This window comes from Epinephelus lanceolatus, chromosome 3 (genome assembly GCF_041903045.1).
Source record: "Epinephelus lanceolatus isolate andai-2023 chromosome 3, ASM4190304v1, whole genome shotgun sequence".
Lineage (NCBI taxonomy): Eukaryota > Metazoa > Chordata > Actinopteri > Perciformes > Serranidae > Epinephelus > Epinephelus lanceolatus.
The window spans coordinates 25,542,596-25,822,694 of NC_135736.1; the positions used below are offsets into that span (position 1 = coordinate 25,542,596).

General features: G+C 40.8%; 16 protein-coding genes, 2 long non-coding RNA genes and 4 other non-coding genes across 35 annotated transcripts; 12 read left to right on the forward strand and 10 right to left on the reverse strand.

The window, feature by feature from the left end:
- Nucleotides 1-350: 350 nt before the first annotated feature.
- Nucleotides 351-23,293, reverse strand: cpe (carboxypeptidase E). Its single transcript, XM_033625034.2, has 9 exons — nt 22,844-23,293; nt 9,372-9,568; nt 8,975-9,142; nt 7,020-7,137; nt 4,824-5,006; nt 3,525-3,664; nt 3,256-3,355; nt 2,874-2,992; nt 351-1,568 (listed from the first exon to the last, which is right to left on the reverse strand). The coding sequence occupies exons 1-9, from the start codon at nt 23,082-23,084 to the stop codon at nt 1,470-1,472; spliced, it is 1,365 nt and encodes a 454-aa protein (XP_033480925.2). The 5' UTR covers nt 23,085-23,293; the 3' UTR covers nt 351-1,469.
- Nucleotides 23,294-25,675: 2,382 nt separating this feature from the next.
- On the reverse strand, nt 25,676-35,995 carry msmo1 (methylsterol monooxygenase 1). The gene is made up of 6 exons (XM_033623147.2): nt 35,929-35,995; nt 33,615-33,900; nt 33,358-33,506; nt 30,766-30,892; nt 30,460-30,614; nt 25,676-26,117 (listed from the first exon to the last, which is right to left on the reverse strand). The coding sequence occupies exons 2-6, from the start codon at nt 33,867-33,869 to the stop codon at nt 25,928-25,930; spliced, it is 876 nt and encodes a 291-aa protein (XP_033479038.1). The 5' UTR covers nt 33,870-33,900; nt 35,929-35,995; the 3' UTR covers nt 25,676-25,927.
- Nucleotides 35,996-38,340: 2,345 nt separating this feature from the next.
- Nucleotides 38,341-56,186, reverse strand: klhl2 (kelch-like family member 2). Its single transcript, XM_033623046.2, has 15 exons — nt 55,756-56,186; nt 51,413-51,532; nt 51,207-51,313; nt 50,969-51,090; nt 48,446-48,608; nt 48,113-48,222; nt 47,895-48,011; nt 45,866-46,015; nt 45,650-45,767; nt 43,561-43,758; nt 43,298-43,399; nt 42,908-43,036; nt 42,641-42,781; nt 42,412-42,555; nt 38,341-39,881 (listed from the first exon to the last, which is right to left on the reverse strand). Exons 1-15 carry the CDS (start codon nt 55,821-55,823, stop codon nt 39,853-39,855), a joined length of 1,818 nt encoding a protein of 605 aa, XP_033478937.2. The 5' UTR covers nt 55,824-56,186; the 3' UTR covers nt 38,341-39,852.
- A 3,862-nt stretch (nt 56,187-60,048) lies between these two features.
- med28 (mediator complex subunit 28) lies at nt 60,049-63,004 on the reverse strand. Its single transcript, XM_033623545.2, has 4 exons — nt 62,814-63,004; nt 61,019-61,085; nt 60,799-60,911; nt 60,049-60,594 (listed from the first exon to the last, which is right to left on the reverse strand). The coding sequence occupies exons 1-4, from the start codon at nt 62,970-62,972 to the stop codon at nt 60,391-60,393; spliced, it is 543 nt and encodes a 180-aa protein (XP_033479436.1). The 5' UTR covers nt 62,973-63,004; the 3' UTR covers nt 60,049-60,390.
- Nucleotides 63,005-64,799: 1,795 nt separating this feature from the next.
- Nucleotides 64,800-76,913, reverse strand: lap3 (leucine aminopeptidase 3). Its single transcript, XM_033623488.2, has 13 exons — nt 76,714-76,913; nt 75,934-76,049; nt 74,309-74,363; nt 74,119-74,224; nt 73,865-74,024; nt 73,607-73,771; nt 71,094-71,252; nt 70,864-70,988; nt 70,589-70,677; nt 70,366-70,468; nt 68,164-68,243; nt 67,937-68,049; nt 64,800-66,748 (listed from the first exon to the last, which is right to left on the reverse strand). Exons 1-13 carry the CDS (start codon nt 76,810-76,812, stop codon nt 66,562-66,564), a joined length of 1,557 nt encoding a protein of 518 aa, XP_033479379.1. The 5' UTR covers nt 76,813-76,913; the 3' UTR covers nt 64,800-66,561.
- Nucleotides 76,914-77,196: 283 nt separating this feature from the next.
- Nucleotides 77,197-81,086, reverse strand: clrn2 (clarin 2). 2 transcript variants are annotated; one of them, XM_078166182.1, is made up of 4 exons: nt 81,010-81,079; nt 80,533-80,878; nt 78,349-78,528; nt 77,197-78,094 (listed from the first exon to the last, which is right to left on the reverse strand). In XM_078166182.1, the coding sequence occupies exons 2-4, from the start codon at nt 80,783-80,785 to the stop codon at nt 77,826-77,828; spliced, it is 702 nt and encodes a 233-aa protein (XP_078022308.1). In that variant the 5' UTR covers nt 80,786-80,878; nt 81,010-81,079; the 3' UTR covers nt 77,197-77,825. The 2 variants fall into 2 exon arrangements, with proteins under 2 accessions (XP_078022308.1, XP_033480943.1); XM_033625052.2 differs by having other exon boundaries at nt 80,533-81,086.
- Nucleotides 81,087-84,771: 3,685 nt separating this feature from the next.
- Nucleotides 84,772-93,718, forward strand: tapt1b (transmembrane anterior posterior transformation 1b). Its single transcript, XM_033624960.2, has 14 exons — nt 84,772-85,022; nt 86,312-86,442; nt 86,535-86,653; nt 87,311-87,473; nt 87,589-87,724; nt 88,656-88,753; nt 88,842-88,911; nt 89,094-89,174; nt 89,390-89,499; nt 90,978-91,037; nt 91,242-91,310; nt 91,403-91,479; nt 91,595-91,767; nt 93,317-93,718. Exons 1-14 carry the CDS (start codon nt 84,845-84,847, stop codon nt 93,568-93,570), a joined length of 1,719 nt encoding a protein of 572 aa, XP_033480851.1. The 5' UTR covers nt 84,772-84,844; the 3' UTR covers nt 93,571-93,718.
- Nucleotides 93,719-98,143: 4,425 nt separating this feature from the next.
- Nucleotides 98,144-131,708, forward strand: prom1b (prominin 1 b). Of its 4 annotated transcripts, XM_033624494.2 has the most exons (29): nt 98,144-98,786; nt 107,881-107,942; nt 108,432-108,458; nt 108,560-108,765; nt 112,065-112,185; nt 112,312-112,375; nt 112,524-112,613; nt 113,256-113,279; nt 113,556-113,773; nt 114,200-114,274; nt 114,422-114,485; nt 114,660-114,668; nt 114,822-114,981; nt 117,092-117,244; nt 118,462-118,585; nt 118,758-118,861; nt 119,110-119,194; nt 119,307-119,453; nt 120,393-120,464; nt 121,521-121,613; nt 121,969-121,986; nt 122,174-122,227; nt 122,419-122,499; nt 122,864-122,932; nt 124,268-124,357; nt 126,556-126,671; nt 127,399-127,490; nt 129,360-129,394; nt 129,495-131,708. In XM_033624494.2, exons 1-27 carry the CDS (start codon nt 98,516-98,518, stop codon nt 127,466-127,468), a joined length of 2,667 nt encoding a protein of 888 aa, XP_033480385.1. In that variant the 5' UTR covers nt 98,144-98,515; the 3' UTR covers nt 127,469-127,490; nt 129,360-129,394; nt 129,495-131,708. The 4 variants fall into 4 exon arrangements, with proteins under 4 accessions (XP_033480385.1, XP_033480387.1, XP_078022310.1 ...); XM_033624496.2 differs by lacking the exon at nt 113,256-113,279 and having other exon boundaries at nt 98,145-98,786; XM_078166184.1 differs by lacking the exons at nt 113,256-113,279; nt 121,969-121,986; nt 129,495-131,708 and adding an exon at nt 126,869-126,954 and having other exon boundaries at nt 98,145-98,786.
- Nucleotides 131,709-132,988: 1,280 nt separating this feature from the next.
- trnap-ugg (transfer RNA proline (anticodon UGG)) lies at nt 132,989-133,073 on the forward strand. Its single transcript has one exon. It is a non-coding gene; the product is annotated as a tRNA-Pro (tRNA).
- Nucleotides 133,074-133,574: 501 nt separating this feature from the next.
- Nucleotides 133,575-133,646, forward strand: trnap-ugg (transfer RNA proline (anticodon UGG)). The gene has a single exon. It is a non-coding gene; the product is annotated as a tRNA-Pro (tRNA).
- Nucleotides 133,647-134,486: 840 nt separating this feature from the next.
- trnap-cgg (transfer RNA proline (anticodon CGG)) lies at nt 134,487-134,558 on the forward strand. Its single transcript has one exon. It is a non-coding gene; the product is annotated as a tRNA-Pro (tRNA).
- Nucleotides 134,559-137,006: 2,448 nt separating this feature from the next.
- trnap-cgg (transfer RNA proline (anticodon CGG)) lies at nt 137,007-137,078 on the forward strand. Its single transcript has one exon. It is a non-coding gene; the product is annotated as a tRNA-Pro (tRNA).
- A 1,777-nt stretch (nt 137,079-138,855) lies between these two features.
- Nucleotides 138,856-140,320, forward strand: fgfbp2b (fibroblast growth factor binding protein 2b). Its single transcript, XM_033624950.2, has 2 exons — nt 138,856-139,709; nt 139,957-140,320. The coding sequence occupies exon 1, from the start codon at nt 138,944-138,946 to the stop codon at nt 139,688-139,690; it is 747 nt and encodes a 248-aa protein (XP_033480841.1). The 5' UTR covers nt 138,856-138,943; the 3' UTR covers nt 139,691-139,709; nt 139,957-140,320.
- Nucleotides 140,321-146,357: 6,037 nt separating this feature from the next.
- LOC144462463 (fibroblast growth factor-binding protein 1-like) lies at nt 146,358-148,398 on the forward strand. The gene is made up of 2 exons (XM_078166183.1): nt 146,358-146,484; nt 146,815-148,398. Exons 1-2 carry the CDS (start codon nt 146,413-146,415, stop codon nt 147,511-147,513), a joined length of 771 nt encoding a protein of 256 aa, XP_078022309.1. The 5' UTR covers nt 146,358-146,412; the 3' UTR covers nt 147,514-148,398.
- Nucleotides 148,399-160,712: 12,314 nt separating this feature from the next.
- Nucleotides 160,713-162,757, forward strand: LOC117254998 (fibroblast growth factor-binding protein 1). Its single transcript, XM_033623526.2, is given in 3 exon segments — nt 160,713-160,862; nt 161,193-161,739; nt 161,742-162,757. Coding segments are annotated over 3 exon segments (753 nt in total). The 5' UTR covers nt 160,713-160,790; the 3' UTR covers nt 161,876-162,757.
- A 12,306-nt stretch (nt 162,758-175,063) lies between these two features.
- anxa5b (annexin A5b) lies at nt 175,064-186,699 on the reverse strand. Of its 3 annotated transcripts, none has more exons than XM_033625281.2 (13): nt 186,563-186,699; nt 186,247-186,288; nt 181,148-181,232; nt 180,667-180,761; nt 178,810-178,923; nt 178,568-178,658; nt 178,264-178,343; nt 177,333-177,383; nt 176,654-176,747; nt 176,464-176,559; nt 176,294-176,352; nt 175,360-175,482; nt 175,064-175,263 (listed from the first exon to the last, which is right to left on the reverse strand). In XM_033625281.2, the coding sequence occupies exons 2-13, from the start codon at nt 186,247-186,249 to the stop codon at nt 175,201-175,203; spliced, it is 954 nt and encodes a 317-aa protein (XP_033481172.1). In that variant the 5' UTR covers nt 186,250-186,288; nt 186,563-186,699; the 3' UTR covers nt 175,064-175,200. The 3 variants fall into 3 exon arrangements, with proteins under 3 accessions (XP_033481172.1, XP_033481171.1, XP_033481170.1); XM_033625280.2 differs by having other exon boundaries at nt 186,247-186,291; nt 186,563-186,697; XM_033625279.2 differs by lacking the exons at nt 186,247-186,288; nt 186,563-186,699 and having other exon boundaries at nt 181,148-181,241.
- A 7,823-nt stretch (nt 186,700-194,522) lies between these two features.
- Nucleotides 194,523-200,802, forward strand: uchl1 (ubiquitin carboxyl-terminal esterase L1 (ubiquitin thiolesterase)). Its single transcript, XM_078166185.1, has 8 exons — nt 194,523-194,651; nt 194,737-195,339; nt 196,072-196,213; nt 196,857-196,942; nt 197,538-197,585; nt 198,153-198,222; nt 198,303-198,361; nt 199,716-200,802. The coding sequence occupies exons 2-8, from the start codon at nt 195,211-195,213 to the stop codon at nt 199,797-199,799; spliced, it is 618 nt and encodes a 205-aa protein (XP_078022311.1). The 5' UTR covers nt 194,523-194,651; nt 194,737-195,210; the 3' UTR covers nt 199,800-200,802.
- A 1,620-nt stretch (nt 200,803-202,422) lies between these two features.
- LOC117255091 (LIM and calponin homology domains-containing protein 1-like) lies at nt 202,423-236,001 on the forward strand. 8 transcript variants are annotated; one of them, XM_033623659.2, is made up of 31 exons: nt 202,423-202,868; nt 211,959-212,029; nt 212,140-212,209; nt 212,303-212,409; nt 212,497-212,527; nt 212,625-212,735; nt 214,227-214,354; nt 214,568-214,638; nt 216,492-216,693; nt 216,868-217,074; nt 217,692-217,997; nt 218,188-218,451; nt 221,196-221,453; nt 222,662-223,018; nt 223,131-223,472; nt 224,712-225,050; nt 225,205-225,243; nt 226,004-226,133; nt 226,245-226,402; nt 227,333-227,978; nt 228,764-229,237; nt 230,356-230,458; nt 230,886-230,911; nt 231,104-231,217; nt 231,401-231,493; nt 231,583-231,820; nt 231,915-232,014; nt 232,991-233,065; nt 233,195-233,303; nt 233,636-233,738; nt 234,564-236,001. In XM_033623659.2, the coding sequence occupies exons 1-31, from the start codon at nt 202,752-202,754 to the stop codon at nt 234,587-234,589; spliced, it is 5,415 nt and encodes a 1,804-aa protein (XP_033479550.1). In that variant the 5' UTR covers nt 202,423-202,751; the 3' UTR covers nt 234,590-236,001. The 8 variants fall into 8 exon arrangements, with proteins under 8 accessions (XP_033479550.1, XP_033479554.1, XP_078022312.1 ...); XM_033623663.2 differs by having other exon boundaries at nt 231,583-231,784; XM_078166186.1 differs by having other exon boundaries at nt 231,104-231,493; nt 231,583-231,784.
- A 1,516-nt stretch (nt 236,002-237,517) lies between these two features.
- On the forward strand, nt 237,518-251,276 carry tmem192 (transmembrane protein 192). Its single transcript, XM_033623155.2, has 6 exons — nt 237,518-237,655; nt 238,725-238,880; nt 239,682-239,943; nt 240,061-240,183; nt 248,437-248,542; nt 250,508-251,276. The coding sequence occupies exons 1-6, from the start codon at nt 237,626-237,628 to the stop codon at nt 250,620-250,622; spliced, it is 792 nt and encodes a 263-aa protein (XP_033479046.1). The 5' UTR covers nt 237,518-237,625; the 3' UTR covers nt 250,623-251,276.
- A 520-nt stretch (nt 251,277-251,796) lies between these two features.
- Nucleotides 251,797-255,830, reverse strand: apela (apelin receptor early endogenous ligand). Its single transcript, XM_033625121.2, has 3 exons — nt 255,371-255,830; nt 253,248-253,338; nt 251,797-252,906 (listed from the first exon to the last, which is right to left on the reverse strand). Exons 1-2 carry the CDS (start codon nt 255,444-255,446, stop codon nt 253,250-253,252), a joined length of 165 nt encoding a protein of 54 aa, XP_033481012.1. The 5' UTR covers nt 255,447-255,830; the 3' UTR covers nt 251,797-252,906; nt 253,248-253,249.
- A 4,469-nt stretch (nt 255,831-260,299) lies between these two features.
- Nucleotides 260,300-264,403, reverse strand: LOC144462464 (uncharacterized). Its single transcript, XR_013490760.1, has 3 exons — nt 264,284-264,403; nt 263,683-264,199; nt 260,300-263,563 (listed from the first exon to the last, which is right to left on the reverse strand). It is a non-coding gene; the product is annotated as an uncharacterized LOC144462464 (long non-coding RNA).
- A 1,929-nt stretch (nt 264,404-266,332) lies between these two features.
- Nucleotides 266,333-274,124, reverse strand: LOC144462465 (uncharacterized). Its single transcript, XR_013490761.1, has 3 exons — nt 274,017-274,124; nt 273,787-273,917; nt 266,333-266,759 (listed from the first exon to the last, which is right to left on the reverse strand). It is a non-coding gene; the product is annotated as an uncharacterized LOC144462465 (long non-coding RNA).
- Between the last annotated feature and the right edge of the window lie 5,975 nt (nt 274,125-280,099).

A 280,099-nucleotide genomic window follows, 5' to 3' on the forward strand; every position in this document is an offset into this window, starting at 1 on the left:
ATTGTACCACACAGTGTTAACTGTAGGGGGCACCAACTCAACTCATTTCCATTATCTACATTTCCCTGCAAGCAACAAACATTTTCTCATATTCATATTCATTTAAGTCTATGTAAAGTCCCTATATTTATATAGTTAGTAGGAAGGAAACAGAGAGGTGTTCTTTTTTAGTTCTGAGGGATTAACAGTCTCTGACTCAAATTTAATAAGGCCTCATCTTTTATAGTGTGAGCTACTCTGCCTCATTAAGAAGTTCATTACACCAGTTAACACATGAAGAACACTCAGTCTCTGTCTGGCATGGCTACTTTTACTCACATGAGCTAAAACAAAAGATGACAACACTTCAGTTTGACAACATAAAGAGGGGAATTTTATTGATCAGTTCATTCTTTACATTTGCAACTTTTTTCTATAGATATACATTCAATAAATTCTTTCTATGGTCTCAAATAAACTGCATCCATACAGTCAGCTAAACGTTCTGTGTCCACGCAGAAGATTAGTGTTAATTTATCCTTAATAAAACAATGTGTACATGTACCACAGCTCCTTAGGTACCACAGTATTCCCTGTGTGGGGCACATACTAAGGAATGGCTTTGGGTAGACTGAGACGGACAGATTTATACGTGTTATGGCCTTGATTTTTTTTTTATTAGTTACAAAAACCACACATTTCTTGCTATACCTATAGTTCATAAATACAGTATATATTATAACCATTCATCTTGTGCTAAAATCAAAGCTGTGCTGCAGTCAGTTTAAAAAAAAAGTCTCAACATCAATAACATACAGGGACATGAGCGTGCCTGTATAGATTGTTTACAATATCATGTTTACAGTGATTTTACAGTGTTTTTAATGTCCCAGATTTTCTCTAAACCATAGTGCTGTATTTTTTTATATTACAGAGAGAGAAAGACTGTGTGTGTATGTGTGTGTGTTTATGTGTGTGCATGTATTTACTGTGAACCAAAATGGTGTGTGTATTTTGTGTTGTACGTGTGTATGTGTACTAAAGCCAGGAGAAACAGAGACATTTAAAACAGGAAAAAAGGATGAATTGTTTTGGACAGAGCCATGTGGTAATGATGTAAACAGCTTTTTTACATACATAATCACTCAGTCACTCATTGGTTATATAGATGGGTGCCATGATTACCAAATCACGTGTACGATAAAGAACACAATACCACAGAAATCAACACCGATCTCACTGCCGTCAAACTACCTGCAAATTCCTCCTGTGTCCGTCAGTATTATGTTTCTGTGTCTGCAGGATATTCTACAGGAGCATGAGGCAAACCATTACAGTAATAAACAGTAATAATCAATTAAAATAATGATCGAAAGAGAACGAAACAAATAAAGAGACAATATATTCTTTTTTAGAGTGGACGGGCACACAGAATGTTGACTATATTACATCGATGTGTGGACGGTCCAATCACCAGCCAGACAAACGCTTTAGAAGTTCAGTGTCTCTGACATCATCTTCCACCAGTCCATCAGCTCCTCCCGCTCCTCCTCCTTCCTCTCCATCAGAGATTCCAGCTCAAAGTCCACCTGCGAGAGAGTGTGCAACATGGAGACACATGAGAGGTGAAGGAGAAAAGATGCAGACTTATTAACCCTTTATAATTCTATGCTTCTCCCTACGCACAAAAATGTACTACATTCCTGTTTAGATTATAGTTTAAACATTTTGCAATCGCCGTCTACCACAAATATATTTTATCTTATTAAGAGCCTCAGACTCCCGTTTTGACATGCATCATTTTATTTTCATACATAAAGAATGAGTGCTGTCAGACAGAGCCTGAGATGTAAGATATTCAATGCAAACTATCACAGGACTTTCACCCAGGAGAGTGGGGTTTGTGTCAAGTTTGAAACCAAAGCCTTGTTTCCACCAAACAGTCCAGTTCAGCTCAGTTCATTACACATTTTGATGGTTATTTTTTATCAAAAGTGGTGGATGGTACCAACAGAACTGCTCTATTCCGTACTGTTTTTTCATCACCCCTCTGTTGAAGTCATAGACTGTAAAAATAGACCTAAAGCAGCCCACCCTTAATTATGTGTAACTTTAAGCCTTAATAAAAATGTAAAGGGTGAGTTATAAAAAAAATTCACCCCCCCTACAGTTATCATGAACAGGGAAATTAGCTATGGAGACCAAATCCACGTAAGCATGTTTATTTCTGTTGTACAGCTGGGCATTTTATCATGGGGGTCTATGTGGATTGACTTGACTTCTGGAGGTAGCCTCAAGTGGCTGCTCAAAGAACTTTGGCACATCTGTGTTGGCTTTATTTTTCAGCCCTTAAGGTTGCTGTGCGTATAATGTATCGAGCACACTGATCTGAAACTAAAAGGTGGAGCTAGCTCTTCTCCTGCTGTTTCTTGCAGCAGGAGGAGAAAAACAACAGGATACTAGGCAACATTTTGTTTTAAACCCTTACCAGCCATAAAAGTTGATCATTGTCTTAGGTTATCAATTTTATTCTGTTTTTCTTGAGTGCTTTTCAGTAGATAAACCCTCTCTGGATATAAGCTATTTATATAAACCATCTGAAAATGTGGCATCTTTAGATCATAACTGGGGTTTTGTATGTCTGTTTTGAATTTATTAAAATTACTTTAACAGTGCAAGCATCAGTCCAATATACAGCTTATTCTCTACCAGAGGTGCCTCATTAAAGTAATCAAGTCAAAGTTTACTTTCCAAATAATCCTCAGTTCATTATATGGTTTCTTGTTAACATGCTCTGATATTAGAATGAGCCAAAAATGCTACCTGGGCAATATGAAATGAGCCCACAGTGAATGTGAGGTATATAATGGTTGGTTCGTTTGCCTGAGTCTTACCCTGGTTGCAGGGCTGTAGGGAACAGCCACCTTCTTGATGACAGTGAGGTATCCTGGGGCAGAGGCTGCCACTTTGTAGTTTCCTGGAGCCAGGAGGCGCCAGTAGTCTCCATCTTTGGCTATAAAATACAGATTTTCTCATTAATACATGTAAGAAAACAACAGACAGAACATCTGATTGATCCACACAGGTGAGTGTTTAAGTTCCTGTTGCTTTGACTATAAAATGATAAACAGGTGCAGCTGCTGAAAAAGCGATGCAGTATCAGCTGTGTCCACCAGATGGCACTACAACATCTAACCATTACACTTCTCACATCACACCTCATGTCTGTGGGGTTTGGCTGTGAGGATTGTGTGAGTTTGCTCTGGATGCTGATACCTGTGGTGATGTCGTGGTCAATGCCCTCCACGGAAATGGTGGCGTTGGAAATGGGGTTGCCCTGAAGATCACGCACGAAGCCCTTTACGCCACGGTGAACCTACAAACACATAAAGGGGCATAATGAAGGCTTGGTTTAAGGAAAGAGGGAAAAAATGTTGGTTTGGGTTTGAATGTAAGATGCGTTTTGTTCTTTGGGAGCGTGAACACACTAAAACCAGATTAAAAATTGTGATGAAATGAGATCTAGTCCTGGTGGTGCTGCCTACCTGCTCAATGTAGTTGACCAATGAGTTGCGGTTCTGCTCCCAGTAGGTCTTGAGTGTGTCCTCACTGGGGAACTTGTCACAGCTGAGCTCCAGAGTGATCTCAAAGCAGTTGCTGCTGAGGTAGTTGAAATCCTGCATTCCTGTAACAGGTCAGTGAAAATGAGAGAAAAAGACATTAATGAGAGAAAGTGGAAACAAGTAGATGTTGCCCATTAAAGTAGAGAACATACATATTCAGACATTTTGAATGAATGAAAGCCCCATAAGTCCGGTTTTGGTGATTTTCAGGGGGCAGTAAGAGTTTCTGTAGACACATTAATTACGTGCAACTGTTGTTTCTATAACATTTTTAATAGACCCTGAACAGTCCATACATCAGCAGCTGATTTTAGCTTATATACACAGATATATCCACGTTGTTGCAAATGCTGGATGATATGAAAACAAGATTTGAAGTAGAGAAATGCCAAAGATATGTTTGGGGTCATTTGTAAAGCATTGCCATTGCTTGATCTGAACACTTAAAAACACTGATAACTTTATTTTTCAGCTGTAATATATCCCCTCAGATGCACATATCATTTAACAACCAGACATAATTGTTCCTTTTCAAAGATTGCTGTGTGTTAATGCAGAAAAAATGAATGTCATCTTATATGCATCTATTCTGGGGGGCATTTTCTGCCTTTATTAGATACAGTGCAGAAGAGAGTTAACAGGAAATGAAGGAAAGGGTAAGAGATGAGGGTGACATGCAGTAAGGGTCCCTGGACTGACTCAGACAGAGGCCACTGCATGGTCAGGGTCTTAAACCCCTTTGGCCACCAGGGCATGCTATATTGTCTCAGTATATATACAGTAAATGTCAGTGGCATAAGATGATGGGCCCTAGTGCATGTTAGTCACTACTTAGGAAGCACACACACACACACACACACACACACACACACACACACCATTAGGCATATACATAAAATATATGTAATCTTGATTTTGCACTTAAACCAGCTACCTTTACATCGTGTCTTCTCGTTACATAATCAGACTTGACACTGGACAACATTAACTTACATATTACCCAGCAATCATCATTGTCTTTTCAAGGGCATATACAGTATGGCAAATGGTACTGTTTTTAATTTAGCATGAGTTCTTCTTTGAACACAGGAGAATTTGTGAGGTGAATTACTTGCAAGGGCCCTTTCTTCATGCATCACTGGACCTTTAACCTGTACACCCAGGTGTCTCTTCACCTGCAAAACACCAAAGCACACATCTGAGGAGCTTGTTGTCTCTTACCTCCTGGCACACTGTACCAGGCCCCTCCGTTAGTGATGCCATCTTTGAAGCTGGAGTCATCATCGTTCTTACGGCAGGGGGGTCGGTTAGGGTCGGACATGACTGGGTTGTACACGGAGTAGGCCCTTGCCAGAGACTTGAACATCACATCATCAGGACTGGCACTGTACTCGTGGGTGGAGCCTTAAAGGAGGGGTGAGAGGGAGGGAACAAACAAAAGCACAGAGTTTATACAGCAATTGTGATCAAGTTTAAATTAACTCAACACCTGCATCTGCAACACATTAAATGTGTGCCTGTGCAAACACATGTTGTTTACTTTGAGTAACAATGTACAGGGAGCAGCGGGAGACATTTTTCATCTGATTTAAATTAAAGTTACGACATTCTGAAGAAAAACTGATAAAATGTTTGTTGATTCATTTATAAGTTGAATATTTGTCTCATTAAATCAGTGGAAACATTCTCATACAGAGCAGGAGAGCATTTTAATTACAATTTAAAAACCCAAACAGTAAAAGCAGATTTAGTTTGAGATTGTGTGTCCACATACAGTACAGGCCAAAAGTTTGGACACACCTTCTCATTTAATGCGTTTTCGTTATTTTCATGACTATTTACATTGTAGATTCTCACTGAAGGCATCAAAACTATGAATGAACACATGTGGAGTTATGTACTTAACAAAAAAAGGTGAAATAACTGAAAACATGTTTTATATTCTAGTTTCTTCAAAATAGCCACCCTTTGCTCTAATTACTGCTTTGCACACTCTTGGCATTCTCTCCATGAGCTTCAAGAGGTAGTCACCTGAAATGGTTTCCACTTCACAGGTGTGCCTTATCAGGGTTAATTAGTGGAATTTCTTGCTTTATCAATGGGGTTGGGACCATCAGTTGTGTTGTGCAGAAGTCAGGTTAATACACAGCCGACAGCCCTATTGGACAACTGTTAAAATTCATATTATGGCAAGAACCAATCAGCTAACTAAAGAAAAACGAGGGGCCATCATTACTTTAAGAAATGAAGGTCAGTCAGTCCGGAAAATTGCAAAAACTTGAAATGTGTCCCCAAGTGGAGTCGCAAAAACCATCAAGCGCTACAACGAAACTGGCACACATGAGGACTGACCCAGGAAAGGAAGACCAAGAGTCACCTCTGCTTCTGAGGATAAGTTCATCCGAGTCACCAGCCTCAGAAATCGCAAGTTAACAGCAGCTCAGATCAGAGACCAGATGAATGCCACACAGAGTTCTAGCAGCAGACCCATCTCTAGAACAACTGTTAAGAGGAGACTGCGCCAATCAGGCCTTCATGGTCAAATAGCTGCTAGGAAACCACTGCTAAGGAGAGGCAACAAGCAGAAGAGATTTGTTTGGGCCAAGAAACACAAGGAATGGACATTAGACCAGTGGAAATCTGTGCTTTGGTCTGATGAGTCCAAATTTGAGATCTTTGGTTCCAACCGCCGTGTCTTTGTGAGACGCAGAAAAGGTGAACGGATGGATTCCACATGCCTGGTTCCCACTGTGAAGCATGGAGGAGGAGGTGTGATGGTGTGGGGGTGTTTTGCTGGTGACACTGTTGGGGATTTATTTAAAATTGAAGGCACACTGAACCAGCATGGCTACCACAGCATCCTGCAGCGACATGCCATCCCATCCGGTTTGCGTTTAGTTGGACGATCATTTCTTTTTCAACAGGACAATGACCCCAAACACACCTCCAGGCTGTGTAAGGGCTATTTGACCAAGAAGGAGAGTGATGGAGTGCTGTGGCAGATGACCTGGCCTCCACAGTCACCGGACCTGAACCCAATCCAGATGGTTTGGGGTGAGCTGGACCGCAGAGTGAAGGCAAAGGGGCCAACAAGTGCTAAACACCTCTGGGAACTCCTTCAAGACTGTTGGAAAACCATTTCAGGTGACTACCTCTTGAAGCTCATGGAGAGAATGCCAAGAGTGTGCAAAGCAGTAATCAGAGCAAAGGGTGGCTATTTTGAAGAAACTAGAATATAAAACATGTTTTCAGTTATTTCACCTTTTTTTGTTAAGTACATAACTCCACATGTGTTCATTCATAGTCTTGATGCCTTCAGTGAGAATCTACAATGTAAATAGTCATGAAAATAAAGAAAACGCATTGAATGAGAAGGTGTGTCCAAACTTTTGGCCTGTACTGTATGTGTTAATGTACCAGTGCGGGTCTCATCATATGGGTAGTTAGCCACCACATCTCCTCCATGCAGGTTAGCTGAGAGAACGAAGGGGATATCCATGATCCAGTGGATCACTGCCTTTGTCTCTGGAGCCAGCTGCAAAGGAAAAAAAAACATTAATTACTGGCACCTCAAAACACATATTTCACCTGCAAACATGTCATCCAGGCATTTCTGTGTCTATAATATTACAATTTTGGCAACAAATCCCATGAAACGACAAAATAAACAATGAAGTTAAGGCTGATATAATTATTCCTCTGTGTCACAGAGCTCTACTGTTAACAAAATCTATTAAAACACATCCAGGGGTGATATGTTCCTCCGTTACATTAACAGGGGCTCTGTGGTCCATCTTACCCTGCAATAACTAATTATTTTTGTCCACTTGGGAGAAGCAGAATCAAGACAGCACTCACTTAGCTTCACCTTTAAAAGGGATAGTTCAATTATCTTTAAGTGGAGTTGTATGAGGTACCTATCAATAGTCAGTGTATCACCTACAGTAGATGTGTTTCCGCACGCCCCCAGTTAAGAGAAGCAGGCTGGAGTACTGCCATGAAAGCTAAACAATGTACTGCTGTGGATGAGATCAGCTGCAAAATGTATTTTAGCCTCCTAAAAGAATTCCCACCAAAAAAAAAATCGGTAAGAGTGTAAAAGGTAAGATTTAGGGAGATTTAGTGGCATCCAGCCATGAGGATTGCAGATAGCAACCAGCTTAAACTTCTCCTGGTTAGGATGCATTCAGTGTTCATTGTTCAGGAAGTTTTTAGCGGGAGCCGAATTTTCCACAGAAGTCTCTTCCTCTCAAAAACAAAAAGACCATGTGATATAATCTGGCTTCACACTCCCTATGTAGATATAAAGAGCTCATTCTAAGGTAACGAAAACACAACAGAACATATTTTCAGGTGATCGTACACTAAAGAAAACATACTTATTATATTATATTCTGTTTCTGTCAGTATATCCCCTTAAATCCTACACACTGGACCTTTAACTCTACACCATATTCGGAACATTTTCAATGCCGTACCTTGTTGCAGACAATCCTCTCTGATGGGAAAGCCATTAATGGCTTCAATTTCAAGCCTATGCTCATGTCAAAGCCACTGGACTCCACAGACAAAACAGTAATTTCACCTTACAGAACAGGGAAGTTGGAAATGTAAGTCCAATATTCATTCTCTTTTAGCTCCATTTTTGGTCTCTATCAACTCCTAAGGGAAATATCGGGCTTGTTAGCTACTAAATGCTCCACTACTGTATGTTCACCACCACTAACTGTGTCTATGTGTGGTTTGGTGCGGACCAGGCAGATAACCAATGAGCTGAAACTCACTGTAAAGCTTCATAAAGTTGAGGACAGCTACAGATTTAGGTGATAGTTACCTAAATGTTTTTCACTAGAAGCGACCCCCTTTCATGCTGTCATTTGATACACTGTTATAAAAACATGGATCATAGCCACATAAACCAGTGGTTCCAAACTGGTCCAGCCACAGGATCCAGATTTCTCCTAAGCCATTAGTTCAAGGTCAATGCAGTTTAATACATTTACGGTCATATTTTTGTTTGGCTTTTTTGTTGACCTAGTTTGCTGCCTCTGTCAAGTATCTGCCCTTTAATCACTCACTCTACCACAGGATATGGCACTTCAAAATGAAAGCTATGTGCCAGAAATTCACTGTACTTCAAAATAAAGAGTGTTTTTACACACTTGAGAAGTCTGAGTCACTTGCAGTCCATTCAGAATGGACCTGCGACCCAGCTTTAAATGTTCGGGAGGAATGAACCACCACCAAAGACTGGGTGAATAAGTTGGAAGGTGTTGGGTGAGGCAGTGTTGTTTCGGTCTTTTCATGGGATTTGTTGACCGTAAGAAATAACATCCTCCTCTTTTAATCACTTCTACTGTCTGTTCATGTACCTTGGTGTTTTCATCCACAGCCTTCTTCATATTCTGCAGCAGGTGGTTGTTGGCTCCACCCTCCCGCTCGTTGATGTAGATGATGCGGTCCAGATCTGGGAAGTTACGGTTCAGATCCACACCCTGTGCGTTACTGCGGCCAACAAACCAGTCCTTGATCTCACCAGGCTGAGCAGGAAACAGGAGATGATGTTTAGACACACGTAGGAGTGATGGGAAGCGAGGTAGTGTCTGGGGCTTTAATAATACTATCCTGTGTGTGTGTGTGTGTGTGTGTGTGTGAATTACAGCCAAGAGTTGTGGTTACTGAGTCGATGTTTGTTGTCTTGTAAGCCTAATCTGTCTGGCGGTAAATCCTCGGATCAGGTTTGTGGATAGTGTCGTGCTGTGTCATCACCTGTGAAGCGGCCTTCTCGAAGCCGTCTGGGTTCATGGACGGCATGAAGTGGATGCGGGTGTTGTGGATGAGGTCGATGATGGTCTCGTTGCCTTGCTGGTACTGGTTGCACAGGTACTGAGCCAGGTAGATGAGCAGCTCTCTGCCCACGGCCTCGTTGCCATGCATGTTGGCAATGTACTTAAACTCAGGCTCACCTTCAGGGAAGAAAAAGACACTTGCTGTGATACTGCGACACAGACAGAGCTATAATTCAACATTATGTATTCAAGGTTTATCTGTGTGACGCCTCTAAGGCTCGGAGGAAGAGGCCGTGCTGAATTGGAATGAGACAAACAGGAACAGTTTAGACAGAAGGAGGATTTTAAAAGGCAGACAGTGAGCACACCTTTTACTAGCTGAAACCAGTCACACTCAACAAAACACAACTGGGACACGTAATCACAAAAAGCAATATCACAATAACATCACAATCTTTTTGAGAGGAAGCCATTTTAGTCAGTAACCATGGAGACAAACATTTATCTGTTTTGGACCAAGAGAAAGGCGCTGATAAAGCATTGTCATTTGTTAGGGAGGTTGCCCTGGAGACACACACACACACACACACACACACACACACACACACGTCATTGCACTACAACAGTGGATCCTCACACACCAGCAGTGACAAACACACTGACTCATCAGCTGAAAGGTTAAACACAACTGAACACAGCCCAGAACTCCATTTGGACAATAATGACAGAGAGACAGTGGATTATTGAGTGATGCTGTCACAGACGGTTGTGCCTGAATCCTGGTGAAGTGACAGGTCTGGGATCAGGTTTGACTAAATCACAGAGGCGGTTGACTCCAGGACAAATTTAGGGATCCTCAGGGATTTCTGCAACATATTAACCTCATGCTGGTTTTAGCTTGTAATCAGTGAGCCACCCTTCACGCTGTCACTGCCCTTATGTAAAAAGCACATGCAAAATTTATGTTTTTATGTGTGAAATATATTAGCACTGACACATCATTTAAAATTAATAGTGTCTGTGAATTCGAAAAGATGTTTCATATGTAATAAACAAAGCATAAAAATGATAACGTGATTTTTTTTTCTCATTTAAAATGGTGTTTAACTTTTGATAAACATGTAAAATGTGTAAGGTTTATTATCAAATAAAATATGCTAATAAAAAACGATAAATCTTTTCGTCCAGTGGTTCCCAACTGGTGGGTCACAACCCAAAAGTGGGTCGTGGGTCCAGTCTGAATGGACCACAAGTGACTCAAGAACCTGTCAAGTTTGTATAAAACACACATTATTTTGAAGTACAGTGGATTTCTAGCACCGTGCTTTCGTTTTTAAGTGCCGTCTCTTGCTGTAAAGTAAGTGCCTAATAAACGGCTACTTAACGAAGAAAGCACTTGGCCAAGTGCAAGTACGACGCTGAATATATTTAACTGTGTGGACCTTGAAGTAACGATTAAGGAGAAATCTGGACCCCATGGCTGGACCAGTTGGGAGCCACTGATTAAGTCTATCAAAATTTCAGTTTAAATATATATATATGTGCTAATCATCTCTCCCCAGATCCCAATGTGACATCTTAAATGTCCAACCACAAGTCACTAGATGTTAAAGGTAGCCAGTTTACAACATGGATGTGTAAAGAGAACTGGATACTTCCTCAGAGGTGGGGCCCCAGTCATTGCTTTGGAAATCGCTTCATGAAGCATGAAGCCAAATAAGTTCATCTGCGTCATATAAAATTACCAGTTTAGTTCTAACTTGATTGTGGATACAATGATTGCAGCTCTTCTAGCCTTTCCATATGTTATTAGACCAAAAGAATTAAATCCAGATTGTGAAACGAGTCATTTCATGAGGGTTGTGTTGCTCAGAAAAATGTACCCACTGATTTACAATAGTCTCTTTTCACTTCAAAGCCAGGCGTTTTTCTGCTAAACAAGCTAGCCACTATACTCGTGTTCTCAAACAACACTCTACATAGCTGATAATTTACTGTTGTAAAAAATGTTCATGTTCACTGTATATGTTGCATGTATGCTAGATATATTACTGATCTGTTCTTTTGGGATTAAGTGTTGATTGGTGCCAGTTTGTTTTTACCCCTGACAGCTACTGTAACTAGCCTATACCTCTGTGAATGCTTTCACTGTAGAAACTGTTGTAATCACTGTCACTAAATGTGTTATTCAATACTGTTTTCACAATTGTTTCCAGTAAAAACCTCAATGATCCACTCTAATCCTCAACTTTTACTGCAGCCTCAGTCACGAGCAAAAATATTGGCCAACGTTTCTGCAAACCATGAATATGTTACATTTGCATGTTTCATACGTATCACTTCAGCGTTTTTAAAGTGACGTAGTATATGCGCTGACTTCTCCATTGTTGAGCTGGAGGGGATGGTGCATATTGTGTCACCTAGAGACGCTTGCCAAGCTGCTGACCACTGACAACAAAACCGGTTGTGATGAGTCACTGCTGTGTTTTCTTCAGCTTTTTAGGCACCAAATGTGGGTGTTTTGTAGTGTGCCATTGCTGTGTTTCTTGCCAGGATTGCACCTCCCATAACCATGTATTCTAAGCCAAAACATTATCTGTTTTTTGACCCTAAACCTATCACACAGCATTACATTTTAGCGTATCCACTATATGATACAGGCTGTTTTTTTATGTACTGTTCATACGTTGTCCTACAAAAAAGTAATGCACCAACATTTGTACATATCCCACATTATCATGAGCCAGTAATATGTGTAATGTGTAGCCCACATATTTGGGAAGGACGCAATCACGTGACCAATAAACTGGCAGGTGCTAACTTTGTTTTCTTATTTATCTGTGTCTGCGCATGAGCATAACAGCTTTCTCAATACTTCCTAAGCTTCCCTTTATCAGAGGAGATATTGGTCTTCTATGTATTTATATCACTGTGCTCTGTGAAGCTGTGTTTTAATGACCAAGGCTCTCACCATCTGTTTAATACACTAATTGGCTGTTCCTTCTCTTCTCTGAGTCTCTTTAATGCATGCAAATACACACACACTAGCAAGAGAAGTGCAACTGAGGAGCTTTATAAAGCTCTTGGACAAAACGACAAAGAGAATGACAAAGAACGAGCCACAGTGTACTGTACACACTGTTTTCATTAACGACAAGCCAGAGATTAGTGGCTTTCTGTGGCTGGACGAGAATAAAGGAACTTCTCCGAGCGCTGAGGAATAAAAAATGTCTTTTGTTTAGATCAGTTATAAGTTATGAAATATAGCCCGGGAGCAGCAGATGGTGAGGGGTGTGTGTGTGTCTGTGTGTGTGTGTGTGTGTGTGTGTGTGTGTGTGTGTGTGTTTCTTGTTTTTTACTTAAATTTGGTCATTTTCAGTGATTCTTTTTCACCTATTTGCACTTTTTACTTCATTAAAATTAATTTATCGAGCTGATATGCTGTATAAAAATAATGCTTTCACGATGCAAGTGTGTCAATATTTTCACATTTGCATCTTTTTGATCCATTTTAGCAAATTTCTTTGAATGTTTGATGTATCCCAGTGGCTACATACACACACACACACACACACACCACCCGGCACACATCTGGTAGTCAAGTTATTTTTAAACACTGGTTCCTCTCCGAGTTGCTACTAATGATTTCAAGACTACAATTAACTCTTTCTGTTCTGACGTTGGTGAATGGATTTTACAGGCTTCAGAGGCCCAACGGAGCTGCCAAACACATGCACTCACACGTTCGTACACTCACACACACACTTTGAAGTTGGACTCTGCCAAAATGAGTTACTACGATTCAAGCTATTACACAGATGCTCAGTATCTGGAGACCTTTCCTGTCTCCAATACATGTAGTAGGTACTGATGAATTTACAGTGCAGGGTGGGCAAGAGGAGAGCTAATAATTCACTACATAAAAACTCTTGTATTGTTATCATTAATTATCATTTGTGCTAACTCACACTTATGTAACAGCTCTTTTTAAACAAATACACATACACATTGATCAGAGGGTGCTTTTTTTGCACAAAGTCATTATGATGCGTCACAATGTAGGTGGGACAAATCAAAATATCGTTCTCCCTCTGGAGCCGACTGTGTCCTCTCCCTTTTTTCTCAGTTTATTCCTCTTCTCTGTCAAACTGTCTGTACCTCGCTGAGCTTTAATTCTCTTGTTCAAACACGTACCTGCACACTCAAAGTAAAAGAAAACTTATGACGTGGAACTCCATTTGACACGATAACTTTATATACGAGCACATATGGTGTTTGGACATGTGATAATGATTTCTAGTTCATTCGTGTTCATACATTTAAAGTAAAGAAGGTGAACAGTGTGCAAAGAAAACTCAAATTTGGTACAGGTAAAGGACAGCAGCAGGGTACAAAGGAAAGGGTAGTTTGCAAACTAATCATTGGAAGCTCCCAAGAATTTAAGAATGCAGAATTTCGATCTTCAGGGTTCGTCTTCAGTCAAATATGTGGGAGCCAAATGGGTGTTTTTTTGTGTCCTGTTTTTCAAATTGTAGGTGGAGCTGTTATTTTTTGGCTGTAACTAACAGTTCATCAAGTCTCTGTTCAGTCCTTAAAATGCCAGACAAACCTCAGTTTACAGAGTTTTCTAAGAGCTGATATCTTGAAATGTCTTGTTTTGTCTGACTAACTGTCCAAAACCCAAATATACTAAGTTTACAATAATATAAAACATGAAAAGAAGCAAATCTTCACACTGCAGAAACTGGAGGACTACTTTAGTAACAGCTGCTAACAAGGCTGCAACCCAGCCGTCAGAATTAATACTGGCACCGAACATTTCAGCAACATGGTTGATATTTGGTTTGGTTCAGGCGCAGAAACCACTTCAGAAGAAGTTCACATTTTTGCTTGAAATAACCACATTTGGTGGCACTATCTCTGCTGGAAATGCAGCAATGTCTCAGTAAAAAACAACCGCTTTTCGTGGTGCTATCCCAGCCAGAAAAACAGTGATGGTCACAGCCGGGTTTCTTATTTGTTGGTCTTGAACAGTTGTCTGCAGCTTGGCATGTAACTTACAAAGTTACCTCATACACTAGGTCCCTTTAGAAATGTTGATATGATACATAAAATGTACAAATGCAACATATCTGTGGTTTGTTTCTTTTTTCCTATTTAACTAATTGTTTTTGATCTAATAGTCTATTGACAGCCTTTTTGTTCACATGTATGTTTGCCTAAGGAAGAGGAAGAGCAAGAGGGCTTCATCGTCACATTTTTAGAGCTTGACATATTCAATGTGTGTCCAACCTCTCTTTGTCCTTGGTTTTTATACATGTCACATATGAGAACAACACACCAAACCTATCATACTTTATGGTAAGAGATCTTAAATATCCCTGAAAGGTGGTGATGTTCTGAAGGTGTGTAAAAGTCTGATCCTCACAGCTCGTCTCCCCACAGGTCGATATAACACATCTGACGCCGACAAAACCCACTGCATCATCTTACGCTTTGTCAGGGATTATCAGAAGTGTCTGGCAGGTGATCAATGTGGTCTCCTAGGAGACCACGTAATAATGACTGCAGTTGCAACGTCATTAGGGAAGCACCACATTAGAGTGCTCTCAGTTGTCGTGGCAACCCTGACAGGGACAGGTGCTTAGGGAGACAAATCAACTGGGAGGTTGAGTAAACACACGCTTACTCTGCGTCTGTCTGCCCGTCTCGTGCTCCCACACACACACTTTTATATACAAGCAGCGTGTTAGAGCCACTGCCAGCTCTGACATCTGATATTAAGCAGACATACGTACAGAGGAGATGGAGCGCCACGCAGGTAAAATAAAACAATGATGAATGCTGAATCATAAAACAGCTGATACATGTACAGAGAGCCAAAGTCACAAACCTCCTCTGAGCTCTTCTCCTAGATGTAACTAAACCAGATTTCTCTGTTTTATGTTTTATTTTCTCCTCCTGCTGTGTTGTCCACTCTAAAGAGAGTCTTTTTATATTTACTAAGGCCGCAAATTCTTATTACACCTCGTTACCACGCTGTTTGGTTTTGTGTCCTAATTTCCTTATAGTTTAGAAGGTGTTTAGAAAGTGTCCCCAGTGTTCAACGCAAAGAAATACATTGCTTTACAGATGGATAAAGATGCCACAGCAGAAATGTTGACAAAAAAGTTAGTTTTGAGTGTTTTTCGCCATCTAATCTTGTGGAATATGCACAAAAAAAGACCAATAATGCATGGCAACAAATAAGTGGGGAGGTCGGCCTGTCAGGTAGCCAGTTTTGTGAAACAACATCTGATTCATACACAGCGAGCATGTTGCCAACATTAGCTCGCTAAACATGCAGTAGGACTTTTCACTTCGAAAAAATTTATAAGACATTATAAGACAATTTGTATGACATTCATCAATCTGTTAGCTAATTCATTTTAATAAAAAATGTAGTATAGCAAACACATCGGAGATCATGAAGGCTCTCATGGGAGTGCCCTAGGATTGAGTCCTGAAACCTGGAAATGAGTTAGCATTTTAGCACTCCAAATTCCCTCATCTAGAAGTTATTGGGTGTTTGGTTAGATACCTGAAATAAGGTCTGTGATTTACACAAGCTTCAGGAGACACGTTTTGCTCTGGGACGTAATTATGTCAGTAAATACCCCACTCATTGATTTTGAACCTTTTATGTGTCTTCATCACGCCGACCACAACTTTGCAGCCTTGTTGTGTTAAGGATGTTAAATCATTCAACTGTAGTGTAGTTTGTTTATAGCCCAATGTTTTACCTTTGGTGATTTGCATTTGGGCTTTAAAAATCATGAAAGCGTTGTTAATTTGTGAAGATTTGTTTGAATCTTCAGGAAGCTAACTTCCTGGTCAGCCTACAGAAAACCATTATCCTTCCAGTTCTAGTTCACCTGCGTACTCACACAGGACTTTATGACAACAAGGCAATGTTTTTCTCATCAATTCATCTGCAGATTATTTTCTCGATTATCTGATTAATTGTTTGGCATACACCCCCAGTGATGCCTTTAAATGTCTTCTTTTTTCCAACAAAGATAATTAATTATCAAAATAGTTGCTTATTTATCATCTGAAAATCGACAAAAGTATGAATCCCTTATTTCAGCTCTAGTATTTACAGCTGTGACATCCATGTTTTACATTAATGTATCATTTTAATGTATCTATATAGCTAGTTAGATAGTAAATTTGATCATCTTTTCATTTTAACCCAGAGATTAATCAATGACAATTTTGTTAGCATTCACTGACAACATATCCCATGAGCCTTAGCCACTGGTACACCATCACAGCCTTGTGGGGGTTGTAGTTGCTGACTGATTTGTGTTCCAGAAGCTAACTGCTAACAAATTAATTGTTAGAAAAAGCTTAGAAACTGGAAAACCCCGTTGATATATTTCAGCCTTTTCAGAAAGACTAATATAAGAAACCCTGCAGAAGAAATCCTACAGAGGCAAGCGACAGGAGGCGGGACTTTGGCTGCTTGTACAGCCAATGCACAGCAAGACATGAAGCGAGGTCACACAGCATGTTGAGTTGCAGCATATGAATCAGGCATATGAATCAGGCACACCACACAAAAATAAACTGAAAGATTGCAAAGCAAATTGGGAGAATAAAAGGAATGGTGGAAAGAGAGATAAAATATGTGCAGGGAAAACCATGAAACAGGAGGAACTGGCAGCAGAAGAAGCAAAACAGCATGAAGAAGAAGTCAAGCACAGTGAAGGCAGAGAGGAGGAGGAGGATGCATGTCGGTGTCTGATGTATAATAAATGACCTCTGGCTGATGCCTTAGCCTTTCTCTCATCTGCCTTCCGTGTCTGTCTGTCCCTTATTCCCTCTACATTCTTTTGCCCATCCCTGCTCTTCTCCCTTGTCACCCTTACACTCCTGTTTGCCGTTTTCTCAATCATCATTCCTTTCTTTTTCTATCTCCAGCTCCTCCTTCCTCTCAGCTGTTTTTGCTATCTCTTCTCAAGGAGGCTCTTTACAGCTAAAATGTGCAAAACTACACTGGGTTTACCTCTGTTCTCCTCTATTGTAATGTCCACTATAAAATCCATGTCTGTCTGTGTTTCATTTTATATTCAATATGTCATTTGATACGACCATATCCAGCAGTGCATCTGGCTGCTATACACTTCAACTGAAGACCATCAGTTCATGGATACTGAGCATCCATGTGCGTGCTCACTGGGGATTACGTACTTCCTCTGTCATCTGATGAAACAGTCCAGCGTCTCCCCCACATGAGATGGTCTACAGCATACTGGATAAAGCTTCATACTGACATGATTTCTTTTCACCTTTAGACAAAGCCAAACCCATTACAAGATAGGGTTTCTCATCATACTAGGAGCTCTGTAAATAGTTCCAGACATGAGAGTCAAATCAGTTTAGCCAGAGCCCGTTTGACTGCAGAGAAGCCCCTCTCTTCAGTTCGTGTGCACTCAAATATGGCCCAGCTGCAAGATGCAAACAACTCCCTCTAAAGAGAAAACATATTGCCCATGTTTAACAGGGGAAGAAGTTATCAGTTATTGTTTAAGAAAGAGTAGCAACACCACACTGTAAAACTACTCCATTAAACGTAAAAGTCCCGCAGCCCATTGCACCAGCTTTACTTAAGTTCTCCCTTAAGTTAGGATACAAACTCAAGACTAAACTTATCCTCTTATCCTGGGTTGTGGGGGGGGCTGGAGCCTATCCCAGCTGACATAGGGCGAGAGGTGGGGTACACCTTGAACAGGTCACCAGACTATCACAGGGCTGACACATACATGTAAAGACAGACAACCATTCACGCTTACATTCACACCTACGGCCAATTTAGAGTCACCAGTTAACCTGCATGTCTTTGGACTTTGGGAGGAAGCCGGAGAAAACCCACGCTGACATGGGGAGAACATGTAAACTCTGCATGGAGGAGCTGAGCAAGGCAAAGCTATCATTTCACCAGTCCACCTATGTCCCCACCCTTACCCATGGTCGTGAGCTCTGGGTAGCGACCAAAAGAATGAGATCGCACATACAAGAAGCAGAACCACATCTCCTTTACATTGAGGTGGTTCCGACATCTGATCAGGATGCCTCCTTGGAGCATCCGGTTAAAGCCCTGACACACCATGCCCATGGTCGGCTGTGGCTCAAAGTTGGGCCATAGGTGAGCTTCTACCACCCTCATCGGTGTGGTGTGCTCCCCGTTGGCTTTTTTTTGGCCGATTCAAAGCGGTTGAATCAGCATCGGCACAGTGGAGCCACTGATGTTCACTGGCGTACAGTAAATATGCTTTGTTCTTTCAAAATTGGATTGTGTTGCTAATGTGCCAAGTAGCGTCAGGATGGTCTTCCAGTTTCTCTTTTTGGATGAGAATTATAGACCACCGCTGTCTGCTGGTGTGAGGAGTTATTTCCTCTCACGTAGACGCAAAACATACATGCTGGTTGATTGTCAGCGATAGCCTTTGCAATGTGTTCATGTGCAACTTTTTTGGCCGAGACACAGTGATGTCAGGTACAGCAGCAGAGGGCCTTCGTCGCCGCTCGTTCTCTGAAGTCAGTTTGGTGCGTATGGACCTTTAGATTGTTCGGAAGCCCCAGGCAAATTCATTAACTTAACTTTTTTGTACGCAAACATTGCGAAAGAAGAAGGAACATTGCAAACATTGCGGCAGGCCAGCAACATGACCTGAGAAATTTGGTGATCTAAACTAGGAGAGAGAGAGCACACGCATGTGTTGATATGAGTAAAGCAGATTTGGGGATGGCCATTTACTGGACCTATTCAGAGGCCCAGCCTTTTCTGTGGGTGGGCCGGTTTGTCTAATTCAGGCCAAAAACAAAAATGTAAATACGGCAATTCATTGTTTAATTAGGGGTTATCTATAACCAGCTGAGACTCCAACAATGTAAAGTATCTAGTCAAAAAACAGTCCACCGCATAATCACAACCAGTCTGTTGATAATGTTGGGCAGGAAGTGCTACTAGAGAGAGATTTCTCGCTGAAAACAGCTGCCTGCTGCGGCTAGAAACAGCGTTGATGAGAACGACCGGAGTGAAGCTAAACAGTACGCTATTTGCAGGCTGTAAAACACTGTAGACCTGAAGGAGACTGCAGCTAGCGTCCCCTTGTGCATACAAGTAGTCACTACTAATATAGAAATAATGATTATATATTACATCTTATTTAAGAACACCACTGGGGAAATCTGAGTCACTTCCCACCACTACTCCTACACTGCACACACTGTATATTAATATGTAACCAGTGTGTTTACACTCTTGGCTATAGGCACTTCCTGTGCTGCAGTGTATGACAGATGGCTGCTTACTGACAGATGCATGAGCTCAGGACCGTCGTCGTCCAGAGCCGGCCAGCCAACCACGAGCTGCCAGTCAGCTCAGTGCACTAAGCCGATCTGTTGCCGCGGCAACTGCTATTTCGGCTCCACCTTAGAGTTTCAACACATTGCGGGGTCAGATAAAATATTGGTAGGGCACCTTAAAGGGGAAGCTTGAAAGGGTTTCCGGTCTTTGCAGATTTTATTCATCTTGACTCAGAAACACATTGATCTTTTCTACCACTGACACTCCTTTTATTCCTTAAGTCTCCTTTGTCCTGTTGCCAGAGCTCTTCTTCTCTGTTTCCTTCCCTGTTTCATCACCCTCCTCCTTGCTCTGGATGTTTGGCTCAGCAGAGGTGGAAGCAGGGGAGAGCAGAGGAGAGGAGGAGGTGCCCCCGTTGGTGAAGCAGCGGCTTGGAAACTCATCTGGTAGTAATAAGGTCTCCACATCGCTACTGTGACTCATGCCGGCGCACGCCCACCAGACTATTACAGGCTTATTCAGTACGCACATACGGTCATTAGACTCATTGACCATACATGCAGCTAAACACACACGACCTGTGGTGCACCGTTAAGACCACACAGATACACCCAGAGGAGAAAATACACCTTTAGGTAAAAATGCTACATATGACATACACTTGAAACACCACAAACTAGACTGTGAACCATATGTACTATAATTACAGGCCACGTTCCTTTTTTTCTGTTGAGGACTGTGCTTCAGGATTACTTTGAAGAAATTAATCACTTCCTGCTTGTATGTAACTGTTAAATCTCCTGTTTAGAGAGTTGGACAGGAATCACTGACCTGTACCGAGACACTCATTAGAGTTAGATGTACTGTAGGTTAATCCATTCATGTTGCATTATTGCTCGAGACCAAGTGACTGTGACGTCGCACTAACAACAACAGCCGCTTCCAGGTAGACAACTAGCAATTGATTTTAATTGTGATGATATGTAAAATCAGAAAACTTGTTAATTTCTGTCGTCATTTCAATCATAACTGTAACTTTTATATGGTGGCCCAACCTATCTGGTGTTTGTCTTGGCCTAAATTCATGTTGCTTTGCTAGCGTCTTTAATAAACCAAATCTACCAGCACGGAAGCTAAGCAACATACTACTATGGATGGGGTTCACATCTAAGTGTATTTTAGCTACCTGAAAAGAAAAAAAATAATACCAGTTTAAGTGTATGCTGTATTAAGAATATAAACCGGTTGAGGCAGCATTTGCTTAGCACCATTTTATTTTATGTATGCGACAATTTAGTCTAAAAAAGAAGTGGCCTTGGTCACCATGACATCACCCATTAGTTTATGGAATACCGTTTTAAGGACTTCAGTTTGTGTGTTTGGGCCATGCCTTCGCTAACCCAGGAAACACAAATTTGCCTCGAGTTTGGCATTTTGACCGTCGCCATCTTGGTTGTTTTTTTGTTTTTTTTGAGCCAGTGGTGACCATATTTGGAGCCAGGGGTAGATCTGACTGAGAACCCCAGGAGCAACTTGTCACAAGGTAGCCACGCCCCAAAGCAAACCTGCTTTACAGTCTACTTAACTCTAAATGGGACAATAATTTACAAAATGCTGTTTTGAAGAAGACTTGAAACCAGCGACTGAGACCATAAATTCATCAGGAAAATGTCGGGTCATTTTTGTCACTGACTTAAGTACAATCAAACTTCTTTTTGTGGCCAGCGGAGTTGCTCCCAGATGACCACTGTTTTGGATTAAAGGGTTAAAGTTTGGTTCATGAGCAACATTGGAACATATTTATAAAATACGACCTGACAGATTTTGTCTAGGATTGAACGTTTAAGTCCTGGACTCATTTCCGTCACTGACCCCAGAATTTTTACAGTCCGTTTATGACAATAAGAAACACAGAATTATATTCTAAACAAGCAGTATATGATTACATATAGCCTAGTGTGATTTAATCCCAGCCTGAAATAAAACACAACAGGAAAGAAGTAAAGAAACATTGCAGAGAATTTAGCTCTCATTTATCTCCATCACACAAACAGCTTGAGATAATTCATTATTAATTAACCCGTCCCTCCATTTTCCAAAAAGCCTTTAAAACACAGGCTTCCTTCTGGAGGTGTTGAGGCCAGTGTTTAATTTTCTCTGGTGACATGTGAGATGTGTTTTCTACTCCTGCTGCTTTATGGCCAATAATCTGAAACCATGCGATAAATGTCAAGGTGATGTTGCGCCTCTAAGTGGACCTTTGAGTGATGATGCATAGAAATACACTTAAAGTGGATTTCTCCTTCATTTAGGTGTGACTGTAGACAAAAAGCATAAGGTGCGTTGCAGCTAAAAATAGCAGTGGTGTTGCCCACATTTCCAGTTCCTGTGGCTGGTGTCCCCTCTCAAACCATTTGCTCACTTCTTCTACTCTATGGTTTCCTCCAGCCTGCTGCCCAGCCCTGACAGTGTGTGAGGGAGTGTGATGGAGATGATGGGAAGTCAGGCTCCACCACCAGCATCATAACTGTACCAGGACTTCATTTAATATTCAGTCAAACGCTTCCTCATTTGAAGGATATGCGTGAACTTTCTCGGATATGATGCAGCCAACACTGCAGATACTTGGAAAGGATGTTGATTCAAAACGCAGCCCAGTGAGCTGACCGTGTTTGGGATGTTTTTCTCAGCATCACGACTCGGGATAAACACGAAGAGATCTTTATCAACCAGCAAAATGGCGGCTTTGCGTGGCTGATCCCACAATCTATCATCTAGATTCCTCTGAAGTGATGCAGCAGGCCCCTGCGCTCACCGTTTTTCACGCACGGATACGACACACCTGCGCTCCTCCTCTGTCCTGCTCTCCGGTCATTTCAGCCCTACACACACATCTCTCTCACACACACACGGGTCGTTTCTGAATAACCGTCACCTGAAATAAGATCAGCGGCAGGCTGTTATGCGCAATAGTGCGTGATGTGTTTGTGTTATTTATCACAGCGGGTGGTGAAGGGAAGCGGGGACAAAGGGAGCGGGGATGGGATGCACATTCACCGCATTATGAAGCAGACTTTTTCTCTATGCGTAAAACTGACCAGGCTCGTGCGTCCCGGGGTTGTCGGACATCTCCAGCACCAGCAGCTCGCGGCCCTCGAAGCTCTCCCCGATGGTGTAGATGCGGGTGATGGTCGGGCACTGCAGCCACACCGACACCAGCGCCTTCCGCAGCTCCTCATAGCGGTGGTACTCGAAGGAGATCTCGCCCTCCGTTCCGGCTGCGCTGACCAGGGCCACCACTGCGGCCCCGAATAAAACTACCGAAGTGAACAGCTTCATTTTGGCGTGTCCTCTTTTCCCTAAGCCCTGTCTGTCCGCCTGCCTGCGGCTCGGTCCCAAGCCTTATCTCTGTGCTGCAGCCTTGCTTTAGGCTATAAATATCTCTCCCTCTGCTGCTCCCTGTCTCTCTCTCCTTCTGTCCGTGTGTGATGCGCTGCTGTACCTGAGCGCAGAGCCTTCTACTGTCAAACCACACACAAGATCCACACATCCGGTAACAACTTTCAAAATAAAGAGTTATTTTCCTCCCAGAGATGAACAGCAGAAGGCGTTTATTTGTATTTAAAGATAAAAGCCAATAATATCAATAATATTCAAGATATTCATAAAATTCAGGAAAAGGGAAATTCATATTCATAAAATAAATTCTATAGCTAAAGTTGAGAGAAGATAAAACCTTTTTTATCCCCAGGGAAATTGTTGTGCAGCAGTTTCAATACAAAGTAGGAAAGAGTGCAAATCTAAAATATAACATGAAATATCAATAAGGTGCAAATCCAAAGCATGCACAAAACCAAAATATACACTGGTTAATGGTAAGGTGCAGATCTAATGCCTGAAAATAAACATCTAAGGAATATTTGGAGCAGGACAGACAATGAAGGACAGTCTGTATAGAAGACAAAAGAGACCAATATAATAATAATAATAATAATAATAATACCAATAATACTAACAATGATAATAATAAAAATAATAAATAGAGAAAATATATGAATGTGAAAAAGCCATTCATTTGTTAAAATGCAGTGTTATTATTTAATGTTATTTCTTTGTGCTCATCATTAGGGAAACTTGTAACTAACTGGCTTTGCTCTGTTTGTCTTGATGACACAAAAAGACTGTGGTGAAAATAGGTACTATGAAATAAAATGGCCACTGGAGAAAAAAACAGATTTTTTTTTTTTTTTTAAAAAGGATATTTTGAAATGAAAACTGCTGAAGATAAATAGAAATAAAATAATAAAAATAAAATGTGTTGCAGTAAACTGTGTTTATGTGAAAGAAAGAGATAACTGTAGCCTACATAACTATGATCTGAATAATATTCTGTTTCACAATGTCATGGTTATATAGGCCTAACATTTTTTTAATATTGAACAGATTGGGCCTCCATAGAGCTATTGTCTATTTACCTTTGCTTTTATAAGAATTGGTTTTAAAGATGTTATCAAATCTTATATCCTACAAAAGGGGGCTGCAAAAACACAAGAAATACTCAGGAGCTACAGATAGGATTCTTTTTCCAAATGTGCATTTTTAGTCTGTCATGGTTCCTTTGTGTTCTTTGAAAAAGGTAATTGTTCTGTAAATTTGGCTGCAACCATCAATTAATTATCAGTCATCAATCAACAGAAAAAAAAAAGTTATTAACTATTTCTGTATTTCTCAAGACAAAAAAAGCCAAATAATAGTGAGTTTCAGCCTGGCAAATGTTAAGATTTGTTGATGATTTGTAACTAAAAAAGTAAAGATTTCACCTTAGGCTCAGGGTAATTGTTGGTATTTGTCACTATTTTCAGATGTCTCAATCACTGAACAGTCATTTATTTGAAAAATAATCAACAGATTCAATTGTACTGAAAATTACAACTGTATAGTAAACCACAATCGTAATTATTTTTGTAGTGATTGTCTCAAAGGTAAGGAAAAAAAAAGAAGTAAATTCATTTTATAAAAAAGGAGTCCAAATATCAATACTGCTAATGGAAATTAAATCCTACAACACAAAATAAAGCCCGACTTACATATGATAAAGTAATTCATTTGATTAATTGTATTTATTAATTTATTTCAGTTTGTTTGAAGATGTTACCCACTCATTTACTCCTGTGTTTTTTAACTAAGTTCTGGTCCTCACTTCCTGTCTGGTCCCTGCTGCTGCTGGCTGACTTGACGCCTCTGTGTGTGCTGGATGGGGCAGCAGCAGGGGTGTGTCCACAGTGCAGCAGAGAGGAGATGGAGGGAACCTACAGCATATACACTCGCGAAATCATCCACTTCCTCCATCAGCCCACACATAACAGTGTCTACAGAGAAGTAACACCAACACTCACAGTGAAGATTCAGATCTGTCATGTTAGAAATATCTGAGCCTGAAAAGCCATTGGTCCCATTCTGTGTAGAAATGTGTCCATATGTCAATATCTTATTAAAACAGTCATGATCTATCAGCATAACATTTCTTTTGGTATCATATTTTGTCCAGAAACTGCTCAACACAACCAAAGTCCAGTTCCAATTTGTTGATAAAGGCAGACAAATAAAGCATTTTCATGTTTCTTTTTGTAAAACCAAAACCTTTATTCACTTATTTGTACAGTCTTAAACAAAATAGGCTTAAACAACCTCAAAGTGCCCTATGAGCCGATCCCTTATCATCAAAAAATTTACATTGATTCGCATCAAACATGCAGACTCGAGTTTAGGCAGTCCCCACTGAACTGCAGCTAAAACACAATGTCACTCTGACTCAGTTAAACTCGAGAGGAAGCGCTAAAGTGCTCAGACATTCAGAGGTATACAGAAGAATTTCACAAGAGAGTCATATGGTACAAACTTCAGTGACCAAGCAAAGCAACAAATCAAAATGAGGATGTTGATGGTTTTTATTCAGCCAGCAGCTGTTGACAGAAGAAGACAAAAGTACTTCTTTTGCAGAAAGGCACAGAAGTCGGACTGAAGTCAACACGCAGTCCGGTTCAGAATCAAACCCACAGCAGCTCTGATTCATTCAAAGTACACTTTTAGTGTGTGTGTGTGAGGAAGAGTTCGTGTGTCTGCAGAGCTCCCTTCTCCTCCTGACAGACCAGGTGAGTGTATGAGCAGAGGCACAGAGTGGTTTACTGCTCCTTCTTGTCTCCCTGTTTCTGCATGTACTTGTTGTACTGGTTGTCCGTCTTCAGCAGCTTGTCCCACCAGGTGAAGGTGGAGGCGTAGTTCCCCACGAAGTTCATGTGGTGGAAGTCGTGGAAGCGGGTGCCAGCGTAGAACGGGATCAGGTGGAGCGGGTTCAGAGGGATATCGTAACCACTGAGAAGGTGCAAGACACGCACAAAAAAAGGGGATTAAAGGCTGTCATTCAGAGAAATCACCAAATCAAAATCCTTCCCACAAGGCAAATGGTTTTCAAATGAGGCAAAATGATGTTTTGATAATGGTTAGACTGAAGATAGGATGCATTTACAGTATTTTCGTACTATGACTTCGCCCTTTTATGTTAAATACTGTTTCACTGTTAGCTATAATACATTTTTGACGTGATAATGAAAGAAAATCTGGTTTTGTTTTATTTTAGAGTGCCTGATGGCAAAAAAGGCAAGAAAATGGTGCAAATCATGGCCAAGTCTGGAAAAATGTTGGAATAATTTATGTTTATTTATGAATTATTATTTCATATTTCTGTTTATTTTACCCCTGTCTCCCTTGTTATGTGTATTGTTCTAAATTTTATAACTTTTGTGAGTTATGTACAGTACAGGCCAAAAGTTTGGACACACCTTCTCATTCAATGCGTTTTCTTTATTTTCATGACTATTTACATTGTAGATTCTCACTGAAGGCATCAAAACTATGAATGAACACATGTGGAGTTATGTACTTAACAAAAAAAGGTGAAATAACTGAAAACATGTTTTATATTCTAGTTTCTTCAAAATAGCCACCCTTTGCTCTGATTACTGCTTTGCACACTCTTGGCATTCTCTCCATGAGCTTCAAGAGGTAGTCACCTGAAATGGTTTCCACTTCACAGGTGTGCCTTATCAGGGTTAATTAGTGGAATTTCTTGCTTTATCAATGGGGTTGGGACCATCAGTTGTGTTGTGCAGAAGTCAGGTTAATACACAGCCGACAGCCCTATTGGACAACTGTTAAAATTCATATTATGGCAAGAACCAATCAGCTAACTAAAGAAAAACGAGGGGCCATCATTACTTTAAGAAATGAAGGTCAGTCAGTCCGGAAAATTGCAAAAACTTGAAATGTGTCCCCAAGTGGAGTCGCAAAAACCATCAAGCGCTACAACGAAACTGGCACACATGAGGACCGACCCAGGAAAGGAAGACCAAGAGTCACCTCTGCTTCTGAGGATAAGTTCATCCGAGTCACCAGCCTCAGAAATCGCAAGTTAACAGCAGCTCAGATCAGAGACCAGATGAATGCCACACAGAGTTCTAGCAGCAGACCCATCTCTAGAACAACTGTTAAGAGGAGACTGCGCCAATCAGGCCTTCATGGTCAAATAGCTGCTAGGAAACCACTGCTAAGGAGAGGCAACAAGCAGAAGAGATTTGTTTGGGCCAAGAAACACAAGGAATGGACATTAGACCAGTGGAAATCTGTGCTTTGGTCTGATGAGTCCAAATTTGAGATCTTTGGTTCCAACCGCCGTGTCTTTGTGAGACGCAGAAAAGGTGAACGGATGGATTCCACATGCCTGGTTCCCACTGTGAAGCATGGAGGAGGAGGTGTGATGGTGTGGGGGTGTTTTGCTGGTGACACTGTTGGGGATTTATTCAAAATTGAAGGCACACTGAACCAGCATGGCTACCACAGCATCCTGCAGCGACATGCCATCCCATCCGGTTTGCGTTTAGTTGGACGATCATTTATTTTTCAACAGGACAATGACCCCAAACACACCTCCAGGCTGTGTAAGGGCTATTTGACCAAGAAGGAGAGTGATGGAGTGCTGCGGCAGATGACCTGGCCTCCACAGTCACCGGACCTGAACCCAATCGAGATGGTTTGGGGTGAGCTGGACCGCAGAGTGAAGGCAAAGGGGCCAACAAGTGCTAAACACCTCTGGGAACTCCTTCAAGACTGTTGGAAAACCATTTCAGGTGACTACCTCTTGAAGCTCATCGAGAGAATGCCAAGAGTGTGCAAAGCAGTAATCAGAGCAAAGGGTGGCTATTTTGAAGAAACTAGAATATAAAACATGTTTTCAGTTATTTCACCTTTTTTTGTTAAGTACATAACTCCACATGTGTTCATTCATAGTTTTGATGCCTTCAGTGAGAATCTACAATGTAAATAGTCATGAAAATAAAGAAAACGCATTGAATGAGAAGGTGTGTCCAAACTTTTGGCCTGTACTGTATATATGTAAAGAATTAATTTAAAATTGTAATATAGAAACAGTAGGTTATTTAACATAAAATAATAATGAATTGAGTAAAGTAAGAAAATCACAGAAAGATATGAAATATAAAGTATATTTTAAAAAAAGTATGTGTTTTAAAAGACTTAATTTTTTTAAAAAAAGCTAACTTGTCTGATGAAACAATGTAGGGCTACTAATTGTGCTACTGCTCATTCCAACAGAAAGTCTTTTTTTATGTATATGTGGAAAAGTCTTCAGTATAAATGTAGGTATGTATGTAATCCAAAAAATAATAGCAAATATAAATGTGTTATAATATAAAGTATCTCAAGAGACAGGAGCTCTGTGTGACCTGATGATGTGACAGTGACATCTGGTGTTCTCTGTGGCCCTCTAGTGGTCGACCTCACAGGTTACTGACATCATAAAAAAGGTTTCTCTTTCAACCATCATCTGTCTCACTGTTTGTTGTAATCAGTGCTGTAATTGCTGCTTTGCTTCTCCAGTGCTCAAAACAATTGTTTGCTCTCTTTAGAGTCACAGTAATAAACTGTATAATATACAGTACAGGCCAAAAGTTTGGACACACCTTCTCATTCAATGTGTTTTCTTTATTTTCATGACTATTTACATTGTAGATTCTCACTGAAGGCATCAAAACTATGAATGAACACATGTGGAGTTATGTACTTAACAAAAAAAGGTGAAATAACTGAAAACATGTTTTATATTCTAGTTTCTTCAAAATAGCCACCCTTTGCTCTGATTACTGCTTTGCACACTCTTGGCATTCTCTCCATGAGCTTCAAGAGGTAGTCACCTGAAATGGTTTTCCAACAGTCTTGAAGGAGTTCCCAGAGGTGTTTAGCACTTGTTGGCCCCTTTGCCTTCACTCTGCGGTCCAGCTCACCCCAAACCATCTCGATTGGGTTCAGGTCCAGTGACTGTGGAGGCCAGGTCATCTGCCGCAGCACTCCATCACTCTCCTTCTTGGTCAAATAGCCCTTACACAGCCTGGAGGTGTGTTTGGGGTCATTGTCCTGTTGAAAAATAAATGATCGTCCAACTAAACGCAAACCGGATGGGATGGCATGTCGCCGCAGGATGCTGTGGTAGCCATGCTGGTTCAGTGTGCCTTCAATTTTGAATAAATTCCCAACAGTGTCACCAGCAAAACACCCCCACACCATCACACCTCCTCCTCCATGCTTCACAGTGGGAACCAGGCATGTGGAATCCATCCGTTCACCTTTTCTGCGTCTCACAAAGACACGGCGGTTGGAACCAAAGATCTCAAATTTGGACTCATCAGACCAAAGCACAGATTTCCACTGGTCTAATGTCCATTCCTTGTGTTTCTTGGCCCAAACAAATCTCTTCTGCTTGTTGCCTCTCCTTAGCAGTGGTTTCCTAGCAGCTATTTGACCATGAAGGCCTGATTCGCGCAGTCTCCTCTTAACAGTTGTTGTAGAGATGGGTCTGCTGCTAGAACTCTGTGTGGCATTCATCTGGTCTCTGATCTGAGCTGCTGTTAACTTGCCATTTCTGAGGCTGGTGACTCGGATGAACTTATCCTCAGAAGCAGAGGTGACTCTTGGTCTTCCTTTCCTGGGTCGGTCCTCATGTGTGCCAGTTTCGTTGTAGCGCTTGATGGTTTTTGCGACTCCACTTGGGGACACATTTAAAGTTTTTGCAATTTTCCGGACTGACTGACCTTCATTTCTTAAAGTAATGATGGCCACTCGTTTTTCTTTAGTTAGCTGATTGGTTCTTGCCATAATATGAATTTTAACAGTTGTCCAATAGGGCTGTCGGCTGTGTATTAACCTGACTTCTGCACAACACAACTGATGGTCCCAACCCCATTGATAAAGCAAGAAATTCCACTAATTAACCCTGATAAGGCACACCTGTGAAGTGGAAACCATTTCAGGTGACTACCTCTTGAAGCTCATCGAGAGAATGTCAAGAGTGTGCAAAGCAGTAATCAGAGCAAAAGGTGGCTATTTTGAAGAAACTAGAATATAAAACATGTTTTCAGTTATTTCACCTTTTTTTGTTAAGTACATAACTCCACATGTGTTCATTCATAGTTTTGATGCCTTCAGTGAGAATCTACAATGTAAATAGTCATGAAAATAAAGAAAACGCATTGAATGAGAAGGTGTGTCCAAACTTTTGGCCTGTACTGTAGCTCCATTTCTACCTGCAGCAAGAGGAGGAAAGAGGCAGCAAAAAGCTAAATGACCCAGAGAAAATGTGTCCTACCTGTGGACATCGATGGTCTCCAGCAGGCGGAACGACACCCAGGCCCACAGGAAGAACACGTGGTTGCAGAAGATCATGATGCCGATGAAGAAACCAGCTCCCAGGATGATAGTTTCAGCAGGATGAGCGTATTCGGCCTGCATGCCGAACGGAGCCTGAGGGACGGCAGAGACACCGTGTTTGTGTTTGTGTGGTCACTTTTTCACGTGTGAGAGCTGCAGTATCGTTAATAAGTAACTCTACTGTAAAGAGATCAAACAGAGAGTGGTGTGTTTTTATCTTATCATGTGTGTGTGTTTTACTCACGGTGAACTCATGGTGGACTTTGTGGATGTACTTGTAGATCCTGCGGTGATGCAGCAGGCGATGGAGGAAGTAGTGCCAGGTGTCTTCGACAACAGCACAGCCGAAGCACTGAGCCAAGACGTATGGCCTGGAGGAAACAAAGACGATAGGTGGATCATCGTTAGAAAAACACACTGGAACAAATAATAATATTTTTTTTTTTAGACAAAATTCAATTGATATGTTATCGTTTTCATCCCACAGCGGACAAATTGTGACCAGATAAAAGGTGAGTTTGCAACATGTGACAGAAACATAAACGATCATTCATACACAACCTGTATGGGTAAGAAAAATAAAAAGCATATTGAATTTAATTGTTCACTTTTTTGTAAAGCATTTCACTGCTTTTGTGTATAAAAGCTGCTACATCAGTAAATGTATTAGAGTGGAGACCTCTTATAGTGATCATGTCTGTCCAGGTCAAACTGATCATTATAAGTGATTTATTGTTATAGCTATTTTTTTCTTTGTTTCTCATGCAGATTACCATCTTACTGATATATTTACTACATCAATATAAAGTCATGAATCGCAGCTTCACTATTCACTGAATATTATTGACTGTTTTCCCTCACCAGGGCCGGCTTTACATGACCAGGCATTATCAGTCCACTTAGTCTCGCTCACCAGACCTTTCTCAAGAAAAGAAAGGTCTGGCTGGGCCGACTCTCACTTTAAGATTGGAGAAAAAAACGCCCCAGATGCTTGTATTTCTTTCAACCAATCACAATCGTTCTAGGCGGTGCCACAGCAACGGTGCGCTTGCAAAAATATTGCCAGGGGGAAACATGTTTTGGTGTAACATGCCCACAAAAATATCGCCTACAGGACGCGAACCATGGCAGAAAAATGGCTATATCCCCACAAGATCAAACACCGCAAAAGTTAGTAAAGGACATGTTGAAAATGGCTGAAAACTGCTACACAACCGGAGGTAGTAGGGCGGGACTTCAGCGGGTGGCTCGTTCCGCCCAATGAGAGGCTGATCTCTGCAGCGAACTTCCGCCCACTCAGACTACAATCCACTTAACAAGGGCAGCTTTAACCACAGGTGTTTCACTGTATGCATTCGTTTTCTGTCTCTAAAACTAGAGGCCATGACTGTTTTTTGTTGCTTGAGTAGACTACATAAAGTAGCCTGAAGAGTGCCAGGTTTCACTGCTGCGTCTCGTTGGTTCGTTTGTGGCAGTTTGTCATAAACTTTGAGGACACTACATTTTTTAAATGAGAGAAAATGACTTTCTTTTTCCCATCATGATTTCAGTGTCGTGCAGGTAGCCAGCTGGAAGCAGATGGGTTACCGTGAGGGAAGTATCATGGAAGTTAAGTTAAAAAAAAAAGAAAATAGAATCACTGTATTTTTAAGATTTTTTTTCCATATGTTGTCATTTATTTAAACAGCATTTGTACAGGAATGACTCTGTTCCAGGCCTTTTGATCTGTATTAGTGTTTGTCCACTGTGCCCATAAAGGGGTTTCAATAATATCATTAGTGTTATCTTTTTAAAATATGTTCTTGAAATTGATGATTAAAAGTAAACTGTAATTAAAAACTAACAAAACTATTTGTTCAACTGTTTCTTTTACACGTATGATGAGTTTTGTCTGATGTGGTCAATAAAATAGGTTTCATAGCTTCAAATCTGTATTTGATCATTTTATGTGTTATTTTATCTGCATTTCTCATATTGTGATACATATTGCAATAATATTCTTAATATTGTAATATTAAGCCATATTTCCAGTCCCTGTGCATTAATTTAAACAAAATGGTTTGACTGTGTTGTGTAAGCGGAACTGAGATTAGTTTTCTTTTTTGTTTGCTTTACTGCCTATGAAGACATAAGGGATGAACCTTTCAGTAAAATTACCCCCATCATGTTGATTTGTTTTAATTGGACAGCCATAAAAAATCTGAGTTATGTTTTAGAGGAGGAACTTTTTTGAAGCAAGAATTTGTTTGCCGGGCCTGGGACAGCACTTTGGACTGATCACTGCAATGATATTGTGATGGTGTCTCGTGAACCCACGAGGGTCAAGCACATGTTTGTGTGCATGACACCAAAAAGAAATCAGTCAATCAATCAATCAATGAGCATCTGTCTGGATGATGTGCAACAAATAGGCACCTTTATATTTACTGTAAACAATTCTAATGACCTTAAAAGATTTAACATGTAAAGCAGATTCACAACCATATATTTTCTATCCTTCAGCAGACTGATGAAGGCATCATGGCGAATGTGAAAGCTGTGTCATTCATTTTAAGGCTGTGCAGAGCATCACTTTAATTCTACAGCTGTCAAATTTCTATCACCATCATAGTTCACACAGGCATAGGTTAGATTTAAATGCCATGCTAAAGAAACAAAACTATTACTGAGTCTTTGTTGTATCCACGTCCTGTTTTTCAAAGCGGCAAATGCAAGTGTGTTGCAGTTATATAACTACTCTACTCTATAGTATCTGGGGTGATTTGAATATGATGTGTTCAGGTAACACACCTGAACGCATCATATTCATTCTTATTCTTATTGTACTTCCACTGACCAGCGTGGCATGGAGTCCCAGTCGTAGGGGATGTTAAAGAACTCGGTGAAGTAGTAGGTCCCACAGATCAACGGCAGCTGGATACAGAAGTGGTTAAACAGCAGCATCTTGAAACATCTCCACTGTTTCTCCCAGGTCTCTGGCTTGTCCTGTACACACACACACACACACACACACACACAAACAGAAGGTCTTTTAGGAGAACTGTCATCTTAGATTTTGAAAATAAAATTATAACAACCTAAAGCCCCACAAACCTGTTGGATCTTGTATTTCTGCATGAAGGGCATGAACTGGAAGAGAAAACCAGGCAGGCAGAACAGGAAGTAGATGAACTCATGGACGATGAGCGACCCCCAGGTGGCAATCTGGAATTTGGTGTAGTTGTCCAGCATGTAGCCCCAGGCGTGTTTCAGGGAGGGCTGGAAGGGGTTCTCTGGCAGCACCCCATCAACGTACTCCACTGCCAGGTAGGCAGAGCTCAAAATGTCTGCCGTGCCGTTCACCTCCATGATGGACAGGTCTGCAGGTCCAGAGAGAAGACTGGAAACAGGAACACAGAGTTACATGTACAACTCTCAGACAGGACGTATCATCACAGCTATCATTACGTCACTCATGTTGGAACACTGCGAGTTTGTCTCACAAACAAACACGTTAATGAAATAGTTTATTCTAATAAATATAGCAGAAAAACTGCAAAAGAAAAACAATAAGTCGTCAAAGTCTGTAGAGGAACGTAAATGTTATAAAACAATAAACCTTTACGCTCATTAAAATCCAAAAACAATTTACAATGTGTACTAATTATAAATCCACCAAATGATCAGAAGCTTTAGTTTGCAGCACATATTCAGTCCTTGACAGAGTTATTGTCATTGTCACCACATCTAAATGTAATGCCTACTCATTATATAGATATCAGTACATTTGAAACAATTTTCATGATATACAAATACAATGAAAACATAACCAAACATGACTGAACTTGCAGAAATCCATCAATCTAAGTTTTAAATGACAGTTTCAAATCATAACTACACTACAATTTTAGATGTTTTGAACAAAAAAAAACATGAATGATCAGTAAATTACATTTAGTAGACTAAATACTATCTAAAACAACTATTTACAATCATGCAGAATTGCTACAATATAATGTAAGAGGTAGTCAGTTCTTTATTTAAGTAAAAGTAGTTATGAATTCAGCAAAATGGCCTCTTTGACAGTTTAAATTACACTAATGGATTATTATCTGTGCATTGACATGAGCAGCATTTAAATGTTACAGCTAGTCAATGAGGAGCTGTTAACTATAAATATTAATATAATGTTGGATTGTTTAGTCAAAAGCCATATTTTATACATGTATTATAGGTAATGGATATAAAACATGAATCTGCAAAGTAACTACAGCTGTCAGATAAAAGGTGTAAAGGAGTAGAAGTAAATAAAATGAAATAAAAAGTAGCATGACGTGGAAATACTCAGTGACAGTACAGGTAACATAAAATAATACTTGAGTACAGTACTCGAGTAAATGTAACGCTTCACCACTGAAATACATACAACAGCTACTAAACTCACGAAACTTTAATAGGCCTCTTTTTAGATCACATTCACAATGTACACTTAAATTATCGGTGAGTAATTATAGCCTCAAATAAATAAATAAAATCCAGCATTTGAGCCGCATACCAAATCTCAAATTATTACCACATCGCAGTGTTAATATTTATTAGGTGCAGTGGTAAAAGAAGTAGACTATTCACATCTTTTACTTTAGTAAAGAAGCAATAGGCTACTACAGTGTAAGAAAAATACTTATCTACAAGTAAAAGTCTTGCATTAAAAGTCTTAAATTAAAGTACACAAGTTTTAGCTCCAACATACAGCATACTTCAAGTACCAAAAGCAAAAGTACTTATAATGCAGAATGACCCATTTAACAATAACAGTATTACTTATTTATTTATTATTTATTTATTACTGTATTTTGATTAGTATAAAATACAAATATTAAAGTAAAGTACAACTAACTCAAACTGTACTTAAGTGGAGTACTTGAGTAACTATTCCACCACTTTACATGTATCCATGTTTGTTTGTTTGTTTGTATTTTAAATATTGCTTTAAAGCAATATACTTGTGGCACACTATGATATAACATTGTTACCTAAAACCTGATGCATAAGGCAATGATACATGACATTTAAATCAATTAACTCTATGCAAAATGGTGCAGAATCCCCCTGCTAACAGACTGTTAATGCAGCAACTTAAACCCCTCAATGTAACAAGCAGACAAACGCTCACAGCTGCAAAATATTTCCTAACATCCACCCAGCATCACTAACACTTACACACTGACACTATAATGATTATTAATGAACACTTGGTGTGTTTCAGACAACAAAACACGCCGACATATTGTTGTCCAGATGTCACACCTCCCAGCAGCTGACTCTGTTCTTCACTCACATACACACACAACAGATTAACGTTAATAATCTCTGATATAATAAACTCAGCTAAATAACTCCTGTGCTGACACAAAGACCGTAAACTCACCTTTCCGCGGCGCGTCCCGTCTACCTGAGCGAGAGGCGGCCGGCCGGGTGAAGTACAGTCATATAGGACAATCTGATTGGCTGACAGGAGAGGAGACTGACGTCGGGGGGCCGAGCGGCCGCGCTGATTGGTTAGAGGGATGGAGTGATGATAGTGAGACTGCATGTTTCTACAGCAACGGCCAATCAGAGGCGAGCTTGCCTTTCATAACCTCCGCAGCGTTGAACGGACTGTATGAGGGAAGAGATGGGGTGGTCCGGAGAACTTTGAGTCGTACGTGTGTTTTCTTCCGTATTAAATGTTCTTTACAACAGTTTGTGACTCCAGAGTCAACAATGGAAATGTTGAGGAGGTTTAGAGACAAATAAATTGTGGTATAAAGTTCAATAATTATCATTTCATTCAGTTAAAGCACCACCAAGCGGATGTTTTTTTGTTTGTTTAACCCCCTTTAAGAAAAACTATAAGTACATTTCCTGCTCATAAAGGTTGCTGTTTTGCCTGAAATGTATCTACATTTATTTATATGATGTACATCCTTATTGTTATTTATTAAATATTTATTGTAACTTTTGAACTGACTATCATTTGGAAAGAAAACAGTGGCCTACTAGTGCCAGTATCACACCTGAGTTTCTGTGGCAATACCAACAAAGGTGTAGATTCTGGGGCAATGCAAGGGACATGTCCCCCTCTACATTTATAGCATGTTCATTAGTCTCCCCCAATAAAAAACATGAAAGTAGCAGACAACAAAGTATTTGACAACATTAAAGGCATATCCAGCATAAACTGATGCACTAAAAGCATAAATTGGTGCAATAAAATTTACCAGAATACAGGAAATTCAGTGTTTGATGCTCAAAATTTTCTGGCAGAAGACCTCCAAAACCCCCATTTTATATTTGTCCCTCGCCCAAAGTTGAAATGAAACCAACCTTGCAAAAGAAGATACTGTTCAAAATCCAAAAGAGGTATTTTAATCCTTGATTTAAGTACAGTACAGTAGCTACTGTGGTAGTGGCACACTGTAGAAATGCTGCATTACATTCAAAATTTTACTTACTTTGAAGTACATAAAGATTATTTGCACAATGTACTTTATGATTCAGAAGTATCATGCAGCAGTTGCAGCAGAACTGCACCTATCAGTGACATATTGCTACATGGTATTTAATTATTATAACTAGTGCATTTACATGTAAGCAGCATCTTAACAGAAATGGAGATACTATTTTATATATTGTTAGGTACCATGAAACTTCAGTTAGATGCCTAGTCCCTGTGGCCAAGCAGTTCATTTTTTTTTATAGAAGTTCTTCATATAAAAATGGGTTGTTGGCCACCTTAAATTATGTGTCCATTCTCAATTACCCTGTAAGTTATTCATATTCCTTTAGTCCATAAGGGTCCTCAGATCAAAATAGGATATTTTCATAAAAATGAGTCCAAGTTGTGAGTGTTGTTTTAACAGGATAAAGTGGTGTTGTGTCAGTATGTAATCCTCAATCAAATAAATGATTCATAATTGATATATTATCTGAAGCCTAATTTTTATACAAGTAATATTCGTACTGGTTTAAATAAACAATAAATATTTGATTGTATTTCCCGTCTTTGCTGACAGTTTTGTGTGAAAGGAATTTAAGGCCTGTCCCAAATATAGGCCTGTTGATTTCAGGGATTGAAGCAAATAATAACCTGGGCTATAAATTGACGTTTTACAATTGGTTAATTATTTTATAAGATGATCATACAGTAAGTGTTGTATGTAAAATCATAATCTGATAAGTAAGCTGTCAAATAAATGTAGTGGAGTGAAAGTATAAAGTTGCACAAAATCAAAGTGCTCAAGTAAAGTACAAGCAGCTCAAAAAGTCATTTTACAACACCGCAAAACTTTTTTTTTCTCCATTTAAAAACCAAAGCCAGAGTTCTCAAATATTGAATGTCTACATGCAGACAAATTATTAAGAACTTAAACTAAATAACTTTTTTCAAAGGGAGAAAAGATTAAGTTAAGAAGAGTGTGAAACTGAGCAGGCAAATGACGCCAGCTTTACCAGGCACTAATGGTGAAGTATGAAACAGTTATAGATAAATAAATGTATTATTATTGAAGACTAAAAGGTTTGTTTTGTTTTGTTTGCCCTTATTCAAGAGGATAGATAGACAGAGATGACACGAGGAAGACAGAGAAGCAGCTACATGCTGCAAAGGGCCGCGGTTCAGACTCAAACCCTGGCTGCTACATGAAGTGTACGCTCTACCAGGTGTTGGTGAAGATTCTCAGTCATCCATGTCATAGTAATTTTAAATGTTCTATCCTACAATATAGCACTTAATGCTCTACCAGGTGAGCCATCTGCACCTGACTTCCTGTTTCAGTACTGAAATATGACACACAGCTCGTTCCATTTCAACGTTTTACTGATTTGGCAAAGTTTTAAAAACAGGTTATGTCATTTCACAGCTTTAAATACAAGAAGCATATTTATTAATGATAATATAAAACAAGTAATGAAACATTTTCAAAGTCATTAGCCTACATGACATTCCTCAATACACTGACAAGAAAACAGCGATACCAGTTACTATTATAGCAATTTTTTTTTTTCAATATAGGAGGCGCAGGAAGAGAAAGAGACTGAAGAAACAGAAACTCAAGAGTAGGTTTGGTCACTTTCCAGAAAAAGAGAACAGATTAGTAAAGTAGTAAAGAGAGACAGAAATGAGGAGACATATTAAAATTGGCACATTCATAGTATGTCAGGGTGTGCAGTAGTTTATAGGGTTGCTACACCAAAAGGAGGAGGAGGAGGAGGGTACTGTTGAAGGATAGGAGGTTAGAGTTCTGGGGACCATGCAGTGAGTTCAGGCTGTTGTAGTGGTCACAACCACAGCAAAGATGGCTGCCGGGTGACAGTAAAGCACTGATACATCCAACTGTTTTTCACGTCAAACAGCTTCTCCCTCCATCTGTCACTGTTTTTGGCAACATGAATGACCCTTCCTCCTTCACCAGAAGAGAAGTTCCACTGTTTGCTCTTTTTCAGAAGAAATGTACATTTTCTCTCGTCGCTGTTCTGAATTCATGCGGGCTAACGCAGCCGACACATCGTCACCGATCTGAAGTCAGCTCTCAAATGTATCCTGCCGAGTCCAGCTGTGCTCTGTCCAGTAACAGTACTCGAGGCATAACAACGGGGGAAGGAGAGGGAAAGCGGGGTGTAATTTGACATTCAGGCACTCTTGAACGGCCACACTGCAACACTGTAAAAGGTCAGAGGTCAGACAGAGTGCGTTCATGCGGCGTCGGACCAGGCGTCACCACACAGAGACTCAGATGCACACAAACACACATGCTCACATGTGCAAGCAAAGGAGCACCTTTAAATGCAAGCGCACACACATACACACACACTCAGACACACACTCAGACGCACACACACACTTTTCAGGATAAAAACGAAGGAGAAACAAAGATTTCAGTCCCGAATGTTTCAGTCCTCTCCCACAGATGAGATCAGTGGTCTCTCTCTCTCTCAGAGCTGGTTCATGTTAACATTACTAATGTTAGAGTCTCTTTGCAGTTATAGTAGCTTCATATCAGTAGCATTTCAATGACACTGCAGTGGTGCTTCAAACTGGTTTGGCCAGTCGCTAGTGGCATGTCCTGCCAAGAAGGGATTAAAACACGGGTTCAATCCCCCTCCTTTGTTACAGCTCCCCCTTACAGGTAAGTGCAAAAAATCTTCATCATCATCCTCAAAAACAACAACAATCTTGTCATTTTCTTCATCTTCGTCAGTGCCTGTGCTAATGCTGCCCAAATCGAAGCATTGGCCTCATAGACAGATCCAAGATCAGTATTCAGCAGGAGAATACATTCTGCTCCGAATCAGTGGCAGGCGTCAAGAGCAGTCATAAGGGCTTGTCGATCACAGTCACACCTGCCGTTATAAACAACAAAATATTAGGAAGGTGCATCAAACACTCAAGGCACTGAGACAAACTTAAGAGTTAATACAACTGCACTGAGACAATGGGGGGGGGGGCGTGTAGGGTGACCAACAGAGGCAACTGTGCAGTACAGCACAGATCTACTGAGACCGATAGATCAGTCTTCTCTGTCAGAGCTACATTTTATTGGAACTCAGTACCAGGTGAGATAAGAAAGTGCAACAGCTTTGTTGGTTTTAAATTCAAGATGACGTCATGAAATCAACCCCATCATGTACCCATCACACATGGACTCAAACACTTGATCTCACGTTATGATATCTTATGTCTTAGTGTTGTAGTTGTACTGTATTGAGGATTGTATTGAGGTACTGAAGCAGTGGAGTCTGTGGTGGTAGTGGCAGAGAGGAGAACCATAGACAAACTGCTGGCTATTCTGGACAATGACAGCCACCCTCTGCACACTGCCATCAGCTCTCAAAGGAGCAGTTCAGTGGCAGACTGCGGTCACTGAACTGCTCCACGGACAGACTAAGAAAATCTGAAAAGAAAATGTGTTGTCTTGCTATTGTGTCATGAATATATTGTGTTTTTATATAAAAGTGTATGTTAACAGAGAAATTATTCTGTTTCCTGTCCAGGGACTACAGATAGAATTTAGCTTATAGCTAACTCTGGTGCAGCTAAGTAACTGTGCACTGTCCCTGTTAAATATATAAAATAGATAAATCTTTTTTATCTTTCATTTTTCATGCACAGTACATGATGTAAATGTTTAACATTAATGTAAAAACAATTGAAAGAGATCAAAGTAAAATGTTTTTATGTCCTCTATAGTTACTGTTGGTAGTACTGTTACAAGTAGGAGTAGTTGTATTATTTGTATTAGCAATACAGTGCAGGTATTTTTTTCTTGATATGATACTGTTTTTTAAAATAAGAAATGATAAAAACCTTTTAGTGAATGCTTTGCTTATACAGATTGCAACAGAATCTAGGACAAGAATGGTAGTAACAGTACAAGTTAGTGTGCAGACATCATTTTTATGCACCATTATCATTTTGTTCATTTTGGTTTTTAGATTTGTTTTGGCACTGCTGTATTTGTGGGTTTATGTCACACATTGGTCTTTTGTTAGGTATACGTTCTTGTTAGTTAGGTAAGGTTTTGTTTTTGTGTTAAGGGGCTTTCAAACTACCGCATAGTAACTGGCTGCCTCCAGTCATTTCAATAAGGCAGCAGGGGGGAAGTGGTTTCAAACAAGGTGGTTGGGGTATGAAGCGGTTGCAGCCCATGTTAACATGCACAGAATTTGCTCTACTGAGCTGAGTTCTACTTGTTTAACTTCTTGCTGTTGCTGCATGACTTTAGCTGATCCAAGAGCAGGCATTATCAAATCAGAAAGAAGACTCAGTGGAGGAGCTGATAATGTTGGTGTTTAAATGCCCACAAAACAATTACGGCGCAAGCAGCTGATAAGGACAACCAAAAGAATAACTGGGCCTGGAATAGTATTTCCACCAAACTTCAGATGACTAGTAATTTGTCCAAATGTGTAGAAATGAGCCCTTCTGTGTGGAGTTTGTATGCTCTCCCCGTGTCAGCATGGGTTTTCTGCGGGTGCTTCGGCTTCCTCCCACAGTCCAAAGACATGCAGGTTAATTGGTGAGTCTAAAATTGTCCGTAGGTGTGAATAAGAGTGTGAATGGTTGTCTGTCTCTATGTGTCAGCCCTGTGATAGTCTGGTGACCTGTCCAGGGTGTACCCCGCCTCTCGCCCAATGTCAGCTGGGATAGGCTCCAGCGCCCCCGTGACCCCTAACAGGATAAGCAATTACGGAAAATGAATGAAAGAATGAAAGTAGTTATCTTTGGTAATTTCAGTGATTTCAATTGTCTTGCTACAGCATACACCTACAAGCTATCTTGCACTTCTGCCAGTGTTTACTGGAGCACCTGCCTGGCATCACAGCTGCAGACCATAACGGCAGCAGCCACTTTTAAAAACACTTTGCTTTTTGGGGAAAACTGCTTGCAGGTGGGCGGTTGATAGGGCAGTTACCACGCAGAGGTGTGAAAGCAGTTTTAATGGGAAGGATCTGGGGATATAGGGTTGGGTGAGGGGGAACACTGTCCTTGTTATTTGTACTGATATGGAAACAGTGTTTCCAAAAAAACATATAAAACTCTATTACATGATTCTCCTAAAGGTTGATAAAAAATATAATTTCACACTGCAGTTTAAATACAAACTGATTAAGGTCTGCAGTGCAGGATTCTCCTGAGAAACAATGCATAGAGTCACACAGAAGTTATTCCTTTTTATCATCACATATGGCCTGTTAGAAGTGTGGGGTGGTGTGTTTTTCTGCAGAGACTCTGCCCTCTGCCTGCATTTTCTTATTTTCATCTTATTTTTCTGTAATTGGTACGTTCCTAGACACAGCGTGCACTTGAGATCCGAAGTGAGGTGTAATGCTGAACCACCTCAAATTTATTCACATCTGTTTGTCTACACACCTGCATAACTGCGTCCTGTACTCATGCAAGTCGGCAGTAGTGTCCACTTGTCCGTGTTTGGATTGTAGAACTCCACAGAGGCCAAATTGCAGCTGCCGTCGTCTCCTCCCACCACATAGAGTACGTTGTTTACAGCACACACACCTAAAAAAGACACACATAATGAAGATTAACAGACGACTAACATCCCACATCTGAAGATGTCTGATGAACACACTGTCTGTGTTACCTGCGTTGCGTCGACACATGTTCATGTCAGCTACTTGCCGCCAGGTGTTAGTGGCTGGATCGTAAACTTCACAACTCTTCCTCACCAATGGACCGTCATGACCCCCGACAGCATACAGTAAACTTTTTAACACACCTACACCTGAGGAAGACATCAGACGCAAGATGTGGTCAGCATTTCTGTCTTACCATGAATTTCTCTTTTAAGAATAACTATGTCTTGTTGTTTTGATGGATAAATCTGTGAGAACACAGGTCACACACTGACCTGCTCCACTGCGTCTCGTGCCCATCTCTGCGATGTAGCTCCACGTGTTGGTTTTAGGGTTGTAAGCTTCTACTGTACTCAGACATTGCCGGGTTGCACCATCATAACCTCCAACTGCATACAGGATCCCTGAAAAACACACACAAGAAACACGTGTGATTCATAACTCAGAAGAAGTGAAAATAATAGAAACACATTTAAATACAATGTGGTGTCCATGCTGGAAAAAAGAATGTTGTGAAAGAAAGGAAAACACTGTGGCTTCAACAACATTGATAAAATAAAATCAAGAATTCACTGCAGGATTATTTTATGGTTTATACATTTTTTCTGTTATTTTGATCTCTTCCTAAATACTAACTGTAAAACTGAACTGGAAATAGTATTCACCATTGACAACACCCACGCCTACACTGCTTCGTCGGGTGCTCATGGGTAACACATGGAACCACTCGTCTGTCTTTGCGTTGTACGCCTCGATTGTTGACAGACCTGCAAACACACAAACACACCATGAACAATCCCACATTGTATAATATCCTGTTGTTACACAAATTATAAGTCTGTAGGGCTTCAATGTTTTGATCTCTCTTCGTCTCACTGATCACACCAATGTGAAAATACATTTGAATGTCACAGCCACACAACTGTACCTGTGCTGCCGTCAAAGCCCCCCACAGCGTACAGGAGTCCGTTGAGCACAGCAGCCCCGAGCGTCGATCGGCGGTCTTGCATGCTGCTCACGCTCGTCCAGCGGTCCATCATCGGGTCGTAACAGTCAACCGTCCGCACACGCAAAGAACCGTTGAAACCGCCAACTGCATACACACACCCACCCACGTACACCACACCTAAAAGGCAACAAGATAAGACAGTGACAACTTTATCCACAGGGATAACTACCACTATCTGCTAGTCACACTGGTAATGCATCATACAACCTGTCCAGATACCAGTAGCATTTACACTTTATTGGCTGTTTGAGGGTAAAGTCCAGGTGATTTTATTGAATCAATATGTACAAGTTGATGAGGACCACCTGCATGCAACATTAGTTTGGTCATTTTATTATTTGTTCAAGCAGCAGCCTTCACTGCTGGAGCCTTATTTTTTTATCTCATTATTCTTCTTTCTTCTTCTTGTTTTTCTCCGCTATAACTTATTGTGCTGCAAAAGATTTAAGACATAAGTCATCATTACTGGCAGGTGGGTTGCAGATTCCACCCTCTACTCAGGCACATAAAACAACACTCACAGTGGTGCTGCCAGGGGCGAAAATCCCATTTCACAGTTGGGGGGGACAATAAACAGTAAAATTTTAGAGAATAATTCCAGGGGGGACAAGGAAAAAAAGTTGTAGCCTGTCTTTTATACAACATCTTTTACCGCAATTTGACGCTTTAATCTTTTCTCTATCTCTCCAACAGGCAGGCATAGGACCTTTGTTAGCACTGGCTGAGTCCACCTGCACATGTCCAGATTTAAAACAAAATGATTGAAATCACATTAACATGTACACAACGACAACAGTCAGGTGCGCCGTGCTGTCCAAGGTGCTGAGTGTGTCTGGAGCAGAGCAGGTCTCTGTCTCCCCGTGCGCAGTGTGTGAATATTTATGCTATTAAGTAAACGGAGAAAACATGTCTCTCACTGTTTAATAGCAGCAAAACAATAAGGCTTCATTCATCAAAGACTGAAACTCAATCTCTCTCCTTCTCTCCCTCTTTTTCATCTGGCTCAGGTGTGTGGAATGGATCCTTCATCTCTGGCTGGCTGCAGGAGCAAACCGTTTTGTTTGTTTTTTTCATTTTTTTACCGGCAGTGAGATAAACATTTCCTGCAATTAAACTGCGCACCTCAAAACCGTGCGTAATAATCGCGCGTAATGACCGCTCCTCGTCAGTTAAACTGCACGTCTGTCATGTGTGTCTCACTGACAGGTGGAGAGCCTACAGATATTAACTACGAGCCCCTCCGTCACTGACTGCTCTTGTCCTGTCCTCTCCCTCTTCTTTCTCTCCTGTCCTCTCTGACTATCACTAAACTCTGGCTTTTGAACAATGCAGGAGAAATGTTGCAGGCAGTTTATATTATCAGCCTGGGCCTGGGGCTTGTTGTAACAGTAAATGGGATGTGTTGTAACTTGTGTAAGTTCAACTGTATCTGCGAGTGTACATCTTACGAGTGCACCGCTTACATTGTGCTTTTAATAAATACTACTGCATTGTTCAAAAATTATTAATTGTGTCTCAAATTATTCTAGGGGGGGTACAGCTTTATTGAAGGGGTAGTCATGTCCCCCCTGTCCCCCCCGGGATTTCCGCCCCTGGGTGCTGCAACAATCAAGTTTAGGTTTTCGTAATTATCTTAAAACTGTCTCCACTCAGAGTCAAATTTCTTTCATCAGTTTAATCTCTAAATTCAATTCAATTCAATTCAATTCTACAAAGTATAATTTGGTGACAAATTTTCAAAATTTTTAACCGTTGGGCCAATTATCCCAAGCAGTCCAGGGTTCGAATCCTCAGGACTATGTGCCAACAACGTAGTAATTCATGTATGTGGTATGTTCTCCAGCACTCGTTGAGGTCACCTCAAGTCGATGATTGAAATTTGCTTGGACCCTGCTCATATCTGCTTGCAGCTATATTTAACTTAATATTTGCAAGTTGGTTCCTCAGAGGATCCAGCCCCTTATCTGTGCCGCAGTTTATATTGTTGTTGTTACTGAGGCTTTCATACCTGCTCTGCACCTCCTGGTTGGGAGCTCAGCCACCTGGTACCATCGCTGCTCCTCAAAGTCAAAACATTCAACGCTGCGGATGGCCTTGGGAGCCTGGCCTCCGACCACAACCATCACCTACACAGATCAGAACCAGCAGAGCAATTATATGAAGAATTATATATCAGCTATGTTTTTTTTGTATTAACTAAGAGTGGAGACATTTGTGTAAATACCTTAGGACAGCAGGCTGGAGTCCTCATGCGTGTGCGTGCAGTTTTCATCAGAGCCCTCTGGTCAGCAGGCAGCAGGTGGTACTTCATGGCCTCAATCAGGTAGTCTTTACACGCACTGCTATTCTTAATCAGAGACTCCTCCTCCACCCGCTAACACAAGCAAACAGTGAGAGAGAGAGAGAGAGGAGCCAATCAGCAAGATGGATTTACAAAGAGCTGCAGTATGTTGTAACGCAGCAGCTGAGACACAGAGGAAACTAAACCTCAAGGAAAATCTATATTATTAATCCAAAGTCAAGACTCGAATTGATTCTGCTGACAAATCTAATGTTTCGTAACATGTTTGTGTTTCATTTGACCTGAACTTTAACAATATGAAGAGATTAAATGTGATGTTTAGCCAAAGATAAACAATAACACAAACTAACTGATCAAAGCAGCAGTAGAACAGCAACTCTCCGTGTTCTGTGAGGTACAATGACAGTTTTTGTCAAGGGAGGCTTCAGCTCTTTGTTGGAAAGGGCTGTCTGACAGCAAGGTAAAGCCGTGAAAATATACTTTAACTGCTGATTATTTTAGGTGGCTAAAATATGTTTTGAGTTGCAGCCGTCATCAGCAGTACATTCCTTAGCTTCTAGGGCTGCCCCCTAAGAGTCGAAAAGTCAAATCATCAGTCGAAGACCCCTCTGTCCACTGAGATTCCTTCAAGTCAAGTAGTCTTTTTCAGTCAGTCAGTCAGTGTGCAGTGTACTTCTGGGGATGTTTAGGTCCTCAGATTTAGCTACAGTTAGTAAGCCCACATTAGCTCGGAGGGTTGTTTCACTGTATCACCTGACATTCTCCTAAAGTCAGTTTTCATGCCAGAAACATGGTTACTGAGTATCAGACAAACATAACCTCCGGTTGTTTATTAATGCACTACCACAAGTCCAGTTCCTGAAGGGAGGACATGTACTTTACATGACTGTAAAGTTGACAGATTATTGATGCTGCAGAAGACAGAAACAACTGTGCAAATGTGCCATGATATGATGTGCATTTGACAGAAATATTCACATGGATGTAGGTTTGCATATGGACAGTAGGGACATTTCCCTACCAATATTATGTAGGGAAAAATTGTCCCTACCTAGATTTGAGTAAACTTGTTTGCATTATCCTCACTCTGACAGTTCTGTGCACGAAAACACAGGGCAAATTGCGTCTCGTATCAGTAAGGTACAGCGCATTTTATTTTTCAGTAGGCCTGTGTTAAACCTGATCATAAGTGTTTTCAGTTTTCCACCTCCGATGAAGAGCAGTGCACAGCCGCAAACCCCAGAAGGGTTTCAGCCTTAGATCCAAGGATCTAAAGCTGCGAACTGGCTAACATGGGGTCAACATTTTTGTTATGCAGTTTGGGGCCAGACCGAGACGAGCTTTAAATGTGATCAATAAAACTTTAAAATCAATTCTAAAATGCGCACAAAGCCAATGGGCAAAGGTCTATTATATTCCACTATAGCATATTTTTATATTCTGAATCATCACCTATTGCCTTAATTTTGTGTTTGTCTTTACATAAAGACATTCCCATCATAACCTGGTGCATAATGCTTCACAAGAATGCAGGAAATGAAGCATTTAACGCTTAAGATTTCTGGAGGAGGACCCTCAGATGCTCTGCTTCATGTGTGTCCTCATCAATGTTGAAATGAAATCTACACCCTTGAATATGTCACATGTGCAACACATTCTGATAAATTCATTGTCAATGTTGCGAGTCATCAGGTCTCTGTCAAGGGTGAGAACATTAAAAATCCTGCACACAAAAACGTTTGCATGCAGTCTTAATGATTAATAGTACAACAGAGTGTAAATGTGAACAACGGTGGAAACAAAGGTCCAGTTAAGCAACCAGCTGCATTTTAAACCCCTGAAAGCTTCTTTTGAACCTGTTACCACAGCTGAGATAGTCAGATGCTGAATGTCAACAGCAACATTGAGTGTAAGAGCATAAACAAGAAAATACAGATGCAGCCACTCATACCTGCACCAGGTATTCTCTGGAGAGAAGCGGCAGGCGAACATGTTCCATCAGGTGAGCCAAGTGTTCCTGTCGGACATCTTTATCATGGTTGACCCAGGCTATCACAGCTTCAAACACCTACACAATATAGTTCACAGAGACACTTTAAGCACATCAGGTCAAATCATTCGTTCATGCTGTCCTACCTGCGTATATGAGCTAAATGAATGCAAGTATACCTTCTCCTCTGTGGGGATGGTGAGCTTGTCACTGGCGATCAGGCTGGACACTTGCTCCATGCCCAAATTGAGGAACTCTTCACTCCCGACCACCTCAGTGAAATATTGCTCTGTCAACACAAAACATCAGATGAAAAAACTATCCTGTGACTGCAGATGAACACAGCTTTTATTCTCTTTCAACATTGTCATTAATTAAACCTGTTCTCATTCTGTCTCATCCAGTGTCCCGCATCCTCCAGGACACACACAAACCCATTTTAGTAGAGCAAAAAGAAAAAAGAGCTGTCCACACACACACAAATACAAAAATAGATATCTGCGCACACAAACCTGCGTAGCTGTTGGCCTGTGTGAGGAGCTGAGAGCAGGCGTGTAGGTCAGCGAAGGCTCGTATTCCCAGACAGTTGGATGGATGAAGCTGAGAGCTCAGGAACTCACAACAAGCTTTTTTAACCTCGTTCAGCTGGAGCAGGCTGGCTGCAGGCAGCAGCGCCTGTCAAACAAACACACACACAGAATATGTGTGAATAAAGTGGTTGTTTTGGTGCTAAACAATGCAGATGATCACAGGCTCAGCTGCCTGTCACTGCTACAGTGGAGTGAAAAACTAAACTTCCCAATTCAAAACTTCTGTAATAAAATGAATACGAGAGAACTCTGAAATTCTTCATAGTAAGTTTTAATCTCTTACACTTTCCAAACAGAGTGGATTTCCCTGTATGCAAGGCAGGAGTTTAAAAATTAGCCTAAAGCTATTTAACACATGATCAAGTAAAACAAATGGATACTTGTAATCTACAGATCTTATTTGTGGCGATCTGATTATTCCCTAATCTCTGCAGCAATCTGATGTCAGCATTATCAATAGGTTCATGAAAACAGAGACCAATTTCAAGGTTAACCTAATTAATTACAACATTTCTGTGAAAACAAACACAGATTACTTGACCATGTCAGTTTTTTTCATGTTAAAAAGTAATGGACCACATCCTACATGGTGATATGCAGTTATTGGTTGTGATAAACAAATTAAATGTCACTAGAGGGAATAAAAACTTACTTACTTACTTTTGATCTTAGACTTTTATATTTGTACTCTTCTCACTTTGTATTGCAACTGCTGCACAGTAGTTTCCCTCTGAATTGTAAAGTTTTATCCTATACTTGTCATTAATGGGACATAATATCTGTTCAAACACGTTGCTGCTGCAGGACATTTAGAGCAGTTACGGATCAGTCTGAACGTGTAAATTAATGCCTTTGGTTTGGTCTATGATGGGAAAAAGGCAGTGTAATTTGACAGGGTTCAGGAAAAGCAACAATTTATTTGTCTGGATGATTCAGTTACCAGTCCAACCGCCAGAACAAAATACTGGCATTGTTCATTTCTGCAAACCACGACACTGGTGCGTTACATTCGCATGTTTCATACATATCGTATCAAGGTTTCTAAAGTGACACAGTACATAAACTGACTTTGTTTTCAGGAGGTGGAGGGGATGTTGGATGGTGTGATACCTAAGCAAGACCTTGCCAAGCTGCAGATCACTGTTCAAGTCCAACAAAAACAAAAAAAAATTTAGTTATTTTTAGCGGGTTATTGCTGTTTTTCCAGCAGTTTTTTTAGACACTAAAACTGTTCATCTTTTTTTTACTAAGACATCGCTGCAATTCCGGCAGGGTTTGTGCACCAAAACCAGGAATTTTAAAGCCAAAACATGATCTTTTACTAACCATTACCAAGTGTTTTTTTGTGTCTAAACCTAACCACATGTTCACCACAGTTTTGTTGAAACGTAAAGTTTCAACGTATCTGCTATGTAACATGCAAATGTAACATATCTGTAGTTTGCAGAAACTTAGAATGCCAATGTTTTTTTTCTGGCAATCAGGTTGCGGTTATATTAAAGGGAATACTTCACCCACAGAATGACCATTTGTATATGGATAGTCATGCTGTGTTACCTTGACTTTGTGAACTTTGTTTGTGAACTTATTCATTGATTTAGGACCACCTGTCACAACAAAGCTATATCTAAATCTTAACAAACACTCACGCAACTTGTGCAGTATAATCCATGTCTCATGTATCCAGTCGTAAGCTCAGTACTTCTCAAACATGCATTTTCACTAAAAAAACCTGACTATTGGAGTCTGGATTTGAAGAGAGCACAAATGAGTTCCACTTTCAGTTCAGTTTTAAATACTAAGGTTTTAGTGAAAGTGCATGTGTTTGGGGAGTAATGAGGATATGACTGCATAAATGAGACTTGGATTATACTGCATGAGTTGTGTGGGAGTTTGTAAACGGATGTTTTGATATTTTTGTGCTGTTGTTAAGCCTGGTCAATCAATGTGTTCGGCGCTTTGTGTGGAGGCATGCAAGAAAAACACAGTTGTCTTCATGAATTAAAGGTAACACTGCATGAGTCGTTTTGTGGGTGAAGTCTTCCCTTAAGTCACCAGTGAAGATTCAGAATTTCCAGGAAGTTCAAAGGGCTGCAGAGGAATTTGATTTGTGTCCAGCTTCGTGTCAAGTGGGGTTTAGGAGTAATCAGACAAATATGTTATTCAGTTTCATCTCTTAACATCCTAATAAAAGTAATATGCTGGTTAGTGTGTGGATGTAAACAGTTATTGATTTAAAGTAGTATTTATGTAGCCTGGTTAACAAACGGACTTACACATACTGTCATACAATACTTATTTAATTAGAAATTAAAAGTTTTTAAGTTACATCTTAACTGACTGTGTCTCCATTGACTGATGTAAAATGCAGTGTATCATGATGTAGGTGTTCAATTAATGCATTTATGTGAGTACACTGTGCATGTAGTATGTGTGTGTGTTTACCTGCACGTTATCCTCTGTGACCTGTATCTCTGCCGTGTAGATGTAGTCCACCAGCAGGCCCAGAGTCCAGCCGTCCATCTCCTTTATCCTCACTCGTTTCGCCCGGCTCTCTGCCATCTCGCCTGTTGGTACACACAGTGTTAGACATCCGTTACCACCAACAACAAAAACACTGAAACACAGGGTGTAACAAGATTCTGCCAGATGTCCAGCAGCATGGATGTAAGCGAGTCCTCACCTGTGAACATAGCGTGAAAGTATGGGCTCCCGGCAGCCAGAACCACCCTGTGAGCAGCGATCTCTACATCCTCCGCCACTATGGTCACATCACACAACAAGCTCTGGCTGTGTGGGCATTTAAGAGATTGAGAGGAAGACAGATTATAATTTTAAAGTTTAAATGGGGGTACAAAGTAGAAAACAAGGCACTGAAACGAGACGTACCTGCGCAGCTCGTTCATGACTTTGAACGCCTTCCTCATGTGCCGAGGGTTCAGAGTGACAGGACCTTGCCTCTCGACGCCATCTTCTTTGTCCAGAGTGTGTGGACAAAGTCTGGTGCAGCTGAGAGGGAAAGTAAAGACACATATCAACTGTTAGCATGGAGGATGTGTTGCAGCAAGCACATACTGTTGCTATTGGTGATTTCAGTTTACGTTCTTAAACTCTGCATGGTCACTGGTGTCCAAGGCTGACATTACCATCTTTCAGACACTGTAAGAGGCTGAGTTTTAAACAAAAGTGAAGATACTGGCACCACAAAACGAAAGGTCTAAGAAATCCCTAGGTACCAACCGTGTTGACATAGCTTGTCAGGAAGTGGGAAAAATAGCACTCCAAGGTTAGGCTACATTATGACCAGTCCCTTGACCTCTAACCTCAAGATATCTGAATGAAAACTGGTTCTCCCCTTTACAGAAAAGCCCACATTATGCAGGTCTCATGCAGTTTAGGGCAAAAAACATGCCGTTATTTTTTTACATGCAGTACAAAAGTGTTATTTTCTGCTGTTGAATTTGAATATGTCTGCTCTTTTGGATTCAGTCGGTCAGTTTTATTTATGTGTGATGACTTTTATTCATGTGTAGCCGTTTCATTGTAGTGAGACCATTTTTAAAACTTGACCTCACTGTATAAAATGACCTATAGTGACCTCTAGGATAATCCCAGCCTGCTCGGCCTGACAGGACCTTTCGAGAATGCTTGAATGGATGGCGGCTAATATACAAAAGAATTATCACATAGAGAACATTTGTTTACAGTCTTTTATAAAAGATCTTTTCACTATTTGCAGTAGTGTAATTGTCAGTCATATCTTTATTTTTCGTGTAAAATATATTTCAACCCACAGCTGACTGCAGACGCCTCAGTGATATGAATCAATCAACCAGATGATCTCTGAATAGTGCACAAGTGCAGACCAGACTTTACTGTGCATGTGTTGTACCCCAATGATATGACATGATATGACACTGTGTGCCCAGCCATCATTTGACAGCCCTGCAGAGGTCCAGGAAACACTGACCAATCAGGGCAGACTTGGCTTTTCCTGGAGGGAGACTTTAAGAGGCACTAAAACCAAGCGCCTCACACTGAGGGTGAATACAGATGCTCCAGCACAGACGGTATGTGTAAAATAAAGCAGGTAAACATGTTCCAGTCGAAACCCAAAATACAAGCATGAACCTGAAAATGAGCCTGATAGGTCCCCTTTAAGAAAAAGTAACATGAGGTCACAGGTTGACGTGGGTATGATTGATTAGTATGTGACAAATGTTGCTCTGGCATGAAACCTGCTATGAGTCAGCAGCGCTGTAGCACAGTTTGCAACTGTAACTTACTCAGTTCAGACTTAAAGGGTTGATTCACGTAAATTATGTTTACCTGTAGAAGTTTCTAGCCATGTGGATTTGGGTTTGAGATGTTGCTTTGCTTCTACGACAACACAATACTTTCTACAGCAGACACAGACCCCATTAAAGCTGTAAGCAGCATGTTATGTTGATTATTCAGAGTAGGTGTGGTATGTTTTAAATGTCATTTTTCAACACTGTGAGCACTACAACTAAAATTTCATTAACCTCCATTGTATTGAGGAGTAGAACAATAGAATATAACTAATATTAAAAAACACCTCTCAATAAAACATCCTCCTAAATGACTCTAAAGTTGAATCAACACCTCTCTCAAACAGTTTCAGCTAGAACATTATTATTACAGGACTGTTGTGTTAGACTGCACTGGCTTTAGCTAAAACTATACCATTTTGCTTCAAAGTTACCATCAAGTAACGACCCAACCTAACCAGTACTCTGCTAGTATGATACTCACCTGCCCCAGCTTTTATGTGTGTCAGTTGGTTTTGGGTGATTTGATTAAAACCGCCACTTCATTAAGAATATTTACCATGTGAGCTCAAAATAAACAAATAAATAAGATCCTATGGTGAGGTTTTGTTCTTTAGCTCCCTGACAAGCAATTAACCAAATACCAATTTACACACAGTGAAAAAGGGGCTGAATGATAAGCCAGCCTTGATCTAATAAAGTGGCCACTTAGTGTGAATCTTTAGCACATCAAACTACAAATACACAAACATACTTAACCGATATTCAGCAGCAGTCAAAGGAAGAAGTCTTCAAAACTTTTACTTTAGTATAAGTACTAATGCATTCATGTAAGAATACTCCATTGCAAGTAACAAGAAAGCCAACAGCTGGCCATTGGTCAATGTCAGGCCGTTAGTGAGCATCTATCTTGTGTTTTTCCCAATTCAACATGTTAAATCGGTGTCAGAGACAGCGGAGCATGTTGAAGATTGAAATCACTGTCATGGGCAGTTCAGCTTACCGTATGAAAAGAAAAAAGGGAAGTGAGGAAAGCAAACAAAAGTCAAGAGGGCATGAGATGAAAACAAACTTGGTATATAAGATTTTAACAAATGTTTTAGCAATTGAGCTCTTTTGCAAATATGGTTTGTAACTGTTCTGACAAATACAAACGACCACAGTCTCCTGGTATGGAGTGTTTTTTCCCATCATGCAGAATATACATGCTGGTTAGCCACTGGCTGTTGTCTTTCTGGTGTGTTCAGTGCAACTTTTTGGCTGAAACACAGGTGACGTGAAGCGATGCAACAGTTGGCCTTCACCGCCACTAGTTCTTTGCTGTCACTTTGGTGTTCCGGCCCTTAAAGGCTCACATGATAAGTCTGAGGGGTCATGATATAATTAAAAGAGCTGTAAATATCATTCAGAGCATTAATACAGCAGCAGACAACTCAGTAAAGATAGTAATGTCATCCTGAGTACAGAATGAAGTCACGCTCCTTCTGTGTGTGTTGTTATCTCCTTCTGCTTCTCTGTTCTTTGTTGTGATAGACAGTCAGGCCATGTGTGCATGTGAGTCCCTGTGTGTGTATCCCACTGGCTAGCTAACTGCTGCCTTTTGCACTGCACTCATATGGAGGTTCCTGATGATAACTGCTTCCCTACATGGTGCCAAAACAGCGTTGTCATGGCCCACCCTCCGGTTCCCCCTATGTTAACATAGCTCTGTCAGCACCGCTGCCACTGTTAGCACCGTTAGCTGCGAGCCCCCAGCTCAGCCGTGTGCAGACAATCCCAGCTCCAACTCTGAATCATAGATACGCTCTAAATTTCACACACAGCTCCTTTAATGTTAGAGGAAATTTTTTAATAAGGACAAAGCTGGGGTGTCATCCCCCTTTCATGTCACTGTCTAGCTGCTTTGTTGTAAGGCAATAAAAAACTTCAATCTTTAAAAAGATGTTGCACAGATTTCAGTTTTGGACTTCTTCCTGATCTCACTAGTATTTTATGAATGACTGTGAGTGCAGTCACAAGCCAAAAAGATTGTAAGCCACTGACGACATTACATTTAACAAGTGTATAATTTGTTTTGAACATAACATCTAAATTCGGAAACTAGAAATTTCTAGAAACAAGCTCATTTTTCTATACTGGGATCTCCCTATGCCCCTGCATACTATACAAAGCCAAACAAAGGCAAAGTTAAGGAGGAGTTGTGGGGAGGGGATGTTTGTTTGTAATTATCTGGTATATTTTCATGTGCTGTTTTGTGTTTTGCTGATGACCACTTTGGAAATAAGTGTTTTAGTGATGCTTTCAAGTGCTATAATGTGTCATGTTTTTTCATGACACTCCTTTGAGTCATTGTGCTCTTAAATTTCCTAATAAAAATCAAATCAGTGACCAGGCTAGAGCTGTGAAATAAATCTAGTGGGGTAAAAAGTAGTACCAATATTGCTTCTGAAATGTTTTGGAGAAGTGTAAAAACAGATTACTCAACTACAAGTCCACAAGACTGTAGGCTGTATGTGCTGTAGTTACTGCCCACTCTCTAATGGCCTCTCCCTTTCACAATAAAACATTTAACACTTTTACATATAACCATGCTGCTCATGGCAAAAATCACGTGGCCCTTGTTTTCTGTCAAAAACACACCCACACACACATGGCTACATAGCAGTGAACATACATCCCCAGAGCCATAAACACAAACACCTCAGGTACCCCATCAGATCACAACAGTATAACACAACCAGCCTGCTGCTGCTGCTGCTGCTGCAGCTGCGGACAGGCTCGGGATCAGTCCCCGGGTATCAGTGACCGGTCCCCCCGGTCAGTGAGCAGCCACACCGGCTGGCCGCTGTCTCTGTCAATGCGGCATCATCAGTCACTGGGAAACGTCAACACACACATACACACACACAGTAACACACACTGGTTATTCAGTGCACTTACAGCGGATGACTGTCCATGATTCCGGTGTTTTTCAGAGGCTGAAAACTTGGCCCAGCGGCATGCACCATTCCATATCCACAATGTCGTCTTTAAGGGGGCTAAATTCAAGCGGCGATCAGCTGTCCAGAGGCGGGGAGACGGGCTGACGGCAGCCCCATTAAATCAGCCTGTTTCATATAAAAACACAGCCCGACTGCGGTGACACTCTCCAACAAACACGTTGCGATTCAACCCGGCTGTTGTATCCTGCGGACTGCTTCTTACTGTCGGCACCCAGAAAACACAACACGCAGGGCAGGAGCCAGACAGCAGCGTCTAATGTGGCTTATTGTGATTTTATTTTTTCCTCTCGTCCCTCCTGGGTGTATCTGGGTGCGAGAGGCGGACGGACAACGCTACCTGTTATTTTCCAATCGCTGATTAAAAAGCACAAACAAGGACATGTCGGCAAAGACGGTCCTCTGAGCAGCCAAGGCGTCCCACAAGAAAGCACTGTCTCCCTCTAGCTGTGGAAGACTGACCCGGGTGGAGGCTCATGATATCATTTATTGAGATTTTCCAAACAAAGCAGATAGAAAGCACAATTTAATGTCTGTAAAATACATGATCACTCATTCAGAAACATCTGGAAAGTCCAGCTGTTGTACATGCTCGAAAAGGGGATCCCATATCATGCAAAATTTCCTCAGGTAACCCCTCATTATGCACCTGGTTCTTTCCTGTTTGACAAAATTAAGGACCTCCCTTATCCACAGAGTGTGTGAGGGAGGATCGGTCCATGATTTGTGATGATTTGTGCACTTTAGGACACCCTCCCAAAGTTCCTCACGGATCTCCTCGCCCATATCCGCTTTCCAAAGTGTCTTAATAGCGTTTGAATTTGAGCAAATATAGATGAGGGCTCATAATATTATAACACTCATGGTGAATAAACAAGTCAAAAATCTTCCCAACTAAATAAAAATTGTGTCTTTTTAAGTCAGATTTTTTATTATTTTGACTAACATTAAGCTTTAAGGCAGCTAAAAACACAAAGCAAAGGGAATTCATTTTTAAAAAGCCAACAAAAACAACCCAAAAACAAATAATAAAAAAGAATAAAAGATATGAATAAAGCCTAAAGATCCGTTTATTTAACTCACCTTGAACACACACTGCACAGTGATAGTGCAGATCATTAGATCATGTAGGCCTATACGCTGTCCAGTAAGGTGCAGGACTGTACTAGTACATATAATAAAACATTTACACTCACAGGAAGAGGTCTGCTGTGTAATAATCTAGATTTAGGAATTTAATGATCTAGAATTAAGATAACATAATAGTTGACTTACCATCACAATTTTGATTCAGTTAGTGACAAGTGACTCATGATTTTGATTTTGTACTTCTTCATTTTGATTTATCTCATAAACTTGATTTAGAGTTTAATAAATAACATAAATTTGATTCATAGTAACCTAAGTAAGTAAGTTTTGTGTGTGTGAATAAGAGACATAATGAAATAAAAAGAGAACTTCCTAAATGAAAAATTGAAAAACGGTTTGTGCCATTTTTGCCATAAAATAGTAACAAAACAATAAGTTCAGAGACAGGGAAAATAGACAGTTTAGATAGGCTTAGTAAGTAATTTACTGCCCCTCATGACACAAGCACTCCCCAGATTCTGTGGATGAAAAAAATATCACTATTTTAGTTGTGTTAGATATAAGATAATCAAAATTAATTAACAAGACGAGCAAAAGTCAACACAATTGGAGGTAAGTATTTCCATGAGTTATTCTTCAACAGTTTGCCAGTACTGCCGTAATTTAAATTAAATAAATTATATTTGGAAGCCAGTTTGAAACAGGCATGTCCGAAATCCATCCAATCATGGCCTGTAAATTTTAAACAGCCTACTGCTTGTCTTTCAAAAATATTCCACATGTGGCCTGCTAAACAATGTAGTTCACTTTGCATTTTTTCCAATCATGTCATGATGACTGGACTATCACACACAGGCGGAACTACTGAGTTTTCATAGACGGTAAACCATCAAGTGAAATAAATGTTACCTAACAGCTGTCATTTCCTGCTAGGTAACAGATATGGCCACAGCACAAATAAGTCGACAGCAAGGGCCACAGCTTTTTGGAGCAGTCAAAAGTAAAATAGTTTCTTCTTTTTTTTTTAAACCTATATGATGTGAGAATCAGCCGGCCCTCAGGTACTTTCACATTATCAATCAGACCCCCTTTAAAAAAAGTTTGGAAACTCCTGGTTTAAGAGGCCCATTCATAAGGCTGGGGGGTAGTAGAAAAATACAGTAATTACCATAGTCTATTCAAAGATAGTGTTGCCGCTAACAGGTCCCACTGTAGTCTTTACATGCTTATTTGTACACTCTGTGTGCTTAAACTACTATTTACAATACACAAGTTGGTTCAGTGCCATGTGAAGTGGCAACATGTTACAGTGAGGGGAGCCCTTAAACTAAATCCTGCTTAGGGTCCCTAAAAGTCTACGGTCGGCCCTGCATAACCCTGGTGATGCCTGATTAGTTGTTGCCAACAAACAACAACTTCAGATTTCACATTTTTTCATCATTTTGACTCTCATTACTTTAACTTGCAATCCCATAATCTTTCTTCACTATCTAATATTTTTTACTACCCATAATCATGACTTCTCAAAAGTTTACCTTGTACCTGCAAATATTGATCATGTTTGATTTAGTTTCTCATAAATTTGAGTTGCCATGAGTATTTGTATTTTTATAATAATGCATACTGTTTCAATCAAATGAATTTTTGTCTCTGCAGACATGGACTTCCATGAGGCAAAGATTCACTTACAGCCTTAACACAGCTCATATTATCGCAATCAGAGAATGTACTGTAAGAAGAAAAGCCCATCTGGAGTTCTGCAAATGCAATAATAAACCCACCGTCCCCCTGTTTACTCATGTCAAGACCACAGACCCCTGTTCTGCATGAAGCTTTGTCCCTGGTGTCCATCTGTGAGGATCTGTGTCTGGCCGTACTGACAGTGGACAGGCGTTAGCTGCGAGGCTGCAGAGAACAAGTCTGTTATGGTGTGAAGGCGCTGAATGCATTAGAGACAACAGGCTGTCAGGAGGCTCAGTCATGGCCTATCTGAAGTCATTTCTCTGTCATCATCTCATACACAAGTGAATATTAAAGCTGTCAACAAGCTATGTTTATTAACCATAATGACAAAACTTCATTTTGATAATTAATATAAATACATGGATGTTTAAACGATGGGACAACCTTAGATAATTAAAGGACCATTCCACTGTTTTAGTATTACGTTTCCATAAATTTTGAGTGAGACAGATTAAAATAGAGAATAGTCAAATCTGAAGCAGCAGAAGCTTACTTGATTTTTAATCCCAAGCTTGGGGTAATGGTCCATGAAGGATCCTGCAATTCCCATAATGCAACTTGCTAGCATCTCTTTGTTAGATCTTCTCTGTCCTCTAGATGCCCATGTCTTTTAAAGTTTGTAACACAGCCTGTTACATTAATAATGTAGTCTCCAAGTCCAAACTCGGATAACCCTGATGTTTTCAGACTTTAGGCGTGTCCGTATAGTGTTTTTCTCTGGCAATAAAGTACTGGCGGGGAACTGGGGAGCACCTCATGCAAGCGCTTCATTAATAAATTGCTCCCTGTGTTTTTTGTTTCTATAACAACAAGCTTATAACGTGTAGGTATGATGATAAAAGCACAACACCCTCCAGCAGCATGCAGCGTCCAGCCGATCTGCTCCCACAGATGGGCTTTTCTGTCTTTGTTGTGATAGTTTCCATCTGACATATCCTTCAGCTCGGGATAGAAAGACACAGCCAGAAGAGCTCGTACTCCATTTTCTTGGTTACCAGGGTGACAAGTCTGGCCCCGTCTTATATATGATTGGTTGCCTGAAAAGGAGCGGCAGTAAGGACACCAGTGCCTTTCCCTTAAGTCCAGATCTTAAACTAGAAGTGTTGAGAGTAGCCGCACAAAACACGGCCGCATATGCTCACTCCTCATTTTGAACAACTGGAAAAGACTTTGGGGCTCAGAAAAAAATACCACATGGACAACTCAGCCTTACACAGCTCCTCAAGAAAAGACTTTATATAACTGTTCAGACTAGCTTAGTACGACTCTCCAGGACCGGTAAACTCATCTTCTTGTCTGAAATTGACAGAGAGCCCCTTAATATTCTACAGAAAGTAAAGCTAGGCCCCTTTTTTAATCAAAAATGTATCCACTGGAGAACAAGAAAAACACTTAAGTCAGATTTCAAAATACAAACAAATTTCATTTTATTTTAACAGTAAAAAAGTCAGCAACAGAAATATTTACATCAAACAAAATACTGAAAAAAGGAAATAAAACTGTCATGATTTTCCCACAGGTCCATACCTGACTGTGGGAATCACGCAATGTACGAGGTGTTTGTTCTTCTTTAGAGTTAAGGTACGGTCACATTACTCTACTGTCCTGCAAATACTTGTCCACTTCAAATTAGGCATGTGTCTCACACATCCCTCTGTTACCCACATGAGAACTATAAGATCACATTCTGACAACGGAGCAGTTATATTTAACATAAGACTCATGTGACCGTACCTTTGGTGTGTTAGTTTGGTTTTAAAGGGGCAGGGGGCAGACTCGCAGAGGCCTGCTCCAGAAAGGTGAGCGGTCCAGGAGGAGGGAGGTCTGAGGGTTTTCTGTGCTGAACGCTCACATCCTCGAGCACTTGTTGCCAGTGGTGCAGTTTGGTCAAGTGTTTCTGAACAAGCAATTCTTTCCTCTGTAGCTCATTACGTAACTCTGACACATCCTGAAGTGAGAAAAAAAATGTATGTGAGAAGAGAGAAGGCGCAGTGACAAATGGAGGGAAATAAATAATTTGTAAACACTGACTTCTAAGAAATGAAGGCAATGCCAGAGTTTGGTTTGTGTCTACACAGATCATTTGGGAATCAAAACCTACAAGTACACAAATAAAAGGTTAATAGGATACGAGGATAGGATAATAATTTACCTCTTTCACCACCTGCTCTGGTTTCTGCACAGACAACTGAAGCCTTTTCTGTAGGAAGAAGCACTCTGTCTGTCGAGCCACGTCCAGAAACTTCTGTATGCACTGGTCAACACCTGCAATCAACAGACAAATAAATAAACATTGATGAACAGATTATAGTAGGAGATAAAATAAAACTACCATAAATAAACAATCAACAAATATTAGAGGCTACACTCACCAGTTCGAATCTCTTCCTGGTCAGTTCCATTAACATAGTCTTGGCTTACCAGAGATGCAAAACATGCCTGAAGAACAAATGCAGGGAGAAAAACATCAGTAAATTTCTCAATGAGTGGTTCATAATCCTGCTCTTCAGGGTTTGTGTAGAGGTCGTTTTGTAGCCTTCTAGTCCCTGACTGCAAGAATAAGGATGACAACCAGCAGGTCCTGAAGGAGAGGCTGTGTCACATGCTGTTTTGTCCAAGGGATCTGTCTACTCTTAAATGATACCAGCTGTCTAGCCTGAGTGAATGGAAGGAGACAAAGTAGTGTCCCGGACCTCATAAGCCTAACAGTCTGGACTAAGATACAATGGACTGTGGGATAGGGGAGTTCTAATTGCTCTGGATACAAGTGTTTTAATGACTTCACCAACCCACTGTCGAAACAGCAAAATTAAACCAAGCAAACTATGTGTTAACTGACTTAATTTGAAGACTACATGGCTAAAGGTAAGTTGAGCATTACTCTCATACTGGGTGTGACTGTTGACAATGTCACTCCAAAACCATTTTAGACATTTATATACACAGTTTGTGTTTGAATTCTGCCCAAAAGTGTTGAGGTCGGTACTCTGCGCAGGCCAGTCAAGTTTTTCCACGTGAAAATGGGAAAACCATTTTGGTACAGATTTAACTTTGTGCATGGGTGGAAACAAAAGCCTTACAAAAGAGAGAAATCCCAGCAGTCAAAAATGCTGCATTGAAGAGCAGCTTACAGTTTCATGATACTGTGCTTGATCGAAAGACTGTTAATACCATTTCATATGTTTTACCTGTCAAAGGTCGTTATCACTGAAGACATTTCGACATATCAGAGTAGAAAAAGCACAGACTTAAATAATAATATTAATGATTCTGATTCCTGTTGTAGGTTCAGGAACCTGGGGTTGTTGCTGCTGGCTCTGAGTCACACTGTTATGACTTACTGGGACTCTAAACTAATTTTATTAATAACATTTTTGTTTTTTCTACTATGGAAATCAAAGTGCTGTGATAAAAGTCTATTTTTTTTTAAAATCGTTTTTTAATGCACAATTTATTAATATGTATGCAGGACTCACTGGAAATGCTGATGAGTAGATTATCTCAGTAGAATAAAAATAACTTCTATCCCAACTTGTTATAAAGTTTAAGGCACACTATTTGCAACTGCAGCACCCAGGTTTAGCAATGAAAAACTGTCCCATAATAAGTAACAAACCAATGTAGGTTTCCAAAATGAGTTATCAAGCTAAAAGGATATGAAGGATTTTTAGTCTTAGTCTAGATGTAGTATCCTGAGTAAAGGGAACCAAAGTACTACGTTATTTGCTATTGTTGCATGTCACCTGTCAGTCTCAGGTGAAGCCTGCATGTATCAGCCAGCGTGACTTGTTTTCGATAGCGGTGTCAGGGACATCTGTGGGGTTTTTGTAGTGTTGGAAAAGGAGTCTGGAGTAGAGCTGTAGCTGTCAGATTAAAGGTTAAAGGTTAACCTTACAGGGTAGTGAGTCAGACTGGAAGTAGCCTTAGCCTAGCTCCTTTATTTTAGCCTTAACTATTATTAACGTTATACTTCAGAGTTATCTAAGCATTATTTATTCAAAGAAGACGTGGTAATATAAGGATATCTTTCTATAGCCCTCTGATGGGGGACTGCAGTGTCCTAGCAACACCAGTGAATCAAACATTAAACGTAACGTTAGCTAGCTTAATAAGCTAACAACAGTTAGCACACGGAGCTAATGGAAGCTAGCACATTTAGCCCACTACCTCGAAGGAAGCCTCCAGTTCGTCCACCAGCGTGTTGTTTCCCGGAGGTCTGGTAACGGTACCGGGGAAACCCGGCTGGCCCGGTCCACCGGGACCCCCGACAGGATGCGCACCGGGCGGCTGCTGACCGGAGAACATCCCACTCATGGAAGATGCCATTCCGATCTGACCGCTTTCAGTCGACCCCTCCGCGCATGCGCAAAGAGAGTGCTGTTGTTATGTGAGCTCTTTTTGCCAAATGTATGTGGACAGCACTGATGCATGTTTTTGTTGATCTAGGATTGTTTTTCCTGGTTTGGCTGGTTTCAGTAAATATTTCAGACCAATGGTTGCCAACCTGGGGTCATGACCACATAAGGACGAAGAAAGAAAACATATTAAACAAATTTTAACATTTCAATGACTCTTCTTTTTTTCTGCAAGTTTCCTGTGTATTTCTGTATTTCTTGTTCAACAGTCACATAATGCTGTGATGTTTGGGATTTCACATACTTCTGGCCAAGTAGTGTGCATCCATGTTGTGTTGAAAACAAGGCAAAAGCAATAACAAATGTGTCCCACACATAATTACAGTCTTATTAAGTTTAAGGGGTGCAAACTCATCAGGGGTGAAAAAGGTGACAAACATAAGAACCTCCTAGGGGAGTTGACAAACAAATTTTTGATGGTCAAGTGATTTGGTAGATGTGATCCTGATTGCCATTTTGACCCATTTTGGATTTAAAGCAAAATTCATGGTTGAAATGGCTATATGTAGCACAGGTAGATGGACCTGCCTGCTTGGCATCACTGCCTGACGCACCTCCGACGGTGCCTTTGCGCCAGCTGCAGGGTCATCAGCCGGGAGCCACCCTTCACTGATGTTTTACTCCATTAATCCCGTAACATATCTGGGTAGTGGAGCAGCGATAGGAACGTCTCCCTACTGCTCCCTGCAGCTGGCCCTAAGATCCCTGTTTCCCCCACAATTTGTCCTTCCTGCGAAGCCAGAGCCAGAAACTCCCCTGCTCTGCCTCCTCGGCAATGTCCCTGATGGCCCTCTTCAGCTTGGCACCTCTAATGCCCAAGGACTTAAAGAGGCGCTGGGCTGATGCTCCTGTGTAGCCTCTGCTCCCAACCTCCACTGGGAATGTGAACGCCCTCCACCCAGCTTGTGAGCATGCAGCTGCCAGCTCTGCATACCTGTCCTTCTTCCTCTTGGAGGCAGCCTCCATTCCATCCTCCCACGGGATGGTCAACTCGATCATGAAGACCATCTTGGTGAGGGAAGACCAGATGACGATGTCAGGTCACAAGGAGGTTGAGGTGATCTCCAGAGGGAACCTAAGCAGCTGGTTGAGGTCAGCCATTAGGTTCCACTCCGCTCCAGGAGTCATGAGGGACCAAGCCCTAGCGGTGATGGACAGGCCCTGGTCTCCCTGTCTAACAAAATGGATGCGTCTCTGTGAAGGTACTGTGCTGTCCTTATTCACCTCAAGCCTGTGTGCTTCCAGGATCTCAGCGATCTTTCGCTGAATATATTTTGATTAAAATCTAACTAAAATATTATTTTAGGAATAATAATATATTTTGTGTATTACTGTAGCCTAAAGAGCATTTCATGATATATTTCTAGATTTCTATGCAAGTCTAAGAGTGCCTAGACCTAGACCTAGACCATTTCATCTAATTTTTGACATTTACAAAGCTCTCCAAATGCCTTTTGACATAGCTGTGGAAATTAATCGCAAAGTCACTTTTTTGCTATAGGTATTTTTTCTCAGCCAGGTATATTCTCTTCTCACCTGTGAAGACCCTGCATGATCATCCTTGCTGGTCTCTGGTCCACTGTCTCCTCCCTGACCCTGCTCTTTCAGTCAAGCGTCTCTCAGTTCACTTGAAAAGTCACGTCCTCCCCAGCGCGTGAAACAGCTAAGCTTAGCTTAGCAAAAGGACTTAAAACAGAGGAAAACAGCTCTGACAGATTTTTCAAAAGCGGAAAAATGAAAATGAAAAAGGCACTTTTTATTTCATTTTTATCTGAAATGAGCTTCATGTCACATTAAATTGTAGATTTACACATTTACATTTTTTTGTACTTTCATTTTGGTAATTATATGCATTATCAAACCTGAAAATAAAAATGGAGCTGTTAACACGTTTTTTGACATACATCATGTGCTCACAGACAGCAAATGAAATCTTAATTTCAGTAAATGATTTTATCTTAATAGTGGCAGCCCTGGACTTCCATATTTTGTGTTAATTCTTGAGGCATCAGTATCTGGTTTGCTTCAGGGTGGAAACAGGATTTCAAAAACCCAAATGAAACGATCAGAAAAGCCAATAACAGTCCAATGAAACTGGTCAGATCCCAGTACAGATCTGGTTGACCATTATGGATCCAAACTATCATCTTAGTATTTTTGCACTTCAAAGGGTGTTGGAAGACTGGAACGATGCCTCCTAAATCTGTGGAGCATCTTCTTATGAAATCATATGTACTAGTGCAGTGCCCGTAGTAAGCATATATTTTGGTTAGGAGGCGTCAGTTGAAAGATGATAGGCTGCACGTGTCTGTGATTGATATGGATACAGATTGAGGTGTATATGTTTAATCAGTTGTTGCTTATGAAGTTGTTGTAATGTCTTGTGTTTGGCTTTTAGCAATGACACTGTAGGGAGCTGAACCCCATTTTACTAATGTGAAAGTACCACTACCAGTATCTTTTTTGATTTGTCATTGGGAAAAGTGTAAACACAAATGGAACATCAGTCAACTGAGTGAACAGATATTGTGTGGAAATGTATGGGAAGGTATTTCCAAAGATGAAATTAATTAAAGTAAAAAGTGAAAAAGGTGAAATTTAGAGTTTATTTTATACAACATATAAATTATGCACACTATGTAATTATTACAGCGCTTCAGGTGTTTTTTAGCTGATTCAAACAGCATGGAGAGACAGTGAACCTGTTCTATATTGTGGCTTCTTCACTGACGCGTTGGCTGTATGTAAACATCACAGCCGTCAGATTGGTTTAAAGAAACAACAGCTATGAATCGCTGCCAACATCTTCAGATGTTGGCAGCGATTCCATGGAAATGATTAAGGATAGACCGATACATCGGCCGGCCAATATATCGGGCCGATATTTGAGTTTTTTACTTGTATCGGCATCGGCCAATACGTGCGTGGGTTCGCGGATTTCAAAGTATGTGGTTAAGTTGAACAAAGCTGTTGAATCCTACTGTGTACAGTAGTTGTTGTTTTATTTATGCTTCAGCTTAAATATTTGTTTATTTTATAAAGACATTACTGGAAGATTTAAGAACACTGAACTCTTTTTTTATTTTAATGTATAATAATAATAATAATAATAATATTCTACCTGTTCTACCTCAACTTTCCATCTTGTTTTAGTATTTTTTACTGTTCAATAAATGTTTCTTATTTTAAACTTGAGACCTGTAATATTTGTTATCATTGTGTCATTTTTTTTTTTATGTAATTTGAGGGAGCAAAAGCAGTATCAGGCCCCAAATATCGGCTCAAGAAAATCGGCAGTCCATAATCGGTCATCGGCTAAGGGTGATGGGAAAAAAAATCGGTATCGGCATCGGCCCTAAAAAATCCATATCGGTCTATCCCTAGAAATGATACTGTTCAAATGTGCACAGATGTCTAAACTTGGCCACTGATAAGAATTTACTGTTTGTCTGAAAAGAAGCTCACAGTCAGAGAGTCCTGTGTCCGATCTGATATCTGTGTCAGCCATTGTGGGCCAGTCCCGCAGCAAACTCAACCAGCGTACGTGTTGGTCTTCCAGACATGCCTTTTCTTAGGTAGGGAATTTCATCTTTGTTACTCATCACACCTGCGATGTCCAGATGGGCCCAATGAGGAGCTGTGACAAACTCTCTTAGGAATGCAGCTGCTGTGCAAGCACCGCCAGAACTAGAAAGATAATCAACAGACAGAGCAGTGAGACTCAAGGAAATGAAGCCATGAGTATGCTCCTGGCTTTACTAATTAACTAATAACGAACATGCTGTTATCAAAATGTCCCTGTTTATTCTCATCCTCAAATAAAGGCAAAATGAGTAGAGAGTTGAAACACTGATCAGCATTCATTTAGTTTGCTAAATGCTAATCGTGTGATTCCAGATGGGCATAAATCTCATTTTATGTTTGTTCCTGTGTTGTTACAGGTGTCATAGAGTGCTACAGAGATGAGCCCTAAAACCCAGAAGATAGTTAGCATTTTAGCACTTCTGACTCTCTCGTCTCAGAATCAATGGGTTTCTTGGTTAGATGCCTGGAATAGGGTCTGTGGTTAACACAAGCATTAGAGACTTTCACGTTTTGTTCTACCACATAAAAAACATCAGTAAATACTCCACTCATAAATTTCAAAGCTTTTATGTGTCTTAAAAAAGGTGGTTGCTAATAACTGGGTAAATGAGACTACAGGGTGTTCTCACGCCGAACACGGCTTTACAGTCTCTGACCAGGGTGTAGTTCATTTATAGCCTAACTTTATCTTTTTGCTTCTGAATACTGCACTTACACTTCAAAAATGATATAAGTGGTGGTAATTTGTAAAGATTATCCCGCTGAACAAATCGTGTAACTATCATAAACTTTTCAGAAACTGTCCTGCTCTCTTTTCCTAAAATGATTTTTGCCGACTACCATCTGCCTGATTTCATGTGAGTGCTGCCTAAGTAACTCTTCATTATAAAAATATTACTGTCAGTATTACACCAACAGTTTGTAGTGATTTTACAATAACCTGCACGTTCTTATCTAAAATTATAATTATATCAATACTCCTTTATTGTAAATCAAAGAAAACAAGCACTTCACTACCTGAAAATTAGTTTAGTTCAGGAGTTCACCTTGAAACGTCCTGATCACGATCCAGCTAACTGTCAATAAGCTGCATTTCTACAGCTTTAAGGCTTAAAAACGTGTTCCTTTGACAACAGCTCCAGAGGAGTTTTAAACAAAGAAATCCCAACTCATAACACTCAAACTGATCTGGATGCCTCAGTTATCTACATACTAAGAAGTGGGCTCTGTACTCCCCTGATGTCTGGAGCAGGAGCTGCAGGCGCTCCCTGGCTGTAGTAAGATACGTACCGGCTGTACTTCCCGATGTTGTTGAGGTCAGCCAGCTGGCTGTCAGTCACTTGTCTGGTGTAATGCTGGAACAGAGGCATCCGCCACACTCTGTCACCTGTCACAACACTAGCCTACACACACATTTACACACACACACACACACACACACACACACACACCATTAGTCAACACAGAAGCTGATGGACTGAGGCGCTGTGAGTGTGTTCACTGTGCACACACAGTACCTTGTGCAGCTGCTCCCAGAGCCAGTCAGAGTTTGTAAACACTCCAGTTGCTGCTGAGCCAAGAGCTACATCCATGGCACCTTGGAGACAGAAGGAGACAAGTTTTCATTTTTTCTATTTATATCGTTCATTTCATCATGCAACATTATAAGCCCTGGGTGCTTTCACACCTGCAGTCACACTAAGTTCTAACTAGTAAACCAACCTGCAAACATGAACTCATATGGAGAGACAACTTTTGGTTTTGGTGACTGTCATCTTGCTGCACGTTATACGGAAAACATGTGATTAGCGATATGACTGTTGTTACTTGCGATAAGTAAACAGTTATTAAAATGTACTCAGTTTTGCCTCTCTGTTTTCAATGTATTTCTAAAATACAACAAATTGTTTGTTGAATTAAACAAATGACAGGAAATTACTTCCCCCATTCTTTTACTGAACAAATTGAACATTGAACTGAACACAAAAGGCAAATAAATAATAAAAACAGTTACATTTTCATAGAAGTTTTCTACTGATACTCTACTTAAACTAACTCAGAAAAGCCCTGAGTGGAATATTGCAGCCTTTTGCAATGTGTTTATCGCACAAGTTGACATTGCGATGATAAATTAAAAAAAAGAAAGGAAAAAAAAAAAACAACGACACATTGTGCAGCCCTAACATGGACCCACATGGGGAAATCAAATTCCAGTGAGTTACAGCAAGTCATGCTGCAAAAAGAAGAGTATGACCATAGACTGTACTACTACTGTCACTACTGTGACATAACACATTTGATTGTGGACTCCCATTTTGAAGCCTTGAGTTTGGTATTTTGGCCGTCGCCATCTTGGATGTTTGGAGCCACAAGTGACACAATTTGGGTGAGAGGGTGGAGATAACCCTAACATTAGCTGCTAGCTTGTTTAACACTGTGCATTTACAGCTATGGTTAACTGTGATTAATGCTAATGCTAATGCTAGTTTTCACTGTCTACAAACAGGCTTAAATTGTAGTTGTACTTACTGGAAAAACTGAACATCCGACTCCTTAGAGGGTCTTTTCGTACAACCAAACACTACAAAAGACTTTTTTTTGGCGACTCAAATGTTACAATTAACTTTCTTGAATTAAAAAAAAAACACTGAAATATCGACAAATGCGGCTGCGCCTTTGTGAATCTGGGGTTGTTTATGTTACTGACAAATGTTGTCTCTGTGGTAGCAACTTGTCAACAGATGGCGGCCACCTGTCACTCAAAGCAGCCACACCCTTAATTATATGTCAATTTAAGCCTCAATAAAACTTAAATACGTGCGTTTTATAAAAACTCACCCCCTGTTCAGTTGTCTAGAGGGGGGAAATTAACTATAGAGACCAAATCTGTTTTTGTACCAGGCTGTAAACCTGTTTATTTACGCTGTAAAGTTGGTCATTTTAACATGGGGGTCTATGGGGATTGACTTGCTTCTAGAGCCAGCCTCAAGTGGCCATTCAAGGAACTCCAGTTTTTGGCACCGCATTAGCATCACTTTACAGTCCCGGAGGCTGCCGCTTTGAAATGACATGCATCAAACGTGCCCAGCAGGTTTTGAACTGGGAGTGTCACAGTTATACTACATAACATATTAACCACTAGACCAGTGGATCTTTCACAGCAAATATTTTGACTTGTCATAGTAGGAGAAGCACAGGTGAAACTGATAGCATTAAAGATAATTTAGTTCCATTGGGTGTCACAGTAAGCTGTCACAGTGAGCCAGCATGTACAACACCAGGCTCTCTTCTAAATGGAATGCAGCTGTAGTTAATGTTGTTAAATACTCCCACTATGACATGGCAAAATGTCTGCCATGAAAAAGGTTTTTTGAACGCCCAAGACACCTCTGTTTTAACTCCTTTTTGCTTTCTAACATATCAGGGAATTCCCACACTCAGTTCCTCATGATTCTGCATAATAACATACACTGTGTGTACAGATCATTTCCTTGACTCCTCGTTTCTTCCTCGTAAACCAGTTTTTAACACAGTCTCAGTCTGGTTTTGTGGTCAGCAACAAAAGCTCAAATTACAGAAAACAGAGTTCGCTCTAATCGTGCCAAACAAAAATCGAAGTCAAAGCCATACTCATGACATATGTATGACATAAAGATAAAAACATCAGTTGTTTTTATCACCAATGTCATTGTTTAAATAAATTAAGTGAAAAATCCCACCTGTTAGCGTAGCAACGTTGACAATGGCTCTGGGGTTGAACGTGTGTCCGTAACATAGTGCATCAGCAAGAATCAGTCGGCCCTCTGCATCTGTATTATCAACCTGCACAGAACAACAATGACACTTGTTCATCTGTATACACACACACACACATAAGCGTACAAACACACCACACTCAGGTAACTGTTTGAAACTTTCAGGTGCCATCATGGCTGCACCCACCTGGATTGTTTTTCCATTTTTGGCTGTGACAACATCACCTGGTTTGGTAGCTTTTCCACTGGGCATGTTCTCACACAGCGGAGCTAGACCTGATTTATTGTAACAAGTGGAAACAGGCAGGTGAAAGAGATTTGTCTTCACTTAAACATTACAATAAGTTTGTGTATATATATATATATATATATATATATATATATATATATATATATATATATATATATATAAAAATAAGAGGATTGCAGTGATCCATGGATCCATATTATCAAAAAGCTCACCAATAATGTTAACCGGCAGTTTCAGAGCTGCTGCTGTGACGATAGACGCACACACAGTGGCAGCTCCTCCCATATCAGCTCTCATTGCATCCATAGAGGGAGACGGCTTCAGAGAAATACCACCACTACCGACAAACAGATGAGGGGGACACAAAACAACTTTAATGTGAGCATTGTGATGTTTTTTTAAGATGAAGTAATGAGCTCGAATGTGTATTATTATGGTGTACCTGTCAAAAGTGATGCCCTTGCCCACTAAGAGCAGCGGGGCCTGCTTGCTGTCAGGAGAACCATTGTAATGTAGCTCCAGGAAGACAGGGGGCTCCTCTGAGCCTTTAGACACACTGAGGAATGCTCCCATCTGTTGCTCCTCTATCCAAGCCTGGGATCTATAGGAGAACATGTGTAATTAGACAAGTACACTGATTTCCTTCACCTGCTCTCCAGGGTACAAAAGACAATCAATAATCAGACCTTATCTTAATAATGACAGAATATTTTGATTTAGCTGTTAACAGGAGATGTTCATATTTATTATTACCTCTGCCAGGGAGGTTTTGTTTTTGGTTTGGTCTGTTTGGTTCCTTGGGCCAAAGAAGAACCCATTAAATTCTGGAGTGGATCCGAATCACGATTTGATACACTAAATATTTTCCCATTCATTAAATGTCTAGTGTGTAGGAGTTAGTGGTATCTAGTGGTGAGGTTGCAGACTGCAACCGACTGAAACCAAGCAAAGGAGAAATACGTGGCCAATGCAAAAACATAAATGGCCCTATCTGGAGCCAGCGTTTGGTTTTGGGCTACTGTAGAATAGCATGAAGACTATTTGGAAGAGGACCCCCTTCATATGTTGATATAAATGACTCATTGTAAGGTCAAACAAACACAAATATTCTTATTTTCAGGTGATTATAAACTAATGAAAAACATAGTTATGAATATCACATTCCATTTCTGCCAATGTATTAGAGCTTAGATTCTCTGCCGGAGCCCGAACCCGAACTGGACCCACCCCGGCCATAATTTCCTGCCACTATCCTCGGGCTCGGACAGGTCAGGCTCCTCATAATAGACCTAGGCTATGGAACCAACTACTTGTCACACCTGGGGGATGGGGCCGAGTGTACCAAGTGCAGCACGATGCTGGTATATGACAGCAAGAAGACGGGGACCTCGACACTTAAGAGGCACATGACGAAGGCTTGCCATGGAAAGAAAGACAAGAGTTGCCTTCAGTGTTCACGTTCGTATCCTTGAAAAAAAAATGTCGGGTTTACCTTACCTTGCACACGGACTTCAAGACACCAATTTAACATTACTTTTAGAGGTCCTAAGCTCTGGAGTGAGTTAAGCTCATCACTGCGATCAATGTCCTCCCCTTCTGCTTTCAAAAAGAATTTGAAGAAACTTCTATTACCTGCCTGATCCCTGTGCTCATCCTTCTCTAACATGATTTTATCAATCCTTCTGATTGTGGGTGGCTTGCTTTTGCTGCGTCTTTCCTGGGTTTAAATTGTATAATTTCAGCTTTTGTACTTGTACTAAACTTGTGCTAAACAAATAAACTAAACTAAACTAAACTAAACCGGGCTCGGGCTCATAATTACAGTTAAAGTGACAGGACGGGACGGGCTTGGACAGAACATGCACGGGCTCGGGTGGGGTCGGGCTGGATTTTTTGGGCCTGATCTACGCACACTGGACCTTTAACATTGCAAGATAGGGCATTTGGCCTTGGCAGAATAAATGTCATACATCTTAAAATCCTGTATGGATCGTAGTTAACAGCCAACAGCAGAAATACAATGACTCCATATCACAATCCACATTCCAGTAATTCTCTAGGGTAGCCTAAATATGCATTTCAAACTTCATACAGAAAGCAGTCGTTATGGAAAACTCGTTCTAATAGTTTTGGAAATATATCCAGACATATTAGTGGTTGCGGTTGTAGAGTCACATATCAAAGAATACCTGACTATTGCCCTTGGCGGAGGTCTGCGCTCTCTGAGTGCTTTTCTAGTTGCATTTGTTTTTTAGTTTACAACTTTTTGGTCTATACAATCTAAGGAAATTATTCTAAAATACTTATAAATCCCAAGGTAACATCTTAAAATTGCTTGTTTTATCCAACCAAACATCCACAACCACAAAGACATTCAAATTACTGTTACACAAGGCAGAGAGAGCAGCTAATCCTCACAACTGAGAAGCTGGAACTAGGGGATATTTGCTATTGTAGCTTAAAAAAAAAATCACTTAAACGAAAAAAATCAATGAAAAAAATTTTAAATAAATAAAATTAATAATATAAATTTCCATCCTTTGAGTAATCAATCAATCTGCTAGTTGTTTCACATCTAGATTGACAGTTTCCAGCCCAGTAAATGCTCAAAGCTCTCAGAATACTATAAAGTAGATGCCAAAATATTTCATGATTGTATCACAGAATATATATTCAAGCCACAATTTAATCATTTGCCAAAAAAGTTTTCCCACAACATATAGACAAATGTAGTTTAACATCTGGTGACACGATAAGAAGCAGTTGGATTATTCTATGTCCCATAATGCCTTGAAAACTTCTTGATTATACAGTACACACATCTAAAACGTTCTTTAATAGTGCTACAAATTAAACTACTGTATTTCATGTCTTTGTTGCATTCTTTGTTGTTGTTTTTATTTCTGAGTACTGTCACACTGGGGACACTAAAGCAACGATGAATGATGCACAAACCTCTTGGTGATTGTTACGTGTTCGCCGTGTCGCACTAATTTCTCTTCAATGGTGTTGGCGAAAGCAGTAGGAGTGATGTGATTGGCCGGAGCCTCCATGAGTAGCCGTGCCAGGTTTTGACCTTCTGCGTACGTGACTCCTTTCTGCCAACTGGCCGAGTCACTACTGAGAATACATACACACACAGACATATACACATACATTAGCATGATGAATCAGATGCCCTAGTGTTGTGCTACAGCCCATTCGTCAGTCTACCTTCCATGAAGCTGTGTGGATACTTTGGTCTTCTTCTTTGATTTGAGCTGGTCATATTGAAACAAACCCAGAGCGGCGCCTTCTGCTGCCGACTGGGCATCACCGCAGCCGTCCACCTCCACATGCTTCACCTCCAGGTCCTGAAGTAACCGACATCCAGCTGAGCACGCACACACACACATACACACAGATATCAGTCAGGTGCGCAGCCAGTATGTAACCAGCACTGAGACGAGCAGAGTGTCGTGTCTCACCTGACACTGCCGCTCTGATGTTCTCTTTGCTGGTGTCCCAGTTCTCTGACCCACACACAGCTGCACTGGTCTTACCCAGCCCGACCACTGCCACACACGGGAAGTCCTGAAGAAGACACAGGAAACATTTGATTACTCTGGTGTTATCATGAGACCAGGTTTGTCTTAATTTGATGTCAAACTTTGTTACCTTGTGGATTCCATAAAATATTCTGCTTTTGCCTTTCTTGAGAGTCGGTCCAGAGCTGGAGAGAACAAAACAAAACAAACAAGTTAGTCAGACACACAGAGTTGGTGTGAGATCCATTAGGAATGCCACTGTACTGTGAAGTTTTTTCACAGCTGAATATTAAGGATGCTCCAATCACATTTTTTCTCTCCTGAGACAAATCAAAATACCAAGTACAGATCTGCTACCACTGTTCTTTTTATTTCTTTGACAATTTATCAGTGAGGTTTAATCTGAAAACCTCATTGATGGATTAAAATTTTAGGTATTTATTCATAGTGATTCTTTGTAAACCTGTAAAGTTTTAATCATATTTTGCCCTGGACGGTTTGTAAAAGTGTGTTATTGCAATTTTATAATACCAGTTAATAACAGTGTCTTAGAAACTTCAATAAATGTAGATCTCCAAACCGTCTAATACCCAATCAGTGTAATTAGAGCAGTATCAGTAAATGAATACCCAACATATTGCTGATAAATACTTTTTTTGAAGCAGAATCTTTTACAAATGCAGGTGCAATTATGTTCTGTTGATTAATTTACTTTTATGTTCCTTCTCTCCCTCTTGCTTTTCTTTTTGCCCTCCTTTTCTCCTTCTTTATTTTTAATTCATGTACTTTTTTTTTCCAAATGTAGCTTTCCCCAGTTACTTATGTTTGTCCTTTTATGTTTAGTAAATCAATAACATCTATTGTAACCTTTTTATAAGTTAGTATGGTCATTTTATCTGCATTTGTATGCACTAATTAGTGAAAAGAGGGAAAAAGAAAAGAAAACAAACAGCCATATTGATTTTTTTCTGTTAATTTGACTTTTGTATAAAAGTAAGAAAGAGAGGGAAAACGCCACAAACATTCTACAAAAAGCCATACACACTTGGGTAATGTGGTATAACAATATATACAGTGATGACAGAGATTTAATTACTGGTGTAACAGATTGTGTATATAGCCATGACTGGAATAGATTTTGCTATACAATTTCTGGATACTGTTATCAGCGAGCAGGACTGCCTCACAGCAATTAGCTGATAACTCACCAAAATTAACACAGTCTAATAAAACAACAATCACACCTTCATGAAGGTTACAAAGTTCAGTTTTTATTTTGTTTAAACTTTTCAAAAGGAAGTTTGAAAACATCTACAGCTTAATGAAAACTGAACAAATTTAGTCTGCTCAAAAAAAAAAAAGAAAAGAAGAAAGCAATTGAACCTTGAGAGGAGCTGATTTTGTCAAAACAATCTCCTTGAATGAACTCTCAAACACCATGTTTCAGAGAGGCAGTGGTTCAAATGCTGGAGGTTGTCGTTAGTGGTGCTTTTTAATTGTGCTGTGTTATATCCATTTTCCCAATATCTTGTATTTTACAAAGCCTCCACAATGATCATAACGCTGAATCAACAGCTCTCTAAAACAGCTTACACAAAATCTTAACTTTCTATCATTCATGAAGTGAGGCGTTATGCAAGACTGCTGTATTAGACTACATTACTTTTTGCTAGGAGAACCTAATAAATTGATTGTATATTATTATCATCACCCAAAAAGACATATTCTGACAGCTCACAAATATCACAGACTCACATTTTCAGCAGTTCAGAGAGTTTCCCAGACAGAGTTTGGTCAAAAGACGCAGCTGCATCTGTCAGATGAATGCCTCCCTCCTCTCCCTCCTTCTCAAACACTCCCAGCACCAGACCCTGCAGACACACACAAACACAGTTAGGACACCAGTTCCACATATCGTCCAGTCTTTCTCGCTGTCAATCAACGTATCAGGAGCTCCGGTCCTTACAAGCAAAATCATGCTTGCTTGCAACCCCTCCTTTCTTGTGTGTTATTATGGCCACCTAATTGGCAATCAGCATTAAAGTTTGTGTGTGTCCCACTTTACTTAATGGTGAAATAGTTGTCTGTGTTATTTATTGATTACAACGCTTTAGTGAACTTTTTTGAGCGTTGACCCTTGACCCCTATGAAGTCATCAAGGTGAGTGTCATGGTTTGATTTAACTAAAGCCAAGTAAAAGTTACTTTAAGTAGACACTTGCTGTGTTTCACCTAGTTTATTTATTAATATTGAGTTTGTTGTAAGGTTATAGTTAAAAAATAATAACAATAAATTAAAAATGGCTCATGTCAGTTTCACTAAAAATCTCAAAGATGGCACTGAACAATTGTGTTACTTTTCTGTAGTGAGTTATCATATCTGACAACTTCACAACTCTGACAAAATTATGTGTTGCATTTGCAATTAAAAACCACTGGTATACAATGTTTTGTGTGTATAAGTCCTGTGTGAGTTACTGATGTAACTGTATGACAGCTGTGACAGGCTAACGGCTAACGGATAACGGCTACTTACTTTTCTGTCGTTCAGGAGAGTCTGTGACGCAGAAAATGACCTGCAGTGTTTTGTCCTCACCGCCGTCTGCGCAGCTCTCCTCAGAAGAAGCATTGTCATCTGTTGTGCATATATAAATCCCAATGCAAACTATAAACTCAGAGATTTAGAGGTCGCCTACATGTGGAAAAGCTAGCAGCTCGACCTGACAGCGTCGCGTTTGTAATACGTCACGAACAAGCGACAGAGACGGATATTTGTCGCCATCTGGCGGCAGCAGCGGGTAGCGGTAGGAGGAGCGACAGGTAAAACTATTGTGACAAAACAGTAACGTGAAGAGAAGTGAATATAGTACTATACTAAAGTAGAGTTTGAGGTACTCATACTTTACTTGAGTATTCCCATTTTCTGCTACTTTATACTCTACATCTCAGAGGGTAATATTGGAAGATAATAATAATAATTAAAAAACATACACACACGCAAAAAAGAAGCACGTACTCCAAGTAATTGTTTAATTGATGTTTTCTGTAAATGTTCGTCACAAGTTTATTAATATCCAGGAGATTATAACCGATCTAACACATGTAATAAATGCAAAATGGCTTTTCCCAACCGTTCTCATTCACCCCAATAACAGCTAAATTTCTCAGATGTGAGGACCTTTTTATGATCAAGATAAAGTAAATAAAAATCAAGGCATTACAGCAAATATTTTTGTTTATGGAGGATCATATACTTTACATTTAGCACACAAGCCCACAGCTCTCTGTGAAATAAATCATTATTCATGCACAGTAGTACACTTTCAATAAGGGATTAAGAATAAATACTGTATAAAACTTCAGTCCTTCATGAAGGGGCTTAAAGTGACTGAAACACAGATCAGTTAATGACATTCTATACATATAATTAAAAAAAAGATGTATTTACATTTTACAGATTTAAACAGAATATATGCAGCACAGGATGTCCAGAATGCAAAGGGCAAGTTTGTGATGCAGCACTCTTTGCACTCATACACAGTGTCAAGACTGAGGGGCACTGGCACAGTGTTGGTTTCACTCTGCTGTCAGTCATTGTGGTTCCCTCCAGTCAGCCATCAGTGATGTAAATCCTCCTCGTGTTGTCCTTCAGTAGAGCAGGTCCAGAGCAGAGATCGTGGGTTCTTCGGGTTTCTTGATCTCCGGTTTGGGCAATTTGATCCGGCTCATGGCAACCACTCCACAGACGGCAAAGTGAGTTGCAATGCTGCCCACACCAAGCCAGAAGGACCAGTCCAGACTGTCGTCCAGAACAACCAGTACAAAGAGGTTCTCCCGATGATTGGCAATCAGCTCGGTCAGACTGTGGTGCCTCACGGCTGCCAGGAAACACAGCACGCCCAGGGCTCCGAAGAGAGCTGGAGGAAAAGTTAGGGAAGGAGAATCAGCAGCATGACAAAGGGAAATTAAAGACAAAAAACACTGAAGTACAAAAAAGAATCACTGGGCGTCAGAGTTAGAATAAAAACAGACAGAAAGAGGTGTTTAATGGATGAGTTACAAAGTGGACAGAAGCACAAGTGGAAGAAATGAGGGTGGTAATATGAAGCAAGCCAGAGAAAGAAAATTATTTGAGGGAGATTTTGAGTGAAGACAAAGTTGCCTCACATACCAGCTGTGAAGTTCCACAGGTAGAGTCCTTTGTGCCCTTTAATGCTCTGGTAGGGAACCTTGCGTGCGTTGTAAATGCAGAAAGACAGACTGACCAACGCAAAGCCCACAGCCACCAGCAGGAAGAGGATAACCATCATGTGGAGCCCGCCATTTATCTTCCGCACAAGCTTTGGGAAAACTGGGCAGAAACACAGATCAGCACTGACAGACATGATGCAAAACATGAACGATAATGTCCACAGACTCATGAGGTCCATGTAGAATTTATGCATAAAGGACAAGTAATGTTGCGTACTTGCCCATTGGCAAAGGCTATTGTTTGGAGCTAATGTTTTAATGTGAAGATGTTCCTTCTGCTCAGTGATAGTTGGGTAGAAAGAAATAGTTCCAACATGAACTGCTCACAACAAGGTCTGTGGATTATCTTGAGTAACCAGGTCATGATTTCTGTGAAGAGACATTGCTGTTGAGTTTTTCAAACTTATTTATTGATGCTTTAAGCACCACAAGCTGAGTGTTTCATTATACTGGAGAGAAGGCAGACATCTCTACGCTGATATCTCCAACGTTCAGCAACTCACATCAAAACAATCGAGACTGATAAATAGCACTACAGATAAGGGGAAAAATATGTATATTTGATTTTGGGGTGAACTGTCCCTTTAAGTTAAATCATTCTACAAGCAGAAACCAAGGATTACCAGAGCCATGTGGCAACATGGACCATTATAAAACAGCAGCCGTCAATGTAAGACAGCAAAAAGGGACAACATACAATGCACAGGTTGAAGGCGCTAATGGCATCATTTCACTGGAACTGAGATTGACTGACTGATATTTGTATTATATTTAAATCAATGACCTAACAACAATAACTAACTATGTCTCCATGTTTACAGTGTGGTGACAGTAGAAAAGTGTCTTGTCATGTTTGTTTCTTATTCTTTGAGTATTAAAAAGAGGCAATCCTCATACCTCAGATTAAGCTAAGCGTTTTAGTTTTTAAATGGAGTTTATATCAAGCAAAAAAAAAAGCACCAAAAACATTATAACTCAGGCTACAGAAAATATATAAGAATTATTATAAATTGAAAAGATCCTACTAGGTGCAACAGGTGTGTATTTGTGCTTGATATCCCCTAAACATACAGCTTTCCAAAGTAGCTGCAAGGTTGGGAAAAAATCGTTTTATTCCACTGTCTGACAGGATCATGTATAGTCTATGAGCTGTATGTTTATATATAATTACATACCCAACCAAAGACTTTTAAGTGCTGCTCTAGTGGACATCTTCTACTAGGGCTGGGTGATACGTCCTGAAAATTATATAATGATATTTTTGGCTATATCTCAATATACAATATATATCTCGATATTTTTAAATCTCCTCAAAAATGCTAGGACACCCTCTCTGATGCAAAAGAGTTGTGGGGATGACTTGTTTTTTGTTTGTTTGTCTGTTTTTTTCCAGAGAAATATTAACATAATGAGATTTTTTTAATTACTAATCATCAATAATGTGGATGTAATGACTAAGTGAGTTAAGGCAAGCGTTAAAACAAAACAAAAAGTCTGCTAAGTTGGTCATTTTACTTCACTTTGTAGTGCAAATCACCATCTATGTCATATCACAATATCCAAAATTGAAGACAATATATAGTCTTTTATCTCGATAATGATATGCTGTCTTTATATTGTATTGTATTGCCTTATATTCTACATGTCATTTTGTTTCCCCCACATTTAGCCTGATATATTGGGTATTTTTGGAAGTTTTGTGATCTCCTTTGCTCTTAAAAGATGTAATATTGAATGTTTGAGTTATTGATTAGGGGGTGTAAGTTTACTTTATTGATCAGGCCTTCTAGAGGTGATATACCTGTGTTGAGCTATCTGATATAGATATTAGATGGTATGGCTTATGTGTCATTTTCTCTGATAAAAAGTCTACATTCATGTAGACCACAGGAAGAGGTGTTGCTAATGATGCAGCAGGTAATATGGATCTAAATAAACAATACACTCTAAATAATAAATAGACATTTTGCTGTATTATTTTGATCTGCTTTCATATTGCAAGACATGCTTATGTTTATTTGATCATGGCTTCCTTCTTTATTTAATATTAAACACTTTGCTGTATCATAAAGACAATTAAAAGCAAGTGTGTATTGGATCTTACTGTATATTTTGGAGCGCCTGTTGCCCAGTCCGCACTTCTTGGTCTTCCCTCCCTGGAACAAGCCGTAGTAAATGTCCCCGATGAACTGCTCCAGCTCCGGGTGGGACGCGTTCACTATCTCCGCCCCGGTTTTGCACAGGATCCGTCCGGTGACCCACCGCTCCGTGGACAGGGCCACGACCAAGAGCACCACCGAGCCGACACAGAGCACCGAGGCCACCGAGAACGTTATCCGTTTCCACAGCGAAGGCATCTTACGAGCCCATGGTGCCCCGAGGAAGGTAACACGACGCCGGGCAGCGACCCCCAGGCGCACTCGGCGATCACCATGAGTTTAATCTAAAGTCTGAGAAAGAAAAAAATGAATCATTCCCGGGTAAATTGTTGTTTGTCTCAGTGAAGTGTTGCAGGTAGTATTGATGTGTGAGGGACAGAGGAGGAGAAACCGAATCTATGGCGGTCAAAGAGATCCGTTACCGGGAGAAACTCTATCCCTGCCCAGTGCGCCTGGATCCTGCTCCTGTCTCTAACACACACTCTGCTCTTTATTCAGGGGATGAATTAACCTTTGCAGCTTGGCCTTTGGAGATGGAAATGTATCACAGCTGGTGACCATAAAATCATGTAAGCAGAGTTAATGGAGTCACAGTGACAGATATGACCCACTGTAACGCAGAGCTTAAAGGTCAGGTCAGAGAGGGACCAATGAATTTAGACTGTGTAGAGTTATAGTCCTACATCTCTCATTTTGTTTCTTGCTCCACTCATCTGCAAATGCATAGTAGTGGTTTGAAGTAATTAGGTTCATTTACCCAAGCAATAGCCTACTTAAAGGGACACTTCACCACAAAATAAAAAATATTTATTTTTCCTCTTACCTGTAGTGTTATTTATCAATAAAGATTGTTTTGTCGTCAGTTGATGACTGTTAGGGAAATCTGCTGTAGAAATGGCTTTTGTTTGGCTCGCATTTTTAATTTCTCCTAGCTATTTGGGATCAGTAGGACCCACACTGTCAATGATACAGTGCCCTCCAAAAGTATTGGAACAGTGAGTCCAATTCGTTTACTTTTGTTGTAGACTGAAAACATTTGGGTTTGACATCAAAAGATGAATATGAGACAAGAGATCAACATTTCAGCTTTTATTTCCAGGTATTTACATCTGGATCTGATACACAACTTAGAAGATAGCATTATTTGTAATGGAACACAAAATTTTTAGGTGAGCAAAAGTATTGGAACATATAAACTTAAAATAGATTAAAGTGAATGAGACTTAATATTTAGTTGCAAATCCTTTGCTTTCAATAACTGCATCAAGCCTGTGACCCATTGACATCAACAAACTTTTGCATTCTTCTTTTGTGATGCTTTTCCAGGCTTTCACCGCAGCCTCTTTCAGTTGTTGTTTGTTTTGGGGGGTTACTCCCTTCAGTCTCCTCTTCAGCAGGTAAAATGCATGCTCTATTGGGTTTAAGTCTGGAGACTGACTTGGCCAGTCTAAAACCTTCCACTTCTTGCCCCTGATGAACTCCTTTGTTGTTTTGGCAGTGTGTTTTGGGTCGTTATCTTGCTGCATGATGAAGGATCTCCCAATCAGTTTGGTTGCATCTTTCTTTAAATTAGCAGACAAAATGTTTCTGTAGACTTCTGAGTTCATTTTGCTGCTGCCATCATGTGTTACATCATCAATGAAGATGAAAGAGCCCGTCCCAGAAGAAGCCATGCAAGCCCAAGCCATGACATTACCTCCACCGTGTTTCACAGATGAGCTTGTATGTTTGGGATCATGAGCAGATCCTTTCTTTCTCCAAACTTTCGCCTTTCCATCACTTTGGAAAAAGTTAATCTTTGTCTCATCAGTCCATAAAACTTTTTCCCAGAATTTTTGAGGCTCATCTCTGTACCTTTTGGCAAATTCCAGCCTGGCCTTCCTATTCTTCTTGCTAATGAGTGGTTTGCATCTTCTGGTGTAGCCTCTGTACTTTTGTTCATGAAGTCTTCTGCGAACAGTAGATTATGATACCTTCACTCCTGCCCTCTGGAGGTTGTTGCTGATGTCACTAACAGTTGTTTTAGGGTCTTTCTTTACAGCTCTCACAATGTTTCTGTCATCAACTGCTGATGTTTTCCTTGGTCTACCTGTTTGACGTCTGTTGCTTAATACACCAGTGGTTTCTTTCTTCTTCAGGACATTCCAAATGGTTATACTGGCTATGGCCAATGTTTGTGCAATGGCTCTGATTGATTGTCCATCTTCTCTCAGATTCACAATTGCTTCTTTTTCACCCATAGACAGCTCTCTGGTTTTCATGTTGGTTCCACCTCTAAATGCAGTCTGCACAGGCAAAACCTATCATACCCAATCTGAAACTGAGCTCAGACATTCAGCGCTATTTATTGTTTGAATAATCAATGTAATTGGGAGACACCTGGGCAACAAAACACACCTGTCAGTCACATGTTCCAATACTTTTGCTCTCATGAAAAATGGGTGGGTTCAAACAAAAGGTGCTATTTTCTAAGTTGTGTATCAGATCCAGATGTAAATACCTGGAAATAAAAGCTGAAATGTTGATCTCTTGTCCCATATTCATCTTTTGATGTCAAACCCAAATATTTTCAGTCTACAACAAAAATAAAGGAATTGGCCTCACTGTTCCAATACTTTTGGAGGGCACTGTAATTAAGACCCAGTGTCTTCAAACAAGACGATAGTAAAGTCCCAATGTCTTCAAACAAGTAGCCTACTTCCTGATTTTCAGTGTCTTAGCTTCTTACTCTAGCTAAAATTGGTCAAATTTGTTGTCATATCAAACTACAAACATTATTAATCATAAATAAACAAGTTTGAACCATAAAATGTGATCAGGTTTTGGACCTTTTCCATTTTTGTGTCGGGATCGGCAGCAGACTAACTTGGCAGAGATGGCTGCCATCTTCTCTTTACATGGATTGGTGTATTGTGGTCATACTACCACTAGATAGCACAAACAAGTGTCCAGGAACAAGGACAACAGGTCTAAGTTAAGTAGAATGAAGTATAAGGTCAAGTAAACCCTAAATATACTGTATAATGGGACCTGACCTGACCTATAATGGGATGTAATAGGACTAGATGGCACTCGCTAGTGGTGCTCAAGGAGCCAAAAAAATAAATTTGAAAAACTCAACAGCAATGACTTTTTCTAGAAATCATGATGCGTCCACAGATGTTGTTGTGAGCAGTTTCATGTAGGAACTATTTTCTTTCCAAACTACACCTGCCAACCGTTTCGCCACGCAGAAGGAAGCATGCATCTACTGCTAGCTCACCTAGCAGTACTGAACTAGTGTAAGATGAGATTTTTTTGTGAGGACGTATCCAATAGATTGTCATGATTTTCTCTATTCATTACTTTGCATCTTCATAATTTTATTTTATCTACTTACTTATTTTTTAATATCTTTGAATGACCTGATTGGAGATGCAACTGAAATGAAAGCTACCAAGGAAGGATCACGAAAAGCCCCAAATGGTTCACTGTGTGACAGTTGATTCGCTGCAATTTCACCACCAACGAAAATGCCCACTGACATGATGACCCTAAACTTGCTTGGATCTTGAGGGGGGGGGGTCCTGTGTCAAAATCTTGCCTTCAGCTCACACTGTAGGCCTACTTGTATATAATAATTTGTATTCAATTCAGTTACTTTTGAAATTATTAATAAAGGAAGTACACAGTGTCCAGAGCAGGGCAGGGGCTCACACCTCCTGTTTGCCCCAGGTTCTCCGGGCAGGTTAGTCCAGCTGTGTACCGGGGGCCCTTATCGAGCGCTGTTCCCTCCAACCACTGCACATTGTGTACAGTGTGTACCCTGGCACATACACAGTGTCATCAGGTTCAGTGTGCATAAAGACTACATGACACTTTTATTATATGATCATTTAAGGCTATTACTATTTGTCTACTGTATCACTGTTGCATTTTGTTATTTTTAATTATTATTATTTTCTTTGTCATTTTATGTGTTTTGGTTGAGTAAGTATTACATTCATTTTAAATCTTATTCTGATATGTAATTCCTCTACCTTTTATTCCAGATGTGATGTCAGATTGTTGCTGTCAACAAATTTGTTTTTAGGGGAGAAAAAAACAATCAGTCAATTATCAATAATTCAATCAATCAACTAAAATAGTGTGAAATGTGCTCACGTGGCTGCGGGCGACACCTGCCGGTGATTCCCCGGAACGGCAGTGCGTGATGACGTCAGAGGGTGTGACGCAGATGTCAGTCTCCCAGGCAGCAGATGAGACCGTTTGGTGAAGATGGCGGACTCGCTGTCGTCAGGTCTGGGAGAGGAGCAGGAGAAGGAGAAAGAGGACAGGGAGCGGGATAGGAAGGCTGCCAAAACAGAGACGAGCAAGGAGAAGGACGGAGTGACGGAGACGTTGGGGTTTAACGATAAAAACGGCGGCAGTAAGGCTAAGAAACGCAACCTGTCAGGTGAGAGCTAGCTTTGGCATTACAGCCCACAGTTTGACAGCGCTAGCTAGCTGCTAAAGTGATTGTTTTTTTTTATGTACTAGCACTGTGTCGGGTTTAAAAGCATCACTACACTGTATGTTATGTGGGGTTATCTGTGCTGCTTGAGCACACAGTTACTAAGTCAGTGCTGCTTTGGGCGCTGCTCCGAGTTTGCACTTGATCTCAGGATGTGGCTAACTATATCCTCACAGCTGCTGCTTCTTAAACACTGAGCTGAATGTAAGTGACGTTAGGTGGATAATTTATGTGATGTGCATCCAAATCAAAACCCGACTGTCAAGACAAGGCAGCCCCGCAGCATGTAATCATGCAGGAGTCTAAATAGGCCAGTTTGCCTCTCTGTCCAAGTGCTGTTTCTTTGCACAGGCGCATTCAGAGGCGCTGCTGTGTGGGTACATACTGTATCCGTCCAGAAGTATGTGGACACACATGTGCACACACTTCCCTGCACTTTAGCTCTGGGGCTGTTTTTGCATGGTTTTATCCGAGGTTGCAACTAAAGCACTCCAAAAGTTTAGTGTTGCACTTCCATAAAGTTGGTGGACTAATTAAAAGGCTAGTCAAAAATGCATTTTTCGCAGTAAACATTTTAACTACTCATAGTAGGTAAACCACAGATCTTTCTAATAACATTAACCATCATATATACTTGATAACGTTACTAATAAACTTTCGGAAAGTGTTGCATTTCTGCACCCTCAGTAGTGCAACTTGATAGAGACTATCATTAGACTCGGCTTGCCTGGTGAACGCCCCCATCTTTAATCTCGTCCTCTCCATTTTATAATGCATGCATAAATATGTAGAATTCAAGGGATGAAAGATCCTCCATAGCCACAAAAACATTTGCCACAGGCCATGATCATGGTAGATAAAATCTGTGCACTGCCCCTCTTATGGGAAGTCTTAATGCTGCAGGACACAATATGTTTAAATAATAGTGTGCTTCCAGTGTTGTGGCAAGTTTGAGGAAGGCCCTTTGCAATGTTTGCTTTCTGCACGTTTGGCCGTAAAGGTATTTCTTATCTTAATGCAGTTTTTTATTACTTTATTATTAGCTAAGTGCTGTTTGCAGTGCGAATGAAAACTGTTAACCTGTGAATAAAGTCATAAAAGCTTTCTAAGATTATGATTATTTTTATTGCTAAGGTGTGAGACATCATTGGCAGGTGAATTTCCCTATGAGGGCTGTATGTGTCTCTGTATATGTGCTCAGTGTTTTGTCTTATGTTCATTTCTGGCTGCAGATCTGTCTCTGGTCAGATTTATAACAACTGAGCTCACCAGAGGCTACTTCCTAGAACACAATGAGGCTAAATACACAGAGCGCAGAGAGAGGGTCTACACCTGCCTCCGCATCCCCAAGGAGCTCGAGAAGGTAAGCACACAAACAATTCACTGTGGGCTTTTTATTTTTTGGGTGAAAGCCACAGATTAATAAACATATTCTCCCTCTCTGTGTCTCTTTAGTTGATGACATTCGGCTTCTTCCTCTGTCTGGATGCCTTTCTCTATGTGTTCACCCTGCTGCCCCTCAGGGTGATTCTGGCCCTTTTACGGCTCATCACGTTGCCTTGCTGTGGTCTCAGGTAAAGTATAAGCTTAGGTATTAGAGATGCAATTGGAAAGACATTTCTTAATTGATAGTTGGCCACATTAATATTTGACTAATGATCAAAGTCTTTTCCTCAATACACGTTTTAAATAAGCTTAAAACTACCACTGTAAAATATAACTGATAAAGAGAGACTAGGGCTGCAACTAACAATTATTTTATTATTAGTTATACTGCCTAATGTTTCTGGAATTGTTTGGTCTATGAAATATGAGGATGTGGAGGATTTGCTTATTTGCTCTGTTTGGATAAGACTCTAAATTGAATTTCTTTGGGGTTGAACCATTCTTCTTCTTATTATTATTATTAGTAGTAGTAGTAGTATTTACTCAACATTAATCAGTCAATTGAAATAATTAAAATAAAAACAAATAAGAAACTAACTTATATGACGATATAAGCGTTAGTTGTAGCCTGGGCACACAAACTGACTAAAACATATAGATTCAGTATAAACCTTCTAATGTCCCTATTTATAAACAGAAGCGATTATTGCAACATTGCTGTTAACCTCTAGAGAGCAGTAGAGCACCGTCTGACTTTGCTCAGGCAGATGATAACCTGCTCTGATCTGCTTTAGCTTGTAGTGACTGATGTGAACATTTCTTTTGTGTGTGTGTTTTGGTTGTAGTGGCTCCCGCCTGCTCCAGCCAGCCCAGGTGTGTGACGTGCTGAAAGGCTTCATTATGGTGCTGTGCTACTCTATGATGAGCTATGTGGATTACTCCATGATGTACCACCTTATCAGGGGACAGTCTGTCATCAAACTGTACATCATATACAACATGTTGGAGGTACACACAGATAATACTGCAATAATAATATCTGTAACTCTGATTGTACTGATATGGAGCCACTAACTTATTGGCTCTCTCGTCTAATGACATACTTCTGTTGTTGTGTTGTCAGGTGGCGGACCGCCTTTTCTCATCATTTGGCCAGGACATCCTGGACGCTCTGTACTGGACAGCCACAGAACCCAAGGAGAAGAAGAGAGCGCACATAGGCGTGATTCCTCACTTCCTCATGGCTGTGCTCTACGTCTGTATCCTCACCTGAGATTATTGTTGCCTGTTCTTGTATCTTATTGCTTCTGTGCTCCTTTTGTAAAAAGTCAATTGGCAGGAAATCAGTTTTGATAATTATTAACTGTAAAGTAATCACAAAGTTCGTTTTCCTCTGAACTCTATGACATGTGGCATGTTTAGCTTCTGTTTAAGTTTTAAATGGATGTAAAACAGCTAATTAAAGAAAAAAGGAAAGGGAATAGCAGAAAGAAACGAGATACATAAGTCATAGATATCGAGCATATATGAAAAATTATATCTATATGTGTATTTCCCAACAAGCTTACATATATATAATAGTTTACACAATAAAAAAAACAAACAAATAATTGAAATTTGTTAGCCAGAAATTCGATCTAGGATGAGAGGAAATGCTTACCCTGGTCCACACCTATGAATCAGCGCACTCCACTGAGATCAAGTTGACTGTGTGTAACGAGGTGACAATTCTGTCTGATACTAGGCAAAGGAAATGTGTTTCTTAGAACTGGCAGATGATCTTGTTAGTGAAGATGAGAAAGTAGAAAATGTCTTTAATATAGGAACGATGGCTTTATGTTTGAGTAATTTATTCAAGCAAGCAATAATGCCAGAAATTCCAGCTCTTCAAATGTGTTGTACTAGGTTTCTTCTCTTCAGTGGTAGTAAACTAAATATCTTTTTATTTTGGACTGTTGGTTAGACAAAAGAAGCAATTTGCAGATATCAGCTTAGGCAACAATCAGTCAGTTAATTGATAATATTCTGCAGATTAATTAAAAATGAAATAATCATTAGTTGCTTGCTCAGCTTCCCCTCAGACTAGTAGAATATGCATATCAGTTGGCGCACATCAGGATTAGCACACAGCATCATATTCTTCTCTGTCGTCCTTCAGTGTATTTTTTTCCTTAGCATGTTTGTGTCCAGTTCTCCATGCCATCCTCATCATGGTTCAGGCCACCACCCTCAACGTAGCCTTCAACTCCCACAACAAGTCCCTGCTCACCATCATGATGTCAAACAACGTAAGTATAACGCATATTTTAACTCATTTCAAAGTGCATGCAGCATGAATTCAGCCGATATCTATATATATTTGTGTATTTTTTGCAGTTTGTGGAGATCAAAGGAAGCGTGTTCAAGAAGTTTGAAAAGAACAACCTTTTCCAGATGTCTAACAGCGGTAAGTGTTCAGTGATACCTAAAACAGCCCAATATTTGCAGCAAAGTCAGCGGTCTGTGGATATTTTTTAACTCGGCTTTTGATCTTGGTGATTTAGTGCAAGGTAAATTTATGGAATTGAGCTCGGCCGCAGTGAGTGGCAAAGTAGGTTAATCCAGGATTGATTTGTTTGTTTCCCACAGACATAAAAGAGAGGTTCACCAACTACATCCTCCTGCTCATCGTCTGTCTGAGAAACATGGAGCAGTTCTCATGGAACCCTGGTAACAAACACAGTGCTGCACAGAGAATATAACATTACTGACGTCTACACAGCTGATTCATCTGTAGATGACAGTTAGAAGTTACATCACACTGCTCCTCATAGGTGCATCCTCGGGCCGTCTTACTGTGGCTCGGCATTGACTCTCACTGGCTTCTATAATTAATATTGTCCTGGTTATGCACACTCACCAGTTTTTGATGTGTTTGTTTTTAGACCACTTGTGGGTGCTGTTTCCTGACGTAGTCATGGTGATTGCCTCAGAGGTTGCCGTGGATGTTGTGAAGCACGCCTTCATCACCAAATTCAATGACATCAGCGCTGATGTGAGTCCCTTTTTGCACTCAGTACTTTCACAGTTTATCCATAAATTTATGGTTATGTGTTAGATGATCCACCGCAAAGAGTACATTCAAATTTCAAAAAAATCTAATTCCAGGTTCATTAAATAGTTTTTTTTTCTGCTGCTTTTAATTGAATCTTACAGTCCTCATCGTTGTTGTTTTTTGTCTTTTTGCCCCTTTCCTTTCTTTTTATGGTAATTTATGGGCTTTTAGCAGAGTCACTACATGTATTATTAGCCACATATGCCATCTATTGTTAATTTCAGTATAAGTTTAGATATTCAGAAATGCTATCAGTTTGCATGAAGTTGTACAATACATGTTTTAGGACAGTTTTTATGGGGAAAAAAGTTAATGAAATTGTACTGTTGTATAGGAATACATAGAGAAGAATACCATTAACACTCCTACTTCTGTTTAAGGGATAATCATGCTGTAAGTTTTGGGACTACAGTTCCCATAATACTGGGGGCTGTAAATAGGAAGTACCAGGAAGTTGCTATGGATTCATGGTTCGTTAACTGTGGGCTGCAGCGTTTGCAAATTGGCACCTTTTAAAGAATACTGTAATTAGCTTTTAGCTGTTTCTCTTTACAGTGTACTCATTGAGATACAGAACTATCACTGCATTACTTTGACACTGAAAACAGTTTTAATTAGCATCTTATTTTCTTTTGCTTTCATTTGCAACACCAGAGATAATTATTTTCCTGGAAAGTAGATGTCACACAAGATTTCTGTGTGACTGAAAAAGTGTGATTTTTGACATAAACTACAGCAATTGGTGGCAGGGGTTTAATAGCTAGAAGTGATACCTGATAATGCACTGACCAAGTCAGTAAGATACAGTCAGGTGCTCAGCTCAGGAAAAAAGCTATCTACTTTTTCAAAGGTGAGTGGATCTTTAAAGCCAACAGACTTCATTCTGTTTTACTTTTCTGACTGGTGGTTCTTTCTCTTGTTCACCCTCTTCCTCACTTTTGCACCCACACCACATACACTAGTATCAGAGGTTAACTATTAGTTGGCTGAGCCATTTTGTCCTGTTTCAACACGACTTTCTTCCCACCTCCTTCCCTCCTCTTATCTCCCCCTCTTTGATTTCCTTTGAGAAGTTGTAACTTTGGTTACGTAACGGAAACCAACTCCACAGGAAGGGATTAACCCCTTTATCTCCACAGTGTCAAACCTAATCACACAAACCACGTTCACACGCAATTAGCACTTTGTGAATCCATGGTCGTCCACATTTAATCCCCGTGTGCACTTTATTGCTTTTGTCTTTTTACACCGGCTTTTCAAAATTCAATTTGGCTCATCTCCTGCCACTACCCATGCTGCACCTTCACTTAACATGATCACACAACAGCAAATTACACAGATCAACTAATTCTGAGGCAGCAATGGGCAGCTTTAGTTTTACTTTGACTAATGTTGTGTTGCTCTGTGTCGTTTTCCAGGTATATGGGGAATACAGAGCCAGCCTTGCCTTTGATCTCGTCAGCAGTCGACAGAAAAATGTGAGTGAAATGAGTTCAAATATCAGTTGTGTCTTCACACAACTCGCCGGCAAATTCTAAGCAAGCCCTAAAAGTACCAAAATGTTCACATCATTATAATCATTGCTCTTGGTGTGGACGGCCCTTAATGCATTGGTTGGGTAAGAAGAAAAATGCTGATTCTTGTTGATGCATTGTGATAAATTGTCTTAAATGTGTCTCCAGGCTTACACAGACTACAGTGACTCAGTATCCAGGAGAATGGGCTTCATCCCTCTTCCTTTAGCTCTGCTGGTCAGTCACTTTTTATACCAAATATCCATTGCTATTGGTATTGTATATGTTGAGTGTATACACACTTTACGTCTGATGATTTCTTTTTTCAGTTGATCAGAGTGGTGACCAGCTCAGTGAAGATCCAGGGTTCACTCTCCTTTATGTGTGTGCTGCTGTTTTACCTGGGGTAAACGTCCAGTTATCTTTCTCAGTTTTGAACACATTTCCAACATGTGTATGTAGTTTTTAATGTTTGCTCATTTTAACATATCCTCATGTTGTGTGTGTGTGTTTGTGAGCAGGATGATCACACTGAAGGTGCTCAACAGCATCGTTCTGCTGGGGACGTCTTGTGTGTTTGTCAAAGAGGCCAACATGGAAGAAAAGCTCTCCGACCCTCCACCCTCTGTCGTCTCCAGCCGTGCAAACTCCAGAGCTCACCGTGTCAAACATGTTCACATTTCACCGCAGCAAGGTAGAAATCCAAACTGTTTTAATGTCATCAATTACACCTGTGCTTTTGCTACTGAAACAAGCCAAAATATCTGCTGTGAAAATGGATTATTGCTAAATACAGCATTCGATAAGCCACGCCCTTCTTACTTACTGTTGTTATGCCCGTCAAACTTTCTGTTCTCACTTGCTACATATGCATTTAACAATGATAACAGTGACTGATTAACCGCTTAAAATTCTTTGTAAATTTCAAGACACTGTATCCTTTATTTCAGACAAAAGCAGGCTTTTCATTTCTTGCTGACAACCATTAATTTGGTTAAAATGTAAAATTCTGATTTGCAGATTCTGTCAGCTATGGCTGGCTAGCTAGTTAAGCTAACTTTAGCTCCGTTGAAAACACTGTCTTAATATTTCCAAGTGACTAATTTTGAAACGAGAGACCGGTAAAGGTGGTCTTACACATACACTTGAGAACTGCATACATGATATTAAGCAGGATTTTTTAAATGCAGTATGAAAATAGGCAATAGACTGCGTCCGATTGCTAGTAGACCAGAACTGTGTAAACGGCTCTGCAGCAGACGATTATGCCTTTCTGTTTTCTGAGGGTTCGGAAAACAGGTTTGTAGGCTGAACAGCTGAGAGCTGCATGGAGGTCAGTGAATATTTTACAGTGGTTACTTCTTTTTTTATATCTCTAACTTAATAAAGTCTCTCTGAAACTCTGTGCCAACTAATTTGAAACAATAATGGAGCAAAGCTTGAACGGAGACGGACAATAATGTGTGGCGGCCTGTCATTGCATCCTTTGGCAAAGGGGCTAAAATTGGCATGTCTGCCTGAGTCTTGTATTTCCGTCATTGCGAATCAGCCGGAGCTGAAGCAGATAAATACCTGTAACTCCTGTAGAGTATTTGTCTGGGGAGTGAGTGCTGATTCTAACCATTACTATTAGATACAAAAGCCAGATGTTAGCAGGTGTTAGTGTGGTTTTTTGTCCAGTTTGAAAGAGGCTACATTTACATTTCAATGTTTATGTTGCAAGAAAAAGGCTTTTACGTTGAGAACAAACTGATAAGTTTGGCAAACATAACTATATCTCATGTAATGTTGGCTGGTGTTGCTCAAGTGTAAAATCCCCAAATGTAACAGGACAGAGCTGCTAACATTACCCTACACTGATCCAGGACTTTGATACAGAAATACTGTTCACAGAGGAAGTTCTAATCATGAATGTTTTTTTTTGTTTGTTTGTTTTTGTTATATAGTAAATGGTAACCCTATTTAGTAAGTACATAATGTGCCCCTTGACCTTAGAAGTAATGCTCACCTACCTCCCTCCAAACTATTTAAAGTCTGAGTATCACTGTTACTACAGCCACATGCACACTGCTACAGCATGCAGAGAAATTCAAAGCTTATCAGATCTGCTGTGCCTAGTAACAGTTGCTAAGCAATGATTGTACAATTGCTCTTTGGTGGAGGGGTTTAGAGAACTGTCAGCTGCACTGTGTAAGTGTGTCCTTTGCTGTTTGTAATAAACTCTACCTCTCTTCCTCTAATAGAACCCACAACTGACAAAGGAGGCATATCACAGGCAGCAGACAATTGTCCGCCCCCCACCGTGGCAGAGACTTCCGCCCCAGCACTCCCCAAGAGCGACTCGGACATATTCCTTACCACGCCAGATGAGGAGGACGAGGACAAAATCATCAACGCCAACACGGGACTGGAAGGGGACAGACTTGAACACAGAACGCCCAAGAAAGATTTACTGGAAATAGACCGCTTCACCATCTGTGGCAACCGAATAGACTGAAGCCAAAGAACCAACCAGTCAGTGTGTCCTGGTGAAACAGTGAGGTTCAGGGATCAGACACCGGTCACGGAGCATGCTCAGACCAGACATATTTTTGTGCACCTGACCCCCTGGAGTATTTATTTATTTATTACTGACAAAACCAGCCAAGGCATAAAGCTGTTACAACAAGCATCAGAAGCCGCTTCAGATGTTTCCATCTGGTCCAGTCGGTGCCTCTTGAACCAGGTAGACTCTGAGCACGGGTCTTGGCTGTCATGGCAACCCGTAGACATGCTTGCTGATGACGACGAGGGGGTGGGGGGCAGATCTGGCATGCACAGCTGGAGCAGAGCACGAAGAGAGCAACAAAATCTGTGTATGTGAATAAGTACAACGTGGGTGGCTGTGTGATCGTAGGAACATGACAGCTGGACTGTGCGAGTACGTGTTCAGAAGCACAATCATATGTACAGCGCAGAGTTGTTTTTAGAAAGAACAAAACTTGTCAGTTTTTTAACTTTTTTTTTTTATTGTAAAAGCCTAAAAAATTTCAAATATTTGAAATGAAGTTTTTACGAAGAAATCTCAGATCTTTTTCTAAAATCGACCTGCAGGACTAAGACTCACAATCTCATTACTGCATTATTGAAATCTCAAATTTGCTCAGCAGACACACACAGACAAACCAACACACATTTGTAGGGATCTTGTTTAAAGTGGGTTACTCTAATGGGGACCCCAGATGTCTACAGCTGTCCGACACGGCAGCAGTGACACTACATACAGTCTTGCAACGGCTTTATCTTTACATAACTGTAGGCACAGAACAAAGTTTGGAGGTTTTAGTATTATGCAGTTTGTGTTGATGTTGTTACTTTGAAGCACTGAGATAAGATGCTGCCTGTTTGTAAGACACAAGTATTTATTTTGACCTGGACTCCAAGACAGACAAGTTTGGAAGATATTTTAGGTGATTTTTTTTTTTTTTTCTTTTCTCCCCCAATATGCTTCATGTGTACATAAAGCATGTAGCCCACAGATAATCACCTCTTGGTGTAACACCACTGTGTTCTTGGTCTCATTTTAAAATTTTGGTGTGTGACTCTGGCATACCAGCATCAATTCATCTCAACAGGTATGAAGCATAATTCACATTACATGTATGCAGGTAAAATGTTAAGGCTGAGACACAGAAACAAGATGGAGGATCATCTCAGCACTGTGTGAGCCCAGAAATTTTAATTCGCCAGAGAGCTGTACAATGGGCACAGTCAGGTTTGAACCCTACAGGTTGCTGGCATTGTTTGGTGTGGTTGGCGCTCTTTCCAAATGCTCCTGTACCCAACAGTCTTTAGATGCTGTGAACGCTGGAAGCACTGTTTGAGAAATTAAGTGGATCATGTAACGCAGGGTCCAATGTGCCAGGAGTTGCATGTCCTGGGCAAAAGCTAAGTCCAAACTTGCCCCAAGTTTTGCCTCTCATGCCAGTACCCCAATTTTGTCAGATATAAGCCACAGCGCTCACAGAAAAGTTTGTTTTTCCAGAAAAGAAATACCTAATGACCTTTGAAAGAGGGTCTTTTGAACAATATCCTCTGCTGTTTTGAAGATATTCTCAGAATCATTACAGACTCCTCTAAATCTAAATGAAAAATATTTATTTGCTGCAGAATAATTACGATTTTAACTGGTTTCCCAAGTTGGAACTTCATTTTCTTAACTCAAACAAAGTTGCTGGCCAAAAATAACATATCTCCTCACTCAATTTGTACTTAATTAACCACAATTTGTTTTTGGATACACAGTATTAAAATGGAAAACAGACTAAATAGGTGTTGCAAAACATAAATTGAAAATGACAGGTGTGGAGGATGAAGAACTCTAGACTGGGAATGAAACAAGGAAATCCCACACACTGTCTATCACTTGCACAAACGATCCTTTGATCCTCATGTTTTAGTCAAATGACCATCTGGGTTTTTCCAAAGATTGCAAGGTATTTATTGTTCAGAAAAAAAAGATTAAATTTTATATTGATTAAATGTATACATGAGAGGCAAAAACACAGGTTAAGTCCAACCTTACTATAGGAAGACAGTCAATACAGTGAAGTAAGTAACTGCAGTCCTGTGGACAAAGAATTGAGAGTGTGGTTGCATCATGACAGAGCCATGTGTGTATGTGTGAGAGAGATTTGCAGTGCATGGATGGACCTCACAACCTAAAGACATACTATATGTATGAATCAGATATTTCATTGTTTTTATTTTTCATGTACAACTCATCTGTGTAACGCAGCTCCTACATGGTAGAAGGAGAATAAAACAAGATTTTGTTTTGTAACCCTTTCTGGTGTGATATGACGGTCTAACACAGCCTGTCTATGAATGTGTATGTGTGTGTGTGTGTGTGTGTGTGTGTGTGTGTGTGTTTGTGTGTGTAAGCAGGCACTGGAACAGTGGCGGGTGTTTCACTGAAAAGTGTCACTGCCGGCTCTGTTCGCAGGGCAAACACTGCGGTCCACTGTTCCCCCTGAATGGGCATTTGGAGGGGGTGTCTGTCATCACAGTCATTCACACACACGGGGGGGGATTTTTCAGGGTCCAGCTCTGATAAATAATCTGCTGCTGGATTACATGACTTGATTACGTACTTCACATTTACGTTTAAGCAGTATAGCGTCATGTGTTGTGGAAAGTGGCTGTGAAGAGGTGGCGAAGGATGAAAGAGAGCTCTGATATAACCAAAACTTCAAAGTTTTAACCAGGCTATAATGTTACTTTTTAACTCAACTTTGGGTTTTCCTTTCTTTGAACTCAAATCTTGTGTGTTTGCCAAAATTTCACCGGTCTTGACCGTCTGTTTGATGAATGACAGAGCTGAAGGTCAGCTGCTCAGTGATCACAGGATAGAGTCAATGACCTGCCTCACATTCATACATACATGCAGAGGCCCACTAAGATTATGTAATTTGATTTTCTTATAAGCCGCCACATAATGCCATCTGACCTCTACTGCTCAGGCAGAAAGCTGTAAACATTACAGACACACTGCAACTCTTGTCTCAACATTCCTGACAGTGACAGTATAAACGAAAAAGTATGCAATCGACAATACTATGTTGAAATAACATATTTAAATGAAATGGATTATTGAGAGCAGGTGTATTTTGACGTTCAGTGAGTTAATCTGATGACCTATATTGACTGTTCATAACCTTTACAGTCATGTCAAAGTACTGTGTTACAAGTAAAAGTCATGCATTTAAATTTTCCTTACGTTAACAGACAAACATGAGCAACAAACTGTCATTGGATTATGAGTATTAATACACCTAATCTCTCTTTATATAAACCAGGTAATTTTGGAAATATGGTAAAATCTGACAATTAAGGTCTTCCGTGGGCTCTGTAAATATTAGCAGCCAGTCACTGAACATGTTATTGAATTGTTACTACAAATGCCCTATATATGAAACTTAAATCATTATGGGTCTGAGATAACTAGGGTGTACAGATTCAAAAATTAGGCTGCTGGTCTTAGGACCTGTAAGGTCAACCAAGTGGCGTGTTGATTTTCTCTTTTTGGTAATGAGCACTGGAGCTAAAACAATAAGGATATAACAACAACAGAAATGGTTGTAGGATGTTGCATTCTATTAAATGTTTGACTTAAAATCAAAATATTGTCATAATACACTTTGCTTTTTATGGGAGAGGATTTTGAGTGAGCAGTTTTTTTTATTCCACCAGGTGCCATAAAGTCACGAGTTATGCTATTGTGTGCCACCCTGTGATATAAGAGTCATTTTTTTTGCATTTTTGTCACTTAGAAAATATTAAAGATGATGTAGTGAGTCCATGTTAGCAACAATAGTCTAAAATTAGCCATCATTATTACATGCATGCACAAATATGTTTGACCATATGGCACCAAAAGAACAGGGAAAGCATGGCAAAAGATGGATGACCTTTTTTAAGGTTACATTAATAATTTCATGAATTAATGATAAACTAATAAATAGATTTAGCCATTTAAAAACAAACATGAATGTCCCATTTTACCTGAACATGTCATTGGAGTGAGGTAGGGGTTCTTGGTGTGTTTGAAGGTCCAAATAATCTAAATTATTTTACTTGGCAACATATTTTCTTCATAGAAATATAGCAGAGAACCATAACAAGTTATGAAAAAAAAAAAAACTTACAGAAGCCTTAAGAGTTTTCTTGGTAATTTACCAAGAAGTGTCCCACATTACCTGACTTCACCCTACTCATGGGTAGCCAGTGAATAAAGTCTTATCGATTTATTAATATCACAATTTACTTGTTGATTATATTATAATCACACTAATTATAATTATAATGAGTATTAATCAATTTATATTACATAAAGTTATAATTATTTGCCTCTAACATGTAGTGGAGTAGAAACATCAAGTAGGAGCAGAGAATGCCTCCGAAAACATGTAAATAAATAAACAAAACTACAGTATTTAAGTAAATGTACTCGAAGATGACAGGTGATTGGACCCCGCGGTGTCGCGCGCCACGAGCTTTCAGCGAGCACGAGCGTTCTTGGGTTTTACGTGCACGCGGGATTAGGCTACTCGCAGCCGGCCGGTGAGAGTGAGGACACCGAGATAACGAGCACATCCTCGGCCTTTGCTCCTGTTGAGTCGTCGGAGTTTGTCCGGGAGAATGAGTCCGTACCGAGAAACCAGGAGCTAACGGCTGGAGCTAACGGCTGCCTGAACCTCGACCGTTGGATGTTAAGTTTAAAAGTTTCCCTTCGGACGGTTGTTTGTGCGGCTGCTGCGGGGATAAACCGCTGAGAGGGACAGGTGTCCTCTCACGTCACCAGCTCGGCTCCCCTCTCCATCCCCCGCTGGACTGTAGCACCGTACACCGGCGCTGGGAGTTTTAACGGTTCTTCTTGGGACAAAGCTGGACTTTTCTGAGCCATGTTGTGGACAAAGTGGCTCGCCCTGCTGCTCTGCTGGGGGGCCACAAGCGGCGAGCAGCAGGCGGATGAGAGGGACGGGACCCCGCTTGAGGCCCGGACGGACTCCCGCAGACAACGGTCCCCCCCACCGGTGGAGCCGTTGGACTTTGGCTTTGTACCGGCGGCGGTTTATGATACTCACGCTTACTACGAGCCAGGGGCCATAGGAATCCTCTTCCACATGGTCCACGCTTTTCTCTACGTTGTTCAACCTCACACCTTCCCCAAAGGTGAGATTATCCCTCACCCCCTCCTCCTCATCCGTGCCCTTCTCTCTCCATCTTCTCTCTGTTTCTTACAGGAGGGCAACTGGCATGGCTTTAATTACTTCTTCTTTTCAGTACAAATCATTATGGACAAACACATAGTTCATATTTCGTTTTAATAACCGCAAGGCTAATGTGAGTTGTGACCCATCAGATTTAGCGACCTGATTAGGCATTTTAGCTTCACTGATACTGCAAATGTTTTTCTGATGGCCATATACTGTTTGTGGATGGCTGCTAACCAAAATTTGTGACCCCAGTAGGATCAGAATTAAGATAGAATAGAGAGATTAGAGAATTTTTTGCACCCTTAACACAATTATTGTGCCACAGATGGTCATGCAAAAAACAACATATTCATAGTATACAGTAAATAGTACATAGTAAGATACATGTGTACACAGTAAATTAAAAAAAAAAAATAGAGAAAATAAATATACATGTAGTAAAAGTGACAAAAAGTGCAAATAATGGTGCAGTGCCTGAAGAAAAATAATTACACACACTGGCAAAACATCTTAACAGGTGCATCTATGTTACAATAGGACTATGTGACTATACAGAAATGTACAGAAACTGCACCAATGTTACTGTTTCACAAAAGTTACAGATTAAGCACAAATATGAATGGACACAAAAAGTATGATCTGTATTTAGGGGTCCATCACGCTGCAAGTAGGGGACATGGTGAAAAAAAAGTAGGGATTGGAGTTAACAGCTGATTCATTTGAGGTACATGATAATAGTGCATGAATATAATCTTCGTCTAGTGCCAATGCCATCATGAGTTTTGGATAATAGCTGTAATAGAAACAGTGGCCAGTAGTGTGTAAGTCTATCTGTAAACCACTAACACCTCACCTGTCAAGGGGTCCCACGATAAAACTGAGTGGGGGGGGGGGGGGTAATGTGACAAGAAAGACAGAAATGTATATTATTCTCATGCAAAATTGATTATTTTTCTGACTCTTTCCTCTCATCCTTTATTTTTTTTTATAAAATACTGGATACCACTTACACACCTTTAGATCTCAAAAAATCCTTCAAATGAAACAATATATGAAGGAAATAAACATAAACTGTTTACATGTCCATACTGAGGCCATAACCTGTGCTGAGGAGTCACATGTACATAGGCTCTGCTTTGTTTTTGGAAATCACTGGCCTAGCTGTTTCCCTAGCATCAAAGACCGTGACTGACATGTTTTACGTCATAAATAAACACCAAAGTCCAAAAAACATTGGAAACCTCAAAGAGGCCACTGTTGCAGGAATCATCTGACACTGCCGCTGTATCTGTATTCTCTCACTGAGTGTAAATCTGTGCTGTATCATGGCTGACTCAACGCATGACTTCCAAAAAACACTCCTAACTAAAATGCTACAGGGTCAAAAGAGCACGTGCATGGAGGGACTGTATGTATCAAAGGTGTGTGCTTGTTGAGCTCATAAACCAGTGTTATGAGCAGATTAATGGGATCAATAGCTGTCATAGCTCGTAAGTGATTCCCATGCTTTAACATTATTGAGGTGATTAAGGGGTGATCAAGTCTTTCACTTAATCAATGCATACATAGTGAATGTTTCCCTCTTTGCTGCCTGGTGTTGTACAGTCCAGTGACGGATATATAGAGCTACAACCCATTTAAAGCGGTTTGTTTGTGCACTGTATATACAACTATGAGTGGTCACGTTGGAGGATGACACTGTTCAATAGGATTGAAGGTTTTAAGTTGCTGCCATTTTGGTGTCCAGGGTTAGTGCCGCTGGCTGGGTAATCAATTAGCAGATCAGCGATTAGAGGAGGCTTTCTCAGTCACCTGCATCACTGCGTAATACCTTAATCCACTGGACCATATGCTGCTACTGCCAGGGACTTTCCAGTATGAATTACTGTCATACACACGCACAGGTAGAGACCACCTGGATGTCATGTCACATAACACACACAAATCAGATATCATATACCTATATGGAAAAACCATACATTTTACTCACACACATCGATCACACACACATATCTTGAGGTTAGTTAGCACACTGTTTACAATTGCATCACTCACACATGAGTCAAACTAACTTAATTAACTAAATTACCTCAGCAGCAACAGAGTGAAGCAGCACTATCAGTTACAAAATGGCTGGATTAATAAACCCTGAATAAAGTATTTGGTTAAGTTTTACCTCTTAATTTAACATTTATTATTATGTATATTGTAATTAGCTTTGGGCAACTCATTTTTTAATATCCCAAGGTCACATTTTGTTTTCTTTCTCTCCACTTTATATTGAAGATAAACGTTTATGACTATTAGTAGATGAATATTTTACTCTCTTTTTCGGCTTCATGAGATAACACAAACTGTTTACTCAGGCATGTTCAAAGGGCTTACACAAGGTTGCCAGGACTGGTTATAATAGTTAACTCACTGGTATGACCTGGTGTAGTAGTGTGGTGTATATTCAGCCTTTGTGCTGGTCTTATAAGGATCTGCTAACAGTTTCCATGTAATATACTGTCTGCATATGAGTTATGGAAAATATTTTTTTATTTCTTGGGTTTGGTCCACATAGTTTTACACTCTGTAAAGGTTAGGTTGAAAACACCAAAGTCCTTTACCATGAGAAAAACAGCACAAAGAAATAGTATAGTATTAAACTCCATGGGACACAGATCGCAGTCATATTGTAGGTAATAAGTAAAAGTAATGAAATACACTGCTACAACTGTCCTAAAACAATTGTTGTGTCTAATATAAAGAGGTTGTTACTCCTAGAGACACCATGACCATATGACCACAACTACACACAAGCCACATGGGTTTTTCCCTGAGATAAATCTTGATTAATTTTCCAGGTACATTAAACTGTACAAAAAGGCTACTGAACAAGCAAGTTAGAACATTGCAGGGATGCAATTTGCTGAGTTGTTTCTCCACATACTTTTTCTGCTGAAACTCTAAAAAGATCTGGAAGACTATTGGTGAACAGAGGCTTATGTGTTATATATCTCATTTCAGTATACTTTTAGTAAATGTGGTCTTGGTGGAACAGTACAGTGTTATATTGATACCAGTCTTTCATTGAATGCTGTCACCCCATCATGTTTCCAGTAGTGCTGCTGTCCAGGGTTGAGGTAAGGGCTTGAGTAAGGTTATAATTAGCTGGTGCAGAGGTGACTGGTTGATGTCAGGGCTGAGGTTGACTTGAGGTTAAGATGGAGAAATGCAAATCAATGGGAGGTAAACTGAGGATGAGGGTATGTAGCTGACTGATTGGTCTTGTCAGATCAATTGGATTGAAGTTTGAACAATCTCACAGCAAGTCTGAGACAAAATCTCCACAAATCCCTGTCATATTAATAATGTAATTACTGTTTCAGGTTTCCAGTCGAGCTGATTTTATCTGAGTATGAATTACTGTGAAAGGGGCTGTCATTGGTTCTTCAACTTTTCTGGCTTTTCCCTCTCTTGACTTGCTCATCCCTTTTAGCAAATCTGTGGGACAGTTGTTTTTATGATGAAGAAACATTTTGGACTCTGTCACTATGTGAGGAGGCCGTGTCTTATCCCTCTGATACACACAGGGTAGATTAGAGGATTAGCATCCACAGGGCTAATGCTAACACTGCACAGCTACCACTGCTACAGATGGCATTGTCACACACACACACACACACACACACACAAATGTGCAAGCACGTACAGGCATGCACACATACACATGTCCTGAAAGTGGGTCATAGTCCTGGTATTTGTCTTTTTGCCTTAATTACTGTGATTGGTTGAAAACGGGTTGTTTATCAGGACGCAAATGTCTTAAATGAGATTCCATTCAAGAGGAACTCAAATTAGTTGTCTGGCAGGGATATTTAAGACAAGGGAGGAAGGACTCCCTCCAAAAACTGCAGTGTGTCATATATTGATGCTTTAGATCTGCCCAAACAAATAGAGATTGCAGCTACTGTTCATCTTTTATGCACTTTATAAAACTATTTTCAAGCACAGAGCTTTGAACATGTGTCTTTTTATGGTAGACTGGACAGTGTGAAGGGTGTCTCATGTAGAACTGAAATAAGAGACACATCAATTAATTGATAAGTCTTTGACGGAAAATCAACGGATGACAATTTTATCACAGCTGTTGAAGTAGAGATACCTATACAGCTAATTTGCATCTGCAGTCCCTGGCAAATAGATTAATTAATTGTTTAAGTAATAAAATGATTCCTGCCTCTCAAATATTTTCTGATATTCTTAGAGTTGTGATAGTAGATATTTTGGCGTTTTCTGCTATTTACTGATATTTTATAGACAGGCAATCAGTCTATTATTCAGTGAAATGATAGGCAGATTAATCAGTAATGAAAATAACTGTTACAGTCTGTTATCTCTTTTTATCTAAACTTGAAATCTGATTTCTTGTGGGAAGCGTCTAATGAAGTGTCTGATGCAAACAGGGGGAAAAGACCACATAATCCTCTTAGTTGTTTTGCTCCAGCTCACAGTGGGCTGTGTAACTTTCTTTAGCTCCTGGTGCCATGAAAATACATACTGTACTTACAGCCTTGTGTAATGCTGAGTAAAACATACTGTACAGTGAGGAGTATTTAAAGTCAAATACAGTAAGTGCTACGTAACATCGTAACACCTTTTAAACTGCAGCTTGCGTCATCACTTACTTTTAACGTTGCGTCTTGTAATACATTTTCATACTAATGGAGTGACCCTGGCTCTTTTAAATCTCACTTTGTCATCCCAATGTTAAACTTTTTTCAAAATTGGAGGTTCCTGACCTGGGGGACCAGGACCCCTTACGAGAGGTCACAGGGTAAATCTGAGGTTAGCCGCATAGGAAAGAAAAGGCTTTTCTCTGATGTTTGCCCTTTTCTTGTCACATAATGGATAGTTCTACCTTTTCGGGTCTCAAAAAATTCTCAAATAAAACTCTAGAAGCACTGTATGATTTGCAGCAGGTGTTTGTATTTCATTTTTAGAATCTATCTCAGATGTGAATCACTATTCGATTAAACTGCTCACAGCTCATAAACATGTGCTACTTGTTATGAGTAGATATTGCTTAATTTTAAGGAGTGATAATGTCTTTTTCCAGTACTCTTACCTACCATGGACTCCACTAGTGCTGGCTAATAAATTGATATTAGCTATATCCATATCATGATATGAGACGAGATATTGTCCTAGACTTTGGATATCATAATGTCATAAGTGTTGTCTTTTCCTGGTTTTAAAAGCTGTATTACAGTAAATTGATATAATTTTCTGACCTTACCAGACTGTTCTCGCTGTTCTATTATTTGCCTTTACCTGCTTAGTCATTAAATCCACATTACTGATGATGATTTATCAAACATTGGATAGCGTAAATGTTCTGTGAAAGCACAAATATCATAGCTTTTTTTTTTTTTTTTTTTAAATCATCTGAAACATGCATTTCTCCAGTAGGGTAGTTAAAGTGTTAAGGTCAGCTCCACTGTCCAGGAAACAGAGACAGACCAACCCTCGTCATCACTTCCACTAAAAAGCTTGCTTTCTCTTAAAAGCATAAAAGCTTGAATAATTTCAGGGGCAACATTGTGACTATATATTTCCAAAAAATCCGTTTTATCAAAAGTAAGCATTATGAAACTCAGCTTCAAGTTACAACTTCAAGTTTTTCTGTATTGCCTCAAATAAGCAAACAAGTTGGCAAATACACATCCAAAATACATGATTAACAGTGTCAGTGGAGGATGCAGTCATACAAATGTTTGCTCCAGCCTTCTTTGTTTTGTGTACGTGGGACGGAGAGTGTTTTTTCTTTACTTTAAATGAGTCCTATATTGTGAAAAGTAGACGTGATTGTCAGGTTGCATAAGGCTCTGTCCACACCTTCCAGTAATCTCTCAGAGCGGTTCAGTGTAGAGGATTGTGCGGGCCTATATTTACACGTTGCAGTAAGAGGGTTGTTGTTTCTGACTGACTTACATATCACAACAGCTAATTAGCAACACTGTTTGGTGGTTTGCTGTTGACATTTTCAGCCTTACGGTGGCCTCTATGAACCCGTGTGTGATTGTCATGATGTTGATACAGTGTTTGCTCCATCTTGCTTCACTGAAGTGAAAACACTAATAGATCCAACTAGGGTTTCTTTAAAGGCCTTTTATTATGAAAAAAAAGTCAAGACACACACATTTCATTTTTATCAACGACAATGATACTAAAAATGTGGTTTGTGGTCAAATCAGAAACTAAAAAAAACAAAACACGAAATATCATGTAATATATGCACGTGTTGTACGAAATCAGTTCATCATCCTGACTTTTGCAAGAGCCACGTTAGTTTAAGTTGGGCAGTGGTCTGCTCATCCTTTCAGGTCTTGCTCTGACGGTCATTTATCCCACCTCCCTTCCTTTCGTTTGCAGTAGCTGCCTCTCCTAGTGGGTCACTGAACTAAGCTGTCTAAGCTTAACTGTCCTCGGTGGCTAATGCTAACTAAGTACCTGAGCAACAACAGGTGGCATCGGTGTGACTCAGATGTGCTCGCATGCTGCATCTGCAGAGTTAAAAGAGGTAGAGGTCCTCACCCTACATGACGGTGTGAGGTCTCCTCCAGGTGAAGCAGTTTTATTTCTGAGAAAAGTAAGGCAGTCACCTCCCAGCAGGACAGGAGGATGGCGTTGAGAGGATTATCCATATGGTCACAAAAGATATCCAAAATCTCAGCTCCTTTTACTCACCAGAAAGGCTTAGTCTGAAGCATTTTTACTTTTAAAGTGCAGACTGAAAACCTCACATGATCTGGAGGCAGCCAATCATTCAACAGAGGAAAAAACAAAAATCTCATTAAACCCTCCGTAGACACTGTTTGGTATACTAGACAAAATGTTAAAGTATTCTTGTGGCCATCAGGATTTGTTTCAAATGCTGAACCTTCTCACATCGTAAAGTGAACCCCCAAGGAATGTCAAGAAACTGGACTCTAAGAAATCATATTGGGGATTTTTCAATATTTTGTGACATTTTATTGAGAAAAAGATAACTTTATTAATCAGAAAAACAATTGGCAGATTAATCATTAACAGAAATAATCATTAGTTGCTATGTAAAATGTGGAGAGACAGAGCATGACACAATAAAGAGGATAAACACAACAGCATATTATAGGAAGTTAATAAAGTAACTTATTTACTGGAACATTTTAAACGTAAGAGGGCTACAAACAAATCACACTACATTTTAGTTGCATGTGCTTTCTCACCTCACCTAAGAGTCAGCAGGTGTGCCAGCAGAAGGCAAAAGAGACACACAGTGTTTCAGTTTGTGTGTGTGTGTTGTGTGTTTGTATGACAGCTGTGTCAGCATTTACATGCTAAACTGGCCTCCATCTGCTTGCTGTTTGCAGTGGCATCTACTGTACCAACCTGAGAGGACTAGCCATACTGATTATAAACACTGGAAAATATTGCCTTGACTATCTACGCGGCTTCAAATAAGTAGTGCTCAATTTTTATATACTGTAGGTAAGTGTTTGTCCAAATAAATAGGTGGAAGCATATATCATATGATAATGGACATAGCTACTGTGACATCACCCACTGGGTTGTGGACTGCCATTATGAAGCCTCAAATTCAACATTTTGGGCATCGCCATCTTGGTTTTAGGAGCCAGAAGTGACCATATTGGCATAAGAGGGTGGAGCTGTGGAGGAGCAAGGGGATCTGACTCATAGACTTTAGCAACACCTCACACACACACCTCACACACACACTTCACATTGTGTGTAACATTAAGCCACAATAAAATGTAAATGGCTGAGTTATATAAAACTTACAGTTGGAGTTGTGCTGACAGTTAAAATTAGCTATAGAGACCAGAACCGTTTTTGTACCAGGCTGTAAACATGTTCACTTCTGCTGTACAGCTGGATATTTTAACTACGGGGATTTACTGGCCTCCGGAGCCAGCCTCAAGTGGCCATTCAAGGAACTACATTTTTCGGCCCTTTGGCGTTGTCTTTATTTTTCAGCCCTGAGGTTGTCGCTTGGATGGAAGTCGTATTCAGGTCTTTTACTTAACAACTTCAACTACTGAAAATTTTTACAGAAGTAGTCTCAAAATATATTGACAGTACCAAAAGTAAGATATTTGTCAATTTCAAAATTATAGATATGTGTGTAGATATTGGATTCTAATTGTTGGCACACACGAATGTTGTATCTGATAAAGTTGGACCTAATTTTAAGTACTTTATATACTGGCTGGTAGCTTAATCTATAATAATAAAATATTAATCAGAATTTGTTTCTGAAATAAATGTGGTAGAGTTAAAAAATGCAGTGTTTCCCTTTAAAATAAGCCGAGTAGAAGTATTTAAAAAAAGAAGCATAAAATGAAAAGTATAAGCACCTCAAAACTGTTCAGTACTTGAGTAAATTCCATTGCTGTTTTTTGTGCACGCATTCGCTTCTGTGAGCTGTAGATTTAAATATATCAGCTTATACATAATTTGTTTTATCTTTCTACTGTACATGTTGTCAAGTGCACGGGCTGTCTACGAAGCATGTTTGTGTTGTTTGTGCGCATGCATACAAGTGTTCTTGTTAGTGTGTGAAGGCATCAGTGTTTACCTGCTGAGTAACAGTCGGGGTGAGTCCCCAACCAGGTAGGCTTAGTGTTGGCTGACCTATATAAACACAGACAGCTGGACTGAACTGTAGTCCTCATGGCAAGCGACACAGTTCAAACAGCCTCCATGGCAACGCACAGCTGTTAGATATATGAGGAAATAGATCCACAATACTGTCCTCGGAAATTAAAATATGAATCCCCATAATCTGTGTTGTCTGTGCGTGAACAGATGAATGGATTTTGACGGCAGCGTAGCTTCTCAAATGTGTGTTTGATTGTCTGTGAAACTGGCGTGGGAGTCACCTACAAGCAGCATACTGCATGTGAAACACTGACGGACAAGTGATTATTAATACATGTATGTGGGTTGAAAGACCTGTTACTTAAGTGGTCACCTATCTGTTCTTTTTTTTTTTTTTTCAGATTTGATTGTTCAAGTCATTCAGCAAAACATGGGGGGAATCAAAATCGAAGAATGGAGAAAGGTACGTTTAATTTAAGAGATGAGTGAGATTAACTTTTGTTTTGATATTGCAGTGTTGCACTGATAAATGTATTCCTTGATTTATGTTCTTGCAACTTATGTTAAAATAACGTTTTATGGCCTTACAGTGTGTGTCATTCAAAAGACCTTGTGTGATATATAAAGAAATACTTTGAACATAACAGTAAAAATCAAAGTTAGATTATATCACAGCCTAATAACTGTGATGTTAGCTAGACATTTGGGAGTCCCCTGATTTGGTTTGAGCTTGTTTGAAATAATTTTTCTCTTGTTTCATCTTTCCTCTACCTTGAATCTTGATGTTGCCTTCACATCCCTCTTTAAAAATTGGAATTCTGCTTCCTCCTAATCTCCTGGCTGTCACACTGACCTTGTTCTGTCTCTCGTTGTGTCCCTTTGGCTTTGTGTATGTGTTCACGTACACGTGCTTTTCTGCATGCATCGGTGTGCATGTGCTATGGGGTTGCAGCCAGAAAATGTGGTCCTGTTACTACAGGTAAACTCATACCACTGTGTTCTCATAATACACTCTGCAATATCTCAGAAATGACTGTGTGATGAGGAATGATGATTGTACGAACCCTCTCCCTCCTGCAGTGGATTTACTACGAGGCTGGGTTCCTCATATGTGCGGCCCTCGGTATCTTCTTCGTGGTCCTCACCCCGATTATAGGCATGTGCTTTTGTGTGTGCCGATGCTGTGAGAACTGCGGAGGGGAGATGCACCAGAGACAGAGAAAGAACGTCGACTGTCAGAGAGGTTTCTACACCGCCTCACTCATCGCCACCTCCATCTTCATCATGTGAGTTGTCGTTATTTTCAGTTCAGTCTTTATCATCATTATCATCTTGTTAATCATCACTGTGAGCATTATTTTTTATTTCCATCAGATAAACCTACATATTATTAGTGGTACTCTGTTCTTATTGTGTGCATCCTGGATCACTGGATTCTGATGGGTTGTTGGAGGGTGTTTTTTGGATACACTGTACTGTGCTGGATACTGGAAAAAGTATTTAATTATATACGTTAAAATGTATATATCAACAGAAAGGGAAGTATGTCTTGTTAAACTTTAAGTTGTAGATCCCAAAGCAACCAGCACACAAATGTTTTCTAAATTTAAATTCACCCTAATGTGCTAAAATTGACTATTAGTAGGCTTAGAGATGAATATGACTATGAAACTAGGGACGCACCAATATGGATTTTTTTCAACCAATACCTATAACCAATAATTATCTGCTTATTATGGCCGATAACCAATAATTTCACATTTTTGTATTTTAAAAAGAAGTGTATAACCTGTAGTTTATGTACACCTGAGCATAAGAAAGGCTAATATGTAGTGAGAAAATATGGCTGACTTAATATTCCATAGCCCTGACCTAACCAAATCAAACCCAACATCACTATTGTTAACACTGTGAAAAAGAGGGAGATTTTCTGGGGTATTGTCATATGGCCTACCCTCAGTCCTGTTGTCTTCCTCTGGAACTGTGAAAGACATCCACGCTGCAACATGTTTTACCCTCTAGATAGCGTGCTGCAGTTGTTGTTGTTCTTCTTGTCTGTGTTTATTTGCGGCCTGCAAACCAAGTTTGAAGTTACATGTACCGCCACACACTTTCAGGGTGTGTAGATGCTGCCCTTGGTAAGTCAATGAAAGCAGTCTGACTTCATATTATCAGTGCTATTTATCAGTTATAATTTTAGTTATTGGAATAATGCATAATAATTTAAATGTCCCATTATGGGCCAGTAATTTATCAGCTCAATATATATTGGCATCCCTATATTAGACACAACACCCAGTTCGAGTCTGGCCCAGAGGCATGTGTTGCATCTGTCTCTCCCCCTTACTTCCTGCAATCTTTGTACTGTCTGTATTAAAGGCAAGTAACACTAAAATTGACAAAAACATCACTGCAAAGAGCTTAATGAAAATTAACTTAATGATCCCAGATCAGAAGTAAACATAATTTCACTGTAAAATTATTTTATAGTGCAACAAATTATGCAAAACTCAAGGTATGTACAAACCTTTTGTTGCACTGTTTTTGCATGTTTAAGTATTTTTATATGTTGGTTCTTAAAAGTGTGCTCTGCTGACTTAGCACTGAACTCCTGTAACATTATCAGTCTCATGATAGACATTTTAAAATTTCAAAATTGATGCAGTTGAACTAGAAATGTAGTCTTTTTTATGCCACATATTTTTTTTCCTTGTCAAATCCTGGTGCCTTGGTTACCCACAATGCAACGTGACAGCTGATAGTTTAGTCAGAGATTCAGTTTGTTATGCTTTTAGCTAATAATGTAGCCTCGAGCCCCATGAAGAGATGAGGAATTGGCCTCAGAGGTCTGATGACCGCACCTCTTTCTGACTCCACATTTTCATTTCATTTGAAACTTCCACCGACCTCAAGTGACATCACTCAAGGCAGTTTATCCCATTTTTACAGCTCCCTCTGAGCCACAAAAGGCTTTACACAATAGCAGTGTCCCGTAGTGCTCCACAAGACCTGTAAACAAATTTTGAGGTGTAAAATCAGTGGCGTTTCCCTTTAACAACATCTGCTCCCCCACAGTCTGGAACCTGTCTGCAGTTTACCTGCTGTGTATAAGGAGCAGGTGCACGGTCAGAGAAACACAATCCAAACTGTGCAGGACAGTTAGGTGTTACTGATATCACTTGGCTGACTGTCAGAGGCCGCTCTGTCTGAATGAATGCTTTCACATCACAAACATGCGTGCTCACGCATACAAAAACACACATGCACATATGGGTACATGAAGCACGTTGTAGCCATTTGGAGATGTGCAGACATTATCTGATCAGGGTTTGTTAATATGATTCTTTCATAATCTCTCACACAGAAGATTCTTTGTTTGTTTATAGACATTCAGTCAAATCTTTACTTTCGGTTAAGCAGCCTAAAAGAGATCAGTTATCTGGATGATGAATTAAATACCTTTAAAAAGTAATAAATAAGTTCAGGAAGAACACACAGCCGTAACATTACTGCAGTAATTAACAAAAACTCTGAAAGCTGAAGGTTTGCACATCATCAGCTCAGCACCCTGCCAGACTTCCAGTGAATTGTCACAGCATTGTCCATTCTGCTTTCTTACTTTATTAGAGTAAGTTTGCCATCGCATATAACACTAAATGTGCAGAATTTCCTGGACAAACTTCCTGGATCCTGGATAAAACTGGGGCATTGTCCATTATCCTCGTTAAATCCTAGATGCATTGCAAAATAATTTAAAGCTTGCAGGGGAGTGTGTACATTTACTGACTGTACATCATGTAGATCTTTCCAAAATCTTACAACAGTTATACAACAATTGTGACAAAGTTCTTGTACATGAAAAAGTTTAATTGACACAAAAACTCTTACTCTAACTACAAGTACACTAAAAACTAAAACTAGTTGTGGAAAAAACAACATTTTAGTCATGCAAGAAACTAGACATTAAAAGAAAATGAAAATTAACTAATATGATATTGTGTACTTGCACAATGAGCTAAAATTAAATAAAAATAAACAGGTAATGACTTTAGTTTTAGTCCTTATCAATTTGGTCAAATTTTTCAACACAACAAGCAAAAGGAGGGATTGGTGGAAATGTTTATTGAGACTAGGATGTTTACTTGACCTTGAGTCAACTGCCTTTCACGGAGTGTTGTGCTTTTATTCTAATACCTCTGAACTACTTAAATCTTGTCCCTGACAAATACTGTACCCCTCAAATTACAAAAAAAGTAATACTGAAACCAATTAAAAATGTAACTAAAACTAAACACTTTCGAACAATGAAAATAAATCTGAAAAGAGGAAACCCACTCTGGCAACTAACTGAAATTAACTGAATTGAAAACATAAATTACTGCTGTGAAGTAACTAAAGAGTTATAAACATAAAGAGACATGTTAAGCAGAGAAATGTGACTTTGCAGGCTGATCTCATGTGTCAGTGACTTTTGAAGCCCATGCAGCAGAAATACATTTAAATGTAGCCACATGCTGCCCTCTGCTGGTGAATACTGCACACTGTTTTTCTTTACTGATCCCGTACGTGTGTGTGTGTGTTTCAGATTGGGAGTACTCATTGCCTATGCAGCGAACCACAATGTCAGCGCCCAGATTAAAAGCACTCGGCGGTTCATCAACACCAATATGAGAGACCTGAAGACATTTGCCAACAACACACCTGCAGTATGCCCCTACACACACACACACACACACACACACACACACACACACACAGATGCATTCCCATGTATAACACACACATACACCAGACCTCATGTTTGAATGTGTAATGTGTGTTTTCTGTTGCAGCAAATCGAATACCTGACAGCCCAGTACACCACAGCAAAGAACAAAGTCCTGTCAGACCTCGACAGTGAGTTGAACTTAGACTGTTTACACACACTGTTTGTCTCATGTCTCTCACGTTGTTTGCCTCCGACTGCCTGTGTTTTACCTACAGCAGTAATATGTAACTGTAGTGTTGTCATAAATCTGTCTGATCTGTCTGTGTTTCCTGACAGACATTGGACCTTTGCTGGGTGGGAGGATCCACAGTCAGCTGGAGAAAGAGGTGGTTCCCTCGCTGGACACTGCGCTGCGTATGGCAGGAGGTAACACACACACTAAGCTTTTAAAACCACCTCCTCTCTATCTCAAACAGTCGACATGTAGTGTCACTGCAGTGCTGATGCTGCTGAGCTGAAACATCATCTCCTTTGTCATGTCATCTGATTAGTGGTATTTATTTTGAAATTCAAGGATAGACCTCTTTGGCCATGAACTATTTTTGTCACAATATAAATTCAGTTGTTATGAGCTGTTATAGTGTTTTGTGTTATCTGTTGTTTACCTGGCTAATGGGTTTTTAAAATTGGCAGTTGTCTGTGCTGCATTGGCTGTGCTTGACCCATCAACATACACCTACATTGGGACCAATCGACATACATTAATGTCAGTCATGGTCCCTTTTGTGCATGGAACGTACCTACTCCAGAATAAGAGCTACAAAAAAGTCCCCCAAAACGGCATTTTTAAAACTAGGATTGTTCCTCGTTCGCATGGTGCAGACTCAACAAAAAGGAGGTTTCTTAGAACAATAAAAAACTTCCTCTGGTCTTGTTCCATATTTTTAAGAGTCCTTTCATGGTCTTGTCACTGCAGAGTCCTGGTGTGTATTTTAAGGGCATAACCTCACCCTATTTTAACTTTTCTTTTTTCCTCTTTGATTTCCTCGCATTTCTTTTTATCTAAAGCAAAAGTTGAGAGTGCCATCAAAGGTAATCAGGGCTGTTCTGCTGATCTGCCCCTCTGTTGTGTCCTATGAGATGTCTTCTGTTGTGCTTTCCGGTTGTGGGTTGTTGGTCTGTGGTCAGTGTTATTGTTGGGTAGTTCTGTGGTGGTTGCATGAATTGTGATTGTGCAAATCCTTTGAGGCTCAACCAGTTTGACAATACAAAACCATACTCTGTTGTGGATTATTTTAGTACAAGTGTAGGTTTTGTCAAAAAATGTTAGTTTTTGATTCATTGTCATCCTTCCTCTTTCTCTTGCAGCTATGCGGGAGACCAAAGAGGCCCTAGAGAACGTCAGCTCCTCCTTGGAGGTTCTTCAGGAGGGGACGGGAAAACTTCAGGCCAGTCTATCAGGGGAGCGCGCCTCTCTGTCTAACACCTTGTCAGACCCCGCCTGCACTAATGGAGCTGTGTCTCCCACCTGTAACGCCATCCGCTCCACGCTGTCCCAGCTGGGAATCAACGCTGACTTCTCAAGGGTACCAAGGAGCTAAAGATTGTCTGAAACATGAGATGCAAATCAAAATCTGACAATAAATGGAAACTATGGAGATATATTTGTCTCAATATTACTTTTGAGGAGATAGAGAATCCATTTGTAAATGTGTAATCTGTAAAGATCGAACAACCTCCACAAATACAAATACAAAATATTTTATAAAATATGTTTTTTTTAATTTATTTGCATTTTTGCAGCTGTGTGATATATTTGCATAATGGTTTTGTGGGTTTGCAAATCTTTTTTGTATTTTTGGAGGTGGTTTTATGTTTACAGACTACACATTAACACACAAATTGTCTGTCTGTTCACACAAATAATATTGAGACAGAACTATCTCCATAGAAACAAGCATTTTAGTTGCCATATTTACTCTTCTTCTTCTTCTTCTTTCTCTGTCTGTCAGCTCCCAGATGTCAATCATGCCTTGGCCAATGTCAATACTGTTCTGAGAACAGACCTCAGCAACATTGTACAAAAGGTTTGTCTCTGTCTCAGTCGTCACCCTGTCACAACTGTTCATGTTGTCACTCTCTTTTTCACCCATCATATTCCTGCAACACACCCTAGTTAAAACAAACAGATATATATTTTTAATCATCTTTTCTCTCTTACTTTCCACCTGCAGGGTTACTCATCCTTTAATGATACACCAAAACTGGTTAAAGAACAAACTAAAAATGTTGTCTCAGGTACACGAGTGTGTGTGTGTGTGTGTGTGTTTATGCTGTTTGTATATAGCTGTATAAATGGAGCTGTTTTCCATCCTAGTTAGAAATGACATCAAATCTGACTGTAGTCTTTCACCTTTCTATTTTTTTCTTTTCCCGCCTTCACCTGCACGCTTGTGAATGATGAAACCACAGCTCTGCCTCGTAAGTCCTTCTTTGTCCCTTTACACTTTGTTTTACATTTTACATTTCTCACTGTTAGCACCTCTGATTTTACAGGTTTTCTAGTTGATATAGAAAAATGCACTTCTTCATGCTGCTTTCTGATTTTTCTTTTGCCTTTTTGTTTGTGTGCAGGAGTAAAAGGCATGCTGGATAAGATTGGCACAGAGATCAACAGCTTCTCCAAAATGTTCCCAGTGGAAGCTTCTCTGGCCAATTTCACCATTTTCCTCAACGACGGACAGAAAAAGATCGAGGCCTACTACCCACAAATTGACCAAATGGATTTTTACAGGTTTGTGCATATGTGTTTTTATGTGTATATTTATTAATCAGGTCTTGGGGACATAAATCACTGACATTATGGGGACAAAATCCAGTCTTGGTTGCAAGACTTTGGCCTCCACAAAGTTAAGTATTTCCTTTAAGGTTAATACTTTTTTAAGGTTTAAGGCTTAGGGCCATGATACACCAAACCAATGGTCAGCTGTTGGTCAGTATCAGGCCGTTGGTGAGCGTCTGTCACCCTTGTTTTGGCGGTATGTCCTGCACAGTTGGCACTAGTCAGCCCTTGTTGACGTTTAGGACAATTCAACATGTTCAGCCAGCGCTGGAGACAGCGGAGCCTGTTGGTGAATGAAATCACTCTGATTGGCTGTTTAGCTTGGTGCAGGGAAGGAAAACAGAAGTGAGGAAAGCAAACAAACAGCTCAAGTCAAGAGGGCATGAGATCAAAACAAACTTGTTGAATTAGTTAAGATCATGTTTTTAGCCATTTAGCTCTTTAGCATTTTGTGTTATTTGCTAGCACACAATAAATACTTTTTGCTCTTTCAACATCAGGTTGAGTTGTTAACGTTAATGTGTTGTTAAACTGGCTAACTATCGACTTGTACCTGCCCTGTTGATCTTCCAGTTTCCCTTTTTGAATGACAAATATAAACTATTACTGTCTGTTGCTATCGAGTTGTCGCACAGGTGCAGAACATACTTGGTACTTGACCATTGGCTGTAGTCTTTACACTGCGTTCAAGTGCAACTTTTTGCTCCCCTCAGATTTACAAAGCTTTATATCAAGTTTCAGATCATTTTTTAGCTGTCAGGCCTGCATCTTTATTGTTTTGGTTCACTCCAGGGTTCCTACGCAAGTATGGAAAGTATGGAAAAGTATGGAAATAAATTTGATCAATTTCCAGGTATTAAAAAGTATGGAAAATGAAAAATAAAGTATGGAAAAATATGTATGTTTCCAGACTATTTACCACTGTTCTAAAATATTGTTTTCTAAAATAGAAAATTAGGTATTTCCAAAAATAATTTAATCAATCCGGATCATGTTTTATGCCGGGCCAAGCACAGTTTGTGTGAGAGCAAACGTCTCAGAAAACATACTGCCCCTTTTACCTGATTGACAAGTGGTATGTCCAGTCCGCTGCCCCATGACCCTCCTCTAGCCCCCCAGGTATCAAGTTTCACTCCAACACTGCACCTTCGACAAGAAGACGAGTTTCACATGGTTCACAATGGGTAGATGCAAGTTTTTGGATGGATGGCTTGACAATACCATATATAAATACTGGTTGGTCAAGGATTCCCCATTCACACACAGAGCTAGATGCAAGCTTTGTGTGAAATTGTTTGACATCGCCAACATGGGGGAGAAGGCGATTCTGAGCCACATGAAAGGAAAAAACACCGACGTCTCGTTACTGCATCGCTTGCACCCAGAGTCCCAACCTTTTTGCCTCAGCCCAGACATTGAACCTGAGTTTTTATTTGCATGCCATTATGGTACTTGGCTACAATCGCCTATTAAGAATAATTAAATATGATGTGAAATATGATACACTGATATATTTACTCAGATGGTGCATATTCTCTGAAAAAAACCAACAAAAAAAATTAGAGTATGGAAAAGTATGGAATTTTGAAATTCCAAATGTGTAGGAACCCTGTCACTCTCACTATTCTCATAGCGTAGCTTTCAGCGGCAGCAGGCAGCTGTTTTCAGCAAAAAACCTCTAAAAACCCACTGTACACTACCTGCTCAGCATCAATCAGCAGACAGACACAGTTAGAGACTAGAGCATTTAACAGCTAAAGAGCCAGATATTTTCCTAAGGAATTAGCAGAGATCAATAACAGAGCTAAATAAAAGAGAATGTAAATATTGGATTTACATTGCCAGGTGGCCAGAAATGCAACTCCAATGAATGATAATGTTGCTCTGCGTGTGTTACAATCAACTCCTCCATATCCTCTTAAAAGGTGATGATGATATCAGTGTCATGTAAACATTTTGTTTCTGCTGCCCCCAAGTGACCAAAAAATCTGTTAATATGTTTGTTATTATGGTCAGCACTGTGTCCCCACAAATGACAGCCCTGTGTGTGTCTGTGCTGCAGGTGGATCGGCTGTGTGGCGGTGCTCTGTATGGTCGTCCTCGTCTTGGCCTTCAACATCCTCGGACTGCTGTGTGGCACCTGCGGCTATGACAAGCAAGCTACGCCAACAACCCGAGGCTGCCTGTCAAACACCGGTGGCAACCTGCTAATGGCGTATGTTACCAAGACAACAACCAACACTCAAACTGAAGGGAGAGTAGAGCAGTGACGGACATCAATTCCTCATTTACTCATTCATTACTCCCTATTTGATAGCCACTAAACAGTTACACCAAAATAGCAGACAGTTAATATAGTACACAATATAGTAAATGAGTGATTTCAGAAACAGCCTCAGCCTTTGTCACAGCAGACATTTTGACTCGTGATGCAGGTGTAACTTATAACAATGATGTTAGCTGCAAACCATTTAAGCGTGTCAGTTCCGCAGTCCTGCTATTGTCCATGCTTGTCTCACTGCTACTTCTTTCTGGTACAACTCAGTGAAACTCAGCCACAATCAATGGTATTAGATACGCCTGTGCTTTTCCTACTCTGACAAGTCAAACATGTCTGCTGTGTGAAAGGTTTATAACTGTAGCAGATATACATAAAGATAGATTATGGGGGAAATATAACAGTTTGAGAGGGACTTTGTCAAATGTAGAAAGTAACACAAACTAAAAAATACTACTACTCAGGCAGTAACGTTTGAAGCTTTTGATAAAACTGAACTGAACTGTTTGGAGTTAACGCTCAGCTAATTTTAAATGACAAAAAGCAGATGTCTGTTGTGTTGAACAGTTATCTATATATTTTATTTCATATATTAATGAATATCAGTTGATATGAGGTTCTGAATTGGTAAAATGTGGCCAATGTTCAGTTTCATACACCCTTAGGTACCATAATTTACAATTTTTGCAGCTTTGTCCCTGCTTAACATTGTGTTTCAACAGTAACAAGTTATTCTTAGCAGGTGGTTTTTTAGCTCACCAGTTACTAAAAAAAAAAAGCCAACAAGTTAAAACTGGAACCTGAATGTTGGTTAATTAGGGCAGCACAGTGGTGCAGTGGTTGTCAGTGTTGCCTCACAGCGAGAGTTTTTCTTTGGGTTCTCTAGCTTCCTCCCACAGTCCACAGACATGCAGTTGTGGTTAATTCTTGACTCTAAATTGCCTGAAGGTGTGAATCCCTATGTGTCAGCCCTGAGATAGTTTAGCAACCTGTCCAGGAGGGTGCTCGCACACTGTCAGCTGGGATCCTGTCAAGGATCAGTGGTTATAGATAATGGATGGATGGATAGATGTCGGTTAATTAGTCTGAAGGAAAAACTTAGCTTATGTTTTTGTGTGATTATGTTTCCCACACTCTGTCTCTTGCTCTTTCAGTGGGGTGGGCTTCTCTTTCATCTTCGCCTGGGTGCTGATGGCCATCGTCACCACCTTGTTTGTTGTTGGTGGCAACGTGGAGAAGATGGTGTGTGAGCCGCTCGCTAACCGACAGCTATTCAAGGTGCAGAAAACAAACTCTTCCTTTCTGAATCATCTTATTTTCATACTCCTCTCTGCCTCTCTCTGTGTTTATCTTGGAGAGAGTTTTACGAAGTGAGATCGTGTTACATAATGGACAACACTGTGGCTCTGTGCTGATGAATATGCGTGTGTGTGTGTGTGTGTGTGTGTAGATCATAGACACACCATACCTGGTTCATCCTGCCAAGAAGAACTTCCTTCCTGGGATGCTGTTTCAGAACCCAAACATTGACCTGACTTTGGGAAGCATGTACAGGTAACGTGCCAACAGCTAGTGCTGGACATACTGTACATAAAGCTCATTGTTTACTGAATGTTACCGTGTGTTTAGTGACAGAAAGTTCCGTTTTTTAAAACCCAGTTTAAACCCTGATTTTATGAAGAATCACTCTTTTAATGTTCAAAATAAACTCCAATGAACTCACACAATAATGAGCTGTATAATGCATATACATTTACACTGGAGGAGTGTCAGTTTGTGACCATACTGTGTCTGTCTCATAGGGACTGCTATGAGAACAACGGCCTGTATCATTCTCTGCAGCTGGAGACAATGTTCAACATAAACTCCTTCCTCAACAGAACTGTGGTATGTGTCAGTTTACTGTGTAGAATATTCTGATGAAAATCTGCGTTACTGATGCATTGGTGGAGCAAGCTGAGAGGTCAACTTATCAATTTATGTTTGTGTTTCACAACAGTACAACAAGGATCTGGCAAAAGTGTTTGAGAGTGTGCAGGTCAACCTGCAGGACATCACGCTGCTGGAGCAGGCCGGCAGAGACAACCTCATCAACTTCGCCAACTCTGGAGTGGGACAGGTCGACTATGACGCCTACCTGGCTGAGGTGATCTTTGTGTGTGGGTGTGTGGGTGTGTGTGCGCAGTACCTTTCCTCCTGTATGGGGAAAATGCAGGTCCCCACATCGTAAAAGATTTATTTATAGGCTAATACTTGTACTTGTACTTTTCAGTTTAAGACACACTATGCAGGATTTTCCTAAAAAACAATATATAGACTTATACAGAAGTAATCCCTCTTAGTCATCACTTATGACCCACTAGAAGTGTGTGGTGTTGTATTTTTCGACAGAGACTCTGCCCTCTGCCTGTATTTTCTTGTTATTTTTCATGTTTGGGACATTTATGGGTGTATACCCCCACAGCGCTCAAGTGAGGTTGGGGCTTTATGTAAAGGTAACGTCCAGGTGCCAGACTGTAAGCCACAGGTGAAGTGAATCTGGGCCTGGCTTTTACTTTCAGTTTTGCTGGCGAGCGTGTTTACAAACAATAAATGACAATCCTGCATAGTATAATTTTAAGGTTCAACTAAGTCTCCAGGAATTAATCTAAATCACACCAGTGACAGACACACAATGTTGTTCTTTTTGTATGTGAATGCAACTCATTTGTGTCCTGGTTATTATAATAAACTAAACATAAGTATAACTCTTATAATATGTAATAAAATTTGAAGTAATATTTCCAAAAAAAAAAGCAAAAGTTTCTCTCTGTTCATAAAGTAATCTTATTCCCTTGTAAAAAGGATACAAATGCAAACATAAAATGTTGTTAGCTCATATTTTTGTTAATATGCATGATAAAGAGAATCTTTGGAAAATTCAACTTGGACTTTGCATCGAACGTAAACAACATCAAATCCAAACTTAATCCAAAACAAGGCTTAGCAGAAATTAAAATGAAAAACAAAAGTTGAGCAAATTGATGGAATCTAAAACTGTATTATACCTGCTTTATGAATGAATGTCTCGGTTGTGTTGTTCAAGGTAAATAAGGGAGTCACTCTCGTGGATCTCTTGACCTTCTCTACTGACCTGGAAGCTCAGGCAGACCAACTGGTGAGTCTCTTTATTATCGTACCAACAGATTACAACAACATGATGCAAATGCATAGACAGCATAGAGTAATTGGACTCTGATGAGGTATGATGAGTTTGATGAGATGCAGGGATCTGTCACATTTAGTTGCTGCTCAAGTGCAGCTAATGGCTAAACAACTGTAGTGTTCATCACAGACCTAAACTGAATCACCTACACCAGTGATACTTCAGGCTGCGGGCAGGGTGCCGGGTGGCCTGCTGACTATTCTCTAATTCACAGTGAAAATAAACTGATTCACACTGGGATTTCTTTTGCACTTTGAATGTAAATAAGGTGTCAGAGTGCATAAAAAGCATCAAAATATAGCCTGTTTACCGCACCTCTGTACACCCCTGTGTACACCTAACCCCTGGGGGTGCTACACAGAAATTGCCGTGTTTATCTGATAAATATTATTGTTTGTTTATTAACTGGCCCCTGACCTCCTGTCATTTTGCAAAAGTGGCCCCCAGGCAAAGTAAGCTGAGTGTCCCTCATCTATATCCCTCTGTCGCTTTACCTTCTTGGCTGGGCTTAAAATACCTTGAACCCAGGGGGTTGACTTTAGAGATTTTTGTGTTTTCTACACGTCTAATTAGTTTGTTCATTTAATTAATATTGACATGTTGTAGACGGGAGTAATGCGACAGAAAACATAAAATATTCTTAAACCAACAAGACTAAATGTACAGTTGGAAAGCCCCTCTGGAAAATGATTCCTCTTCATGCTCAGTGATCGGGCTTTTTAGTGTGAACAAGCCGCCCATTCACCCTTAAGACACACACACACACACACACATTTTTGCACATACAGTGCATAGTACAGGAGCTGTGCCATTTAAAGACACGTAGGACATGCCACAGAAGGATTAGTGTGTGCATGTATTCCTAAGGAAGGAAGGAAGGAAGGAATAATAAATCACTAAGTAAATATTCATCACCTAATCATCGCAAAGATTTATCTTCAACAAACTACTGCACCCTCAGCTCTTTGTGTGTGTGTGTGTGTGTTAATCTGTGTGTGTGTTTTGCAGCCACGTGGTGCTCTGGAGAACGCACTGAAAGGACACGCCAGCAGTATCAGACAAATTCACAGAGAACAGGTGGTTCCCATGGAGCAAGCAATGGTAATCATCTCGCAAATTAAACACGAGACACCTTCACTTCATATTTATGCACAAATAAACACAGATCCTCCCCTACGTCCAAAAAACACCTTTCTTTTACCAACAGAGTAATAATAGAATGAATAATAGAAGGAACAAAATGTGCAGCATCTTGAAGCATTTTGCACATATGATTTCCTCAGGTTCATTTTGAGTCTTATTAACAGCTGATATAAATATTTGCACAAAATTTGCAACAAAAACAATGTACATTATTTCTTATTTTGTCAAATATCTAAGTGTATATTGTAAAACTCAACTCCTCAACTTTCCTTGTTTTCTTTCTTCTTCCTTTTCGTTTATTAAATGGTGACAGAAATATGTCAGAGCGCGGGTAAGCTGCTGTTCATACATGCATAACAGCGGTCTTTGTGCGTGTTTTTGTGGTAGCAGTGTTGTTAATGTTGTGACAGCTGTGGCGTGAAGTGATGTGATAGGTTTTTGTTAATGAGTAGTTTAGATGTGTGTAGTTTAGTTGTGCTATATTTGGTCACAGTTTGTGTTTCTTTCCTCACGCACAGAGTACACTTAGCCAGAGTATCAAGCAGCTGCAGAGGATGTCCAATGACCTGCCGGTGAGGAAACAGAATAATGTACTGTATTACTGTCATGTATTAGCACACAGAGAATAAGTCAACAAAGTCTTCTGATCAAACTATGCAGAAAACTTCCTATTAACATTTGTACTGTTAACTGAACATAAACAATAAACACAACTACATGTTAGATTGTCTCCTAAGTACAATTTAATTTCTCTCTCCTTTAGGTCAAGGTCACAAATATCCTGAGTGCCATCGATGCAGCAGAGTACCTCATCACTCATAACGCCTCCCATGTGATCAAACAGGTATAAAAAACATTACAATGATAAGTATTATATAAGTACTATATAAGATATATATATAAGTGACACATTTTTATCCATTCCTCAGCTCAGTCTGGGCCCCATCTTCTCTGATCTAAACCAGACATTTTAAATAATCACAATAAACAACAACAACTGCTTGTATTACGATCCAAGCTTGACTATCCTGAGCAGAAACAGCATTGCAGTATCAAGTTTAAGATGCTCTTGCTGGACAGTATGAAATTACTAAACATTTTATCTAAAGACTAATTACCACACTAATAAACCACACTAATCCACAGCAGACTGAGGTCACACATTTTCTTGACACATTTGACATGTTTTATTCTCTGTTGTTGTCTAGGAAACACGCGCTTACACACAGAGCTTGGTGGGATACTTCAAACAGTACACAGATTGGGTTAAAAACTCGGTGAGTATACAACCAGTTTTTGATGTCTTTTATAGCTTACAGGTTAATGATTTACAGTAGGGAGTTAAGTATTTCAATCCACCTGTCTTAATGCACATTTAATTGCACATAAAATAAACTTGAGTGAAAACTCAACAAAAATTCAGAAAAAAACTACCAAAAATATTGCAAAAACCTTTATATCTTTGGTTTTGGTGGAACGTGGGCGTATCGATAAAAGCAAAATGCAAGCAAGTGCAGTGTAAACATACTTGGGGAATAATTCATGAATCATGTGACTTAAACATCCACTGAGATGAAAAATGGCAGTAGACAGACACATCAGATCTGTGTGGAGCGATGAGGAGACTGTAACCTTTCTCAGTACATGAAATAAACATCAATGCCATATTTACATCATATTTTCTACATTTTTTACACCATTTGGTGCAACAGTATAATAGGCTCGTTTAAGATTGACTGTGCCTCACCTCGAAAGTGGTTTTAGCAGCAGGGGGCAGAGAAAAAAGCTGTTAGATCTGTAGGTTACCTGTAGTTACCAGACCACATTATAAACTTTATTATTATACACAAGATGTGTTTGTTAACAGAATAAACTGTCATTGCATTAAATGAGACTAACAGCCTACAATTTAACACTAAATATTACAATTATACAGAAAGTTTGGATTTTTTGCTTGTGGTTGAAACTAAGAGCCTGTAAGCTCTTTGAGCAGGCAACAACCAGGCGTTTCCCATCATGCCCTGGGTCTTGCAGTTGATGGAGAGCAACTACAGTGCCTGGCTCTAAAAACTGAGGCTGCCTCGATTTCGTGAGGTTATCGTTGCCTGCATCAGAGCAAATTGGCATCAAGTTGAACATAGATCTAACTAGCATGCATTGTGTGGCACTTGCTGATAAATGATTCTGCGCAGGCCTGGCTGAAACAACTCCTAATATTAGCATAACATTAGTGGATGGAAACACACCAAAACTTGCATTTACTTAGCTGATTTTCTGAAACTTTGTTTTAATGTTACTGTAGTGTTGGGTTTAGACTTGATGATAGTAAATGAACAGTAAAACTCAGGCTGCACTCTTTAGAGTGAACACAATGTTCAGGTTTCAGTAAATTTAGGAAGTTTTTAAAAGGTCTCTGATTGTAACCACAAGATGATTTTAACAGTCCCAGGAGCCACTTTGATTTAAAGTTGAAGTCTGTAATAACAACGTTTAGAAGAGATCATCTTTCCACTTCTACACCATGCTCATCAAGTTATGGTTTTATGTTTGATGTCATTTATACACACACTGTAATCTATACTTTGGGTTTCTGGTGTATTTTTCCCCCACAGTTGACTGTAGAGGTGGCCCAGTGTAAACCCATCAGTAACATGGTGGACAGCATGGAGATAGTAGCCTGCAGCTTCATACTCGATTCAGTGGTAAGACACCCGAACACTGTGGTTATCTGTGTGTGTATGTGTGTGTGTGTGTGTGTGTGGCAGGCTGCTGAGGTGCTGTGATTCATTTCACAGCTGTATGTACAGTACATGTTCCCCCACATGAGTAGAAACTAGAAACATAAACGGCTCTTTGACGGTTTGAGGGAGCCCTGGGTTTTTCAGAGCGACAAAGTCTGTGCAGTCATTCGGCCACACATTCGGGAACAGTATGTTCTCAAGTCTCCAACACACTCACTCACACACACTGAGATGAGATAGGGTCTGTTTTTAATGCAGGACGGGGAGTTACATACACATACTGTAGATTCTTCACTGTTTTCACTCCGGCCCTGAGGAGTTGTAAAATTTTATATTTACATATCAGTCATATATCGTGTGTGAGTTTGTGAGAGTTTAATGAGAGCTCAAACAAGCCACAGACTGTGGTCAATATAAACAGAGATTTTTTATGTGTCAGCGCTCCAGCACTGCCTGCAGCTACTGTGCTGTATGTGCCCAACGTGTGTATGCGCACACGTGTTTGTATTTACATGTTCTGTCCTATTTGTGCCTCAGAATGTGTGTATCTCTTGTGCATCCATGTGTACGTGACTTTATGTGAATAGTAGCAGGATTTTCATTATCAACTAATCTGTCTGTTATTTTGTGACTCTTTGAGAATGTGAATGTGAAACAGCAACAGACATAGTCAAACGTCTTAAATCTTTGTACTGCACATTACCATTTTGTACTATATCATACTTACACTAATTTCCAATATTTAACTTTCTGCAAAACTGACAACTGTAGTTATTAGAGTGCTTTCACACCTAAACTGTTTGGTTCAGTTAAAACAAATTCAGGTCTGTTTGCCCGGTAAGTAATGTTCATTCATCTGGTGTGAGAGTTGTCAGTAGTACCCTGGTGCAGATCAAACAAACAAACCGAGACCACCTGAAAATTTGGGTCTCCATTTGCAAGCAGACTCTGGTGCTGTTCGTGGGTAGAAACAACAGAACGAACCAACAGGATTTAATGATAGCAGACATGATTTTAACATGATTTGTAAAGTTAAACTACTAATAAATCCATCAGCTGATCATAAAATCTGTTAAGGAAGCGTTCTTACAGTATAACTGATCCATATAAAAACAAGTTGTATAACCTGTTAATGCAAATCATTCAGATTAACACAAGTATTTTCCCTGATTTATAGGTCAAAAACTGTTAAAACTGCTGTGCTTGTATCACACTTCAAGTACTCTGTTAGTTCATTAAATCCATTAAAAATGAGTGACAGTGATCCCAAAGTAATAAGCCCCAAATCATTACTGTACATAACACCTCCTTTTCGTCCTGTCTGTACCTGTTAGTCATTAATCATCATAACGAGCACACAGAAGTACTAAAGTGCTGCATAAACTACTGTTAATTTTTTCACGTGTGTCCTTATTGCGGCTTCCAGATAGCCGCCCACAGACACCATAACAAGAGATGTGATGAACTCACTGTCTTTGGTTTAGTTTTACTCACTGTTTGATGATCCAGGTGCTTCGGTTGGTTTAAGAGTTGACTGATTTGCAGGATGTATGGAGAGTTGCAAGGTGATGCTATGAACTGATTGTCTTGACTGTTGCATTTGAAAAAATGAAAACAAATCCCCAAATAAACAGGCCTTTACAAAAACAAAGTTTAAATCAATAGGGTATGAAACAACTTCGTCAAACAATAAAAACTAATAACTTATCATTTTCCCCCTCAGTCCGGACCAAATGAACTACAGGTGTAAAAGCACGTCAAACTGCTTAAATATAAGCTATAAACCTCATCTAGCACCATCTACATTAGCATCTACATTAAAATGCACCAATACTAATAACCAAAAAATGTAATGTATTTGAATATAATACTTTAGAAGTATCAGTTCTGCTGCCTGAGTACTTTTACTATTGATACTTAAAGTACATCACACTGTGTTATTACTGCTTTTCACTTACTACTTGATCTGAAAACGTACTCTACCAGTGTGTATTTGTATTTGAGAAGGTGAGGACAGCATTTTTAAATTGACTTCAACAGTTAACTTAACAGTTCATCGGTTAATCATCACATTATTTTTGCACTTAAAATTCAATTTCAGTGAGATGAGAATTTCATTGAATGTTAACTGGAGACAAAATTGTGAACATGTTTTTCAGAACACATTCTGGTTTGGTCTGGGAGGCTGCTGCATCCTTCTGATCCCCAGTATCATCTTCTCCACCAAACTGGCCAAGTATTACAGAAGGATGGACACAGAGGACGTCTTTGAAGAGTGAGTCCAAACCCACACACACTTTGTTCAAATGTAGCCACAGACAGAAGTTTTGTTAGTTTTACTGGTAGATTTTCTGAATCTTTTCTGTAGATCAGAACAAAATTAATTAATCCTTTTCTTTCCCTTTCTCTGTCATTTTCATGGCCTTTGATTCTCTTCATATTTTCTCCTCATGTTATTTCCGCTCTCTGTAGCTCTTACCCATGGCTTGTTGCACTTTGACGTTTGTCTGCTATTCATGAATCCTTTTGTCCTACTCCACGTGCCCTCTCCCTGTTTGGTATGGGATACTTCGACTTTGGATCTCTCCACATCTTTCATATTTCTTTTGCTCATCAAAAATCATGAGCGTGGTCTTCCTCTCTTTGCATGGATCTTCATTTCATCATCTCCTGCAGCTCTCTCCTCTCTTTCGACTTTATTTCTAAGGAAAACTCCATCCTTGTTGCTTTCAGCGGAGTCTTCCCGTTCTCTTTCTCACTTGTCCGCCCTCGCTCTTGTGTTGCAGTATGGGTAATACAGGTAATCATGGTGAACAAGTGTGCAATATCTACGGAGACATCGCTGTGGTCAGGTACGAGCAGTGTCTCTGCTTGCTTGCATGCCGAGGTGTTAATTGGTGGAGGGATAATTTTGACAGTCTGCAGGCAGTTAGGGACATTTCTCCACAGATGTTAAGTTTATATGTATATGCGTATATGTGTGTGTGTGTGTGTACATGTAGCTCTCCCTATTCCGACACCCTGACCCGGTTCCCTCGAGCCTCTGCTCCCCCAAGCTACCACGACTCATGACCCAAAGGAACTCGTCGATGAGGTACTGACTGTCTGTTTTAACCTTCCACTAACCCTCATCTAACAACCAAAACCATCTGAGAACCACCAGCCATTCAATCATCTTCCGTCTGACTTCACACAGGAGATTTTCCTTCTCTTTCTATTATTTCTTGCCATCCTACTATCTTCATCGTTGTCTCTTTTAACCGACAATGTCCTTTCAAACACTGAGACACAAAAAAAAGGAGTGAATCATGATGGAGTTGGTTTAGGCGAAGACCTCTGATACACCTGACACTGCCGTGTTCTGATATGACTTCATTTTATTTATCCTTTATTTAGCCAGGAAGGTCCCATTGAGACGCAAGATCTTTTCTTCAAGACAGCGGCACAATCACTTACAGCAGTAAAAAAAATGTCACATATGAAAACACATACAATACATTAAGGGAACACACAAGGGAAAACTAGTAAGAGAAAAAGGCCTAGGTCAAGGACTATGTAAAGCACCAACGTGTTTCCTTCAAGGCAGACCTTTAAAATGTTCAAGGGAGGGAGTGCTTCTAAAGTAACAGCATTTTGGAGCTCATTCCATACATAGGGTGTATAAGAAGAGAAAGCAATTTTACCAAGCTCTGTGCGCACCCTGGGGACATTTAAAAGAATACGATAGAACGAGCACAATAGTTGCTAGTGTGTAAGGAAAGAAGGCTGGAGACATAAGTAGGCAATCTATCTAATAATGCCTCGGCAATATATAGCAACTTGTGCATTTTTCTCCTCTAATAGAGAGGGGACCATCCCAATTCATACAAACTGCAGTGGTGAGTGCATGAGCCTGCATTTGTGACAAAACGTAATGCAGCATGATATGCACTTTCTATTTAGAAAGTGACTCTTTCAATACAAGTACCATGTAGTGTCACAATAGTGGGATCAGCAGGGTTTTTGTGAGCGAAAGTCATATATTTGGTCTTTTTTTAAATTAGGACCAGTTTTAGTTTTAATAATGAAAGCTGCAGAGATTGAAAGGCATCCTGTAAGAGCTCTATGCCTTGATTTAAAGAGGGTACCCCTGTATAGATGACTGTGTCATCCACGTACATATGAAGCTTGGCTGGGTTAATTCCATGACCTAAGTCATTTATAAAGATAGAAAATAAGATGGGGGCTAAAGTGGATCCCTGTGGGACACCTTTGTTTACCATAACTGAAGCTGAGGTATAGTCTTCAACTGAGACACACTGAACTAAACTAGCAATTAGCTAATCATTCAGTGAATTTTTCCTGTTATTTGAGGACCTACACATACACTGGGAGGCCAGGAGAGAGAGGAGAAGAAAAAGAGGAAGATTAAAACCCAAATAATAATCTAATGGCCTTAGTGAACTCTTTTCAGTCAGCTCAGAAAGCTGCTCCCAGCCAGGCTAAAAGACGATCAATAGCCAGAAGGCCAACGTTATTGCTTATATTATTGGCCAAGAGGCGCACCACCACCTCTGAGGAAGAGAATGATAGTGCCTAGCAGTCACTTTTCATGTATGCCTTGATATGAGCAAAGCAAATTGGGGAGAGCATATTCACTGGATCTTTTCAAAGGCCCTGTCATCTCTGTGGGCAGACCTGGTTTTGAATGGTATAGGTTGTAGGGATATGACATGGGTTATTATTGCACTATATGGTGTTTTATTTTATAGCCAAAAATGCATTATCCACATTGCCAATAAACAACAGAAATGGTACATATTTTTATTTACATCCAAAATTTGTGTTTGTTTACTCGATCCATCTACAATTTTATTTGGACTCAAACTAACACTCTGGTGGCTTTCCTGAAACTAAGCACGACTGTAGCTCTCGAGCATGGGCAAAAGTAAAGTAGCTGATTTTCTTTTCTCTTTTTCCACAGCGGACAAGAGAGCTGGAACTGATATTTCCCACGTGGTAAGTGCTCATCTGTCTACTCCTCTCTTTAGGGATAATAAAAAAAGAAAAAACATATTCTGTAACAACTTATCTCTGACATGGCCTGTCTATGTTCTAGGATCACTGGACTTTCCAGCTCTTCCCATTCAGATCTTGTAACACTTCCAAGGACCAAAGGGAAGAACAACAACAATCAGGAACTGTGTGGTGAGGGCAACCCACCCCCCAGTAACCCTTGAAGCCATTTGAGAACGACCTCAGATGTCAGCCAACTGTACTTTATCATGTGTTCTCTCACACACATCAGTACCAGCCACAGCAGTACCAGCGCAGTCCTTCTAGTAGTTCATACTGTACATCATCAACTATCAGAGCAATGTTCCCGCATAGCTAGGTTTACCTGTAGACAATACATTTGTTTGTACTAACGTTATCAGTTTTAACACGGTGACACAAGTGTATATTTTTTACGCTTTCAAAGCTTTTGAAAGTTTTATATATTTTTGTTAATGTTTGTTTTATAACATGTAAGTAGGTTTTGTAGAAGTAGCTCTTTTCTTTCTTTTCTTTGACAATATTTGTAGCTCGCATCATTTTGGCTCCACAAGTTGCATCGAACAGAAAAGTAGGGAATGGTTAAGCATTTTGGGAAATCCGCTTTTTTTCTTTCTTGCAAAGAGTTAGATGAGAAGATATCACTTTCATGTCTTTTTATTAAATACCAACCTGTTAGCTTAGTTTGGCATCAAGACATAAACAGTGTGTCTACAGCTGTGCTAGCAGTTGTGCTTTGAGCTTAATGCTAACATCAGCGTGATAAAGAGCTCACAGTGACAATGCTAACATGCTAATGTTTAGCAGGTATAATGTTTACCATGTTCACCATCTTAGTTTAGCATGTTAGCATGCTAACATCTGCTAATTGGCATGTCATAGCAAGTTAAAATTAAAAGTTTGAACTGATGATGTCACTTGATGAAAAGTCTGGTGATTACAAAAGTTATAACAATTCATCCTCTGTACACTGTAAATATCTGTAGTCAGTGTCATAGCAATCCATCCAACACTTCTCCTTTAGCCAAAAATGCAAAAGGAAAAGTGAGGTGATCACCAAAGTTATTACATTTTATCTCCTGGACACTGTAATTATCTGTAGCCAGTAGCCCTTTCACACAGAGGTCCTACTATAGGGTCACTAAGTCCCTTCTTTATGCTGCCTTTGCATTTTTACACAGAACCAAACAACAGTGACATCATGACGCTCCAGTGCACTTAATAAACAAGAACAATGGCATCAACATAGCAATAACAATCATTTACAGTCTCTGTTATATGGCAGCTGATTTTGTCCCCTGCTCAGAGGGTAAGAAACTCCTGGACCTCACTGTTTTCCCAAGTTGCGTACATTTTTAACCGCTAACTGCTATCAGCTTCATTTTAAATCTTGGGGTTAGGTCACACACATAACACATCAAAATGTCACACCTGTCTCATTTTGGCAGGCAGTGTAAAAGTGGCTAACATCATGACGATCTATCAGTCGTTTTTAGGACATTTCACTTAAAGAAAAAAATGCCAAAGAAAAAGTCAGGGAATTACCAAAGTCTGTAAGATACATCCTCTGGCATGGCTAGCATGCTGAAGGTAATTAACAGGGGGTTATGCACTGGACTATTTCTTGGCGTTTTCACGCTTTGAACATGTTAATTTTTGAGCTTCAGATGTGCTGGTGTGTTGATTTTGTTCCCTTTGGTCACAGCCAGGCTCTTTTCCCATTTCCAGTCTTTGTGCTCAGCTAAGCTAACCATCTCTATGCTTTAGCTTTACAGTTAGCATAGTTATATGAGAGTGCTTTTTATCTTCTCAGCTAACTTTCAGCAAGAAAGTGAAAAAGGGGTATTTCCAAAAATGCCATACTATTCCTTTAAACACTGAAGGATGAAAGTGACAGTTCTGTTTGACTCTAAATTATTAAAATCTTTGAGACATGAGGTCAGTCCAAAGTTTACCCAAAGCTACCGCAACAGGCAAAGTGTAACTACCTTTTCAACACACACACAGGCTACATACACTTCGTTAGCAAGGTTTTAAGAAAGCTACAAACAAAATACTGTGTCTTAGGCATTTCTTGCCAGACCATTAGTGACCACTAGTTGCTTGTGTTGTCAGAGAGTTTTTTTTCCTTCATCATCCTGTGGTTTGAGAAATAAATCTACCAAAAACCTCTGTGGTGTCAGAGGCCAGGTTGAAGAACACACACACACACACACACACACACAAACAATTCTAATACAAAACTGCAAAACTGTGAATAAAAACTTCAGTCTCATAAGTGTCTGCTGTGTTTTTACTCCATAAACACATGAAATATGAAGAGTATGGATCTATCTACTGTCATATCACCCACTGAGGAAACTCTGATAGTATTTTTGTTCTTTTGAAGGTCATAAATTACCCAAAAATGATCTTTTCAGTGCACTTTTATACTGTACATAAACCCTGACCTGCACCAAGGAATGAAAAAGAATACTTGATATAGGTAAAGCAAATGTACAGATGGGTTCGACATCCACGCCCCTAAAGAGCAACTCCTGTCTGCCAAAGCACACAGAGCACCGGGGAATGCAGAGAACATTCATATAACATATGCAGCGTTGAATACATGCACACACAGCAGCTGAGAAGGTTCAGGTCTGTTTCAGCGGGGGGGTTTGGCAGTGGCTGAGGTGGCGTGACGCTGTTGCATCCTATCAGAGGAGGACTACACTAATTTAATTTAGGGAAACATCTGGTTCAGACAACACACACATACTTCACGTGTTTACTTTGCATTCCCGGTGTCTCTTACAGGGGAACTTTTTCTTTTCCTTGCCAGATTGATGGCTATAAAAACAAAACTTCCTGAATGTACTGAGGGCATGTGTGCATTTGTACACACGTGTGTGACTCTGTACCCAGCAGCAGGCTATACATACACTTCTCATCTTCCGCTCTGTGTCCAAGCCAGCAGGGACATATGGTATATGTCGCCTCAAAGGCAGCGTCTGTTCTTCTATTTAGTTTCATAAGTTAAAACTCAACGTAGAGTGCAGTCAGGCCTCTTTTTGAACTCAAGACCAGTTTAGCCAATGGGGTGATACTGGTGCTCTGTGACTGTACACTATTTATTCTGTATTAAGAGTCATGGGAGTTTCTTAAACTCAGATGCTGAGATTTCAGCGTATAATTTTGGCATTTTCATCGTATTTTGTTTCTTACCTCAGACCTGAGCATCCTCATTTCACTTTGTCTTGTCATTTTCGTGACAGCCTAATTTACCTTAGCATAAACACTTGAGTGAGGAGCTGTTGCATGTCTTGTGCACACCATGCTTGCATGACCTGGTCTCCATGGTGTAATCGTCCACACATGAGCAGATAATTAAGGTTTCACACAGAGCAAATTCATTGGGATGGAGTAGTTGTGTTTTACTGATGAATCCAAATTTGAGTCTTAGTTGAAGATTTTGTTTGAAGTGTGTCCTATCATCCACCAGTATGACAAAGCTGAATCCAGCTTTGGCAGTGGAGCCATACAAAGAGAAAAGATGTACAAAGTGATTCTTTTGTTCATGGCTCGTTGGTCTAGGGGTATGATTCTCGCTTTGGGTGCGAGAGGTCCCGGGTTCAGGTCCCGGGTTCAAATCCCGGACGAGCCCACAACACTTGGCAGTGGCTCTTTAGTTTGACTGAAGCGATATATATGTGTGCATAAGAGCTATGCTGACAAATACCTGAAATGCTGTAATGTTTGACATAAAGATATAAATCTCAGTTTACCAGTTGATTCCCATTCTAACCATCAGCCTTGGCCAAAGCTTCAGGTTTCCACCATAAGAACACAGCTCACCTTTAGGGACAATTGAGCAGCTCAGATTTTCCAAAGAGAAAGTGAGAAAAGAACTGCGGTGCCTCTATGTCAAAAGTACCACTTGAGACGTTTGGGAGATATTCAGGGCACATCATCTTGGGAAGAGATCTCAGTGCACACACCCAGAAAATAGGAAGGACTACATGTCCAGTCTGGCCTGGGAATGCTTCTGGATCCCTTAAGAAGACCTGAAAGACGCAGAGGTGGAGGAGAGCATCTGGGCGATTTTGCCAAGCCTAGTTCCACTAGTTCCAAATGAGTAAATGGACAGAAATATTGCACTTTTAATGGCTCGTTGGTCTAGGGGTATGATTCTCGCTTTGGGTGCGAGAGGTCCCGGGTTCAAATCCCGGACGAGCCCACAGCACATCACAGTGGCTCTTTAGTTTCACTGATTAGGTATGTATAAGGTGTTATGCAAAAGAGCTATGCTGACCGGAAATGCTGTAATGTCGAAACAGCGCTTTTGTCCTAAAGGTGAGAGGACTTCATGAAATCAGTTTCCTAATATGTAGGTTTACACACTAAGAAAAGTCATTAGAGTGGAGCAATCATCTTTTACTGACTCTACTGATGAATCCAAGTTAGAGTCTCAGTGGAACCCCTTGTGTGAAATGTGTCCTATCATCCAATAGTATCACTAAGCTCAAGTCTCGGTGGAACCAACTGAGAACTTTTGGTTCATGCAAAACGTAGATGTATTGTTCGTATGCAGTAAAGCCATTGAACATCTCTGATTTGATCAGAAACAAAAAGATTTGCCTTCAGACTGTCAGGCATGGCCAAAGACTCAGGTACTGACCATAAGAATGAGATTGTGGATATACGTAAGCTTTCGAACTGGTTTCCTTACACAGGATGTCCCAGCTCACCTTAAGGGACAGTTAAGCAGCTCAGTTTTTCCAAAGAGAAAGTGAGAGAAGAACTGCGGCACCTCCATGTAAAAAGTACCACTTGAGTCATTTGGGAGATATTCAGGGCATGTCCTCTTAGGGAGAGACCTCAGTGCAGATCCAGAAAATACTGGAAGGACTACATGTCCAGTCTGGCCTGGGAATGCTTCTGGATCCCTTAAGAAGACCTGAAAGACGCAGAGGTGGAGGAGAGCATCTGGGCGATTTTGCCAAGCCCAGCTCCATTGCTACCTGACCTGGACAGAGGAGGAAAATAAGTAAATGGACAGACATATTGTCCTTTTCATGGCTCGTTGGTCTAGCGGTATGATTCTCGCTTCGGGTGTGAGAGGTCCCGGGTTCAAATCCCGGACGAGCCCACAACTCTTGAAAGTAGCTACTTAGTTTGACTAAAAAGTAGAGGTACAGTTAATATGCAGTAAAGCCATTACGCATCTCTGATTTTATCGTAACCTCAAAAGACGAGACCTCAGTGCACGCTGAGAAAATACCAGAAGGACTACATATCCAGTCTGGCCCAAGAATGCCTACTGGATCCTCTAATAAGTCTTGGAGAATGCAGAAGTGGAGGAGAGCACCTGGGCAACTTTGTCAAGGCTGCTTTCATTGCAACCTGACCCAGGGGAGGAAAATAGGTGAATGGATGGAGAAAGAACGTATTTTATGGCTCATTGGTCTATGAGTATGCGTCTTGCTTTGAATGCAAGAGGTTCTGGGTTCAAGTCCTGGATGATCCCACAGCACTTGAAAGTGTTGACCAAATTGTTATATATATATACAGTACAGGCCAAAAGTTTGGACACACCTTCTCATTCAATGCGTTTTCTTTATTTTCATGACTATTTACATTGTAGATTCTCACTGAAGGCATCAAGACTATGAATGAACACATGTGGAGTTATGTACTTAACAAAAAAAGGTGAAATAACTGAAAACATGTTTTATATTCTAGTTTCTTCAAAATAGCCACCCTTTGCTCTGATTACTGCTTTGCACACTCTTGGCATTCTCTCCATGAGCTTCAAGAGGTAGTCACCTGAAATGGTTTTCCAACAGTCTTGAAGGAGTTCCCAGAGGTGTTTAGCACTTGTTGGCCCCTTTGCCTTCACTCTGCGGTCCAGCTCACCCCAAACCATCTGGATTGGGTTCAGGTCCGGTGACTGTGGAGGCCAGGTCATCTGCCGCAGCACTCCATCACTCTCCTTCTTGGTCAAATAGCCCTTACACAGCCTGGAGGTGTGTTTGGGGTCATTGTCCTGTTGAAAAATAAATGATCGTCCAACTAAACGCAAACCGGATGGGATGGCATGTCGCTGCAGGATGCTGTGGTAGCCATGCTGGTTCAGTGTGCCTTCAATTTTGAATAAATCCCCAACAGTGTCACCAGCAAAACACCCCCACACCATCACACCTCCTCCTCCATGCTTCACAGTGGGAACCAGGCATGTGGAATCCATCCGTTCACCTTTTCTGCGTCTCACAAAGACACGGCGGTTGGAACCAAAGATCTCAAATTTGGACTCATCAGACCAAAGCACAGATTTCCACTGGTCTAATGTCCATTCCTTGCGTTTCTTGGCCCAAACAAATCTCTTCTGCTTGTTGCCTCTCCTTAGCAGTGGTTTCCTAGCAGCTATTTGACCATGAAGGCCTGATTGGCGCAGTCTCCTCTTAACAGTTGTTCTAGAGATGGGTCTGCTGCTAGAACTCTGTGTGGCATTCATCTGGTCTCTGATCTGAGCTGCTGTTAACTTGCCATTTCTGAGGCTGGTGACTCGGATGAACTTATCCTCAGAAGCAGAGGTGACTCTTGGTCTTCCTTTCCTGGGTCGGTCCTCATGTGTGCCAGTTTCGTTGTAGCGCTTGATGGTTTTTGCAACTCCACTTGGGGACACATTTCAAGTTTTTGCAATTTTCCGGACTGACTGACCTTCATTTCTTAAAGTAATGATGGCCACTCGTTTTTCTTTAGTTAGCTGATTGGTTCTTGCCATAATATGAATTTTAACAGTTGTCCAATAGGGCTGTCGGCTGTGTATTAACCTGACTTCTGCACAACACAACTGATGGTCCCAACCCCATTGATAAAGCAAGAAATTCCACTAATTAACCCTGATAAGGCACACCTGTGAAGTGGAAACCATTTCAGGTGACTACCTCTTGAAGCTCATGGAGAGAATGCCAAAAGTGTGCAAAGCAGTAATCAGAGCAAAGGGTGGCTATTTTGAAGAAACTAGAATATAAAACATGTTTTCAGTTATTTCACCTTTTTTTGTTAAGTACATAACTCCACATGTGTTCATTCATAGTTTTGATGCCTTCAGTGAGAATCTACAATGTAAATAGTCATGAAAATAAAGAAAACGCATTGAATGAGAAGGTGTGTCCAAACTTTTGGCCTGTACTGTATATATATCAACTGTTATGCAAAGAAGCTATTCTGACAATGTCAGGTGTTGTAGGTGTAAAGCCATCAGGCCTGGCCAAAGCTTAAGGTACTGACCATAAGAGCAGGATATCTCGGCTCACCTTTAGGGACAGTTGAGCAGCTCAGATTTTCTAAAGAGAAAGTGAGAAAAGAAATGTAATGCCATTGTGGGAGGAGACCTCAGTGCAGACCCAGGAAATACTTGAAGGACTACAAGTCCAGTCTGGCCTAGGAATGCTTCTGGATCCCTTAAGAAGACCTGAAAGATGCGGAGGTGGAGGAGAGCATCTGGACGACTTTGCCAAGCCTAGCTCCATTGCTACCTGACCTGGACAGTGTAAGAAAATAAGTAAATGGACAGAGAAATTTTTCTTTTGGTGGCTCGTTGGTCTAGGGGTATGATTCTCGCTTCGGGTGCGAGAGGTCCCGGGTTCAAATCCCGGACGAGCCCACAGCACATCACAGTGGCTCTTTAGGTTCACTGAATAGGTATGTATAAGGTGTTATGCAAAAGAGCTATGCTGGCCCAAAATGCTGTAATGTCAAAACAGCGCTTTTGTCCTAAAGGTGACAGGACAGTTTCTTAATATGTAGGTTTAGCTTATGCAAAAGAGCTATGCTGACGAAACACCTGCCTGGTGTCATAGATGTAACACCACTGGAAAACCGGTAGTTTTGACCTAAAGGTGATGTGACTTGATGAAATCAAAGTCACATAATTCAGGTTTACACACTAGGCAACTTCATTAGGTCATGTTTTACTGATTTAACTGACAGATCAGAGTCTTGGTGGAACCTTTTGCATGAAATGTGTCCTACTGTCTGACAGACTGGATCTTTATTGGCTTCATGGAAAATTGAAAAGATACTTATTTATATTGACTTGTCGGTCTAAGCGTATGATTCTCACTTATGGTGCACGAGGTCAAGAGCTCAAGTCTTGGATGACATCCCTTTATAGTAGCTGCATAGTTTGGTTAAGCAAGTGTGATGCAAAAGAGCTATGCTGCAATACTTCTTTGGTGTCATAGGTATAACATTGTTGGAAAACTAGTTTTGACTTAAAATCTGAAGTCATCAGGTTAACACCCAATCCTTAATTTAATATCCACTAAAAACTTCACCCAAATGGAGAAATTACTCTTTTTATTGACTTCAGTACAATAAGTTGTATGCAGTTAGGGTGGGAGTGGTCAGGGGTTGAAATCCTTGATGAGAACACATCACTTTAAAGTGGCAGTTTAGTTTGATTAATGAGGTATATTCACATTATGATCCAAGTTCAGGTTATGGTGGAACCGACTGAGAAATTTTGTGTTCATGCAGAGAGTAGAAGTATGGTAAGAGACTGCTAAGCCATACACTTCTTAGATTTTATCAGACAACCAAATATTTGCGTTCCAACCATTAGGCATGGCCAAAGCTTCAAATACTGACCATGAGAATGACATATAACTGCAGACTGGGATTAGTCTTGTACGTCATGCAGTCAGTCACCCTGCAGTTCTTCATCATGTTGGCGTGTTGATGTCATGATGAAAACTTAACCTGCTGCCTTCCGAGCAGTTCTCTGCACCGCTACTAACAGTATCGGACATGATCTTTCCCTCATACCATAGTCACGTAGCAAAAACAGGACAGAAGTTGACTTTGAGAATCTACCTGTGCGTATATGTCTGTTTGTAGTGCAACAAGTCTCCACAAAAAGTGCATCTTAAGATGAACACGATGAGGTTTTTATTATTACAGGGTTCACAGATCAACTTTAAACCCTCAGCAAATAACTTGGGGCTGCAATTTGGCTGCAGACCCTCAGCCCTCTCCTCCCTCTTCCCCCCTCATCAATGGTCAAAGAACCTCTTATGTGAGATTATATAATGTCTCGCAACTCTTTTTCACAACATTTGGCTTCATGTGTGTACCGTCGTTCTCTCCTTTCCCCCCTCAGCTCCCACAGACCGGTTGACCTCTTCCCCTCACCCCTCTTCCTCCTCCCTGAGTTTATACTCCCCCCTCCCTCCGTCCAACTCATCCATCACTTTTTTAGTTTTGAACATACCACACGGACCTTATGTGGTCGCTGTGTGTGTGTGTGTGTGTGTCTGTGTGTGTGTGGTGTGAGGAGGGGGGTCAGTGCTTGAGGAGGAGTTTGACTCCTTCAGCTCACCTGAATAATACCTTCTTTGTGAGCTTCAGCCTTATAAGGTCTCACTCAGAGTCTTCCTACCCTTGCACACCTCAACCCTCTGTGCGGATACATACATACGCATCATCCCATACCTTCATCTATCCATCACTAACACGTCAAACGCCGCCATGGGAGCCAGGATGAGAGTGGCGCTGCTGTTTCTGGCAGTGGCTGTTTGTGTGTCAAACGCTCAGACCAACAACAGTCAGCAACAGCAGCAACAACAGCAGCAGCAGCAGCAGCAGCAGCAACGCAGCGTCTGGGATGAGCCCATCAGATTCAGCACCAAGACCAAAGACACCTGTACCATGGTGGTGTCCGGAGCAGGGGACTATACTCGCCTGCGTGTCTCCTGCAAAGGTCCGAGCCAGGGTCAGAATGCAGGACGCTCCTACTACTGTGACTTCCAGGGCAAACCCAACCTGTGCCGCGCTTACAACCTCAACCCTCGCCACTACTTCACCCAGATGATGTGGGACATGAGAAAGCTCAGCCAGGCCTGCCAGGGACCCAAAATCTACCGCCAAGCCATGTGCAAGAAATACCCCGACGAGGCCCAGATGACCTTCCTGGCTGCCTGGCCCAAGACCACCACCCCCAAGCCCTCCAAGCCCGCCCAGGAGCCGCGTAAACCGGTGGTGCCAGCCCAGAGCAAACCCGTCGTTACTCCTAAACCTGTCAAGCCCCAGCAGCAGCCCGTCAAACCCCAGCCAGGCAAGGGCACCCAGACCAAGAAAGCTACCCCCAAGCCTGGAAAGACCACTACTCGTCCCACAGAGCAGAGTGAGTCCAAAGCCTCCCGCATGGCCTCCGAGTACTGCTGGAAGAGCTTCCACGGCGTCTGCACCTACTTCATCAGCTGGTTCCAGAACTGAGGGGACACTGCAGACACAGGTGAGTGACGAATGAAGAAGAAGAAAAGGAAGAGAAAGTTTAGCAAGAGGTTTGCTGGAAAAATTAGAATTAAAAGCGAGAGTTAGAAGAAACTTAGTGGTAGAGCCAAAAATCATCAGGAGGGATGGAAGCGTAAATGTTCAGTCATTCAGCATAGTTCTTGGAGCTCTTTATCTCTGTGCATTCACAAGAGAAACCAACTTTATCGTAAAATTAATTACACAATCCCTAATTTTTGTTGTTTCAGGTTGGAAACACCAGCGATGGACCCAGTCACAACACTTCTCGACCATCTTCAACCTCTCCAGGATCTGTGTGGGAGCCTCTGAAGTGATTTCGTCGCCTTATGAGGTCCGACTCCCACCACTGCAGCATCTTACAGGCTGAGCCAAAAACACTCGACCTCCACCTGTGTACGGTTAGGGGATGACTGCTTGTGCTGTCATGTAGTGTATTTTTTGTTAAATCTGTAAAACACACAGCAAGATGAAAGGGAAAATATGGCAGGCATGTGATTCTGTTTGTATATGATGTAAAATTCCCTCCTTGTGTCACATAAATGTTCCAACAACATGTGAAGGTAAAGAGAATAAAGAGTGGAGACCTCTCTTCTTCTTCTTCTTCTCCTGTTTTGTTCTGTTTCTTCTGCAGCAACTTTTCACACTCATTCATTCAAAGAGGTCTTTGTTTCTCATAATTGCCAGCTGTAACAACATGTCTGCAGCCCGGCTGAGGAAGTTGTTAGAAGACAGACACAGACTGCAGTTAAGATAATACAGCTCAGTCACAGAGGGCGTCTGAGCAGAGCTAAACACCCCTTTGTATGAGCTGATGAATTGAGTCTCAGGAGCTACCGTGTGCAGGAATAGAAGAGGTCTGTGTGAGAGGAAACGCATGTGGCTGCAGCTCCGCACATGCATATAGTGGATGAGGGTAGAAATCACCTTCACTTTCATCACAGTGAGAGTAGCTACTACTTATTATGTAACAGTGTGTCAGTCCTGACAACCTCCAAACACCAAACTCACACTTTCTTTTAATAAAACCCAGTGGTGGAAGAAGAGTAATCAGATCATTTTACTTAATTTACCTCAGTGGAAATACCCAAGGGTTTAAGTTTCATGTCAACTTTGTGGGGACGAAGGGGGAAACATATGAAATGTGGGGTATGGAGGTCCTCCAAGAAAAAATTTTGAGCATCAAACACTTAATTTCCTGCATTCTGGTGAAATTTTATGCACCAAAAGTGTCTTTACTGCATCAATTTATGGTGTTAATGCACCTTCTCTAAATATTGAGGGAGACATGTCTCCTGTGTCCCACACCCCACAATCTACACCAAAATACCAATGCAATAATGTAAAAACTATCCAGCATGAAAAAACCCTGCATTCAAAAATGTACATAAGTATTAGCAGCACAACTGACCTAAAGTATTAAAAGTATATGTATTTGTCCTGCAGAAAAGTGGACATTATTGATAACCCTGATACATCAGTGCATAAGCAGTGTTTTATTAGCTACTGCTGATTAAGGTGGGGCTAGTTTTATATACTTTATATACTGTGATGAGGTGATGTAGTCCAGTGGTTGCAAACCTAAGCACCTGGGCCCCACCAAAGGGTCACAAGATCAATGTGGAGGGTAAGATGACTAATGGAGGCGGACAGAAGAAAAAACACAGTCTTGTTTTCTTTCTTTTTGGGGATGTGGGGGCTTTTTCTCTAATGTATGTTTTTGTTGGTGAAATATTGGATCATTCACCTCTTTGGTTATTTACAGTACAGTTATTTACATTAAATCAGAGAGGTTTATAGAGGAACTAACAATTCACTTAGCTCTGAATCATGACATCCAGACAATGCTCTTTTTGTTAAAGGCCACAAGCCAAAGTAGCAACTAGAAACTAAAGCTGTCAGATAAATGTACTAAGTGTTTCTTTGGAAAGTCGTGGAGTAGAAGTATAAAGGAGCACAAAATGCAAAAACTCAAGTATGTCAAAACTATGCAGATACTTATACTTTCCATCACTGATCACATGTATTCACCAACTCAGTCATGGTGCTGAACCTCCGACAGCCACAAGATGGTGCTGCTGGGTGGAGCTAGGACACACACATGCACACACACAACTGCTACTATTTACTTACAGTAAATCCTCCACTACTACTTCCGACACAGTGACTCAGTGATCACTTGTGAGATTCTTGGACTGGAGCCCATGTGAGCCTTTATATGGCTCCTTCCTTTGTTTTAGTGATATCTTTGTTCCCACCTGCAGCAGCTGCGTCACTACACGACAGGATGGGGTGGATTCATTACTGTATTTTACACTTGTAGAATCAGTGGTGTGCTGTAAGTGAATATAAACATGAAGGTCAGCTACACAGCATCAAAAACACCAACTTTACAATATTAAATACAAAGTTATGAATGTAGAATTTAGCATGCAGTAACTTCAATTCAATGTTGAGCAACTACAATCTAAAAGAATTAAATCTGCATATTGTGACTTATGTTGTAACATTGTATGTTAAGCTTTTGTTGAATGAAATACCTAAAGGCTCTTCATGCTTGATGTAGTTTTCTTGGTATTACTGTACTAGGCTCTTTGCATCAACTTACATTCAAGTACCTCTATTTTTCATCTTAACATTCTGCAGTAATCCAAATCCATAGATATGGACAAACAACTAGACGTACGACCCATGCAACTCATAACATAACCACTGTATGTTTTGTTTGAAAAGGGACAGACTGCCGTAGAAAAATCTACAAATATATTGTTCTGTAAGCAAATGATAATTAAGCAGAGTGACTTAAGGCTACCTGGAGTTTGGTTTAGTAATAGGATTATAAGTGGAGAGAATCAAACACTGGAAGTTAAGGTGTCCTGGAAAAGCCTCAAGAAAAACCTTGAATATGGTTAAATACAGTGTTTAGGCACATCTTCAACAGGCCTTTCTCACTGCAGAGATTTTAACTTGATGATTGAATTTAGTTTAGTTTAGTTTATTTGTTTATTTGAAAAGGGACAATGTACATTAATCAACATTTTTAAAAAAAAAAAATGTAAAATGCACCCGAAATAGCCGAGAGGCTAATTTTCATTGGTAGTCCCTTTGCCAGTTGTTAAAAGCATCAATAAAATACAACATCCAATATATATATAAAAAAATAACCCATTAAAGATAAACATTATATACAAGATAAACATTCTGTACGGCACACACATACCGTTGATAACCCAGAATTGCATGACGCACTCCTATATAATAGTGAGGCAAACATCAGTGTTCACATGTTTGTGTTTCAACAAGCCATTTCTTGGCATTGCGCTTGAATGAATGATATGACGGAGATACTCTGATTGACTGTGGTACTGAATTCCACTGATGTGATGCGCTGAAGGAGAAAACTGCCTGACTGAATGTTCTTAAGGGAATTGTGCAGTCTCCCCTCACTGCACCTCTCGTACCCCTATTACCAGAAGATCTGATATTAACGTATCCAGATAGAGCAGGAGGAGCTGAACCATGCAAGATTATAATTAGGATTGATTGAACTAAGATTGATTGAACTTTAACACCTTAGTAGTTACAGGTCGAGGTAAGGTAAGATCTTTAGAACCAATGTATCCTCATGCAACAGTTTGTATGTTAACTCACGAAAACATACATGTACTAGTTTGTATGATATCTTATCAAATTAGCACTACACAGATCGTGTCATCAGAGTATGTACTAAATATAACAATATGTAGGTTAGGTTAAGAAAAAGAAACATAGCTGGGAGTCGTCGTGTTATGTACTTACCATAACGGACAATACATAAAATTACGTAGGTTAGGTTTAGGTAAGGAAACATGGTGATCATGTACCTTAAAACAACTCAAAGTTCATTTGGTTTCACACAGAACACAAACACAGGTCTCTGAGGGAAAAGTCCTGTGTTGTTTGACCCATCCACCCCAACCTACTTTCTTAAGTAGACGTTTGCTCTTATAGCTACTTTGTCCTTTACTCCTGTCAGCGCATTCATCACGTGATCGCAGCCTTCCTGATTACGTGGGTTATATATTTATTCTGATGCATTTCTTTTCATAGGTAAACATACAAACATGGCATCAAAACAGCCTGCTTGAACAGAGGCCGGCTGCCTCTGCTCTCTATATAGAGGCGAAGTCCCTAACCTTCCGATGTCTCTCATGGGCCCTGATTTCAGAAATAATATGTAGCTGCCTGGTCAGCAGCGAGAGACAATATATTATTTGATCCCATCTGAACTGTGCCATGACTGACACAGGTGATGGTGTTCACTTTAAAAGATAATTGGTGTTTTAGGTGTTTTATCCATCAACTCATGTCTCAGACATTATAGCTTCAGTGAGAGAGAAAATTAGGATGTTACTAATGCAGCTTTTGGGTGTGTCATTTTCCTAATTATGTCTTTTACTTCAACAGTTTTATGACAAACTGCGACTTTCTTGACTTGAAAAATTATCTTTTGAACTGACAAACAACATTTGTGTAATTCATGTAACAATTAAAATGGGATCAAAAAATATTTGTCTCTGGCCGTTAATTGCCATACATATTTTTCTGAAATGAGGTCCCATGGTGGTCCACCAGAAGGGCAGGGACTTTGCTTCTCTATGTGACATCAGCTGTTCAGGCTTGAGTCTCTGTCTAGTCACTGAGCACTTAATTCATATACCATGTATCATTTCTTTTCACTTCATTTTACATGTAAATATAGTTTTATTTCTTACATTTCTCTGCTGTATTTGCGTGTATGAAAATTGTGTATAAATTGTTCTTTCTTTTTCTTGTATAGCTTTATACTTGCATAAACTATCTGCTGACATTAAACACCATGCATGAGGAAGAGAAACACTCTTAAACAGACAGAAGTGAATACATTGAAGGTCTGCAAGACAAACAGCCTGTATGAAACCGAGGCTGCCAACTTAAGATAAAGACTTCCTCTGACTTGTGAATGAGTACATAAAGGAGCTCACTGAGTTAATGTCAGGATTTCAAAGGAGGAAGAAGGAACCGACTGAGAGTTTACGGGGAAAGAGGGAGCTGACATCTGGTAAATGTGTTACTGTTTGATAGATAACAGTGTTTAAGACCGAACACAGGCACTTAGAATGAACAATGTGGTCAGTGTCGGCATTTAGATGTGACAAAAACAGTGTATTTTACTATATTCAAGTCCATGTAAGGCCTTGATTTATAAATTTCAGTTATTTTAAAGCTTTTCTAGAATATACAGACACCTTTAACAATATATCAGAACTGGGGTGCACGATAATATCGGCATGTAATAGGTATCAGCTGATACTGGCTTTAAAATGAACTATAAGAATCGGCCAACATGCTTTTTCTTGATTGATGAATATCACATACATTATAAAGTATTGTATTTCATGTCTCCATCTGCTGGTGAGCCATCACGATAAGAGTATGCATGCATAATATAATGTTAATCCCACTACAGAAGAGACTTGATCACTAAAATTAAGTAAGAATAAAGTGGATACATCGATATAGGTATCACTTATCGGTCAAATGAGTTGTTATATATCGTATATCGGCAAAAAATCCAATATTGTTCATCCCTAATTTGGACGCTTCTTAATGAGTAGAAATGTAATGTGTGTGCAATTTTGTATGGAACTGCTTCCTGACAAAATAATGTCGCCACAAGTTCCATTTAGTGGCTGTTCAGGAGCTCTCAGTTGTATCACATGATCTTCCTCAGCAGATGGGAGTGTCGAGATGAATTTAGAGATGTTCAAATGTCAGTGTCTTATTGTTTCCTCTTCCTCCTCTATTAAAAGTGCTGAAGAATGAAATGGAAATTTGAACATCTGTATTTCCACTACAGCTGGGAAAACTCTCCCTGCTGAGGAAGATCATTTAATACGATCAAAAGCTCCAGAACAGTGGAGCTTGCGGTGAGATTGTTTTGTCTCCAAGGTCACGAAAGAGTTCGACATAAATGTGTAATGTATCAAATTAATATCTTCTTTTATGCAGTTAACAATCAAAGTGTGTGGGAATGAACAAATGAAAACTAAAAACCTAAATGAAAACAAAGAAATAACAACATGATAGAGATACACTATTACTGACTTATTTACACCTCCTCACTTTTTCTGTTTGATTGATTTGATTTGATCTGATTTGATTTTAATGTGGAAAAATTAAAAATGCGAAACAATTCTCCTGCTAGCACGTTTTCCATTCAATTATGACGCATTAAAGGCATACATAAAAACCGCTCGTACTTAATCTTACATTAGCAGATTGTATTGTCATCACAGATCTTTTTGTCCTCGGCTGGGAAACCACAAAGTCAAACCACATACCGGAAGTTACAGGAGAGGATCTCCTCATGGCTGAGTGTAGCAGCGGATTGGTGGAGAGTGGAGACGAGCCTCCAAGAATGTGCGTGCGTGTGTGTGTGTGTGTGTGTGTGTGTGTGAGAAGTTATTTAGAATAAACCTGCTCTGTGCAGACACGCAGATCCACTATCAGTGTTGGTTTTCAGCCTCTCTGGGAGTTCAGTTTGGACATGTCAGAACGAAACACATACCCAAAGAAACCACTGCCAAGATTTTTCTCAATGGAGCTGCGTGTGTAATTGTGTGTGTTGTTGGGCGGGAATAGTGGGCGTGCCGCAGAGTCTGTGTATGAAAGCCATGTGCGAGGCCACAGAGAGCCACAAGAAGCAGCTTTACGCACAGCAACACGAGTCTTTATCGGTAAGTTAGGGTCCGTATATGTGACTCTCTTGTGTGTACTGTATGTGTAGTATGCTGTGGTATTGCCTTGTTACTTTGTTTTAATATAATGCAGGCTCAGGTTTGGATGTGCCCATGCGTAATAGAGTTACCAGATTCGAGTAAAACCTTTGTCGGATGGGAAAAAGCCATTTATTTATTACAGATGCACAATATTGTCTTGCTTGTTGCCATATTTAGAGAAATTTGCGCATGAATACGTATGAATGTGTGTATGTATTTCACATGATGTGATTATTTCCAGCACTGATAGGCTCTGAACCTGTTTTAAACCATCCTCTGTCCTTTCAGATAATAAATTGTCTGCTAAAAGGAGACATGTTGCTGCTGAAGACTTTCACTCCCTTGCTGATGTTGGCCTTCCTCGGGCAGCAGGTCTCTCTGTCCTCCGCTGCGCGCAATAAGAACCGAGGAGCGGACAAAACCGTGACTATAGCACCTCCCGGCAGCGGCGACAAGCTTGCAGCCAGTGTCCGGGGAAAGTTCCCCAGGGACAAGATGCAGTGTACTTGGGTGGCAAAAGACGTCGGGGACACTGTCAAGCTGATGGTAAAATGCGAGGACCCGGTGGCGCGCATCAAAGGCGGATACACCGATCTGCAGTGCGAATACAACGGCAAACCTCAGAGCTGCCCAGGCTACCATTCCAACAACAAGGGCTTCTGGAAACAGGTGTCCCGCGCCTTCAAAAAGCTGAAAACCAAAGTGTGCTCGGACGAGCGCGCGCTGGTGAAGGCTTCCGTGTGTAAGCGCGCGCCCCGGGGTGCGCACTTCAAACTGGACATCTTTAGCTCAGTAGTCTCCGCTCAGTCCGGAGGAGATGAGCTCACCGAGCCGACGACGCCTCGCTCCACCTCCACCTCCACCGCCGTGTCTCCAGCGTGCACAAAGCGCGCGAACCACCAGAAAACGGCTGAAGAGACTTGCAGCGGCTCGTGGGCCAGTGTGTGCAACTTCTTTATGTCTCTCCTGCAAAGTGACGACTGTTAGCTCCAGATCTGAGAAGGAGGTGGACACTATCAGACTAAATGCAGGATTTATTTTGTGTTTGTCAAACAGCGGTGACGCAGCAGCAACAGATCTTTAATTTTTAATCAGTAAAAGTCAGATTTTATCTCCACAATTTGTATTCATACCCAACTGGACCGAGTGGTTTCATCAATATGACATTTGTTTATTGCGTAATTTATCATCGCTGGTGGAAAGTGACTAATTACCTTTTGTCAAGTAACAATGTTCAGGCACTTAGACTTTGAATATCTAAACTTCTACTTTACAACATTTTTGTGGCAGTTGTACATTTTGAGATTTTCATGTTCCTTCAAAACGTGATGAGATTATAAAATCTGTTTGTTTTTTTGTTACATTTTTTCCATCTGGACCAACTATACCTTTAAAATGCTGCTCCAACAAATGCACAAGTAACTAAATAATCCAATAATGTAATATAGAGTATAGTAACATAACACTCGGAAAAACTGTTCTGCAAAGTGAGTGCATTTACTTTTAATACTTCAAGTACAATCTGTATTTTCACGTTTCTGTTTAATATTGTTTTCCAGCTTTTCAATGAACATTTCTGACCAATAAACACAGATAAAAGCATGAAACCACTAATTGATGTTGACCTGAAAAGGCTTCAAAGTTTGAGAATATAGTTTTTTTTAATTGCAATAGAGGGGTTTTTTTTACAGTGTGGTATTGTTTTATGTGACCTGAATACTTCCTGCACCACTGTTCATCACACAGAACCAATGATTTGTCATTATAGTACAGAGTGGTACTTTTCTTTCTACCTCTGGTCAACTTTATCAATCAGCCATGTAAACACCACTGTATCTGTGCGCCACAAATAAATATTTTCTATTTATACAATGTGTCCTGTCACCTTGAAGAATATGAAACGTGTGACTTAATGGGGAGAAGCAGAAAGCAGAGGGACACATTTATTTCATTTCATTTGTTTATACAGGAAAGGAGATAAACTAACATTGTGTGTTCCAGTTAAAGGTGGTCTGACTCAGTTAAAAACTAGTTTTCAACAGGTTTCTGTTATGCAACAAAAACACATTACAATACAGAATAAAACAGAAACATAGACACTGAAGAGTAGCAGACAGAAGTGGAGTGAGTAAAATGGGATATGGGATTTAAATCAGTGGTTGCAGGTATGGGTCAGGGTACCTTCAGGCAGTTCGTTTTTTCGTTTTAAACCAAAAACGAAAAAACGTTTTTTCCTTTTTGGTTTAAAACGAAAAAACGAAAAAACGGAGCCGTTTTCCCTCAAAGGTTGTGTTTTAATATTTATTCACCGAATTGTTTGCAATAAAGTAATCGAGGATATACTAAATTATTGTGTGTGCCCTGTTGTTACTGTTAACACGGGGTTTCTCCATAACGCATCGTTGTGTCAGTTAAGTGTCAAGCTAATGTTTGTCCTTTTTACCAGCAGATGGCAGTAGGCCTATGAATTTATTTGCTGTCGTTGAATGCCTGGTTTTCTCTTAGTTTCTGTTGGATTATACAGACTTGCAATTCTTCAGGTTATTGATAAGGACAATTCAAATTATATGCAGCATATATTTACTTGTATTCTTTTATATTGTTGTATCACATAGGCCTATGCATTGTTGGCAGAGATGGGCAGCATTTTAATAACATGTATTTAAAATGTTTTATCACCTACTATGACAATAGAAATGTCATACAAAAATACATCCTGTGCCTTTTTTTCAAAATCTGACTAATCGAATAAAATAAATAAATTAAAATGATTAATCGATTATTTTTTAAAAAATATATAAGTTAGTGGCAGCCCTAACTGTATGCAACACATCTGATTCATATTATTTTAACCTGTTAGTGTTTCTTGCAATGTCCCTCACAAATAAACGAATAAATACATGAATAAACACCTTAGCTACTATTGAACATTAGAATGTGATGAGGAACCTTTAATGCTCATATGAAGGCAAGTGAAGGAGCTGCTATGTTACATTCTAATAACCTTTCCTATTTTAATTTAAACTTTTTTATGTCAACCTCCCAATGAGGTGCAGTTTCCTCATCGCTGCCCTGTGCATCGAGGCCCTCCAGACTGGACCGCTATGGACGGAGTGTAGGGTGGTCCTCCTTACTGCTGGGCCTGACCTGTACTGGGATAACATAGTCTTGCAACAGTGAGCCTCGACAAATATCCACTTCATGAAAACTGGGATTAAAAAGTACAACTATGTTATCATTTATGACCTGGATGTGATTGCAAGTCCATAAAACCAAGCAACTGTCTTGATGTCTGTGTTGTATTTGTTTAAATAGTCCTATAGAATGATGCTAGCAGCATTGTCACCCTTACGCTCCTCAGTTTGTTTATACTTTGAATATAACTAATCTAATGATCCAAACTGAATAATATTGAAGTGGCACAGTAATGACAGATTCAAAATGTAGTGTGTACCAGTTAAAGTTACTAGTATTAAGGCCAGGCTTGTGTTGACCACAACATGCGTAAAGTGGGGACCACAAGCAGTTTGATAACAAATCTTTAACAAATCTTTACTTTCAATGAACACAAGAAAAAAAAACTCCTGTTTTGTCCTGGCTGGAATTAAAAATGAAATGGTCAGGAGACTCTCGCTGTGCTCAGCGTTGCCGGGGACGTGTCCGCCGGGAGGTTTGGATCGGTGATTCTCAGGAGCAGCACATACTGCGCGGAGGCCCCATCTTCATCCTGCCTGAGCCATGATGACTAGGGATGTGAATCTTTGGGTACCTCACGATTCCATTTTGATTCTTGGGGTCACGATTCGATTCAAAATCGATTCTTGATTCAAAACGATTCCCGGTTCAAAAATTGATTCTTGATTCAGTACATAGGGCTGACGTATTGCGGTAAGCGAGTTGTGTCATTTCCGGTGTTTCTGTGACAGTGTCTCTGTACTGCTCTGGTGAATTCTGCTAGCCTGCTTTCTCACCTCAGTTGCTTTAACGCTGCTTTAACGTCTACTTCAAGTCTTAACCCACACTGGTTCTGTTTAAGCACTTATAGCTCTCCTTCTTTCTACGACTTTCTCGCTAATCTCTTAGCTGTTGTTTGCACGCTCTTAGCCTTGTTAGCTACTTTAGCTTAGCCATGGCTTCTCCTTCTCCTGCTCTTTCTTGCCCGGTGTGCCAAATGTTCAGTTATGCCTCTGCCTCCTTTAGCGACAGTGGTAATTGTAATAAGTGTAGCTTATTTGCTGCGTTGGAGGCGAGGCTTAGTGAATTAGAAGCGCGGCTCCGCACCATGGAAAACCATTCAAAAGCTGCGGTAGTTAGCCAGCCCCCTGTAGCCGGTGCGGAGCCACATAGCATAGCCTTAGCCTCTGCTAACTGTCCTCCGGTAACTCCCGTTCAGCCGGGAGGTTGGGTTACGGTTCGCCAGAAGCACAGCTCCAAGCAGAAGCCCACGGTTCACCACCAGCCTGTTCACGTTTCCAACCGCTTTTCCCCACTCAGCGACACACCCGCTGAGGATAAAACTCTGGTTATTGGCAGCTCTATTCTGAGGAACGTGAAATTAGCAACACCAGCGGCCATAGTCAAATGTATCCCTGGGGCCAGAGCGGGCGACATTGAATCAAATTTAAAACTGCTGGCTAAAGCTAAACGTAGATTCAGTAAGATTGTTATTCACGTCGGCGGCAATGACACCCGGTTACGCCAATCGGAGGTCACTAAAATTAATATTGCCTCGGTGTGTGAATATGCAAAAACGATGTCGGACTCCGTAGTTTTCTCTGGACCCCTCCCAAATCTGACCAGTGATGACATGTTTAGCCGCATGTCATCATTTAACCGCTGGCTGTCCAGGTGGTGTCCAGCAAACGATGTGGGTTTTGTTAATAATTGGCAAACTTTCTGGGGAAAACCTGGTCTTATTAGGAGAGACGGCATTCACCCCACTTTGGATGGAGCTGCTCTCATTTCTAGGAACCTGGCAAATTTTATTAGTAATTTAAATCCCTGACAACCCAGAGTTGAGACCAGGACAGAGAGTTGCAGTCCTAAACGCCTCTCTGAGCTTCTAGTTCAGTTACCCAGCCATAGTTTTCATAGTTTTATACAAACGGTGTCTGTCCCCCGACCACCTAAATTATTTAAATCTAAAATTAAACAAAGAGGAGTTGTGCATAACAACCTCATAAAAATTAAAACCTCTTCTGTGACAGAAAGACAAAACAGGAGAATTAAATGCGGACTGTTAAATATCAGGTCTCTATCGTCTAAAGCAGTGTTAGTAAACGAATTAATATCAGATAATCATATTGATTTACTCAGTCTCACTGAAACCTGGCTGTGTCAAGATGAATATGTTAGTCTAAATGAGTCCACTCCTCCCAGTCATAATAATACCCACATTCCTCGAGGCAGCGGCCGAGGAGGGGGAGTTGCAGCCATTTTTAACTCTAGTCTGTTAATCAGCCCTAAACCTAAACTAGATTATAATTCATTTGAAAGCCTCGTTCTTAGTGTTTTACATCCGACCTGGAAAACCTCGCAGCCACTTTTATTTGTTATAGTGTACCGTGCTCCTGGCCCGTATTCTGAATTTGTATCTGAATTCTCAGAGTTTTTATCCAGTTTAGTTCTTAAATCAGATAAAGTTATTATTGTAGGCGATTTTAACATTCATGTCGACGTTGATAATGACTCCCTGGCTACCGCGTTTATCTCATTAATAGACTCCATTGGCTTCAGTCAGGGTGTACATGAACCCACTCACTGTTTTAACCATACCCTCGATCTAGTTCTGACGTATGGAATTGAAATTGATAACCTAAAAGTCTTTCCACAGAATCCCTTGCTATCAGATCATTATCTGATTACTTTTGATTTCTTTTTACTCGATTACACGCCACTTAGCAACAGTTACTATACTAGATGTTTATCAGATAGTGCTGTCACAAAATTTAAGGAAAAGATTACTTCGTCGTTAAATTCAATACCAATACCTTCAGTAACAGAGGTTTCCCGTGCCGACTTTAACCTCTCCCAAATTGATCATTTTGTTGATAGCGCCGTAGGCTCGCTGCGAACAACGCTCGACTCTGTAGCTCCTCTTAAAAAGAAGTTAACAAAGCAAAGAAAGTTTGCTCCTTGGTATAACTCTCAAACCCGTAGGTTAAAACAAATATCGCGAAAATTTGAAAGGAATTGGCGATTAACCAAACTGGAAGAATCTCGTTTAATCTGGACAGACAGTCTCAAAACTTATAAGAGGGGCCTCCGCAATGCCAGAGCAAACTATTACTCAGCATTAATAGAAGAAAACAAGAACAACCCCAGGTTTCTTTTCAGCACTGTAGCCAGGCTGACTGAGAGTCAAAGCTCTATTGAGCCTTGTATTCCTTTAGCCCTTAGCAGTAATGATTTTATGAGCTTTTTTAATGACAAAATTCTAACTATTAGAGGCAAAATTCATGACCTCCTGCCCTCGGATGGTAGGCCTACCTATCTAACCTCAAACACAGCTGTAGAATCTAATATATATTTAGATTGCTTCTCCCCAATTTCTCTTCAAGAATTGACCGCAGTGATTTCTTCATCTAAATCATCAACGTGTCTCTTAGACCCCATCCCAACTAGGCTACTTAAGGAGGTCTTTCCTTTAGTTAACACTCATATATTAGATATGATCAATATATCCCTATTAACAGGCTATGTACCACAGTCTTTTAAGGTAGCTGTAATTAAACCTCTCCTAAAAAAGCCCACCCTGGATCCAGAGGTGTTAGCCAACTATAGACCAATATCTAATCTTCCCTTTATGTCAAAGATCCTTGAGAAAGTAGTCGCAGACCAGCTGTGTGATTTTCTCCAGGATAATAATTTATTTGAGGAATTTCAGTCAGGATTTAGAGTGCATCATAGCACTGAGACAGCTCTAGTTAAAATTACAAATGACCTTCTGATTGCTTCAGACAAAGGACTCGTCTCTGTTCTTGTTTTATTAGATCTTAGTGCGGCGTTTGACACAATTGACCATCAAATTCTACTGCAGAGACTGGATCACTTAATTGGCCTAAAAGGTTCAGCACTAAGCTGGTTTAAATCTTATTTATCTGATCGTTTTCAATTTGTTGACGTTCGTAATGAATCATCCTTACGTACCAAAGTTTGTTTTGGAGTTCCGCAAGGTTCTGTGCTCGGACCAATCCTATTTACTCTATATATGCTTCCTTTAGGTAACATCATTAGAAATCACTCTATAAACTTCCATTGTTATGCGGATGATACACAGTTGTATTTATCGATGAAGCCAGAAGAAAGTAATCAATTAACTAAACTCCATAACTGCCTTAAAGACATAAAAAATTGGATGAGCACCAATTTCCTGATGTTAAATTCAGACAAAACTGAAGTTATTGTTCTTGGCCCCAAACAACTCAGAGACTCTTTATCTGATGACATAGTTTCTCTAGATGGCATTGCTCTGGCCTCTAGCACTACCGTAAGAAACCTCGGAGTAATATTTGATCAAGATTTGTCTTTTAATTCTCATTTAAAGCAAACCTCACGGACTGCATTTTTTCATCTGCGTAATATTGCGAAAATTAGGCCTATCCTGACCCGAAAAGATGCAGAAAAATTGGTCCACGCTTTTGTTACCTCAAGGCTGGATTACTGTAACTCTCTATTATCAGGTAGCTCTAGTAAGTCCTTAAAAACTCTCCAGCTAATTCAGAATGCAGCAGCACGTGTACTAACAGGAACTAAGAAACGAGATCATATTTCTCCTGTTTTAGCTTCTCTGCACTGGCTCCCTGTAAAATCCAGAATTGAATTTAAAATCCTACTGTTAACTTATAAAGCTCTAAATGGTCAAGCTCCGTCATATCTTAGAGAGCTCATAGTGCCATATTATCCCACCAGAACACTGCGCTCTGAGAACGCAGGGTTACTCGTGGTCCCTAAAGTCTCCAAAAGCAGATCAGGAGCCAGAGCCTTCAGCTATCAGGCTCCTCTCCTGTGGAATCATCTTCCTGTTACGGTCCGGGAGGCAGACACCGTCTCCACATTTAAGACTAGACTTAAGACTTTCCTCTTTGATAAAGCTTATAGTTAGGGCTGGCTCAGGCTTGCCCTGTACCAGCCCCTAGTTAGGCTGACTTAGGCCTAGTCTGCCGGAGGACCCCCTATAATACACCGGGCTCCCTCTCTCTCCCTCTCTCTCTCTCTCTCTCTCTCTCTCTCTCTCTCTCTCTCTCTCTCTCTCTCTCTCTCTCACTCTCATCCTATTACTGCATCTTGCTAACTCGGCCATTCTGGATGTCACTAACTCGGCTTCTTCTCCGGAGCCTTTGTGCTCCACTGTCTCTCAGAATAACTCATACCGCAGCGGTGCCTGGACAGTGTGACGTGTGTGGTTGTGCTGCTGCCGTGGTCCTGCCAGATGCCTCCTGCTGCTGCTGCCATCATTAGTCATTAGTCATACTTCTACTGTTATTATACACATATGACTATTGTCACACAAGTATACTGTCTGATACTAATACATACTTTCAACATATTGTACCACAGTAGCCAGAACTATAACTATAATATTATTACTTTCATTAATGTTGTTGTAAGCTACTGTCATTACCGTCTGTCCTGCATCTCTCTCTCTGTCTCTCTCTTTCTCTCTCTCTGTCTCATTGTGTCATATGGATTACTGTTAATTTATTATGCTGATCTGTTCTGTACGACATCTATTGCACGTCTGTCCGTCCTGGAAGAGGGATCCCTCCTCAGTTGCTCTTCCTGAGGTTTCTACCGTTTTTTTTTTCCCCGTTAAAGGGGTTTTTTTTGGGGAGTTTTTCCTTATCCGCTGTGAGGGTCTTAAGGACAGAGGGATGTCGTATGCTGTAAAGCCCTGTGAGGCAAATTGTGATTTGTGATATTGGGCTTTATAAATAAAATTGAATTGAATTGAATTGAATTGAATTGAATTTCTACTCCAGTCTGCTGTGCACGAAGAGAGACAGTGTGGAAAATTATGGCATGAAAGCAGAGTAAAGTATGTACAAAATTATGTCATTTTTATATTTGAAAAAGTCAAATCAACTGATTGCAATAATTAAACATACAAAGGCAAACTTAAGACAAAAGGTAACATTTATTCATGCTTAACTTGCACAAATGAAAACTGAATTCTCAGTGACTTCAAGAATAATAGATTCAAGTTATCAAAAAATAAATTAAAAGTGCTGCTTAGGGTTGGGCATCAAGAATCGAATTGAACCTGGTCTAACATTTTTTCATCAGAATCATTAAGAAGTTTTAATTTCGATTCCCCTAAACAGTTTGTAAACAATTTTCATCCGTGCTTCGTCTTTGGTTTGCAGTCGGTCGACCGCCAGTAAAACAAGGAAGAAGCAGCTACCCAAAAACAACGAAGAAGCCGCAGAAAAACAACTCACCTCATTTAGACAATGCAAACATTTTGAACCCACCTCTTAAAAGAATCAGAACAGGAATCATTAAAATTCAAATGATGCCCGATCCTAGTGCTTTTTTAAAAAAAAAAAAAAAAAAAAAAAAAACCTGATTCTTTGGATTAATGACTCAGTTCGGAATCGTCGAAGAAAAGAATCGCGATTTTCATGTGAATCGATTTTTTTTTTTTTTTTCAAAAAAGTTTGCATTGTCCAAATCAGGTGAGTTGTTTTTCTGCGGCTTCTTCGTTGTTTTTTGGTGGCTGCTTCTTCCTTGTTTTACTGGCAGTCGACAGACGAAGCGGTCCATAGGGGTCCAGTCTGGAGGGCCTCAATGCAAAGGGCAGCGATGAGGAAACTGCACCTCATTGGGAGGTTGACATAAAAAAGTTTAAATTAAAATAGGAAAGGTTATTAGAACGTAACATAGCAGCTCCTTCACTTGCCTTCATATGAACATTAAAGAGCCAGTGTGTAAAATGGGTTGAAAACAGTGACATCAGTGGTCAAATTCTAGATTGCAGGGCTCACTCGCTCACCCCTCCCGTCGGGTAAATGACGGTGGCTTCGTAGGGACAAAAACCCTTGTGCACGAGTTTTTCAGGAGTAGGTCTATCTAGCAACGAGGTGAATGTTTATTTAGAAATCTAAACCATGTTACAATATTGTAATGAATCCCTCACGAGCAGGAGACCAGAGGAGCGTTCGGGAAAAAGGCCCGTTTATTTGAGCACTCCAGAAACTCCAGTAACACTCCAGGGGGTAAAAGACTCCGTCCCAAACTCTGACTCATCTAGGCAACAGACACACTTCATAACTTTACACACATACTCGTTTACAATACCAAGTGGGGACCCCCCTCCCCTCTCTGCTCCACCAATCTCCAGCCCGCACACTGACTGACAGCGTAGCCTGTAAACAGAGCTCAGCTGTTTATTTAGCCTAGCAATATTTCCGGACTATAGTAGCTGCAATGGACGACTTTGAACGCGATTTTGAAGAGTTTCTTGTAGCGGACACAGACCCAGAGCCATACCTGTTTGAGCTGGAGCATACAGATGAGGAACTCCATGTGTTTGATGCTGAGCGGGCGAGAAGAGAGGCTGAATGTACAGAATGGGATTTGGTGCTACTGCTACCATCGTTGGGGAGATATATCACCAGGAGGAAAAGCGCCGCAGAGAGTGCATCACAAGGAGTGAAGTTGCATCTTCTTTTCCTCGCAGATGACGGTTCGGGTTCATTCTCTCCTGTTGCGTGGCGAGTGTGGTCCATTCGCAAACTTTATAACTAAAAAAACTTTTCACTACTCTCTATCAACGAACTACTAACACTCTGCTGTTTCCTCCTCCTTCTTCCTTCCTTCCGCTGTCTTCGTTGGTTCATTTATACACGCGAAACACGTTCTCTGGCTGGCTGGATTGTCCGCTTGGGCTGCCTTACATACATGGCGGCGCAAGATGGCGACCTCTCTAAAGCAAGACCCTTGCTATATATATATATATAAAAGCATAATTATAAGGCTACGAAAACCAAACGAATTTTATTTTATAGCGATCATACACTTGTATAAACATATTAATGGGTAGAATATTCAGATTCAGATTCAGATTGACAATAAACCATGCCAGATATTACACACTGGCCCTTTAAATGTTTCTCATCACATTCTAATGTTCAATAGTAGCTAAGGTGTTTGTATTCATGTATTTATTAGTTTATTTGTGAGGGACATTGCAAGAAACACTAACAGGTTAAAATAATATGAATCAGATGTGTTGCATACAGTTAGGGCTGCCACTAACTTATATATTTTTTAAAAAAAATAATTGATTAATCATTGTTTATTTTATTCAATTAATCAGATTTTGAAAAAAGGCACAGGATGCATTTTTGTATGACATTTCTATTGTCATAGTAGGTGATAAAACATTTTAAATACATGTAATTAAAATGCTGCCCATCTCTGCCAACAATGCATAGGCCTATGTGATACAACAATATAAAAGAATACAAGTAAATATATGCTGCATATAATTTGAATTGTCCGTATCAATAACCTGAAGAATTGCAAGTCTGTATAATCCAACAGAAACCAGGCTTTCATTCATCTTCTAACCGCTTCATCCTCTTGAGGGTCGCGGGGGGGCTGGAGCCTATCCCAGCTGACATCGGGCGAGAGGCAGGATACACCCTGGACAGGTCGCCAGACTATCGCAGACACACAGAGACAAACAACCATTCACACTCACATTCACACCTACGGACTTTAGAGTTATCAATTAACCTAGTCATAGTCTTTGGACTGTGGGAGGAAGCCGGAGTGCCCGGAGAGAACCCACACTGACATGGGGAGAACATGCAAACTCCGCACAGAAGGGCTCCCACACCCGGGATCGAACCGATAACCCTCTTGCTGTGGGGCGACAGTGCTAACCACCACACCACCGTGCCGCCCAAACCAGGCTTTCATTGACAGCAAATAAATCCATAGGCCTACTGCCATCTGCTGGTAAAAAGGACAAACATCAGCTTGACACTTCACTGACACAACGATGCGTTATGGAGAAACCCCGTTAACAGTAACAACGCGGCACACACAATAATTATTATATCCTCGATTACTTTATTGCAAACAATTCGGTGAATGAATATTAAAACACAACCTTTGAGGGAATCCCTATACGTCCTTCATGGGCTGTTATTTGAATTTGGTTTTGTCGTTTTTTGGTTCTGATAACAAAAACGGAAAAACGGCTCCACTTTATCGTTTTTTCGTTTTAAACCATAAAGGAAAAAACGGGAAAACCATGGTATTTCCGTTTTTGGTTTAAAACGAAAAAACGAACTGCCTGAAGGTACCCTGACCCAAAGCACATGCATGTCTTTCTCGTCCGGGTGCTGAGTCCAAAGAATGTACTGCGGTCAAGCCAGCCGTGGTTCGCTTTTGCTTGGTCAAATCAGCCGCACGTTTTTTTCTAGTGCGCGAATCTACTAACACTTACGGTAATCGTAATGAAACGGCTCCGAAGAGCTGCTGGTAGTGACTGTGGGTCAGACTGCAGTGGAGAAGTTGAAGGATATTTTGCCCAACTTTGACGTAGAATAAAACACTTATTTTCCATAAGTAGTCCATGATTCATATACCGCTGAACCAAGTACTTCCTAGACTACGTGCATGCATAATATGAAGTACTTTTACTGTGTAGTTTTCGAGTAATCCTTTGTCAAAATCCTTAACGGAGGATAAGATTAAAGATATTTCACCCAACTTTGATGTGGAATAAAAAACTTATTTTCCATAAGTATTCCAAGATTCATATACCGCTGAACTAAGTACTTCCTAGACTACATGCATGCATAATATGAAGTATTTTTACTGTGTACTTTTCGAGTAATCCTTTGTCAAAGTCCTTAACAGATCACAAGATCAAGGATATTTCACCCAACTTTGATGTGGAATAAAAAACTTGTTTTCCATAAGTAGTCTATGATTCATATACCGCTGAACTGTGGTATTGCTCCCTTTTTGTTAAGTAAAAGATCAGAGTATTTCCTCTACCACTGTGTAAATCTGAAACTTGGATTCATGAGTAGGTGTTTTTCCAGTCATAACACCCCAAGCACATACGGCCATGGATACAACTTGAGAATTGAGTTGACCATCAGCCAGCAGATGTTGACTGTGGTTGACTAGGAGCAGAAGAGAAGAGAAGAGTTGAGATAGATTTGCCAATCCTAGCTGACAGTAACATCAAGAAGATGGAGCACCAAAAGATCCCAGGGCTGGGAGACCACAGTGACAAATATGTGACCTGTATAATGCAGGTAAAGCAGGGGAATGAGGAAACAGTCTGTCTTGTTTCCTTTCCAGATTGCCTCTCTGTATGATTTATGGGTAACACTTTACAATAAGGTACACAAAATTAGAGTAGTTACTGATGAACTAATGAGGAACTAATGAGGAACGAATGAGTAGTTACTGAGGAACTAAGCTACACAAAATTAGAGTAGTTACTGGGGAACTAATGAGCAACGAATGATGAACTAATGAGAAGTTACTGAGGAACTAATGAGGAACTAATGATGAACTAACTATTAGTTAATGGTCAGTTCTTCAGTAACTCATGTTATATAATATCCTTGATCTTATCCTCTGTTAGGGATTTTGACACAGGATTACTCGAAAAGTACACAGTAAAAGTACTTAATATTATTCATGCACATAGTCTAGGAAGTACTTAGTTCAGCGGTATATGAATCATAGACTACTCATGGAAAATAAGTTTTTTATTCCACATCAAAGTAGGGCGAAATATCCTTAATCTTATCCTCTGTTAAGGATTTTGACACAGGATTACTGAAAAAGTACACAGTAAAAGTACTTCATATTATTCATGCACGTAGTCTAGGAAGTACTAAGTTCAGCGGTGTATGAATCATGGACTACTTATGGAAAATAAGTGTTTTATTCTACTTAAAAGTTGGGCAAAATATCCTTCAACTTCTCCTCTGCAGTCTGACCCACAGTCACTACCAGCAGCTCTTCGGAGCCGTTTCATTACGATTACCGTAAGTGTTAGTAGATTTGCGCACTAGAAAAAACGTGCGGCTGATTTGACCAAGCAAAAGCGAACCACGGCTGGCTTGACCGCAGTAAAAAACTTGTCATCTTTCCTCCCAGGGACTTGAAACATTGTTGAAAACCCATGTTAGAAAAAGAAAGTTTTAAACCCAGATCAGCTTTTTGTCAATAACAGTCTTTACTTTTTCTAAGGTGAAATAGTGGGCGTGCCGCAGAGTCTGTGTATGAAAGCCATGTGCGAGGCCACAGAGAGCCACAAGAAGCAGCTTTACGCACAGCAACACGAGTCTTTATCGGTAAGTTAGGGTCCATATATGTGACTCTCTTGTGTGTACTGTATGCGTAGTATGCTGTGGTATTGCCTTGTTACTTTGTTTTAATATAATGCAGGCTCAGGTTTGGATGTGCCCATGCGTAATAGAGTTACCAGATTCGAGTAAAACCTTTGTCGGATGGGAAAAAGCCATTTATTTATTACAGATGCACAATATTTTCTTGCTTGTTGCCATATCTAGAGAAATTTGCGCATGAATACGTATGAATGTGTGTATGTATTTCACATGATGTGATTATTTCCAGCACTGATAGGCTCTGAACCTGTTTTAAACCATCCTCTGTCCTTTCAGATAATAAATTGTCTGCTAAAAGGAGACATGTTGCTGCTGAAGACTTTCACTCCCTTGCTGATGTTGGCCTTCCTCGGGCAGCAGGTCTCTCTGTCCTCCGCTGCGCGCAATAAGAACCGAGGAGCGGACAAAACCGTGACTATAGCACCTCCCGGCAGCGGCGACAAGCTTGCAGCCAGTGTCCGGGGAAAGTTCCCCAGGGACAAGATGCAGTGTACTTGGGTGGCAAAAGACGTCGGGGACACTGTCAAGCTGATGGTAAAATGCGAGGACCCGGTGGCGCGCATCAAAGGCGGATACACCGATCTGCAGTGCGAATACAACGGCAAACCTCAGAGCTGCCCGGGCTACCATTCCAACAACAAGGGCTTCTGGAAACAGGTGTCCCGCGCCTTCAAAAAGCTGAAAACCAAAGTGTGCTCGGACGAGCGCGCGCTGGTGAAGGCTTCCGTGTGTAAGGGCGCGCCCCGGGATGCGCACTTCAAACTGGACATCTTTAGCTCAGTAGTCGAGATGAGCTCACCGAGCTGACGACGCCTCGCTCCACCTCCACCTCCACCGCAGTGTCTCCAGCGTGCACAAAGCGCGCGAACCACCAGAAAACGGCTGAAGAGACTTGCAGCGGCTCGTGGGCCAGTGTGTGCAACTTCTTTATGTCTCTCCTGCAAAGTGACGACTGTTAGCTCCAGATCTGAGAAGGAGGTGGACACTATCAGACTAAATGCAGGATTTATTTTGTGTTTGTCAAACAGCGGTGACGCAGCAGCAACAGATCTTTAATTTTTAATCAGTAAAAGTCAGATTTTATCTCCACAATTTGTATTCATACCCAACTGGACCGAGTGGTTTCATCAATATGACATTTGTTTATTGCGTAATTTATCATCGCTGGTGGAAAGTGACTAATTACCTTTTGTCAAGTAACAATGTTCAGGCACTTAGACTTTGAATACCTAAACTTCTACTTTACAACATTTTTGTGGCAGTTGTACATTTTGAGATTTTCATGTTCCTTCAAAACGTGATGAAATTATAAAATCTGTTTGTTTTTTTGTTACATTTTTTCCATCTGGACCAACTATACCTTTAAAATGCTGCTCCAACAAATGCACAAGTAACTAAATAATCCAATAATGTAATATAGAGTATAGTAACATAACACTCGGAAAAACTGTTCTGCAAAGTGAGTGCATTTACTTTTGATACTTCAAGTACAATCTGTATTTTCACGTTTCTGTTTAATATTGTTTTCCAGCTTTTCAATGAACATTTCTGACCAATAAACACAGATAAAAACATGAAACCACTAATTGATGTTGACCTGAAAAGGCTTCAAAGTTTGAGAATATAGTTTTTTTTAATTGCAATAGAGGTTTTTTTACAGTGTGGTATTGTTTTATGTGACCTGAATACTTCCTGCACCACTGTTCATCACACAGAACCAATGATTTGTCATTATAGTACAGAGTGGTACTTTTCTTTCTACCTCTGGTCAACTTTATCAATCAGCCATGTAAACACCACTGTATTTGTGCGCCACAAATAAATATTTTCTATTTATACAATGTGTCCTGTCACCTTGAAGAATATGAAACGTGTGACTTAATGGGGAGAAGCAGAAAGCAGAGGGACACATTTATTTCATTTCATTTGTTTATACAGGAAAGGAGATAAACTAACATTGTGTGTTCCAGTTAAAGGTGGTCTGACTCAGTTAAAAACTAGTTTTCAACAGGTTTCTGTTATGCAACAAAAACACATTACAATGCAGAATAAAAACAGAAACATAGATACTGAAGAGTATAACAACCTGTTTCCAGCTAATATTCAACTTGTTTTAAACATTTTTTTCTCCAAATTGAGCGGCATTTTTCTTCATTTTAGTCCAGAGATTGACCGTATTTTACCTCCTTTCAAGAAACCAACAAATCAGTGTGGAAACCAAGATGACAAAGTACATGCATGTCTTTCTCGTCCGGGTGCTGAGTCCAAAGAATATGTCATCTTTCCTCCCAGGGACTTGAAACATTATTGAAAACCCATGTCAGAAAAAGAAAGTTTTAAACCCAGATCAGCTTTTTGTCAAGAACAGTCTTTACTTTTTCTAAGGTGAATAGAAGTTTCAACAGTGTTGCAAGTCCTTTGGAGGGCATAAGTCCTTTTAAGATACTTTTTTAGAAGATAAATGTTAAAGCATGGTTAAATAGTTCGTACATGAAGAGAAAATGTAACGTGCACACTTAGTCCGTGGCACAAAAGCTCAGTCAAGTTGTTTTTGGATCCTTAGTGTGCAGGCATTCTTATAGCCTTGCACCTACATGATGTGCGTATAATTGTTGTCTTCAAATAGCTCTTTCAGGCAGATTTTTTGACATTTGCATTGAGAAAAGACAGTTATAAATGAATCAAATCTGCTCGATAAGATGGAGACCTTCTCAGTGTGATCAACAAACAGAGTATTCAGGGCAAAACAAGCAGACTTTGTGTGAGAATACACCTTTTTTTGGCAGATTACAGTGTGTGTGTGAATACCACTGACATGCCCGCAGGTTACAGCAGCACACACCCACACCCACACCCACACACACACGATAAAAAAACTCTTTCTCAGAGTGATTCTCTGCTTCTCTTGTTCCTCTGGTTTCTCGCAGCAGTCTGTAATTACTTTCTCAGTGACAGCAGCCAGCTGCATTAGGAGCCATGTCTATATGTGGAGACTGGGAGCACTCTGATCCAGCTGTGTGTGCACATGTGTGTGTATAATGTGTAATCCCCGAACAAGTGCAACCCCAGATGTGGATTTTTATGCTTTCCTGTCAGCTCTCGACCCTCCTCACCTCTGACCTGCTGCTCTTTGTCCCCCTCAGACAGACACTTAACCAAAAAGCCAACTGGAGAGAGATTTCTACCTTTTAACGGAAGCCCGCTCCCTTTGATGGCACAAAGGGGATTTTGTTTTACCGAGTCCTTTGACCAGAGCTCAAGGACACATTCCAGAGAGGAGGAAGTAGTTATAGGTTAGAGGTCAAGGGTCAAGAAGGAAATGAGGATAACATCCAACGGCCTGTGCTGTAAGGATCAGCTGCCTCCTCTCCACCTCTACTGGTCCTCATGTGGGCTTATTTCTTTTATCTGTGGGCTCCTCCAGGCTGTGATCAAAGGGGATCCACCTGCAGGATAATGTGCCGCAGGATCAGAGAGGAGCTATAAATCAGACTCAGGGGAAGATCACTCTTCTTTTGTAGTTTGTAGCTTTTAGTCTGAGATACTCGCATTTGTGCTGAAACGATTAGTGGACAGGAAATTAATTGCTAAACATTCTTAAAGGTCCAGTGTGCAGGATTTAGAGAGATTTAGTGGCGTCTAGCGGGGAAGATTGTAGATTGCAACCAGCTGAAACTTCTCCTGATTAAAATTCCTTCAGTGTTCATTGTTCAGGATGGTTTAACAAGGAGCTGAAATGTCTGCTGAACAAACAGACCAGGTGAACACCAGTTGAAACAATGTATAAAGCAGTTTCATGTTACAAATCAGTGTTTCATTATATTTGTTTTATTTATAAGGACAACGCACATTTATCAACATTTCCATAAAATGCCAGCTGGCTTATTTTCAGCTGCAGTCCTTTGGCAAGATGTTTTAAAACCAATAAAAGGATAAAATTCACAGTACAAATTCACAGGACAAAGACAGCATAAAGATATGAAGACAGTATTAACCAGTGATTTAAACAATTAAAAACACTGAATGAAGCAGTTTCTTGTTTAAAAATTGAGTGTTTTTCTGATGCTGCTCGTCACAGGGGCGCTGCTAACTGTGGTGGCCGGCATGAAAACATGAACGGCCCTATCTAGAGCCAGTGTTTGGTTTGTCCGTTCAAGGCTACTGTAGAAAAATGGCGGTGCAACATGGCGAACTCCATGGACGAGGACTCCTCATGTAGAGATAAACAGCTCATCTTTATGTAACAAAAACATGACCATTCTTATTGTCAGGTGAGTATACACAAAGAATACATATCAATATATCCCTGTAAATCCTTCACACTGAGACAGTTTCCTCTGTGTGTGTCTTGTGCCTCGGAGCACCTGCAGACCAATAACTTTCCAGAGCCGATACTTATGAGGAAGCTCTGTAATGCTCTGTGGGAGAAAATGGAAAGTGCTTGAAGTGGTTTAGCGGCAGTGTGGCTGCTTCATGTGTTATACATTAAAGTCCTATGGTGTTGAAAAATAAGGAGCTTGAGTATAACTTAAACTCCAGACAAGACTTTCAGTTAGAGGGCTGGGTGTTAAAGTGACTTCCTGTTTGTTTCACAGACTCAAAAGGCCACCATATCTGAAGGACCTGATAAAAGATCTTGTATAACAGGTTGTGGATTGTTGCATTAGTAACATGTTTGCTCATGATAGCAGGGTGTGTGTGTTATTTTCTGCCTCTGTCATTAGAAGGTGTTTCCACAGGAATTTGCTTGTAGGCAGTGCCAATCTGTACACTGAGTATATCAAGATATCGTCACCTCCACGGTGAGGACCACACCTGCAGATTAAATGTCAGTTACCTTCCTGCTCTCTGGTTTCCTTTATAGTTTACACATTATAGTTAATTTTGTCCTCACTTAGTTTGTTGACCTTTTGACCCCATAAATGTCACATTCACACTGCACATACATCAGCAAACATAGCTAATTCAGCCTTAAAGTAACACTTTATTCAAAAAATGATCATTTGTATATGATTTCCTCACTCTGCATCATGTTAAATTTGTAGAAAGAAACCGTAGTTTTTCTCGCATGCCTCCGCGGTGAATGAAGAATCCAAAAAACAGAGAAAAGTCTTGCTTAATTGGAGCAAAAGGGGGCCACATTTAACAACAGCAAAACTACATCAAAACATCCATTTACAAATTATCACACATCTTATCCAAACACTTAGGGCCAGTCCCAATACCCCCCCTTAGCCCTACCCCTTGGCCCAACCCCTACATTTGCATGTTCCCGCGAGGGGTAGGGGTGTCCCAATTCCTTTTTGCGTGTAGGGGTAGGGGTCATAACGAGGGGTAGTGGGTATGAAACTAGCCCTTTGGAGCAAGGGATTTCAGATGCTGACTTGCTAGCTAGGGGTAGAATCACCATGGCTACCACCGAGCAAGAGACGGGGAAGAAAGAAAGTTCAAACATAGCTAACGTTACTGTCACCAGGTTGCTTGTTAGCTAGCTAGCTAACTAGCTTGCATTATCTGGCCTCTGTCATCTGTCCTGTTCTGCAAAATTGTCAGACTTTTCACATTACGATAACACGCCAGCTAGTATAACTATGCTGCCTTGTAATGTTAGCTGGTTAGCTAGCTAGCAGAAGTCCCCTGTCGTCTGTCGTTCATCAAACGAAGCATGATGAATGTGGCAAATGCGATCGGTAGGATGAATGAGACTCCATTGTAGATGCTGGTTGGAAATGTAGATGGCTCACAGCTTCCTGTTTAAAATAGTTACGTACGCGTGAATGTAACCAACGCGGTGACGTAGTGAGTGGTGTCCCAATTCCTAAGGAAAGATTTCTACCCTTACCCCTCATGGCTTCATTTTGAGGGCCAAGGGGTAGTGGGCAAGGGCTAAGGGGTAGTGGACAAGGGGGGGTATTGGGATTGGGCCTTAATCCAATTCTCCAGTGGCAGCCCTAGCACATGTGGTGCACTAGGCAATGCCTAGAGACTAAGCCAGCATTGCAAGTCTCATTGATCGAGTTGGATCGGTATCGAAATGTCTTTTTGCTCAAAAGGTGACACACAATGACAACGTCAACTTCAGAGTGACAGGGGTGCTGAGCAGGATGCATACCAGCCTCATCCATCATTAAATTTGTCTGTTGTGACGGAGGAGCTCTTTACAACAACTGTGACTCGACAGCATGGTTGTTTAAGGGCCAAATAATAGACGTCCATTTCTCATGCTTCAGTGTTGGAAGGCCACATAGCCAGAGTAGCTATGTAGTTACAGAGGCTACGTTGTTACCACAGTAACCCACGTAGATAGGTTGGTGCTGTCTGGACCCACAAATACAATCTGATCACTTGCAAATAACAGTGGACAGTCCGCCTTAAAGATCTGATCTGAGATTTGCCTGTAGTCTAAATGTAGCCATAGAGTTTATATCAGTTTACTTGACCCTTTTTATGGAACTTTTTTGCATATTTTGTAAATTTTATTTTTAATTTTTCAGTAAATAAAATCTTTTTGAAAATGCACCTGTGACTCCTCGTGCTTGCAGCTGTGTCCCTCACAACCACACACATTCAAAAAAGACAGTGATACACAAACTACATGTCAAAGCCACACTGAGGTGTTGCTTCATATAAGTTAAAGATCAGAGGGGAAAGAAAAGATTTTCATCCACTGTAACTTACTGATCATTATCTTCATCATCATTGTATGGGAGTGTTTTGACATTTTCAGTGTTGCAGTGCAGACTGAACACTGCAGGTTAGATATTCAGAGAAAAATCAATCTGGCTTTGTCAGTTTACATTTACCTGCAGACGACATTGACAGAAAAAAGTTAATTATTCTCTATAAAAATCGACAGCGTCTGGAGCTTCTGATCAGTGATGATCTCAGAGACAGACCTATTGTTCTCAGAGGTCATTCAATTCAAACAGGTCTGACGGAGTACACTGACACCTTTACTTTATTCTAACCTCATTTCCTGTCATCTCTCTACTGTGCATGTTAATATAAAGGCAAACAAATAAGAAATAAATTTCAGTCTCGAGCCAAAACTGAATTACCTCACTGATGTAACTTAAGTGATTTTGTCACCCTTGTTAAACCCTTTATAGCCACAAAACAACTATGTTCCCAGGCTGAATAGTGCTTGTTATAACTAGCACATTAAATTGGTGAAGAAATCCCTGAAGGGAAAAACATTGTGGTCAATAACCATCAGCCCATCTGAGTCATATCTAAGGCATGTACGCCCTTTTCCCACTCCTATCCCATACAATGGCTGCATGTCCCGTCTTGTTTCTTTTTCTCTCACTGGGTGGTGGAGTGATGCTTTACAAACTAAACAAACACCTGTGGCAGTGGCAGTGGCAGCAGCCTTTGACTCCTCTGTTTAAAGCATTAAAACAACTTTTTTTTTTAAAGCCCTCTGAGGTTTCACGGCTTTCAAGTAAAAGCATGATCTCACAAACAGCAAGTGTTTTCTATCAGCTCCTCCATCTGAAGACACAAAACTGAGCATTAAGTGTTTTCCTGGTGAAAGGAACAGGTGCAAACATGTTTACCAGTCTGTTGTGCTTTAGACTTAAGATGTTAAGTTTTTTCTTTCGGTGCTGACATTCTTCTTGTACCCTCTTTGATGTCTTTGCTTTTTTTGATACGAAATGAGGGAGGAAATCAGATTCATTTGTTACCTAAAATTTAGGATTTGAAAGGCTCTGCTGCTGCTGCTGCTATGAAGTGACAAAACACAATCTGATGTGACTGTGTCCCTGCAGTTGTCTCTCCTTAACTTTGGAACTTAGTTTTGTGGAAACCTTTATAAACTGACTGTGTTTAATAAAGAAAGAGTTACGCTCTCTGTTTTGTCACTTCATGTTGTAAATGTGGCACAAATTCTAACTGAATTCTCAGACAAATGGCAAAAGGAAGTGCAAATTTCTGTGTGTTTGGACCAAACAGCAACCTCCGGGACTAAAAAATGAAGCCAACATGGAAGTGCCATAACTGCAGTTCTTTGAGCGGCCACTTGGGGCTGGCTCCAGAAGTCTGTCAGTCCCCATAGACCCCAATGCTAAAATGCCCAACTTTACAGCAGAAATAAACATGTTTTTTTTCCTTCATGACAACTGTACAGAGGATGAATTTTTATATAACCCACCTACTTACATTTTATTAAGGTTTAAAGTTAAACATAATTAAGGGCAGGCTGCTTTGAGTGACAGGCTGTCTGCTGATAGTGACCTTGGCTTCTCAGTCAGATCCACCCCTCACTCCACAGCTCCAGCCTCTCACCCACATATGGTCACTTCTGGCTCCAAAAATCCAAGATGGTGACAGCGAAATGCCGAATGTGAGACTTCAAAACAGGAGTCCACAAACCAATGAGTGATGTCATGGTAGCTAGTAGGTAGGCAGCACTAAATCTCCAATAAAGAAATGAGTGCAATTAGATGACATAATTCTTCATGAAAGTCAAGATTAATTTGCCTGTTTGTCTGTTTACTTCACACTTTGTTACCTTTTGCTTTTATTGACACACTTTCCAGCTAAGGCAAGCGTAAAAACTTTTAATCCTAAGATTTTGCAGAAAGATTGGTCATGAGCCAAAGGACAGGTGATCAACTGTTCAGGCCTAGTGACAGTAATGCATGTATGTGGTCCCAGCAATTTAACATTCATGCTTGTTAATGCACACATTGAGAATGTGCATGGAAACAGGCGGACAGAAACAGACCTAAAGCAAGCTACCTCATGATTCTCACATCATCTTCCCTGCTTTGTTTCCCTGCTATATACTATCTTGTCATTTCAGATCCTACCACTCCCTCCTGCCCTGCAGTAACACAGTTCCCGCCATTCACCATCACCTGATCCTCCCCGCCTACCTGCTCACCTGTTTGCACCTCCCTCATTAGCCCCATAGTATATACCGCTTTCAATCATTCCCTGCTGTCCTGATTGCCTATTGTAGGAATGCCTGGGTGGGTGTTAGTGTTGGTGTAAGTGTATGAGCACACCTTAGGAATTTGGGTATTATGTGTTTGTGACAGCTTGTACCACCAGATTACTCTGAAAGTTACGCATTTGTGGTCATGACTTTATGTCAGGTCACAAAAGCAGCCGAGAAAATCAGCCCATGGCTCTTTCATTTGTTAGATTGACATAGTACCATCCACTGCTTTCTTTATCTATAGAATCATAGGAATTGTTTTATTATTTTGAGATATAAAATGTCATCACTTCATTATTTTATCCTATCAGACATTTGTGATATTCTTGTCATAATCTTGTGTTAGGTAACAGTGACCTTGACCTTTGACCTACGGCCACCAAATTCTGAACAATTAATCCTTGAGTCCAAGTGAACATTTGTGCCAAATTTGAAGAATTTCTGTTAAGGTGATTTTGAGATATTGTTTAGAATGAGGCGGATGTACGGACAGAAGGACAACCGGAAATATAATGCCTCCAACCACAGCTGTAATCCGCATGGAGGTATAATAACTGTCAACATCACTGCTCCACATGTGTAACATGTCTAATTTTAACATGCTTCACAGTCACAACAATAAAAATATTAGTTTCAATATCCATAGACCACTGCCTCCCCATAGTCACTTAGATCTTTTCCTCTCGTCATCACAGTCCTGCTCGACCTCTTTGTACGTCTCACAGAACATGATGAGAGGTTAATTGCTTAACTGTATCATGTATGGCTCTGTGGAAGCATCTGGATTTATTGTTTTTCAGGCAGGCGCCCCATGTACAAGGCTGTTGCCGCAGTGGCCTGGGTTCGACTCCAGCCTGTGGCCCTTTGCTGCATGTCTCTCTCTCTCCCCCCTCACACTCGTCTGTCCTATCTATTAAAGGCTGAAAATGCCCAAAAAAATATCCTTACAAAAAAAAAAATAAAAAAAATAAATAAAAAAATTGTCACCTAGCTGCATGTAAACTTTAGATCCTGTGTCCTTGTAACTGAAGCTCATCCAGGGTCTGTTGAGTTTAACGCGATGTCATGTTATTTTTACCATCAGTTGTTACATTTTGATTAATCATGCAATTGTTTAGTCTATAAAATGCCAGAAATCTCACTTTTCAATAGGACCCAAGGCTTTTCATGTTGCTTGTTTAGATTTGCCAACAGTCTAAATTAAAACAAAAGATAATCAGTTTATTATAACGAGTGGAGAAATTAGTATTCAGATCCTTTACTTTAGTAAAAGTATTAATACTGTGCTGATTCTATGCTGTAAAAATACTTTGTTAGTAGTAAAACCCCTGAACTGAAAATGTACAGTCAAGAAATGTATCAATCAAATCAGTGCAGAAAACTTTAAATCAATTTAATGAATCCAAGTAATTAAAATAATTTAAAGTAAAAGCAGCAAGTCAAATGTTAGAGGCTGGAACCATGAAATGTTTTTGGATGAAAGATGACAAATGATTATTAGAGTAGTTGCCAATCAACTGATTGTTTCAGCAGCAAAAATCCTAATTTGTAAAGTAACCAGTAACTTAAGTTGTAAAGTAGTTGTAGCAGAGGAAAAAGAACAATATTACTAGTGAAGTAGAAGGAAAATGTGGTATGAGATTGAAATACTCAACTAAAGTAAAAGTAACTCAGACTTCAAGAACTTAGTTTCATCCACCACATAACATAAAACAGAGCAAAGGGAAAAATCCTCACATTTCAGAAGCTTTTTTGGCTTAAAAAATAACAAAATTATTAATCAACCATCAAAACAGTTGCTCATTACTTTCTGCTAATTGACCTGTAAATAAATCAACAAATTGTTTCAGCTCTGTCAATACACCAGCAGCTGTGTGCAGCAGAATAATATCAGCTTTTGGCAGGTTTTTGAAGTTGGAAGTTGAAGCAGAAAAAACTTTTTCAAGATGAAGTTTGATTAAAGCAATTTGTCATTCAGTCTTTTTGCTTCTTTCATTGTAGATTTTAATCTAACATGGCAGCTCCTCTAAGCTTTGCTGGAAAACAACCTACAGTCAACTTGAACTTGAACTGGCCCTGCAGTCTGCAGAGCCTCCGTCAGTGTGATGAAGGAGAGGAGGGGTGCTGGGTGTCAGGAGGGGTTGGAAAAAAACATCAAAACACAACTCAACGCTTCACTAAGTACTTCAGATTTGACCTACAAAGCTGACTGGACACATGGCCACCCAAAAACATGTAGGGGCAGAGCAGTGGGAGGAGTTGGAGGTATTGTTCCTCCTGTGGCTCGAGGTGGTCTGACCCCCACACCCTGCTGTTCAGACCTTGTTATTGGCTGCTGGTTTCTGTGGCAACAATCAACGGCAACCGCCTCTGTGAAAAGAAATAACAGAAACGTAATGTAACAGGACCTGGGATCACCCCTCCTTCAACCCACACGCTGACACACATGGAGCAAAACATCTTCCTTTGAAATCATTTTACTGGCAGCAGTTAACAGTGAGAGTCAGTGAGGGTTGACCCAAGACGCTACACTGAAACCAAAGAGGAGACAAATGAGGATATAAAGTGTCAGCGGGGAAATTACACCAAGCTCCTTTAGGCACAGTTCATGCAAGTAAAATGACACCTTAAATCAAAACTAAACACGGAGGAACAGCGTTCAGTTTTTACTGCACAACATATCTGAAACAAGCTGAAAACTTTAGATCTGCTGCAGCTCTCAGTTCTTTTAAATCAGGACTTCAAATATTCCTGTTTACCAACATTTTATTGAGTTTAACTCGGGACTATTTATTCACATCATGCACTTTTTTCCAGTGTGTATGATTTAGGGGAATATATTGGCAGACATGGAATATAATTAAAAATGTTGGCCCTTTCGTCTGAGCTCGGACATCTGAAGGGAGCTTGGAGTAGAGCTGCTGCCCCTTCAGGGTCAGTTGGGGTGGTTCAGGCATCTGATCAGGATGCCTCCTCGGGCCCCCCGTCAGAGGTGTTCCAGGCATGTCCCACTGGTAGGAGGCCCCGGGGCAGACCCAGAACACGCTGGAGGGATTACATATATCATCTGGCCTGGGAACACCTTGGGGTCCCCCAGGAGGAGCTGGGAAGTGTTGCTGGTGAGAGGGACGTCTGGGGTGCTTTGCTTGACCTGCTGTCCCTACGACCCGGCCCCAGATAAGCAGATGAAAATGGATAGATGGTCCTATTGTTTTGGAGAGGAGGAGACCTCTGTGGATAAGTCAACTCCTGGTAAAAGAAAACTCCTAAACAAGGGAATCTAAAGATTATTTTTTATGGCTTTTGGGGTTTTTATTGTGCAGCTGGAGATAGAAAGGAAAGTAGGGAAAGACACACAGCAAAATGCTACAGGTCTGAATGAACTGATGCAGCTGCAAAGAACTTAAATGACCAGGTGAGCTAGCGGTCGCCCCACACTGAAGGAATTCTAACCAGGAGAAGTTTCATCTGGTTGTAATCTGCAGTCTTCACCACTAGATGTCACTAAATCCCCCTAAATCTTACACACTGTACCTTTAATGCCTCTGTGTCTTTTATAAAGCACTTTAAAATGCCTTTGTTGTGGAAAGGTGCTGAACAAATAAACATCAATAACAGTCAGTTATCAGCAGAACAACATGCAGCAGTGAAGGATTTACGTTTGTGATGTTTATGGGAGTTAGTGGGAGTGAAGGAATGTATGTGTCATCGAGTATTTAAAGGTCCAGTGTGTAGGACTTGGGGGCATCTACTGACAGAAATGGAATATAATATCCACAGCTGTGTTTTCATTGTTGTATAATCACCTGAAACTAAAAGTTATTATGTTTTTGTTACCTTAGAATGAGCTATTTATATCTACGTACAGAGCAGGTCCTCTTTCAAAGAATCCACTGTGTTACAGTAGCCCAGAGTGGACAAACCAAAAACTTACTCCAGATAGGGCCATTTAAGTTTTGGCATCGGCCATCATAGTTCTCTTACACATTTGGCACACAGGAAAGATTTCAGTTCTGCAACCTCATTGTTAGATGCTGCTAAACACGCTAGACCTTTAAAGGATCTGTTCACTCATATCACAAAATAGTTTTTCTCACTTGCTTTCTATGGGTTTTAAACAAATCACTAAAATATTATCCATAAAATGTATTTCAGTACAGAAAATGGTTTGATTATGGAGAATGCTGCCTTTCAGAGAGGTGCACACTTGTGTTTTAAAACTGCGGGGTACACATATGAAACAGGGAATTTGACGTCCTTCGCCAGAAAACTCTGAGCATCAAACACATAATTTCTGCATTCTGGTGAATTTTAATACACCAATTTGTGCCTTGTCTGCATCATTTAACACTGTAGGTGTCCTCTGCTACTTTCATTATTTTCATTGGGGGTGACAAATACGCATGTTCTTAATACCGAGACGGGATGTGTCCCCAGGGTCCCTCCCACAATCTACGCCTATGCCTGTATGCTATGCATTACGCTATTAAATTATTACAAATAACGCATAAATTTAACTGGCACTTAAAACTCGCAGCTGGTCAAAGTAGAGTTTATTTTAACAATGTACTTTATATATTATTGGGAAGTTTAATCTGTAACAGTTTAAAAAAAAGATCATATGTTTTGTATGTAAATTCTTACTTTGCAAAGTAAGCAGCTGTCAAATAAATGTGGGGGAATAAAAAAGTGTAAGGAAGTGTAGGAACCATCTAAAGCTGCACAAATGTCTAAAGATTCTACTTCAGTATAGTAGAGTCAAATACTGTACACCTGTCTTCCAGCAGTGATGACCTTATGTCTATTAAAGCAGCTCTATCTCCCTCTAGTGGCTGCAGGAGGTCAGTGCATGTTCAACATAAACCAAACAATAAATCAGTACATGTGTTGCGCAGGAGAGGAATGGCACTGTGCTCTTGTACTTCATCAGTTGAAATGTTTATTATTGCATATATTGTTTCTGCCGTTCAAAGTGCAAACAAAACAACTGCAGTCTTTCGTAATACAAATGAATAACATAACATTGGTCAGATTGAAGATGTTAGTGGACCAAAAGCTGCATCGATTAATGTGGACGTGAACAAAATGTTAGCTACCTTTCAAAGACATTATTTGGAGTCATAGTTTAAAAAAGACCTGATTGGGGTGTCTCTCTCTCTTTCGCTCTCTGACACATGCAGACAACAACTTTTTATTGTGATGGATTTGACTTTGTGTTAACTTCCTGTTTCAGTGAGCCAATGTCCAAAAAAAAAAAAAAAGAAAAAAAGAAAAACAGGCCGACTTAGAGAGGAGGCACTTCAGGTGTAGTTCCTATTTTATTGCTTGTTGCCATAGCTACGCATCATCTCCACCGCAGAGCAACAGTAGGGTCTTTCTGAAGTCGCCACCGGTGTCTCCCTGTAACATAAACACAAAGGATTTAAGGAGCTTCATCGGTGTAGAGCAACTTATTTAAGTGTGTGTGTGTGTGTGTGTGTGTGTGTGCGCGCGCACCTTGATCATGGAAAACAGAGAGCAGGCGAACATCCTCCTGAATTCAGTTCTGATGTCCATCAAGTCCACCTCACTGCGACTCACCATCACTCTGATCAGGGTGTCATCATCAGTTCCTACACCCTGAAACACACACATAAACACACCATGACTGTACGCTTCATGAATTTATAACTTTTAAGTGACAGTACAAAGTTAAGTATAATATTTAGACATAGTTCATGTGCAGCTGGATCCAGATCTGCACAATTGTTTAATAATTGTGATACATGTGGTGTTTTTTTTTTTAGCCTAGTCGCCAGAAGAAAATGTTGGCATTTTAGGTTTCTGCCAACCACGAATACTTTTCATACGTATCATATCAATGTTTCTAAAGTGTGTATAAGCTGTGAAATAACAAAGTTTTCTTCACAAATTCAAGGTAACACAGTATGACTACTTGTTTTACACATGGTCATTTTGTGGGTAAAGTTTTCCTTTAATGGCTTTGTTTTTTTCTGAAAACAGCTGCCTGCTGCAGATGAACACAATGCTCTGAGTGCAGTGAGAATGAACCCAAATGGTGTTGTTACAGCAAAGCAATGAACTGAATCTCACAATAATGCCCCATAAAGTCTACTGACTAAACTAACTTTGGGCTAAGAGGAGTGTTTCCCAAGCTATTTTAAGTTTCCAAACAACAAACTGCAAAAGTGCAAATGCACATGTGAGTTGAGCTAAATGAGTGTGTCCCACCTTTTCTCTATTTCAATTCACATATCTGGGTTTAAAGACTTCCACAAATGAAAACCACAATAACAACATCAATTAAGACTTATTTCTCTCACAGCTATGAGTTCCATTTTGTTGTATAATTATTACAACAGATTTTATGGTGGTTAAACAACATTGATGACACTTGGTTTCCCATTTTGGGCATCTCTTCTTGTCTTACCTTCATTGCATAGTACAGCGTCTCAGCAAAATAGGCTGGAACGCTCCTGGCACACTTCACTATGAAAACAGAAAAGACAGGCAGTGATTAAAACATCTCAATCGTTATTCATTTGAAGTCAAAATGTCTCAGGAAGCTGACAACAGAATCAGCCTTCTGTGGTTTCATACCAACGGCCAGCAGCAGATCCTTCAGGCCTCCAGATGTTTCCCTTTTGATGCTCTCCTCCATCTCGTATCCAGTCATCTTCATGTAAGCATCAAATACTGAAACACACAGGTTCACAATCAGTCTGGATATTACGTGAAACTGCAAACAGGTGCTCTCTAATTCACTGAGCTCTCAGACACACGGACGAACCTCTCCTAAGATGCTCTGGACTGCGGTTTCCCAGGACGGTGACGAACAATTGTTCATCAGTGCCAAACTTCTGCTCTCCTGCTTTGAAGAGGGCCTGAAACCACAGAAACAATCACATCACGTACTGTTTGTCCTGCTCTTCTTCTACATTTCAGAGGAAAATATTATACTTTGTACTTAATACGTGCTGAACAGACTGAGCTCTCTCAGAACCTCAGTAGAGTTTGTAGCCACAGAACAGATCAATGAGTCAAAGAGAATTTATCAGCGACACTAATAATAGGAACGGCAACTCAACAAGTTACAACAAAGACTACTCAGTACTAGAGATGAATCATGTTCATGCAGATAACGTCCTGATCAGGAAACATTCAGCAAAGTAGCAACAAGATCTAGAGCAAAGGTAAGGAGGAAAATAGTTCACATACTCTTTAATTTATTGCTCCACCGAGACATTTTAAGAGAAATGTTACTCCCTCCCTCCACCCAAAGGCGTCATAACCTCATTATCATATGATCATGACTGCCACCCCCTCCTCCAAAACACACACAAGCACCCTTCAAAGACCAGTATTTAGATCTGATCCACAAACACATGTGACAGTCACACCCTCAGACACAGAGACAAAGACACCATTGATGGTGAAGATCAGAAATATTTACTGAACAGCCGACCCACCTGAGCGTCACTCTCAATGTTTCCCTCCTGGACCCCCCTCTGCCTGTTCGCCTGAGGAGAGAACAGATATTTATGTTTGAGAGAAGCAGAGTATGAGAGAAGAGAGGACACAAGGAAAAGAGATAATGATAGATGAGAGAAGGAGAGAGGAAACAAGGAGGAGAGGAATGGAGAAGAGACAAGAATAAAGGGGAGGAATCGAAACAGGGATAGAAGAGAAGAGAGGACACAAGGATAGAGGAAAGGCAGAGGAGAGGAGAGGAGAGGAGAGGAGAGGAGAGGAGAGGAGAGAGGAGAGGAGAGGAGAGGAGAGAAGAGGAGACAGGACAGAGGAGAGGTGAGGACCGAAGGATAGAGAAGAGGAGATAAGGATGGACTAGAGGAGGAAAGAGAAAATAAGGACAGAGGAGAGGAATGGCGAGGAGACAAAGATAGAGGAGATGAGGTGAGACAAGAGTAGAGGGGAGAAGAGGAGACAAGGATACAAGGGAGGGTAGAAGGAGTAAGTTCGGGTAGAGGATAGGACATAAGGATATATGAAAGAAGAGTAGGAGACAAGCATATAAAAAAGAAGACAAGTGGAGACAAGGATAGAGGAAAGAAGAGGAGAGGAGACAAGAATACAGGAGAGAAGAGGAGATAAGGATACGAGAGAGGAATCAAGGATACAGAGGAGGAGAGAAGGGGAAACAAGGATAGAGAATAGGACATGGGATATATGAGAGAAGGGGAGAGGAAACAAGCATAAAAAAGAAGACAAGTGGAGACAAGGATAGAGGAGAGGAGTAGAGAGGAATAAGGATAGAGAAGAGGAGTAGAAAGGAGACAAGGATAGAGGAAAGAAGAGGAGAGGAGTAGAGAGGAGACAAGGATAGAGGAAAGAAGAGGAGAGGAGTAGAGAGGAGACAAGGATAGAGGAGAGGAGTTGTACCTGCAGCAGAATAACCAGGAGTCTCTTGAAGTGACCTGAAGTGTCACCACATACATCCTCCTCCAGGTCGTCATCGTACTCTGAGGAACAGACATGTTTATGTTTTCTTTTAGCCCTGATCTTTAAAACAGGTTTCCACATTTTTCACACTTTTGTAAAGTAATATTTTGTCCACCTTTGGGAAACATCTGTCCATCAGACACATTTTTGAGACGTGCATCCTTTTCGTAGTAAACATAAATGATGACTTCTGTATCGTGCCGTATTAAGTGTGTGTGTGTGTGTGTGTGTGTGTGAGTGTTACCCTGTCTATAAGCAGCGACGATCTCCTTCACCTGCTGAGGTGTTCTGGAGGAGAGGATCTCCACCAGGACCTTCTCGTCTGTTCCTGCCCCCTACAGGTCACAGAGGGAAACGTCTCATGACATGACAGTTGAGTTTCCAGCTACTCTGTGTGCTAAAACTTCACCTCTCTACTCAGAAACTCTTCAGCTACAGTACGTAAGAGACTGTATATGTGTTTAATCTGGCATCTGCAGCACTTACCTTGATGGCATTGCGGAGTGATGTCACATCATAAGCGAGGGGTGGGGTCATCAGAGCCACGATCAGGGTTTCAAATTTGCCACCCAGCTCTCCCTTCAGGTCATCTACCAGATCCTGTCATGAAGATACATCATGTACTTTAATTAAATCCTGTGTGTGACAGCTGTGTTACACTATTCAGAGAAGGATTTCATGGTTGTCGTGTACAGCTGGATTATTTTGTTACGGTTAACGTGTAGTCCTGTCGTGTCAGGTTACAGACATGGATGTTCCGCTGATGATTTGAACTGACTGGTTTGACTGAGTCCAGCTGGAGCTTTGATGTTGTGTGAGGTCACTGGGTTTAAAGGCCTGAGTATGCTTCAGACGCAGAGCTTGTCGGATCGCCCAAGGGCCTGTGTCCACACACTGTTTTCTTTTTCAGAAAAGCAGTGGCAGGGCATTAGGGAGTGTTTCATCCCAGGGGTGTTTTTGGCAATTTTTCCTTATCTGCTGTGAGGGTCCAAGGACAGAGGGTGTCAGATGTTGTAAAGTCCTCTGAGGCAAATTGTGATTTGTGGCGTTCAGCTTTCTGAATAAATGTAACAGGGTCAATTATACAGCAGTAATATGTGTAATCAAGTCAAATGTATATTTGTAATATTAAGTATTATAATTACACAAAATTTGTTTTGGTTGTTATTACGTGACACGTCTGACGTAACGTCTGATACTCGATACTCAGTTTCTGTACCCCTATGTTCACCTTTGGGGGTACCCCACCCCACCCATAAAGGGGTGTCTCCCACCTTGCCTCTCCCCTTTTGCTGTTGTACTTCACGGGAGAGGTAAGCAACATTGCTCTTGTGGTACATTCTGTGTTTTAGCGCTGCTGAGCTATGTTTACAAATTCATTTTATGCTAACATAATCTTGTGTCCCTTAATTTGTGTGGGGCTCGAATTTGTGTGGTTGTGTTCGACTGAGGATTTTGTTATTGCCACTTGCTGTCAGGAATAAACGGAGACTGCCTCCGAAGATATCCATGGTCTGGGCCTCTTTATATCAATACAATACAGACATCACTAGAGTCCACTGGTTACATAAATTTGAATTGGAAGAAAAAGAAAAAAAAAATTATGACGCACTACGCTGGGTATTGTTTCAATGACATTATCTTGACATTAATGTTAGCTAGGTGGCTAACATAGGGCTACGAGGAAACAGAGGGGTGACTAAACAAGTCTACAACAAGCTCACAACGTGTACAGTGACAAAAGCACATGAACCAGTAACATTCAGTGTCCGGCCAGTCTGCTACAGCTCTGGATAGACAGTAGCATGGTGAGCTAGGAATGGCTGAAAAAAAGATGCTGGGCATGGCGCTTTTTCTCGAGCCGGCCCCATGCAGCCACATATCCTGTCTCCTTATTGGGAACAATTGAAAAAGGTGCTGATACCCAGAAAAAGGGCCCAACAGGGTTTGTGAGATCCAACAATGATCATTTGTAGGTAGCGAGTTGGCCAGTTGTGTGATCCTAACCGTGTTTTCTCAAGGTCTCTTCATCACTTTTGATGTGTAAAATCAAATGCAGCTCCATGAATGCTTTTGAGGAAAGACTGTCCAAATATTGGATATTGGCTGTTCAACCAGGAACTGTGTACTCTGCTAACTTTGAACACTGACATAAGAGCTGATTCCCCCTATATCCAGTCTTTATGCTAAGCTAAGATAAACATTACATAACATAATTATGAATGTATAAACATTATGACTTCAAACGCAGAGAAGTTCGTTTAAAGCATACTGAGGTGTTTTCAGGTTGGAGCTCTTGTAATATGTGGTCATGTGATTCAACAGCTGCTGAGGTAGTCGAACCTTTCCAAACAGAGTCTTGTAGGCGGTCTTGATCTCCTGCCTCTGGGCGTTGCTGCGAGCCACCAGCAGCTGCAAGATGGAATCCTCATCAGTCCCTACGGCGACAAGCACCATGGTTACTCAGCCGAGCAGCAGCATACACATATTACATAACAATGAGTATGCACTGTTGAGGTGCAATGTTGATTACAATTATTCCAGCCACATAATTACGGCCTTCAGTCGAGGTCAGCAGATGTTTTTTTTTCTTACAGTGACTCAAGTTTCATCTCCGCTGTGTTTATGACTCACTGCTGTCTGTTTGGGTGGAGCCCCGCACAGACAGCAAGTATTACTACAGAGAGGAACTCCTGTAAAAACACTCTCTCATTGGTCAGCTGTAGACAGAGTCTGTGAGAGTTGTACTACTGACTGACACGCCCTCATGGAGTCAGATGACACTGTGCTGCTGACAGCAGATGTGCACACGCAAGCATCTTACCCAGCCCCTTCATGGCCTTGTACAGGACCTCAGCATCTGCGCTGGCGTTGAAGTTTCCACTGGGTTTAACGGTTCCTCTGGTGGTCTGCAACATGGAAAAAAATGCACAGAGGAGGATTACTCAGCTGTATATTTATGTTATATGTCTATTTTTTCTAAAAAATTCCGTATTGTGGGACAGCTGGTATCCCCATAGACTCTTATCCCAAATGATGTGCCTCTATACTGTATGTCTAAATACATTTTAATGTTCTTTCAGCTGCAACTTATATACGTCTATGTGATGGAGCGGCTCTGTCACAGACTGGGCAGCACACACACAGACACACACCCACACCCTGACCTACACACACAATACATTCTCCGCTCCTTTCCATTCTTGCTAAATAGTTAATAAACCTGGCTATTATCCGTCCTCCCTTCACCGTCTCAGTAGCCCAACCAAGGATGCACACTTGGTCGTTCTATTTTCATCATACATCCACATACAAGTGTGTTGTATATTCGCCATCCGTCTCCCATCAATGAGTTTGTTTGGCAAAACAGGGGTGTAACATTTCCTGTTTAATTGTATGTTCTCATGCACATTCATGATCACATGAACTGCATCATTATTGTTTTTTTCTGTGGCAATCAACTTGTTTGATCCGAGGAAAATATAGGTGATCCTTGTTTTATATATATTTGGGTTTAAGAAACTTTAAATGCTTATCTGGTAAGAAAATGTGTTGCATTTTGTTAAATATTAAACCTAATGGGAGAGGCTACTGGTTTATAATGGGCCACCTTGGCCCTGATGGAGTCAGTTATGACTTGGTTACAGAGACAGATCATCTGTTAAGCTTACAAATTGCATATTGACTGATTTTTCTAAAGACATTTATGTTATTGACAAACTCATTTTTTGTAATAATTTCAAATCTTGTATATAGATTATTTTATTTTTCTCTTTTTTATCTGTTCATTCACTTTTTTGTAAACATCCTGTTTCCACTTAAGGAGGCCAGGGTAACAAATCACACCATCAGAATATTCATCTTCGACCACGCCTGTTTTTCCGACTTCTGGGAAGTTTGAAATAGACCTCTGCGACATTGTTTACAACTGTAATACAATACTGTTTACACAAATCTATATTACTTTATTTAGATGTTGTTCATTTATATTTTAAGCCCTGTAACTACTTTGTGTTTTGCGTTCAGATTCTGTTTTTACTTGCACAATTTTCTTTTTGTTAAAGGAATTTATTGAGCATTGTAAGAGGGTGTCTGAAGCCTAAAATTTTCATTGCCAACAGCTGCTTCATTGTAATTTCTGTGCACATGATAAGAATAAAGAACTGAAAGAAGAAGAAGGACTTCAACAGATAAAACAGAACAAAATACTACTGTCCTCTAACTGTCGTGAATATCTACTTCTTCTTGTTTGATAAATAAAAACAATAAATAACTCTTACAAACTATACACCTGTACTCAGTGAGTTAGCTATAGAAGCAACATGACTCGCCCATCATACCTGCACAATCAAGTCTTCATATATAATGAATAAAGTAAATGAACTAAGTGTATCATTGCTCTGTTTGGCCTCACATGTATTAAATACATAATGACGTTGCTGCAGGGTTCAATTAACTGTCGCAGTGGTGGGTTTGTCATGTGCTGGTGGTGGGCGTGGTTTATAGGGGCATGTCGTGAAGGCTTCAGACAGAGTGTGGCTGCATGTCTCATGCTCGGGCATCAAACAGGAAGTAGATGTAAAATGGGAAGAAGTTTCTTCATGTGTGTTACTGTAACATTGTTTATGCAAGCAAGACAAATTTGCCTGCAAGCGAGTTAGTACAGAAAGTGCGTCGTTCTTCTGTCTGTGGCTTCTTGTCAGATTTAAATCTGTAGTTTCATGCTGGAATATATTATCTCTGCATTCCTTATATGCATGGCAGATCATACTTAATCAATCTCTAGATTCAAGCTTCAGATAAATATTACATTACATGTCTCAGATTCCTTATGTGCATCATGTCCTCAAATACTGTCCCTCTGCTCAACCTTTATAACATTACAGAATAAACTGAATTAGTCTGTAGACATCATGTGTACATTCTGTACATATAAAATACTGTATCTCATATTTGCTATAAGAGTGCGCTCATCAAAGACTCTCCTCCTTTCAGATGCACTTAGCAAACTTAATGACTTGCAGACTTACAGCTCCATTAAATGCATGCAGATGTACACACAAGCTCTCACATCAAACCACTTATTTCATACACTCCCCTTCATAAACATCATGTTCCCACATCATATTTTAGCCTTGGAATTGCTTCAGCGATTCAAATGATGGGTTATTGGGCTAATAATTCCTCTGAATGTGGAAAAAGTTGTTCAAAGCAGCAGACGGATCGATGCTGAGAACAGTACAAGTGCGATAAGACAGAAAAATATTAACTTTAAAGATTGATTTTAGTTTCTGTATCAATCAGTGCTGCACTCATTCCAGACACACCCTAAAACTACGACACATTAACAATAAGATAGCCAAGTGGCTGTGTCTTATTTCAGAGGGGAGGGATGTTTAGAGAGGAAAACCACGGGAATGTCTCTGGAATCTGACCCTGAAAATCTGGAAAGAGAGAAAAAAAAAGTGGGACGTCCACAAAACAAGTTGCTGTGAACAAGCAGGATTCTGTCTTTTTCTGCAGGGAAGGAATTCGCCAAAATGTCCACGAGCTCTCCGTCCTCATAAACACACTCAGCCCCACAAGATAAAGAGAAATCTAATCAGCGTGCAGATGACTGACCGGACAAACAGTTGAACAAGGCGACATTTAGAACAGCAACACAATGCAGATCATCTCCCCTGGAAAGGGAGACACAGTTTTAGCTCCTATAGGGAGTTGTAGAAGTTGTGGAGCGAGTTCAGACATGACCTGAGGCTGGGGGCGTCTGAGGGAGGTATGTTGACCCTCTGTTGTGTAAGCACAGGCTGTCATGACTGTATGTCAGCTTTAAGGCACATAAAGTGACACCAGACAGTCTACAATATATGATGCAGCCGCGCTTGTATGAAGGGTCTCCTATCTTATTGTGAAATGATGCATTTTACTGCCTGTATAGTTGAGCTTGGATGTGAATATCAGTCTTTGGCGTATCAATACTTCTTTTACTGTAGACAAATCCCCTAAAAAGAACAAAGCCAACAATGTGTTAGTTCATCTCTCATCAATTTCTGACTTCCTCACCATGTTTGTGGCACTGCAAGCAGAGCTGCAGCTACTTCTAATGACCCAGAGGTCATGGAAATTTAAAGTGTAGTTTACATTTTTAATGTTAAGTAACACAGAAAGTTAATACTTGTACTAAAGACTATAGTTTTTGACTAAAGTGTCCTTTTCTTTGATGATATTCAGGTAAAACAAATTACAGAAACACTGGTAATTGGCGTTTTTAGTGAGGTGGGAGACGTTTTGTGTCTAAACACTGTTTAAATAATGTTTGCATATTTATATCATCTGAATTTTTCAACAAGGAAGAAGAAGAAGATGTAATTTAATTTCTTTTTTGTGGACAAATCATAGAGACAAATCAAAGAGGCACAAGTTATTATTAAAAGGAGGTTGTTACTGAAGTCTTAAAACGTGTCAGGAGGTGATCTTTAAATGTCTGAATACGAACATTTCACAGTTTTCAGTGTGTGGACATGTAACTGTTTTTAAATGGATAAAAGAGACTGCCTGAATTTGATGTGAAAAACATATAATTTACAAGAACATTGTACAAAAGTTCAGGTCTCTTAAAATGACTGGGGTGGGGAGGATAAAATTCTGGCTACAGCACAAACTTACAACTTAAATCTTTAATCACGGGTCAAAAATATGTATCCGCACTTTTATAAAAGGATTTCCTGTAACAGCTGAGCACTGTAGTTTTTAGCAAAGTTTACTAAAACAGGAGTAGTGCTGCATTTGCTAATTTGTTTACAACTTTTTTTAGCTCAAGGACAGTGTACAGCATTGACTCAAAATAAACTACAGTGCCCGGGAACATTTCATTCACTGAAAGGTGTGGCTTACTGATGTGTTTGGACAACAACTGAGGTCTGTGTCACAGGGGAATACTCTCTGTCACGCTGCTGCTGCACAAACACTTGTTATAGTGGGATCAGTTCATTGTTAGTTTTGGTCTTTTCACTACGGCTGCTGGCAGTAAGAAAAAGTCAGCAATATCACAAGTGCATGCTGAAGTCAGATCTTTGCCTATAAGACCCGTTAAAACTGAGGTTTGTGAGCATTTCCTGCCAAAGACAAGTTTGGTTTGTAGCCACAGACTAGACTGTCCGCAGAGAGCAGCAGTGTTGCATCACCACAGCTGATTATCATCAATATAATCACATTTTTTATGGCAACGTAAAACTCCACCTCGGTTAAAGAAAAAAGAAGAGGAAGAAGATGAAGTGAAGTGTTTCCCCTTTAAGAGTGGGAGGGAGGGTGGATTTAAACTCCAAGCTAGACGTGGAAATGGGTGTATTAAACACAGAGAGAGGTGGAGAGACAGAGAGACCCACCCGAGTGGAATGGAGCCCACATGAGTCATACAATAAACTTCCCCAAATGAAGCCTATGTGTCGCCTCACCAGTATTAACACGCTTAAAAGTGATGTTTCATCAGTAAAAGTGTCACTTCAATAACTTCTATGTGAAATACACTTAATCATAGCAACAAGCTACTTATTAAACTGTACAAATACTTTTCTTTATCTTGGACAGATGTGCTGCCACATCTGCTACATGTACTGAAGATACTGAGCTTTTGTGTTTAATGTTAGCTGACATTTTATCAGCAGTTTTATCAGCAGTGAATAAATACTCACAGTTTGTAAACTCTAACCTACATTTGGATCAGATGTTAGCATTACATAATGTGGATAAAAGTGGGCGTTGTCTTGGAGTTCAGAGGGTAAAAATTAGTCACACATTTGCATAAATAACGGATTTTGCAAACACTAGTTAAACAATTATTACTTTAATTATCAGTTTACTATAAAGTTTGCCGTGTTTCTTTAGGTTAACAGCTAAAAAATGAGTGAAGTGGAGATGACTCACCATTTTGTCAGTTGGGAGTTTTATTCAGCGGAAGAAGAAGATCTGCTGGAGACAGGAAAAATGTTATATAGCGATAAACACCAGATGTGTTCAAACTTTAAACATCTGCATAAACTTGTTCTGTCTGGTTGTTATCCGGTGCCTGACTTGTCTTTGGGTGTGTGTAGGCTATCTGTCAAACTTCTTCCGCAGACCTGACATGTCTCTGCTTTGTCCGCAGGTAGACCCTGTCTGTCCCCGCTCACCTGGCGGATGCTGCTCAACTTATATCTGTAGGTTAAAGCTGTAAAGTCAAAATGGCTGCGGTGAAACTTACCGCTGAGCTGAAGCCGTCAGATGAAGCTCGGTGAGCGGACAGAGACCCGGCAGAGAGACAAGAGAGGAGGAGAAGGAAGACCGACGGCAGAAACCCACGGATAAAAACTCTTCGTTGTGCGCGTGAGTGTGTGGGTGCGCGTGTGTGGGCCACACCCCGACGCTGGCACAGCCCTGCTCGTGAAGCACTCTGGGAAATGTTGTTTCAGGTGTTGTGAAGCTGCTGTGGCTCCAGACATGGAGTTAGTGAAACAGATAAAGTTTGTTTTCATCCTGTTTCATGTTGTGTTTTTCATAACAGCAGCAGAATGATATTATATATTATTATGTTTTTGCTTTTGTCTCTGAGAGTTACCTCTTACACACAGTAATCTGATCCACTGTCAACATTAAAATATTGATTAGTGCAGTAAAGTGAACAATGGGCTGACAGACAGCAGTAAAGTCTGTTTGCATTACGCTCACACCCACAAGTTAAAGACCATAAGATCAAGCTCCAAATGTTAAGCTGCTCCTTCTTTGTTTCTTTGTCAGGTGGTGAAAATATCTAAGCCATACAGCTATTGTACAATGTGTTACGGGTTGTACTGGGAGTTTAATAAAGCGCAATGTTTCATGTAGCATATTAAAACATAGATAAGGGCAAATTGCTCAAAAATATGTTTAGTTTTGTCTAGATCATTTGCCAAATTTGTTCAGGTCAAACAATAATCACAGTTCAGCCCAATCAGCAAAAGAAAATGTTGGCATTGTACGTTTCTGCAAACCCCAAATACACTGCATTTGCAGGTTTCATATCTATAAGCTGCAGACCACTGCTCAAAACCAACACTTGGTTGTCTTTTGGCGACCCTTTACGGCATTTCCACTGCTGTTTGTAGCACCAAACCTGGGTGTTTTTTATACCTGGGTCTTTTTAGCAGCACATCAAGGAGTTTCTCAGCAGTGTTTGTGGCCCTGAACCTGGGGTTGTTTTGACCAACTCATCGTGGCATTTCCCAGCAATGTTTGAGTCACGTAGTCACAAAGCAATCCCTGCTTTTCCAGCAGATCATGTGCCACCAAACGTGGGTGTTTTTTTTAAGCTAAACCATAATCTTTCAAGTGATTTTTGTGCCTAAACCTAACCACACCTTCACCACAGCCTTGTTAAGAAACATAAAGTTTCAGTGTATCTGCTGCAAAAAATGTACAATGCAGCGTGCTCTCTAGTCTACTAGTCCACTAGTTCAACTTAAAAAATTAAGAGCACGATTTGCATGCGTCTTTTTAAGTTGTTCCAACTCTGACACTTTATTGAGTCAGTCCTATGAGAGTTTTATAATCTGACAAACTCATGATCTCAAAGCAATTAATTTGAACCAACTTTATACTTATCCAAAAGTTGTATTGATATTTAGTAGTCAAACTATTTAAGATATTCCAACTTATTTATTTGAATTCCATCCTACTCAACAATGTTTTTGATTCTGACCAAATAATTTCTCAACTGACTAAAATATGTTAATGAAACAAACATAATTTTTTTTTTTTATGCTGGAAAACTTCTTATAAGGTTAGCCACTAACCCCACGAATCATTTTTTAGAGTGTGTCCACGGTGAATTGTTCAATGTGAACATTTTTTCTTGCCATTTTGCACAGTTACTGGACACCGTGCACCAGACAGATTTTTTCAGACATTTATTGACTATTATTTATGTTCTATAATAGGTGTGCAAATGATAAGTAATGCATCATGATGATTTAATGCATGAATTAAAGCAGGCTGTATCGTGAATTCCTGTTGCTCACTGTTAAATTCAGAGAGGCTGAACAAATACATTGGTCCAAAATGAACTTTTACGTAACTGGAATCCAGCTAATTTGGTCACATATGAATTAACATTCCTCGGCTCACTTGTTAATCGTGAGCATCAGGTCAAGCATCAAATCATCATGAGTCATACATTAGCTGAGCATTACATATGATTTGTACCCTTATTTGATATTATTCAGTGTTGCCATGCTCTACAGGAGTGTTACTGTGACCAAGCCAGTGTCGTATGACTGAACTTCACCCAAGATGATCTAATCTGTACCTGTGTCAGACACCAGGGGGCACACCACAAAGGCATGCCTGTAAAAAACAGAAATGTGGCATGTAGCTTGAAGTTCAAAATAAAAGTTTTTCATCAGAAAGTAGTTAATGATGCCAAATGATTCTGTACACAGAAACTGGAAACTAGGAGACACCAGGTATTGACATCAGCTCGAGACTGATACCAACACTGGTTCATTGCCAACAGGGTAACTTGTACTAAATGAGGAACCTTATCTGAGAAATGTATAGATTAAATTAGTATTGTTTCTACCTTGAATGCTATTCATTCTGTTGTCTCTGGAATGTGTGGAATCTGCCTGGCATGTCAATGATTCACTGAGTAAACTGAATTGAGGGCTGCAGATCAATTCTAACAAAGAGACTTATCATAGAGAGAGAGATAGAGGAGAATGTAGGTTCTATAAAAAAATGTCTTATTAAAGTTTTGAATTCTCTTCACAAAAGAGATTTTTAAGCAGAATGGTTTTATTTTGAAAGAGCCACAAATACACATTTTGAGTGTGAAGGAATTTTGGCGCAAAATCCACTGTACAAAACACATACAGACACATAGCTAGACAGACAAAGTCTGAGCTGCTTGTTAGGTAGCAGCAGGTGGGGTTAAGTGCCTAGCTTAAGGGCATCTAATGCGGACAGCTACAGCTCCAGTTATCGAACCTTCAGGCCACTGTAACCACCTGTTACTAGCTTTTAACCCCCTAAGCTATCATTTGCATCTCATGGTCTTCATATTCGATGATCAAAGGGATATTCTGGATCTTTTGAAGTGTGGTTTTATGAGGTTCTTGTCCATAGTCAGTATATCACATACAGTAAATGCCCCAAGTTTGGAGAAGCAGGCTGGAGTCACACATAGAAGCTAGGCAAAGTTCTGCTGTGGACAGGGGCAGCAGTAAAATATATTTTGGCCACCTAAAAGAAGATCATCATTATTTTAAGTCTATGCTATATTTAGAATATTTTCACTGCTTTACCTTACCATCAGACTCCAATTTTAAACAGGAAAATGAGGCCGTTACATTGCTCTCTTCTCTCTTCAAAGCCGGACTCCATTAAGAAAAACAGTAATTTAACATCACCAAACACAGGAGCTGCTGGTCTTCCACCGCCTTAGTCAGTTAGTTAATTTGTATTATTGTGTGACTGCATTGCTTGTCTTCCGTGTTGACACTCATGCAGCTGTTCCATAATGGGTGCGTGCCGACAGACATCTACTTTATGTACCACCCTGACTATGAATAAGCACCTCACACAACCCTACCACAAAAAAATCTAAACTATCCCTTTAAGCTTCATACTTGAATTATGTGACCCTAAATCTTTTAGCCATGACAACTAAGCGAACTCTCCTGGTGGTGAAGATCATGAGATGCATTTAAAAAGCTTCTTTTGTTTGTTTTATTTTCAACTGTACATTACATTTTTCTGGATTTGTTTTGCCCTCACTTGTTTTGATACAATGTATGTAATAAAATAAGATAACAATTCTGTAAACAGACAAAAATAGGGAAGTTGATGTAGTCAAAACTGTATTTGGTTAAAGCTGTATTTACGGTGTACATATAAACAGACCACTTATAAATTAAGGATAGTAACCCTGCTCCAAAAACCTTGTTCTACTTTGCATTATTGAATGAAGGAATAAAGGTTTTTGTTTTCGGTCCTGTGGCCCATCCCTCGTGGAATTTTTCAGACACATTAACAAACAACAAACAGAGCGTTCCAGCATGTTAACCCACCGTTGTCTAACAGCACAATACATAAATATCCCTAACATAAACATTATACAAACAAAATGTCAACACAAACCTCCCACGAATATACCCCGGGGTCAGGAGATATCCCACAATGTAAAACAACAAACACTGACCCCTAAGCACAAGACACACTACACAAATTCAAACACTGTCTGCATTCCATATAAAACAATCTGTCTGTCATATTTGTTATCATTTACACAGGTTTAAAATATTTCAAATATAATGATAAAATACAGATTCAATTGAAAAAAATGAGATTAAATGTCCACACGCATGCACAGGCATCCAGAAACACCCACACACAAGCTGGATGTTTGGAGACAGCGGGTGTGGATCATAGTGCATCGTCACCTTCTGTATCTGTAGAGGTGCGATTGTTGAAGCAACAACCAGAGGAACAGAGCCAACAGCGTGCCGAGTGAGACGAAGAGACAAAGGTACACCGTGATGCTCCATTCCCAGCCTGCTGGTAAAGGAGGCACACCATTCACCTCCACAAATTTTGCCGGGATAGGCATGCTGCTGTACACAGGAAGCAGAGGTCAAAGGTCAAAATTAGATTCCTTCAGTTCCTTTTTGAGATCTGGGAGAGGAGAAGTGAAACTTCAGGGAAGTTACATTTGTTCTGATTTGATCCAAAAGTGAATGTTTTTCCTAATCTTGTGAGGACCACAGTCACCACACATGAGCTGCTTTTTACCTGCTGTTCAAAAAGGTTTTGTGGCAGGAAAGAATGATGACTGCGGTCGAATTCCCTCCTGGTCTACTGATTTAAGAGAAGAGATCTTGATCGTTGCAACAAATCTGATAGTATTTGTCTCCAGGGTGCATCTGAATGTCCAGTGAGCTGCTGAGCGTCCCGACCCATCAGTGTCCTCTGTTCTCTGGCTGCTTCATCCAAATTTAATTTAATCAGAGAAACAAAAACCAAAAGAAAGATGGGAGTTGCCTCTTTTCTTCTGCTGACTTCTAGACCACTGTGTCACCCATGCTTATCTGCTTTTTAAACACCCACAAATACTCTATTTAAACACATAGACAGACAGAAGGATGTGTAGACACGTAGGGTAAATCAACAGCTACCCATATTACCCTGACCTGTGAGCCAAACACCCTACAGGCAATCTCTCTCTTTCTCTCCTTCACACACACACACACACACACACACACACACACACACACACATCCTGCAGGTATGTTCACTACCTCTGGGGAATGTATTTAAAAGTCAAGCCCTGCATAAATGTTGCATTGCATGTTGAAAATCTATAAAAAGGGCCTGCAGACACATTTCAAATGTGGCATTTTACTTCAGACATACATGATCAAATTAATTTTCACATGTCAGATAAATGTTCTGTAATATGCCCCTTGAGTTATGATCTGATTGGCCTCATCTATTTTCAAAAAAAAAAAAAAAAAAAAATGAAAATGGTAAATCGCAACCTTGGACCCTCAAAAATATCAATCATGCTCAGTACTCAGGGTGAGAAAACAAAGAATAACACAATGAAGCATAAAACAAAATGGAAAGAGTGTTATTAAAGCCCATTCACTCACCATGTATCAATGTACAATCATTACAAAGTGAAAACAAGTGTAGAAAGGTTTCAGTGCCACCAGGAGGAAGTGGTGAGCCACACAGCCACAACCTAAAATAAAACAGACAGGGAAGCAACCATAGACACATAGCATTTCTATACACACTCTTATCTCACTGACATGTACCAACACGAACAATCACTTACAGACAGTTGCTGCTTAATCTCACAGAAACACCAACATGAACAAACAGATGTACCAAAACTGGAGAAGCAGGACACATTGCAATAATATCCCCCAGGCAGAATCAATAAATGGTACTGGCTAACCAGTTTGTGACTGTGGCAGAGAAGAGTCATGTAAAATGTGCAGACCTGAGGATTACAAAGTGATTTAATGTGAAGTGCATGGAATTTACAACAGCACTAAATGCTCTATAGACCGTTTCAAACTGGACAACATAAACATTCTAAATGGGTCCCTTTCCTGTTTGAATGTATGTTAATGCAGAAGCTGACAGGAAGTAAACCAAAGTTGTTGCCCTAGCAACAGAATAGTAATGAAATGGTCCATATACTACAGAGCAGAATGTTGTTGTTACTATGGTCACATTTGGCAGTTGTGGTCGGATGCACTTCAGATAATGGCAGTTCCCATAAACAGGCATGTTCTTGCAGATATAATGGTTGATTGAGGGACACATGTGTAATGATAACATCAATGTCTTGAGTTGTCTTATCCTGCAGAGACACATCAAAAAAGTTCATCTACAAAGAAGTCAAGTAGAGCTTTAAAAGTATTTGACAATACAACTGTTGCAAAGAATCCATGCAGCAGCTGATGAGGCCTAAAACGCTTTTTTATTTTTATCCAAACACTGTTAAGTAACACTGACATCCTCTTTGTGCCAGCGAAAACTCCATTATATAGCTGCAGTCTAGAGATGAAACAAAGGATCAAGTTTGCCTAGCTGCACAAACTAACTAATTTCCTATTATACAAGTTATCATAAGCAAGTCCAGGATCCTGATATTCATGGACAGGCTCTCAAGGCACAGTCAGGGGGAAGGGGTCCGGTTTGGGGACCTCAGAATTACATCGCTGCTTTTTACAGATGATGTGGTTCTGGTGACTTCATCACACTGTGACCTCCAGCAGCTGAGTGTGAAGTGGTCGGGATGAGAATCTGCACCTCCAAATCTGCAACCGTGATTTATGATTTTCTGAGGGAAATAGTTACTGCCTCAAGCAAGGGAGGTCAAGTATCTTGGGGTCCTGTTCACGAGTAAGGTTAAAATGGAGCATGAGATGGATTGGCAGTTTGGTGTGGCTTCTGCAGTGAAGTGGGTGCTGCGCTGGACTGTTGTGGTGAAGAGGGAGCTGAGCCAGAAGGGGGAGCTTTTGGTTTACTGGTCCATCTATGTCCCAACCCTCACCTATGGTCAGAGCTCTGGGTAGTGACCGAAAGAATGATAAGCTTCCTCCGTGGGGTGGCTGGGCTCAGCCTTAAGCGGGATTTATACTTGTGTGACAGACCCTACGCCGTAGCCTACGCATGTCACCTACGCATGTCACCTATGCATGTCACCTATGCACACCTACGCATGTCGCCTATGCCATTGTGAGCATTTCTACTTGTGTGATGATGTGTCTGTGTCACTCTGCAGTTACATGGAGTAGAGCTGCTGCTGATCCAGAACACGCTGGAGGGATTACATATCTCATCTGGCCTGGGAACGCCTTGGGGTCCCTCAGGAGGAGCTGGAAAGCGTTGCTGGGGACGTCTGGGGTGCTTTGCCTGGCCTGGTCCCAGATAAAAGCAGATGAAAATGGATGGATTGATGGATGGAAATCCAGCTATACAGTATACTATACAAATATACATAAATTACACATGCAGCACAACATAAATAAGTGACATTTTACTTAAACTTTACAAGGGCTATCCGACAAATTTAAGCTAATAAAGACATTAACGTAGTTAATGTTGGTTGCTGGGTAAATGTGTGGCTATTATATGGCTATAGCCCATTTTCACCAAAACTATTTGTTAACAATTCATGCAATTTACTTATATTTCATAAAAAAAAATATAATAATACTTATTTCCACAATTTTTCTCAATTAAGGGGAGATTTTGAGCACATGTGAATTTTTGGGGGGGATGAGTGGGGTGGTTGTGCCCAATATGTATATAATTACTGCCTTGGATTCTACATAAACTGTGAGTCCAGAGGTTAATTGACACATTAGCCAGAACCATTGATGATAGGTAGTGATCTATGGGAGTGATTAATATGTCACACCTTCCTTTCTAGAAAGATTTTACCAGAGTCATCTCACACATTTTAGCGGTGTGATTAAACTTAAATATATTTCCATATAAGGATAAATCTCGTTCTAGGATGTCATTACATGCTAAACGTGTAGCTAGAAAACCCAGCGTTTAAAACCACTCTGATATTTCTCAGTAGGCCTTTTAAATACGTACACCACAGGTTATTTGATCTGAGCTCACCCCCCTGTCTGCCGGTAAGTGGTACGACCGGCAGCTTGAAGTACGGGTACGCTCTGTAACTTCAACTGACAGCTGCAGGAGCAAAGAAATCAAGTGGACACAGATTCCGGAGTGAAACCGAAAACATTGCAAAAATGGCGTGGACCCCGATGGAAATCAACCCCGAGGTGGGGAGAAATAACTGTTTTGTTAACTTGCGACGTGTTTTATAGACAACAAACTAACCTGTGGCCTCTGTTTGTGTCGTTTCAGATGCTGAACAAGGTGAGTAGCTAACGGTTAAACGTTTAGGAATGGCGACGCATTGGTAACTGTTTGATTCAACTGTCAGGTAAGTTTTCGCTAGTTAGTTAAAACGGCAGTGAAAACGTTAACTCAGACGACCGTTAAAACGGCACCAAACCACCACGTCGCTAACGTCACAGTCGTTAATACGAAGATGATACTGCTATAATGACTTGTATCGGTAATAAAGTGTCAGTTAATATCAAAAGGATGCGACAACAGACAGAAGAAGCATCTATTTGGTTTTAATTAGCGGCAGCATCATCCCCAGCGCTGTCCCCAGTGTCTAGGCTACAGGGTGTGGTCTGCCTGGACCAGCACAACGCAGCATCTTTGAACACTCTCAGAGGGTTTCATTTATGTATGTCGTCTCTGAAACCTCAGCTGTTTCTCTACCATTAAAATCATCGTGTTTTTTATTTCCTTGGCTGCGTGTTCCAGATGATGAGCAAGCTAGGCGTGGGTGAGGACTGGCGCTTCGTTGATGTGCTGGGGCTGGAGAGTGAGCAACTGTCCGCCGTCCCGAAACCATGCTGTGCCTTGATGCTGCTCTTCCCATTGACACAACAGGTAATAACGAGGTGACGGTGAAGACTACTTCCTGGAAGGGAAGGGTGGGGTGAGCAACTGATACAGGCTGCACAGGGTGGGGTGAGGCTGAGGTGCGGGGAGGGCATGGATGGATAGAGAAAGAGAGGTGATGTTATGTGATGGGTAGAAAAGGGGGAGACTGGGATGGTAGCGAGGAAATGAATCAGCAGATGCTAAATTTATTTCCCTCAGTATGAAGTCTAATCATCCTAGACATTAATCAAACCTAGACATTGAACTCTAGACTACCATTCTCAGATGGGCTTTTATTGTGATCCTGGGAGCCAGACCAAATCCCCAGGGCCAACAGTCGAAATACTAAACTAATAATCAATTTAATTAGCCATTGTTTTTTCCAGTTAATGAAATTATCAGTTTGTCTACAAAAGGTCAGATTATTGTGTACAAATGGCCATTGCAGTCTCCCAGAGGTCAAGATGATGTCTTAAAATACCTAGTGTGTTCTGATTATTGTAAATTGAATATCTTTGATATTTATTTTACATTAATATATATAGAAAAGCAGTAAATGCTTCTATTGAAGAAGCTGTAACTATACGTATTTGTGTTTTTGCTTCATAAATGACACAGGTAACAGATGCCAACATTTTTTCTATTGTTCTGCTGATTGCTATTTCCACGTGCGCATTTCAAGTGGCATAATTGGCTGCATGACCATGACCATGCTCTATCTGTCTGTGTGTACGGCAGCATGAGTCTTTCAGAAAGCAGCAGGCAGACAAGGTTACAGGAGGCTCTGAGGTTTATTTCCTGAAGCAGACAGCAGTCAATTCCTGTGGCACCATCGCCCTGCTGCATGCTGTGGCCAACAACCAAAGCAAACTGAAATTTGGTGAGTGCAGATCAACTAAGCACTAGTACCAAAATAAATACATAACAGTACATTTACTAATATTGATATAAGTAAATAGTTATTTATTAAAGAGCATATAGCTGTTTGTCAGTATCAGTGACTCAGCAGTTTCTTTCAGAGTGCAGAGATATCTTTCTTTCATCATTCACATTCATTTTAATGTAGTTTTAGTTGGTTTTCAGTGTAGGAAAATGCCAGACTTGCAGTTTTTGTTGAAGCTAACAATCAAAAGCCCTGAAATTTGTGAGGTAAAATCCGGCAGCTTCATTATGGACAGTGACATAGGCCCAACCTCTCATATGGTTTACATTCAGATATATAGACATATAGGGGTTAGGTCTGTAGGTTATAAAAACCAGAATGTTCCAAAATATTTGCTGAATTATCCTGGGTAGCGAAATTTAGTGCATTTAAAGTAAGTAGAAGGAGGAAAATTAAGCAGAATGAATGGCACTAACAATAATTTTCTTTCTTTTAATTAATCAATTATAATTGGCGATACAGTTATTTGGTGGAGCAGATTTTGATATTGGGGTTGGTTGGTATAGTTTGGATATTTTAATGTGAATGAATGGTGTATTTATTCATGATCAGCTTTTGATGCTGCTTGTGGTCTTTTCAGATAGTGACTCTGCCCTGAAGAAGTTTCTAGAGGAGACTGCAAACATGTCTCCTGATGAGCGTGCCAAACATCTGGAGAAGAACCAGGTAAGATAAACACTGTTGAAGCTGCTTTATGTTCTTCTGTTGGAGATTCAGCTGTTACATAAAGTTGGAACCTGATCAGCAGAGGCTGAGGTTTCTTTTATTGTACCAGTGAGATTTCATTGCCTATGAGCTAATGATCGGAGGCAGTGTATGGTTACTGGCTTATATAAAAATCTAAGCTATAGAGAAAATGTTTAGTATGAATTTAAACTAGAATGACTAATCAATAAAAAAGACCTAATGGCATTTGCTACATTTTAAAAACAAAATAAACCCAAAGAATACTCATAATTTTTTAGATTTCTGTTAGTATTACATAACTTACATGTTTCGTTTCACCACTTGGGGGCGCCAGACACTGCTAAATCGTTGTCACTCCAAAGAGCCCTTTACAGCTAAATGTTCTCAATATTATTACAGAATGTACTATTGGAAATATGTGCCTTTAAAACCTCAAACCTTTGCTTCATTTCTAAGTTACAAGTCTGATTTGCAGTGTTTCTGGTAGAAACATCTCTGCATGTTTGTTTTACAGAGGACAATGTACTTTTTTTATCAGTATTAAACTTACATGTTCTGAATTTTGCTTCTCCAGGCAATCTGTGGGGCTCACAATGATGTTGCAGCCCAGGGCCAGTGTAGGGTAAGATATCAGCAATATCAACTGCTAGTGGTTAACATCTTTTACCCCTTTCAGGCAGTAGATGTGCATACGATACGTTGGAATCATTCATATGAGACAGCTGACACCCTCCTCGTCGCAGTGTTTTCCGTACACTTAACCGACCTGAGAGTTGCACAATTTAGTTTTACCTCTGTGTCTGTCCTTATTCACACTATGTCTCTTGGTAGCCCATATATGAGCTTGCTCTCTTTCTTTTTGGTGAGCATCAGTATTATTGAATCAATTTCTGTTCCTGGTAGCAACACCAGGTAACCTTAGCCGTGCAACGTCCAACCTCCATCTAACCCTGGTTGAGAGGAGGATCATGAAAGACAGCCCCTATTAGACCCCAATGACCCTGATGTGGGTTTGACCTCTCATCACTGTTGGTCTGAAGGGGGTATTAGAGAGAGATAAGATGTGAATTTAAACTAAATGTGGTGTTGATGGCAACAAGTTGCGCTGCAGTACTGGTCTTTTCTGACACCCTTTTTGTCTCAAAATATTCACTCTGAATATTAATTCCTCCTATCTCAACTTTCACAGCCGGAAGCCGACAAAATCAACTTCCACTTTATTGCCTTTGTCAATGCAGATGGACAACTTTATGAACTGGGTAAGCAAATCAACTCAGTGTGTACATTACTGTGTGTGGCTTCACTTTTTGGATTGCTAATTATCTTATTTGTCTGTAAGATGGGAGAATTAATGGACCAGTGAAGCATGGAGCTACCAAAGACGAGTCATTCATTACGGTAGGTAAAACTGTGGTCATTCTTTAACAATTTGTGTGAATTCTGTATTTATTGAAATATAATTGTGAGCCAAGTTCTTTTCTCCACATGGTTTGTGATGAGTCATGGTATTAAACTGGAATAGGGAGTGGCTGTTCCCTAGTGTCTTGATTCAATCAATAAACTTGGCTAATGCACACTCTCAAATCTCCAGTAGGAATCATAAAAAAGTGGGGACTGTAAAGAAGACTAGTAAACTGACGTCCATGTCTACAAAAATCATGAGTTGGAATTAAAGCAATGTTATGTTTCACCTTACATTTGAACTGCCACTCCTGAAGCCATGTAAGTCAGGTCTGTTTGTTAAATATTAGATGAATAAAAAAATAAGCTGTTTAGAAAAAGCATAATGAAACTGACAGATAAAGCAGGAAAACAAAGTGTATTTAGTTCCAGTTTAAAAACATGCCAAAGAAGTTACTGAGTCATGTCCATGCTCAACTCAGAGCCTTTTAGACTGTCATGTCAGACTACCACAAGAGGGCGCTACATGCTTTAGGGATTGAACTGTAGCATTAAATGTTTTGATGATTTATTGGATCTCATTTAATGGAAGCAGGACTACTTAAATCCTAAAGTAAAACCAAAGAAACCTACACAGATAAATATTGAATTTTAAGACCTGCATTCACAATTCTACTAGAGCATATGGGTGGACAATATTAGCAAAATAAAATGTTATTATTTAATGAATTACTTACAGTTTTGACCAAATACTGCTATCAAAATATCAATGAAATTATATACACAACTTTTTCTACAAAATGTGTAATGTGGTTAAGATAAGCATTAAGAGGAATTCATTTTATTAAGCTGGTGTGGTCTAATGAGTTTTTAAAAAAAGCCTTAAAAATCTAAAATACAATTATAAGCTATATGATTATAAGCACATTCTTGATGTCAAGCCTCATATTAAAGTATTAAGAGCTATTTGTTTAATGCAACTTTTATATTACTGTTTTTTTACTTTTGTATTTTATTGTTCATTAAGTTGAATTTTACACAAGAGAGGCCTTGATTGTCATTATTGTTTTAACAACCGCCCAACCTGTTTATACAACCTATCGGGGAGTATATAAATATTAACAGTAACATGTCCTCGGATATTTGAAAATTGCTCCATCTGTAGGACAGTCTTTCCTTTGTGGCTAGTAGCCTCAGATGTCAGTAGTGCAGTTAAAAAGTTCAGTTTTTATAGCTTATGTATAGTGGAGCACAAATAACTTAATTAAACATGATTAAAAAATATATTGTTTTAAATTACATACAGATTTTACTGAAGATTAAACTTTTTTCTCCTTTCATACGTGCCCAGGATGCATCCAAAGTGTGCCGTGGCTTCATGGAGAGAGAGCAAGGCGAGGTCCGCTTCTCTGCAGTGGCTCTCTGTCACAGTTAGATGTTCAGTAGGACGCACAACCAAATTGTAAACCAAAATGTCCTGGAGCATTCACAAGGCAAACACAGTCATCAGGCACCCAGAACAACCTGTGAACACACACATCTGCAGACACTATGCACTATAAAGCACATATTGTTGCCACATACTGTACTTTCATCTCATGAACAAAGCATTCTTTAGCACATGTACACACAAAATATCAAAACCTTTTGTTCTGCTGACACTAACTGCTACAAGCTTGTCCCAAACTTTTTTTGTGTGATATCATTTAGCAATGAGAATTGTAAAACATGAGGTCAGATCTCACCACTGCTTGTGTGCATATGTGTATTTGTCTTTTTCTGCAAGTTTTTTTTTTATATGTAGTCAGTGGTGGATCGGTGTCAAACTCAGAAGATGCTTAAATACCTTTTGTGCCAATAAATAGAACAAAGAAGAGTGAGAAGGAAAAGGCGGAAAACTTGTAAGGAGAAATGTTTTGCCTGTTTCTCTGAAAGCCTTTAGTTGCTGTGTGGTTGAGTTTATAAGGATCTGACATTCCTCAGAACAGCCCAAATGTATCCGTAGGAATAATTTAACCATTGTTCGGAAATTGCACGCAACCTTTTGAGTGGTATTCTTGGGTGACATTTCTCTCAGAAACTGAGGTTGTCTTTGAGAAGTTTGTAGTGGTGGATCGCAGTAGTTTACCTATGTGTTCAAAAATTAATACAATTGTTTGCACTTTATTTGAAAAATGGGTTTTCCCTTAAAAATCTACAAATAGTCAAATACACTGTCAGCGTGCAAGTTTAAACACATAAAATACAAAATGATCGGGACCATCATAACAAAGTGCTACTCTATGTTGAGTTGTCGTTGTGCATTGCAGGGTGATAGTACTGTGTGTTTAGGCTGTGCACCAATTGTTTACCTTTCTGCACTTTCCAAATACTATGTTGCTGTAGTTCTGTCGGTGATGCAGCTGTGGGAATTCAATAAAGCAACCATTAAAGTTAAATGTGTCTCTAGCTCTTCCTTTAAAACCCAGTAATCTGTCTCCATCAGTCTACATTTTAGCAGACACCCATTTATACTTTTGTCGCATAAGGTGATGAAGTGGTTAATGTCCTACTGCCCTCACAGCTTGAGGCTCATCCTTACCAGTGTTGGCTACTGCTCAGCTGCAGAGGGGTGAAGCAGGAGGAGGAGGACTGTTTGTCTGGTCAGTTAACTCATCACTATAGATGCTGACACAACACTGTTCTGTGCTGCAAAAGAACAGACAAAATGTGATAAACAGGATATTAACCTTAGTGACAGGATTCTTTTGATAAAGACCAAGGGACTGAAAAAGACCTCTCTGAATCTTGAGGCACAAATATATACGGTAGTTAAGTCTTAATCCCAACAGACAAAATAATATCAAAGACCATGGGAGGTAATATAGCTTTACAAGTATCCCCTGGTTGTGTCTTTCACTTGGTGAGAGCTTCACCTCTTCATTCAGGTGATCTGGTAAGAAAATAGAGGTCTGACCTTATTAAAAAGGTCACATTTTCACCTAACACTAAAGGCCATGACACTGTGTACACAAGTATTATCTACATCACTGATTACTTACGATGTTACTGATTACCACCGGTCTTTGTTAAGTGTGTGAAATGCAGTTTGTAAGAGTTTATGGTGCTATTGATTTTGTGCTGTGTAACACACTCAGTGACTGTAAAGGAAAACTGAGAAGCTATCTTGTTTTTTTTTAAATGGGGCATATACATCTTATTTTAGCCACTTAAAGGCAAGGCTGTTATTGAGGGCAGTGAGACCTCTTTTGGGGCTTTTAGCATCATGGGGGAGTTAATATTATACAGTGAAGAAGTTGCACTTTTTCATATTGTATTTCTAATGTAAGTAGTTTAATGTCGGCAAAGATTTCTCCACCAGAGAAATAATAAATCATATCTCGTTGCCTTTAATGACCCACAGGGTACAAAGCACATACTACTGTGTACATGGCAGCTTCATTTTATACTATTAAGTATACAACTATGTGTCAGTTTGTTGGATTTGATTACATATATGAGATATAACCTGCATTTATCACGGGTCATAAATGGGCTTTGCAATGACACTTCTCCCCTACAGACAAAGGCTCAGAAGCATTTCACCATGCATCAACAAGCCTGCAACATTTTATTTGTTCATTTCATTTCAATTTATCGCTCACAGGGTTGGTTACTGGGCAGGAAAAGCTAGCATCTACCCAGGGGCCCTTAGACTCTCAAGGGCCTTTGTTAATTAAGGGCCCTGTAGCTAAAGTTGGTTTTAACAGCTTTATTATTTCAGGTAGGCCTAATATTGTGATTAAATTGTGCATATTCCTTAACATAGTTGTGTTTAATGGACTCAAACAGTCACTTAAACCTCGACTTTTTGACATTTTCTTGCGAAATAGCTCTGCATTTTTAAAGCCAGTGGACTTTCAAATGCTCAGGTAGCATCAGCATGAAGCAGATCTCCTCAACCAAATAACTGTGCAGCCACATAACGGGACATATTTTGTAATTCCCCCCTCTCTTCCTCTCCTCTATCTCTGTCCATCTCTCTCGACCTCCCCCGCATAGATTCCTGCCTGCGCGTTCACGTGTCCTAAAATGCGCGGCAGCAGCCTCGCGCAGTTCGGCTGCGTACAAGAATCATTATTTTTAGCGCCCTAGCTCGTGTTGCAGTATCGGGGTCGCGAGCTTTTCTCTCCACCTCCGTGCCACACTTTGAGCAGGACCTGCAGTTGAGCACCAGAGAGCCAGAGCTGGAGTTGCGGGGCGTTTGACGGTAGAAAACGAGGAGGAGGATAACGGGCTGACAGAGCGGGGAGGGGAGCACCACCAACACATCTTATCACATATCACGTATCACCGTCCGGTACACACTCACTCACTCTGTGGTCCTCGGTAAACGGCCTGCCCGGAGATGGCTAGCCCCACAGCAGGTCGAGATAACCCGGAGGCTTCGCCGCGGGACGAGCCGGAGCTGTCAGGGTCGCACCATCCCGAACCAGCCTGTCTGGAGGCGCAGAAATGGATAGAGGTAAGTGACCGCTCAGGGAGGCTCAGGGGCCTGCTGCTACACCACAAGGGGACAGAAACGGGGCATACTGGGGGATATAAATACATACAGCACCGGTGCATCGTCACCTGTTGTGGGGACGATGCAGTGTCGGGTTTCCGCTGCGTGTCAGGACGAACATATGTGTCAAAAGTTTTCACACATGTGAGGCTCTTCATGTTATTTAACACACGCACCAACACTATGTGGACTTTAAACACCGACAGAGCGAGAAAATACACCTCAAAAATGGCAGTAAACGCCACAGAGCAGCCGTTTATTTTCCGTTTGTTTAGCAGCCTATCAGTGATGTGTTTTATTAGCTAGCAGGAGAAACGCCCCCTTCTTCAGGCGCGAGGGGATTCCGGTTGCCATGGCAATGAAACCGGGCCAGCGTTCACGCACGAGATGCTATACAGTACCAACCGTTGATCGCATCGGATGAGATTATCATGTGTGGTTTGCTGCGCCGCTTCACCATCATCTGCTCGGATAAAAAAACGCCTCTCTCCATAAGCCTGAGTGGTGAATCATGATTTTGCCCGTGGAGCTGCGTTATGACCTATTTTTTGCTGTCCCCGCTTCAGCCTACCGAGCCTACCTGCCAACTAGAATCTCAGATTTGGGATATAAAGGACTGGAGGTACAACAAAGTGAGCTATTATGTAAAAGTTTTGGCTTTAACTTCAGTACTTGGCTGCGTTTCCACAGGACCCCCACAATCTGTGCAGTTTGTTTTAGACACAGGACAGTTACTACAGCCTGTGGTAGTTAGAGAAGGACATGGATAGCTAGATTTATTTGACCAATCTGAGGATAAATACAAGACTGGAAACTTCCTGTCCTGGCACACAATTGCAACTGTTGTGATTAAAACCCATTAAGATACAAACCAAGCCCTGCCTTCAAGACTTCACTTAAGTAAAAGAGAAGTATTACCTTCAAAATATACTTTAAAGGTCCAGTGTGTAGGATTTCGGGGGATATATTGACAGAGATGGAATATAAATGTATATTTTCTCTTGTGTATAATTACCTAAAAATAAGAATTGTGTGTTCGTTACTCTAAAATGAACTGTTAATATCTGTTAATAGCAAGCCCTTGTCTAAAAAAAACACTATGTTGCACCACCGTGTTTCTGCAGTAGCCCAGAACAGACAAACCAAACACTGGCGCTAGATCAGGGCTTCCCAACTGGTAGGATGTAGTCCAGCAGTGGGTTACTGGTCCATTCTGAGTGGACCACAAATGATGCGAGTCACGTTTGTAAAAAAAAAGAAAAGAAAAAAAAGCAAACCAAAAAAAGCAACATAATTTTGAAGTACAGTGAATTTCTGGCACGTTTCTTGCTGTAGAGTGAGTAACTAATGGACAGGTACTTAACAGAGACAGTAAACAAGCTTGTCAACATGGCCAAATGCAAATATGACGCTGAATATATTAAACTGTTTGTACCTTGAGCTAAGGAAAAACCCTGTTACTGGACCACTTGGGAACCACTGCTCTAGATAGTGCCATTTTCATGCCTGCCATTGCCGCAAGCAGTCCCAAGTCCAACAAGCAACGTCTGAAAAACATTGATTTTTTTTTTAACATAGAACTTTTCTATTTCATGTTTTTAGCAGTTGAAATCACTGGATCTGTTTGTTTTGGAGAGGAATACCTCTGCAGGTAATGTGGCTCCCAGAAAGAATAAACACTGAAGGAATCCTAACCGGGACAGATTTCAGCTGGTTGTAATGTCCTCACCACTATGTGCCCCTAAAACCCCCTAAATCTTAACACTGCTCATTTAGGTACCAAAACTAAAAGTATTTATTATGCAGAATGGTCCATTTCAAAACATTTTTTTATTGCTAAATTATAATTATTAATGCATTAATGGTGTAAGCATTGCTAAAGGTGGGGCTAATTCTACCTACTTTATGTACTGCCAGTTAGCCTAATCTATAATGATACATCATAATGCATTAGTTGATTGAGTTTTGTATTCTAAATCTGCAAAAAGCTGGTATCTAAAGCTGTCAAAATAGATGTGGTGATATACAAAGTCAAGTATTTGCCTCCAAACCATAGTGAAGTATAAGGTAACAAGAAATGGAAATCCTCCAAAACGAAGTACAAATGCCCCAAAATTGTAGTTAAGTACAGTACTTGAATAACTGTACTAAGTTACATCCCACCACTGGTTAAAACAGGCAAGACAGATTAAAATCATCCAAAACAAAGCACACAAACAAACCTACAAAACAGACTTAAAATGTATTGTTAAACAAATGTGTCTTTACCAAGGAGAAGTTAGATTTCAGTTTAACAGCTAACAGCCCACTAAAGTATTTTTAAAAGCCTCTGAATCAGTCCATCGTAAAACTGAAATCCAATTTTGCTAAATTTTATTGCAGTGGTTTCCAACTTCGGGTCAGGAGTCAGGACACAAACTGGATACTGTCTGTCTGTCTGTCTGTCTGTCTGTCTGCCCATCAAGATTAGATGGTTCCCTCAGGGCTGCATCTTTCCGCCTTGATTACTTTTAGTATTTCAGAGGCCACAGAAGTGGATCATTTGTCTCCCCGTCCACCCAGTTCAGATGTGTCAGCGCCCCACATACAGTGCAAGAAAACCAAAATGATCAGCATTAATGAAAAAAAAAAAATCTTTGGAGAGCAGTGGCCTATTTAGGTGGCTTTAGAGATATTAATATGTGTAGATCATTTCCACCAAACTTGCAGTTATCTCTTCAGTGAAGGATGTTGAGGTTGGATGTGTCTTACTCTCACAAGTCATCCTTGTGCCCTTCTCAATCACAGAAAAAGGATTACAAAAGATTGCATAGGCCTTGAATATATTCCAGTTTAAAGGATTAAGTTATCAGCAAGGCTTTTAATAATTCTTGCACATCTCAAAGACATAGCGCACCTTTCTATAACCTTTAAAGTTTAAAGCAGCAGTGTGCTTTATTGTGTTGAGCATACTTTTTTTACTCATCGGTGGTTAGAACTGGTTATCCTTTGGTCCCTTTAACAAAATATGGCAAAACTCTCTGCGCATCAGTTATTGTTTTAACACAAGTATCCATAATGTCACAAATCTGTAACTACTGTAAATCTCTGTAACTACTGTATTCTACTTAACTCAACAAAAATGGCTTCAAAACTTTAAACATTTGGCAGTTTTTGATGCCAAAATACAATAACAAATCTTGGTCAGCACGTAAAAGTACCAGTGGTCACTGTTTTACATCAGCCATGTGCACAAACAGTGTTGTCTGGGTTAAAGTTGGCCTCTAAGTCCTAATCTCTCCTGCAGCGTCTTTGCTCAGCGTTCCTCTCGGTTTGTCGTCTTCCTGCCTCCTAATTCTCCAGTTATTTTCAGACCAGTCAGGCTGACTCTATTTCTAGTGGTGTATTTATGCGCTCACTGCTCTCACAGGTGGGGATGATTCAGGGTTAACCATTCCACCCTACTCTCCATGCTGCATTTCAGCCTGCGATTGTGTGTGTGTGTGTGTGTGTGTGTGTGTGTGTGTGTGTGTGTGCGCCATGCCTGTAAGAGTATGCAAAGTGTATTCACACACACATACACATGCTGATCAGCTATGTGTGACACTGCTCCCACACTCCTCAGACACGCCCTGGTTGGGTGACACTGGTCACTATGGGAACATAACATGGGCAGGCTCTCAGGTGTCACTGTTTCCAGGGGGGCAGTAGAGCAGTAGGCTATATATCACCACCTGACCTGGGCAGGAAATAAGACTGGCACAGACAAGACCTTTCTATCTGTTTATAAACGACACAGGGCAGGATTAGGCTGTCTCAAAGCCGATACACCCCGTCGAAGGTGCTTTAAACCTGCTGGATGTGAAATTGAGCAGGTTAAAGTTGTACAGGCTTAGACACACACAAAGTTAACTTTAGTGACAGCAGTTAACCTCTGCTGTCACTGGCCTTCGGTACATAGCAAGAGTTAAGGTCTGTCACACAGGGAATAAACGAAAGAATGTGTGTGTGTGCGCGAGTGCATGCCAGATGTCACAGCTGTCTGTCCTGGGCAGATTAACTCCAATGGTCACAGACAGCCAGCTGTGTCTGCACGAGAGAGAGAGAGAGAGAGTGTGAGAGCAGGGATTCATGGGATTTTCCATGGATCAAACGCTGTATGAAAGAATGAGAAATAATGATGACACAGACTTGCTGTTGGCAGAGATGTCTTTCATGTCTCAATGAGTCTTGAAGTTTTTTCTAAGCCAGAATAATAGTTTGCCACAGACAAAGCTAAACATATTGTCTTGTGTTTGATATAAAGCATTAGAACACTGTGCACTTGCAGAAAGGTTAATGATAATAATGCTGCATCATAACGTGAATAATTGGCTCTGATTTGCACTGTGCGTATGAGTTTGTGTTGTGTCAACTTTGAGCTAAAAAAAAAGTAGTGCACTAAACTATACAACATTTAGGATGCTAATTTTGTAGGTTTTGATAGATTTGATAACAGTAAATACCAGCTTTAAGTATGTTAAATTAGTATAACTACATTTTTTATGCACAGCGCAGAGTGAAATGTAAGTATGTTAAAATGTCATTGTAGAATATCATATTTTGTATATTTTCATGCAGTGAAAAATATCAAATTATCATGCAGTGATAACACTAATGCTCCTTCCACACTTACTGTAAATTCCATTTTAGTGAGCTACTAATTTATTTTACTGTCATGAAGATATGAAGTACAATAAGTATGCTTGGAGAAAGTACTTTTGTTCCTCGTGTTGAAATGATATCAATTGTCAGCAGCTGAAGAGTCTGATGTTTTCTAGTCACTCTGGTTAATTACTCTGATCCAGATTAAACCCATCCTCAATCTGGATTATGACTTTATCTCTCTGTCTTTCTCTTTCAGTTTGTTTTCCCTCTTTATCTTCTCTTCTCCTCCATATGTCACGTGGCCATTAGTGTGCAGAATGCCTACGGCACATAATAACATTATAAAAAAGCTAATGCTTCTGCAACACAGCAAAAAAAAAAACAAAAACACCAGCCTCTCTTAGCAGTCAGTGCATCACACTGGGCCTTTAACCCTCTCCATCTTCTCCATCTCCTGGCTCGACTGGAAGCACAAAGGCATTTCAGCATGATTCAATTTACTTTGTGCCTCCCATACATCAACATTACATTTGAGTCACAGAGCTAAGCACACCTACTGCTGCTCTGAAGGTATTTCTAGACTCTAAGAATTAGAATTTGTTTCGGTCTGCAAATAGAAATAAGAACGTCATGTATTTATCTAGAAATTCATGTAAATAAAGTCACAGCTTCTCACAGAAAATGGCAGATACTTGAATAGCACAGTTAACATAACTTAGACACTTCTGCAGTCCGAAAAAGGTGTAGGCTGAAGCTACAGCTTATAACACCTACCCTTTTGACAGCACATCATTTGTAGCAATCAACAACAAAACAACCAACACAGGTAAACAGGACAAAATAGCAACAAAGACAAAATGCAACACACACAAAAGAAAAAAGAAAACGTATGAAAGGCAACTTAGACACTTTAAGTTCCTGTACCCTGTTCTGTTACGTCAGTATTACAGTCTGATTATCCATTTTCATATTTGATCAATACATTATTTGGATTTTTATCATGTTGCATTTCGTATTCCAAACAAAGATGGTAGCTGGCATTGATAAATGACCTTGCTGAATTTGTACAATGACAACCAAAAGTTCTGTTATCAGCCATGTTTGTCTGTGATGATACTGCTCTGTTATTTTCATATAAAACGTTTTTCTTGTGTAGCCACAAAACCAGAATGGATATAATTCATATCAGGCTACAGTTTCTGGACAAAGAATCAAAGTGTGAATGTATGAAAGATCCTTTATATCATGCAACAAAATTAAAATTTTTAATCCTAATGGTTAGAAGAGTTGGAATGCATCACTTGAGTGTCACACCTAATTTTGTAGTATTCCTATGCAATGACAATAAAGCCTTTCTAGTTCTAGTTTATAGTTTAGTTTGAAAACTCTGGCATTGCATTTTTAGTCTGGAGACATTTGAAAACGATGATGTAGATACCCATGTTTGCTTCCTGATTGGGTCTTATCAGTCACAATGTGTAAAGCCAAGATGTACGTACCTTTTGTGACTTTATCGTTGTGTGGGTGGCGTCACTCTTTTCTGTTGTCATGGCTTCCTCCAGTGATGGTTAATGCTGGCACTGCTCTAATGTATTTGCAACAACTCCCAGTCTGTTTTCTGCCGCCTTGACTGCCTTACACTCATTTTACTTTCAGCAACCGTTCCACCTCATCATTGATCCAAGCAGAGAAATCTCTGCTCTTACTTTTCGCTATCTCCACAGTACTTTCTGTAACCAAGCAAACCACCACACAAGACTGTGACTGAATCTGCTTCCTGTTTACACTGGCTCACACATGCCCATATGTGTTAGTATGGATGGAGATTATTCCTGAAACAGTGCTAAAATGCTGGTGTGCATGGAGATTGTTTTCATTTTACAGTGCTGTTTTAATATTAAACATATTCCTGTGGCTGTGACCTTAGGGTCAACTCAGGAGATAGTCTAACTGTACCATGTATAACACTAGACGGGCACTCCTAGATCTCAGACCTCTGCCAAGGCCAAATGCCACATTTCGCAATTTTAACAAAAGTGAAAAATAATTTGTGTTTTCACCCCAAGATTCCAATCCACTCCAGAATTTAATAGGTTTTTCCTTAACCCATGCTTCAATCTTCCAAAAAGTTTCATGAAAATCAGGTCAGTAGTTTTTCCAAAATCCTGGTGACAAACAGACAAACCGAACTGAAAACATAACCTCTTTGGCGGTGGTAATAACCAACAAACTGTAGCAGCAGCAGCAGCAGCATGTTCCCATATTATTATCACTTCTCTGGGCCTGCAGATCCTGGCTTTTGTCACTCAAATGCATTACGGCACATGTGCTTATTAGAAATTGCACCGCTAACTTGATATACTGCATATATGCTCTCCTGCTTTCTATTTTTCTAGCCCCTCATTCTTTCCATCTTGTTACAGTTGTTAAAATAAAGTAAATGGTACTTTGGCCTACTTCTGCTTCTCCTCTGCCCCCCACACACAATCCCATCTCAGGGTTTAAATGGTAGCTGCTGCTGCCATTCAGCCAAGCTGAGCAGAGCAATCCACCATGGGGACTGAGAGGGAGCGAGGGAGGGTCGAATTACCGTCGCTGGCGCTGAAATACCCCAAAGGCCTTCAGTTTGGTCTTTGTAGCAGACATGAATGCTCACTTAACACATACACACACATATACACACTGTCTTACTTTTTAACACACACTCATGACAGACTTTCTTCCTCTGCTTAAATTTTTCATCCAAAACATGAATGCTCACGTCAGTCACCTTATCTAATTGCTGTATTTCAGTTTCAGCATTTTACACATAACCAGTTGTTAACCACCCTCACCCTCCTCACACACTGTCTGTGTCCTGCATACCACACACACATGCACAACCTACACCAAACACAAACATAGTCATCCTGCTCTCCCTCAATACAGTACTCTCCTTGGTCAGTAAATTATGCATGACCATGTTGTAAATGTTTCAAAGGCCTGGAGTCAAACCTTGATAAACATGACGTGTGCCAGCATGTGTGTGTTCGTATGTGTGTGTGTGTTTGTGTGTATGTGAGTGTGTGACAGCAGAATGATGAAAGACAAGAAAAAGAAAGAGATGCCAATGGGAAACATCTGGTCATCACTTACATAATGATAAAACAATAGGCTGTTTTCATAGCTGCAGATGGACTTAGTGTGTGTATGTGTGTTTCTGTGTGTGCATGAGAACTGTACATAAAGAAACAGAAAATAAATCCTCACCAAAAATATAGCTGACAAGAAGAAGAAGAAGAAGAAGCAGAAGGACTCAAATATTTTGCCACCAAAATAACTTTGTATTATTATCTGCGGTCAGCTGCAGACAAAAACCGACACATTGGCTCAGACTTAGAGTGTTTATATGTTTAGGAGCACACTGTATATGAGCAGTGGACACAGCGAGAGTGTGTGCCCACAGTTAACAGTTTCAACGCTAACTATAATCTGTGCTAATCTGGATTAAAAGTCTAAACAGTCAAACCCCTCTTCTTTTCCATTCATCCTTGGCTGCTGGTTACACAACAGCTCCAGAAAGCAGTGCATGTGTGTGGGTTGGTGCTGTGGTAGTGTGTCACTGTTAGCTTCCTCCTACAGGACAGGCTGCAAATTGGAGTTCAGGTTAGAGGATTGAGATTATTGTTGGCCGAGGCTGTGGCTGCGTGCATCTAAATCAGGGAAAATGGAATGAGGACACAGAGCAGTGTGTCATTGGCTTGGCGTCAATCTAATTTGGTTTCTACTGAAGCAAAAAATGTTGGGGGAAGGGTGAACTGGGCAGCAGCAGGTTCCTCTGTCAGGGACACAGTGGGGCACAATTCAACAGACTTCAAGCACTTTTGTACTTGATATTGCAGCGATCATATTAGGGCTGCAATTGATATGGTTAATGTGTTGATTATTTTTCAATTAGACCCCCATCACAAGTACCAAGGGTCCAAAACGACATCTTCAAAATGCTTGTTAAAGTCATATTAACTCTCTAAAACCCCCAGAATATTCAATTTACAATGTTACGCAACACACAAAAATAGCAAATCTTCACATTTAAGGAGCTGGAGCCAGAGAATGTTTGGCATTTACACTTGGTATACTTAAGTGATTAATCAGTTGTCGAGAACGATGATTCATTTTTTGTTCTTTTTGTATTTATATCTGCACAATACTTTGTTTTCATCTTTTTTTTTTATGACACCAATAAAAAGAGCAGCATGGCCAAAAATGAAACATGGGCTCTAAGAACTTGTAGTGATTATTTTATATGCTAAACAATTAGTTAATTATTTGGAAAATAACCCAGAATAAATTAAAAAATAAAAATAATTAAAATGAAGATAGCTGTCAGCTGCAGCTGTGGTTCCACTTGACCTCCTTTACATCTGCCTCTTCCTGTCCCCCCAGGCTGTAACAGGGAAGAGCTTTGGAGACAAGGACTTCCGCAGCGGACTGGAGAATGGCATCCTGTTATGCGAGTAAGCCGGTGACACTAACCCCACTCAGATTTTTATATCTGAAGTAGTGACAACATACATAAATTCCTCTAAGACTCAATAAATCTCTGCCTCTCCCCTCCTCCACTCAGGCTGCTGAGTGCAATCAAACCAGGGCTGGTCAAGAAGATCAACAGACTGCCCACCCCCATCGCTGGCCTGGTAAGAGGACACTCTCCAGAGTGACATTCATCCCAGTAAACCAGTCTGTTCGTCAGTCTGACTGTCTGTGGTCTCCTGCTGTCTGTCTTGTAGGACAACCTGTCAGTCTTCCTGCGGGGCTGTGAGGAGTTGGGCCTGAAGGGCTCCCAGCTGTTTGACCCCGGGGACTTGCAGGACACTTCCATACGGGCCAACCTCAAGTAAATGATCATTAGTGTGTGGCTTTTTATTCCTGTTAATTTAAATGTAGTCTCACATGACAGTAACACATCTCTTTCTCTCCTCAGGGACTCTGACTGCAACCGCAAGCTAAAAAATGTGAGACGTTTATTTTGTTTTTCTTGCTTTATCTTCAACGGCAGCATGCTTAGCATTTATGAATATACATCAAACCCTCCATATCTATGTCTCTCAGGTGCTGAACACAGTGTTCTGGCTTGGGAAGGCTGCCAGCGGCTGCGCCTCCTACAGCGGCCCTACTCTCAACCTCAAGGAGTTTGAAGGGCTTCTAGCTCAAATGAAGGTGGTGAGTGTGCACGGTGGAGAAGAGGACAGAGCAAGGAGGGGGGGACAGACAGACAGAAAGACAGATAGTGGTGTGGAGGAGGTGCGGGGGATAGATAGGTTAGTTTCCTGTCTTTGTTGGGGTGCAGGAGAGACACATGAGACAGGAGACAAACACATTTTTGTTTTTGTTACAACACAGCTACTCCTATTTCAGGGAGAGACAGAAAGAGAAGCAGGATATGAGTTTAGGAAGACAAATCTGTGAACATTTTATCTGTTGGATCAATGGGAAGTCAAATAACAAAGAGCACCTGGCTTTTTTGTTTCTTTTGCTCCCAGTTTGCTTTCCAATCAATTTCTCAAACTAGAGCTGCAAAAATTAGTCGTTAAGAGATTAGTCAATCAAACGAAAGTTAATTGCGTTAATCATCATTTTTCAAGCAAAGATATCAAACATTTGCTGGGTCTAACTTTTTAAGGTCCCGATCACACAGAGAGCATTTTGCCTGTCGCAAAATACGAGGCACGCAGCACTGCCTTTTTTTAAAATTGAATGCCGCTAGTGGAAAAAAATGCTTGCTGTGCCTTTTTATTGTTGCCAGGCAAACATGGACTCACCTCCTTATTAACCTAACCTTCCCGTGTAATCGGACTACCATTATTTTTAGGTATTTTTGACTGTAATTAGTATCTAGTTCCTTAAATGGACAGGACGAGGGTACTTGCTGTAGCTCTGGTTGAGGGTTAGAGGCTGTCAGTAAATAGTTTGTTGGGCACAGGAAAACGGAGATCTGTGTGGGTACATGAGACCCTAAAAAAGAGGGTGGATCATGGGGAGTACCACCAGTTGGTCCAGGAGCTTCGCCTCGATGATGGCCGTTTCCAGGCATATTTTAGGATGACTCAGGGGCAGGGCCTCCTGTCTATCGTATAACTCTGGGTATCCAGCAACCGCTACCACCAGTTTCTCCTCCATTGTTTACCAACTGTAAACTCGTTGTCATGACCACCACAGAAGACCCGCCTCTCAAATCATCCGATTGGACGATGTGAAAAAGATGACAAAAAAAAGAGATGACATGAGGCAAACTGGAGGAGTTCAGAGTGCTCCGGTGCTTAGAGCAGAGAAATTCCAGGCGCGTCACAACGCAAGAACTGCAGCAAAAACCTTCATTCTCATAAAAAACAATTACAAAAAGGCGCCTCATTGTCATTTATGACTGTTCAGACTGTTCGTTGGAGCAAAAAAAGCAATATAAAGAAGTCACTAGGGCTCTGGGAAATTGTCATGAGCTTTTTTCACATTTTTTTGACATTTTATAGAAATGATTGATCAGTTAATTGTGAAAATAATTGGCAGATTAATCAATAAGGAGAATAATCATTAGTTGCAGCCCTTTTTTCAACCCGTGTGTTGTCTTTTAAATGAGATTCTTCACGCATTCTTCCTACTTGATACATTTTCCACACATTTCCTGACGGCTGATGTGTGTTTGCGTGTGTTTTGTAGGAGAGCGAGGAAGGAGGCGACAGTTCACAGAAGCGCAGCGTGAGAGACAGCGGCTACGACTGCTGGGACTCTGAGAGGAGCGACTCTCTCTCTCCACCAAGACACACTCGAGACAACTCCCTAGACAGGTGGGAGACATCTGTCAACACATATGCACACCAAATACATGGACGAACACACCGGGGGTATTTCAGATGACTGATGAAAACTTAAAGGCAGCTGTTGACATTTTCAGATTTCAGACACTCAATTCAAACATCACAACAGATTTTACTAATGCAAAATCCCACATGTGACTTTGCAGTGAGATGTTTTTCATCTGTTTTGCTTGTTTTTGACAGTCTGGACTCCTTCGGCTCCCGCTCACAGCACAGCCCTTCTCCTGATGTGGTGAATCGAGGCAACAGTGATGGTAGGTTTCTGATAAATGTCTCTCAAATTCTCTTATGAAAGTTCTGAGCTGATGTTTCCCACTGCTTCCAGTCTTTATGCAAAGCTCGCCCCATTTCTTTGCATATAAACATGAGAGTGGATATAAATTTCCTCATCTAAGTCTCAGAAATAAAGCAAACAATTCTCTAAATGTTGAACTATTCCTTTAAAGCAGCGACACAAAACCCACTCATCCATAAATAGTCTGAGTGCTGTTCTCTAACATGTTGGGGTTTTAACCTTGTGGCCAGTCAGGCGGGTTGTGGACAACAGCTGAACGTCTCAGACACTGTGCGTGTGTGTCTGTGTGTCTGTGTGTGTCTGTGTGTGTGTCTGTGTGTGTGTGCCCCAGATGCAGCAGCTGTTGGTCTGAGTAGCAGTCACTAGAGATTTAGACCTGGGAAACACAGGCTGAGGTCAACATCCTGCCTGTCGCATGTCAATCTGTGTATGTGTGTGTGTTTGAGGGCAGTATCACAGGCATCCTGTTTGTTTCTTTTATGTTGACAGTATAATATGTGTGCAGAAGGGTGACAAGAAAAACACTATTCCAGAGCCGGGAATAGACTCATCGCCTACATGCTCTGGAGGTCACAGAGACAGTGTGCTGCTTTGCAAAGTAATATTTATTACCCGACAGGAAAGATGGACACAGGGTATAAATTGTCCTGTTCTGTCTGCATGTGTGTTTGCAGAATACTTTATAGATTTATGCACAATAACCTTGTCAAAAAGTTGGCACTGACTGCCCACATAATGCTGTTGCAGTTACATCTAAAGCATAATTCTGCTGTAATATAACTTGGGTCATATTGTTGCCATTTTGGTAAGTATTTTTATCAGTTATGTGAACACTGTACTCACTAAAAGTTGAAAGAGAGATTTTGAACGATTTTGGAACATCCGACAGGTTGTAAACAAGCCAGCAGCTTAGCTGAATGCTATTAATCCCTTATTGTCCTCCATAAAATATGACTAACCTAGAAGTCTGTAAAAAAAAAATATGTCCAAGTGGTCATGTTTCTTGCCGGTGTGACTTCTTTGTAGCAAAGTTGCCCTATTTATTAACTCAGCAATTAACTTGTTATTATTACCAATAGAAATAAAGGCCATAACTACAAAAATAAGACCAGTGGTTGTAATGAAGCGAAAAAAATACTGTTAAATTTCCAAAGGGACTCACATAAATAAACCTTCATTTTGAGATAGGAAAGGGTTAGGATTAGGGCTGCACAATATATCGTTGTCTTATTGTCATCATAATGTCAACATGCACGATAAACGCATGATATTATACTCAGGGAATGATGAAAATAATTAATTCAACAAGCAATTTGTTGTATTTCAGCAGTAAATAGCAGCAGAGAGGTGGACTACTTTAACATGTTTTTATCATATGTAATATCGTTATTGTAATATTCAACACATTAGTGCATGTTTTCCTCATATCATGCAGCCCGACACATAACTACCTTGTCAGTCTTTACAAATTTAATTAAGGTGGTAGAAGGGCATTCCTGTGAACAAATGTAGTACTGATCTCAATCCGTGGTGTTACAGTAAACATTCAAAATGCTTTTAAGTGTCTAAAAACTTAACATAAACATGCCATGGTCCATTTTATGTTTTTAATGTTTGCACTTAACGACATGGAACAAATGGGCATCGAAGATGTTATGAAGTTTTAGTGTAACATGGAGCTAATTTGTCTTGAGAATCAAATAGCGTTTGTAAAGGTTATTATGCAGGGACCAATTAAAAATAACTCCTGACATACTTTCTAACCTTCTTTACTCTTTTCTCTTTTATGCTCCATCACTCTTTGCTGCCCAGGGCGAGGCAGCGACTCAGAGGCCGATGCCCCCAGCAGAAGGCCAGATGTGCGAAAAGATGACATGTTGGCCAGACGGACGGCCAGCAGTGAATCAAGATGCTCCATTCCCTTTAACCAGTTTCTTCCCAACCGAACCAACGCCAGCTCCTACATCCCAACTCCACGCCGAAAACCACACACAGAGGAAGGAGAGCAGCGGAGGTAATGACCATCACGGCAGCGCAATAGATAATTCAGATGCAACTCATGCATTTTACACAAGTTATTAAGTGCTGGAAAAATAGACAAACTGAGCAGAAGGAAAAGGTAAATCACACAAGACACACAAACTACCTCATCCCTAATCTCTCCCTGCCATTACACACTGTTCCCCAGTCACCCCCAAGCCACTCCAGAACAGCCTAAAAAAACTGGACCACACCACAAAACTCCTAAGACTGTCACTTGGGCACTTGAGAACAATGGGGAAAAAGTAAAACAGGAAGAGGAAAAGGTGACCCGGGAATCGGTGGAGCAGAGGAGGCTGCAGATGTTGGAGAAGGCAGGAATTAAAGTGCTGCCTGCTGCCGTTCGCTACAGCAGGTCAGAGAGGAGGGGCATGAGAGCTGCTGCTGTGGTTTGACAGTTTGGTCGTGTTCACTAACGGATCTTTATGATGGTAATTGTGTTTGTGTGTGTTTTTTTTCGTGGTCTCCACTCACACTGGTGCTGATGTTTGAGAGTTTGGTCGTGTTCACTAACAGATTGTTACGATGGTAATTCTGTTTGTGTGTTTTTTTTTGGTGGTGCTGCACTCAAACTGGTGCCAAGGTTCGATGTTTGGTTTTGTGTAGCTATCTGTTTGCAGCAAACTGGCTCATTAATGATGAGTTTTGTGTTGGCGTAGAGATCTGACTAACTGCTTGGTACTTCTCTGTGGTCCACATCTGGAAGAGGTTGATTAACATCATGTCAGTTGTCAGTATTAGATTTCAATGGTCATGAATTGCTCCCTGGTTGGTGTGTTAACTCTGGCGCACATAGTCATACGTTTGCCTGTAAAGTATGACTAATCAACGGGACTATGCCATATGACAGTATTTGTGGACGAATGTCAAATCTGAACATTGCATGTCCCCACCTCTGCTCACAACATGCAACAATGGATTTTTAATACTGTCTGAAATTGCCCTTCTACGACATTCCATCTCCAACCTCAGCCCTCCCACAATGGAGCACCGGGAAGTGAGGTCACCGTCCCCAAACATCATCCTTCGCTGCGAAAATGACTTTTTGAGCTCTAACAAATCTGCATTGGACTCCTCTGACGCAGAAGAGGAGGCAGAGGTGAGGAAAGTCCCCGATGTTCAGAGAGATGACCTGGCATCCAGACGAGCTCTTCGCAGCCCCGTCGCTCCCAAAGTGCATCAGTTTGTCCCTCCACCTGTATGTAGTGACAAAGACCGAGAGCGCTGGGAAGGCATTAGACGAGCCTCTCAGCAAACGCTGCAGGAGAAGGAGATCAGGTTAGCCAGTGTTTGTGTGTGTGGTGCTGTTTTTCTTCCATCTTCTCCCTAACTCACTACTAAATATCCTCTTCCATGTTCCTGCTCTTTTTTTCTTCTTTGGGTGTTGTGGTCACTTGTGGTTTGACGTGTGTGCTCCACTTTGATGTGTGCTGTGTGATGCCTTCGTACTGGCTCTGTGATTGGACAGTGAAAAGGAAGCAGTCCCTGACATCATTACACGCAGAGACAACCCCTTCCTTAAATCCGCCCCTCGCCATGAGGAAGAGGAGGATGAGGAGGAAGATGGAGAAGAGGTTAAGGCGATGCCTAATAAGCAGAAGGATGACCTGGCTCGGAGGCGGGCTCAGAGTAAGCCCCTCCCTCACAGGGATGGACCAGTGAGCTTTGTTACTGCCTCCATTAGCGAGGCAGATATGCAGAAGTGGGAGAGACTCAAGATGACTGAACCCAGGTGCCCATTACACTCTCTGCTTCAGCACACATGCAATACAAAGCACTTAAATGCTGCTGGATGTTGAATGTGTGGTGTGTTAATGACTGGGAGGATGTGCAGTGTGTTTGTGCTTCTAGTTTTACTTTCAGTTTGAAACAGATCATTACAGGCAGGAGAGGATCTTTAATCTGCAGAGACTTTCATATGAAGTTGCAGCCCAGCCTAAATATTGTTTCAAACCCTCACAAACAGTGGGTTAAATACACAGGGGACTTGACTTGAGTCTTCACCAAAGTGCTACACGTCAGTACACATTGTCTGAAGTGACAAAGTTTCATGACTCTGTCTCAGAAGTCCAAATATCATTGCAACAAAAGCTTATTTTGCAAATGCATATGAGATGGAGCAGTAAAATAAAAACCAACACCTTCTTTACTTTACTTAACTTTTACTTTTCTTTTTGCATCTTTAGTTTCAGCATCATTGATCATTGTTGTTCACACTTATTGGCAGTAAACTCCAAAGAGTTACTTTTTGGAAGAGTTCAGGATCATGACTTTAATCACCCTATTTCCAGTCTTTTCGCTGAGTTCAGCTTATGGCTGAAGCTCTCTGTAGCTTCATATTTACTTTTTCATATGACAGTGGCATCAATATTCCCATCCACGAGAGCACGAGAACAAATAAGTGTATTTCCCAAAATGTCAACCTGTTATTGCAAGTCATTTGTTTCGCAAAAATACCCAAAAACATTGGTTCTAGCTTCACAAATATTTGAGTTTGCTACTTTTTTTCTGTTTTATATCTTTATAAAAAGGATATCGTCAGGGTTTTGATTATTAAGACAGGTAAACAATCAATTTGTCTCCTTGGGCTCAGGGGAATCATCATGGGTATTTTTCCACTGTTCTCTGACATGTTACACATTAAATTATTGATTTTGTAATCAAAAGATATCAACAGGTTAATCTATAATGTGAAGAGTGATTTTTTGCAACCTTGCAGATTGCAACCAGCTGAAACTTCTCCTGGTTAGAATTCCAGTCAGAACATTTACATGACATAAGAGAAAATTGATTTATTGTGTAAGTGCGACTAAAACTGGACTTTTAAAATACATGTAAACATGTTAGTCTGATTGAAATCATACTAAATTCTCAAAGTTGGACTAACACACTCAGAAAATGTGATTGGGATTCAAATTACTCCTGGATGCATACAGTTCAGACCCAAACTGGCTTAGACGCTCTGCGTAAGCTCCACAGTTTCTGCCCCAGGCTTTTATCTGGAAGTCGAATACCATTAAATGCATAATAGAAGAAGCTACTAACAACATGGCGAAATCTACATCCAGCGTGCATTTCATCTGTACAAAAAGCAAAACGTATAGCACGTACGTGATGTACAGAGCTGTAAAGTTGTCCACCATGATACCAGTTTGTTGCTAGCTAACTGTAGCTAACTTGTTTGTCGATTGTTTGGTCTGTGATGTAATAGGTCCAATAATAACAAGCTGAAAGGGGGGCATATAGCCACTTAGTCAGACATACTTAGGTCAATAAATTGATTCCCCTCCCGTGCTTGTATACTGGGACAGGGACAGTAGTCCAGTTAAATGGCCTAGTCAAGCTGTAGCCATAGTTCTTCCTCTCCAAAACAAACAGACACAGTGATTAAAACTGGATTAAAACTGGCAAAAACATTAAATAAAGCAGTTTCTCTGTAAAAGTCAGTGTTTTGCCGATACTGTTTGTCACAGATGGACTTCTAGCTACAGTGGCCAAAGTGAAAACGCGAAAACGCAAATGGCCTTATCTGGATCTAGTGTTTGGTTTGTCCGTTCTGGGCTACTGTAGGAACATTGCGGTGCAACATGGTGATATCCAGAAACGTCCCCCCACTCCCAATGTAGATATAAAGGGATCAATCTCGGGTATAAAAGAATAGTAAACACTAAAGAAAACGTATTTAATATGTGTTGTTTCTGCTAATATATCACCCTAAATCCTACACACTGGACCTTTAAGCCTCTTCCTCTTCATCTTTTATCGTTAGAAACAGTCAAACAGTCAAAAATATCTGAAAACAGCCTTAAAATATACTTCCACTGTCTGCTTGTCAGTATTTCATCAGTTTCAGCTCTGTTTGTCTTTGGCCCTGTGTATCCTTTTGTAAACCGCCATATATCCCCTCAGAGATAGTCTTCCTTCTCTTCTTCTCTCTGCTGCTCCCCATGTTCTCATCTGCTTGTTTATTCTCCTCACTATTGTGCACTTCAGGCCTCCTCAGTCTTCTTTGACAGGCATTGAAACAGAGCAGGGAATTGGCCCGTGTGTGTGAGACTCTGTGTGTGTGACCAAAAGAGAGGCGACTGTTGGCTGTGTGCACTGCCTCGGCTTTGTTTTTCTGTCTCTGCGCTGATGTCATTACATAGGATAAAGAGTTTTTTGTGTTCCCAGTGGAGCAGCAGTTGCCGGGAAAATATGGCTACCTAGAGCAGATAAAAAACTTGGGGGGCTATGTTGTGATTGTACGTATGTGTTGAAGGGATTTTAGTGCATAACCTCATGCTTTGTGCTCTTCTGTCCATCCACACTTCCTGTCTGATTCATCATTTCCACCTCATTCTTCCTTTGTCCTCACAGTCTGCTCCTCTGTCTCTGATTGCTCATGGTTTCTTTTCCACCCTCTTTTGCCCTTTTGCTGGCTGTGTGTTGTGTGTGATTGTACGCCTGTGTTCATCTGTGAGATTGCATCTACAGTGAGGCTAGCCCGGCCCCTGTGTGTCAGGCTTGTCTGCAGAAAAATTATGGAAGTCCTTTCAGCGGATCAGCAAAGGCTGGACGAGGTCACAGCAAAGTTGTGACCTTTGGAGGTGTGACTGAGATCGGGCAGCCAATAGACACAGTCACGTCAAGTGAAGGGGAGGAGACGGAGTTGCTAAGACGACTCCTTTCCAAGACAACTGTAGCAATGCCTACCATTGGCCTGGGCTCCCAGCTTTCAGAGCGGGAACGCAGGTATGGACGAGGCCAAATACAAGACATCTTAGGCAACAGTGGCTTTAATCCAAAGCTTTTTGCATTAGTGTGGCCTGTATTGAGAATTAACTAGGTTAATCTCTATTTATTACTAAATAAATGGTTTAAGTAAACTGCTTGTCCATGTCGTTTTGAAAGATGTTTCACATTTCAGGCTCATTTGAATTAGTAAATGAGGTCATTTGGATGCACCTCTCTGCATTGTGCTGATTTGCTTGTAGTTTTAATAGGAAACACAGGCACACACACAAGGGTGTAGGTTTTGTTTCAACATTGGGGGGTACACATATGAAACGGGGTCCTCCGCAAGAACATTTTTAGCATCAAACACTTAATTCCCTCCATTCTGGTGAATTTTTGTGCACCAATTTGTGCCTTGTCTTCATCAATTTTTAGGATTTTGTCAAAATTAAAGTCGTCTTCTACTGTCTTGTTTTTAGTAGGAGACATGTCCCCTACATCCCCCCTGAAATCTACACCTATGCACACACATACATGCATGCTTGTATAAATCGGCTGATATTAGCTCATTGCAAATATACATAACTGGCATGTAAATGCAAGTAAAAAGAAACTGCGGATGGGCTGACAAGTAAAAAGATATGTTTTAGGTAGTTTTCAAACAATATCTTCATTACATATTTAATAAGAGAGCACTGGCAAGTTGGCAAGTTTTGGCTATTCTTATTGTAAGTGTTTATTTATGTCATGATTTAATGTAAATATTGGCCAATATATCAGCCACAGAAATCCTGGTTGGGCTACAGAGAGTCCAATTCATGTGTTTCTGTAATGATTCTGTAAACCTTTTTCTCCTTAGATGTCTGTTCACTTATGATACATGTTTCAGAAATGTTTCTTACAATCAAAACCTTTCATCGGTGGAGATTTTCGCATGGCTCTGATGGTCAAAGAGTTTAAAATGTCGTAGCAGGTCTTTTATTTTTTTTTTTATTTATTGTAGATTTGCATTAGTTTTGCATGTTTTTTTCTAACCCTTTTTTATCTGTTGCTAAGACACTCTCATGAGTGGTTTTTAGTTTGACATTTTTTCTTCTTTACGATCCGTGTTCTGTGCTCTTGGTGGTCACCTGTGGCCTGCTGTTCTGCATGGTCATGCCTGGATTTTAGGACTATAGTTTCCATCCTTTCTGCCACAGTTTGAGCTTTGTGTGACGCTTTCACAGGCAGGTAGATGGAGCTGACCTCAATCAACCCACCCCTCCTTCTGCTGACCTCCCACCCTGCACCCCTGAAACCCCTCCTTCTGCTGCTGAGCTGGATGCACGTCTGGCTCAGTATGAACAGAGAGCAGAGGAGGAGGATGAGGAGGAAGAGGAAAGAATCCCAGATCTTCGGAAAGACGACATGATGGCGAGGAGGACGGGAGTTTTCCATAAACAAAGCGCCTCTACAGTGACTTACAACCGTTTCCTGCCTCTGCCCAGCACTAAGCGCGACACACAAGGGGAGGTCACCACTGATGCTGCTCCGCGGAACAAAAGGAAAGTGCAGGCAGACAGGAGCAAGAAACTGAATGTCAGGTGGGCTGAGATTTGTGTGTCTAACAGAGTACGGAGGCACTAACACGCTTGGTGTGGTTTGCATCCTCAAAGAGATTCTCCAACTTGATGTTTATAGTTATTTCAATTATAGGAGTTTCTCTCATAGAGTTGAGCAGCAGCCACCCAGAGTTCCCATGGAAACACCTCAACCGCATCCTGACACGATTGTCATCCGAGCAACGTCTCACAGCGAACGAGAGTATGATGATGATGACGAGTACGATGAAAATGAGCCTCTGCCTGACCTGGAGAAGGATGATATGATGGCACGAAGGACCAGATCATTCCAAAAACAGAGTGCAGCCAGAACAAACCAGTCCCTCAACCAGTTCCTCCCAGTGCCTGGATCAGTTAAATATAACATCGCCCCAGTGTCTGCAATGAAGCCACTACACAGCAGACCTAAACTCACAGAGAAGATGGCTTGTGAGAGGTATTTACTGTGTTTGAATGATGAAGAGATTGTGGTGTCGGCCAACTACTGCAACTAACAAACATATTTTACTGGCAGAGACAAAGGTTTGATTATGTTTACAAGTTAAATGGCCTGCAGATCTAACACTAATACATCTCTGTGGATGATTTATAGTGGATCCTGACCCAAGTGTGATGTTGTCTTGGTTCCATGTTTGAGTGCCTGCAGCTGGACGCTTGATGTGGTTTCGTTTGTATTATTTGTATATGAAAGAACTGGTCGACTTTGATTTGCTGTTGGGATTGGATTCTTGGAGTTGTGGTTCTCATATGGCTTGTTGAAGTTTGTGCTTGGATTCTGGCCTTTTTTTTTTTTTGCTGTTGAGGTTTAACCTTGACTTTGCTTGCCATGACTTTGGTTGTTTGGCTCTAGTTGAGTATTGAGCGGCTGTTATCTTTGTATTTAAAGTGTAGATCACTGCTTAGTCACCTAGGGGCGACACAGCTGCTACTCTGCTCTCTAGTTTTTTAAATTCTTGGGGTCGTGTGCCCAAATTACAAACAAAGCTAAAAGCTATTTCCTAATAATTTCCTTGTAGGTTTTGGGGAAAGAACTATGTAACTTGGTACTAATTATACAGATTTTTTTTTATTTAACAGTGACCATGTGTTATAAATATTAATCTTGAATCACAAGGAGAGATGCATAACACCAGATTTAGCTGACAGCTAGTTTCCATCTGCGGTCCCCACATAAAATAACAAATAACAAAAACACAAAAACAAATAAACAGACAAAATAAGTTAGCAGACAGTCAATGTTAACTGCTGTCTCCTCACTGTACAACATCAGCACAGCCACACATAGTCACACAACCAACACATTTACTGTAACAGCAACTATCTTCAGAAAAAAAGAACTTCCACTAATCACTGATCACAGTGAGATGTGTTCATTATCCAAACTAACATTTTCTGTAAGATGTTGCTTATGAATTTTATATGTAATTGTTCAATGTTTTGAGCTGCTCAAACACAATTCTTTTCAGGATATTGCTGATATCTCACAACCTCTGCAGATAAAACCAAAACTATCTGCATGACTAGATACTATAAGGCGTGAATAAGACATTGAACTTAGCTAAAACTGAAGAGCTGAGCAGAGATCAGCTGCAGTCGTCTCTTGTCTGTGATGCAGTCTTGATTTACCCTTTGATCAGTATTTCCTGGTAACTTTGACCTTGTCACTGGATTTTAGCAGCAGTGTTACCGTGGCAGCAGAACCTCAAGCCCTGCCCTCCAAAGCCCCGATCCTCTGTACGCGTGCAGGGCTGAGGGAGAGACAGGACGAGGATGGAAAGCAAGACATGACAATCCCTAACACCTCTGTCACAAATGTGACTGAGCCCCCCTCTCCATTGCGCACCCCTCCATCCAGTCCTGCTCGTGCTCAGACTTTTAAAGTGAAGGCAGAGCTTGAAAACCAGAGTGTTGAGGAAAGAGCTGAGGAAAAGGTGGATGAGAGAAAGAAGGACGTGAACGAGCAACCACGAAAGAAACCGTTCTGGCTGGATGACGATAATCTACCTCCCATCATGTGAGATTCCCATTCAGTTCCTTATGTGTCTTCATTTGTCCCCTTCTCAGATTTAGCTCTCATGTAGCTCTGAAGTGTGACATTAGCATTAATGCTGCTGCCCATTCCCTCACCTGCTGTTTCCTCTCATCCACTCTATCTGTTACTGTTTTAGGATGAGCCGGAGAGTTGCTTTTATGTCTGAGGACACTGAGTAAGTCTTCGGTGTGAACCTTGATGAACATCTGCATGACGACAATGTACACGCTGTGCACGTTCGATTTCAAGAGTACAGTCCAAAAATATATTATTATACGACTCACTAACATTATACTCATTGCTCTGCATTGTCACATCATGACTCCTTATTAACATCCTGCTTTTTATTGACATCTTAATGTCATTCTGTTTTGCATTGTTTTTGCTTGTTTGTTTCGTCATTCAATAAAATGCACACACTAATATTAACTACTCCCTTATTAAGTTGAATTAATGTGTCTGGCCTGCCTAAATAAATTGAGTTTTTAAGTTTGCTCAGTTGCTTGTTTAATTTCTTTGTGATTAATTTATGGAAACACCCTGACATATTTTTGTTATTGTGTGGAGGTGTGGGACAACACATACATAACTAATATAAATTCAGTACACAGAAAAGAACAATAAGGATAACAATGTAATGTTTGTGTTAGTGGACTGATATTGGTTGTGTCTGAGTGTGTCTTGCTTTTTCCATTTTGAGAAGGGGAGCATTTTGTTTTCCTCCCTGTTCCTTTTCAATCATTGAATGTTTGTTATTATTTCTATATAACCGCGCATATGTTGTTTGAAATTTTGTATTAGTAGCTGACAAACAATGACTGAATTAAGATTCAATATTTTCAGTTTTCCAGAGCCAAATTGGACAAAGTGAATATGTTGGGTCAAGTCATTCAGTAATTTAAACAAGATTGAACTGTCTTTTTCTTCCTCTCTAGGAGCGTGAGTATGAGTGACATGCTTAACGAGGATGAGGTGGGACACTTACCGCCACTGAGCCAATCGCGATATGAGCGCATGCACGAACAGTACAACAACTTTCAGGAAGATGACGACCACTGGCAAAATGTAAGAAACTTGTGATACTTAAACTGAGAATGTTGGTTTGATTTTATTAATGTGCAATAGCATTATGCTAAATTAAGACTGCCACCGTATGACACTGTGAACCTGTGACAGGACTTGGCTCGCTGGAAGAATCGCCGCCGCAGCGCATCGCAGGAACTGATCAGGAAAGAGGAAGAGAGAAAGAGGATGGAGAAAAGGATGAAGGAGGAGAGAAGTGAAAGCAATAAGAGGAAAAGCATTAAGACCTACAAAGAGATCGTGGAGGAGAAGTAAGGATGATATTTAGGCCTTAGGAATTTTGCACATGTCCAAAAAAGTACTATTTTAGTGCTCGAAAGACGGTCTTTTTGTAAAACTAGGCTGTCTATAGAGTGGACAGATGCAAATACTTTTGAAATGGGTGCAACATGACCAGAGAAAACAGAGAAAAATGACTGTAGCATTTGCTTTTGCTCAAAAGGTAGAAAGCTACCAGAATGCACTGGTGGGTGACGTAATGCAAGTTGCCTGTCCAGAAACAGAGTGGCGACCAGCTGGTAACAAACAATCTCAAATTAGAGTTAAACAGTAAGCCTGAATATCTTATATGTCATTAGCATCACCTAGTTTTATCGTTTGAGCGGAGTATGGTCTGAGTTTGAGAGAGAGCAGGGCAGGTCACTCTCTTGATTCGCATCTATACTTCCTGTGTCCTAATGTGGAAGTACAATCTGTAGTTGAAGCAACCGCCCAAGAACTGGGCAGTTTTAAAGGGATAGTTCAGATATTTTGATGTGGGGTTGTATGAGGTACTCCAGTCAGTGTATTGCCAACAGTAGATGATGGTAAGCATACCCCCAGTTTAGTGAATCAGGCAGGAGCACCAACACGGATTAAACTAACTGATTGAGGCAGCGGTAGACCAGCAACTCCCATCTTCTGCAAGGTAAAAGAGTATTTTTGTCAAAGGAGTCTGGCTTTGAGGAGAGCATAGACAACGGCTTTAGTTCCCCGTTTGAAAGAGCTGTCTGACAGAAGGGTAGAGAACCTGAAAGTGAAGATAGTCTAAATATAGCGTATACTTGAACTGATATTGATTGTTTTCTGTGGCTAGAATAAGTTTAGCTGCAGCCCCCGTCCACACCAGTACTTTGCTTAGCTTCCGTGGCAGCACTCCTACCTGAAACACTTCATTCTTTCTTTTTCCTTTTCTTTCCTAGGGAGCGCAGAGAGGCAGAGTTGTGTGAAGCCTACAGGAACGCAGCGACTCCAGAGGAGGCCGCCATGGTTTTACAACGATACGCTCTTCGCTTCACCATTAGTGACGCAACACTGGACAGCCTGAAACTGCCCAGATCCACTTCAAAACCCAAACACGACCTTATTAAGGTGGACAAGGAGCACAAAACAACACCACCTATCAATGAAACATCAGAGCCTCTGTACAAACCAGAGCCATCTGTTACACAACACCAGACGCCCACAGACCCTGAAGAGATGGAAACAGATCCAACTGCTCAACAAGAGACATCAGCTTCTGTCTCTCCCAGCTTCCCGACACTTGGCAGCCCACTCAGCCCAATCACAAACTCAGAAAGCGTGCCACCTCAGTCACTAGAACTGAATGAGCCTCAGTCCAAACCAACCGAGTCTCCAACTACACATCAAGAACAGCCGATCACAGGAGGTGCAGAGCCTCAAACCAAACACACTCCGCCTCAGACTGCACAAGTGCAACCTCAAACCTCACAGCCTGTACACACACTCCCCTCCCCTCCATCTGTATCCCCCAGACCCGTCCCCCTGCTGGCAGCCAAGCCCTACTGCCAGCCCAGGAACACACAGCCTGGACACAAACCTGTCAAGGTGAGGGCTCCATATCAGTCAGTCAGCGTCATCTGATACTTCATTGTTCCACTTCAGTGACCCTATGCTTAAGGTGCCTGTTGTATTGAGGATGTTTTAACATTTTGACTTCTTGCTCTGTGACATGGATGCCGTTTTTAGTTCTCTGCATGCTGTTCGAAGGTGTGTTTGATGATAAGTCACTGGCAACAACAATCAACTTCCCTCAAAAAGCAGAAATGCATCTTTCAGCTTCTCCAAAAGACAAAGTGCTCATCTTACTGAACATGTGGTTCACGTATTAATGTTGATCATTTCTCACAACAAAATAAAATAATTGAAGGTCAAACCTCTGATCCACTTTCTAGTGGATACAAGACACATCGGATGAAAACACATATGTGTACTTTATGTACTTACAGAATGTTCTACTAGTTCCCAGACTAGGCTTCTGGTCGCTGCTCATGTGGTCGACCATGCTCATTCCATTTATCTATGGTTTTTTTTTCCATATATTCTGTCATCAGTGTTGGTTTGCACTGTAGTTTCCAGCACGTTGTGGATTTGACTTAAAAGAAGTAGTCCCAAACGACACTGTGAATTGGAGAATTCTGTATTTATTTCTAAAGACATTTGTTAAGAAGAGTTCAACAGAGTTTGCTAAAAGTTTACCAAATCTTCAAACTGCCTGTAGACACATAAAAATGGCATCCGTGAGTTTGTGTGACTCTCACTATGTAGGAAATGTTGAATTAAAAAATAAACTATGCCCGTAATCCTGACCTCTATGCATGTGTCCCACTCAGATGGACGGGTTGGTGCGAGTGAATGGAGATGTGATGGAGGATTTATCTTCTTCCACTCCACCTATCTCTGCACAGCACTCACCACTGGAGGTCAAAGATGTTCCCTCAGAGCAGACTGAGAAAGCTGTTCCCTCTAAACATACAGAAACAAGCGTTCCCCCCAAACCAACAGAGAAAGATGTTCCCTGCACACTGACAGAGAAACACGTTCCCTCCAAAGAGATAGAGAAGGACGTTCCCTCCAATCAGACGGAGAAAGATGTTCCCTCTGAGCAGAGTACGACCAATCAGGAGACGGTGCAGCAGACGCCTCCCCCACAGATGCCGCCTCCACAGACAGAAAAACCAACTTTGTCTTTAGGCTCGGCCATCAGCTCCCTGATTGGAGGCCGAAACTGTACCATCACGACAACTATTGTGACAGAGCTCACACATGTGGAGCCGCATCATCCGGATATCCACAGCAATGGACAGGTAATGTCACAAGTGGCATGTTTAAGAACAGAACACGTTTCTTGTGTGTTAGCCCATTTAATTCAAATAATGAATGCTTTACACTACCGCTGACCATATTCATAAAGGACACGGCTATTTTTTATATTGTGTCTGGAGTAAATATGTTTTTCTAACCATCCGGACACCCGTAGGTTTCAATTCCTTTCCATACACTATGCAGGAGTTTCATATTAGCTTATGAAAGTTGGTTTTGTCGCCTTTACTCTCTGCCAAAGCTGCACTATCACTGCATCGCTGCATGGACTACAGATAAAGAGTGAATTGTTTTCATGGATTTGCCATCCTGGTGCATTCAAGTGTTTATGGAAAGTCTTGACACCTGAGACCACACGAGCGTCAGCCCTCGATTCTTCTTACCATTTACGAGCTGTGTTAGTGGAAAATGAAACCCAGAGGACAAACTGAAAGTAACATGGGTGCTGTTAAAACAGGATATTGTGAATTTAGTTAGGTTTTGCATTAAAAGGTTGCAGTTCAGCAGCTGACTTGGGTATTGGAAGCACATGAATACACCGAAACAGAGGAGCTTTTTACTTATTATCTTTATTACCCCAAAGTGAAAACACTAACAGAAAGACAAGAGATGAGAGAAAACTTTAATGTGCCCATGGGGAAATTTGTCTTAGACTTCATACTGCAGTATAAAACCAATAAATATGATATACAGTTCAGAATTAAAACATGAAGACAAGAAATTTGGCTATTGCCCAAATCTGTGGCCAGTTGCACTTCGTTTAAAACAGCAATATTATGTACGTAAGATATAATCTTTGTCTAGGAACTTTATAAAATATGTTTTAGCTCGCAGTGCAGAGACATGAGCTTGACCTGAAACACCCCTCAGCTGTTCACTGTGATGGATGTCCTATGTAAAGCAAGTTTCCAGTCTCCTCAGCTTGATTTTAATATTGCATTTACATGAACTGAAGCCAGCGACTGCCTGGAAAGAAAACACAGTAAGGAGATATTAAATGTTATCGCATATTTGGGACCTGGAACTTGACAGCAATAATTAAAGTGTATGTGATTTATTCCAGTTAATGTTTTATTCATGTAGTTGAATTTTTAACTTTCAGGTCAACGGTACTTCTGGGTTATCTGGGAGTCCAGTGGAGGAGAACAAGGTGCAGCCGGCTACATCACAAAACAGCATGCACGAATATTCTCCCACTGTCACAGGTAACACTGCAAATTATAGCATGTATTATAGTTTACAACATGATTTTTGCTGCAGACATTCTGTATAATTTCTTTCTTTTGCAGTGATTGTATTTATTTACAATTTACCTAAACACTTGACTTACATGTAGACATGTTAGTCATGTTTTATATGTATTTATATACCCTTTTTTTCACCTACTTATATGTTCATTCTGTGTTTATTTCTGTCTTTTATTTTATATCTTTGCTCAGCTTTGTCATCCTTGTTTTTAGCTGTATGTCTGTTTATTTTTTCCCATAATTTGATCTGTATAAGTACATCCAGAGCAACTTAAATCCAGCCTTAAACTCACCGTATGTGCACACATACTTGGCCTATGAAGCTGATGGTGATTCTGATATATATTTGTACTGATGTGTGTCTCTGTGTCTTTCTCCGCCACAGAGGGACTTGAGGAGAGCAGTGTGACTGTGAGTATCTCCGAGCATCTCCATCTTTTTTTCTGTTTCTCCTTCATTCTCAGATTTGACCCTGTCCTGACCCTTCGTCTCCAGTAGTCGCTGTAGTCAAACTTTGTCCTCTCACCTTTCCTCTCTTTCTGTCCTTTTGGTCCGTATACATGTGTGTGTGTGCGTGCGTGATTGTCGGTCGGGTCTGGTTAGATTGAGACCCCCATGTTGAACTTGGCTAAACGTGTTAATCACTGGGTCTGGGACCCCAATGAGGAGCGTAAACGCCTGGAAAGTTGGCAACAGGAGCAGGAGCGCCTCCTACAGGTACACTGGTGGAATGGTGTGTATATGCATGGCACCATGAATGTTCAGCAGAAAACAGAAGGCACAGGGTGTACTGGATGTGTGTATATTATATATTTGTGTATATACATGTGTGTTTATGTGTGTGTCATATGTGTGTTTCTGGTGCATGCAGTATTTAACATGTACAGTGTTTCTCTACAGGAGCAATACCAGAGAGAGCAGGAGAAGCTGAAGAAGGAGTGGGAGAAAGCCCAGCTTGAGGTGGAGGAGGAGGAGAGGAAGCACAATGAAGAGGTACAGTCACACACAGACTGACAAAGCATCACACGCTGCTTTTGTGTGTCTTATATGTTGTGTCTTTACTTTGTTTATACAAATTGCAGGAGAGAAAGATCTTGGAGGAGACTGTGACACCCTTAAATCCCACCTGCTCATTAAACCAGCAGTTGGGACAGACGGGGACGACTCCATCAACTCCAGAAAACAACAAGACAGAAATAAGAAATGTTCCTGCTCAGCAAAACGGCCAAAGACCCTCCCCTGGGAGTGAGGATCAGCACGCATCCAAGCTGCATTTTTTCCAGGGTGAGATGCATGCAGAAATACACGCTGATGCAGGAGGTATATTAATGTGTGTGCACCGCTCCTTCAATTTCAGTTCAAGAGTGTAGTCTCAGAGTTTCTGAGATAAAAGTTTATGTCTTTATTTTTATAGATTCTGCAGGTGACGGTGAACCTTCAAAGAAACAGGAACTGTGGAAGACGGCCTCTCTGGACCGCAACCCTCAGCTGAACCAGCCACATATTGTTAAACGGTATATAAGGATGCTTTTGTGTGCATGCACCATGATGTCTTTTAGGGTTCTCTGCATTTTTGTCCTGAGTGTATGTGAAGTCTGCAGTGCCAGGGATCAGCACACTCAGGACCCCGCCCCTGCCTGCTGCCCGGCACACAATACACCCAACCCTGATTCCTGTCTCTGTGGGTGGTGGGCCCACAGGGTGCTAGCTCCATATTAATTATTCAAGCTTAGCCTGACCAGGCCCCATGTCCCAAGGCCCACCCACCAGATGCTCGCTAGCAAGTTACCGCCCAGGTCTAGCTCCAGGGGAGTGTCCCCGGTGTCCCCATACTGGGCAAGGTACTGGAAGTCCGAATATGCCAAGTCATCAACGTCCTCTTGAATCACTCTTAGTCTGGCCCCTCCCCTGGAACCACTTTGCCTTGGGAGACCCTACCAGGGGCTATTAGCTGCGGACAACACAGTTCCCAGGATCACGGATACACGCAAATCCCTCCACCACGTTAAGGTGGCGATTCTTGGAGGAGCGTCCTGAAATGCTCTTCTCTGTGTAAATGGATTCCAGCTAATTTGGTAGCAAATGAATGAGCGTATGACGTAATTGTGAGTGAAAGCAAGACTGTCTAACTTTTGCTAAACTGGGGCCACTGTGGACAAAGGTGACAATCATGTGTAAATGCTAAATCATGCTAATGCTAAATTGCTACATTAATTTAATAGCAGCACACGTGGAAAAGTTATCCATGTTTCCTTATTGATTAGAATGCCAAGATTTTAATGGAGAGCAAATGGCTGGAAGAACTGCATGAATGTGTTTTATGTCTCATTGAATAGTGCTACAGCACTCTACAGCACAGATGACAAAAATGTAAATTTTGTTTTTGCACCCTGAGAGACTTTTCTGATGTATAAACAGCAATCATCTGAAACATGTTACGAATATTTTGGATGTGCGAAAATTTCATTTTCTGTCGTTTTCTCACCACAGGTCTGAATCACATGACGCCGTGACAAGCAAACAGCAGATCTCCCCTTCATCACCTCAGCCTCCCTCACCTAGCAGGTAATGATGCGAGCATACACATACACAACTGCACGTCTGATAGAAATTAGGTTTCACTGTTAAATGGAGTGAAGATGCGTTAATATCTATTTTCATTCTGTGCGTGTGTGTGTGTGTGTGCGTGTGTAGGTGTGTTAGTGGGAAGAGACTGTGTACTGGTTGTTCTCAGCCTCTGGGAAAAGGAGCTGCTATGATCATCGATACACTGGGACTCTTTTTCCACATACAGTGTTTTAAGGTACTGTGTTACTCTGGTACACACATACACACTAATTTGGGTACTTCATACTTCATTTTACTTCACACAGAAGCAGCATCTCTGGCTTCTGTGTGAAGGATTTGAAGATATACAGAGTTTACTGAAACATGTGCACTCCATCACATTATCTCCAAACACTATAAAGAAAGACAGATAGTTGGCTGATATTCTGCAGGAGTAAAAAGCACAAGCTTTATTTTCGATATTCCTCATCTTTAATTTTGTGAGACATATTAAACCATTTGATAGCCTGTGTAAAACAACCCTCTCTGTGTATGATGTTAATAGTCAACTGTATTTGTCTCTCTCAGTGTGGAGTGTGTGAAGGGCAGCTGGGTGACGCCACTACAGGGACTGACGTACGGATTCGTAACGGACTGCTGAGCTGTCATGAGTGCTATATTGCATCTCGGGGTGAGAACACACACAATGACACACACACTATCACACACATACAGAGCACATTAGTTGTGAGAATCCCCCATGAACTACATTCACATCCTTAGAAAAAACAAAGGGCATGCAATACTTGACGAGCTCCTTAACCCACATTCAAGGATGTGGCAAGCAGCTGGTTGTCATAGTGACGGAGGATTATGAAGTGGAAGTAGTTTTTGATACAAAAATGTCAATTATGTTTTTACAGGAGGACACAGGTAACTGTATCACCACACAGAAGGAAGTGTGAATCTACTGCTAGCTCACCTAGCACCCCTGAGCAAGCTAACATTACAGCTCAGCTGAGGAGGGTGCTAGAAATGTTTCCACCTCTCGCTGTCATATGCATGAGCCTCTTGTCCATGAGTAGATGCTTGCTTCCCTCTACGTGAGTGTAGTTTGATAGAAAGAAATTAGTTCCTACATGAAACTGCTCACAGAAAGGTGACTAACGTTTCGACGCCAACTGCGTCTTCATCAGAGTCAAAACGCAGTTGGCGTCGAAACGTTAGTCATTAATAAATTCATCACAAGTGATCTGAGTGCTCCAGTGCTTTTCTTGTGGATTCCTCCACGGGGTTATTTGGAAACATATGTATTTTTGATTTGGGGGTGAACTGTCCCTTTAAACTAGACCCTTTATAAAATGGGGTTAGGGGCCAGCATCATGTTATTAATGTCCTTATGTCAAGGGTCTAACACAGTGACTCTGACAAGAAACAGTGTTATTAAACAACCTGATCATATGTTAAGACGTTAAGAGAGCAGACGTTTTACAGACATATTTCCATGTGTTTGCAGGCAGAGGTCAGCCCACCACACTATGATGAACTGGAAGTCCCCACTGTCCTCATCTGTGATTGGACGTAGAAGAATTCTTGAGCTTTGACTCACATCCTGGAAATTCTGGAATTCTCTTGAAAACTTAGAATCATCATCTTTCTCCTGAATTGCACAAACAGCTTTATGGATGTTACTGAGAGCAAAAACTGGACTGACATGCAGACTGAGTGACACAGCATCACATGCACATACAGAACAGTGTGTGTGCTTATTAACTGTACACATGTATACACTTTAACATTTTAATACGTGTAGCATGGATGTAATCAAACAAATCAACGTGTTTAGACCTTTGCACATCCATATTTAGCACAGTTAGACACTAAAATAAGGATCTGATAACATGTTAACGCTGAACGCTGAACCACTGCACATCAGTCTCAAAGTCTTGATTCATTAACCCCTGCTTCTGCACTGATCATGTGACAGGTCTGGGTTGGAAAACCGGAAGTAGCTTGACCATTACAATGCCTTACTCATCATCATCATACTTTCTCATCCTTTTTTTGGGTTTTGTGTTTACAGTTTTGCATGAAAGAAGAACATATATAAGTTATTGTGAGTATTGCTCAGATGACGTAGTGTGAGTTTGACGTACGTTGTTATCGTCTCGACAGCTGAACTTTCCTCTTGTATGTTGTACATCATCATGATATTTTCCGTTTTTTTTTTTTTTTTTTGGGCATCTCGCTAACTTACACAAGCTTTTTTTTTTTTCTTTATAATTAATTTTACAGGAATGAGAATGCATGTTATTAATTATATACTTGTTCTTTGGATTTTTAAATATTTTCCCTTTAAGATGTTTTAGCCATTGTTTTATTCTCATAGACTGACTGCATCCGAATCAGTGCCTTATGTAATGAATGCGAGAGGGCTAGTGTATGTGCAGGAGCTGTTCACACCCACACGGACCTCTGGGTCTTGGCACATGTGTGTGTATGTGTGTGTGTGTGTGTGTGTGTGTGTGTGTGTGTGTGTGTGCGTGAGTGTATGAGGTCATGCATGTACAGGTGCGACTGCAATGTGTGATCTGACTTGAAGCACAGTTCCATACCAGCAAAAAACATTTCAAATGGATCTTCTAATCACCTGCTCTTTTCTTCCACCCCCTCTTCCATGAGCTAAACCAATGACACAAAGTGATTTGCTGCTTCCCTGTTAATTGTTCCTCCTTATAATGACAGCTCCACAACGTCCTCCTATAATCTCTCCTCATCTGCCTCTCTCACAAGTGTTGCCTCCCCAGAGTCTGAGCTGAACGCCTCTCTCCTCTGTGTGTCATCGCCTCAGTCTGAACACCTGACAGCGTCTTCATCACTCAGAGGAACAGAGCGCTCAGTTCATTGTCTTTTATAGCAAGTGTATGTTTATCAATAAAATATTTTAAATGGGATGACATCTGTCTTTTGTTGTTGTTTGTTTTGGTATGCAAATCACACATAGCACTTTGAATTGCACTTTACGAACTCTGTCCCCCACCCCCACCCCCATGCAAAAATACTTGTCTGACTGACGTATGCTCTTAGGTTTTTATTTTTATTTATCTGTGTGTTTTGTTTCTCATGCAAATGTACTTTTTGCAAATGTACTTTCTGCAATTTGTTTATAATGCCTGTGCCTGCGGCAACCCAATTTGCCCATATTGGGACATAATAAAGAAGTGAAGTGAAGTGAAGTGAATTAGAATGCAGATTAAGTACGCAGGTAAAAGAATGAATCCTCTCAACTGAATAAAAAAGGGTCCTAACATAGGTCAACATGTAAACAACAGTGGAAAAAATTTAGATTTTTAACTTACGTAAAAGTAGTGATAACATGATGTAGAAATATGCTTAAAGTTTAAAGTAAACGTAAAAGTCCTGGAATAAAGATCTTATTTAAGTTAAAGAACAGGAGTCTAATCAGCTAAATGTACCTACAGTATAACAAACAGGTACTTATTTTGCAGCAGAATATTCCCTGCTATTTTAGTTATGTAATTTTAATCTGCTGTGTAACTAGTAGCCACAGCTATTAAATAAATGTTGTGGAGTAAAGACTACAGTTACCTGTTTGGATGTTTGAAAAGAATAATTTTGTATTTTTTCCTAGATGCTATTCATTCACAAAAACCTGTTTAATGCACCTAATGTTTTGAATGGTTTAAATATATATTAATTGACAGAAAACCAATATTTATAGTAGTCAAATGTTTATGTTGTTCAGCTTTGTTGTCCTTGTTTTTAGATGTTATGTCTATATCTGCGCAAGTACTTCAGATGGTAATTAAAACTGGACTATTGGATATAACATATGAAGATGTCAGTAGCAAAAAATGCACAATGCTGAAGAGTCAACCACTGGTGCCTTGGCTCTCCTTATTGACAAAGGGAAGGAGGCAAGGAGTCATATCCCGTATGACCTATTTATTCCTATTTTTTTTTATCTTTCATTAATTTTTTTTCTTCGTTTTAGTTTTAATTTAATTTAATTTAATTTAATCTAATTTATTATTATTATTATTATTACCATTATCATTATTTCTTCTTCTCCTCCTTCAGTTGATCTACTAAGACCAGGTTAAGGTGGGGGTAATTGTTGTGTATTATTGTTGTATTGTATTGTATTGTATTGTATTATATAAAAGTTGGTAACAAATCTTTTTTAATTAATTAATTTAAAAAACGAGGTCAAATCTTGGCCAATAAAGCTGATTTTGAAATTTCCATAACTTTGTTTAACAAGAAATTATGTCAAATTCTCAAATTCTTTAACAATATAAGTTTCAGAAAACTTGTATTTATGTCAGGACAGGATTTATATTTTTGTACTGGTAATAATAAGCAGAAATCAGCAATAATAATAATAATAAAATTGAAGGCTTTATTGCGCCAGAAACAAGCGGATCCATAAACTAGGGGAACCGGAAGTGTACCGGAAGTGGCTGTTCGCCCCGCCCTCTTGGTAGCATGTAAGCTAATGGTTGTTTGTTGTTGTTCTTTTATTTTTTCTTTAAAAACATCGAACACCGACACAAAATGGACTCAAAGGGACCCTCTCTTTATGCAGTATGTATATGTATATTTAACGTTAACTGGCTGCCATGGTAACGGTTAGCTTGTCCGTTAAAGAGCAGTAAATACTGTGTGGCAGTTAGCCTGTGTTAGCTAGCCAGTAGGCTAAAAACAGCAACTGTCACGATACGACTGTGTTTGTGTCGTGTGGTTATCTTTTACAAGCTGTCTTTTATGCTCTTTAATCGGCTCTAACAAACAGTAAAACCGAGATTTGTGATCAATGATTTTGTGGTTTCTCTGCTGTTTCCTGCTGTCAGTGTAAATTCTGTTTGTTGTGGTGCAGATTCAAGATTAATCACAGCAGAGGTTTTTAGTTTCAGTTTCCCTTTTAGGCATAAACACACAGTCATACACGGATATAAACTGGCCAGTTGTTGTTGCTCTTCTCAATCTATGAATTGAATAATGGTGGTCCGGGTCGAGTTTAATAGATTGTGTTAGTTGTTTTTCTGGGGGATGAACCATTAGTCATTACTGAAAGATGACAGGTTACATGACTGCTCACAGATATGTTTTGGTTCTTAATAAATACCACTATATTGGAGACACAATACAAGATAAGAGCAGTGGTGGAAGAACTAACTTACTCAAATGTTTTACTAAAGTGAAAGCATCAATACCATAGTGTATAAATCCTCCTGCATCCTGCATTCAAAATGTTTCTTCAGTAGATGTACAAAAGTATTAATATGTGTTTGTTGATTATATTTGGTATTATTGATCACAATCTCCAAGTAATTAAAATAATTATTATTGAAGTATATCACAGGACTATAAAGTAGCAGAAAATTGAAATACACAAGTAAAGAACCTCAAAATTGTACCGAAGTGCAGTACTTGTGTAAATGTACTTAGTTACTTTCCACCAGTGGATAAGAGAAACTTGATTTGTCCCCTGGAGGGAGAAGTAGCTTGTACAGAAATCACAAATAAATCAGGTTTATATGCTGAAACAATGGTGGTAAAAATAACAGAGTTGGTACTGAATATTTAAAAACTCATATTTTTGTAGTTAAATCAACTAATCTGTACATAGAGAATAATGTGTTGTTTGTTTTAGCCGGCAGGTCCCTCATTAGACATGTCACGAAGCATAGAGGAGGAGTCTTTGGTGGATGGACCTCTGATCTCTGCTGATGCCCTCCACTCTGCCATCAGGAGGGAATTTCAGACTATACCAACACCCTGCCATGCTGCCCTCCTGTCTCTACTGCATGTATGACACACACACATTTACACACATACAATCACTGTCTTTACACGCACTGTAATAACATCTGTTATTCCCTAATAAAGTACCAGCAGTAACCTTACACATCTGACAGAAAAAAATTGAAGTACTTGTGATTTTAAAACCCTCCAAAATGATTGGATTTGGAAATAAACTGCTGAAAGCACAACACAATATTTAAACCAAATTTAATATAATATGTTTATGATGTTTATTCTTGTTTAATTTGATATTATGTTACTATTGATATTGTGATGTTTTTGCTACAGTAATGCAGAGCCTAAACAATTAGCTAATGAACTGGTTGGTTGGTAGAGACAGACACAAAATACAACTATTTTGATAATAAATAATCATCTGAGTAATGGTTTGAGCAAGAATGCCAGACCTTTGCTTGTTTCAGCTTCTTCGATAGGATGATGTATGTCCTTTTCTCTGGTTTATGTCGTTATAAACCGAATATCTTTAGGGTTTGAGATGCTGGTTGGACAAGATGACATTACAATTTGGGATCTGGGGAAGCTCTGATGGGCTTTTTTCCTGAAATTTTATGGACAAAACAACCAATTGAGTAATCAAGAAATTTATCTGCAGATTTTTCTAGAGTAATCTGACTAGTGCAGCACATGTAAAGGCCTTTATCCACTCTGCCCTCTTAACCGAGACACTCACAGTGACTCACTTTATTTTCCATGTTTAATAATAGTCATAGTGTGTGCTGGTCTGTCCCGACATCTCCTGTTTCATACATCTGTCTCACTCACTGTCCTCTCTTCTTCGTTTCAGGTTGTGTTCGTGGTGTTGTCAATATGTTTGGCAGTGCTGTGTGTGCTGGAATTTGGCCAACAGGAGGTGTGTATGAGCATTTTGGGTAACGTGCGAGGCGACAGCATCATTGTGTTTGGGAAGGTGTGTTTGTGGGTGCTGGTGCTGTTCTTCACTGCGTGTGCACAGCACCACCACAGCCAGGCCAGGAGCAGAGGATACCTGCGCTTCTACAGACAGATGCAGGGACTGAAGCACCTGCCGCTCTCCGTGCACTCTACAGGTACAACTTCACACAGGTTATCAGACAACAAAAATTCCATTAACTGCACGTGTAGAGGTCACTTTTCTCCACAAGGTGGCAGTAATGCTGTGTTTGTGTTTTTCTGTTAATGTGCAGGGAATGTTCTGCTGCTGGTTGTTCTGGCTGCACGTTTATCAACAACTGTGCACACCTGCATGCTGCTCAGCATCCTGGGGATTGAGCTCTTGGTGGCATTGCCATGCCTCATCCACTACACAGGTAAACTGATCTCAGTGAAGATATTTTAATAATGAGAGAGATTATTTCACTCTGGGATTGCAGGTGACTCTTGTAAAACAGCAGACATTAATGTAGTCAAGTGAGGTTTGACTGCATATATATCAGACTTCAGTGCATGCACACACACAGGCCTGCTCCTCCAACAAATGAAAAACAGACAGTGCACAGCGCCCCTTGCTTTCAGCCCACAAAGCCTCACCCACCTCCCACAATAACACATAAACCTATAAACGAGTAAAATTTAACTTCAGAGGTAAAAGGGAGCACATGAACACCCAAGAGGGCTCATGTCTTAACAGCTTTATTAGTTACACTTGCACCCTTTCTTCTGAACTAGGGATAAAGACATTGTTTGCTGTATCTGTATTTAAAAAAATGCGATTTTTCCAATTTCAAAATATTAATTCTGTTTGCTGAAAGGCAGCCTGGCAGCTAACCTACCTAACTTAAGCCCTGCGTAAATGATTTCATGTTTTATTCAAAAGGAGGAGGTATGAAAAAAGCTGAAATACTAACTTAATTTCTTGTATCTTGTGTCACATTTCCGTGCTTCCCCAATTTCGCTGAGTTAGTATCATGTATTATGATATTACGAGACTTCTCTCCAATTACAGTTTGTAAGATGAGTGCGTTTTTTTTCCAGTGTTACAGGAACAATGCAGCATCGTCTTCCTGTGGATGGTGGCAGTAATATCAGTAGTGGTATATGGAGGGACACACCCTGTAGATTACATTACACACACACACACACACACACTCACACTACCCCCCACTCTCTATCTGACCACATTCGCATTACAATACCTGCCCTGCCCTTTTCAGACTCGACAGCATGACAATCAACCATTCAGCTCTCTGTCCTCCCTCTTTCTCTCTGTCTCTCTCTGAGCTGCCAAGCTGCTGATTTTTTTAGCTTCTGATTCGAACACCAAGCAAACTTAGGATGAAACTCATCCCTGTCTATCTTTCTATCTTTCGGTGTCTGTTCCTTTGAGGTCAGGAACAAATATGTTTTCTGTAACTCCATCTGACTCCACTGTGTTGGTAACTTTGTTTAAATGGCCTTAAGGTGCAAAAACTTACTGGGAGAATTCAGTCACTTTGCAACACAGCAAAACATACTGCCAGTGCTGTAAAACTTTACTTTATTTGCTGTGGAAAAGTCATGGCAATAATAGAGCGAGTCGCATCTGGGAAAGCAGTGAAATTCGTACGTAGTTTATTTGGATGGCTCACCCAAACATGATGAAACCATTTGTCCTAAATGTCTTTTGCATTCATTTATTCCCTTTAAGCCTTTTTGTAGTTTAAAGTTTGGGTTATAAAATAGAATAAGGCTGTCAAAATGTTGAATTAAAGTCAAAGAAGTGAATGAATGTGTTAATTAACTAGTCAAAATGTACTGTTGTTACTGAAGTGCTATTTTGCAGCTGGCTCTCATATAATGAAATACTATTTCATACTAAACTGCTGAGTGTTGGAGACATTTATAATTATTCCTAAATGCTCCCTGCACATGCCTTAAATTAAACAGGTGACATCTCACATGCATATAGTGTAGTTGCTGTAAACATCCCTTCATCAGCAACATCTGCCGGTCATGAACTTTGTCATAGACGTTCATGGTCCCCAGTGGATAAATCCCAATGACTCTGTGTTTATTTCGCATTCTAATTAGCATCCTAACACAATAACTAAGACAGAGAACATGGTTTACACATAATACCTACTACCATCTGGTTAGGATTGTTATTATGAGCATGTTAGCATGCTGATGTTAACATTTCGCTCAAACCACAGCCTTATAATAGCTGTTAAAAAGCTTTAGCAACATTCTCAGGAAAAGAACACACTTTGTTACATCCCAAGATTCCTCCAAATTTCATGCAGACATTAAGATATATATATCAGTACGTATGTAACAGTAATTCTGTTACAAGATTGTTTAATATCATATAAAAATCATAGCACAAAGCACAAAGTCCCATTAAAATTTATCTGTCTGTTTGATGGGCTACATAGTAATTGGAGGTCAGTTTTCATTCATTTTTGTTTCATTTATTGGTTTATTTAGAACAGAGACAGAGTACAATAAATGTATTACACCAGATATAATGCAATACAGACTCCCAGCTGTTGTCCCTTGGCATGTATATAATGCAGATATAACAATATAAAAATTCACCATTAATAAACACACCCGTAGGACAGACCAGTGTGTAGTTTTCAGATTAAGTTCTCACAAAGTGATCAGTGTCAGACCTCAGTACACAGACTCAAATGTGTCTATACTACCTACTTTCGAAAACGTGACAAATCTAAGTCATATTTTTGCCTCTTTTAGATCATATTTCATTAAAGGAAACATTTTCACAATTAAACATTTTATTCTTTTTTTTAGCATTTGAACAAACACTCAATTACAAACGTACAAACAACATTCAAAATTAAAAGAAAGAAGAGTAATAATAAGGAAAAAAAAAGAATGTGCACATTTTTTTTTGGTGGTGTGTAGTACAGGCTGTCATGCAACATTTATACCACATCATTTGGCGCCTTATGTTCATCCGCTTAGCATAGACAGTTATATAATGCACAGAGAGCAAAGATAGGACCCAGAGATATCAAGTGACACGTTAATCACCTTTGCTAGGAAAACGTTTTAAGAAACTTGTTTTGTGGTAGGACAGAACCTTGATGTAGTTTAATTTGCTGTAGTTTAGAAGTTTGTGGAATTAAAAATATATTTGAAAAAAGAAAACAAGTTTAAATTCCTCAAAATAAGCTATAAAATCTTTACGGTTTGTTTCATGGTTTATGATTCAGAAATTCAGTCAGATTGGGACTGATATTAGATTGGATTTCAGGTTTGATTTTTTTTTTTTTCAAACACACACAAATAAAGATGAAATAAGTAAAAAATAAAGGTTAAAATAAAAGTAAGAAAATAAAATAAGAATTCCCTGCCAACATATTCAGTTAACAACTTAGGTATTTCATGTCCAAAAAGGAGCTGGAAGACATAAAAACTTTTTAAATCCGAACCTCCTTTTTTTATATTTTGTCAATAAACATGACATTAAACCTGATTAAATATCAAAGCATTTTAAATAATACTCAGCCCCACACAGTACAAATACTTCAGCCTGCAGTGTGTATTTTGTAATTGAGAAAAAACTTGTCATTTGTAATCCATGATATTTTAAAAGACTTACAGACAATAAACAATTTAGATACTCCCTGGATTGTTAGGTGAGGTCCAGTACACCGGCCTCCCTCTCAGTGTGTAAAGGAAAACTGCTGTTAAAGACGCTGCATCAGAGGATATTGATACAGAAGAATCTTTAATTAAAAGGAAATTCATATTAAAGGTGTGTTTGGCAGCTGAGGGGCACAGATTGGAGATCAAGATACCAGAGAGGAGAGGAGAGAAGATAAGAGGCATTAGGATTTAGCCTAGCCAAAGGGTAGCCCTCGACCCACTCCACCCAAACACAGGGACACACATACTCACCCACACACATTGTCCTTGTGTTTACAGTGAGGGTGATCCAGTGTGTGAGGGGGGCATCTGTGTTCGCCCGCCGCATTCCTGCTCAGATTAGTGCAGTCAGGCACGATGCAAACTGAGCGACGCCTCGCAGCGCAAACCTTTTTTTTTAAAGCACCGACACGAGCACGTACGCACATTCTCCAACAGAGTCAAGGTGACATCGGTGAGTTCATGAGGAGGAAAGACAAACTGCCTTTAAAGGAGACAGAGAAGGAGAGATATAATGCCTGCAGCTATGAAGTCCATACAGGAAGGCCTCGTTCAACTTCTCTTTGAAGTGCATGCTCATTGTAAGTGTGTGTGTGTGTGTGTGTGTGTGTGTGTGTGTGTGTGTGTGTCTTTGAGGTTTGCTGTATGTTTCTGCCTCTCTCATTTTAACATGAATACACTCTTCTCTATAGACCTCCATGCACATCAAAGCCGTGCCTTGGCCTTCAAAGACTTAATTTAGAATACATCTCTCTCCTCTCCTCCTCGCCACAACTTAGTGTAAGCACTGTAGGGCACAGGGTTAACACACACACACACACACACAGATACAGATACCCTCGGTATACCCCTGTGTCACACACACACACGTACTGTATGACAGGAGAGAAGTAAGACTGAAGATGTTTGATAAATGCCCTATTTTTGATCATAAATACCTGAAGGTTATTGTTCACACCTGTTCTATCACTGAAGGTCCAGACAATAGATGTGCAAAGTAAAACTCACTATAATAATCAAAGCATTATCTCAACATTCTTATGCTAATGATGTTCATTAAGTATACAAAAACTATAAATTTGTCTTGTCTTGTCATACACATATAAATGTTCTCACTTTAGCTCGGTTAGCTTCTCCACAATTCAATCGTTAAGTTCATTCTTGGTGCTGTAATCCTCAGGTCCTGTAAAAAGAGTGGTGTAATGTTCTCTCTCTATACACTGGTTGAGTGCAGTGATTGAAGCAAATAATAGCCCAGACTATTACTTTTTACAGCATTCTAAGCTGTTTCAGATCACATGATGTGATTGATTTTGGTGAAAAAAACATAACTTTTTTCATCTTAATTTAAAGGTCTAGTGTGTAGGATTTAGGAGGATATGTTGGCAGAAATGGAATATAATAAAATAAGTATGTTTCCTTTAGTGTATAATCACCTGAAAATACAAATAGTCTTTTTTTGTCACTTTGGAATGAGACATTTTTATCTACATAGGTAGCAGGTCCTCTGAGTCTGCCATGTTGCACCACCATGTTTCTACAGTAGCCTAGAACAAACAAACAAACAAACCAAACACGTGTTCTTGATAGGGCTATTTGCATTTTCACATTGGTCACCACAGTCAGCAGCCCCTCCACAACAAGCAGTCTCATTTCATGTTTGCGCATCGATTCTTGTGCCCCTTCACCAATCATCGGATCTGTCAATGAGAAATGCTGCAAAAATAATCAGTGAAAGTGACAAACAACCTTAAAATAATGTTACCCGTCTCTTAACTTAATCTTGTCCTTAACATATTACCCGCAGCTATCTCAACTAAAACTGTGTGTACGCCTGATCTGAAGAATGCGTGAGGTCCGCACATTCTTCCTGTATAGGTACTAGCTTATGTGTGGAAAAAGGTGAACCCGTGGTTTTTGTATGTACACATTAATTGTACATCTGCTCTTTGACTTTATTTTATGTCTGTTAGAATTTGTACATGTGCTATTGTCAGGTATCTCCTTGAAGTCTTTGAACCTTGAAGCTCCTGCACGTGACACAGTTTCATGGACAGACCGTAGACTTGCATACCTCTGTGAACTCCTTTAATGTCCCGTGTTGCAACTCAAATGTAATCACACTGCTCTTCTTCTTCGTCTTGTGTCAGGCTCCGAGCTTGCTGGGATCCATTTCCTTTGCAATTCTTTGATTTTGATTCAGGCAGTGTAGAGTGGTGACCACCATTAGCTGTTAGCACCTCTGCAGCTTCACTGTTATCACCTGGAAATGTGCACTTCTTAATGTGTGATTGATCTGAGTAGAGACCAGGTCTGAGCACTGTCTGTGCGGCCGTGTGAGAGTCTCTAACAGGGGCGTGTGAAATGTGTCACTTCTTTACACTGCTCCCTCCATCCATCCATCCTGGTATCTCTGTCTGTTTTTGCCCCCTGCTGTAACACACTCAGCTCCCCACAACTGCTTGACTTCACCCTGATATCTCTTTTCTGTTTGTGCACTAATTCAGGCAGTTTACAGGTTTTATAAATATACAAATACAACAAACACAAACAGAACCCGATTAACTGATTTACAAATCTCAGTAGCACATCACACAACAGTTAATCAATCATCCAAATTACTGTTACACATACACACCTTTGTAATGTGTTTTTGGCATTATGAAGTAAAGACATGACAGAAACAAACAATTAACATGAAAGAACATTCTTCAAAAACAAGCAGTGACCAAAATAACAGAGAAACAGACAACACAAAATCAAACCAGTGCCGCTTCCTTTCAGCACAGACACATCATGAATATTAACAGATAACAAGATGACAGTTTATCAAATATATTTATTTTACAAAAAATTCCACAGTAATTACATTTATACTGCTAACCAAGTCTCAACTCAAACCTCTGCAATCTCTCATAATATTTCAAGTGTCAGTGTTCCCGATTGCAAACTTTAAACATGTTGCTGTGAATCTAAATGCTTTAATCAGAGCGTTACCTTAAAGGTCCAGTGTGTAGAACTGAGGGGCAATTGGCAGAAATTGTATTTAATATAAATAACTGTTTTCATCAGTCTATAATCAACTGAAAATAAGAATTGTGTTTTTGTTACCTTGGAATGAGCCATTTATATCTAAATATGGAGTTACAGAGTCCACCATGTTGTTTTTATAGTAGTCCAGAACGGACAAACCAAACACTGGCCCCTAGACAGGGTCTTTTGAGGTTTCGTGTTGGGCACTATAGTTCTCTTACACGCTTGGCACACAGAAGAAGCGCCAGTTCTGCAACCTCACTGCTGGATCCCACTAAGTTCTACACGCTGGACCTTTGAAGGAATAGCTCTGATTTTTTAAGTTGGGCTGTATGAGGTGCTTTTCCATAGTCAGTGTATTTCATACAGTAAATGTCAGTCAGCATGCCCCCAGTTTGGAGAAGCAGACAGGAGTACTGCCACAGAAGCTAAGAGACATATTGCTGTGGGTGAAGGCAGCAGCAAAATTTATTTTAGCCACCTAAAAAAATCAATGTCCGCTTAACTGTATGTTGTAATTAGAATATTTTTACTGCTTTACCCTGCTATCAAACAGCTCTTCAGATGGGGAACTGAGGCTGTTATCTATGCTCTCTTAAAAGACGGAATCCATTGCCAGAAACAGTAATTTCACCTTGCAGAACATAGGAGTCGCTAGTGTACCACTGCTATGATCGTTAGTTTGTTTGTGTTATTGTGTGACTTTGGTGAATCCAAACTAATCCTTTATAACACCAAACTCACACAATCACACAAACCAAGTAACTGATCGAGGCAGCAGTAGATCAGCAGCTCCTTTGTTCTGCAAGGTAAATGTGCTGTTCTTGTCAGCTCAGTCTGGCTTTGAAGAGAGCATAGATAAGTTTCACTTTCAGTGTAGTTCCCTGTCGAAAAGACCGAAAGGTAAAGTGGTGAAAATATTATAAATATAGCTTGCACTTAACCTGATGTTGATTTTTTTTTGTAGGTGGCTAAAGTATGTTTTGCTGCTGCCTTTCGTCAACAGCAGCACATTGGTTAGCTTCTGTGGCTGTACTCCTGCCTGCTTCTCCAAACAATCCCACTATCCCTTTGACCTGTTTTTATTCTCAGTTATTTTTGTACGTGCAACCACTTGTCAGGTGTCTTTTTTGAACAAAAAAGGGCAAATATTTTACCCTGTTGTGTGGAAGTTTGTGTTTCTTTGTCATTTTTAAAACAAACCTTCATTTCTCTGCCTTTCTGGAATGTCTCTGTCTCTCTCACACATACCTGCTTACTATTGCTGTATTTACACACACACACACACACACACACACACACACACACACAGATTTAGTGCCTCATTATGCAGGAATGTGCAGTATTTCTTTAGATTGTGTGTGAGTGTGGATGCTGAGATGCTGCACTGTAGCAAAGTAAAGATAGCGCTCTTTAGAACCTCCCTGACAATTTCCTCTGGCTAATGACACTCCAGTCTTATCAATACTCGACCAGCTCCACCCTCTGCCCTTCCTCAAACACACTCGCCCTGCAACCCCACAAATACACCGCGGCCTTATCTTGATCCAAACAGCACCAACATCTCCCATATTTTTGGCTCTGGCTCCTCTTCCAGCTGCTGGATACTCCACAGCCACACCTTGCTGCCATCCCCTCCTCTTGTGAAAAGGTGTATGTTTAGGGTGTGAGAATTAGAGGTCTGAGTGCAGGATATGGCGGCCCATAAGGACTAAGTGCAGGATATAACAACCTGTGTGTGTTTAGGAGAGGGAGAGGGATGGACAACAATAAAAAAACAAATGTGTGCAGATTCTCACCTGAGTGATTAATGTTTTTTGAAGAGCTCTTTCTGTGCGGTAATGTCTGTGTGTCTTTATGTGCAAGTGACAAGATAAAACACACTTTGATGGTGTTGTTAGAAAAGTAACTGAAGATTTTTTTGTTTGTGGTTTTAGTCCAGGTGATGCGGTTCAACAGGGCGCGAGCTGCACCAGACGTGAGCCAAGAAGAGCATTCACACACCTACAGTGTTACGAACCTGCCGACTGAGACTGGATTCAGGTACACAGATTTCACTCTGTCACACACACACACACACACACACACACACACACACTGTCCACAGCCCCTTTTAGATGTGCACCACCTTACGAGTAAGGGCTGGCAAGTTCATGTGTCACTGTCGTGTTTGAATAAGCCTCTGAGTCGCCCGTCTGTACTTCTAATCATTGTACTGCTGTGCAGCTCAAGTCTGAATTGAATGTTGTTGCATTAACATAAAGACTTCAACAGCAACAGAGATATTAAATGTCAGTCTTGGTCTAAGTACTTAAGATTAAAGTTATATTTTTGGCATTTAATTATCATCTCTTGCAAAAAGATAAAAAAAATCAATCCAGTAAACCATGACATACTTTTTTGTTTCCCCCCTGTAGTGTGGAACAAAAGGGGAAACAATCTTCAGAAAATCACAGCAATCATTACACCATCTGTCTCCCTCCCTCCCTTAAGTTTTGATCCATGCCAACTGCTCACAGTCTGAATATCGAGCAAAAGGTTTAATACATGCAGCATCTCAGCAAATACGAATTCGTCCAAACATTTTTCTCATCCCTGGTGCTCTTCAGTTGCAAATAAATTCTTTAAATCCATCACTGTCGCAGCCTATTCAGAAAACTGAGACCACGTTTCTTCGTTTATTCTATTATTCTCCAACCAGCTGTATTCTTCAGCTGTACTGTATCATTGTTTCATGTACCAGATGCTTAATTTTGCACAAACATTGCAGCTCTATTCATAATGGACTTGTCATGTTTGAATGGAGCCATTAAAGATTATTCATGTAATAAGGAGCTATGTTCGGATGCATTAAAATCCAAGTACACAGCTGGCCACTATAGTTTTGTCATTGTTAAACAAATCCTTTACAAAGACCCAAACCAACAATGTGTTAGTCTAGTTTTTTTTAGCTTCTCCAGCCTGTTTGTGGCCCCAAGCCCATTTTTCCTACTGAAGATGTACATATATGTTTATAAAGAGGATCTTAAAGTCCAGATCAAACAGCATTTTGAGTATCATGCTTCAGTATCGCCATATATTTCCGAGTAAAACGGGATAGGCAGGTTGGACATAATGTTGGGAGGACGGTGTTAACTCTGATGGTGTCGCAGTAGCCTATCTATGAGGGAGAAAGAGACAAAGTCCATCATATGCTCCATGTAACGTTAGTTTCTGAAGCAGTCCATAGTAAAATGCCTGGTGTTCACTCTGGAGCTGCCACAGATACCACTTTCCTGAAGTGAATGAATTCTAACCAGTGAGCCATTACCACGGTATTTCGGGGTAAAGAAGATACACCAATGTAGCATGTTGTTGCCAGCTAGCTAATTAATGACTCTTAGCTCTGTGCGGTTAAAAGTTGCAGACTGATCGATGGGTGGATGTCGTGATATTATTGGTTCAAATTAGCATCAGATTTTGTTTTACAGGAAGAAAACGTCATTGCATTTTAATATAAGAGTACAAACAAATTGATTTGTGTCTGTTTTTATTGGCACATATTTGTAAATAGGTGCACAGTAGGGCCAGGGATGTGATTTATAAGGGTTTAAAAGGCATTTTCATTTAATCTGGACTTGAATGGCTCACTAAAATATGTGGCAATGTGAAGTAAACTGTGGTGGGGATTGTATTTAACCATGGATTTGTTGCACTGCTAAGTATCTACAACAGCAGGATGAGGTGTGTGTTGGATTGACTCCAGATAAAGTTTCCATACAGTGCCCTAAATTAAGGTAACAAAAGATTATGTCGCCCGGTATAAGTGTGACACATTGATGTGTTGGTTTTTGGAGATCAGTTGAGGTATAAAGCACAGAGGTATCAGCTGTGTCAGACTTTGGGCATACACTTACTAATAGTTTATATCAGTTAATTGTTGGTTTGTGAGAGACAGACAGAGACAGATGAAACCAGCAGTGTTGACTGACTGTGAAAAGGGCTCATGTGTTGTTATTTGTGTCACAGAGAGGGCTCCAGTCTGGAGGAGGTTGTGGAGAAGCAGGCCGACCTGATCGAGTACCTGAAACAGCACAACACCTTGTTGAGCAAGAGGCTGCTCAACCTCTCCGCTCAGCACTGACCGCAGTCCAGCCTCCTCCTCCTCCTCCTGCCTGTAAACCAGAGCCTGATCATCTGAACACTCCACTCTCTCAACACGAAGGAGAGGGGGATCTGTGGGTTTGAAAGAGAGGATGAGAAGCTAAAAAAAACAGTGGATAAAAGACTAAAAGTAAGGAAATCCCTGTGCACACAAGCACCTGTGACTTAAGACAGGCGGGCCTCTGCACGAGGCACCTGAGATGGAAAGATAACGCGGGAGGAGGTGAGCTGTAAGTGGAGGAAAGTTAAATAGGGGTGGAGGAGGAGGAGGAGGAGAGGAGTCATGGGTCACAGATCAGAGGTGAGGGGTTTTTATCACTGTGTTATGACCCCCGGTGACCCACGTCCACTGCCGCTTGTGTTACTGTGAGAGAATCAGAAGTGGTGAAATTGTTTTAGAAATCATCTGCACTAAGGAGGAACTGACAGACGAGGGGATACAGGGGGGAGAGGTTATTACGTATCAGGGTCAAACAAGAGAAAGAGATGGTGTAACTGTAAATTGTCTGCAAGTGCTTTTTTTTTTATCTGTCTGAATGTGTAAATGCTTTGTTTGGTAGCAGTTTTCTTTCTATCTGTTCAATCACTGAGTTTGTGTGTTTGTGGTCACATTCCAATAAATATGTAATATACACCTTTTCCTTTATTTAACGTGTTTTAAGCCTTTTCAGGAGCAACAGTTGACACAATACGTCAGTGAAACCCAAGTAAGTGACTGCAGGTTTGTGTTTGTTTTGTATGTTGTACCTTTAGAGCTAAAAGAAAAGGTCCAAACAATGGAGACACCGCAGGGTCAGCGTTAGCTGGTGTGAACGTCTTTTCCCGCCTCACCTTTTCTGTGTTAAATTTCAACAGTCACGGGAATCTGCGTTAACGAAATATCGAGGTCGTCATTCTAGCCCGTAGTGTTTGCTCCCCATTGTGATTTCTTTATGCTCTGGCGTCCGTAACTCCACAGGGAGCATTTACGACTCCTTTCTCATGTGACCTCTCTAGGGAGCACTGTGGAGTGCTCAGGTATCAGGGGTCATGTTTTATCATGGGCTTTTAGGCTACATATTTAAAGATATTTTCAAACTCGTGAAGTAAAAACAAAACAGTTCACTGATACATGTTTTATTAAAAAGTTTAACACATAATACAATAAACATCTGAAGTGCATACATGCATTATAAACACTTTATAGGAATACTATGTAGATGCTGGTCATCGTAGCTGCAGTCACTAAGATGTTTCCAGCTCTTTGGTCCGAAGCTTTTGAGTCGTGAGTGTTAAATATTTTTGATGTTGCTGCTCCTTTTCTTCTGTTCTTGTTCCGTACAAAAGTTATGGCTTTTGATGACGAAGAGGGACGGTGCTTGCAGCTCAAACCAGTCACCAGTTTGAATTGTACATTTCTACAAACCACAGATACATTTTACGTTATGTTACAGCGGGTACATTGAAATCTTAGGTTTCTTAACAACTCTGTGGTGAAGGTGTGGTTATGTTTAGGCACAAAAATCACTTGGTTATGGTTAGGAAAAGATCATGTTTTGGCTTAAAATAGCCAAGCAGGAATGGGTCAGTGAAAAACACCCTGGTTCCTTGGCCCATACGCCACTGGGAAACCCCCTTATGTGTCCATGAAAAATACCCAGCTTTTCGTGGCTGAAATGCCACTAGGAAACACAGCAATGTGTCGTAAAAAACACCTAGGTTTGGCGCCAGTATTGCTGCTAGGAAACACCATAAAGTGCTGCTAAAAACACTCATGTTTGGTGCCAGAAACACCGGTGGAAACACCACCAGCATTTGCTAAAAATCAACCAGTGTTTGTTGTTTGTTGGTCTCAATCAGGGGTCTGCAGCTTGGCAGGCCATCCACCATCCGTTCCACCTCTGCATGACAAATTCAGCTCAAATACTACATCACTTTAGAAACATTGATATGATGCCTAGAAACATATAAATTTAACATAGTTGTGGTTTGTAGAAACATACAAGCCAACATTTTCTTCTGGCAGCTGTGCTGTGCAGCTGGACAAACCCAGATCTGTGTCCACCAGGGTGCCAAAACAATTCATCGTTTATATTTTGTTGGAAATGAAGACAGTGTCTTGTAGCTTTTTGCAGCTACATATACATATCAGTCTTTGGGTGGCATTTTCCTCCCCTTCAGTCTGTGTTTGCACTGGGATCCATCCATGGTGCCCAGGATGCACACTGTAGTTGCTTCATATCCATATTCCTCTCCTTAGGTCACCCTCAATCTTGTGCTTCAACCTGCAGTGGAAAAAAACATAATTGAATGTCCTGCTGAAAGGTACAGAGAAGGACAAAACAACTAACTGCGTGTACAGCAGTCCAAAAAATTAAAACTAAACCCCCCTCTCTCCTAATGGCACCAAAGCCTTCCTCTTCATCATTAGTGAGATTTATGTCTGAGCCTTTTTCCCCCTCCATGCACTCCTGTTCTGCGTGAATACACACCTCTGCCACTAATCACGCACACCTTCTTAACTGCCACCTGCCGGCCCTGTAACCTGTTTTTGTTCTGTGTATCACACCGCTCGGCTCATAACCTCCTCTACACAGAAACACATGTATGAGTGCACACGTCTTACCTTTAGGGGAAGGGTACTCTGGAGTGGAGAGGCAGGCAGCGTCTGTGTGGGCAGTGGTGTCTGTGGTATTTTCTCCTTAAGTTCAGGAAATCTGAAAGAAAGAGATGATTTTTAATATGCAGAATAAAGCCCCTGGAGAAGCTGATGTTTCATAACAGAGATACGTTTGTAGCTGCATGAATGAGCTGCTAATCACATGTAATTTTAGGTGTAAAAAGTCCCTTTAAACAAGATTTATGTCTGCAGGTGGAGCCCTGTATATCACCTGAGAGGCTTAATTAATCCCAAATGGTGCACAGTAACTCAGCCTGAGCTTTTCAGCACCACAAGAGATAAAATAACACCTCCTACAGCCGCCATGTTCTAAGTGAGTATGATTATGAAACTAACTAAGCCTAATTATGTCCTAACTTATCCTCTGTTGACTATAGGTAAGCCTGCTTTAAAGGGATTTTATTGTTTGGACCCATTCACCAACAGCAGGGCGACCCCTTTCTAATAAACTGGGACACACAGACCTAACACATGACTATTTTTAAACGTCCCTAATAAATCCACTTTGACTCCTGCAGTTCACAGACTGCCAGCCAAGCCCAGGAAGAGATAAACTGCCAGATGACTTTATGGCTCCCTCTTCCTCCCCCCTCCTCCTCCTCCTCCTCTCTCCCCTCTGAAAGAAACAGCTCCCCACGCCTGAAGGTAGGCTCCTTTACACTTGGCACTGCTACTCCATGTCATGTTAATAAAGCTCGGGTATTTGCATGGCGTTTTAACACCGTGATTAACAAAAGCGCGCCGGAGTGTTTTCCAGTCGGGGACAAAGGGACGCACTGGGGTCGCTGTGCGATCCCCGGCGGCACTCCTCTCCCCGCCCTCCCTCCTCATCCTCCCCTCTGCATCATCAAGTGAACCTAATCACGACCTCAAACCCCAAGGCCTCTCTGTTGAACCATCGCTGTATGTCTCCACCGCAGATCACCGCAAACCAGCCTGGGTTTGCGTAGAAGGCGCACCTGTTACATCAGGCGGGAGCAACATGGTGTCTACTTTTTTTTCTTTCTTTTTTTTTTGTTATCAAAAACAAAATCTTAAACATGCAGTTTGTAGCTACGCTTATTGAAATTTAATATTAAACTTTATAATTTAAAACCAACAATATACCACAAGTTTGTTATACCAGTGCTGCATTCAGGGCATGTTGGCAAAATGGGAAGAATAGCAAAAACTACCGTTAAACGCATTCATTCAAGGTAATTACCTCTGAATAGCCTATTTACGTTGTCACCCCAGATGGATCAAAAGTAAGCCCAAATTAGTAATTATATTGTGTTATATATGTATTGATTCAAGGAGCAAACATTTAAATTTGAGCCCCTTTTAGTAAGTTAATTCGATTGCTTTGATGTAATTAAGTAACGGTTTGGTTTTAATTACATGTAATGGCATTGAGGTTGACTTTACAGCTCTTTTTTAGCGATGGTTGTTGACACTGTCGTTATTTTATTTGATTTATTGTGTTTGTTCCTCAACAGGAGGCTCATGATAATGTTCTCTCCCAACTAGAGTTTTCGTGTTTACGCACTATACGACAATCCATGAACGCGCCACATATTGATTGAGTCAAGGCCTGATGATTGACGGTGCGTCTGTTTGTATTTCGGAGTGTATTATCGCGCTTATATCGTAACCCCCACCAAAAAAAAACGTTTAAGGAACTAAATATATATATATTAAAAGTTTTAACTTATTTTAACTTTTAAAATGCTTAAATTTGGTCTGTTTCAACGGTGAGTGTTAAGCTAGTTTAAGTGGTTTAGCTAGCAAGAAGTACTGTTGCTATGGTTACCTGCAGTTTAAGGTACAGTTGACCCGGACTTTGTTAAAAAGTTTGAACTTAATTTAACTTGTAATATGTTTAAACTTAGTCTGTTTCAACGTTGAGCGTTAAGCTAGTTTAAGTAGTTAAGCTAGTAAAGAGCAGAATTATTGTTGCTATGGTTACCTGCGGTTTTACGGACGTTGCGCAGTGAATTAAAACGCCGCTTAAACAGTTGACCCGGACCTATGTTTGACCTTCTGCGGTTTTAACGGACACCTGCTGGTTAACGTTTTGGGATGCTTACCTGGTCTGATGGAGTAAGCTGGTACAAGAACGGCTACCAGCAGCAGGAGTAGGTAGAGCAGGTTGAAGATCCTCATGGCTGGGCAGCAGTTAACCTCTGAACAGGTCAGTTAATGATAACTGTCCAAAGGTCTGGAGAGTCTTTCTGGGTCTGAGCTGGACTGATGATGCTCAGGGTGTTGTCTTTTTCTCCTGTTTCAGTCCAGAAGGCCCTTCCCGGGAGGATCCAGTATCCAGATGTACCTCTTCTCTCGGGATAATCAGTATGTCCTTTGGGAATGTGTGTGTTCAGTGAGAGTGTGATTGTCTCTGTTTCTGAGAGCAAAGTGACAAAGGTGTTTCTCCCCCCACCTCCTTTATACAGCCTTTTTAGAGGGAGGGGGGAGTATTGGGGAGGGGGGTGCAGCTCCCACAGCTGCCCCCACCTCACCCCTGACACACACACACACACACACACACACTTAAGCATTGCACATATTGACCCCACATGTAGAGGGTAATTCAAATGACAGGAAGCCCCCTCCTTATCCTCCAACTGCCGCTTGAACACACATTCTCCTGCATGCATGTTGTGTATGCATGGATGTGTGTGTGCAACTATGAGTGATTGAAATATCTAAAGACTTAGGCAGATGTTTGTTATCACTTATAACATCAGAGCAAAGATTTAGGAAGCTGTAGTTGAAAGTAGCAGGTTCTTCATGACTGAGAGCCAGATCCCTCCTCCTTTAGTTGTCCCCTACCCCCGCACTGAGGAGGACACACACATCTGGGGCTTTTGAGTCGTGGGGTGGTGGTGGTGGTGGTGGTGATGGTGGAGGGGGTGTTTGCAGCACTGAGCATTTCAGGGCTGGGGTCCTGACTGAATGCAATCCAGTGATGCACTGGACTAATGATACTCAAAGAAACCTGACTGGGATGCTGTCTACTGTCTGTGTCTGTCTGTCTGCATGACTGTCTGTCTTTGTGGGGAGGGTGTGTAAGTGTGTAGTTAAATGGATAAAACTGTATTTTCTGTGTTTTTGTAAAAAAGCAATCTTTCGTGTGACTGTATTTTGAAAATTCTGTTTTTCAAGGAAGACACGTCTCTAAAGACCCTAATTTTTCTAGCTTTTCAACTGACTTTTAGGTCCAGTGTGAAGGATTTAGGGGATATATTGGCAGAAATGTAATATCATATAATAAGTATGTTTTCTTTAGTTGAAAACAAGACTCAGTGTTTCCTTACCTTTGAATAAGCGGTTTATATTCTCATAGGGAGCAGGTCCTTGTCTATGGAGATCATTATGTTACACGGCCATGCTTCTACAGTAGCCCAGATCAGACAAAGCAAACACTGGCTCTAGACAGGGCCATTTACATTTTTGCATCAGTGACCGTAGTTAGCAGCTTCTCTGCAGTGAGAGCATCAGAGAAACACTGATGTTTTAATATGAAACTGCTTCATCCGGCGTTTTTACCAGTTGTAATCACCTGCAGAATCAACCGACAGAAGTTTCACCTGTTTAGATATGCAATCCTCACCTCTAGATGCCACTATATCCTCCTATATCTAACACACTGTTCATTTCAACTTCCTTTGTTAGCATCTTCTCATTAGTGCTGTGTCTTAAACCTCAAAACATATTTTGGCACAGACCAAAATGTGTCTTTAGCACTGAGTAACAAAAACAGTTAAATACTACAACGGTATTGAATGCCTGATCAGATTTGTCATCTTATTTATGTATTCTTTAATCTCCAATTAATTATATTGTACGATAATGGTTGGGAGTAGAGCCCTTTTCTTTTAAATTTGGCTGAATGTGTTTGAAATAGTTAAAATTAATGAAAGGTAAGCTGGCATCAAACTGCTTGTCAGATTAAAGCAGAGTTCCGGTTTTGGACTATTTTTTTTAGACAGTGTTGGTGCACAGCTGCTTGTGTAAACATGACATAAATTAATTTAAGAAATGTGGGCTCTTTGTTTAATTTTAATAAATCTGGTTTTGTGAAAAACATGTATTGTATCGGTTAGAGTAAGGTATCAAAAATGTACAAAAGCTTTGCTATGTATCTGTTATAGTATCAAAATATTCAACAGTTGGTGGTATACCAGGGGGTTTTCTTGCACCAGGTAAACCAGGTCACTTGGCATTAGCTCCGCGGTGACTTCTGCAGTGTGGGGACTCATTAGCGTGTCTGCTTACGGCCGTCTCTGTGGACTGAGACTCTCCATTCAGCACCCAGCTAATGAATTAACACATTAAGATGAAATGTCAGCCATTACATGTGAATGAGGATTAGAGAAGCAGCAGGACACTAATGGACCGGGGGCTCAAAAATACTCCCAGAGACTTTGAACAAGCATCTGGACCGTCAGCTCTCTTTAGTCCTCCAAAACCAGACAAAAGAGCCTCAGAGAAGTCTCTCCGTTTGTGGTGTGTGTGTGTGTATGTGTCAGTGTCATTATGTCTTTGGAAATGTTGCCTTTATTGCTTTATGGTATTTGCAAAAATGTTGCGTGAAATGACAGAGATTCCTCATGGATTTGGCTTACGTACAAACACACACACACTCGCGTACGCACACACAACCATCCTGCTGCAAACACTCAGCCGAGGTATGTAGTTCGTTTCTATGGTGAGCTGCACTTTGCATATTAGCTGCCATTGTCTTTTAAAAAACTTTTATTTTCCCTATTTGAATATGCTAATTTGGTCTCAATTGTCATTCAGAGCCACTTGGTATCGCTGCACCCAACTTCTGCCAAATCTCAGTCTGTCTCTGGTTCTTTCAGTCTGCCCTCCAGAACAGAAACAAGTGAACCGTACCAAATTCTTCCCACCAGGTTTTCTGTGTGACTGAGGAGAGCGTGTTGTAATATTTGCTCTTCCTGGGGATTATACGTCTTTACAGGGATTACCCAGCCTGCTCAAACACTCCCCTACAAGAGAGGCACACACACACACACACACACACACACACACACACACACACCAAGGGCAACCTCCTATTAAACTGCTTCAGTACCTTGGCAGGGCTGCCCTGCATAGATGAACCTCGCTCCACTGTCAAAGGTTATTTTCTGGGTTGTGATAATTAGCATTGGGTCCTGAACCTTGGTCCTATTTTGGTACAGACCAAAATGTTTCCACCTGATTGTTTACCTTATGCAATCATTATTTAAAAATACAAAGAGTCCAAGGTGACTACTTCATATGTCTTGCTTTGTCCCATTCCATCAACAGTCCATAACCCAAAGATATTTAGTTCATAATGATATAAAACAGAAAAAAGCAGCACATTGGAGAGGCTGCAACTGGAGGATGTTTGGTGGTTTTGCTTTCTTATGTGGCTTTATTGGTTAATCAGCTATAAAAATTGATTGATTGATTTTCTGCAGATTGTTTTTTTTGTTTCTTCTCACATCTGTAATGCCAACTGAAAATGTGTCCACATAGCACTGAGTATCAAAAACGTTTTTAGTATTACTAATTGGCATCGAAAGTCTGCTTAGATTTGTTTTAAAGTTTGCTTGTTCTTTGATCAGATAGTTATGGATTTAGACTTTTAAAAAATATCAGGTTTTTTACTATTAATTTTGACAAAGTTCACACAAAATTGCTTTTTGTCTAACATGTTTGTATTTCTCACAATAAGGTAGTAATTAAAGCAATGTCTTGGCATTGCCAATATCAGAACCTATCCACTTCTGTCTGACAACGATAAGCCTCTGGGGGCAAGGGCCAATATTTTGGGCTAATCCGGTGTAGCCAGCGGATAATTGAGCCAAGATGTTGCCTTCTTAGCACCAGCCATTTCGGCTAATCTCCATAAACAGATATCTGCGTATAACAACGGTTAATTTAGGGGAAGTTAACATAGAACTAAATTGTCGTCAGTTGATAGCCGATGGTTTCCGAGATTGAATTTTGCATTCCACCTCTCCACGCAGCATTAGTATCACAGAATTTTAAATCTGACCACTCACAGTGATCATCCTATCCCTAAAGATCTTTTCATTTTAAAGTGTACTTGGACTCAACAGGCACGGTACACATGGCTATTGGACTGAAAGTCAGTAATCAAAATATTAGACATGACAATAGTAGTCTATCGCATGTAAGGAAACAATTCAAAATGTACTATGATGATCACATAAATGTTTATGTGCTATAAGTGCAATAGTGAGCATTAACCTTTTTTCTTTTGGAAGACTGTGTAACTCAGAAAAGAGTTGGACTGCAGAGCTGCTGTTATTGCTACTGTTATAGTAGTCGTGGTCTTCCTCCTAGCTGTGATCTTTACGACCACAGAGGAAGCTTTAGCCTCTCCTCCCCTCCTAAATTTTCACTTTCTTCCTCTCCCATCATCTCCTGACCAGGACACACAGATAAAGAGCTTCCTCTCTGATAAAACTTTTTGAGAGGAACAGTGCCTCATAAAATGTTTATTTTCCACAGAGCTGAGTGTTACTGCATTGTACACAGGTGGGCCTAACATGGACAAATAGTTTAATACATACACATAGGGAACAGGTTAAAGGGAAACAAAACACCATGATGTATCTTAGTCAGGTGTTGCTCAGCCTGAGCCTCCTGAACACCATTGCTCTATAAGATATTTCCTTATTCTGTGTTTTGATGATGATGTTGGTGGAGAGTGTTGTCCAACACATACATCTAAAATCTCCCATGGGTGTTAGGTTGGATTAAAATCTGGTGACTGCAAGGACCATATCATATGATTCACATTAGGGAAATATGAAAATATATTGCTGCGTTCATGTGCTCCTCAGATGGTCCCATTTCCTGAGTTAGGAAGTCTTCTTCCAACTTTGGTGTGTCCATGAGCTTTAAGTCATCATGTGAGAACAACACTGACACTACAAAGACGATGTGTTGTATTTTATTGCTCAGAGTATTTAAAAACTTGCTGCTGCCCCAGTACATCTGTCAGACTACTTAAGTATTGCTTTGCCTGAATAATGCTAATAAATAACTTTTCTAAGTAATCTATGTTATTCTACATGGCCAGCATCTAACAGTTACCAACCTTATACCATATTTCAAATTACATGGGAGCAAAAAATTGACATGCAAATGAAAATTCATAAAAAGTTTATTACTTTCAACCAGACATTTGTTTGTTTTTTTTCCTCTGCTATGTTTCTGCAAATATGATGTCAACTTTGTAACTTGTATACCAACATTTTAACCAACATTCCAAGTTGTTGTTTTAGTGGGTTAGAGTGAGGGTGAATTTTCCCAGCCTGGAACACGTTTTTCCCATTATTTTGACTCCACATGAATGCAGGGTATACATTGAGATAATGTAAATGTATCCGCTGTCACAGAACAATGCTGTGGCAGCTTTCCCTTTAATGTGTCTGTTTGTAGCAGACACATTTAATGGGAAGGGGTAGCAGAACTGCTATATTAAAAGTAACATTGGAATTTTATACAAATTTTGCATCAATCTGATAAAGTAACTTAAATTTTTCAGGTATTACATTCACTTCATTAATCAAAAACAGACATAGTTGTCCAGTCCAGACGTTCTAAAACAACTTCTCAACCAATTTTCTTGGAGTTAGCAAGACACACATTCACAATATCTATTGATATTAGAACTGCAACTATTAGTTCATCAAGAAAAAAAATCTTTATTATTTGAGTCTTTTCTCAGGCAAAAATGCCAAACATTTTCTGGTTTCAGCGTTTGAAGTGTAAAACCTTCCTGCCTGCTTTGTATCGTATGATAGTAAACTGAATATCTTTGTGTTTTATACTGCGGTCAGATGAGACATGTCATTTGAATGTGTCAAAGAAAAGCATATGATTCTTTTTTGAAAGCTTGTGTTTGTTTCAGGTTGTATTGACCATAAAAACATGCCTTCAAGTGGAAACAGAGGAGAGTGTATGTGAAAGAATAAGTAGCAGAGATGTTATATGCTGTGATGTCTGAAATTTTTGGGGTGTGGTCCGGCCATGTGTGTGTGTATATGTGTGTGTGTGTGTGTGTGTGTACGAGTGTTGATTGTGATCTGATGGGTCAGTTTGTCGTCCATCGTTAGAGTGATAGGTGGTCTGTTGTCATGCCATGAAGGTCGTCAGTGTTAATGAGGGCTGCAGCCAGCCACGTCTTAATTACTCCTAAGACCCTTTATCTGCAGTTGCTCAATACAGACCTCAATGCATACACATGAACAGCAGTGCACCTAATACACACCCTACCCGTATGGACCATCATGACACTTCACACAAATGAACTGGGCGTTTTTTTCTTCTTCTTCTCATACACTCTGTGAAGACAAAGATAGAATCTCACAGCGGTTGATTAACTTTGTCTTTTTTTTTTTTTGCTTTCCTCCCTCCATCTCCTCCCCTCCGCGTCGGCAACTAGACGGCTGGCTATGGAGGAGTGACGGAGGGCTCAGGGGTCAGGGGGCAAACTCAACAGGGAGCAGCCTCTAACCCCCCAGGATGTCACCCCAATAGGGCTCCAGGGGCCAAAAGTCACTTGGTTTGTTAAATCCTAACCCAGACATAGCGGCTTCTCTAGACACACAAACCCAGTGACCATGCAGAGGATCCATGTTTGACTTTTAACCTCAAGCAAAGTCTTTCTTGTTTTCTGGCCATACGCATCAGTAGATAGTCGGGATCCTTTTCAGAGGAAATTAATGTTTAATGTGATACTATATGAAAACTGCAGATGGAGCTAAAGACCAAGCATCACACTTCTATGTGAGAACCAGAGCATAGGACTGACTTAAGAAAGTTGTGATGTCAGGAGGTCATGCAGACCAAATCAAATAAGCAATATATTGTCAGTGATTCCAAAAAGGCTCAAGTTTCAACAAAAACATACAGTGGAAAGAGTATTATGTACTTATGACCCTTTAACAGGTCTGTCCTGGTGATGACTGTAACACAGTCCAGCAACTGGACTGGAGTGTTTTTATTTTAAGCCCTTTTCGACCACACAAAAATGCTGCAAACACCTGCTAAAATCTGGCTTTTTAATGTAATGGGAAAGCTTATAATCAGCATTTACACCCAGACCACCCAATGACTCTGCAATAGTCATGGGCTCCTGCTCTGATCGGCATTAATGGAAGTACAATACGCGGGTGAACGTGCTAATTTTAGCCCCTTTACTGGCAAGATGCGATGACAGGCCACCACAAAGTTAGTCTGCACTGAGTTTGAAAGAGAAATTCAGTAAGATATAAAAAGGAGTAACCACTGTAAAGTGTTCACAGGCCTCCACGCTGCTTCCTACAGTTTGCTAACCTGTTTTCCAGCCTGTCTGTGATGCTTAACGTTACACACCAAAAAAATCCCACACACGTAGAAAGGCATACTCATCTGCTGCAGAGCCATGTTAGCAGCTCTGGTCTACTGGCAATGGGAAAGGAGTCTGAAGCCTATTTTTAGCAGGATGTTTTTGCATCCTCAGAAGAAGGATTTTCTGAGCAGTTTCATTCAGAGGAAGAATTTTCCAAAACTAGCTGTTCTGTGTTGGTTGTGAAACTGTTGACTACAAAATAACAGTTAACAGTGGGTAAAACTCAGATCAATGCAGCTAGATCTTTGAGCTTAACTTGTAATTACAACAGATCACTAAGATTCTATAGATTCACCCAAATCCCAATTTAACAAAGCTGAAGGGGAAAAAAATGAATTTAGCATCTCTCACACTACACATTTGAGAGACATGATAGTTTTAGTGTACATATCTAACTGCTTCTGCCAAGTTGCAACCCCTGGAGCTGAAAATGAAGCCAACGATGAAGTGCAGTTCCTTGAATTGCCCCTTGACACTAATCCAAAAAGCCAGTCACTTCCTATAGACCTCCATGTTAAAAACTTTATGGCAGAAATAAACATGTTTTGAGCCTGGTACAAAAAACAGTTTTGGTCCCTATAACTAATTTCCCTGTTTATGACAACTGGACAGGGGGTGATTTTTTTATATAACTCACCTCATTATTTTTTATTAAGGCTTAAAGTTGCACATGATTAAGGGTGTTGCCACTTTGAGTAACAGGCTGTCTGTTGTGGTGTTGCAGCGTGATGATATTTTCATAGTATGGAACTATTATTATTACTTGCAATGACTTTATAAAGGATTTTGTTTTGGTTTAACAAACACTTTATTGTCATTAGAACTTGAAACCAGGAAAATTGTGTAAGAAATCTCCCTTCTGAAAAATAAACAAAACAAAATAAATGTGAGATTTTCTCTCCGCTTGCATCCTTTTCCAGTACTGAGATAAGCAGATGTACATGGTATGATAACTGTAAATGTTCATTCATGATGTACCTTGAAATTGGTATACTGCTGCAACCCTAGTTTGTGGATAGTGTCCTCAAGTTCTCAGTCAGATTCACCCCTCGCTCATCCACAGCTCCACCCATGGCAACGACCAAAATGCCAAACTGCAAGCTTCAGAACAGGAGTCCCCAAACCAGTGGATGACGTCACAGTAGCTACATCCATTATTTTATACAGTCTATGGTTCCTGCTGTACATTAATAAATGAATGCCACATTAGATTAGAGACTGCATCATTCATTGGGGAAAAAAGTTTATTGTGGCCTTAATGTTGGTAAAAGTGCTACGGTTTTAACACTGTGTGCCATAATGACACTGTTTTATAAAACAAAGTCAGTTCATTCTTAGTTATGTGTGATAAACTTCACAGTGCATTAAAAACAGTGCAGTCCACCAGATCAAGACGGAGATCTCTGACTTTATGGTTTCTGTTCAGCGTGCTTGGTGATCACCCTCTGCTTCCTGTTGATTCGTTGTAGCTTTTTTGTTTCATGGACAACTTCCTCTGAAAGGGAGCAGACATACTGTACATTACGTAGCATTGATGTTTGTCTGTGTGTGTGTCTGACAGTGGAGGAGGAGTGTGTACCTGAACGTGCTTCTTCGGGTTGGAAGCAGACTGAAGCCAAGCTGAAGAGTGAGAAGATGATGAAGGCAACAATGATGAAGGTGAGCTCAAAGCCAGTGAACGGCAGTTCCATCTACACCACTACCTAACATAAAACACGTCATTACATTATGTAACATCATCATGACGCAGAAGAATCAGCTTCAGTGATCTTACTGTGTTGTCACTTTTGTTTGAAAAATATAAGCCTTCAAGAGATGCAGTAAGACAGCTACTAACATGTTTAGTATTTAAAAGTAGCAGTGTGTCAGTTGACCATTTACTGTACATGTACACATGCACATATACAGTTAGCATGATTTCACCAATGCATAAGTGTACTGTAACAGATTTTCAATAATTGTCCATATCATTATCTTGCCTATCCAAACTTGACAGCAACAGACCTATCACATATAAAACTGTTAAAGTTAATAGTGATTTTTTTTTCCTGAGGAACATCATATATGTAATTTACAAACTTGTGCTGCTGCTAATCAGATCGCATCAACCTTTACACTCCTATCATTCACTGTTTGATCCACTTAAAGGTCCGGTGTGTCGGATTTAGGAGGATCTATTGACAGAAAATGAATATAATATTTACAACTATGTTTTCATTAGTGTATAATCGCCTGAGAGTAATAATTGCTGAGTTTTAACTACATATATCTACATATGAAGCGGGCCCTCTTCCACAGAGTCTGCCATGTTGCAGTGCCATGTTTCTACAGTAGCCCAGAATGGACAGACCAAACAGTGGCTTTAGAGAGGGCCTTTCACATTTTAATGGTACCTGATGGCCACTGTAGTCTTCCTACATGCTTGGAAATGGAGGGGTGAGCAGAGGGGTATTTAGTTGGTTTCATTTGGTCTGCTACCTCACTGCTAGATGCCACCAAATCCTACACACTGGTCTTTTAATAAGCCTAACGTGGGCAGCAAATCAAAGGTTTGGAGCCAAACTACAGGTTATTGCAAGCTTAATGCACATTATCCACATACTAAAATAAAAGGCACTGTTTTTTACAGTAGCCCGATCCTTCCACTAGAGGGCCTTACAACCTTGTTCAGTCAGTCCACTGTTGGTTTAATGACTCATGCTCCTAAATTTGCATAAAGTCCATGTTGTGACACTGGGCTGTATCTGTTCACTGTAAAACTCAAAATTAGTCTCTGTTCACAATAAGAAAAAGAAGAATAGAACATTTTCACAACATTTTCTATTTATCATTATTAAGTATTTGATTAATCCATCCAGTTCACATCACATCAGCACTATTGGATGTTGTGTTTAAGTATAACAAAGTTAATGTACCATAGTATCATAGTTAGTGACTGTGTGGATCTGGATGCAGGGCTCACATAAATAAAACAGTCAGTAAAATCAAAAAAAAAAAAAGTAAATTCACAAGTTTTTGGAAACTTTCACAGAAGTTTGCTTAAGTGAAGTATTTTTTTATTTTCAGCAGTCTCGTGAAAAAAAGTTTTTTCTAAACCCTCTCAACCCAACTTCAACCAAAATCCCCTCACTGTCTACTACATTTTTACTGCCCTAATGTTACCATGAAAATAATGAATCCCTGCATTAACACGTCCAGTGAAAGAACTGCAGTATAAGAAGGTCAGGAGCTTCACTGAAGTTATAAAGAGGCATTAATTAATACATCAGCAGGTATCATTTACGAGGTACCATGTTGTTCTGTATCATCCCTGATAGGGCTGAATGAATCTCAATGGCCCGCAATTCACACATCTTTCCTGCTGCTGTAGATCTGCTCATTCACACAAGCTCCACCCTTTGATCCCTTACAAGAACAATTCAGATGCTGCGTTCCTGCAGAATAATTTGAGATCTCACTGTAATCCCTCTAGCACACCTTTTGTGTCTGACCTAGATTTTGAAACAGCCTCTCTGGAGCTGCAGACTTCAGTCAGAGATGATCTTTGTTCGACACATATTTCTTGTAGAGCAAATCCAACAGCGAGATAAAACAAGAAAAAGTACATACAGGGTCCTGAGACTTACCAGTAGGAAGAATCACAGCAGATATTTTTAGATCTGAAGGTCAGTAAAAAGCACTTCTGTGAGTTTTCACATGTATACACTCTCAGAGAGGAAAGAAAGCATGTGTGAGATACTGTTTATTAACCTTTTTTTTTTTTACAGTGTAACATCGAGGCCACTCCTTTGTGCCTCATCCTGGAAGCAGGTAATACTGGATCCTATAACAGAGTACACAAACATGCATGCTCATAGGTCACCATTTAGACTTTGCTCTGGTAACTGATAACACCCACCCACATACACACACAGTCTTTGGCTGACTTGTCCTCAAGATGCCACTAACAGGAAGCGAGAGAAGCGTTGTTCCCCTCTGTAGTTTTTCAGTCTCAGTCATGAACCTCATCTGGAGTCAGACGATCAGCTCCTCACTCTCTAGCTGTGCGTTTGTCGCTGATGGATAAAAAAAAAAGTCACTTTCTTTGGTTTTCAAATTTTTATCACGGCGAAAGAAGTAAATTACTGATCAATTTGATTAGCACACATTTTGGCTGTTGAGATTCTCATAGAATAAAAATTTATGATGCATTGAAAATAAATTGTGTAAAATAAACTCATTAGTTCAATGTATTGTAGCGACTGGGGCTGTGACTGTGATAAATGAACTGTAAAATGATGAATGGTCCCTTAAGGGCACTACCCAGAATGCACTGTGTTCAGGAGAAGTGTGTGCTGTTATGTGTTTCGTGCGCTACTGATAGTGCATGTTCTTTTCAGTGTTCGATCTGCCGGTGTGTGAGTCTCATGCAGAAGAGTTTTGTTCCCTCGAGTCTCGGGGTATGTGTTAAGACGGCTTCACGTCAGTTGCAGGATGCCATGCTCTGTTGATGTTCAGGAACGACCAATAAAAAGGAGCTGTGAGTTATAAGAAATCCGGTGTTGATTAACTTTATCCTGCCGCTCGTCACATTGGTGTCAGAAGTGGGATAGCTAGCCTAGCTAACGTACCCACCATGGAGGAAATAGAGCGAGAATACGGAAGGATAACAGAGTTCATAACGCGCCTCGACGAGCAGTGTAAATTCAAAGAGCACAACCCCGGCGAAGCTCGCCCACCCGTCCAGGAAGGCTCCAGTGCCCGGCGCCTCCCCGCATCTGCGACGAGAAGCACCACCTCCGCCCACCGCTCCGAGAGCTCGCCGGTCGCGCCGAGCATGGCGGCCGCAACGAGAGGCGCCATCCCCCGCCGCAGCATGGAGAGCTCATCGGCCGTACATGGCTCGTTGTCTGGGACGGGAGGGGCCGCCTCCACACCGCCGTCACACCCGTCTCCGCGGAACGTCTACAAGCTCCCGCGATATGCAGGTACCACACCACTGGAACCCTACCTCGTTCAGGTCAAGGTGGCGGAGCTAATGAATAGATGGGATGCTGCTGAGACAGCCACCCACATTGTCCTGGCCTTGGAGGGAAATGCACTACAGGTGTTAATGGACGTGGCACCAGAGGAGCTAAGTGACTATTCATCCCTGACCATGGCTCTAAAGCGACGCTTTGGAAAACACACCTCCACTGACCAGGTGAGAGACCAGTTGGCTCACAGGCGCCGAGCAGATGGTGAAGCTTTGGGCGCGTATGCCGCAGATGTGCGTTACTATACCGAGCAGGGCTACCCAACCTTCGACCCATCAGCACGTGACGAGCTAGCCCTGAGTGCCTTCATCCGGGGGCTCACCCCTGAGAAGCTTAGGGAACATCTCCGCCTCAGGTCACCCACGACTCTCCAGGCCACGTTGGAGGAAGCAGAGCGGGTTGAGACTGTCCTAACACCCCGCCATCAGGCGAGACCCCAGGTGCGACAAGCAGAGATCAGCGATGATGACGAGGGAGGGGCTGTCTGCCAGGCCCAACCCTCCCCAGCTCCAGCAGGTCCACGGCAGCCCCCGAGGAGGTTGCGGGCACGTCAAACCCCAGGTGTCTGTTACCGCTGTGGAGAACCGGGACACATGGCACATGACTGCCCCGCGCCTGCAACCGGCGCCACACCCCCGACCGCTCGGGAAACTAGAGCTGGGGGGCACAGAGGGGAATTTGCCCCCCAGTCAACCTACCGAATCCCCTACTGAGAACATTAACCAAATCGGCAGGTTAGGCAACGTCCATGGCCTATACCTGTCCTGCCACCTCAATGGACACGCCTGCAGAGCCCTGGTAGACTCGGGGGCAGTTATCTCCCTGGTGCGACCAGGGGTTCTGCCAGAGACGGACGATGGACAGTCGCTCGGGTGGGCTCCGACCTCCAGCAAGATCCGGTCCATGACAGGGGGACTCTCAAAAATGCTCAGGAAGCAAAGCCTGTGGGTGCGGGCCGGAAAAACTGAAATGGAGCAAGAGTTTTGGTTGGCTGACATCATAGACTCCTGCATTATCGGCCTCGACCTGCTGGAACGTTGGGGAGCCGTGGTGGACGTAGCGAAGAGAGTCATCTACATTGGGACGGAGACCCTACCTCTCCAATGTCGACGAGAGAAGAGGAGGGTGAGACGCACGCGAGCAGTGCAGCAGCAGTCCAGCAGTGGTGATCCTGCTCCACCAGCAGCAGTCCGGCAGCGGCGATCCAGCGGCAGTGGTCCAGCAGCGGCAGTGGCTCTCCAGCAGGAGCCCAGCAGTGGTGGCCCACCAGCAGCGGTCCAGCAGCGGCAGGCCAACAGCGGCAGTCCTGCGGCAATGGCCCGACAGCGGCGGTGCAGCAGCGGCAGTGGCGGCCCGGGGGCAGCAACAACCCAGCGGCAGTGGTCCATCAGCGGCGGTTCGACAGCAGCGGTTCGTCAGCGGCAGCCCAGCAGCAGCAACCCAACTGAAGCCACCCTGCAGCAGCAGCAACAGCATGGGCAACACCATCACGCCACCCCTATTTCGACCTCCGTCACGCCGGAGTGCCCTGCAGAGGATCGGCTGCCGCCCTCCCCCAAGACCGTCCAGGCAGTCCAAGAACTCGCACAGCGGAGCAGTGAGCAGCTAGACCCACAGCAGAGCGCACAGATGAGGGATCTGCTTCGAGAGTTCCTGGACATCTTTGCCGCCAGAGACGATGAGTGCACCAGAACGGGGCTGGTGCAGCACACCATCGACACAGGTACTGCCGCGCCCATTCGCCAACGCCCCTATCGACTCCGCTCGCCAAGCGGGAGGCCGCCGAGCGGCTGGTCCAGACCATGTCCATGGCAGGGGTGATAGAGCCTTCCACCAGCCCATGGGCCTCCCCTGCTATCCTAGTGCGGAAGAAGGACGGCACGTGGAGGCCCTGTGCGGACTTCTGGCGCCTGAATGCAATAACCCGCAAAGACTCCTACCTCCTGCCCCGCATTGATGATGCCCTGGACCACATCGCAGGGTCATGATGGTTCAGTTCCCTAGACTTGAGAAGTGGCTACTGGCAGGTGGAGCTAGCACCAGAGGACCACCCAAAAACGGCTTTCACCTTCGGACAAGGACTCTGGCAGTTCAGGGTGATGCCGTTCGGCCTCTGCAACGCTCCCGCCACATTTGAGAGGCTGATGGAGAGAGTGCTGGCCCACATTCCCCGGAGCTGATGTGTGGTCTACCTCGACAACCTGCTGGTCCACGCCACTGACTTCGAGCGGGCTCTGGTAAATCTGCGTCAGGTTTTCAGCGCCATTCGGGGGGCGGGCTTGTGCCTACATCCCAAGAAGTGCAACCTCCTACAACGCGAGACCAAGTTTCTGGGACACGTGGTGGGGCCCAACGGCGTGGGCACCGATCCGGCGAAGGTGGAGGCAGTCCGGAACTGGCGGGTCCCCAGAAGTGTCGGCGAGGTGCGCAGCTTTCTGGGTCTTGCTTCATACTACCGACGTTTTGTGCGCGACTTCGCATCCACTGCCAGCCCGCTACATTGCCTCACTGACAAGGGGCGGAAGTTCGAGTGGAACGAGAGCTGCGAGGCTGCTTTCACCCGGCTGCGCGAAGCCTTGACCACCGCTCCCATCCTGGCACTCCCCGACCCAGGGTGCCGCTTCATCGTAGACACAGACGCCAGTGACAGGGGGCTGGGGGCAGTCCTGTCACAGGAGAGGGAGGAAGGAGAAAGAGTGGTGGCCTACTACAGCCGCGCCCTACATCGAGCTGAGCGCAACTACTGCGTCACCCGACGCGAGCTATTGGCAGTCATCACGGCGCTTCACCACTTTTGGCCCTACCTCTACGGCCGGTCCTTCCTCCTGCGGACAGATCACGCTTCCCTGATGTGGCTCCTCACCTTCCGAGAACCGGAAGGGCAACTGTCAAGATGGATTGAGGCCCTGCAGAGTTACGACTTTGAGGTACAGCATCGGGCAGGGCGACTCCACTGCAATGCCGACGCCCTCTCCCGACGGCCCTGTGAGGCATCAGAGTGCAGGCACTGTTTGCGGCAAGAAGAACGAGACCAACTGACTATCCCAGTGGCCGCGGTGCCACAGGTCCAGGAAGCAGAGGAGGGGATGACAGCGGTCGAGCGACAGGAATGGCAGGCGGCGCAGGAAGCCGACCCTACTCTTTCCAGGGTGGGGCAGTGGGTCGATGCTGGAGCACGCCCCTGTTGGACAGCTGTCTCAGCACTGTCATTGGAAACTAAGGCCTACTACTCTCAGTGGGCCACTCTGGCCCGATGGGATGGACTGCTCTATCGTGTCTGGCAGGCGCCAGGCCGAGGGGGAGCAGTTTGGCAGTTGTTGGTGTCCAAGGACCGGCGCCAGCAGGTGTTACAGGCAGTGCATGGTTCAGTGGGGGCAGGGCACTTTGGGGTATCAAAGACTCTAAATAGACTGCGCCAAAGGTTCTACTGGGCCGGTTGCAGGCAGGACACCGAACTGTTTGTGCATTGCTGCGACGCCTGCACCGCCCAGAAGGGCCCCACCCAACGCTCCCATGCTCCGCTACAGCGTTACCAGGTGGGGGCTCCCATGGAGCGTGTGGGCGTGGACATCCTTGGGCCGTTTCCCCTTACTGATGGTGGGAACCGCTACGTCCTCGTGGCCATGGATTATTTCACTAAGTGGCCGGAGGCGTACGCAGTTCCCGACCAGAGTGCCATAACAACAGCTGAGAGACTGGTGTGTGAGATGTTCTGCCGATTCAGTGCACCTGAGGAGTTGCACAGTGATCAGAGACGGAACTTTGAGGCACAAGTGTTCACCAAGGTGTGTAAGCTCATGGGGGTGACGAAGACCCGGACAACGCCTCTTCACCCCCAGAGTGATGGACTGGTGGAGAGGTTCAATCGGACGCTGTCCACACAGTTGGCCATCGTGGTTGAGCGACACCAGCGTGATTGGGACCGTCACCTGCCCCTGATAATGATGGGATACCGCTCAGCAGTGCAGGAGAGCACTGGGTGCACACCCGCCGCTCTCATGTTCGGGAGGGAGTTGCGGACTCCCGTGGACCTAGCCTTTGGCAGCCCCCCGTGCCCTGACCTCCCTGGAGAGCCCGGCAGGGAATACCTGCACAGCCTACGGCAGCAGCTGACGGAGGCGCATGACTTTGCCCGTCGGCGCCAGGATCAGGCTGGGGAGAAACAGAAACGGGCATACGACGTCCACTGCCGGGGCCGCCCCTTCTCGCCTGGAGAGAAGGTGTGGGTCTACAATCCAACCCAAAAGAGAGGTATTTCGCCTAAGCTGACTAGCAAGTGGGTGGGCCCCTGTGAGGTGCTGGAGCAGCTGTCCGATGTGGTGTATCGGGTGAGGATGTCTGTCCGGGGGCGGGTAGTGGTGCTGCACAGGGACCGTTTAGCACCCTATCGGCCCCATGCAAAATCAGCAGAGGTTGACCATGCCCCCAGCTCACAGGGTATACTCCCACTGCCGTCCGCTAGCACACCCGGCACTGCAGGAGGGGAGATGGACAGCGGGGGGGAGGGGTCTGCGCGGAGAGAGACTCGATGGCGATCATATACGTCCATAATAACACGACAGAACCTTGATATGTTGTATAAAAAATATGTTTCAAGGGTGTCATGGTGAACTTGAGGTTATGATGCATTACATATACACTGATTCTACTGGTTGTATGTTTCTTTCCGTCTCTCTCACACAGATGTAGTGTCTTTTAAGGCCCAAAAATGTATTATATTTATTTATTTAATGGCACTAACAGTGAATTCATTAGAGCCATGTAATAAATGCTACCTCTGTGAAGTTGATGGTATTCTGCTCTGTTGCCACTTTGTCAGAAAACTTAAGACACCGACATATAGCAAAAACGAACAGTCTAAAACAGCAGCTACGCAGTATGTCAAACCTTCATGAAGGTTAATATGTTCAGGTGTTTTTAAACTGTTTTGGAGCAATATTCATTCAGCTTTACTTGAAAGCTGCAATTTGTGGTGCTGCTGACCTGTATAATACACTCTACCAAGAGGTGTTTTATAACCCTCATTGATATAACTTGACCAGAAGCACTGTGCAGTAACACATCTCAGGGTACCATTAAGAAATGAAATACAGTAATATTAGACAGAGCTGGATGAGACTTCAAAGGAGACATTTGGATAGATTTCAGGATGGGAACTTATAACCAGAATTTTATCATGAAGGGCTGATAAATGGAGTTGAAACACTAAGATCTGCACACAGACGTTTTAGGAAGAGCCCTGTGCTTGAAATGTTACACACAGCATTAAAGTCCTTCTGACGGGAGCTACCAGGTGTGGATCTATTTGTTTCAACTTTGCTAGATGTTTATTAAATCCAGCACACATCCTGTTGGGCACTAGGATGTGTGTGTCTTTTTTATTGTTTTTTATTAGGCTAATAAAGAGAAACAGAGTACTCAACAAGTATAATTAACTTTAGGGACATGATAAAAGAGCGCTATCGTGTTCTGCAAAGTTTAGTTTTGAGTCAACATTTTAAAGAGTGACGAGGATAGAACGTATTTAACAGATTTCAGATAGATATTCAGAAGATTATTTTCACTCTAATATTGAGGTTTTAGTTTGAGTTTACTGTCCACTTTGTTGCCAATTTAAGTGGTATACCATGCTAAAAGTTGAATTATATCACATATAATGATTCTTTTCAGTTATTTCAACATTTATATTAATTAGGATAGACATGCTGAACAAACTACAGCCTCCAAAATTACCATAACGCTTAAGAAACACCTCTCTAAAACAGTTTTGACAAACATGATTTATTATAACCTTTATGAAAGTCGGATTTTATTGCAGCACTTTAATGTTCAACTGCATTCATTTGAATTAGGATAACCTAATAAACTGGAAACTGCATATACAGTCATAGGTATTTCATTTTTTCCCAGTGCTGTGGAAGTGCACTGTGTAAAAGTTCGGCAACACATAAGAGTCTAATTTTTGTGTTTTACGTAGCCTTTGTGATGAAAAACAAGTGTCTTCATAGTGACTAAATGGACAAAGTTATATGTGTGTGTGTGTGTGTGTGTGTGTTTGCAGTCGTACCATTTGAGTGTGCACATTCCTCATTGAGCATCCCACTAAGTGTGAAGAGGGCGAACACCAGGAGAGAGAACATGATCGTCAACACCTCCAGCTCAGTAAAAGGAGAAGCCATCTATACCTCGCCGCCACAGCTGTGAACATTTCATCTGTAAAATCTCCTGTTTTCCAACACAGGTGACATCCCCTCCCACCACACACACACAGAATCAAAATAAGGATTAAACACTTACTCAGAGTGTGTTAGTGAAACATTGAGATGTTGACAATCACACATCAGCTTCATGACACACACACACCCTCTGTCTCTCTCTCTCTTTGCCACACACTTGAAAGAGCTGTGAAGAGCAGACTAACACGTCCCCTCTCGAGTTCAAGTGAGATCATGTTAACCCTAATTATTGATGGGCCCTCTGCCTGTGTGTGTCTGTGTGTGTGTTTAACAGTAGAAGTATTCCCATGTAAAATGCATGACTGTATTGATTGTAAGATTTATGATTGCTCTCAGGTGAAGTTTTTGCTTTTGGTGGTAAGAGTTTAGTGTTAAAGAATGTTAATGACCACAGACAGACTTTATGAAACTGAAACTTTCCATGGAAGGTAAAGCTTTTGTGGGGTTCTGGTTTTCTTTGCAGGAAACATAGTGATGTGGTACGGTAGCTTTTCTTTTGACAGTGTCCGCCGAATCCCCCTACTCATCTTCTCAACCAACGAACCTTCTTTAGTTGCGTGTTAAAAAGAACTGAAGCTTTGCAGTGCCATGCAGCAAGTGGTGATGGAATAGTACTCAGTTTAAAAATAAAATTAGAGGCCACAAAGTGCGTTCTGACTTCCCCATTTCCAACACGATTAAACAGTGCGTGTGTGGGGGGGGTGTGTGCGTGAAAAGGATGTGGGTGAGCATACATATCTGGGACACATCTTTGAGCACTTCTCCTCTCAGCAGTGCAAAAAAGTGGTGAAAAAAAGTCCGCTGCTCCTGCTGCTAACAGAGTGTTTTCTATACAAATAATAAACTCATCCTGCTAAATCAGAATCAGAAAATAAAGGCGTACATATTTCCACACATAATCTGGTATTTATAAAGGATGAATATCAAAGGTGTGTATTTAAAGTTAATTCCGAATTGCTTATGAGTGATTATATCATAATTATTTTTTATTTACATTCATCTCCCCGTTAATGATCTTTCAATTTATCCTCTGAACATTCTGGCAAGTCAATTTCCACGCGAGCGCTATGAATGAATTGTTGATTATCCTTCTGACATTTGATAATAATCATTTAGATTTTACTGCGACTACAGTTTGCAGAAGTGGGATGAATTAGTGGTACGGATGCTACAAATACCCACAGCATAATGACAGCTGCTCTGGCACTGTTGGAGAGCCATTGGTGAAATTACTGTGTTTCTCATTGACAGGTCTAATGAATGGTGAAGGCGCACAATTATCGATATGTAACAGATGTTTAAGAGCGTTTCTACACTGTTTTGTACAACTTTTGTGACTGCACCGAGCACCACAATGATTTAAAGTTATGAAACAGAATCAGGCATTCACATGGCTTTATAAATCTGACGAAAAGAATACATATGAATGTTTCTGACTTTGTGTGTACACAAGTTTTAGTGATGAATCTTTAGGGGGCTTTAGGGGGAGCCCTATTTTTTGGCAATGGGGGGTGGTAAGGTATACTTACCATACAGTGCATAACCTGAGTTGAGTGTAGCCCCTGCACATGGATGGCGACAGCAGGAAGAGACAGCATTGTGTTTATTAGGCTACATACACATTACAAGCAAGAAAGAAATGCAGTTTTTTTGCTCTCATTTACTCTCATTCATAAAGTTGTGTGGACACAGAAATCAATTTTTCCCAATCAGATTGGATCTTCCATATGTGGTCCTAAAGCCAACACATTTAAGATCACTGACCATGCAACCACTGTGAAAATAGTCACATCAGGTTTTATGTTTTTTCCCCATACATCCTTAGTTTTTCCATGTCATACTTCACTGTGCAGGAGCAGATCATTTACAATACAATGTTGAAATGGTCCGTTGAAACAACAGAGCTCTGTAGTAGCTGTACTGCTGCTGCAGTAGTTCTGTCCCAGTCGCCATCTTGCCTACATGACATGACAGCATTGCTGTGAGGCGCCAAAAGAGATATCCTAAAGTCTTGGTGAAACAGTTCTTCCTCTGAACTCTCCACATCGCGGCTCCACCACTCTGGACTCCTCTTCTGGCTGCACCCACATCTCTGTCTTGACAGAACTACCAGCAATAGCTTCCAACAGAGAAAAATAAAACGCTCATTGCTATGAAGGGCCATTTCTTCATAACTACCTTCCTACTATGGCAGTCATTTGAGAGATGAAGATTGAACTGTTATTCATTTTTTTTGCTACTTGCCTCTTTTTGTTGTTGATTTAACATGCATGTGTAACGTTACTGGTTGCATGTGAGGTGTTTCAGGGCAGAGATCCGCTTACACTTATGTCGTATATTGGTCACTTCAAACATGAATGTGAACATTCAAGGCAGAAAGATTTGATCTGGGGAAATAATTGAAACTGAGCAGAAAAAAACAGTGGCACCAATAATTTTATGTAGCTCCCCTTAAATTTCTCTCAACTTTATTGGTAGCTCATGTCTCTTTCAGGGAAGCTTTATAATTCAAACCCTGGTTTTGGATTGTATAGTAGACTGATGATGAAAATGCTAATGCTACGTACAACAAAATGCTCAGACCTAAGTTTAGTCTTTACCACAAAACAGGAAAAGAATAGCCATTCATGTTTCACTACCACCCCTATATAATAAATAAAATACTGTGTGACTTTATTGTTCACTGTAGTAGACACTCTTCAACCATAACACCTGACTCATCTGTCGGAAAATGTTACAAATGTTAAAACATTGAATACCAGTTGTAAATTTAAAAAGACAGTGAAGACATAACACTAGTCTGTGCAACCAAAGAAGCATCCCTGATACGCAGAGAGCAGGGTTAAATCTATAAAATAATAGTGGTAATAAAAAATGTCAAGAAAATAACATTTTCAGACTAAAATTCCAATTACAGAATAAATGACTTTTTTGTAAGTCTGAATCATCTTGGGTGTCAGATGTAGTTTGTGGAGTTGCTATTTCCTCTCACTTCATTATACAGTCTGACATCATGTTCATGTTTGCTGTTCTCTGGGAGGGGTTGTTACTTTGCCCTCAACAGTCAGTTGCAAGTGACATATCCTGCTCACCATCGTCATATTCAGGAGACATGAAAGCTGCGGTACAACAATCACACAGTTACAAATAATTTCATCCATGCTTGACTCAATTTTTGTGGTTTTCTATCTGTATTTTTCTGGCTCTGGCACAAGACGATGACTCCTCCGTTCTTAATCTCATCTGCAAAACTCTTATTGGCTCAGCTGTTTTTCCATCCAGAAAAAAACTGCCATCAATGAGCTAAACACCTGAGCTTTCAGAATTACTGGGGAAAAAAGTAGTGGACAAAAGGTATTTGTAAAGCCAAACAAATAGAATCCAGGATTAGGCAACCTTAGCTATAGTTCACTGGTGCCAATTGAAACAAGGCCCCACCCTCCCAATGGTCCCTTAACATGCAAAGAGATCAAGCGTATATGAAAGTTGTGGCTTGACATACATTTACAAGAGTGAAACTCCTACGTCTCGCTGCAAAAAAAAAAGGCAGCAAGAGATGACGGTGGGCAGCAGCTCTGTTCTCTCTCGGCCTGGCAGCTTTCTGTGCAGCCTCTCTGGTCACACATGTCTGCTGATGGCTTTTTTCCTGCTGAATGTGTGTGCAAGGTTGCCAACTTCCACTAGTACAAATGTAGAACAGTCACAAATGCATAATACCGTGTTGTTTTGTTGAGGCATGTTTTATTTAGTAATTTAAAAGTAAGTTCTTTAAAACTTTGATGCGTAGCCTAATTTATAGATCTGTTATGGCCAAAATTTAGGCTAAAAGATGCACTCATTAAAAATTCTGAAGATTTGGGATTAGAATCTCATTATATAATGACGGGTGTGTGGGTGTGTGTGTCTGTGTGTCTGTTCCACGTTTTTCTCCTCACTGACTTGGTCAATCCATGTGAAATTTGGCACAGTGGGAGAGGGTCATGGGAGGATGCAAATGAAGCAATATTACATCAGTTGGTCAAAGGGGGGCGCTATAGCAACCGATTGAAATTGCAAACTTTGAATGGGCATATCTCATGCCCTGTATGTCGTAGAGACATGAAACTTTGCACAGAGATGGCTCTCCTCATGAGGAACAAATTTGCCTCAAGAACCCATAACTTCCGGTTATATAGATTTTCCGCCATTTTGAATTTTTTGAAAAACACTTAAAATCGATCTCTTCCTAGGAAGTTTGATCGATCTGCATGAAACTCGGTGAACATAATCTAGGGACCATTATCTAAAGTTCCCTCTTGGCAAAAGTTGAAAAACTTACTAAAACTGAACTTCTATAAGGCAATGAATATTGCGGAGGGCGTGGCTCATCACATAAAGGTGTATAACATCTCAAGGGTTTCACCGATCACCACACAACTTTGTAGGCATATGACCACACATAATCTGAGGGGACCCCTCCATTATTGACCCCATCAAACAAAATGGGGGCGCTAGAGAGCTAATTTCTTATCTAGGCCTAACCGCCATATAGATGTTTCCTAACTTGGTAGATATGTAGAACAGGACGCCTCAAGGTGACTGGAGAAATTTAACTCTAATTGGCAACTGGGTAGCACTATAGCAACAGAAAAATGCTTAAAAATGGCTAAAATGCGACCGATCGCGGTGGCTCCCTCTGTGGCCGAATGTTGGGGTTTTTTTTTTCTATTTTTTGGTATGACTAAGTCATGGTAGGGTATGCTGCTGCAACAAGGGCTAGCCGCACCTTTCCCATGTGAACTACCAGTGCGCCCCACTTTTAAGTCAATACAACATATAAACACTTTAACTATCTGCCTTTCAACATTCTACCTCAACTACTAATGTACAGTTTTAGCCCACTAACTATCCCACTATTGGCAATGGTACTACTGTACGTTCAATAAAGCAGTCGTACTATCAAATTCACAAAAACTCTGTCTGAATACATTGTTCTTCTTAATGGGTTCAGTTGACTATTTAATCTGCAATTTCCTATGACCTGTATCCCAAACACACACCATGTGAAACTGTACGTGGGCAACTGTGCACTCAATGGGTATGGACTAGTAGTGTATTAACTTCTAATGCCACCTTTTGGTATTTCGTTTTATTGCTTTACTCATGTGCCACAATCATGAAGTATTTTTTATTCAAAATATCTTTATTTTGTCACAGTGGCACTTCTCACCTGCCATACATGCCAGCTCTTCAGCTCATTCAGGAATTTTCCCATCACCTTGTCACCACACCTACATGTCAGCCTATTGTCTGTCCACACATTTCCAGCTCCTGCCGGTCCACCACAGCCACCTCACCAGGCTAACACCACTCACCTGTAGATCATTACCCCCTGTCACTATAAAGACACCTGCCTCACAGACACTTCTTGCCTTTGTCATTTATGCAAGACTTTCCAGTGTTTTTTCTGGACTGCTTCCTTGGTATCGACCCTGCCCGTCCCTGACTCTCCTGCTTCCTATGCTCCCCGGTAAACCACTCTGCCTCAAAACTCTGCTTCTGCCCTCCTGGTTCCTGTTTGCCTGTTTCCTGTCGCTTTCTGAAAAGAACGTCACGCAGCTTTCCAAAGTGAGTTTAACGGTTCAGTCACCTGTGATCTTCTCTCGCCTTTGAGTGTGTGCCACAGATTCCATGTTTCATTGCTGCTGTCAAGCTCTCCCCTGCCCACGGCCGGCTTCGCATCAGAGAGACTGCTTTTTAACAAATTTGTTATGAATCTGGGGGCTTTCCCAAGCAAATATTTATATATGTGATAGCTTGCGATTAAATCAGCATATACAGTATAAATTTCTGTCACCCCTTAAAGTCTCTGTGCAAGTGCCACCCTCTTGATGAACAATCACCATAAGATGGCAATCCTGCAGGGGCCCCACATTAGCTCTTGAAACAGGCCCCAAGATGCTTAAATCCACCTCCCTGGTAGGATCCAATTTAACAATGTAGTAAAAGTGAAGGGGGAAAAAAAACACAAAATCTGGTTTTAAAATTCCAGTTGCAGTGGTAATAATTTAGTTTTTGTCATTTATTCAAATCGTTTTGGTTATGCGTCTTAGAAGACCCTTGAATATTTTAACTAAAAAAAGAGAAGCGTACTGTCAAAGTGAA

What these genes read in the sequence shown, in the direction of transcription:
- cpe (XM_033625034.2), bottom strand. Translation starts at nt 23,084, where the DNA reads ATGAAGCTGTTCACTTCGGTAGTTTTATTCGGGGCCGCAGTGGTGGCC. An exon ending in CCCCGGGACGCACGAGCCTG is followed by an intron (nt 9,569 to 22,843) that starts GTCAGTTTTACG and finishes TCTTCCCTGAAG; the next exon opens with GTGAGCCTGAGTTTAAGTAC. An exon ending in TGGTCAACTACATTGAGCAG is followed by an intron (nt 3,356 to 3,524) that starts GTAGGCAGCACC and finishes ATGTGTTTGTAG; the next exon opens with GTTCACCGTGGCGTAAAGGG.
- msmo1 (XM_033623147.2), bottom strand. Translation starts at nt 33,869, where the DNA reads ATGGAGGTGAACGGCACGGCAGACATTTTGAGCTCTGCCTACCTGGCA. An exon ending in AGAAATACAAGATCCAACAG is followed by an intron (nt 33,507 to 33,614) that starts GTTTGTGGGGCT and finishes GTGTGTGTACAG; the next exon opens with GACAAGCCAGAGACCTGGGA. An exon ending in GAGACCATCGATGTCCACAG is followed by an intron (nt 26,118 to 30,459) that starts GTAGGACACATT and finishes GCACCTTCTCAG; the next exon opens with TGGTTACGATATCCCTCTGA.
- klhl2 (XM_033623046.2), bottom strand. Translation starts at nt 55,823, where the DNA reads ATGGTGCATGCCGCTGGGCCAAGTTTTCAGCCTCTGAAAAACACCGGA. An exon ending in GTCATGAACGAGCTGCGCAG is followed by an intron (nt 51,314 to 51,412) that starts GTACGTCTCGTT and finishes ATGCCCACACAG; the next exon opens with CCAGAGCTTGTTGTGTGATG. An exon ending in AACCAGGAGGTGCAGAGCAG is followed by an intron (nt 43,759 to 45,649) that starts GTATGAAAGCCT and finishes GTTGCCTTTTAG; the next exon opens with GTGTGGTGTACGTGGGTGGG.
- med28 (XM_033623545.2), bottom strand. Translation starts at nt 62,972, where the DNA reads ATGGCATCTTCCATGAGTGGGATGTTCTCCGGTCAGCAGCCGCCCGGT. An exon ending in AACTGGAGGCTTCCTTCGAG is followed by an intron (nt 61,086 to 62,813) that starts GTAGTGGGCTAA and finishes TTTGTTCTTCAG; the next exon opens with GCATGTTTTGCATCTCTGGT. An exon ending in CCAGGAAGAGATTCGAACTG is followed by an intron (nt 60,912 to 61,018) that starts GTGAGTGTAGCC and finishes TGTTGATTGCAG; the next exon opens with GTGTTGACCAGTGCATACAG.
- lap3 (XM_033623488.2), bottom strand. Translation starts at nt 76,812, where the DNA reads ATGACAATGCTTCTTCTGAGGAGAGCTGCGCAGACGGCGGTGAGGACA. An exon ending in CATCAGAGCGGCAGTGTCAG is followed by an intron (nt 74,025 to 74,118) that starts GTGAGACACGAC and finishes GTGCGTGCTCAG; the next exon opens with CTGGATGTCGGTTACTTCAG. An exon ending in TCCACACAGCTTCATGGAAG is followed by an intron (nt 73,772 to 73,864) that starts GTAGACTGACGA and finishes ATGTATTCTCAG; the next exon opens with TAGTGACTCGGCCAGTTGGC.
- clrn2 (XM_033625052.2), bottom strand. Translation starts at nt 80,785, where the DNA reads ATGCCTTCGCTGTGGAAACGGATAACGTTCTCGGTGGCCTCGGTGCTC. An exon ending in CAGGCGCTCCAAAATATACA is followed by an intron (nt 78,529 to 80,532) that starts GTAAGATCCAAT and finishes GTTTCTGCCCAG; the next exon opens with TTTTCCCAAAGCTTGTGCGG. An exon ending in CCTGTGGAACTTCACAGCTG is followed by an intron (nt 78,095 to 78,348) that starts GTATGTGAGGCA and finishes CTTTTCCTCCAG; the next exon opens with CTCTCTTCGGAGCCCTGGGC.
- tapt1b (XM_033624960.2), top strand. Translation starts at nt 84,845, where the DNA reads ATGGCGGACTCGCTGTCGTCAGGTCTGGGAGAGGAGCAGGAGAAGGAG. An exon ending in CATGGCTGTGCTCTACGTCT is followed by an intron (nt 87,725 to 88,655) that starts GTATCCTCACCT and finishes GTTTGTGTCCAG; the next exon opens with TTCTCCATGCCATCCTCATC. An exon ending in CTCTTCCTTTAGCTCTGCTG is followed by an intron (nt 91,311 to 91,402) that starts GTCAGTCACTTT and finishes TTCTTTTTTCAG; the next exon opens with TTGATCAGAGTGGTGACCAG.
- prom1b (XM_033624494.2), top strand. Translation starts at nt 98,516, where the DNA reads ATGTTGTGGACAAAGTGGCTCGCCCTGCTGCTCTGCTGGGGGGCCACA. An exon ending in ACCTCACACCTTCCCCAAAG is followed by an intron (nt 98,787 to 107,880) that starts GTGAGATTATCC and finishes TTTTTTTTTCAG; the next exon opens with ATTTGATTGTTCAAGTCATT. An exon ending in CCTTCCTCAACAGAACTGTG is followed by an intron (nt 119,195 to 119,306) that starts GTATGTGTCAGT and finishes GTTTCACAACAG; the next exon opens with TACAACAAGGATCTGGCAAA.
- fgfbp2b (XM_033624950.2), top strand. Translation starts at nt 138,944, where the DNA reads ATGGGAGCCAGGATGAGAGTGGCGCTGCTGTTTCTGGCAGTGGCTGTT.
- LOC144462463 (XM_078166183.1), top strand. Translation starts at nt 146,413, where the DNA reads ATGAAAGCCATGTGCGAGGCCACAGAGAGCCACAAGAAGCAGCTTTAC. An exon ending in AGCAACACGAGTCTTTATCG is followed by an intron (nt 146,485 to 146,814) that starts GTAAGTTAGGGT and finishes CTGTCCTTTCAG; the next exon opens with ATAATAAATTGTCTGCTAAA.
- anxa5b (XM_033625279.2), bottom strand. Translation starts at nt 181,241, where the DNA reads ATGTTGCAGACCACCAGAGGAACCGTTAAACCCAGTGGAAACTTCAAC. An exon ending in ACATTGAGAGTGACGCTCAG is followed by an intron (nt 176,748 to 177,332) that starts GTGGGTCGGCTG and finishes CTGTGGTTTCAG; the next exon opens with GCCCTCTTCAAAGCAGGAGA. An exon ending in GGATCTGCTGCTGGCCGTTG is followed by an intron (nt 176,353 to 176,463) that starts GTATGAAACCAC and finishes CTGTTTTCATAG; the next exon opens with TGAAGTGTGCCAGGAGCGTT.
- uchl1 (XM_078166185.1), top strand. Translation starts at nt 195,211, where the DNA reads ATGATGAGCAAGCTAGGCGTGGGTGAGGACTGGCGCTTCGTTGATGTG. An exon ending in TCTTCCCATTGACACAACAG is followed by an intron (nt 195,340 to 196,071) that starts GTAATAACGAGG and finishes TGTGTACGGCAG; the next exon opens with CATGAGTCTTTCAGAAAGCA. An exon ending in CAGCCCAGGGCCAGTGTAGG is followed by an intron (nt 197,586 to 198,152) that starts GTAAGATATCAG and finishes CAACTTTCACAG; the next exon opens with CCGGAAGCCGACAAAATCAA.
- LOC117255091 (XM_078166186.1), top strand. Translation starts at nt 202,752, where the DNA reads ATGGCTAGCCCCACAGCAGGTCGAGATAACCCGGAGGCTTCGCCGCGG. An exon ending in TTCTAGCTCAAATGAAGGTG is followed by an intron (nt 212,736 to 214,226) that starts GTGAGTGTGCAC and finishes TGTGTTTTGTAG; the next exon opens with GAGAGCGAGGAAGGAGGCGA. An exon ending in ATATCCACAGCAATGGACAG is followed by an intron (nt 229,238 to 230,355) that starts GTAATGTCACAA and finishes TTTAACTTTCAG; the next exon opens with GTCAACGGTACTTCTGGGTT.
- tmem192 (XM_033623155.2), top strand. Translation starts at nt 237,626, where the DNA reads ATGGACTCAAAGGGACCCTCTCTTTATGCA. An exon ending in AGGGACCCTCTCTTTATGCA is followed by an intron (nt 237,656 to 238,724) that starts GTATGTATATGT and finishes TGTTTGTTTTAG; the next exon opens with CCGGCAGGTCCCTCATTAGA. An exon ending in CCCTCCTGTCTCTACTGCAT is followed by an intron (nt 238,881 to 239,681) that starts GTATGACACACA and finishes TCTTCGTTTCAG; the next exon opens with GTTGTGTTCGTGGTGTTGTC.
- apela (XM_033625121.2), bottom strand. Translation starts at nt 255,446, where the DNA reads ATGAGGATCTTCAACCTGCTCTACCTACTCCTGCTGCTGGTAGCCGTT. An exon ending in AGCTTACTCCATCAGACCAG is followed by an intron (nt 253,339 to 255,370) that starts GTAAGCATCCCA and finishes TCTTTCTTTCAG; the next exon opens with ATTTCCTGAACTTAAGGAGA.